Below are 288,358 nucleotides of genomic sequence, written 5' to 3' on the forward strand. Positions count from 1 at the left end.
ATTATTTTATGTAAAAATTAAACACAGGCACTTTTTGAGTCGTGCCAGTCTTGTGAACTAAAAATTTACATATATTTGTATCCTTTTTATAATATCTTCATCGTCTTCGTTCTAAAATGTTTCTAGTCGAAAATCCATAAACAGAAATATACGATGATGTATTTAAAAATTGTTAGCCTATTACAGAAGCAAACAAAACTTGAAATTATAAGAACCCAGTGGCGCACCCAGAATTTGTCTTAGGGGGGAGTTTTGAAATTTTTTTATGCTACCTCCATGTTGAGTCCCTACAATTTGGGTTTTAGTTTAATTTAAAGTACTAAAGATAGCAGTTCCAAAGATTCAGGTATCTATTATCCTGCCTACCAACTAAAACCACCCTCTCTTACTTATGCGCAGTTGACTGTCTCACGTACCGTACTCCGAAAGTGGGATGGCCACTGTAAGGCTGACGACATTTTTGGAACACTCCCTTCTCTTATCTAGATCTTATCTATTGTTCTGAAGCTATTTTCTTGTGGCATTTTAAAGTAATTACTATTTTAATGGGAATAAGCCACAATTGAAGCTTAAAATAAGGTTATTGACGTTTGACATTAATCGAACTTGTAAATACAATACATTTTGAAGACGGCTATCGCCGTATTCCCGTTCTCCTCCGGGAATCCTCCCGGTGCAAGGGATGCTCCTCCTCCAAACCTGTCGATTCCATCGCTCTTCTAATTCCTTCATTTCAAGAGCGTCGAGGTCTACCTCTTTTTTTTCTTCCAGGGGGCTTCGGTTTGTGAAGTTTTTGGGGCCAACGTTTGTCAGACATTCTCAATTGATGTCCAAACCATTTTGAACCTCTTCTTTCTATTCTGTCAATGACCGTTTCTGTAGCATTCATGTTATTTCTTATAGATTCGTTAGTCTTCCTTTCCTGCCTTGATATTCTAGCACTTCTTCTCAAATAATCCATTTCAACTGTCAACAATCTTCTCTTCAGGTCTGCATTAATTGTCCATACTTCAGAGCCATAGAACAAAGAACTGATTCAACCATGGTTTGCCCTATTCTTTTTTTGTTCCTTTTGGAAATGTGGTGATCCCACCATAAGGAGTTCAGACATCCTACAATTTTACGTCCCTGATTACTTCGTGTTTAATTTCGGTTTCTCCCAAGCCGTTCTTAGCAATGAGTGGATCTAAATATTTAAATTTTTTCACTTGTTTGATTTTCACGTCCTCGTCTATCAACACTTCAAACTTTGCATCTGAACTGATAATTAAGTAAATATTCTGTTTTCTTCATGCTGACTTGTAACCCCCATTTTAAATATTCTCTCTATAGACACTTTATCATAAATTCTAGATCATAAGAATCTTGAGCTAGGATGACTTGGTCATCCGCAAAGTTTAGGGAGAACAGTACGTCATTTCCTATGGGGATTCCCATTCCCTGGCAGTGGTTTTTCCAATTTTGGAGGGCTGCCTCAATATATAAATTAAACAGTAAGGGTGACATACTGCATCCTTGTTTTAGTCCTTTAGTTACTTTTATTGGCTCTGATAGTCTATATCCGATTTTTAGGTAAGTAGTGCTATCCCTGTATACTTCTGTGATTATTCCTAAAAGGTATGGACTAATGTCGAGTTGTTGTTAAGCTTGCCACAATTTAAGTCTTGGAACTGTATTATACGCCTTTTCTAGGTCGATGAAGGCTAGATGTACTTCTGTACCAACCGCTATTCTTTTTTATATTAATTTTTGGAGTATAAACAAGTTATCAGTGCAAGATCAAAGATCAAAAATTCAAACGTCAATAAACTTATTTTAACCTTCAATTGCGACTTATTCCCATTAAAATAGTAATTAGATCTTATCTCTGTCATTAGCCCGGTTGGTATTTCTCTTCTTCTTCTTTCTTTTTAATGACTGCTTGGATGTAATTGTGAACACTATTCCATCCCTCCGTATTTCCCGTCATCTTTACGATCATCTCTTACAGTCACAGGGTTCATACCTATTTCTTTATACATTCTGTTTCTCTCCACTGTACATCTATTACACTCCAGCATTGTGTGAGTAACAGTGTCGGAATATTCGCAGTATAGGCATTTATCTGCATCTGTCTTTCTGAACCTATGAAGATACGCCCTAAAACAGACAATCTACCCAGTCCCTTAGGCTCGGGATCAGCATCTTTGTCCACTGAGCAACATCTTCCTTGTTGTTCCACTCTTCATGCCATTTTTCCATTGATCTTTCGCTTTCTTTTTTTTATAGCTGTTGTCAAATGCTTTCTTCTCCCATAGAGATGTCTCTTTTCTTTTCTACTGCTCTAACACATGCAGAGGAACACAACCCGTGATAGTCCACAAGACCGCCGCAGATACAGTCCTGTAGGCGCATGCTACTCGCAACAGACTCGTTCTGTCTAATTTTTTATAAGCCTAATAGTAGGTATCTATATCTAAATATAATGAAAAATATTATTAATTATTGCGTATTTATACAATAATTATTGTGTTCTACATATTTAAAGTGGTAATTTAATTATTCAATCAGCGTTTTGGTTTTTTTGTATTGTGTGTGAAAGACAAGTTACATTTTTCTACTATTCTTTATATATTGTTTACTTTATATGCCCTGGGGGGGGGGGTTAACCCCAAAAAACCCCTCCCCCCCCCCCTGGGTGCGCCACAGTAAGAACCTGCCACTCCTCTAGATTCTAGACCTTTCAAAATAATTTTTTTATCATGCTGTGTAAACCAGGCTTTTACCACTCTCATCCCCACATAAGAGACAACTTGATAGTTGCTCCTTGCATCCACAGATGTCTCAAAAAAAACTTCTATAGAGCATAATCCTGCGGGTAGTAAAACTAATCAATGCATGCCTTCCGCTGGAGTATGTTGCTATATTCCAAAGCCTGGAAAACTCGCCAGTACGGAATCCTACCGACCTGTTTCTCTACTTAACCCTTTTATACTCCAGTCGTCAGAAACGAAATGCCACTGAACCTCTAAGACGTATATGTTGATGACAATGATGACAGTGACTGCGAAGAAGAAATACAATAAAGACAAAGAATTGGACATATGATAGATAATGTTTCAGAAAATCAAAACGAAAGGGAGGATGAGGAAAAGGATAATGAGGAATAAAAAGAGGATGCTGATGAACAGGACGAATTATGATAACTATGATAACTTCATTACTCTGAAAAAATATGTAAACTGGTTACAGAATGTTTAATATATAACACGACAATTTCCTAATAAAATAACCCGGATCTCTAATGAAAACTGTTCTGAGGAATATCTAGTTACATATTTTCTGAGATATTTTCCCAAAAGTTTATTTCAAAATTTCGTTAAATACACGAATATGTACGTTTTGCAAACTGGAATTGAGAAATCTATACCATGTAACCTGCAGGAAATAAAATCGTTTTTTGGCCTTAGTATTGGAACAGACTGTCTAAAATTTCCAAGACTGCGAATGTATTGGGACAAATCATTAACAATTGATATTTTTACAAACACAATGAAATTGAATTATTTTTTCAAATTTCGCACTCACATACATTGTGTTAACAATCTGGAACCCAGAGTGACGACAAACTGTGAAAAGTTCGACCAGTTTTTGAATCCACCAGTTATAAAGAGATGTAGAGAACTGCGGATAGAAACAAAGGCAGTGATAATGGTATCCGACTTCGTTGGGGTTGGTACACAAGATAGTGCAAAACAATTAAAAAAAAAACAAAATGTTTCATTGACGTAAGTCAACCAGAAGTTATATAAAAGGATAAGTCCACGTGTGACATGCATAAAACAGATGTTAAAAGTCGTTGCAGAAACTGAACTGTTCGACTAATCTTCCATGCAATTGACATGGCCCTAACAAACTCTTAGGTTAGAATATAAACGATACATGCACAGTTTAGGATGAAAGTTGGTAAAGCCCTCATAAAAATCAACTATTTCAATAGTAGCTGAAAAACGCCAAAAATTGAAATTAGACCTCTTACTGAGGTGCAAGTTGATATTGGCCATTTTCCAGAGCACCCACAGCTACTTTTACCTTTAAAGTGCAAAACCCCTGGTTGTACAGGAAGATGGATATGCCAGAAGTACAATGCCCATTTGTGCCTTTAAAAGGAAAAAAATTGCTTTATTATGTTTCATATTCGCTAGTCTTTTAGATTTGTTAAGTACTTCTGGGTACAACCGAACCCATAATATATTTTGTTATATATACATGCTATATTTTTATTAATACCAAAAACGTATCATATGAACTGTTTTAAATACATTTTAAGCAAAAAATAATTTTTCGTTTGCTGAAAAAAAAAATGGTACTGAAAGGGTTAATACTTTAGGCGAGATCTACGAGAAGCTCCTCAAGAAAAAGACTCGTAGAATTCATAGACAAATTCAACATCAACATCGCCAACGAACATCAAAGACACGCAATCGGCATCTTCCGTGATGTCCAGAAAGTCTTCGGGTTTGGCACTCAGGTGTTTTTGAAAAATGCCATCAAGCTGGGTTGCCATTTCCGTTTCTCAATCACTCGACACTGAGGAGTAGGCAGATCGAGACCTCAGTGCCGTTTGACGGTTCTTGTATTTACACAGAACACGATACTGGTACGTCACAAGCGAGGGGAGTAGGCAGATTGAGACCCCGAACTCGAACGGAACCGTATCACTCTTGATAATGGCTCCAAAATGGGTGCCGAAACGTCGAGTTTTCAATTCTCAACGCGGTTCTTCCCGAGAACTTAGTAATTTTCATATATATCTATATATATAAGGATATATAAGGATCTAGAATAATTTAGGCGTAGGATATTATTTTGTACTTCGAGCTTTGTTTTTATACATATATGTTTATTAATGTTTGTTTCTTCAATCACCAAAGTTTCATTAATGAAACTCAATTGCGTTTCTCTGTAAAAAGAACAACTTTATTATTCGTTGTACAATAATTAAATGAGTCAAAATAAAAATTTAATAAGATATTTCTATGTGATTTAGCATGAATCTATGTATTATAGTAAACAAAAGTTTAGAAATACTCTTGACAGGCATTCACGCAGTTTATTCACCAGTTGTATTCAATTCACCGTTGCCAATAAACCAGAATTCTTTTAATGTTTGTTTTAGATTCTTTCCCGGTTACAGCAACGAACAATTCGGGTGTTAAATCGGTCCAACAGATAGCAACAATAACGCATTGTTGGTTTTGGCATTGATCTCATTCCAAGATGACAATATAAAAAAATAATCTAATTTAAGCTGGACCCATTAAATCTGACTCACTTTCACAATAGGATACAAATCTGCCAAGAAAATTATTTTATACCTACCGTTGATTTGTGTATGATGGTTTGGAATGTTTTGTTAGTTATGTGATAAAGAGATCATAGTTAAAAATTAATTTTTGAAATGGAGTTTACCAAACCACGTTTTTGATCGACAGTGAAATATCTCTTTAGAATAAATAATGAAGCTTGTTATAAAAAAATGCCAAACTAAAATAGTTATTCTACGACTATAGTAGGATAATTCACATTTTTTAAGGAAAATTAACATGTTAGAAAGTGACTTTTATCAAAAAATGGTTATTATATAAATATACAAGACGTATTACCTATAGAGGGTGGACCAACGAAAATTTTCCACTCCTATTTTGCGAGTTCAATGTTTTTTATTATTTTAAATGAAATTCGATGATTTCTTACTTGGCCAAACTACAAACGTCTTTCTAAAAACGAAACTTAAATCTCAAAGGCCTTTCTGTTTTATTATTTTATTTTCAGTTATTTTTAACAAAAAACAAGCACATCAAAACCATTTAATTATGTCGATTAATTATCTAAAAATAAACGAGCTTAAAACTTATTTAATATTTTTTTTAAAATAATCTATAACGCAGAGTTATTAGCGTGTGTGGATTTTGTTATAAAATTAGAGCTTCTCTGTATCTGTAGAGTAGGGAGGGCTCGCCGAACGTGTACTGTCGTATTACCGATTACTTCGGGAATTCACATATGCTCTACAGTTTCGTCGTCTCGTTCACACTTCCTGCGTAGAGGTGTGTCCTAGCCCCAGTGTGTGGTGGTGTTTGTTTAGTTGACAATGATCAATTAAAAAACCAAGTGTCAAGCGTAGGTTTTTCCTGGTCACTCCCAAGTACTTTTTCGATGATAGGTTTTCAAGGTTACTTAGTGTTACCGTGGCAGGTCTACATCTTTGTCCTTCTTCCCATATTGTCACGGATTGCGTATTGGAGTGACATTTCACAATTTCCACGATTGTTGTAGTTGACCCCAAGAGTTGTAGATCCCCAGGTCCCAAGAGACTTAGGCCTGTCGCCTTTCAGTCCTCTATGTTCCAGAGGACTGGTTATAGCATTACTTCCTGTGGACACCCCCTCCTAACGATGCCCTTAACAGAAACGTCTTCTACATTTATGCTTATTGCTCTATTGGGGGCATACTGAATATCCATTCGGTCACGGTCAGAGAAACGTTCCTGACATTGAGCTGTTGGGTAATGGTTGGGGATGTGATTTTATCAAACGCTCCCTCAATGTCTATGAATATACCTAGGGTGGATTATTTATTACCCAACGATCTTTCTATTCTTCCCACTACTTTATGCAGTGCAGAATCGGTAGATCCTTCCGAAGTATATGCATGTTGATTTGGGTGAAATAGGTTATGAACCAGAACTTCATCCCTTATATACCCCTCGAATAGCTTTTCCATCGTTTTCAGAAAACACCATGTTATGCTAATTGGTCGGAAAGCCTTTGGTATCCTACCTGGTTTTGGTATGAAGACCACACGTACCTCTCTCCACTTCGTAGGAACATATATCAGAGCCAAAGATGCTCTGAATATTCCCACAAGGTGCGGCAGAAGGATATCCAGTCCCCAACGTAGTAGGGCTGGATATATGCCGTCAGGCCCTGGTGACTTGAAAGGGGTGAAACACAATATGATCCATCTTACCTTTTCCTCATTAATCATTTTTCTGGCGAGATGCCAGTCGTTCAGTGAGAGTATGATTGTTTCTTACGTCCAGTTTGGTACTGTTAAGGCACTAGAACTGGGGAAGTGTGTTTTCATCAGGATCCCAGCACTTTCGCAAATGTTGCTTCCATCTTCATTTATAAATAATATGCCGATGTGGGTCCTTTGGGAGCCATTTTTGTGGCCTAGAATCCTGCGGGAAATCTTCGATTTCCTCACAGTAGGCTCTGCAAGCAGCTGTTTGTCTATGTCTGCAGACTTTCTTAAACTCTCTGAGGTTTGATTGATAAGAATTCCAATCCTCTTTTACTTATTGCGTTTTGTTCTATTAAAAGCTGTTCTTGCTGTCTTCCTAAGGTGTTTCAGTTCAGTTCACCACCAAGAGTTGGTTTTGCGACTTTTCTGGGCCATCCTTATTGGACAGGATTTTTTATAAGCATAGCTTATTTTATTTTGGGTACATACCGGATATTCTTCTAAGAGTAGGTTGTAGAGTTCTACATCCATCCTCCTAGAGTCGCGAGATTAGATATGGCTTTTTTCCAGACTAATAGTATAAGTTAGCTAGCAGTGATCAGACAGAGATGTCCTCCGATACCTACCAGTTCTGAATTTTATTCGATATTTCAGCTGTTGCTATCGTTTTATATATATTATATATTTGAGTTGTTTTATCCAGACTCAGTTATGACTGTTTGGTTACGAAAATTAATGAAAAATTAGAACTTATATTAATAGATCATTAGAAGAGTACCAATTCTATATAAACTAAAATACTATATATACTATATTGATTGAAAACTCAGTTATTATTTTAAAATTACTATAGGCGAAACAGAGAAAGACAGCGATTGGTTTAACCCGGGGCAATTTAGCTGTGTAAATAAACATTTCTTCGAGTATGCTTTCTCCTTTAAAGTTCTAAAGGGCAATTGTTGCAAGTGGGAAATTATTGAGATTTTTATGATATACAGAGTGAGAAAAAATGCTACAAATTAACTTTCATACTCTTATTTTCGGCATATTTTAGTTCTTTTATAATGATAAAGGAGTGGATGATCACTGTAAATTTGGTTTAATGTCATTTTTGAGTATTTGTATTTTTGTAATACAATTTAGCAGAGAACGTAATTTGTAGGCTGCTATGTAATCTGATAAGCAAATTGCTGTCCTAGTTTAGACTTCAATTTTGGAGGCATCGGTGTAAATTTTGTAACAGCTATCATATTTTCTTAATACTTCAAGAAATTCTTGATTAATATGACTTGCTGGCGTTTCTGAATGATTTAGGCTCAATAGGATGATGTCAGTAGAGGAAAGGCGAATTGTCCAAGGAGGAGGGATTTTGATTAAGGAAGCAGCGTAGGTTTATGGAAAATATACACCAATTTTTAACAACTAAGTCTGTAAGCGGTAATAGAAAGGGTGTTCAGTTCTATTTCAAGTTTGATTACATGATACTGCAGCGGCATAAGACTTAGATATTGTCTTCTAAACATAATCTCCCTAGTCTCCCAGTATATGGTTTCGATTGGACTTGAGCGGTGTGCTCCTAAGGAAATTTAAAGACCTGTATTTTGAATGACATCAATATTTCAATCAACCTTTATTTCAGGCTAACAGATCTTTTTTGAATATTATAAATCTACCTTTCATGTTAGTTTTTGGTGAAAGATCATACCGGGGAATCTAACTTGCTATTTAAGCTGTTCTCCATTTAAATACAAGTTCTTCCGTTGTATTTGGCGACTTTTCGTAAAACACACTGTTTTTGGGATATTGAACTGAAGTCTACTTATGAATGACCATTCCTCAAAATAATTTATGGCTTTTTGGACATGGATATTAGGTTCTTCTTAGTATGCTTTACGAATGTCGAAAATATTCTGATACAGTGTTGTTATATTGCGAAAACCTCATGTGTTTCAGATTCCACATCAATTTCACAAAACAATTTCTTTGATTCCAGATACCTTATTCCAGACATAAGTCTTATTTATTATTTGTTCTAGCATTTTACTCATACTAAAAGTAAGAGATATTGGTCTATATGTTTCGGGATATGATTTTCATTTACTTTGTTTAGGAATAGAAGTTATTATTGAATTTTTTCAGGATTTTAAAATACATTTTTCGACAAGATTAGGTTGTAGATGATGAGTAAGTATTCTTGAAATAGGTAGGGTAGGTTTTTTAAAAAAATAGTGGATATATTATCTGGTCAAGGGCACGAGTTCTTAAAGTTTTTCATTACTGTTTCTAATTCATCCATCGACATTGGAAAGTTTAGTTCGCTATTATTTTTAATATTCATAATCTATGGTATATTTTTCTTCATTTCTTTTGTTCTTTACAAAATTTGGTAAAGGATTTGGCGTCGCTTGAATTTATTTCAATTGTTCAAACTTCTGCTAAATAAGATTAATCAATAAGCTCTTAATCGTTTAAATTCTGAAGAATTTTTTTCATTTTGTAAAACTATCAATAGTTTAAACTATTACTAGTACTTCAAAATAGTACTACAAAATAGTAATAATAACAACATTAATAATAAAACTCATTTATAAACACCAATAACATAAAACTTACCCTTATTAGCTTAAACTTGTAGGTTCTTGTGCCATAAACATCTCCAAGGAAATTCCAGCATATGGCATATGTCTGAAACACCTTTTTTTTCGTCTTTATAGAGGGGGGGTCTGGAATCTTCAAAAGACATCTCAGTCCAGGACGCCGCCTGACTGACCTTAGTGCAGGATTCGTTCTTCGTACTCCCGGCAATAGTTCTCGAGGTACTTTAAAATGCCCTCTCGTCGCCGAGTCTACGCCGAACGCCTACCTGCTAAACCAGATCCTCCTCTGTCATCAAGCGATCCTGAAGCGGAATGGCCGCTGTAAGGCAGTCATCACTTCCGAAGCACTACCTTCATTCATTCATTCTCCATTCATCTACATCCACACTCCATTCATCAGCAAGAAGGCTCCCTGTCTCGTTCCAGGTAGTGAATAGAAGAACCTCATCTCTTCTAGTACGGCATCACTCCCAGACGGGCATTTCCTCCTTCCCCACAGTCTGACTCACATATTCTAACTCATACAGTCTGACTCACTTTTCTAGCTTCAACTTTCAGCATCTTTCACTCTTACCTTTGCCATTGGTCCAGCTGTCTTTCTTCCTCTTCTTTTTTCTTGATCACTGCACGGATATAGTTGTGTATACTAGTCCAATCTGATTTATTTTCAATCATTTTCTCAATCATTTCTCTCACTGTAACAAAATGCATACCTCTCTCTCTCTCTCTCTCTCTCTCTCTCTCTCTCTCTCTCTCTCTCTCTCTCTCTCTCCATTCTGTTCCTTTCTACTATCCATATGCTGCAACCTAACATCGTATGTGTCACAGTGTCCACAGTATAGGCATTCATATGTGTCAGCATTTCCGAACCTAGAGAGGTAGGCCCTAAAACACCCGTGTCCTGTGAGCACCTGCGTCCGGAAATAATCCAGTTGCCTGTGACCACAGTCCACCCAATCTCCTATGTTCGGGATCAGCATTTTCGTCCACTGTGCCACATCCTCCGTGTTGTTCCATTCTTCTTGCCATCTTTCAATTCACCTTTCCCTTTCCTCTCTTCTCTCGGCCATAGTAAGGTTTGAGCCTATTCTTTCATAGAGCTCTTTTCTTTCCACCGCCAAAACATGCAACGGAACACATCCAGTGATGGTCCACAAGACTGCCACAGACACAGTCCTACAGGCGCATGCCACTCACAACAGGCTTGTTCTGTTCACTTGTGTCATGATAGGCCGTTATCTCTACCACCTCAAGACAGATGGGGCGATACTTTTCCCTAGCCTTGGGGAGCAGTATTAACCTCGATGTCCTCTAAGGCTCAGGAAAGGTTTGTACTTCCACCAGTGCATTCATGTGTTCCAGAAGCCACGCAGGCTCCGCCCGTCCTAGACCTTTCACCGCCTCAGGTGGTATCTGATCCAGTCCGGGGGACCTACGCGTCTTGAGTGAACCCAATGCCTCGACAAGTTCATCCATGGTAAAGGGTACAGCCCGCTCAACTCCTTAATCCCTCCATACACCATGCCATCTGCCGTCCGGAAAGAGCTCTCTTGTTACCTCAAGCTTCTTGCCCATAGGCATTTCGTAAGGAGAATACGCATGGAACTTCTTCATGACGATCTTGTATCCCTGACCCCAGATATCCTCATCTAGCTTTTCACACAGCTCTTTCCAGTGCCTTCTTTTTTCTGTGCGGATTTTAAACAAATAGACTGGAAACAAAATTAGATTTTTAACAACCTAGCGAACAGGCAGGTTTTAAGAAAAACTTTGGCACTAACGACCACCTCCACTGCATAAAAGGGATTATAGAAAAATCCATCGAAAACAACTAATCATTGGTCAATGCATTAACTTCTGGCACAGTTAATCTAGCATCCAGGCACTTATATTGATAACCATTTTTTATTATTTCTTTTGATTACTAAAGGTTATCATGAAAAAAAAACAATCGCAAAGAAGTAGATCTTTATATTATTCTTAGTATATAAATTAATAAAAATATCTCATAAAAAATATTCAAATTAGTCAACTTTGATCACATAAAATTCATTTTTAACAATAGGAGAAAAGTATTGGTATCACTTTGACAGTTTTTGGATATTCTCACATTCCTTCTGACATTTCTGACAACTCATCATTGAATTACTGGAACAAGTAAAACAAAACATCAAAAACAAATACATTGTTAGACTTATTTATATTAAAAAACATTGTTCGTATGAGATTAAAAATACTAAAGTTATCAATTAGAATTTGAAAATTTAATCTTTTATGAGTAATATAGCATGAATGATACACGTATACAATGATACAACTCGATTAACGCAGAGGGGACAGTTAAACTACAGTTAGCACAAAATAAGAAAAAATGCGACAAACTAACATGATTTACTAGCCACGCTGATAATCATACTAAGCACTAACAAACCCACAAAATCGCCACAATTGTACTGAGTTAATGTAACAAGATGAGAAATGTATATTTAAAATACAAAACATTACAGATAAAGCAATATTGTGGTGATTTTGATAGTTTTTATATTTCTGATACAATACTTTATTTAACTTACCTAATCAGTTTTCTTAAATTTTCATTTTCCGTCGATAAGGAATGTAACTTTACTTCTAAGGAATCAATGGAAGCATCTTTTTCACGGACTTGTTGTTTGAGATAACTAATGGTTTCTTCTAAGGCCTCGAATATTGCCTGAAAACAAAATTAATCGTCAAATTCTTCTACAATAAAGAAATTCCGTTACATCTAGACCATAGTAGAAAAGTTCTAAACGTAGTAAACCAAGTACTTAAAACACAAAATAAAGTAATTGTTAAGTGTATTATGACTCGGAGTATCATGTAGTAGTTACGGTGCGATGGATGAAGTAGAAGAAAACGAGTGGTATGTTGTGTGACTGAAAGATTCCAATGAAACTGAAAGGAAAATTCTATAAAACGGCGATAGGACCTGCTATGACGTAAGGAACTGAATTTTGTGCAGTTAAAAATAAAAACGTTGATACTCATCATATATTTATCGACTACAATGCAGCCTATGACTCTATGAATAGAAGAGAAATGTTCAAAGCAGTGAAAGAGCTAGTAATACCAAATCAGTTGGTAAATTTAACAAAACTAACTCTTGAAAAAGTTGAATGTAGGGTACGAATTCAGTGGGAAGCTTTTAAAATAAATAACGGGCTGCGCCAGGGAGACCCTCTCCTGTATACTGTTTAATCTGGCTCTGCAAAAAGTAATACGTATGTCACAAATCACAAACATTGGTTCAATATATAATAAATCAGTGCAAATCCTTGCCTATGCTGATGATATCAATATTGTTGGGAGAACGGAAAACTCTGTACGAGAGGCGTATGTAGCATTAAAAAATCATCTACAAAAATGGGTTTAATAATAAATACCAACAAAATGAAGTATATAAAAATAAGCACGCAACCACAAATCCTAAGACCACTTGTTATAGAAGACGACGTCATCAAAGCAGTGAACGAATTTGTATAGATAAGAGTGCCTTAACACTGTAAATAATACTACCGCATATGGTTCAGAGACCTGAACTCTAACAAAAAGTAATCAAAACGTGCTGGGATGTTTCGAAAACAAAGTACTAAGGCGAATCTACGGAGCAGTGAATGACAATGGAGTGTGGAGAAGACGATACAACTTCGAACTTTATAGAATATACCAGGAACTACATATTGTAAAACATATTAAGCTAGGACGTCTGAGTTGGATAGGACATGTAATGCGGATGGAACAAAATGACCCCGCTAGAAAAACGCTCCTTGATAGACCCATTGGTTAAAAAAGAAGTGGAAGACCCAGAACAACGTTCTTTAATAACATCGATGAAGACATGAGAAATATGGGAATACATGCTTGGCGGAGGAAGGCGATGGATAGGGACGACTGGAGAGAAATTCTTAAGCAGGCTAGGACCTACGCAGAGTTTTAAAGCCAGAATGATAATAGTGATAATAACAAAAACGAACAACAAATGCATGTGGCGGAAATTCATATGCTTAGATAGATGAGCGGAACGACCAAAAATGATAAAATTAAGAATCAGTAAGAGAAGAAGACCAAAAAAAATCTGTGGAGACGCTTAAGCAGAACATGTGTAAAAGGGAATATCTTGATCACATATTAACATCTGTCTTTTTAACTCAAAAAGAGATAACGCTAAATGTGCGATACCGGTATGGCAGATGAAAAGAAGCAGTTCTCTTTTGGTCCATTCTTTAATCATCGACGATATGCCATTACTTTTTAATTTAAAATTTAATCTATTAATCAAAGGTTTTCAAACTTGTTGGTCCTCTACGCATTGCATGAACAAGAATCACTGGGATAGGACCGAAAACTTTTTGATTCAACTTAATAATCTTTTTACATTTAAATATACATACCTAAGTACTATAAAAAATAATTTTTTATACTTCTTTTTTATTTTATAGACATAGCCAACCACTAGGAATTTTCTTTTAATGATGTCATTTGTATTAAATATCGCAGTCTTCTTGAACTCAGCGTCTCCTGTGGAGGTTGCTGATCAAACTGACTATTTGCACTTTCGAAACTGCTCGACGGAATAATTTAACCGATGTCTCTCGGAACTATTCGCGAAGGTTTCGCAGCCAAGAAATTCTTCTACGCCTCACGCTCCTTCGTCCAACGATCTTTCCTTGCATTATAAGCTGTAGGAAGTCATATATTATGCCTGTAGAGATGTGACCAAGTTTTTTCTTCTTGATAGTAAATATAATTTCAGGTTAAATATTCAGTCTTTCCAGCACTCTCTGATTTGTGACTCTATCCGTCTAGGAGATTCTGAGAACGCGTTTGTAGACCCACATTTCAAAGTCCTCTATATTTTTAAGGAGTTCCTTATTTAGCGTCCAGCTTTCGACACCGTATAAGAGTATGGAAAACACATACCATCTAATAATTCTAATTGTTGGAGTCATAGAAAGAAACGGTGCTGTCAAAAGTTTTTTATTTTGACGACCGCAACCCGTGCTTGTTCAATATCTGAACGAATTTCTTTTGAATGTTGGTTAGTCTCGTTGACAAACCCGCTCAATGGCTTCTCCATTAAAAACTAATTGTTCACAATTATTTTTAATTTTTTTTTAAACGACCATCATTTTGGATTTCCTGATATTGATATGTAAGCTATGCGTCATATTAACCATAAATACTTTATCAAAGAGTCTCTGGAGGTTTCCCATATTGTTGGCTATTGCAGCTGTATCGTCAGCATATCTAATGTTGTTGACAAGAAATCCATTTATCGCTATTCCAGCTGACTTATCTTTTAATGCTTAGTGGAAAATATATTCAGAGTATAAATTAAATATTATCGGCGAGAGAATACATCCTTATCGTACACCCTTCTGAATACTTATTACCTCTGACGGGGAGCCTTCAAGTTTTATCTTTGCCGCTTGTCCCCAGTATAATCTTCATATCATTTGAACAATTAATCAATGTTCTCTTGGCTGACATCTGTGCATCTCCGTGCCAGTACATTAAAGGCAAACATGACTTCTATGGTTCCCAAACCATTGCGGAGCCCTAACTGCGAACGTAACGTTTCATTTTCACATTTGCTGTAAATTCTGGTATGTATAATTCGTAGGGCAGTAGGCTTATAAGCCGGTAACCATCACAGCTGATAGGACGGGACTTCTTTGGAATGGTGACAAAGGTGAAGATGAACCATTCTTTTGAAAATATTCCAGTTAAATATATACCATTGAACAAGTCCACAACATATCGCAATAACAAACCTCAACAAAGTCCTATTGTACTACTATTCATAACTGAACCCATCTGATTCTTTTATACTTACCAGTTTACATCTCTAGAATTACCTGTATCAACATGGGTAATTGTAGAGAAGTTACAGTAGAAATAAAAATATGTTACAATAGAAATAAAAAAACCATTTTGATACCTACTTTGGTTTCTTCACTAGTTTCCGAATACACAGGAGGTTCGTTTAGACAGAAGAAGTCCTGTATTTCTTGGGAAGCGATGAGTTCAGGTACACTTAAGATAGCATTGACGAGAGCCTGGAGACCGTTAACTCTCTCCTCTAAAAAGATAGGATCGAAGTTATTCTTCAACCATCTCTTTCTCGGTAAATGTTGTACTATATTAGGATGATTGGTTCTTAATCTAGTACACAGGCGTACGAAGTCCGTGTAACGTCGGAAGACGTACCAAAAGCCACCAGTTTCTTTGTTTTCTACTTTTAGCTTATATACCTTAAAAAAATAAAAACTATTGGAGGAGAACAGTACGATAAAAAATTGAAAGTTTATTAAACAAATCTAAGCAATAAGTAAAATATTTGCTAATGTAGTAAATGATTCCATAGATTTTAACCTTTTCTATGCGGCAGTTTCTGCACCTTTAGCGCTGATCTTTAGCGCGTAATCATGTCCATAGTTCACAAAATTCTGATGGTTGGCGAAGGATATATATACCTATACATTTATGAGCAATATTTTTACTTTTCGCCCACTTTTTACCAAATTTTAGTATATGTACCATTAATTGTACCTTAAGTAGCCTATAGCTATTTTTTAACGCTCTAGGTTTTCCTTGGCCTGAGATATCCCCTCGAAATGGTCAAAAATAGCCCTTTTTACCCTATATTCGAAGAGATATCTCTGGACAGTGGACCGATTTTAACTAACAAACTCTCATTTTTTTGGTATGATGTATACTTTTTAATGTTAACTTTCTAATAAAATAATTTACAAAACCGCAAAAAAAAGTTTTATTTTATAGGTCAAGTTTTATAGGTGAACGGCGTGAACGCTAATAATTTTGCTTAAAATGGAAAGTTTTCCGAAAGTGACGAAAATTCAGATTTTAGAAAATATGGAGTGCCTTATGCCCTTAGGGGTAATAGTTGGTTATTAACTCTCAGGGCATAAGGTTCCCTTTTTCCAGCTGGAAAATTGTACGTTCCCTTAAAAATGTAATCCTTTATCATCGACCTGGTGTCTTATTAATTACAATGTTATTTACTCAAATAATTTAAAGGTCATCTGGCCTCATCATGTGGCTAATTTCAAATAATATATAGACGTTTTTCACTGAGAATGTTCTGAAAATTTATAAATCTATTTTGGATTGTTTTTAAAAAAATTTAATAATAAAATTTTATACCAGTATACAAAAAGAAGTTTTTACTTCATTGTAAATTTTTTTATCACTAGGAATTTCCCTTTTAAATTTTATAAATATTTTTATTTGTTCTGATTAATGTTTCTCGACATTAAGTAGGCTTACAAATTTTTGACAAAATATATTTTTCTGGCCGTATAAAGATATGATAAATATAAAAACTATATTTAGCACAGTATTCTACGTGTTTCTTTTATCTAAGTGTAAAAGTGTAAAAGTAATGTACATACATAATGATCCGTAGTTTCATTTCATTTCATTATATTTGCACGTTTCGCTTTTATTTTGTATGATGTCAAAATATATTTTTAATACTTGGAATTTGGTAATACAAGGAGACACCATCTCTCCCAAACTATTTACCCTTGCTCTAGAAGACATTTTTAAGAAACTAGAATGGAACAATAAGGGTATCAACGTCGACGGATCATACTTAAACCACTTGAGATTCGCAGATGACATAGTTTTAATAGCCGATAATATCCAAGAACTAAAGGATATGTTACAACAATTAAATGCAGTTTTAGGAGCGGTGGCTTAAAAATGAACTACAGCAAAACAAAAATACTGAGCCGAGACCAGACAAATATAACAATACAAAATCATACCATAGAAAATGTTGAACGTTATGTATATCTAGGTCATGTCATCAAACTAGGAAAACCAAATCAAGATGCTGAAATTAAAAGAAGAACACAACTGGCATGGGGCGCTCTCGGCAAACTAGCATATATCTTGAAAAACACCTCCATTTCTGTAAATTTAAAGAAAAAGGTGTATAGCACATGCATACTACCAGTTTGTACCTACTGCTTGGAGACAGTAGCCCTTACCAAAAAATCTGATAAAAAATTAGAAACAACGCAAAGAGCAATGGAACGAATCATGCTTGGAAATTCACTGATAGACAAGATATTTTGAAAGAATTTACAAAAATGAAATTGCGCTGGGCAGGTCACGTAGCCCGATATAATGACAACAGGTGGACACGGAAAATTCCAGAATGAAGACCAAGGACGACAACAAGAAGCATGGGAAAACTTCAAAAAAGATGGGGGACAAGGAAGGAGCCTCCACGAGATCGGTAGTGCCACATCAACTATAAAGTAAGCACTATTGACGGCGTCCCCTGGAAACGTCTACTAGTAGACGGCTAATCCTTCCAACACCGGACCATACCACATTAGATGGCAAACATCTGGGGCTATGCAAATTCGGACGCAAATGGAGACGCAGTAGAAGCATGGGCCGAAACGAGTGGCCTCACGTTAATCCATGATCCTAAGCTTCCACCATCTTTTCAGAGTAAAGTCTGGAAAAGAGGATATAACCCGGATATCTGTTTTTCAAGTAACAACCTCGAAGACCGATGTACCAAAGTAGTATATGGCCCCATACCAAAAACTCAGCATAGACCACAAACTATTCCATTCAGAAGGAGATTTAACTTCAAAAAGGCAAACTGGCAAAAGTATGCAGACATGCTAGATTCTGAGCTGTTAAGTCTTGAACCAAAAGTAAAGAACTATGAAAAATTTGTAGAGGTACTCAAAAATGTGTCTAGAAAAGCTATCCCCAGAGGATGTAGACAACAATATGTTCCCGGGATGTCCAGCGAGTCCAAAGAACTGATGAGAACATACGAAACCCTCTATTCCACTGACCCTTTTAGCCAAGAAACGGTTGACTGCGGAGCAGTACTACTCCAACAGCTAAGTCAAGCCAGACAGGAAAAGTGGATTGAGACCCTGGAAAAATGGACATGACACATAGTAGCAAAATAGCATGGAACCTTGTAAAAAAACTTAGCGGTGATCCAAAAGAACATAAACCACCTTGCAAGGTTACAGCAAACCAAGTCGCTGCTCAACTCCTTATGAATGGAAGAACTACGAACCGATATAAGAGCCCAAACACTAGAAGAAGATTGGACTCGGAGACAAACCACCTAGGTACTCCTTTTACACTAAAAGAACTCCACGACGGTATGAACAGGTTAAAAAACGGGAAAGTTGCAGGTGTGGATGATATATGCAGTGAACAAATAAAACATTTAGGCCAAGGAGCAAAAAACTGGATCTTGCAATTTTATAACACGTGCTGCAAAACCTGCGAAATTCCAAAATCATGGAGGAAATCTAAAGTAATAGCCTTGCTAAAACCAGGAAAGGACCCAGAAAACTCCAGTAGCTACAGACCTATCTCGCTGTTGTGTCACTTTTTTAAACTATACGAGAGACTCATACTCGCCAGAATAGAAAAAAATGTCGACAAGCACCTCATCCCACAACAAGGAGGATTCAGACCCGGCAAATCTTGCACCGGCCAAGTCCTCGCACTAACAGAACACATTGAAGAGGGATTTGAAGAAAAACTTATAACAGGGGCTGCTTTCGTAGATTTGACAGCAGCCTATGACACAGTAAGGCACAAAACATTGCTCCACAAATTATACGACACTCTAAATGACCACCATCTGGGTAAGGTAGTATATTCCTTACTGCAAAACAGACGTTTTTTCGTTATGCTGGAGGGTAAAGTAAGTAGGTGGAGAGTTCAAAAAAATGGCCTTCCACAGGGAAGTGTTTTAGCACCGATGCTCTTCAATATATATACAAACGACCAACCTACGCCGACCGAAACCAAGCACTTCCTCTATGCTGACGATCTTGCAATATGTGCTCAAGGAAATAGTTTTGAAGAAGTGGAGAAGAAACTCGAAACTGCATTAAAAACAATGACAGCGTACTACCTGCAGAATTCCCTGAGACCCAATCCCTCTAAAACCCAAGTCTGCGCTTTCCACCTTCGCGCAAAGGAAGCCCAGCGAAAACTCCAAATTGTGTGGAATGGTAATACATTAGAACACACAAGCCAACCTATATATCTTGGAGTAACTCTGGACCGGTCCCTCACCTACAGACAACATTGCATAAAAACGAAAGGGAAAGTAACAACTAGGAACAGCATACTCAGAAAGCTAACGGGAAGTAAATGGGGCGCACGTCCTGGCGTTTTAAGAACAACGGCACAGGCACTGTGTTTCTCAACTGCTGAATATGCGTGCCCCGTTTGGGGAAGATCTGCCCACACCAAACAAGTTGATACTGCGCTAAATGAGACATGCAGGATAGTAACGGGGTGCATGAAACCGACGCCACTCTCAAATCTATATAAAGCAGCGGGTTTTGCAGAACCCTCAACACGCAGAGGCGTTGCAGAGCACATAGAGAAAATTAAACAGATCGCGGACGAGCGGCATGCCCTATAAAAAGCTCGAACACCACGAAAGCGACTAAAATCTAGGAAAAGCTTCCTTGGAACAGTGCAGGATGAACCGCCTGAGTATTTTCCTCTTCCCCAGGTTCAATGGACCGGCCAGTCCCTAGACTTTAAAACGTGGAAAACTATGAATCGGATAAGAACGGGGGTCGCTCCAGTAAAATCAAACATGGCAAAATGGGGAAAAATCGACCAAGATGATGTGAACTGTGACTGTGGAGAAACACAGAATATGGAACATCTTCTTACATGCAGAAACTGTCCTCATCGATGTACCCTCGAAGATTTGTGGCTCGCCAACAAAGATGGAACCGACGTAGCCCGATACTGGGCCGAAATTTTATGAATGACATGTCCGGACACGATAAAGTAAGTAAAGTTCAAAAAAGATGGGTAGATGACATAAGAGCAGTGGCAGGCAAAGATAGAGAAAGATGGAAGCAATTGGGAGAGACCTACATTCAGGATGGAAAATGGTTGACTAAGAGAGAGACCTTGAGATACGCTGGAGTTAACAGGTCTCAATGCTGTTATTATTGTACCGTATTATAACTAAAAAGTCATAGGCGTTGAGCCATAAATAAAGCTGTGTTGAGCCATACCGTTGGCATTCCATGTTGCAAGTTGAAGTATAATAGCCATTTAAATGGTTCTGGATTTGAATGCCGCCAGGCGGATTGAGAAATTGTCTAATCTATCTGCTATTCTAGTAATAATGTTTTCAAGTTAATTTATAATTAGATAGATGTCAGTATAATTATTTGGCTGAATTTGCGCATTTTCAATCTGTATGTTTTGTGTTGTGTTCGCCTATCTTATAAAAGGATCTTGTGTGACCATAAAGTCAGCATCTGATGCATTGTGACAGATGTTCTTTTAATTTTTTAGAAACAAATTTTTTAAAGAAACAAAATTGACATATTTAAAAGCAGAAACGGAACAATATGGTAAACACAATGGATAAATATAAAAACAATTTAGTAAATAAGAACCCCCGATTTTTGGCATTAATTAAAACTTTATCTTGCATTATACGAAAACTTTAAAAAATGAGTTAGTACAGTCTTTGCTGGATGAGTCGATTTAATGTCTGTATTTTGTTAGTTATTTTTCATGCAATTTTTAATTTAAACCTGCTTGGAATAAATATATTATGATAACTAGAAACGAATTGATCGAGAATGGTGAATCGATGTAAAGAACCGCTATTTTGTGACGCTACCCGTGACGACGCCATCTTGTGGCGCTAGTTCCGTTACCCGTGAAGGTGCTATCTTGTGACGCTAGTTCCGTGACGCTCGCCTCAGCATTTTACTGTAGAGAAAAAAGTAATACAACTTCAATATAAAAGCTTCGCTTCCACAAATAGAATTATATCGGGAATTATGCATATATAGGCATGGGAATCGGTAAAGACAATCGGTAAGACATGTAAAGAACGACGAAGGTAGAAAACATATAGAGAACATCACAGGTGCATCTCATCTAAAGGTGATAACACAATAAACTGTTTAACAACTCTACATGATGAAAAAACTCTGGAAACCATTAGATGAAGTAGTGGACACACATGATTGAATAATAAAAATCACGATCAAAGATGAGATCAAAATACACTTGTCACGATGTAATTTTCAAGTCTAATCACTGTAGTGGAAAAATATTTATTTAACATTTAAAATATTAATTTTAATATTTTGAAACTTCCCTATAAATATTTTATTTACTTAATTTGTCAAACGCTTATTTAAACTGTGGAAACAAGAAGTGTATTGTTATATCATTAGAGCAACATCTTTTATCTGTAGATATTTCTATTGTCCTATTTTCAATGAGTAACTCTATATTGGCTTCCTAGCATGAACGATCCTTTTCTTTAAATAACAGCGTCATGAAAGCTATGTTTGTAGCATTTTCTCGGAAACACTAACACATTTCACCTGATAATAATCGAACCAATACATTAAACCAACTGTGTCATCTAATTTGCATGCAATTTTCAAACGACTAAAAGCATAATTGAATAGTAATTGAGGTGAGTTGTGTTTTTGAATAGTAAGCAACTAGCTAATGCGAAAATTGAATAAGTACTGTATGTAAAATGTTTAAAAGAAGTAAAATAGGTCGAATAAATATATGTACAGAGCTATCTAATGGGTATATGCTTGTTTTTCTTATTTACATTTTTATAAAAATTATTTAATAGAATATAAGATACATCTTATAGTGTCCTGTTCTTGTAGTCCGTCTTCTTCACATAAGGTTGTTTCATATTGTTAATCCACGAACATTACCACGAAGATTGGAAATAAATTCAAGCTGGGCAATTTTTCTTGATTTGTCAAAATTTTAATTTTTGGACAAGTGTTTGATTCATTTCACCTCCTAAAATAGATCTAACGTCGATTCTTTTTGTAATATAATCCTTTAAAGATATAACTAAACGACCCAATTCGACGTTATAATTAAAAACAATATGGTCAACTTAACATTTACTATTTTGATGTAAAAAAAAAGAAAATAAATTCATTAAGAATCGTTAAATTATGTTGAACCTAATTCCTAGAAACACATTAACGGTATACCTAAAAACTTTTAATCACAGCTTTTTACCTACACTTTGTTACAGTCTGATGATCGGCTTTAATTGAATTATTAACTGCTTTGATATGGTCCAGTTATAAGAAATATATAAATGTCATATACATAAATTGCTCGAGTATAAAATATATCTACAGTTTGATTCGAAATAAGTAATACATAAAATTTAGATACTTTAAAACGCTTCATTCTTCTCTTTTGTGTGACAAACTTTTGTCTTCATTGTTATTTTTAAGGATCTGTTTCCTGTGATTTGATCTATTCCAGTCTCTAATATTTCCTCTTATCTCTCAAATAGTAAACATATTTTACAAAACATGTACATGCAGAATCCGAATTCGATAAATTTCTTATTTGATATCGCAACATTTAATGTATAACGACAATTCAATTCTACAAACTACAAATTCAATTTAGGTTTTATAAAGTTCAATGTAGTAATAGTATTGAGTTAAGTATACTTTACCTACATGCTCAATTAATAAGGAATAACATTCTAAAACTGGAAGTGTTGGTAGTTGTTATTATAGGAGCTGAACTCTTTTTGACAGCAGGTGAAGAACGATATTTTAATCTGAATGGATATAATTCAGTGTATGTGTGTAGAGACAAAGAAGGCGAAGGTGTACGGATATTTATATAGAACTGTTTTCAATATTCTGAGATATATAGATCAATACTGCTCTTACATATTGATAGGAATCTCATAGCGAGTGGAGGATAGGGGCCTCATGATTTCCATAACAATGATCTTTTGGGAGTAGTGCATATAGCATTAAACATGTTTATGAACAAAAGAATACCAATCTGGATAGTTTGTAACTTTAATATAGACCTGATCCAAGAGATTTTAACAGAAAAATTGTAAGTCAAACGACCACTTACAATGGTTTTAAGATACTAAACAATACTGTTCCTACTAAACTCACGTACCACTCAGCTACTTGTATTAAGTTAAATATTGTGTGATGGTAAAGCTGTACATAGTGGATGAGGGTTTAGATGATTACCACATCCAGTAATTAAAATTGATAAATTCATCATGTAAGTCTACTGAGAAGTTTATACAGTAACATTATATAAACAGAGAGCAATTTAGAAGGCAACTGGACACTCCAAAAAGTGAAATTAACCCATTTCCTTTTGTGAAATCATAAGAATTTGCTTAAATAGCCTTAGTAAAAACAATAAAAAATATTTTTCGACAAAATAGTGCACCCTGGTGTAACATTACATTACACAACCTTATTTCAAAACGATATTTTCATTATAGGAGACATAACATTTTTCCAACAGTAAGTTTCCACAATATAAATCTGAGCAAAAAGAGTTAATTGAGGCAGTGGCTACAACAAAAAAGGATTATTTCACATATTTTAATGTGAAAAAATTCTGATAGATTTAGATTGATGTCAAATATCTTTCTGTGCTTCCTGTAGTTAATTATAGATTATGTATGTTAAGAGAGTCATAGTTACGACCTCACCGGGGTGTCTGGGGAACCCCCCGTCCAGAAATATTGAATGTCTGTTTTTAGGAGGCGGATGCGATGTGCTCGAGTGCTTTCAACTTGCTAGCGAGTCACCGTTCCGCTACACTGCAGGTTACCCCCAGCCCATCTCACTTTAAAAAGAATAAACGGCGGCAGACATTGGAAGGCAGTATCACTATTTGGTTTGCATTTTATAAAGCCCAAGCAAATCCAGACCCCACGTCCATCAAGGAATCCGTGTCAACATAAATAAAGTCCGGGGGCTCCTGAATGCTAAGGACTCAGCAAGCCCCAGTTTGGGTCAAGCAGGGCATATACTGAATGTGGCCAACGTCCAGAAGGAAGTCTATCCTAGGAAGTCAGAAGACAAATAAAAGAGATGAACGAAGTAATAAAAACGAAACACATTCAGAAGGAAACATGGATAGACTACTTTCGATCCCTATTTGCTAAAGGTGAAGAAAACTAACCACCAACACCAGGTGACGACAAATTAAGAAATAAATATTGAGGCGGAAAAGGTAAAGAAAGCATTAAGGAAATTAAAAAATAGAAAATCACCAGGAAAGGACAGAATACCGAACGAACTCCTAAAGAACAGAGGACCCGATCTGACCAAACAACTATTAAAACTAATCCAAAAAATAATAGAACAAAACAGAATTCATCAAAAATAGAGATCAAGCATCCTAATACCTCTCTTCAAAAAGGGAGACAGATCGGACTTAGAAAATTACAGAGGAATTAATTTATTAAACACAACACTAAAATTAACAACCAAACTGATAATAAATAAACTGAATGAAATTATAACACTAGCAGAAGAACCACAAGGTTTTAAGTCTGGAAGATCATACACCGACGATATATTTATATGCGGCATATTCACGGCAAGTGCAAGAGAAATCATTAGAAAACAACACACCGGCATATCTGTGTTTCGTGGACCTTAAGAAGGCATTTGACCGGGTCAAATTAAAAGACGTTATCCACTTCTTGTACGCAAGAGAGATACCTCTAGGAATAATCAAAACGATCGAAAATATCTACCAAAACAATACAATAAAAGTAGAAGAAGAACTAACCGACCCTATTGAAGCTGGCAATAGGATAAGACAGGGAGATTCCCTCTAGTGTCCAACCTTATTATGGATGAAATAATAAAAAAGTAAGGACTAAAAAAGGATGCCAAATGGGAGAAAAACAACTTAAAATGATCTGCTATGAAGACGAGGTAATACTACTCTCTCAAAGTGAAGATGATTAATAATGTATGCTGCACCAATTTAATATAACCGCCAGAAAATTTAACATGTTAATTACCCCAAAAAAGACAAAATGCATGGTTATAACAGAAAATTTACTAAGATGTAAAGTGGAGCTGGAAGGTCAGATAATAGAACAAGAGATGGAGTTTAAATATCTAAGCATCACATTATCTAACTACGGAAAGCTCGAAACTCGAGTAAAAGATCAAGTGAATAGAGCAAACAGAGCCGCAGGTTGCCTGAATGAAACAATATGGAGAAATAAAAATATCGAGAAAGAAATGAAAGGCAGAATTTACAAAATAGTCATCAGACCAACAATGATATACGCGTTAGAAACACGACCTGACACAGAGAGGAAAAAAGGATGTTAGAAACAGCAGAGAGGAAAACACTTAGAAAAATTGATGGTAAGACACTATGGGACAGAGCTAGAAGTACAGATATGCAAGTTGGAGAACATCAAGAACTGGATAAGAAACAGAAGAGTAGATTGGAACGATCATATAAGCCGAATGACAACAAATAGAGTAATAAAGACGGCAAGAGACGGTTCCCCAATAGGAAGGCGATCAGTAGGAAGACCACGAAAACGATGGAACGACAACTTACTGTAGGCACATTGAAAAACAGACAGAGTCATGTCTACATAAAAAGAAGAAGAAGAATAAGAGAAAGACAATGCAACTGCATCCTATTAAATGCAGTCACAGGTTTGTAAATTTTCTCCTAAGAAAAAGGTGATAAAAGCTGTGGAGGCTTGGTTTATAGAGCAAGATAAACATTTGTTTAAATGTCTAGAGGCATTGCAGGTTCTTTGTGATAAATGTGTCCAATTTAGAAGAGAATATTTTGAAGTTGCAAATATTGCAAATATTGTCTGCTTCTACAGTAGGTTTTTCAATACATCAGTCACATTTTGTCAGTAGACTATTTTATGAAAACAGTATTGTCAAAATTTGTTTATATATTGTTAGATAAACGATATTATGAATTAATTAGTATTTTATAAATTTCTATAATTAACTATAACAAAAATATAAAATAAATCGGCAGTTATCTTAAATACATAAATGAAAACAAACTAGTTCTTATATATACAAATGGTCAATTTATCATGTGCTTATTTTGTAACCACTGATGCAAGGATCCACAACAAACAATATATTTTGCAAAAACATCAACTTGTAACTACATCCAACGAGAAATATGGAAAACTACTGTGGAAAAAAATTGCTATGAAAGATTTTTATGCACTAAAAAATTATTTATTAAAAATTCTATTGTATAGAATTTTTTCACAAACATATTTTAAAAAATTCATTGCTATCACTCTATTAAACGTTTCGGGTGAAATTTTCATAATAGTAATTTTAATTGGCATCTTTATCATAAATACTACAGGTCATTCTTATATCATCATCATCATTCTGGCTTTACATCCCTACGTGGGTTCTAGCCTCCCTAAGAATCTCTCTATGGTCGTCCTTATCCATCGCCTTTCTCCACCAAGCATGTATTCCCATATTTCTCATGTCTTCATCGATGTTATCGAGGAACCTTGTTCTAGGTCTTCCTCTTCTTCTCTGACCAATGGGTCTATCAAGGAGCATTTTTCTAGATGGGTCCTTTTGTTCCATCCCCATTACATGCCCTATCCACCTCAGACATCCTATCTTAATATGTTTTACGATATCTGGTTCCTGGTATATTCTATAAAGTCCGAATTTGTATCGTCTTCTCCACACTGCATTGTAATTCACTGCTCCATAAATTCGCCTTAGTACTTTTCTTTCGAAACATCCTAACATGTTTTCATTATTTTTTGTTAGTGTCCAGGTTTCTGAACCATATGTTAGGACTGGGAGTATTATTGTTTTGTAGAGTTTTATTTTTGTATTTCTCGATATAATTGTGGATTTAAGGAGCAGATTGAGCCCAAAATAGCATCTGTTGGCCGTGCAAATTCCCAGGTAGCTCCAAGGAGCTCTCCCAGGTATATAAATTCGTTCACTGTTTCGATGACGTCGTTTTCTATAACAAGTAGTCGTAGTATTTGTGGCTGCATGCTTATTGTCATTCTTATATATTGATGTCAAAATAATGAATAAATATAGTAGTTTGGAAGTCTTGGAAATGTGGGACTACCCCCGCATGCTCAGAATTTCCTATATCCATCATGTTACAAACAACACCGTCATCCAACGTGTGAATAAAGATCTGGAAATTATGCGTATCATGAATATCAGAAAGATGACATACTTAGGGTATGTGATCCGCAATGAGAAGTATCAACTAATTCAACTAATTTTACAAGGCAAGATAGAAGGCAAAAGATCTCAAGGGCTCAGAAGGACATCGTGGTTGAAGAACATCAGACAGTGGGCATAAATGACTACCATACATCTATTTAGAGCAGCTGTCAATACAGTTGTATGGACCAACGTGATTGCAAACATCCACAGAGGATAGGCACCAAAACAACAAATAAATAACCTTTAACATTATAAATCATACGTTATCCCTTTTGATTCAAGATTTTAGAGGTGACGACCACCCACGCTTTGGGGGTTGAAATTTGAGAATGATTATATTTACAAAATATGTCCATCTAAAAATAAAAATTGCTGGGTCCGAGTGTTTTCTTTGCATTAAGAACAAAACCTGAGTGGAAAGTATAGCCAGACATACACATGCCTGTTACTAGCACAATGGCATACCAGTACCTAGCAAGCACCAGCTACTGTCCCCAAACTGGTAAGTGTGTACATTAACTGGCATGCTAGTTCCTGGAATGCTAGCTAATCGCAAAGAATTTGATTTTTCTTGCTAGTAGCATGCTGTAAGATGCAAGGCGCATGCGTGGAGAGTGTCACTGGCATCTGTAGACGCCCGCTACCGCTACAGGCATGCCAGTAGCTAGCAGAGAATTGTCAGATCGGTTATGTTAATGATAAAAATTGATCGTTTTATTTTTAAACTTGTTAATTTAAAAAATGTTTCATTGGGGTGATGAATAAACCATCAAATTTATTGCTATATATATATATATATATATATATATATATATATATATATATAGAGAGAGAGAGAGAGAGAGAGAGAGAATTGGAGTGTGTTTGGAATTCTAAATCACCTCTATATAAAAATAAAATAGCCCGTGACAATGCTTACACACCCAAATCTCAAATTTTTCTCTTTTTTGAGTTCCGCTTCGGATTCATTATTAAATTTCTAACAATATCCGAGGTCATCAGCAATACTTGCTTGTTTATTTCATTCTGAATACCTTATTAATTACAAAACAAGTACTTATGAAAACCACTCGATTGTTTACTAGCACTGGCATGTGTAAAAATCTACCCTGCTTTTTCGCCTCGCCAGTATAGGCAATCGAGCTACTGGCATTCAAATTACTAGCAAATGTGTTTTGTGCTTGCCAGTTACTGGCCTATGCCAGCAACTGGCATGCCAGCTACTTTCCCAATTTACTGGTATGTGTGTACCCGGCTTATAAGAGAGATAATGGTTTAAAACACAAAGATTTAAACAAAAAATGTTTACCACTATCAAGCTATACTTACTGTAAATCTAGCACGCTCTTCCATAATCTCATATCCTACAATGGGAATCTGTATATTATTAAATGATATAAGTCCATTGGGAATCTGTGGGAAACAGTTACCATTTTCTTCTTCAATTCTTGAATTTTGAACTGATAAAGTTATATTAGAGATACTGGACTGTGCAGAGTATTGGAAGTTCTTATACCTGAAAAACATGTAGACATATTCGATCTTGTGATATTAGTCCTTTTCAGGAACATATACATACAGGGGGACTTCAAACTGTTAATATCTCCATTCCCGTATTCCCGTAAATAATTAAAAAAGTCGTAAAAACAGGACAATTATTGCATTTTTAGATTTTGCATAAGATTCTAGATAAAATTTGTATCAGGTATTATAGGTCAAAACTTCATATTTTTTTGAGTTCCTCAACTTTATTAAAAATTTTGACAGATAGAAACACTTTTCAAAGATAATATCTCATCCATTTAGAATTGCAATGTCTTTAAAACCTTTGCACACAAATAGTAGGTAACATTCTTTCAGGGATTTAAATCAAGTTTCTTTATCTTGTGTTTCTGAATTCAAATTGTAACTGATCTAGTTTTTTTTTTTCTTTAGAGGTATGTAACCAACTTGTTGCATGCATGTAGTTCATATTGCAGTGGCAACTGTAACCTATTAGAATATGTATTTTTATTTTCAAAAATTGTACCTGTTTCAACTGGTTAAAGTAAGTTTATTTCCTTGTCTTGTCTAGTTTATTGTCTAGATTTCATGTTTTATTTCAGAAATCTTTATAGGCTCTGAAAGAATCATGTAAAAACATGAACTAAGTATGGTTAATAGTAAAACTTATGGGTCTCATTTAATGCCAAGTAAATTTTTTACATATTTCATGGCAATATTACTTATATATAACTCAAATTTTCATTTCTGCTTAATTCTGTTCAAATTAAAATACATCTGACTGATGGTGTACATTTGTATCTAGAAGCTTCTGTTACTTATTAAATAACAAATGCTTTGATCTAACAATAAGAGCTTTTGACCATTGATGCATATCCGTATAAAAACACTTCTATTAATAATGTAAGGTTAATAAAAAAAACTTACCTCAGAGGTTCAGATAAATATTCTTCAGAATCTGTTGTAGCCGCATCTTCAGTCTTTTCACTAAATTTATTTTCTAGTTCTCGTCTACTAGGTGTTACATTATATTCGGAAGAAATTGGATTAGCACTGGTCGAACTATCGCACATTTTGAAAATAAATTATTTAGAACCTAATATAATATTGTTAAAGCGACATTGTATAAATAAATTTAACTAATATATTTAGAAGTGATTGGTTTTAAAGTATGTAAATATTTAAATTAGAGTAGAGTGATGTTTGTAACTAAAAAACGAAATCATAATGATTTAATTAAACCAAAACCAAATAAAGTGAACAAAAACAAAATAAAATTGACTTTGACGTTTAAAAGAACACACTGTGTTCGAACTAATTACTCCGGTGGCACTTGGAGTAATTTAATCTATAGTGTACATAAATTTAATTATATATTGAGAAACTTAAGGATTAAAACAACCTAGACGCGGCTTTGGCTTTAGCCTCATATTCTTTTTCAATTGCTGTTGACCAACAATAAAATAATTAACTTAATAGTCTAGGCTTATTATTATTTTTTCTAAAAGTTTGACAAAAATAAGTTAGGTGCGATTTCAACTAACTGTGCATTAAAAAATTGATATGAAGATATGAGAGATATTCAATTAAATAGTAATATATTGATAATGCTATGTAATGAAGAAACTTTTAATGAGATTGTTTATCTTCCTCTTTCTGTGGTTCATGTTGAGAGATCCAACAAATTAATTTTTTATTTTGTCAATAGAATGATAAGTTCAGATTAGGTTATTTAAATAAGAGATAATTAAGATTAAATCCCAACTTTTTTAAATTCATAAATAATAGACAAGGAAAGAGTTTTTCGTGTGATTTTAAATTAATGAAATCCTATGAAATAAACTGACCATTGCGACTGACAGTCGGACATCTGACACAACAACGAGTGACATTTTTGACGTATATTTTGTAAATATTTTTAAAAATCTTTTATGAAGTAGGAAGTAGCATAAATAAAATAAAATATTACAAGAATGGTATACATACATTTTCCTGCAAACTTTACAGAGGAGGAATTAATGTTACAGGCGAAGTACCAAAAATTAAAGAAAAAGGTAACTATAATTTATATATTTTATTAAAACTAATGTTACTAAATTGTTTCTTTCTACTGCTTTTTTTAGAAAAAAGCCATACAAGCTCTGAAGGCACCAAAGCCAGAGCCTGAAAAACCCATTATACCTAAAAGACCTGCTGAAGCTAGAGATGCCAGAGAGGTAGCAAAGAAGTTAATAAAATCAGGTGTTATACCAGCTATTTCCAAACAACAGAAACAACCTGAGCAAGGTTTTAAGCGTCCAAGAGGTCTCGAACGTAAACTGATTTCAGATAAAACTGTGAGTGGATATCAACCATTTTCAGCTGTACAAATGGAGGATGGGCCAGGTAACCATTTTCATAATGAATGATTTCTTTTCTGATTTATTTGATATAAGTGTCTTTACCAATAACCTATAATCTTATGGAAATACATCCTCCCAGTAAAACAATTATTAAAAGAATTTAAGAAAGAATATCTTTTTATCTCTTAATAAAAACTTAAGGATTTATTCCCATTATATTTTGACAGTTTTCCCCTATCACAACAGTTCATTTTGTAGATAATCCTCAAAATACGCCACCTAGAATCAAAAATCTATATGATACTTTTGCAAATGCAAGGGATAGAGAAGAAAGGGGGCTTACCGAAAAGCAACAACAAGTGAAAACAGATAAACCCAGGCAGGGTAATACTATCTATGTAGCTGGTTACAAAATTACCGAAGAATTTCTAAAGAAACATTTTACAACTATGGGAAATATTATTAATATATCAATGGAAATTGAAAAGAAGTATGTTTAAGATGTTATGTATCTGGTGCTTAATTAATCAAATTTCTTATATTTCTAGTCGAGGTTTTATAACTTTTGATAAAGTGGATGCTGCAGAAAGGGCAATATCTGAGGTAAGACTTTATATTATCTAACTTTTTTCTTATTTCATTCTTAGCAGATTTTGTTTTACTAAATACTTGAATCATTTGTTTTACTAAATCTTTTAAAAATAAGATTATGACAATGAAGCAAATATTAGAAAAGTTGAGTAAATTTGATCAAAGTTGTGTGTTTGCAAAATTGCTGTATTCTATAGTGTTCATGATCAGACAGGAATATAAACTAGATTAATAATAAGGTTTTTTGTTTAAATGATCACCAAAAATAGTTGGGATAGGCTATTTAGAGCTTAGAAAGATTCTGGATGAATGTTTTTTTCTTTGGGATTCAATTTTCACTAGAATTACTGGGTATTATTTTAATTAATATATCATTTTTATAACACAAACAATCTGTCACTTAATAAAAATTTGTCTGATGATTTCAACAATAAATACTTAATTGGATTTTGTAAGCAAAGAAAATTTAATGAATAAAAAAACTGCTGTGGCAAAGAGTCATATCTCTTCTGTATGAGATTGTTTAGCAAAATCTGTCTACACAACTGAAGAATCAGCTAGAATATAGTGAAAGAGCAGATAGAGAGTGTGGTGAAATGCAATGGCAGATTAAGGCTAGCATATATAGCATACACTCTTTGCAAATGACACTATGGTGGCTTTCACAGTTGATAATATTGAGGATGTGTTGGTGGGTTCTATGGTAGCGTGGCACAAGACTGAGCAATGGTCTGCTGCAAATAGGTTGGTGCTGAACAACAATAAAACTAAACAAATTATCTTTACAATGAGATATGTGGGTGATATGAATGATGGATTCAAACAGATTGGGCTTTTAGGAGTTATATGTATCACTAGACATTAGTCAAGCCTTTAACAAGGTTTGGCACACAGGCCTGATTTTCAAAATTAAGAAATACATTCCCATCATCTACTTGAAACTGTTAAAATCCTATCTTAATTGGGAGAGAATTCCGAACAAGAGTGAATGAAAGTAATTCCAATAATTTTCCTATAAAATCTGGTGTCCATCATTGGTATGGTTGCAGATGATGCTGTTATCCTTGCAGTCAACAAAAATCGAACTATAGCATCTAACATTCTACAGGTACAACTGAATGAAATTGAGACGTGGTCAAATAAATGGAGAACTAAAATGAATGAAACAAAATCAGTCCAAGTTAATTTTACCTTGAGAAGACACCAATGTCCCCCCAGTTTCACTTAACAATATCAACTTCCTCAATCCTCTAGCACCAAATACTTAGGAATATATCTTTACTCAAAACTCAATTGGAAAGAGCATATTCTTAAGAAGCGGAAACAAATTGACTTAAGAATGAAAGATCTAAACTGGCTAGTCGGTAGGAAATCAAAACTGACCCTGGAAAATAAAATCATGGTCTATAAAGCTATCATAAAACCTCTCTGGATGAATGGAATCTAACTCTAGGAATGTGTAAGTCAAATACAACCATAGTTCAAAGAAGCCAATTCAAATTACTGTGAACAATAAGTAACTGATGCAGCCTGGTATGTGTCAAACCTAACACTTCATGAAGACCTAAGAATCCCATTCATACAGGATGTGATCACTAAATATAGCATGAAGGACTGGAATCACACAGTAACCCCTTACTTCAACCCATTCATACAGGATGTGATCACTAAATATAGCATGAAGGACTGGAATCACACAGTAACCCCTTACTTCAACCTCTAATGGAACTAATGCTAATAGGAGACTCAAAAGGAACTGGCCAGCTGACCTGAGAAACCTTTAAAGTGGTCTTGTCACTGGAGAAGACCTCACCAAGCTAATAGGAGCCCTTTGCTCTGCAGTCAGCAAATTAGTTTATAGAACATTATTTGTGTTTTGGTTGCTAAAGAATGTAACTGAATAAAAAAAAATATATTCCACTAACATCTTTCATACTCTATCCTTGTCTGGGGCAGCTGACACTCACAGAGCATGTGGTCTCCAGAGAAAGGCACTGAGTTTCCTTGCTGGTTTGGGATTTAAGGAGGCTTGTCGTCAGGCTTATGAAAGAGTGGGAATTCTAACTGTACTAGCACATTCTAGAAAAGCTCTATTCACGAAGAGAAATATCAAAATTTATAGAACTCACAAAGATCAGCACAGTTATGATAGGTACTAGGCACAAGCAGAATATGGTACCAGCAAATCAGCATTTGAAAATGTGTCAAAATGGATCAGGGCAATGGGCAATAAATGTTTTAATGTTCTCCCTGACAATGTCAGAAGCTTGCCTGAAAAGGAATTTAAAAATACAATTAAAAAAATATTCATAAAAGTTTCTCTTATACAATTCATGAATGTCTACAATATAATTTTAATTTTAATTTGATGTGTGTAAGATAGTGTGTTTTAACATGAATAAACAGTATTGAGTATTGACTTTTTCCTGCTTTTGATAAGGTGTACTTGCTGTATCATTGCAAAAAATGCATGGTGGTATCTAAATATTTAAATGACCAAACAATTATTTAAAGAGATTACAGGATCTCTGTACAAAATTCAACAAATTATTAGGACCATAAAAAATGTTCTTGCATATATTTTCCAAGAAATGGCTTCAAGAATATCCAAGAACTCCAGTCTTCCATGCGATGCATATGAGTAAAATTGTGACTGAGCGTACGGGTAGAATGACTTACTGGTGGTGTGTCGAGATAGAGCAACTGAGAAGAGAGTGCGTGGCCCTTCGCCGGCACTTGACAAGGGCGAGAATACATCAGAGCGCGGAAGAGGTGGAACATGTGAATACATCTTACCATGCGAAGAAGGAGTTGAATGGGAGGATCCGAGCCGAGAAGAAGAGGCACTGGAGGGGACTGTGTGACAAGTTGGACGAGGACATCTGGGGTGAAGGGTATAAGATCGCAATGAAGAATTTCGACCCCTGTGCTTCGTATGACATGCCATTGGACCAGAAGCTGGAGATAGTCACCGAACTGTTTCCACAAGAACGGTGGCATGGTGTGGGGAGAGACGTCGAGGCTGAGCGTGGGATTCCTTTTACTTTGGATGAACTGGCTGTGGCGGTGAGTTCCCTTAAGTCTGGCAGGGCTCCTGGTCTAGATGGTGTTTCGACTGAGGCGGTTGTACGTCTGGGTCGTTTGGAGCCCACGTGGCTGCTGGAGCATATGAATGCTCTTCTTGCCGCGCAGTCGTTTCCGGATCCCTGGAAAATCTCGAGGCTCGTGCTTCTACCTAAATTCAAGGCAGGAAAATATCGTCCTATTTGCCTTCTTCCTTGTATCGGAAAGTTGTATGAGAGAATGCTACGTGCACGTATCGAGGAGGTGATTGTGATGTCTGGAGGCCTGTCTCCGAGACAATATGGTTTCTGCCAGAGTAAAAGTACAGTGGTTGCTGTGACCGATGTGCTTCGGGCGGCACGGGAAATTGGGGCTGATCATAGATGGGTCATCCTGATTCTCTTTGACGTCCGAAATGCTTTTAATACATTGCAGTGGGATCACGTAATGAGCTCTTTGAAAGCAAGGAACTGTCCTGGGTATCTGATGAATGTGGTAGCTGATTATCTTTCCGAGAGGAAGATTGTGGTGGAAAATGTTGTGATGGTGGATGTAACGGCTGGGTGGATGCTCCGTTCTGGGTCCGACGCTGTGGAACCTGGCATATGACGGGGTCTTAAACTGCGAATATGGAGAGGGTGTGACCCCCTTCGCATTCGCGAACGACCTTGCTATGATCTTTCTCTCGCGGAGGATAAGACGGAGGTTGTAGTACTCAGAGGCTGCAGAAAGAAAGATAAAAAGTACGTCAAGTATCTGGGAGTTACTCTTCATCAGGGTGGGAGTTGAGGGGGGTGACCCGCAGAGCTATTCAGAGAATGGCTGCGCTGGGGAGGATAATGCCTAATATCGGTGGGCCCAAATCCGAGAGGAGAAGGACGGATGAAAGAGAGAAGTTTGTAAGAGAGTGTAACTGCAGAATGTTTGATTTCGTGCGAGAAATGGTGGAGGAAATGATGAGGGATGAGTGGTGGTGGACACCGATCCACAAATTCATCAGGGAGCTGCTCTCCTCAAAAGAACGAGAGGAGAGAGAACTCGCAACAGAATTCTAAAACAAGCGAGTAGCACCTCGGTGGGGTTCGGACTGTCACAGGCCGAAATAGGAGTGAATGAGAGACATACGACGCGAGAGAGATGGCAGCCTCGCTAAGACAGGGGGTTGAAAGTCTTTGGTGGTTCGTGTGGGTGTGGATTCCTCAATGAATGTGTCGGAGAAAGAATGGGAATCGGGTGATAGCAGGGCATCAGGACAGATGTTTGCCTTAACCGGCCCTTCCATCCTGATGTCTGGTGTGACAGAGGAGAGGTTTTTAGTTGGACGCCGACCGTCTCGGAGTGGTGACGGGACGAAATGTCAAAGGTCTAAATCCCTTGGGCATCTCGCCCTGGCACAGCTCCGTTAGGGTATTAGGAACCCAACACTACCTTTGTGAGTCACAGGTGTCTGTATGCAGATTTTCCTTCTTCTCTTTAAAGATGTAAAAAAAGTTTTCCATGATCTGAGTTATTCTGATTTTTTACTGTATCTGTTTTATCCTGCTCACGTACATACTACTCTTCATTTGTAGATGGATGGAAGTATGGTATCCGGAATTCCTCTAAAAGTATCTTTAGCTAGAAGACAACCTCAAATTGAACCCATAAATGATGCAACTTCATCAGCTGCATGGGCTACTCTTGGTAAGATGATGGCTTTGGTTTTGTTTTTTGTCATTAAGTAAAATAGTCGGTTACATCAACTTTCTTTTTTCAGCTTCTAGTCATTCTCAGAAAGGCAACCATAGAGATAAAAGAAACTTGGTCTCCTATGACGATATGTTTGACTAAATGGATCTGAACGGATATAATGGTTTTATATGAAAATGGTTCTTGACTAAGATATTTAGTCAGTTGATAACTTCCCTATGGGAAGAGTTTATTTTGAATACTATTTTGTGTAGTATATTTTAATAAAGATAAGTTTTATTACTATTTTTTGTTTGGTTTTTGATTATTTTGAATTATATTAAAATGTAAGTTATTTGAGTTATGAATATAAGTTTCATCCATATATACAATTAGCCTTTTTTCATTTCTATGCATTTTGATTGAACACTTTTTAGGAATGAATATCATGTTTTTCCATTGATGATTTTCCAGAGATGTATAGGAACAAGTTATAGTAAGTGAAAGATGCATGTTCCACTTGGAATGAGATCGTTATCAACTCATATGTCAATTTATGGAAATTTACATTGTTGTGCACATTGCAGTTATAACATAACGTAGGATTTTGTTTTAGTGATAAAAAAATGTTTTGTCAAGTACCGTCAGTTATGACCGAGTGGTTTCATGAAACCACCTCCATTTGGAAAAACCAAAATTGATATATTTTATGTTTTGTTATTTGTCATTCTGAGTGTGTTTAATGAATGTAAAAATAACAGTGAATTAATGGAGGTGGTATGTTAACTGGTAGATATTTTCCTACTTTCAGCCTCAAATTTTTAACCAGTTAAATATTTCCAAGAAACAGAATAATTTTTGAACCAATATTTTTTAGGGATGCATGGTTAAATTCGAATATATTTAGTAGATTAATTGCAGAATTCTTATTCGTAGCATGTTTGACTCCAGCTATTTTATGTACCTTTTAACTGATAAATATTTGCAGAATAAGTAAAAACTAATAAAATTTAAAATCAAGGTTTTATTGAGGTCTTACAAATCAATTAAATGTTATGTACATGAACCATACTTAAAAATTACAAAAACAATCAAACGTAACAACTATTCGAACATTATAAATAAATCGCAACGGGTTACAAATTTTTAGGGGGATTAAAGTATTCCCAATGATGCAAGTGTACGACAGTCCTTTCATCTCCGTATCCCAACAACAACAGCCCTGCAATTAGTACTAAAATTATAATGATCATAACGTTTAAGTCTTGTTTCCCGTCTTCATTATGTAACACGTTGTTTAAAATGTAATTTATCAGTCTTTTAAGTTGATTGTTAGCTTCTGAACTGCAGGCTCTCGCCAGTTGTCCAGAGAGTTGAGCTATCGAAGGATCACTAGACCTTCGAGGGTGTCTTCGAACTACATGAGACACCTCTGAGGATTCTTCGGAGCTAGACCTCGCCAACTGTTTCGATTTAGCATGTCTTCTCCTTCTAGGTACAGTGGGAATGTTATCATCTACATACTTTTGTGCCCTCAGAGCATAAAAGCTTGTGGGTGGCTGTGAAGGTATATATCCCATTGGAGGCTGGGGAGGTCTAGGTGGTGGTTCGTCGTCTACCTCAGGCTCTTGTACGGATTCTTCATTGGTAGACTGAGAAAGCTTGAGTCTCTCAGACTGTCGGGGAGGTCTGTGAGGGACTGCTTCTAGTTCTTGAAGGGGTTCGTCTGGCGTACTAGGTTTTGCATCTTGGGGAACTGCTCTAGGGGGAACTGCGGGAGGGCTATCTTTCTCTTCTTCTAAAGGAACAGAAATGTCTTCTTTAGAAATTATACCAAAAGAAAGTATCGACTCTTCTGAAGGTATAGTTTCTTCTTTAGGAAGTAGTCCAACCGAAACATCGCTATTTTCGGGTAATACTTCTGGTACATTAGTTTCAGCTTCATTTGGGATAATATCGTTCAATAAAGTTTCTGCTATATCAGATTTCAATTCTGCAAATTCAGCAGGTACTTCTGAGGCTACGTCATCCAATATTTTTTCATTTTCTACAGCAGGAACAGTTTCAATTAAAACTGTTTCTTCAGTTTGTACAACCGAAACAGTTTCATCTGAAATTATAGCAGGCGCTGCTTCTATAGTTTCTGCAGTAGGCACAGTTGCTGTTGAACCTACATCAGTTGCTTTTTCTTCCTCGAGACATTCTGGTACAGATAAATGGGAAGAGGATATTTCTACGTCGGGGCAAAAATCAAACGGAGTTTTTTTTTGTCCATCTTGGTCTACTTGTGGTTTTTCTTCTGAAGCTTGACTATTTTGAATCGTTTGGATAATTTGTTGTATCATTTCTGGTGGTAAACTGATTTCGCCAACTTTTAACGCTCCCGTTTTTGAAGAAATTTCGTTAGTTTGTATATTACCGCTGTCAATTTCAGAAACTACTATCTTTCCAGCTAAAAGCTTATTGACAGTGAGAGTATCTACATCTAGATCAGTCACTTGAAGCTTTTGGGCTTTAAGCACTTCTATTTCTCCAGGAGGCGCAGATGAACTTTGCTTTGTTTGTTTCGGATCTGCTAACTTATGGAAATCGTCAGGAATTGACGACGTTTCATCAAAATCATCTTCAACTCGGATTGGTACAATCCTTTCTTTAGGTCTTTCAGTTATATCTGAATCAGGTAAAATCTTAGCACCATTGAGAGGTTCTACTAGCAAAGATCCGTGGGTGACAGTTTCTTCAAAGGTATACCTTGTTGGTGTAATTAATCTTCTTTCTACAGTAATCGCGTCTGTGGCTTGAGTAGGTATAATTACTTTATCGGTTGGTTCCTCAACCATCTCTTCACAGACAAAATCATCTGGTAGTGGCTCAGTTTGTGTATATACCTCAATTTCATTGGGCGGTTCTTTATGCAATTCTTCTGTTGATTGCGACATTATATTTTCTCTGGATGTGAGGCTGGATGTAATATCCTGAAATGGTTTAGTTTTTCTAGGCGGTCTGGGTGGTGCTGGTAGAGGTCTTGTCTTCATTTTTTCGATGACCTCTCCAGATTGTAGGTCTCTATTAGGCTCGTCTTCTATTTCTATATATTGTGTGATGTCAATATTTTCTTTATTTTCAACAAGATCTGGCGTGACTGAAAGTCTAGAAGGCCCTAAAGTACTATAATTCCGTAGTGGTCTTACTGGTACATCAACTTCATCTTCCTTAGAAACTTTAGATCTTGGAACAGTGAAGAACTTATTTTCTTTATCGACTTTGGTCGATCTTTTCTTTCGCCTTAAACTTCTAGGTGGTGGCAATGGTGGATCTTTGACTTTGGATTTGTCTATTACGGAATACCCCATGTAGTCACATATTTTTTGAACGCATGGTTCTTCTACACAGGGTTCTATGTCATCTTCACCCATTAGTCCTGTTTGTAGCGATAAACTATCTAGATCTCTTTGAGAGGTGTTTAGACTCTGTGGAGCAGTTCTTGACTGAGACGTTGCCCTGGAATCACCTCGGGATCTTGATCTAGACGGTCTTTTTGGTGGCTCGGGGTCTGTTGCTATCGGTATTATTACCTTGGACTCCGTTCTGATTGCTTCAATCTGTAATAAAAACAAAAAATATTTTATTAAATTTGTTTTTTATATATCAAGTATATTGTGGTACAAATTGAAAGAAATGATACATAAAAACTGCTTTGTTTATTTAAAAAATGGTACAAAATATCCGAAATATGGAATATATCGAGAAGATTCGAAAAGAAGTGGTAAAGTATGGAAAAATATTGGATAGTTGCAATGCTTTAAACAAGAATTATAAAATTTAAAAATGATGTAATTATGTATATTAATATGAAGTTCAAAGTGCGAGGTTTCATAATTTACAAGTATTTGTCGAGTGCCTTGAAACTAAGCCATGTATTATACCTAGTCTGCTCAGAAACTAAAGGTACAAATAAACTAAAGGTAAACAACGACTGCAGACAGCAACTGCCGGAATCGTACCTTAAGTGTACTAGGGTACTGTAAGTATTTTTATTTACTGGGAAATAAAATATATTATAAAAATGGCTAAATTAATATATATGATTGATTAGTAGTAATAGTTAAATTAAATAGGTACTACCTAATAGAAAGGACTGAAAGTTAACTTAATTCATTCAGAAAGTAAAGATAAATAACGAATTTATCAATGAAAGTGAATCATATGTTCAATTAAACTTATAGATAAATAAAGTTGCTTCTAATATTGATTGGTTTTCAGTATTACCTATTAAAGATCCAAATATTCACACAGTAGTCACACAAATTTTAACTAAATTTATATATTTATGCCTAGATAAACGATACATTGAAAAAGAAAAAACACACTAAAACTGTTCCTTGAAGTAAATGGATCACAAAACAGATTATTTAATTATGTAACTTAAAAGAAACATTTTATAAAGCATTGAAAATTGATACTGACATTAACCTACTAAAAATTTAATATAAAGTAGGTACATATTAAAAAGAACCGATGAAGAAATTATTGATGCAAAAATAAAACATGTAACAAATAAATTAAAATTGCTAATAATAATTCAAAAACTGTGGAAAATGTTAAAACTAAAAATAAAAAAGTTTCACATGTGATCCAATTAAGTCTGCACCATAGGTTATATAAAAATAGAAGTCTATGTAAATAGGCAATACAGCATGGAAGAGCCAAAACAACGCAGTAGAGAAAAAATTTAAATGTTACTACTCCTAATATAATTCTTAATGTCACTGATGCATTTAAACATAGAATTGGCCACTGTCAGATCGTTAATGGTGGTCATTTTGAACATTTGATTTAATAAAACTCAGCCGACGTAGGGAGTGAACACAAACTAGTAGCAGCAAAAATAAGAATGAAAATAACGTCAAAACATTTTCTACAGGAAATCACCGAGAAAAAACTGCTGTATATTATCTCACTACATGTATACAGAAAGCGTGCTGGGAATTTATCCCACCACCCAACAATAAACCAACAAGGAATTCTATCGTGAGGCCATTACACAAAAAATTTGAGAAAAGTGAAAACTTAATTACTATTTAAATGGGAATAAGCCGCAATTAAAGGTTAAAGTACGTTTCTTTAATTACTTTAAAATGCCACAAGAAACTAGCTTCAGAACAATATAAAGTGAAAACTTAGAAAGATATGGCAAAACAATCGAACACCGACCAATAAAGCTGCATTGAGGAAAGTAGCAAAAGATCTGAAAAAAATGCCAAGTGATCTAAAAATTACCTGAGAGAGGTATCACCATTAGAAGCCACAGACTACACCCTTTGGAAGGCTGCCAGAAAATTGTTACGACCACAACAACATATACCACCACCCATTAAAACGGGTAACCGGCATTAGGCACGCTCTGATGACGAACAGACAAATATATTTCTCCAACCCCTGGAAACTGCATTTACTCCATTTACCTGTAAACTACAACCAGAAGAAGAGAAAAATATTGCATGAATATCTATGCCTATTAAAACTTTAAGAAAAACCGAAATTATTAACGCAATACTAATAAGAAGAAAGCTCCTGGATATGAGTTGATTACTGAATTTGTCTTGTGTAAATTACCACAAAATGCGATCCTCTTGTTAACACAAATCTAGTTATTTTAATCTACAAAATAGGCAAACCTTTAGAATCCGTAACTTCATATAGATTTATTAGTTTATTAACCATTCTTGCTAAATTTTTGAGACACTACTAATATTATAGAAATTGTGTTCTTTCCTAAAAGAAAATTGCTTAGTTCCTGACTACCAATTCGATTTTTGACAACGACACGCTGCAGTTGACCAAGTACACAGAGTTATTAATAACATTAACCAGGATCAGGAGAAAAAGCGCTATTGTTCTGCTGTCTTCTTTTACATCTCACAAACTTTTGATAAAGTGTGGCATAAAGGCATATAAAATTAGTTATTTATAACATTAACCAGGATCTGGAGAAAAAGCGCTATTGTTCTGCAGTCTTCTTGGACATCACACAAACTTTTGATAAAGTGTGGCATAAAGACATAAAATTAAACAACAATAACCATCTGAATACTAAATTATATTAAAATCCTACATAACTAGACCGATATTTTTATCCAGATAAAAACGGTACGGTAGTAACAGCATTGAGACCTATAAACTCAAGCGTACCTCAAGGTAGTGTGCTTGGTCCACTCTTATACCTATTATACACGGCCGACCTACCCACTTCTGATTAATGTTCCTTAGTAACATTTGCTGATGACACTATTATCCTCTCGTCCCAGACAAATTCCATCGAAGCATCTAGAAGGTTGTCAAGTCCACTTAAATACCATTCGGATGTGGTTAAGAAAAGGGCGAATCAGGGTTAATGAAAATAAATCAAACCAATAACGTTTACAGCTAAATTTCTGACATGCCTACCTGTACAACTAAACAATCAAGATCCGCAAGATCAAACCGCAATCTAATAGTGCAAATACCTCGACATTCATCTTGATAGACGACTTACTTGGAGAAACCACATCTTTAATAAACGATTAAATTTAGACAACTTTAATACTGGATACTTGGAAAACAAATTATTAGTGTATAAAGTAATTCTAAAACCTATTTGGACCTATGGCATTCAACTGTGAGGGTATGCAAGTGAATATAACATTGAAATCCTGCAGAAGTTCCAATCGAAGGTCCTTAGGCAGATTGTTAATGCATCACTACGTCCCTATAACGAAGTTATACATCGTGATCTTTCAGTGAGTGTTGTACGTGAAGAAATAGAAACGTGAAACGTGTAGTGATAGGCATTTAAAACAGTTAGAAGTTTACTCAAATTCTAGTGCGGTAAATCTACTCGATAACAGTAGGGAAGTGAGAAGAAAAAAATTTCTATCAGGAACAAAATTATAAATTTTATACGGTATTTTCCGGACGTACTATATTTATGCAGGATGAAGAAAAGGTCCAGGACGAGAATGTCCACGAAAGCTCCAGGAACGGTATCACAAGACATCCTTAATCGATTCCGAATTCCCACAAATAAAATCATTATTATCACCGTAAGAACTAACGTTTCGTAATTAGATATGATACATAAAGAAAAAAGAGATAGTATTTTTACAGAAGGCTAATATCGAAAAAGAACTGCCTTATAAGATGATAAATAAAGAAAAAGTCATAATTAATTTAAACTGTGCAAGAAATGATAAACATCTCAAAAAACGTACGTCGTATAATCAAACAATTAATAAATAATAGTATAGGTATCTACTTACAGCATCGTTCTAATAATATATTCTTACCTTTTTCTAAATTTTTGAAAAACTATCATTGTATATACAAATCTCTACATTAATTTATGGTAAATATAATTAAAGTACAGATATTTTTAATATATTTTGAGGGTTTTCTATAAATAAATGTAGCACAGCTATAATCATTGAATGGTGTGTTGGATGTTTGCCATGTCACTTACAATGCTTGCGATGAAGTCGATTAAACTTACCACAAAAACTTACAATCATTTACAACGTTTTTGCAACAGTATTTTGTTTTTCTATTTTATTGAAAGTCCGTTATATTATTTGCTAGTACGGTGGTCGCAAGCGAGATGGTATTTCCTTAACGATGAAAGAATAAATAAAGAAAAGGAATTGCTAGAAAAAGGAATATTAACATATAGAAAAAAGATATAATTCATAAGATTAAAACTAGACTTAAACGGTTATAGAATTATAAAGCAGACAAAGTTAAGTTGAAAGGTATATAAGATACGAGGAATGGAATGTCTATGCCAGAGATAAAGGTTAAGTAAAGGAAGACAGTAAAAAATTGTCGTCAAGTTTCTTTTTTTGATTATTTTTATAGCAATAAAATACAAAACGTATTCTTGACATTACGTAGACAAAAAGGAATTTTGAAGCCAAAAAGCATAAAACAGCGAAGCTGAAATATTAATAGGCCGTTGAAAAGATCTATAGAGAGAGGTCGTATATTAAGAATATGAATCAATTTTAGACACACTATTTTTCCATTTCATCATGATACCTCTAAATGTTATCTCTTCTTCTTCTCATGGCGCCGTCTTCTTTCGAAGGTTAGCGATCCAAATGGCAATTGTAGTTTTGGAATCTGCTGCGCGAAAGATTTCTGCAGATGAGCGGTCGAACCATCTTCTCAGGTCTTTCAGCAACGAGTTCTGGCGTATTCCTACTGATCTTTTGCCCTGGACTTTTCCTTCCAGTATAACTTGAAGTAATTCGTATCTTTCGCCTCTCAACAAATGACCCAAGTATTGCATTTTCCTCTCTTTGATTATTCTTAGTAATTCTTTTTGTTTACACATGCAACGAAGTACCTCAACATTAGTAACTCTTTGTACCCATGGAATTCTCAACATTCGTCTGTATATATACATCTCAAAGGCATCTATTCTTTTTTCTATTCCAGAGTCCATTGTCCAAATGTAATCTCCTTTATCTTTATTTTGTTATCATCTAAATCATCATTATTAAAGACTAAAACTTATTAACCATTTAGGTTAGTTATTATTTATCTATTAATACAGTAAGATATCTAGGACATGCAATTAAAAACGAAAAGGAAAATCAAACCCTAGAAATTAAAAGAAGGACACAATTATCATGGGCTGCTTTTGGGAAGTTGAGCTTCATTTTAAAAGACAGAAAAATCCCAATACACTTAAAACGAAAAACCTATGACACTTGTATACTACCAGTTGCAACTTATGGATTGGAAACTATGGCAATAACAAGAAAAATGGCAGAACGATTAAGAGTAACTCAACGGGCCATGGAGAGGGCCATGTTAAATATAAGCCTCAGAGACAAAATTCCTAACACCGAAATACGTCGAAGAACTAAAGTAACCGACATCATGGAAAAAATAGCGACATTGAGATGGCAATGGGTAGCACATGTAGCAAGACAAGACACCAACAGATGGTCTCATAAAGCGACATTCTGGAGACCTCGAGAAACAAAAAGAAGCGTGGGAAGACCCAAAAAGAGATGGATAGACGATATAACAGCTGTATCTGGAAAGCAATGGATGAGAATTGCAAAAGATAGGGAAGCGTGGAAACAATTGGAGGAGGCCTATGTCCAACAATGGATGAATGAAGGCTGAAGAAGAAGGAGAATACAGTAAGATGCAAAAAGTATGAAATAAATTCATTATTTCAGAAACAGACTACTTTTAAAAAAAAATCTTAAAACACGCCAAATATAATTTTTGAAAAGACATCAATTGCTATTACATATGTGTTGGACATCAAGTCGTCAGTGTTGGCGTAATGACGTAATCGATAATTTTTTAAATACAAACCGAGGACACGCAGTATCTTAATTGAAAGATATCCTAATCGCCTTTACAGCAATTATTTGAATATTTATTTCTACAGGGTTAACCAAAATTGTCGGTTTATTAGTGCAATTAACTCATAATAAATGTTTAGTAAAGGCGGGTTGACACAATCCAAGTGTACCTACTTGGAAGCTACTTTGATCATGTCACCTGCTCATCCAAGTACACTTGTATCAACAGGTTATATCCAAGTTAAGTAGGACGCTGGCCAACTTCCTTGGATCCAAGTAGTGTGGTATTGTAAAATTAAAATGGCGTCGGTGTCGAAAAATCGAAGACGAGAAGTAAATACAAAAAGAAAATGGTTTGAAAGGGAGAGTGTTAGATTCATTTACTTATACGAAGCTGATGAAGCATTATGGAATGTAAGGATAAAGGAAAATAAAAATAAGGATGCTGGAAGTGCGGCATTTTTTCTTTTTTATTCCTTTCTTCTGGATTTCAAAGCTCATATATCAATATATCAGCATTCACTAGAACACCTTCCACAATCACTTCCGCCATCTTTACAATGGTTATTTTAACCGTGGCAACCAACCTGGTACAAGTCCACTTGATCCAAGTTGGAATCCAAGCATTCTTGGATCGTGTCAACCCTTCTTCTTCTTCTTCTTCTTCGTACGACTAGGATTACTCCTGTTTGTCTGCCTCTTATTCTGTTTTAGTCGTTGTTGACTGTACATTATCTTTCCACCTTTTTGGCGGCCTTCCAACGGGCCTTCTGCTATACGGCTAAAAATTTGATTTATTGTATATACTTTTTATTCTTTAAATGCCATCTCCGTTACTGAGATTAGCAAAATTTTTAAATCAAGCTTTAATTCTTTCATCACTTCTTCTGCCCTCTATTTTGCCTTGGATTATAAAAGACTAAAAGAGAACCAGAGTCAGAGCTCAAACCAGATGGACTGAATAAATCAAAAGAATAGCTGGTCACGAATGGATACAAAAACCAAGAACAGAAACAAATGGACATATTTAAAAGGGGTTACATTACGACGATGGATGAAACAGATGATGATAATGAGTAGTAGTTTTTGTATGCTATTTTTGTTTTGTATGCTAGATCCAGGTTTTCTTTAAAATGAATATCGGTTACCCCTGCTGCTTCATACGTGTCATGTAGGAAGATGTCCGGCTTGAATGGACTATGCCAGTTCCAGCAAACTCATTAGTAGGAATTTGCGTCGAAGCAGCTTTGCCATATGCTTCTTTAAAGAAAGCATAAACTTTAAATTGAGTTACTACTTTATCTAAATCTGACTTGACCCAATTTAATAATTTCTTGATCATAATACCTCTTCAGGAGTCCAAAGAATGCCACATTCAGTAGTTTCATTTGATTAGTGTGGCAAGGCGGTAGGCAGAGTGAATTAATGGCGATACAAATTTGAGCCGAATCAGTATAACTAGTGACATGATTGACTAGGTTCGGCCACAGTGGTATATGCTATGGATTTGACAATTATACATATCTTGGCATTCTAATGAAAGAAAACATGACATCGTGCACCAAAAAATTAACAAAATACTAACAAAAACCAAAAAAATGGACAAGAGGGGCCCACACTCTTGAACGCCGAGTCACCGAACTAAGCTTAACCCGGAGCGGGAATTGACACCCGAGCAAGCAATACATTTTGATGGTAAATCAGTAGAGACTATAGCGGGACTATAGCTTCTCACGCTGTCCCGCAAAATTCGGGGTAGGATATCATGCGTAAGTCCTTGTGTCCAGAACTTTCATTTAAAGCTTTAATAGCGCATTAGCGTGCTGTGGGCTGGGATGAAGGATGGTCTGGAGCATTGGAGCGGAGCGGGGTGAAGTCGTCCTTGATCTACACGGATTAATCGCCCCACCCCAATGAATTATACCATCATCATTATCCAGCCTTCATTTATCACGTCCACTGCTGGACATAGGCCTCCCTTAAACTCCTCCATTCTGATGAATGGAGTTCAATGAATTATATATCCGAATGTTATTTTAGGAGTGTGCAAGTCTCACAGGTTGCGTTCATTTCTATTGCTTACTTGCTTGTTTGCTTGAATGACATCCTTTTGAACAAGGAAAAAGATCAGTTGTTATAAAAATTACGAAATTGTTATTAAGAGATTCTGAAACTGTTTTTTTTTTGGCGCATGTTTAAGTTAAATATTGTTTTATATGAAATGAAACCACAATCGGTTTGAATAAAAATTACATTTTACATGTGTTTTGACGTTTTGATTTCTAATCCGGATTAACGATTGAAAACGATTTCTGGATTGGGAATAGAAACGTCAAAACAAATCTAAAATGTAATTCTCATTACAATTAATTGTGGTTTAATTCCATATGAAACTGTTACTACACTGAGAGTTAGAATGATGCTGTAATGTATTTTCCCCAACTATCTCTATAGCTAATACATTAGACCCTCAATAAAGAAGCAACAAAATAAAATCTTTTGAAAGGTAGGAAATGTGGGTGGTACGAATAAATGCATATTATGTACTTACCGGTACTTCTAAGTCCTTTTCAGAACTAAAGACAGCTCGATGGGCTCCCAAAGAGCCTTGAAGCGACTCGTTCTCAGAAATGTTCAAACTTTTAATACTCTTGTTCTTTCTTACAGGGGCCGAAGGGATAACATCTTCCAAATCTTCATCCATATATTTGTAATTTTCAAACTCTTCCTCAATTGTGTCTATGTGCTCCTCAGGTTCTATTTGTTCGAGGTGTTCTATATTGTCTATATATTCCTCTGGCTCTATCTGGTGAATGTTCCTATATTGAGGCTCTGTAGTGTTCATATGAAAGCTTCTTCTTTCTGGTACGACACTGTCATTAGTATAGGTTATAATATTAGGTTCCGTAACTCTTCGTTCAAAGAACGCTTGCTGCATTTTCGAACCTAATCTGTTCATAGAGTCATTTTCGTAATTACTTAAACTCTTCATACTCTTTTGCTTTCTTGGTGGAGCCTCTGGAATGTACACTTCTTCCATTTCCTCCTCTATTTCAAAATCTTCGTCATAACCGTAATTTTTGTACGGATCTGTAATTTTGATCTCAGGTTGATCTTTGCCCTCCATGATTTCATTCTCGTACATAATTTCCCTCTCGTCGTCAGCAAAAATGTCGATACTTTCACGATGTTGAGATATTCTTTCATCTGTCGAATCAACTTGAATAGTTTCTTGATACGGAATGAATTCTTCGTTAGTCTTTTTCCTGCGTCTACTTCTACGTTTTGGACGAGAAGGTGGAAATGTGTCCATTTCCTCATCTGCAGTTTCTTCACCATAAGATATTTGCTCTTGCGAAGCATGAGGTGTCTTTTTCCTTTTGGGTTTCTTAATCGATTTTTTCTTATTTATAATTTCTGGGAGAGACGTATGAGAACCTTTAATGTCATAATTATTATTTTCTTCCATTTGTACTAAAGCATTTGTAGGGTTACGGAATGCTTCTCTAATTTCGGTACTTAGGTACATTCCTACTTCTATGTTATCCTGAGATATACCCTTTTGCCTCAAAAAGAATTCATCTGGATTGATTTCCTCCAAAACTCCTTGTCTGTGTACTCCCAAAGAACTACCAGACGAGTAACGTTGTTCTTTTCCATTACTTGGAGGAAAATCGTAACCTTTATCTTCCGGAGAATCTAGATCAGTTATTCGGGTAATTGGTTTAGGCTCTGTTACAAATTCGTCTGGATTAAACCTTCCTCTCTGCCACCTACTTAAGAAGTCTCTTTCTTCCATTAACTCCCTGTTTTCACGATCATACTCATTCTCACTATCGATATCTTCGTCATATCTGTGAGATGGTTGCCTGATATCACTGGAGTCACTAGGATGCTCCCTAGTTTGTAAGTTCTCATCTTCTCTATCCATTGAGTCTTCAGAGTGAAGCGGAATTCGAATAGAGTCGGTACCACTAACTCTTGAATCTCTACTATCTTCGGTCGTCCTACTGTCAGGCTTTTTTGCCCTAGGAACTGTAGCAAAATCTGGTACAGCTTCGTCGGTTGCCTTTGGCTTCTTTTTGAAGATTCTAGGATATGTACCGAAGTCGAAAATTGGTTTCTTAGAATCACCAGCGTTGGATTCCGTCGAGGACATTCGTTTTACAGATTTTTTAGTTGGCATTTTTGGCAAGCTAAATTTAGGCATGTTTATTTTACTAGTGTCTGGCATTTTAGGCAAGCTAAATTTTCTTTCAATTTTGAACCTTTGCAGATTTGGCTTTTGAAACTTAGGCCTATCAGGTAGGCTAATATGAGGCTTTTTAATGTTCTGTAGCTTAGTTTTGAAATTATCGGCTTTTTCTTTAAAAGCCAGCTGGAACTTGCTTGGTCCCTCCTTAGGCTTCTGTTCTGATCCCGAACTGCGCGAATCAGTAGTTGCAGAGAAAACTACTCGTTGAGTTTTAGGAGACTTTTCTTTTGAAACGGTTGCACTGATGTTTTCGAAGGAAGTCTTGGGGGGAGAAAAGTTGAGTGGTTCTGGGGGGCTTAGAGCTTGCGCGGTGTCTATTATGCAAACTGGACTATTACGTAGGGTAATATTAGGGACGAATTCGATGTTGTCCGGTGGTGGGTTCACAGGCTCGTACTCATGGTCACTGAAACAAGGACCATAGATTAATTAAAGTTAGTATATTCCTCCAAAAGAGAGAAAACAGCACAACGTTTTTTTAATTAAAACACCTATAAATGATTCTTTAATAAAATTATTATATTCTAAAATTGATTTATGATAGCTTTTTGAGCGCCAAAGCACTTTAGTGAAAATTCCTAACATGCGTTATATCGATGCGTAAGGACTATTTATTGGTTCTAGAGAGAAGTTACGCAACATACAAACTTGTATCAAGAGACGGTATAGTACAGTGTCGTAATACTCTTTCTTGGTACCTAACTTATACCATGTAGAAGACAACATGAGTTAGTTTTATGTGATTTTACGGTATCGTGATTGGCGATATTCATTTTTCACATCAAAACTTAACAAAATGTGGCTGTATGGCAAAATATAGATACGAGGTTTGGACCAAATGTATCGAAATATATAATCAATTTCTTACCCTATGGCAACCTCATAAGCTTGTACCATGAGTGAAAAAATAAGTAGGTATTTACATGCACCTTGCCGGTCTCTAAGATTGTTACGAGATAAAATAAAGTGTTTTTTTTTCGAATTCAAAGACCGCCACTAGATATCTGTAAGATCATAAATAGAAGATTTATAGATGCGACAAGAACTGCAACATCTTTACATCAAGATCTCTTGCACGCGACGTACAGATTCTTGGTAAATCGATTTTTTCTGTTTATTAACCCCTACAAGGGGATTTTCCAAAATTTAGCTGCTTCGTATGATTTTTAGAGGTTCAGTGGCATTTTCGTACACCATAGAGACCTTTTATGAACAAATTGGACTCGGGGAGAGGAGAGAACGTGGCGATCGGCTGGTTGATTTCTGTATTAATGAGGATCTCATAATTGCAAATACCTTGTTCAAACTTCCTAAACGTAGATTATATACATGATGGTCACTAGCTGATAATAACAAAAAAATAGTCAGAAATCAAATAGATTATATAATTATTAACAGAAGATTAATGGGAGCAGAGTATGGGACACTTGGGCGAGACATGACAGAACTACTCTGACGTCACTGTCGTTAAGCGTTGAATTTGCATTACCGGCTGAGCATGAACCTTGAAGCCAAGACATGAAGCCTGAAGCCAAGACCGGAACCATTTTGTCAACTGTGCATTATTTTTCTTTTTGGTCCGTCAATTCTTCTTCGTCTGTTAACTGTCAATTTTTCTTCTTTTCCGTAGCTAATGTCAGAACGAAGCTACACCGACGCGGGGGATATGACACAAGCATGACATATATATTTTGATGTTTAACATCACATTGTATATTATTATCCAAAACTTATCCAGGAGCGGGCATATCCTCCGATCACAATCCGGTTGTTTTGTCGATGAGAGTAATACTAAAGAATGTAAAGCACCTTAGCTCCAAGAAAATCATGGATACAAGGCGGATCAAACAAGGCAACACATATGCGGAAACGAAATGTAAAATGAACGAGAACTTAAGAAAAATCAAAGAAGATAATACAGAAACTCTAACTATTGACCAACAATCTGAAAAACTTCAACATGCCCTTATGTCAGTTGGAAAAGAAACCCTCAAACCTCTTGGAAAAAAGAAAACCTTGGATGACAGTAAAAATTCTTGAACGTATGGAACAACGAAGAAAACATAAAGCAAAAGACCTGAATACATAAAAGAAATTCAGAAAAACATAAGAAAGAAAATTCGAGAGGCAAAAGAGAGGTGGCTCTCCGACAGATGCAAGGACATAGTATATCTGGATAAAAAGTATGATAGCTTTAATTTACACAAAAAAATCAAAGAAATAACAGGTTTTAGAAAAAGCACAAGAACGAATATTTTTAAAAATGATAGATGCTATTACTGACGTGAAGGAAAGATTGTGTCACTGGACAGATTACATCCAAAAACTATTTGTGAAGGAGAAGACGAAAAAGAAGAACAACCAATATTACGGGAAGAAGTCATATATGACATCAAAAATACAATAAAGGACAAAGCTATTGGACCAGATTACGTGCCCACGGAATTATTAAAACTTATTGATGATGATGTTACTAAGTAATGGTTGAACTCTGAATTAATGAACTGAATTAATCTAATACATCTCACTGCCACAAATTCCAGACAATGGCTGCTATCGACGTTTGTAGCAATACCCAAAAAATCAAGTGCAACATCCTGCTCGGATCACAAAACAGTAGCTTTAATGAGTCACAAACTTAAAACATTTTTAAAATAATACACAGCAAAATTGTTAAAACTATTAAATATGAAATTTGTGAGTTACAATTTGGCTTTAGAAATAGACATGAATTAGGACATGTAGTTATGTTTTGTAGATTTTGAAAACGCATTTGATAAGGTTCAACAAAAAGCTTAGAGATATATTAAAAAGCAAAAATATTGACAGTCGTGAAATAAAAATTATATCTAATCTATATTGGAATCAAACTTCCAAGGTAACAGTTAACAACCGAAACATTTAAGTTTTACAATACAGAGAGAATTAGGTTGGGTGCTGTTACCACTACTCTTCAATGTCTACAGTGAATCAGCATTTCAAGAAGCGCTCGCAGATTCAATAAAGGGTATATCTATCAATGGAAAAGTTTTGAATAACTTGCGTTTTGCAGACGATACAGTAATAATGACGGTTAACAACAATGATTTACAGATCGTAATGCAACGTCTTAATGAATGCTGTCATGAATACGGACTAAGGATGAATTTAAACAAAACTAAATGCATGATCATGATTTAATCAGTAAATGCAAACATTCAATTGATTGTTAAAGATACTGTAATTGAGAGTGTGGATACCTACAAATACTAAGGAACATGGAAAAGATCAAATGTAGACCAAAACAAAGAAATTAAGATAACACATGCATCATCCGTTAAACTTAAAAAGTTTCTTTGTTGTCGGGATATAAGGTTAGAACTACACCTAAGGATGCTTTGGTGTTACGTGTTTTCTACTCTTTTTTATGGCTTGGAAGCATGGATATTGAAATAAATGCATCTTAATTAGTTGGCCACCTTTAAATTTTGGTGTTACAGAAGAATCTTACGAATATCATGGACTTAAAGGATGTCAAACATAGAAGTTACTGGAAGAATAGGAAATGAAGCTAAAATAATATTGACTATCAAAAGAAAAAAACTTGAGTACTTAGGACATGTGATGAGAGGGCAAAAATACTCATTATTGCAGCTTATTATGTCATGCAAGATTCGATGAAAGTGAAATGTGAGAAAACCAAGAATATCGTGGCTTAAGAAGTTAAGGGAATGGTTTGAATGCGCTAGTGCAGAACTATTTAGAACGGCAGTCAATAGGGTCCATATAGCCATGATGATTTCTAACATTCGATAGAAGATGGAACTTCAAGAAGAAGAAGTGGCATTTTTGTCTCTGATGACTGGAGTAATAGATGATCATATACATGAAACCAGAGATTTAGATCACAAGACATACATCAAAAAACGAAGAGACAAATCTACAAGACGATAATCCGACCAATAGTGAGCAATAGATGAGAAACTTGGGTATTGACTCAAAAATCTGTAAACCCACTTTATCCCAGTATATTCGCCTACTGTGTCTTTAATGGACAGGCCATGTATTCGGGATGGAAGAAAACAGGCTTCCAAAAAAATCGTTAAACGCAAAAATGCAGGTATGCAGATGTGAATATAATATAAGCGATAATACGACGAATAAGGTATTGAAATATTCTATAATCATTCAGAAAGAATATTATTATCTACAAAGAAATACGAGCTCAATATTGTCATGGGTGATTTTAATAGAAAGATTGGTGGAGAAAAATAAGAATATATCATAACAAAGCATGAACTGAGAACAAGAAACGAAAGAGGAGATAGGTTGGCCCCTTTCTATTTAGAGAAGCAACTAGTTATCAGAAATACAATAATTTCAATATGGACGAAAGATATCTTGGCAGTCGATTGTAAAGGAGAGTGGCTACAGACTGTAATAGACTGAATGGAGAGGTTTACTTGGTTAACGGTAATTTTAAATTTAATTACAGTTGTCTTGTATTAATAATAATTTATACACACGGTCACACGGTTTTTGACACACGGTCAAAATTATGAAAAACGTAGTCTCAGACAGGATATTATTGATAAAACTGCAAAAAACAACAATAGATGAGAATATAGTACAAGTGATATTATGCCGAAGAAGATATTAAAATATTCTATAATGATTTAGAAAAAATATTATTATCTACAAAAAACACGAGCTCAATAATATATGGGAGATATTAATGAAAAGATTGGCGGAGGAGAACAGAAATATATCATAGAAAAGCGTGAACTGAAAATACGAAACGAAAGAGGAGATAGCTTGGCCTCTTTCAGAAGATTGATTTCAGAACTATAAGAATACGAACTGAACAAGAACTATCGGATAAAATAAATGTAAATAGAAGAGTTAGACAAGGCGGTATACTCTCACCTCTACTCTTCAACAATTATTTCTTGGCAATATTTAGAAAGCAATATATGCAGCAAGAGCAATAGCAATGATATGTGATGATAATATTTTGAATATCAGTAAAAAAAAGACATGACCTAGTATGCCCTTTGTCAATTTAAAATGTATTTAACACTGAATAACTGATAAATGAGTAATACGCATTTGTTTACTCACATATAGTATGTAATGATAATGCTGAAGTTTGGTTAAACATAAACTATTAACTTTCCACTATACTTCATCTTAAAAACTTCCAAAAACTTGGCCCTCAATTGTGATCATCAGAATTATTTGACAGGGCAAAGGAACTTGACAATCAAACATTCCATAACTTTGAGTATAGCACTGACTTTGTATGCTTTCAATTGTACCAATTTTTGCCACGTTATTTTAGAAAAAATAGCATGTAGCTTATCTAAACTACAATTAAAACAAGTCAGTGCAATTTTTCATTTCTAACTTAAATTATTACTTTTCGTTAATGAGAGACTGTTTCAATAATGCATAAAGCACTGACGGGTATCAATAATATTTTCTGTTTATCGTTTTGTTTTATGTATTATTCTGTATGTTATATGTAAACTAAATTTATCTTTTATGAAGTAATTGACTTGTCCTACATCACTGCTTAATTATATCAGATGAATTTTTTATTGCCCATGATCTATAGACTTTTTTGTAAGTGTAACAGTTATTAAAGTATATAAATCAATCTTTACTTTAACAAATATGCAATACAATCGATAAAGAGTTTTTGATTAAATATTAATTGTTAGTGTATGAAAAGTTAAGTATAATTTGTAAAATATTTAATTCTAGATCATTATTGCACATGTTATAATAACAAATATTTTAAGTTATTTCCAAACTACGAATATTTGTAGCTTTTACTTCATCCTTAACAAAAATAGCATAAACGTACCACAAAATATTGGCATCGAATCGAACCATTGGCCTACTAGCCACTTCCACCGAATGAACGTTATTTTGGGCATTTGCTTGATTGGCTAACTTTTCGGCCCTCTTCGCGGCCATCAAGGCATCGCTCTTGAAATATTGACAGGCACATCGCACGTCCAAAGACCTCACGGACGACTCTGATGAAGGTTCTCTGGAAACGTTGCGTTTCTTGGCAGGCAGTCTTCCTCCTTCCGACACTGACCTCTTATTGAGGTTCGAAGTACTATTGGAGAGCCGATTGGATATGAAGCCGCCGCGTACCCGTTGGGATTCCATATCTAGTTCTTTGGAATTCTTTACATTTTTGGAAGTTGTCAAACGCCCGCTAGAGCGACTAGCTCTAGTATCTAAAAACCACTAGCTAATTTTAGTTAGAGGTTATTGTTAGAATTAGAAAACGAGAAGTTCCGATACTTTACGATTTTTTCCGATTTTATTTTTATTTTTGGCTTGCTGCACCTCGAAATCATTTTCGTTTTTACTTATTTCCTTTTATATGCGATGAGGTATTGAACGGGTGCCAAGAGTTCTTGAAAATTATTTCGCAGTGTTGTTGTAATTAATTGTCTTATTTGTTTTTGTTGACATTTTCCTGTGCCGTTCTGCAGAAGCAGAATGTTTATACGTTTATTTTTGAAGTTATTTATAAATTTAGCTGTAGGTATGTCTTCCTAATTGTACGTTACGTAATAAAGTTGGTGTTTTCCGTTTAGAGGACGCAAATATTTCACTATCTTTCCACTTGAAAGAGTGTTTAAGGAATGTGTTCTAAATATTAGCTAATGACTTTTTTATAATACAGTGTTTCACAAAATAAAGGAAAACTTTTTGAGAACGATAATGCGTAAATAAATCCAAACAATTTTAATGGGCATGTATTTTAACTCAAAATTGTTTATAACAGCAATATTCCTAGTATTATCTATAAACCTATTTAAAAACGATATATATCAATATATCTGATAACTACTGAGAAGCTACTCTCCTAAACCTGTCATATAAACTATTAGCTAAATTAATTATGGCAAAAATAAAAGTCTACAAAACAATAACACGCCCGGTCCTAACATATGGTTCAGAGACCTGGACTCTTCTTCTTCTTATGGTACCCTATCCAATTAGTAGATGTTGGCGACAATTTACTCCTCTCGGCCTTGTGTGGCTCTAAAGAATGCATGGGCATCGAGATTTGTCCAATCCCTTATGTTTTTAAGCCATGAGTATTTCTTTCTTCCGATGCCCCGTTTGTCTTCTATCTTCCCTTCCATAATAAGCTTTAGGAACCGGTACTTGGAATTTCGAAATATATGACCCAGATAAGCAGTTTTTCTTTTTTTTATTATTGGCAGTAATTCTCGAATGGGCAGTTCTCTGCCCATTCGATTTAATACTTCGACATTTGTTGTGTGATCTGTCCAGGGAATTTTAAGCAGTCTTCTAAATACCTACATTTCAAAGGCCTTCAATCGGTTTATCACATTAGCCTTTATGGTTCAGGTTTCTACACCATATAGAAGTATGGAGTAAATGTAACATTTTACAAAGCGATACCGAAGCGTTAAGTTTAGACTGCTGTTGCTTAGCAAGGTTCTCATATTAGTAAATGCTATTCTGGCTTGCTCAATCCTGCTACGAATCTCTATGTCTGAATCTAGATCTTCAGTTATCCAACTACCGAGATATCTGAACTTGGGGACCTTTTGGATGTTCTTATTGTTTACTCTTATATTTAATTGCATATTTCGTGTTCTGCTAACTAACCACCATTACCTTCGTCTTGCCTATATTAATCTTCTAGCCCAGTTGTTCTCCTTCAGTGTTTATTCTATCTATTAGTCGTTGTGGCGCTTCTTGGCTATCAGCTATTATGACTGTATCATCAGCATAGCGAAGATTACTAATAGTCTGTCCGTTGATTTTGATTCCATCTTCAGTGTCACTTAAGGCTCTATCGAAAATCGTTTCAGAGTAAAGATTAAAAAGGAGGGGTGACAGGACACAACCCTGTCGTATACCTTTTTCCTACTCTCACAGATGCCACTTGATTCATACAAAAGTTCTTTATAATTTTTAGGTCATTCTCATCTATAGAACGTTCCTGGAGCAATATTACTAATTCTGAATGATTAACACAGTCGAACGCTTTCTGGTAATCTATAAAGCATAGGACTAAACTCTAACAAAAAGTAATAAAAACATGTTAGGATGTTTCTAAAGAAAAGTACTAAGGCGAATCTATGGAGCACTAAATGAAAATGGTGTGTGGAGAAGACGATACAACTTCGAACTTTATAGAATATACCAGGAACCTGATATCGTAAAACATAATATTAAGATAGTACGTCTGAGGTGGATAGGGCATGTAATGCGGATGGAACAAAATGACCAAGCTAGAAAAACGTTCCTTGATAGACCCATTGGTTAGAGAAGAAGAGTAAAACCCAGAACAAGGTTCCTTGATAACATCGATGAAGACATGCGGAATATGGGAATACGTGCTTGGCACAGGAAGGCGATGGGTAGGGACGACTGGAGAGAAGTTCTTGAGGAGACTAGGACCAATGCAGGGTTGTAATGCCAGAATGATGATATTAATATGATTGGCTATTAAAATTATCTGAAAACATAATAAGTATCATTTCGGATTCCACAATTAACAATCAACGATCGATTAAATATTTATTTTAAAATAAGGTTTACAGCAAACATCTACCCACCATCAGTTTGTGGGTTTTAGATGCTCTTTGATATAATAGAATGAAATCTGCTTAACAAAGCCATGGTAGTATTCAATAATATGTATAGTCCGTCTACAAAGTATCCGGAATTTTATATTTTTCCTAATTTTAATAAATTTCCTTTTTGTAACATTTTAAGACAAAAGTAATGCATCAAGTAGGTTGTACCGATAGTAGGTTATGGACAAAATCGCATGAAAACACCATCTGTCAAATATTGTTGTTTGTAAACAGACTTAAGATTTGTGAAATAATGTAGCAAGTAGAAAAAAGAAAAGTGGTGGAATATTTCTATAGAAAGGGTGTTCGAAACGTTAAAAAATTAGTGCAATTGACTGAACTCGGAAAAAGTTCAGTGTATGAGATAATAAAGAGGATAAAAAATGGCATAGTTATGAGAATGGGATGAGAGAATGAGATGGGTACTCGAGAAGCTCTATTTTGCATGCGAATACTCTTACAAAAGAGCATTGAGTTTAGGAAAAATATTTACGTATGTTTTATAGATTTCAAAAAGCCTTTGATAGAGTACCACATACATTATTATTGCAATGCTTAGACTCAGTTGGTCTGGACACGTATGACATTAGATTGCTTAAAAATCTTTACTACAATCAGACCGCTTGTGTTAAGGTGGACCAAGAGGTTTCAGCTAAAGTTTCTATTAAGCGTGGTGTCAGACAGGGATGTGTTATGTCACCGATGTTGTTTAATGCCTACACTGAACCAGTTTTTAAAATAGCGTTAAATAATCGCCGCGAAGGTGTTAAGATCGGTGGTGAAATTATTAACAACATCAGATACGCCGATGACACCGCAATAATGCCAGAGAGTCTAGAAGATCTTCAAACCCTGTTGAATGCTGTAAACAACGAATGCACTGAAAAGGGCTTAACAATCAACGCAAAAAAAAACAAAATGGATGGTGGTCGGAAAAATTAATATCGAAGACTCAGTACTAAGATTAGATAACAAAATCCTGGAAAGGGTGGAACACTTTAGATATCTGGGTAGCTGGATTGACTGCAGGGTTGAAAGTGACGAGGAAATTTCGACCAGAATAGAACTCGCACGGAAAAACTTTATTAACTGGCGTTCTGTATTATGCAGTAGAAGTCTGTCGTTGACCACACGTCTAAGAGTATTGAAGTGCTACGTCTGGTCCACTTTGTTCTATGGATGTGAAACCTGGACAACAAAAATAAAAAATCTTAACAAATTAGAAGCGTTTGAGTTATGGTGTTACCGTCGCATGCTCAGAATCCTGTGGACAGCACACATATTTAACGAACGCGTGCTAGAGACCGTGCACAAAGAGCGAGAATTGATTAACATCACCAAAATGAGAAAGGTCCAATACTTCAGTCATATAATGAGAGGACCTAAATATCGCTTACTCCGGTTAATCATTCAGGGCAAAGTCGAAGGAAAACGTTGGGTCGGAAGAAAACAACTGTCCTGGCTGCGTAACATTAGACAATGGACAGGTCGAACGGTCGAGGAACTGTTTTATCTAGCTGTCGACCGAGAATCATTTCATCAGCTTGTCAATATGACGATAGCCAACGCTTGAATACAAGCACGGCACACAAAGACGAAGATGAGACATAGACCAGTTTCGAGTAGACCGCATAAGATTCGCAGAAACAATTTAAATGCTTTAGTGGCTTTAGGACGACCAAATCCGCGCCTAGGGTTTCGAAAATTAGATTTGGAAATCAACGAAGAATAAAAGTGTGCCCAGAAATTGTCCGCATGTCACTGAAAAAGCAAGGCTACATATCAAGGAATTCAAAAAAATCCCTACAATGACATCTCTGCAAAGGCAACGAAGAATAGATTTTTGTCAACGTTTTCGATAAGATAATTTTAATAATGTCTTCCAAATTTCCCACTAAAATAATGGTTTGGGGAGCAATATCTCAGCGTGGTGCTACACCTCTCTGTATAGTTAATGGTACTATTGATAGTGAGAAATATTATGACATCCTAAATGGTTTTCTTCTTGAAACGGCTCATGTTTTATATCCTGAGGGGTGGCGTTTTTAGCAAGATAATGCAAGATGCCATACTTCTACTTATACTCAAGCTTGGATGCAAGAACACGAATTGGCAACAATTCCGTGGCCAACAGCATCTCCAGATCTTAATCCCATTGAAAACATATGAAGATTGAAGTGAAACGAGCAGCGCCACGAGATAAAGGTTTGATTCGGTCAGTTTTACAGGCCTGGAACACCATTACCGAAAATTATGGCCTTGACCTAGTTTCGGGTGTACCTGGACGTTTAGTTAAGTGTTTAGATTTAAACGGAGGTTGTATAAGTAAATGAGATGAATTATTTGTTGAAATTTTATATTTGAAGTGATAGAAATAAATACCGTAAAATTATAATTCTGCTTTCTTTTTTCCGGATACTTTCTAGACTGACTATACATAGTGTATTTAATAACATTAAAAAAAAGGTAAACAGAACAGTCAGAATGTGGTACGGATCGTTTCTTAGTGGTAGCTAAAACTTATTTTCCTGCAAATACTATATAGATAGAATCAAGTAGATCAGCTAAGGAAAAAGGAAACCCAATGGATACCATCAAATATAACATTGAGAGTTTAAGAAATTTGTCTACATATGTAGTTCCTATACAAGATGAGATTAACCACTAAAAGTAATATTCTGAAGCTGTTTTCTCGCGGCATCTTAATGCAATTTACTATTTTGTTTTGGAATAAGCCGCATTTTACTTCAAAATTAAGTTCATTAATTTTGAAGTAGTAAGTTTATTAAATCATTCTCAAAATACAAAACATTGATTTAAAGTAGATGACATTAAAATGATATTATTAATGTTTTTGAATGGCATTCATCGGAAAACTTTACTGTAAGATAGTTCATTCGATTATATGAAATCCAAGGTAACTTGAGAATATGCGTCAGAAAAATCAGTTTGTCTTTAAAAAGACAACCACATGCAATGATGACAGTAAAAGTCTCGTTAGTGATTCCATAGTGAATCATGAGGAAAAAACCGAGAAGAAAACCTCATAATATTATCCCGACATGTTAAGTATTTGGTCTTACATTTATTTTACTCTTAATAATAACACCAAACTCTGATTGTATGTGTTTGTTATTTTAAAACAAATGATGTATGCTGGATATATTATTGACTTATAATAGTGGAATTTTCTTCCTATTTATTTCCTCTTTTAATAGGGGTAACCAGATTCTACTGCATTCTGCCGAGAAATTAGCGACGCAATTGGATTAATTTAACATAGTTACAGCCGTTTCTTTGATTTTTCTCTTACCATCTGTTTCTTTCGGGACTATACTTGAATCTTTCCACTGAACTCTATGTTCATTTTCCCGTGCGTACTTACATATTTAATATTCTCTATTTTTACCACCCTTAAAATTTTTCTGTGCGCTTAGATTTTGTTGTTTCTTTTGTATGAAAAATGCTTTCAGAACAAGAAAGTAACGTTTCCATTTTTATTACAAAATGTCAAGTAGTTTAGGAGATAATGCAAAAAACAATTTTTATTTTGTAACTTCAAAGGGCTGTTACTTTTTTTGTGTACACTTTTGTACTAATGTAAGTTGGATTCAATCAATTTATTTTTGTCCCCTGAATGCGTGATTTAATTTATGACAAACCTTTTTGAAACACCCTGTATAGATGATGTAACAGAGCATCACGTGTATTGTCTAGAACTCATGAAACTGAAAATACATTATTAGTCCAGTCGTCAGAGAGTTGACCGCTAGAAATCATATGAACAAGCTGAATTTTGCAGAGAATATTATTGTTGGGACTCCAAAAAGATGCAAAAAAGTTTACCACTTTTACCTCCGGGCTTCCCCCTAAAATCCCCCTCGTAGGGGCTGAAAACTCAAAAAAGTCGATTTACCAAGAATCTGTACATCGCAGAAAAAATGTTTTAAATAAAAAATGTAGATGAGATAATTTTAAACAAAAATTGTTATTAGCACTTTTTGTGTAGATTGAACCGTTCTCTCGGAAACAACGCTTGATGCGACCGTCGATTTTAAATGTCAGTTACGCGCGCGAAATCAATGTTCAATAAAATTTGTATCAGCTCGACGGTAAAAATTCGATATCTTCTGATCCAAGAGTCCTATCGACAAAAATTAAGATGCATGTTAAAGATAAAGAGTGCAGCTTTCGTATGCAGTTTCCGTATTTTGCCGAGAATAATCTCAGTTTTGATAAAGATGTTAAATAAATAAATGTTGCGCTACTTTTGCCATTCTTAACGATTCTCATGTGATCCACATGATTACATGTGAAAAAAATTGATTACTTGATGATATTATTGAACATTCGTAGTAAAATTTCCCTTTTTAGAGATCAATCTTTAAAACCTATGACATGAAATTTTAATTTTGAGTTCTGGCAACAAATATGAGGTATTTGAAATATGAATAAAAACTCTGGTTGGTATGGTGAAATGATTATCCTCATACGAGGGGGGTTTTAGGGGGAAGCCTGGGGCTAAAAGTGGTAATCTTTTTTGCGTCTTTTTTGGTATTCCAAAATTAATATTCTCGGCAAAATTTAGCTTGTTCGTATGATTTTAAGAGGTTCATTGGCATTTGCGTCTCTGACGACTGGAGTATATTAAAATATCCCTAGGATTGCCACGAATATATTCCCCCACTTAACAACATAGGAAATAAGGTATTGAACGCGACAAATCAATTCGAACTTTTTATTTCTGTTTGATTTTACTTGTAGATTGGAACTGATGATGCGTATAGATTCATATACGAAACGATTTCTTTATTGGTAATCAACACAAGTACTGTTGTGTAACTTCTTGATGTACGTGTGTCTATTAGCCCAGTCTGGTTATACAAAAATCATCGATTTCACGGCAAAATGTTTCGCAGATATCTGAAGCTTTTAAGACATAGGTGGGGGTTACTAGATGACGAATAGATAAAAAGATACTCCTATTTTTACCTTGCGTTTTTTTTAAACAATAATTTATGGTCAGAATTTGATTTTTTATCTATAAGTTTTTCCCTTATAATTTGAATAAACAATATTTATACCATTTTTTTATATCAAGAATATCTTTATTTTCCCGTTTTTTCAATTAAAATTGATTAATAATTTACGGAGATATTTGCAAAAAACTGCTTTTTTGCAAAATAAAATTATGTACGAAATTTCCCCCCGATCGGTCAAATAGTTTAAAAGTTATTCAATTTGTTTATCCCTGGGACTAATTATTTAAACTATTGAGCTTGCCCTATGTATGATGCTAGACACATTCAGCAAATTTCATAGGATTCTTTAAGACTTAAACTATCTCAGAAGTTAAATGAATATTGAGTTTTCATCGAAATGATTTACAAAATAAACGTTTGAAAAAGGGGTATGTTTTTTACTTATAAACTATTGTAATAACTTCTATATTTTTCAAGCTACAGACTTGTACGTACAACCATTAGATAGCTGGTAAAAAAACTCACATTTAACAAAAAAAAATAAACCTTCTATGAACAATAGGAACGGAGTTAGCGACAATTTTTTTGTTAATTATATCTTCATTGTTTATAAACATTAAGAAGTAAAATTTGCACAAATTTTGAATGAAAATCTAAACTTTATATTGAATTTTATAGCTATAAAATTCATCCAATTTTTCGAAACTTAAAACCTTTCGAAACGAAGTTACTTTCGAAAGATCGACATAGGAAAGTGGAGGGGAAACTGTTTTAGCTCCTCGCTGCAAAATTTAATGTTATGGTTACGGATTTATCATTCAAAAGCTTCAACGGTTCTGTAGGAATTTTATCAGGTCCATATTGCTTTTCCATTTTTAGCGTTTCTTATTGCGTATTCTACTTCTTCTTTCAATATGTCTGGCCCAGTTGCATTGATTATCTGAGTTAAGTTGTTTCTATCGTCTTCAAATAATTCATTCAGGTATTCTGTCCATCTTTTTATATTCTAGATCTACAATAAGATTTCCATCTTTGTCTTTAAGTTTACCTATTTGGCATTTCTTTATGCTTCCTGTTTTCTGTTCTCTTTTACTTTTTTGTGCATATTGAACGCATCGTACTTTTTCTCATAGGTTTCCATTTCTTCACATTGTTCTTTAATCCACTCCTCTTTGGCTTCTTTTATTCTCTTTTTTATGTGTTTATTTATTTCTTTGTATTTGTCTGGGTAATTCTTCATCTTTCTTCTTTGTTCCATCAAGTCTAGTATATCTTGTGTCATCCACCCCTTATTCTTTGTTGTAGTTTTTGTAAGATGTTTCTTTCCTGCTGTTTGTATAGCTGTATTTATGTTCTTTAATTTTTGGTTAACGTTGTTTGTATCGTTAATTTGTTGCTGCATTGAACGGAGGTTTTCATTTATTTCTTCTCCTGTTTCTTGTCGTATATTTTTGTTTCTAAGTTTATTTAAATCTAGTGCCTTTCTGTGTGGTCTTCTAATCTTTTTTGGTCTCGCCTCTATCACAGTAACTACCGGGTTATGATCAGAGCCTATATCAGCTCCTGGGTACGTCTTAGTACATTTAACAGCATTATGATACCTCCTTGCTATCATAATGTAGTCTATTTGATTTCTCACTATTTTTTCTTTGGTATGTTGTGGAGATGTCCATGTATATAACCATCGAGGAGGTAATTTGAAAAAGGTATTTGTTATTACGAAGTGTTCATTTTGGCAAAATTGAACGATCTCCTCTGTCATTTCTGTTTCCAAGCCCATATTTTTCTACTTGTTCTCCTACCTTACCTTGATCCACCTTGGCATTAAGATCGCCCATTAATATGTTAATGTATGGAAAGACTGACTTAATAAGTGAAGACAAACAACCTGCAACAAAAAGGTTCAGACCTGGCAGCGAAGTCGAATAAATGAACCAAATTTTAACTTTTAAACCAATGTATGTAAAGAAAATAAAAAAAGTAAAGTTCAGTAAACATTGCAAAATTTAATACGGCAAGTGATGAAAAAATCGACTTATTTTCTCAAAGCGGTAAGGCAGATTAGATTAATATTGTATCATATTTGTAAGGAATATAATAATATAATGTGTAAAAAATTACCTGAAATTTAATTTATAAAATATATAAGTATTATTACATCATTGATATAAAATTAAAAAACATATGTTGATTTTCCGGGATTTTCAGAGATTTTTGGGGGGTGAAAATTATGTCATCATTACTGCGACAGACTATTCGAGCAAATTAAAAAAAAGTAAGTATTTAGGGTGAATTTCAAATGGACTCAATTTTTCCGAGTTTTCCCATATTTTCCGGTCAGTGAAAACTATGTAGTTATTCATATTTCGACGAGCTACCCCAGAATAAAAAAAGAGGCTTGCAGCTGCAAAGGAAGCCAAGATAATGTAAATTTTTCCTACGTGTTGCAATTTGAAGATCCGATGCCGAAAAAAAAAATCGGAGCTGAAACAGATATCCTCTCCACTTTCCTATATCGATCTTTCGAAAGTACCGTCGTTTCGAAAAATTAGATAAATTTTATAGCTATAAGTTTCAATATAAAGTTTAGATTTTCATTCAAAATTTGTGCAAATTTTACTTCTTAATGTTTATAAACAATGGAGATATGATTTTTTTAAAAATAGTCACTAACTTAGTTCCTATTGGTCATAGAAGGTTTTTTATTTTTTAATGTGAGCTTTTTTACCAGCTATTCAATGGTTGTACGTACAAGTCTGTAGCTTGAAAAATATAGAAGTTATTACAATTGTTTATAAGTAAAAAACATACCCCTTTTTCAAACGTTTATTTTGTAAATAATTTCGATGAAAACTCAATATGCATTTAACTTCTGAGATAGTCTAAGTCTAAAAGAATCCTATGAAATTTGCTGAATGTATCTAGCATCATGCATAGGGCAAGCTCAATAGTTTAAATAATTAGCCTCAGGGATAAACAAATTAAATAACTTATAAAATATTTGACTGATCAGGGGGAAATTTCGCACAAATCTAAAAGATGGTAATTCCTTGATGTTTAAATGTATTAATACCATTTTATTTTGTTAATAAAAAAATTAATAAAATTTATAAATTAGTGCAAAAAACTGCTTTTTTGCAAATATCTCTGTAAATTATTTATCAATTTTAATTAAAAAAACGGGAAAATAAAGATATTCTTGACGTAAAAAAATGACATAAATATTGTTTATTTAAAATATAAGGGAAAAATTTTATAGACAAAAAATCAAATTGTGACCATAAATTATTGCTTAAAAAAAACGCAAGGTAAAACTGGGAGTATCTTTTCATCTATTCATCATCTAGTATCCCCCACCTATGTCTTAAAAGCTTCAGATATCTGCGAAACATTTTTCCACCTTTTTTTTTAACCAGACTGGGCTATATGTATATATTCTTTCAAATACAAGTTATTAATCTACAATAATTAATTTAACCAGTGCGAAAAATATATCTGCCCCTCCAATACTCGTAATTCGTGATTGTGATATATATATATATATATATATATATATATATATATATATATATATATATATATATATATATATATATATATATATATATATATATATATATATATTTAATTATATATATAATTATATATTATAGCCAACGCAGTTCACAAAGTTCACAAATTATCGTACAGCTATAAAGAGAATGATGAATCAGAAATTCTATTTTATTTCGAAATCGCACAATTAATTACAAAAATATTATAAATTTTCCAAGAAATAGTGAAGAAAATATTAATAATACTCTTGTTATCTCAAGTTATGTAATTTTTGTAACAGAAAAAGATATTTTTAAATTAATTCATATTTACAAGAAATTAAATAGTTCTTGTATTCATACATTGGTATTTCTCTTTTTATATCCTTGTGGTACTACCATGTAATATATTTATAGCACTGCCTAATGGTATTGACGTACTGCCAATCATATTAGCACTGCTGGTAAGTAAAAAAACATGTAAACGACTGCAAATATTGGAAACTATATCGCCTTTTTTTACCGCAAGTTTTTATCAAAGCCAGTAACAAACAAAAGGTACCTACCTTATTTTAGACCATCTGTTTTTTCTTTCCTCAAGAGAAATATCTTTGACCATTTTTTCCTCCATGTACGTATCTTCTTCATCTGCAGGTATCGACGGAAACTGGTCCAACTCCCCAATCTTAGTATCTTCTGTTTTCACAATTTCTGTCTCTGGTACTGCAATGTCCTCATAACTGTCACTTTTGCTCTTTGATTTTCTCTTAAATGAAACTTTTTTCTTCATGACTGGCGAGTTTGGTGTCTTTAAAACTGATTTCAGTTCTTTAGGTTCTTCAGGCTCGATTTCAGCTTCTTCTAAATCCAGTACTTCTTCTGTATCCATGGGTATGTTTTCCTTTACTTCTTTAGTTTCAACTAGTGGTTCTTCTGCAGTCTGTTCCAATCTTTCTTCACTTTGGGCTTCAATCTTCTCCGCTTCTTTAATTTTCTCTTGAGCTTCTTCAATTTCTATTATAGCTTTCTTACTTTCACTTAGTCCATCTTCTTCATCTACAGTCATATGTTCGGTTTTTTGTTCCCCAAGTTTTTTCTCCTCCTCAACAACTTTTCTGATAATCTCCTCTACGCAACTGGATTCAATTTTTTTCTCTGTTTTACTCTCCTCTTCTATTAAATGTTTTGTAATGTCTTCGATGGAGTTTTTAGGACTTCCAGGTTCCTCACTGACAGGAGTTAATTTGTTCGATCCTATGGTAACTACGTCTACTGCTCCTTTTGCTAATTCTTTAAGCTCATTTACTTTAGTCGCAAAGAAGACTTTATTTTCCGAGGATGGTGTTTCCGGTACGTCTGAGCTATTATAGTCTAAAATCTCGTCGTCAGAAGGAGCTGTTAGAAAGATGAATTGGACGTTACCAGGTAATTCTTCTGGAGTCTCTTCTGTAGTAGAAACTGTTTCACTTCGTTGTAATACAGGTTTAGTTTCGTTTTCTAAATGAGAAAATTCATCAGTTGCACCTTCAGGCGGTTTTAAAGGAATGTGAATGTAAACAGGTTTTTCAACTTTATGTGGTTTTAGTTCTTTAGTCTTTACCTCGATAGGTTTTACCTTCTCAGGCTCATTAGATTTCAGATCTTTCTTGGAGGTAGCTTTTGAAAATGTGTTTTTTATTTTATCTTTAGCATCTCTAAGTTTTTTCATTAGTCCCAATTTTGATAAACTTTTCCTACTATAGCTGCTCTCCAGAGAGAGTTTTCTTTTTCGTTCAGGTTCAGCTGACTTGGATCGCGTTTTTCTGCCCAAATTTTCAGAGTCTACCCTTGGCCTAGAGGTTGAAGCTTGAAAGAGTTTATCAAAGAAGTCATTAGTTGGAGCTGCAGTATCTGAATTATCGGTTTCTGTTTCTGCTTGTGTAATATCTTCATCCCTCTTCACATCTACACTTATATTTATTTCTTCGTTTATCGTATCGTTATTAGCTATTTCTACTATTTCAATGGATTCAGTAACACTTTCCTTTTCTGGTTCTTCCTTGTCCAAATCCTTAACATCTTTAAGTTGATGTTCCAATATTTCCTTCGTAACTTCTTCGGTATCTTGAATATCTTCAGTCTTTTCATCAATTTGAACAGTTTCTTTAGTGGTTTCTCCCTCAAAAACTTCTTCTTCCTTTACTTCCATTATAGGTGAAGGTAGTTTGTGATCGATTTTGGGTTCTTGTAGATGTTTCAAGTTCTTGACAAGATCCCTAAAGCTTCCAGGTTTTTTGACAGTTTTCTTATCACTTTCTGTCTCAAACTCTAATGACGAAAATTCGTCCGATTCACCTGGAGGGGGCTTAAGAGGAATATGAATATAAACGGGTTCTGTAGATGATGTACGGGATTTTTGAGCTGGATTTTTTATTTGAGGCGGAGGTGAATTTTTTTGTTTTTTGACAGGTTTTTTTTGTTTGATGGGGAAACTTATTTTAGGCATTTTTATTTTATCTTTGGTATCTTTCAGTTTCTGAAGTATAGCTTGTTTTCCCAAACTGATCTTGCTGTCTGCCGATAATTTACGCTTTCTGTTAGAGCTATGTGCTTCAAGCATTACATTTTCTTCTGTTTTTCGATTGTTAGGTCGTTCAGGGGCTGTATGTTCCTCTTTGTCCAATAGCTGACTAATATTATCTAAACTTTCTTCTGAATGCAAGAAAAACATTCCAGGGCTTAAATGGTCTTTATCATCGTTTGCTACATCTGCATCTTGTACTTCATCGGTCTCTTTCGTATCGCTGTCGTCACATTGGTCTTCATCAAGAATTAATGAACTACAACTAGTTTTTATGGAATGATTTTGCGGGTCTTTTACTTCTATATTGGGAATTTCGATTTCTTCGACCATATAAGAGGATTGATTGTCGAATGTGGAGACTTCAGAGATATCCAAATCTTCTGATTTGCCCATAGTAGAGGAACTCTTTGCTTTGCGCATTCCTTCCATGGTGTATGGTTCAGGATCAAAGATATCGTAGAATGGTTCTTTGTACAAATGAGTCCAGGGATAACCTCCTCTTCTGCGGGATCTTCTTATGTCCTCCCACTTGTAGGTTTTAATGGGCACCCGGGGAAATTTTCTTTCTGCGAAAAGAAACAATATTTAGTGTATGATACAAAAAAGTATTTAGTAATCGAAAAAAAAAACAATAAAAAAATTAGTCATAAAGAACACTACAAAAAAAACTATAAAACAAGCTAAGCAACACAAAAATAGGTCTGTAAATATGTATAAATATTATCTCAAAATGTATAAGTATTTATAAAAGTAATACAAACGGTCGTAAGTACCAGTTTAAACTAATTGAGTAAAGCCAATAAATTATTAGAAGGCAAGATTGACGGTAAAAGGGGCATAAGCCGAAAGAAAAAATCTTGGCTACGAAACATCAGAGATTGTACCCACACAAAAGGAAATGAATTAATTTATCAATCCCAGAACAGAGAGAAATTTGCCATATTGATCGACAACTTCAACAGAGAAGGCACTTAGGAGGAGGAAGTAAAGCCAAATTTACTATTAATATTAAAAAAATTCAACAGGTAAGATCTTCACTTTATTTATTTTCTTGGAGTAAAAGCCTACATTGCCTTATAAACTAGACGAAACTATCAAATTTTAAGCGATAATCCATACAAGACTAAACCCTCAACTTAAACATGGGAAATGATTGAATCAACGAGATATCAAGAGGTTCAATGTCAACCATATGGAATAAAAAATGGAAATTACTTTATTTAATACCTCATTAAATTTTCAAAAATCCCGAGAAAGGGATGGCATCCCATTTAAACACGGTGGAGAGCAGATCATCAAGGTGATACAAAATAGTTTGTAACCTTTGGTCTGAGGAGTAAATACTTATGGAATGAAGCTTAGGCTTAATATACCCGTTACACAAGAAGGAACCAACTATAGTGAAATAACTGCCGCGGAATAACTCTCCTAAATACAGCATACAAGATGTTATCAAACATCTTGCATAAAAGATTGAAGCCTTATACCGAAACGTTCCCAGGAGGATATGAGGCAGTTTTCGGGTGAGGATGTGAAACAATTAACCAGATCTTCACACTACTACAAATTCTCGAAAAAAAACTCGAGTTTAAGATAGATAAATAGATCTTTTTGTCGATCTTAAAGCGTCATATGACAGTTTAATAAGACCATGTCTTTACAATAATATTATGAAAACGGGGGGTTATTGTATGGGGAAAGAGTATGGGGGGGGGGAACATAATTTGTCACATTAGGGGTGTCAGGGTTATTTTTCACATTATGTGACAATTGGTTATGTGTTTAAAATATGTAAAAAATCACAGAAAAATGCAGTTTTTTCAAATTCAGAGTATGTTTCAGTGTGGAAATGGCTAATATAATCCTGCTACTAGAAAAAATAGAAAAAAAATAAAAAATCGTTCTGTATTAACATGCAGTTAAGGTTATGTGCTAAAATCATGTGAAAAACTTATCAAAAAATTGTGGTTTCGCATTTTAAGTATGTTCGGTTATGAAAACGGCAATTCGGATCGCTCTATTAGAAATAACAAAATAACATATCAAAAATCCTTATTTGTTGACATACAGTTGAGATTATGTGCTAAAACCAAGGGAAAAACACCAAAAAAGGATATTTCGAATTTTGAGGATTTTTCGGGGCGAAAATGGAAAATCTAACCTCGCCATTCAAAAGAACGGAAAAAATACACGGAAAATAATTATTTAGAAGTTTGCCAAAAATTACCTAAGTAACCTAAAAATTCTTTGAAAAATTCAAATATTTTTCCTGAGCTCAATTTTGATCCAAAATATCTGATAAAAATCAGAGTATTTTGTAATGATTTTCAGAAAACAAGTAATCCATGTAATAACAATATATTATATTAGACCATTTAAGAAAGACGCCAACATTCTCACAAGAATCCTATAATTTTATTGAAATATTGAAAATAGAAGAATTTATCGCTTTATTTATAATATATTTTAAAACGACTAAACTCGTCTAGAATTATAAACCAAATGGAACGTCTATTCGTTGTTGGGAACAGCTGGCACTGATACAACAATGCTGCGAGAAAACATAGTCTTTACTTTATTATTTGACTTGCTTTTGAACTTTAAATCATATTTAATTGCGTACATAAAAATTTCTAAAATATATTGTTGGTCTGCTCACATGGTAGATACTAGTAATAATAAATAAACAGTAAATAAACAATATTTAAAACGTAGTACTCGTAAAAAAATATTGCCGAAAGGAATTTATTATGATTACTTTCTATTTATCTCTTTCTTTGCTTTGTTATATATATATATATATATATATATATATATATATATATATACAGGGTGTTTCAAAAAAAGGTAACCCCGTCTCTAAGGTAATAATTGGGGTTTGCTTAGTAAAAAATTTTTGTAACGCCATCCGTTTTCAAGATACAGGACGTTGAAGAAAAAAAAATTTTACGCGTTTTTTACGATTTTGCCGAAACTACTGGCAACATTGTAATGAAATTTTATACGAATATGTTTTGGAAGCTGATACATTCCATCAATTTGTTTTTATATCTGATTCTCATAGAGGGCGCTAGTTACACGGATCGTACTAAGTATTAGTCAATATAACTTTTTTAAGAATATAATTATTAATCAAAATTTCAAGTAAACTTAAACATCATTCAATTTTACACGAAAAAGGTTCTTTTGGTAAAACTCGATACTGTGTACCGTTTTCGGAATATTTTGATTTGAACATTATGAAGTAATAATTGATGCTGGTATAAAATAGTTAGTAATTAAACAAAACTCACAAGAAGAAAATTAAATTAATGACTAAGAACATAAAATAAAATTCAATTACAGTAAGTATTTAAAATGCCCTCCGTTTTCGCAAATACTCAAGTCTATTCTTTTTTCTAAAGATTCTATTAACCTTCTAAACGGTAGGGGATCAGCTATGATGTCATTAAATTGACGTTGAATTCTTTCTTCCCATTCTTGGCGTGAATTTACCTCTGTAGCATAGACTTTTTCCTTAATATACGACCAAACTGCGTAGTCCAAAGGGTTAAAATCGCATGACAGAGGAGGCCAATGAATCGGAGCTTCTGCACCTCTACCAATCCATCGATTCGGAAAATGATTACTCAACCAATTACGACACCTTCTATCAAAGTGTAGTGGAGCTCCATCGTGCATAAAAAATAAAGATCTTCGCTCGTTTAGCGTTAAATCTTCTATCTTGAATAATGAATTGTTTAAAAAAACAAGATACATATCACCATTTAAATTTCTAGGTAGAATATGATAACCTATTAATTTGTTACCTAAAGTTGCTGCCCAAACATTAACTTTAAATGAGTGTTGGTAATATGATACCCTTTTGACCCTTTTGACTCGTGGATTCTCATCACACCAGTAGTGTGCATTATGGTAGTTAAACATACATTGTCGCGTAAAGGTGGCCTCGTTCGTAAAAAGAATGCATTTTAAAAAATTTGGATTGTGGGCTGTCCTTTGTTGCAATGTTTCACAAAAATTCACTCTAACCGGTAGATCATCTGGCAAGAGCTCTTGGACTTGTCTGTAATGATAAGGATGTAATTGCTGTTCTTTCAGTATCCGAAAAGTACTTGAAGAAGAAGTATTTGTTTGTCTTGCTATATTCTTTACGCTAACTGTTGGATCTTGATCAAGTAAATTTAAAATATTATTTTCTTTATTAATTGTTCTTGTTGTTCTTGGTCTACCAGAATTTATTTTATTTGGTCTCACATTCCCAGTTTCTTGACAACGTCGTTCAATGGCTCTAAATGTTTTTTTACTTGGTAAGTTTCTTCTAGGAAACTTTTCTGCATAACGTGTCACAGCTGCACTAGAACATCCTAAACATTCGCCTAAGGTTAATAACATGTCAGTGTATTCAACATTTGAGTACATTTTGATTTGATTTTACAAATAACAAGGTTTCAAAACTCTAATTATTGTTGATTTATCGTCATAACAATCAATAAATGTCAGATTTCCATGGAACACTTGGAGAAAATAGAGGTAAACCTATTAGAACTTTATCATTACTACCAGCATCAATTATTACTTCATAATTTTCAAATCAAAATATTCCGAAAACGGTACACAAAATCGAGTTTTACCAAGAGTACCTTTTTCGTGTAAAATTGAATGATGTTTAAGTTTACTTGAAATTTTGATTAATAATTATACTCTTAAAAAAGTTATATTGACTAACACTCAGTACGATCCGTGTAACTAGCGCCCTTTATGAGAATCAGATATAAAAACAAATTCATGGGATGTATCAGCTTCCAAAACATCTTCGTATAAAATTTCATTACAATGTTGCCAGTAGTTTCGGCAAAATCGTAAAAAATGCGTAAAATTTTTTTTTCTTCAACGCCCTGTATCTTGAAAACGGATGGCGTTACAAAAATTTTTTACTAAGCAAACCCCAATAATTCTTTTTCAGTTTTTTACCTACCCTAGAGACGGGGTTACCTTTTTTTGAAACACCCTGTATATATATATATATATATATATATATATATATATATATATATATATATATATATATATATATATATATATATATATAAGAAAGAGATAAATAGAAAGTTCAGTAATCACAATAACTTAATCATAAGAACATCAAGTCATTCCAAAATCTCTTCAAATGAAACATCACACTAAATCTTCATTAATTTAGAAAATTCTTAGAGTAACTGGTTTTTCGTTTCTTCAAAATTCAATTCATTCCACCCGACGCATCTTAGATACAACAAATTCCCAACTTTTCAAAAACTACAATGACATCCACTCTTTCAATATCCATCCATTAGTATGGGACACTTTTGATCTTCTTTCTCATCCAAAAGCCCAACACATTTTTGACAATAAAACCCAAACCCAGAAACGCAAACTGGACCAACTTATCTCTCAGCAAAATCCCCAGCCCGTTTCGAATCAACCACCTTCTACTGTTGTTCGCAATTTCTCAGATATTCACATATTTTCGAAACTAAAATTTAGATAGTTGCTCAAATCTGTGCTTTCTACAATTTTCAAAGCAAAACAGACGATAAATGGACTGACATGAGGGACCTACAATTTACATTCCACAACATATCAATTTATCGAGGAAAGAATCTTTTACAAACTTCTTATACTTAAAAAACGTGAGTTGATAAAAATACAGAAGCAACAGTTAAGATTTGATTGCAGTCCTATCTGGACTCCTCAGAGCGACTATGTAGTCTACTATATAGTATACTAGTCACGCTGAGGAGTCCTGATAGGACGAACTACGTATAAGCGAATAGTGGAAGCACTACAATATATAAAGAATAGTAGGAAAATGTAACTTGTCTTTCACACACAATACAAAAAAATCCAAAACGCTGATTGAATAATTAAATTACCACTTTAAATATGTAGAACACAATAATTATTGTATAAATACGCAATAATTAATAATATTTTTCATTATATTTAGATATAGATACCTAATATTAGGCTTATAAAAAATTAGACAGAACGAGTCTGTTGCGAGTAGCATGCGCCTACAGGACTGAATCTGCGGCGGCCTTGTGGACTATCACGGGTTGGGTTCCTCTGCATGTGTTAGCAGTAGAAAAGAAAAGAGACATCTCTATGGGAGAAGAAAGCATTTGACAACACCTATAAAAAAAAGGGAAAGATCAATGGAAAAATGGCAAGAAGGGTGGAACAACAAGGAAGATGTTGCTCAGTGGACAAATATGCTGATCCCGAGCCTAAGGGACTGGGTAGATTGTCTGTTTTAGGGCGTATCTTCATAGGTTCAGAAAGACAGATACAGATAAATGCCTATACTGCGAATATTTCGACATTGTTACTCACACAATCATCATCATCACTGGCTCGACAACCCTTTTTGGGTCTTGGCCTGTTCCAGGATTCTTCTCCATTCTGATCTGTTTCGTGCTTTTTTTCTCCAGTTTTTTATTTTTAGTTACTCACACAATGCTGGAGTGTAATAGATGTACAGTGGAGAGAAACATAATGTATAAAGAAATAGGTATGAACCCTGTGACTGTAAGAGATGGTCGTGAAGATGACGGAGGGATGGAATAGTATTCACAATTACATTCAAGCAGTCATTAAAAAGAAAGAAGAAGAAGAGAAACACCAACCGGGCTAATGACAGAGATAAGATCTAATTACTATTTTAATGGGATTGAAGGGTAAAATAAGTTTATTGACGTTTGAATTTTTGATCTTTAATCTTGCACTGATAACTTGTTTATACTCCAACAATTAATATAAAAAAGAATAGCGGTTGGTACAGAAGTACATCTAGCCTTCATCGACCTAGAAAAGGCGTATAATACAGTTCCATGACTTAAATTGTGGCAAGCTTAACAACAACTCGACATTAGTCCATACCTTTTAGGAATAATCACAGAAGTATACAGGGATAACACTACTTACCTAAAAATCGGATATAGACTATCAGAGCCAATAAAAGTAACTAAAGGACTAAAACAAGGATGCAGTATGTCACCCTTACTGTTTAATTTATATATTGAGGCAGCTATCCAAAATTGGAAAAACCACTGCCAGGGAATGGGAATCCCCATAGGAAATGACGTACTGTTCTCCCTGAACTTTGCGGATGACCAAGTCATCCTAGCTCAAGATTCCTATGATCTAGAATTTATGATAAAGCGTCTATAGAGAGAATATTTAAAATGGGGGTTACAAGTCAGCATGAAGAAAACACAATATTTACTTAATTATCAGTTTAGATGCAAGGTTTGAAGTGTTGATAGACGAGGACGTGGAAATCAAACAAGTGAAAAAATTTAAATATTTAGATCCACTCATTGCTAAGAACGGCTTTAGAGAAACCGAAATTAAACACGAATTAATCAGCTACGTACAATTGTAGGATGTCTGAACTCCTTATGGTGGGATCACCACATTTCCAAAAGGAACAAAAAGAGAATAGGGCAAACCATGGTTGAATCAGTTCTTTGTTATGGCTCTGAAGTATAGACAATTAATGCAGACCTAAAGAGAAGATTGTTGACAGTTGAAATGGATTATTTAAGAAGAATAGCTAGAACATCAAGGCAGGAAAGGAAGACTACCGAATCTATAAGAAATAACATGAATGCTACAGAAACGGTCATTGACAGAATAGAAAGAAGAGGCTCAAAATGGTTTGGACATCAATTGAGAATGCCTGACAAACGTTGGATCCAAAAACTTCACAAATGGAAGCCCCCTTCAAGAAAAAAAAGAGCTAGACCTCGACGCTCATGAAATGAAGGAATTAGAAGAGCAATGAAATCGACAGGTTTGGAGGAGGAGCATGCCTTGGACCGGGAGGATTCCCGGAGGAGAACGGAAATACGGCGATAGCCGTCTTCAAAATGTATTGTATTTACAAGTTGGATTAATGTCAAACGTCAATAACCTTATTTTAAGCTTCAATTTTGGCTTATTCCCATTAAAATAGTAATTACTTTAAAATGCCACAAGAAAATTGTAGAGACTCAACATGGAGGTAGCATAAAAAATTTTAAACCCCCCCCCCTAAGACTAATTCTGGGTGAGCCACTGCTTTGTACTATTCTATCATTTTATTTTTAGTGGTAATTTTTATGTTACCTACGTTGATTGATATAAAAATTCTATATTCTAAATATTGTAATAAAATAAAAAATGGGTGATTTTTAATTAGTTCATTTTTATATTTATTTCAGTTGGGAAATATCGAAACAGTTCAATTGGCCATTAACATGAGAAACACGTTTTGTCTATTTGGCAATTTTTATAACACAATATACCAATTTAGGTCTGTAGCGGTCTCTATACAAAGAAATAGGAAGTCCAGAGAACAGTTGTTGTTAATGAGTAAATATATCGTAAAACAATAATATAATTTATGTACGTGTGTCTGTACATATATGTACATATAATTGAATTATGATTATATTTACCTCAAAGTCTCAAAAATTTCCGTATCAGCCACATCTATAAAATATCTAAATATACATATTTAAATATATTTATCTCGTGCCAGACACACTGCTTCATAGGCCATTCCAAAATATCTGTCACACACACATACACACATTTTTTTTATTTTGGTGTATTTGACGTAATCTTCCAATAATATTTTAAAATTTCAATGACTCAATTGTCTTTTTTTTGTTTCGAAGAGGATGTCTAGCCTGTAAGCTCGGTAGCAAACTATATTACATGTTTTTTGTGATGCCAGAATTGACATTAACAACAAAATGCAGCTTGTTCGTGTGATTTTTAGAGATTCAGTGGCATTTTCGTCTCTGGCGACTCGACTACTTGAGAATTCAATTAAAATCAATAGCAACTACAAGAAACATATTTTTTATCTTGAAATAAAAGACGCATTAATGTTTCCATATCATGCTTCAAATATGTAAAAATTCAAAATTTCTGGTCTTCTCCATGTCTTTTGTTTAATTCTAAGAAGTATTGGAGCGGGTAAATCGCAATAAAATATTCATAGTACACAGTTAGTAGGTGCTAACTGATGATCAGCAGTTTTATCAAAAATATGTACTGGTACCAGTGTGCATAGGTACATTCAAGTTGGTCAAAAAGTACCTGAAATAATGGAGTCGCACGTCGAGCTGAACAGACAGGGGTTTACTATAAGACACTATTTACGTAATATTAATTCAATTGTATTTTTACGGCTACTATTAAACTTTATATTACGATAATGTGTACGTAATGATTAGTCAATCGTAAAATTGGTATTAACAGACCGAAAGATCATAAAAAAAGACGAATAAGAATAGGTGTATTTTGATTGATTTTTTAAATGAAACATACTATAATTACACATAATGACATTGAATGTGATATAAATAGAAATTAGTAATAACTTTTCAGTATCTGGCTTGTATTACAAGTTGGAATGTACCTAATAAATAACTAAACCGTTAAAACGTCTTTGTTAACATTAATTATTAATTTGTTGATAGTATTCCTAAAGTGAAATACAATTTTATTGAATTTTAGAATAGAAAAAAGTATTTCTCGATATCGGTTAGATGTTCTACAGGGGCGGACTAAGGCCTAGGCAACCTAGGCACGTGCCTAGGGCCCGTAATTTTTAGGGCCCGAAAATATTAAGTTTTTAATTCTTATAAATATTTTTTATTGGTAACAGAAAAACATATTTAATTAAAATAATATATAATATAAACTACCACAAATTTTGCTTGTAATATTGAGTAAAAATAAATTTAATTGAAAATCATTTTCTTCTTTTTTTAAGGATGTAATCTATGTATGTAAAAAGTGTTCCTATAAATGTTTAAGTAAGTGTGAAAAAAAGAAAATGGAAAGCAGATCGAGATAAAGTGACAAAATAGATGAAAAGATAGTTGGACAAATTTTTAACTGGAGATGGAGAATAATTGCAACAATCGTCATCATTATCACAAATTTTGCCTACTCAAACTCCAAAAACATAATTTATAAAGCAATTCCAATTGTGAAGATGTAACAAAAGGAGAAAATATAAATTTAAAATCATCTCAAAGTAATGATGAAACTAAGAGTTTTGTAAACGATATTGCATTACGGCCAAAATACTTAACAGACGCTATGTGAGAGTATTATATAACAAATCCATCAAAATAAATAAATTGAACTTTGGAATCATCTTCTATTCGATGCAACGAATAGTCAAAACAAATCACAACAAAATTAACTATTGCCTCCTTCTTCAAAACAATTAGTAGCGGGGAAATAGTTAAAAGAGATTGGTTGGCTTATAAAACAATAACTTATAGCTTTGTAAATTATGTTCCATGCAAACAACGTTAACGAAAAGGGACGAATCATTGGAAAAATATACATAAAAAATTGTCAGACTATGAAAACTCCAGTGACCACATTTTCTCCATTTTAATTTTTATAACGAGACCTAAAATTACCGAATGCATTAATAATGAACTGGAAATAAAATGATAAATAAAAAATATATTTTGGAGGAAAGTACTTAAACGTGTGGTAGCCACAATCAAATTTATTTCTTTATATTCTTTAGAATTTAGTGGTAAAAATGAAGTGTTTTTAGGGAAAATAATGCTAATTCTCTAAGGTTGGGGAAGATGGGCATAAGTCAAATGTTGACTATATTGACTAAAGTACACTGGCGACAGGGAATGTAATCAATATATTTGTGATCCAAAGGACATAAGTCTATTGTATTTCTAGCAGCTTTATCCTCTCTTGATCTAATAGATACAAGTCGTGTAAAACCGGTTCTGTTTGGACAATTGGACTTATGTTGACTAAAGTCTTTTTTACCGTGGCACGCTTACAACAGTATATTTACACTTGTCAAGGATAGGTCGACTTAATTACTCATGACCCGTTACCAGTGATAAAAAATTGTGATAAAGAATTATGAAGATGATTTAGGAGCAAAATAATGGTATGTTACCGTTTAATACTGTTTTATCTAGTGTGCAAAAAATGTTTTTGCACACTAGATAAAACAGTATTACTACTACTACTTATGTTTTAAGAAACGTTAGATGAATCTTACTCATATAAACTTATTCCCCAAATACGAAAGTCAATATACACGCCGAGTGAATAGTAAGTTGTATTTACCTGTTGACCTCAATTTGACTAAAATGTATAGAGTGTGCCGTGCAGTCACAGCTGAGCCAGTTAGTCACACAATTTACGAAGTCTAGTTTAGTACGATTAACCTGGCTCCTAAAAAGCCAAAAATGGATGTATGTCACCAATGTGAAGTTTTGAAAATGGAGTTGTCAATCGCTAAGAATAAGGAAAACAAAAATACACTTAAAGAACAACAAAAAAAGCATCATAAGTCGACTTAGCATATAATTGTAAAAGTAAAGGCAAAAAATTAGCAATGGAAGACCACTCAGTGGTGTGCTATATATTTGACCTACAACAGTGTCTTCTGACACCGTTTTTAGAAACATCAGTTTCATTTTACAAAGAACATATTGCACTTACAATCTTACAATGCACAATTGTGAAAATGGTCCAGCTTCATATTATTTATGGCACGATTCGATGGCAATGAGGGGAGCAAACGAAATTGCTTCCTGTTTTTTTAAGAAGCTTATGAATTTGCAACCCGAAATGAAGAAACTGATTTTGTACTCAGATACTGGCGGTGGACAAAATAAGAATTTGTACGTAGCAAGTATGTTCTTAACTGTTCTTCAAATGAAAAATTCGTTAGAGGAAATCGATCACAAATTTCATGTGTCACGCCACTCACATATGGAATCTGTCAAAGATATTGCATATACTAATGATAAAAAACGACAGAAAATACGAAAACTACTTTAAGATGAAATTTCAGAACATAAAATAAGATTCAGTAGCAAAAAACATTTAAAAGTTTATCATTACTTTATATAAAAAAAGAGTTACTGAATAGCTATATTAATTATGATAAACTAATTAGCGAGAGTAAGCGAGTTAAAAGTTAGAAACAAAGCAATATAACTAATCAATCCGGGTATACATGTTTTTTCCTAATTTTTTTTGGAATCCGATAGTTACAGAGAACTACAAACTTTAAAACCAAACTACCAAACGCAAAGTATGTCATAACTGAAAAATAGGCCCGGAATTACAATGTCGCACAGGGCCCGCTTCAGTTTTAGTCCGCCATTGATGTTCTATAAAATTACGACACAATGTTTTTTTAATGGCAAAGACTGGGTGACAAACATAAAAATTTATGTTTTATTTAAAAGTCCAATAACCAAGAGTTGAATAATATGATTTAAGTACCAAAATTAAAATAACATACAAATTAAATGCAGCTTCTTTTCAACATCATTAGTGTATTCAAAAAACGGTATAAAAACGAACAAGATGGTGAGGTTCTCAGAGTTCTACAGCAAACTCTTGAGCAGCTATGTACTCAACACGACAGCTACTTTACTATGGACTGTCCAAGTTGTTCACCACAATTATATATATATATATATATATATATATATATATATATATATATATATATATATATATTGATAGTTGATACTTTAAGACTATTTTGGTACTTGACAGAAACTTTCCTAATGTAGGGGAGACCGGGGAGAGTTCGGACCATTTTTAAAAATTAATTTTTATTAGAAAAGTGTATTGATATATTTACCTTTTAAAGTAGTTAACTTAAGCTTCCAAGGTTCAGGCATAACCAATCAAGAGCAGAATATATCAAATCAATAAATTAACAACAAAAATAAAAAAATATTGCAGGGGGTCATTTGTCCGAAGTCTCCCCAGAAACGGGGAGACTTCGGACTAGGAACTGGGAGACTTCGGACAGTACTGGGAGACTTCGGACAGTACAACATATGTTACTTATAAAAATGTATTTAAAAAAAATAGACATGTTTAGATATTAAAAAATTAATGCAATGAATAATCTTCTAAATCTGTATTAAAATAGATCATATTTTCATATCTTTGACGTGTATCTTTCAAGGGCTTCGGTAAAATACATTTTATGTCTTCAAATATAACAAAAGCATCTTCTTCAGTGGAGATAAACCGATTAGAAGTGGCATGTTTTTTATAAAATTTTACGTCGTATCCTTTTATCTGTTTTTCCTGAATTTCTGCAACATAGTGCCGAAATGTAGCTGGTGTTTTTCCATAAACTCTGGCAATTATAAACTGACCATTTGCAATATTTGTTTCTTCTGTATCCACTTCGTCATCTTGCTCTATGAAGTCAGAGGATTTGTCATTGCTCATTATGTCTTCAGAGGAAGAAGAAGAAGATGTTTCAACAATTTTTTTAGTGACTTTCTGTCTTTTTTTAGGATTTACTTTCCTTGTAACAGATCGTTTTAGTTTCCTGTTGGCAATTTCGTCTTTTTCTGGAGTATCCGTGGCAATGATACATTTGCCCTTAGGCCTCCCTCTATTTGATGTTTTACGTTCTGGCGCCTTGGGAAACGGTCTAACCATTTCTGGAGAAATGATGTTTGGAGAAGTTGAGTGACTCGGAGAAACTAAAACTTTGCTTGGCCCCGGTTTGGACAAGCTATCAAAATCTCTTTTTCCGAGTTCCGGTTCTGTAGTAGGCATTGGTCTATCTGTCACGTAAGAAGATAAGAACTCTTCTTCTCCGAATATATTCCTGTCAAAAGGCCAAATACCTGTACACTTGAAACCACTTTTAATATTAACTGGATTGGCAGCTCTGTCCCAAGCAGAAGAACAAATAGCAGGCAAGTCATATATAGAAAGTGTCTGACCAGGATTAGACAACATCCAGGAATTAGCACCATCATTAAAAAACTTTTTGAAAGGACCAAACACTGTTCGGTCCAAAGGTTGTAACTTATTAGAAGTATGAGGTGGTAGTGTCAAAACAGTAATTCCATTTTCTTTGCAGTAATCAAGTCCCTCCACTGAGAGATGGGACTCGTGGTTATCCATGATTAGTAAAATTTTATTAGTATCAGAGCAGAGTGTATTTTTGACAACATGTTTAAGTACTTTCAAAAAATTATCATTTGTCATCCATCCTGAAGGAGATACTAATCCTAAAGCAACTTGAGGAACCCCTTTCATCATGCGGTTTTCATCAAAACGTTGCCGTGGGAATACCCATATAGGAGGCAATGCTTTTCCATCAGCAGAAATTATGCCCACTTGTGTAACTAATTCTCCACGTTCACGTGAGGTCACCTGCCCTATTTGATGTTGACCTTTTCTTCCAATTATTTTAGGTACACGCTGAACTGTAGTAACCCCAGTCTAAAAAATAAGTGATATTAATTATCAAAATAACTAAACAAAATTGTTAATTGACTCACTTCATCTAAATTGAAAATCGCTGAAGATCCAAAAGAATGACGACGTAAAACTTCTTCTAATTTATTTTGAAACGTCTCAACAGTAACTTTGTTAAAACTCGTCATTCTAGCGAGACTAGTGGCTTCAGGTGTTCTAATAGATAGTACAGGATGACGTTTCATGAAACCTGAAAACCAGTCTGTTCCAGCTTCTTCATTTTCGCTCCATGTAGTAGGCATTTTAACATGGTTTTTCTTGGCAAATTCAAAAGCTAAACGTCTTGCAGCTTTAGGCGTTAGTCCATGAAACATGGAAGAACAATCTAATAAATATTTTTCAAGCATTTTTTCCATTATATCGGTAAACACTTGAGATTGCTTGAAATTTGGAGAGAATGTTACGTTGTCTATACCCACAGCTCTAGCTTTCTTTATGTAATCTAGAAGACTAGATTTAGGAACGCCGTAGGTTTTGGCGCTATTCCGAATGCTCAATTTGCCGTCAAGCACCTCTGATGTGGCATTTTTCATAGTGTCTGCAGAAAATTGTCGTTCTGTTACCCTTGTATATGTACGGGGCATTATGAGCTGTAAGAGAAAAATAGAATAACTACAGATCAGGGGAGACTTCGGACACACAGGGGAGAGTTCGGACACTGTGTCCGAACTCTCCCCTAATGCAAACATTGGTAATACAATGGGTTTATAAAAAAACTTACCTAAATATTGCAACAACATAAACGCAAATTAATGAAATAAGTATAGTAGATTACAGCACCAAAGTTTTATACGTGGTAAGTCTATGTATTTTAAAATATATCTTCTGGATTGCACCGATATTTTTAGAACAAAACTCGACAAAACACTTCACAATAGATAACTCTGTGACTACGACCGAAATCACAGCTGTCAATACATAACCTATAATTATGTACAAATAAGGTTGTGTTTACCAAATGACAACAGTGCATCTTCAAAAATGTGCGAAATTCAAATGTGTCCGATGTCTCCCTGTGTCCGAACTCTCCCCGGTCTCCCCTATTATAAATTCTCTCATTTCCATTAGCTAAGCGACTAAGGATATTAAACGGCGCCTTTATATTAAGATCATTTAATTGTTGAACAAAGTGATCTATTTCATCCTTATATTTTTGGCGTTCGAAAAAAATATGATCTAAATCACCTTTTTTGCCACAATTTTCGAAAACATGAGTTTTATGTAGATGTGTGGGATACCAGGCGTGGCCAAATCTAAGACGTGTTCCAGTTGTGATATATTTTTTTGAATAATTATATGGCTGGAACCACGTTCCATTCGGTATTTGATTTTGTATACTACAGTGTCTAGAAGGGTTGGTATAAATATATCGTGACCAAGATTCGTTCCAAATTTTGAGATATTTCATTTTAATATAAATGACTGCATCACAAAAACTTACAGGTAGTTTATTGGTCAAACCATTTTTTACACTTTTTTACCAGCATGTCCACCCACATACTCGTTATGTTTGAGACCAATATGTGCTTTAACCCATACAAAATTAATGTTTTTGTTAATTTTTTGCCGTTCTAAAATCGGATATATAGTTCTAAAATATAATTGGAGGAGTAACTTGGGTACTTAGCCAAAACCAAAGAATTAAAACAGACAGGGGGTCCTATATAATTATTGCAGAATCAATTGTAGACTGTGTTAAAAATGTCAAAGCTTCGTAGATTGCAATAGCTTCAGCACTAAATATAGAAAATATGTTATTCAGTTTGTAGGAATAATTAATCTTTTTGAAGGGAATATAAAAAGCACATCTCACACCATTATCCTTGAAGTTGGAAGCATCGGTATATACTGCCACAGATTCTTCGAAGCTTGCAAGTATTGAGTATAAGCTAATATTAATGTAAAAATTATGGCTATAATATGAAGGTTTTACAAACTTTATATTTGTGAAGAATGTAGTGGAAAATTTTTCTTCGACCAATATTTATTTGTAAGATCTTGTTCATTTAATACTACTATATTTAAAGATAGATTACTATTGGTTCTGCATATTTTGACAAGAAATTTGTCTGCAAGAAACTGCCTTCTGTGATTTAATTGAGGCTTAATAGCTTCTACATGAAGAGGTTCGACTGGAGTTGTTTTCATGGCACCAAGACATACACGTAGGACTGAGTTCTGCAAGATATCTATTTTGTTTAAAATCTGTGAACTAACAGAGCCGTACAAGATACATTCATAATCCAATATGAACATGATATTGGCACGATAGAATAGTAATGTGGTTTTAACGCCAGCTCCCCACCAAGTCTTGGTAACCATTTTTTAAAAATTTAACCCTTTTATACATCGCTCTAATATGCCAAACCTGTGCATTCACAATAACGAAATCGAACGGGTACACAAATATAAATATTTGGGAACAAGCGTTAATAACAACAATGACATCACAGAAGAAATAAAAACTAGAATTGGAAAGGCTCGAGCTGCTTTTGTTAATATGAAGGACATTCTGGGAAGTCATGACATTAACTTAAACCTGAAAATGAGATTGGTTAGATGCTACATCTTCTCGATACTGCTGTACGGAGTAGAGACTTGGACTTTAAACAAGAGCAATATTGATAAACTAGAGGCCTTCGAAATGTGGATATACAGAAGAATTTTGAAAATACCTTGGACAGACAAAGTAACAAATAGTGAAGTTCTTCGAAGAATGAACAAAGAACGGGAGCTGTTGATCACCATCAAGAGAAGAAAGTTGGAATATTTTGGTCATGTGATGAAAGGGAAAAAGTACCGATTGCTGCAGTTAAATATCCAAGGAAAGATTCAGGGAAAACGAAGCGTGGGGAGACGACGTATATCTTGGCTGCGCAATTTAAGAGACTGGTTCCAGTGCACATCTAACCAATTATTTAGAGCAACAGCTTCAAAGATACGAATAGCAATGATGATTGCCAAACTCCGTAGCGGAGAGGGCACTTGAAGGAGAAGACCAAGCCAAGATATTTGACGGAGTCTTTAAGGAAAAAATTATAAGAATATAGGACAATGTGACTTAATTTAGGTATGTTTACTAAAAACACAAACTTTAGACTTGGAGTAAGAAATCTCAGAACCATTTAATGTTAACCATCCATGAAAAACACCAAAGATATCTTTGAGAGAAGCCATAGTGGTATAAAATTTCTTATTTTCAGTATATATGCAGAGGTCATCTGCTTACTGTACTATTTTAAACGGAATATGATTAAAACTTAATTGATGTAAATCAACAGTATGCAAATTAAAGAAAACAGGGCTTAAAACTGAGCCTTATGGAAGTTCGTTGTTGTTATTTCTTGGACGTACAATTGTGTTATTAAAATTTCCTAAAAATATTTTTCTATTAGTATAGAATTTTACAATCATGTTGACTACCTGATCTGGAATATGAAATAATTTCAACATCTTATCTCTTAAAATGGAGCGGTATATATTATCATACGTACTTTCTACGTCTATATAAAGCGCATGTAATTGTTTCTGCCAAAATTTTATTGTTTATGTCCATAAATATTATACCACAAGAGTACTAAGAGCATCTAGAGAACCAACCACTTTTTTAGAAGAGAATTGATTTTGACAAGCTCTTCTTCTTAAAGTGCCTATCCGTTCCGGATGTTGGCGATCATCACGGCTATCTTTACTTTGTTTATTGCAGCGTGGAACAGTTCAGTGGTAGTCTTGTTATACCACTTTCGTAAATTTTGAAACCAGGAAATGCGTCTTCTTCCCGATCCTCTCTTACCATTTACCTTCCCTTGGAGAATCAGCTGGAGAAGGCCGTAACGTTCTTGATTTCTCATTACATGTACCAGATATTCCAACTTTTTAGTTTTGACGGTCATGAAAATTTCACATTCTTTCCCCATTCTACGCAGGACCTCCACATTAGTAACTCTGTCAACCCAGGATATACGTAAGATGCGCCTATAACACCACATTTCAAAAGCTTCGAGCCGATTCATAGATGCAACAGTCAGTGTCCACGCTTCCATTCCGTAGAGCAGAACTGTGAATATGTAGCAGTTCAATAGACGGCATTTTGTTTTTAATGATATGTCTCGACTGTTGAAAATGGTTCTCATTCTAACGAAAGCTGCTTTTGCTTTTATTATTCGCTGTTTAATTTCTGTTGAGTGGTCCCATTGGCTATTTAAATTGGTGCCTAGATAAGTATATTGCTCGACTCTTTCGATATTCTGTTGGTTGATTGTAAGTTGAGCGTTTAGTATTGGTTTTTTACTAATTGTCATAAATTTGGTTTTCTTTATGTTAAGAGCTAGTCCGTATCTGTTGTTGACTTCTGTTATGCGATTTGTTAACATCTGTAAGTCATTCAGATTATCAGCAAAAACTATAGTGTCATCTGCATATCTAATGTTATTCAACCATTCACCGTTTATTAGTATTCCTTTCGCACAACCGTCTAAAGCTTCCTTAAATACCCATTCAGAATAAATATTGAACAACAATGGAGACAAAATCCTGTCCTGTCGTACTCCACGTTCTATTGCAATTTTATCAGTTAACTGGTCTTCTATTTTGATTTTGGCCGTTTGATTGTAGTAAATGTTTCTGATAATTGATAATTTGACAAGCTAATTAATTTAATTTTATTTTTAAAGTTATCCACCATTCTAGTCTAGCTTTGATAATTCTTTCCAAAGTCTTTAAAACACACGACATCAAAGAGATTGGCCTATATGATTGTACCAAGTTGGGATCTTTGTTTGATTTGAACTGGTGAAAATGAAAGTGACATGAGTCAATTTATGGAGTGTCTGAGGAATACAGTGGTTTGTTAAAATCGTTTAAAAAAATGAAATAAGATAATATTACAATACAAATAATTGAAAAATGAAAATGAAACATATACTTGATGTTGTTACTAAGCTTATTAACAGCATTTCTCCAGGAGCACTGAGGAAAGGGTGAACTAATGAAGACTACGATAAAAAAAATGCGAAAAAAAAAATAAATAGACTGGAAAAAAGGGAAGTGTAGCTGAAAATACTTATCAATCTTCTCAAGCATACATTTTATGTATTTAACATTTGTGTAGGTATTAATATAGACAAGTTGCTTATTGAAAAACGTTTTAACAAGATTATAACTGTCATCATCACGCTAATTTGGGTGTTGTTTTCGGTCGAGCGCAACTGTGGTTATTGCATTTTTGTGGTGGCGTATTTAATTGTATTCATAGTTAAAAAACATTTCTTTAAGCGTAAATCAATAAAAAGCGTAGCATAAAGTTTAATTTCCGTAAAAAATTTAACTTTGTCGTAGGAAAGATTTGTCGGGAAATTATTTACACAGTGCCAAAACGTCAAGTGGTAAAACGGAAACGCGAATTATAGTATCATCTAAACAAATGAGGTTAAGCTAATTTAGAAGCAAATAAACAAACATTTATTAATGTTTCATCCAGATGTTTGAATTGATCATTGCTAAGTATTTTTAGCGAAAATTTCTTGTATTCTGTAGGCCAGTTGTTCAAAATAACAGGTTGTAAATGACAGACGATTTTAAAAATATATTTAACATATTTTTTACCGAAATTGTTTCTCTGTGGTGGGGTACTTTGAGATTTTAAAATTTTTTCTTCCTCTCTCAGCTAGTTTTTTGTCTTTTATTCTTCTTTTTTAGTGAATATCCGTTTCGGATATTGGCGACCATCATGCCAATCTGTATTTTGCAAACTGCTTCTCTGAAAAGATTTGTGGTTGTTGTGTTGAAGAATAGATTTTTCAGCCAGGAAATCCTTCGCCTTCCTGGTGCTCGTTTTCCTTCTACTTTTCCTTGTAGAATTAATTGTCCTGGTTAATAACATGGTCGGTATAGGATATCTTTAGGATTCGACTATAAAGCCACATTTCGAAAGCCTCAATTTTTTGCAGGTAACGTCTGTGAGAGTGTACGACTCAACTCCGTACAACAGTATAGGAAAGATAATATAGTAGTAACCTGATTTTTATGGGTACTGATAAATCGTAGCGATAAATTCTTCTCTAGCTGCCTATTTTGAATATTGGTCCACGTTTTCCTGGATCTTTTATTTCTCCTATTTCGTATCATTTTTTGCTTAATGTACCATTTGAATCAATTTACTACAAATTTGAGCATAAGAACTGAACTGGTGGTCAATTTGATTGTAAGTTTTTTCTTTAGTTTTATCTTTTGTTGTTTAAGTTATCTTTTAACGCAATTATTTGTTTTCCTTTTTTCGCCATTAATTCTTTTATTTTGTTTCAGAACATTCTGTTATTTTCTTTACATTTTCGGGTTTATTTCAGATTAATCAGTTTTTTTTAAGTTTTTTTTAAGCTCATAATTTTCTTTTGTCTTCCTTGTCATTATGACCATATGCTATTCCTTAAGCTCTGCTTTCATTTGTCATTATGACCATATCCTTTTTCCATGCTATTCCTTAAGCTCTGCTTTCATATCTCTGTTCTTCCATCTTGTTCCCTTGCTTATATTCTTCACTATAGTCATTCAGCATTTTCCAATAATACTTCCATTGAGTTATGTCCATGTAATTTCTAGATTTCATGCCTCTTCTGGTAGTTTTCTGTCCTGGATTGGTACAATTCCCGAAACTTCATCTAGCCTAGGTATACGTATTGTTTCAAATTATTTTGTTACATTATTCTTTTTAATATCTAGTAATATTTCTGCTTTACTAATCTATGGATTTCACACACTCTGTCGTGGAAAGTTATTATTGCAACAGAATCAGATAACACCTTACGTAGTACATACATAACCAACCAATTGAGCGCGTGAGATAATACTTGGATACTTACGAATAGAACATTCTAAATTACATTGATAAAAGTATCTCCATCATTGGAGTTTGGCAGTTATGGTGGCAAATATTTCTCTGTCTTCAGCTGTACGCATAAGTTCTTCAAAGCCTACTCTTGCCGAGTTTCTAAATCAGGAATTTAATACTCCACGTCTTGATTTTTATTTGAGTATCATACTATAATAAACACTTAAAGATAGATAATCCTGGAAACTCTTAATATGTCGATGAAATGATAAAACGTGAGAAAAAGAAAAGACCGTTGTAGTGGCCATTAAAAAACCAACATCTATGATACAAAATAAACAGACAGAAAATTAATTACCTTAATTTATAACGCAAGAAAAGATCATTGAAAGATGACAAATAGGAAATAGACCAATAACCTATATTTAGATAGCACATGTCAATATACGAACTTTGATGATTGCCAACATGCGAAATATACGGTCAAATTCAAACTGAGTGACAGGGGCTTCCAAGAATAGATATTATTATTTTGACTAACCCGAAAAAATATATTTATCATATTATATTTACTACTATTAAGTAATAATGTAAACAAAATAATTTAAATTTAACACTAGTGGCAGTGAATTGTAAGAAATGGTTTATCGCTACACACAATATAATATATATGTTTTTTTATTATTTTAATATAGGCGATATAACTAGTTACGGAGATGTTGAGAAGAAATACGACAACAAAGTTTAAAGCAAGTAAAGTGGCGGGATCTCTTAATGACACAATCTGAAAGAACAAACACTTAAGACAAGACACAAAAACAAGAATCTAGCAAGCAGCAATTAAACCTATATTAACATACACGGCGGAGACAAGACCTGACCAGTGGCGCACCGAGGGGGGGGGGGTTTGGGGGTTAAACCCCCCCCCCCCAGGACCCTATTCCGACACTGTTACTTACACATTTAAGGGACTCAAAATGGAGGTAACACCATAAAAAAAAATTTGGTGACCAACCAAAACCCCCCCCCAGAGGCAAATTCTAGGGGCGCTACTGGACCGAAACCACAGAGATGAAAATACTCGGACGAATATCAGGGAAAAGTATGTTGGATAGGAAACGTAAACATAAGAAGAGCATGTAATATAGAAGACATAAATGGATGGGTGACAAAACGAAAAAAGGAGTGAAGCGAACACATTAGTAGAATGGCAGATGATGGGATAGTACGAATAGCACGAGATAAGTCACCTACTCTCACCTAGTCTCCCTAATATCTAAGAAGAAACAGGCTTTAAAGATAAATATAAGAAGGAAGAAGACGAAGAATAATATAGTTCATAAGGGTAGCGGGTACAAAGAGTAATGAGTAGATACTCCTTTGCGATCCCGTCAAATGACAAATGTACTTTAGGAATAGTAAACCTACCCTCGCGAGCTCATGGTTTTGTCCCTAAATACCGGTTTTCTTGGGAAACCATGTTACGACCCATAAAATTCCTATCGCCACCTTTTTCCCCTTCTCATCTTATCAAACAAAAAGATGAAGACAATCAGATACAAAAAATCTGTAGGTTAAGGTGTAAGCTATCGTCCTAAAAACTGAATGGTCGCACGTCCCGCGGCCTTTAACGATGCTTTTGGGATACTAGGCGAAATCCTATTAAATATTAGCCTTGTTCCTGTACGCAACGCTCTACATGAGTCGACCAACCTTCCCCAGCTACTCGTGGGAATAAATATGAATACTCACCAACATGCAAGGCAAGCACGGGGTTTATATGCCAAAAACCCGACCACTGTCACCCTACCAACTATCCCTACTCAAAGGGCGTCAAAATGATAAACCTCAAAATTGGCACATATAATTTTTGGTCACTCTCTACTTAAGAAAGATTCGAAGAAACGGAGAAAGAACTCTCAAAAGTAAATTGGGATATTGTGGGTATCAGTGAAGTAAGAAAAAAGAGAGAGAGTCTTATCACACTCCCATTAGGCCATTTATAGTACTACAAAAAAGAAGAAGAATCGACAGTCGGAGGCGTCGGTTTCTTTATTCGCAAAAGAATTGGCAACAGAATTGTGTCAATAAACCAAATCTGAATAAGGGTAGTCTAATTAAACATTTATTATCTCTATTAAACATCTATTAAACGTCTATAATCTCTATTTCTTTGAGTCATCCACAACCGAATCTATCAAAAGTTAGATATCGATATTACCGATACACAGATGGGATTCAGAAAAGGATTAGGTACAAGAGAAGCTCTCTTTGCCTTAAACGTCCTAACACGGAGATGTCTAGATATTATCCAAGAGACTGCCTGCTTTATAGACATTTAAAAGGCCTTTGACAAAGTATGCCACAATAAACTCAAAGAAATCCTGGAGGGTAAGAACATCGACACCAGAGACATACAAATAATATTAAATCTGTTTTGAAATCAGCGAGCTAATATAAAAACAGAAGACCAAACATCGGATGAAATAGAAATACGTAGAGGAGTACGACAGGGTTGTATATTGTCACCGCTCTTGTTTAATATCTACAGCGAACAAATATGCCAAGAAGCTCTCTCACATGCAAACGAAGGGATAATAGTCAATGGAGAAGTTAGCAATAACATTCGATATGCTGACGATACTGTGATAATGGCAAGAAGAGCGGAAGATCTACAACATCTAGTTGAAAGTATGAATGAGATATGTAACAACTACGGCATAAAGATAAACGTCAAAAAAAACCAAATATATGATCTTTAGTAAGAATCCAATACATGACACTAGTATCGCAATAAACGGTACCCAACTCGAAAAGGTAAGCAAATACAAATACTTGGGAACCCTCATCAATGAAACAGGTGACCAAAATCACGAGATAAAAAGACGTATTAAAATTGCCAGGTCTACCTTTATAAAAATAAAAAAATTATTTTGTAATCGTGATATTAGTATTCAGCTACGAACTAGAATGTTAAAATGCTATGTATTCAGTACTTTGCTTTACGCTGTTGAGGCATGGACTCTTAAACAGAGGAATGTTAAAAATCTTGAAAGCTTTGAGATGTGGTGCTACTGCTGTATACTAAAAATAAGTTGGGTGGATAAAATTACAAATGAAGAGGTAATACGCAGAATAAATAACGATCCAGAAGTTATACTTATAACTATAATATAGAATATAAAAAAGAGAAAACTTGAATACTTAGGCCACCTGATGAGAGGACAAAAGTACACATTCCTACAAAATATAATGCAAGGAAAAATCCAAGGACGCAGAAATTCAGGCCGTAGAAGAATGTCCTGGATGAGAAATTTAAAAGAGTGGTTTGGCTGTACCACTAATGAATTATTCGAAACAGCAGTAAATAAAATTAGAATCGTTCTAATGATTTCCAATCTCTTATAGGAGAGGCACTCAAAGAAGAAGGAGAATTAAACATCAAAATCAGCGCAAGATATATCATAAAAATAAATTTTTAGTTTACGCCCCTACTACAGGACATTCAGACAAAGAAATCCAAATATTCTACCATCAAATATCCTGTGCAATCGAGGACAATCCTGACTACTTCTTAATAATAGGTGGCGATTTCAATGCCAAAGTAGGCACTAAGGAACACCTTACTGAAATAATATTGGAAAATTTTAGAAGCGAACTTTTTTAGAAAGAAGCGAAGAATTTTTAAAAAGAAAAACCATAGAAGATGGACATGGGAAAGTCCTAATGAAAACACAAGGAACGAAATTGACTATTTCTTAACAAGCAAAAAAGAATTATTTAAAACAACAAAGCACCACTACCAGGAAACAAAAAATGTAACTGCTGAAATATGGAGGCATAAGGATCATACCAGTTTTAAACCATACCATCGTTTTAAAAAAAATTGAAGCAGGAGATTCTAGATAAGTGGAATCTATCATACATGTCCTTCATTTTTAAAAAAGTGACACAAGGTCAACAAATAGCTATATAGGGATCTGTGAATTACTTTCAATAGCAAGAATCTTTTCCACAGTTATAAAAAAAAATATAGAAGGACACATGGATCATTATGGCGAAGAACATATTTCGAAAAGCCAAATCATGACTAGATAATATATTCATCATAAGACAAGTGATAAAAAAGAACAAAAAGAAAAATATTAAAACAACTATGACCTTTATTGACTTAAAAAAGCGTGCGATAGCTTGTTCAGGAAATAATCATGGAAAGCAATGAAAAGAATGCACGTTAGAAAGAAATGGGTGAATATAACACAAAGACTGCATAAAGGAACAGAGGTGTAAATAAGGTTAGAGAATGAAATAACAAAAAAATCACCGCAACAAAAGGCTTCAAACAGGGATGTTTTTCGCCTACACTTTTTAACACATACATAGATCATGCTTTGAAAAGATGGAACAGAAAATGGGAAAAATGGGCATACCGGTGCAAGAGAATATATTACATTCACTACTTTCCTCAGATAACCAAGTTAGTTTTTCACAAGATAGGGAGGACATGGAATATATGATAAGGAAATTAAAGTAGGAATATAAGCTATGAGAACTCAAGATAAATATGTGTAAGACCGAATACTTATGTATTGAATCCTAGATTGCAGATTTGAACTTAAGTTTAGAAAAAGATACTATATTAAGAGCTGTAAGACTTTTAAGTATTTAGAGTCAATGATAAGTCAAGATGGTAAATATATAAAAAATATAGAAATGAAAGTAAGCCACAAAAACAGTGTATGGAGTGTTATGGAACAACACTCTAACCAAAGAAAACAAAAAGGATCTTTCAGAGCATAGTGCCTATATGGAGGAGAAATGTGGCCACTAACAACAATAATACGAAATAAGAGTTGAATGGACTTTATAAGAAGATATGTAGAAATCACCAGAGAGGATACAATAAGAATATAGAAAATATAAAACAGAATGGAAGTAGAATGCCCAATTAGAAAAAAGTTGGAAAACGGAGTCCTGTAGTGGAACGGGCATGTACAAATATTTCCAGAGCACAGGTGGCCGAAAAGAATATTGGACTAAGACCTACCGGGAAGAAGACGGAGAGGCAGACCTGCTATAACTAGAAAAACGTACATAGGAAATGCTTTGATAGATAAAGACCTCAGAGAAGGTGACTGGGAGAATAGAGTGCTGTTGACGACGAAAATGGAGAACCCATAATAGAAAAAAGCCAAAGAAGAAGGAAAATATACACTGGTAATTTATAATGAAATACTCGTGTGTAGCATCCAGCTGTATGGTTACAGCAAGAGAAATTAAGTTGTCACCTAACGATTTCAAAAAAGTGCTAACAATCATTGGTAACGCTTCTGGTTACTTTAGGAACAGTAGCCCTAGGGAATAAAGGATACTATTAATAAGACCATCGAAAAGTCTGAAAAGAGGTACGAACAACAACTTCTTCAACACAAATCTGTTTGAAATTGAGCACAAGGACAGAGCAGCGAAGTAAAAAAATAACACCTACACGATGACAGGATGATCTAAGAAAGATAAGCAAAACTAGTTGTAAACAGCACAAGATGGGAAATTTTGGATACAAATAGAGGAGTCCTATGTCCAGCAGTGGATTTAAAAACAACTTATGATTATGATTACCTCATACCAATAATACCAATACAAAGATAATATAAGTGTTATTATACTTATTGTATTATGTTGTTTATTGTCTACAGTTACTGAAAAATTAAGAATGTTTTTCTCGCGTCTAGCGACGATAACGGTGTATCTGACTTTGATTGTCTTTGTTCATTTGTAATAATTCAAATTATAAATTAATTATTGTTTGAAACGGCATTACTGTAACTATAACTAATTTTACGTCACTAGATTTAATTATTATTTAAACAATTTAAAAGCTTAATTAGAAAGGGTTAAAAAAATATGTTAATGATGATAATTTTATTATGTAATTGGACTATATTAGATAGAATGTTACAGTTTAAGGCGAATAAAACATTAAAAATGTTTATGTCTTGCTTAAGAGTTATTTGAGTGACCATGTTTTTATTTAGAAAGAACTGCAACTAAAAAATCGTAGCAGCGTAAAAGTTAAAGCTCAAACGAAAACATAGGCCAACGTGTCCCATAAAGTGATACAAAAGCTCAACTTGTTTCATGGTTTACCACTTAACCCAAAAACACCCTTGTATATTTTACATACTTATTTCAGAATTTGTTGTTAGATTTATGTCCCTGACAATGCGCATGCCCGCGTCCCATGTTATAGATAAAGACCACCAATTTCAAACACCTGAAATACATAAAGATATAAAAAATATGGGTCGCACGGTCCACCGCAAAAAATCCACAAAAAAATATTTAATGATTTCAACTGCAAATTTAAATTTCGTGTGGGCGACAAGGTTCTCGAGAGACAACTCTATTTTGGTCAAACAAAAAATATCTTTTCAGCTGTACGGACCACTTTCCGCAATCATCCGAATTTAAATTTAGTTCTGTGGATACTGCTACACAAAAAACAGCCAATTGTAAAGATAATTAACAGCTTTGGTGGTTAGTGTGAGAGAATGAATGCTTTGTATAACACACGACACTTACCTTTCTTAACTTTCTTATCTACACGTTCCATTTTCTAATCCACTTGTGACAATACAAAATTGATTAGAAATTTCCATGTCTAAAAGTCTATAAAATATTCCATCAAACCGATGCACTTGTGCAATTTGATAGAAGGCTCAGCTCTGAAATGTTTTTCGGCTCTCTGTTGGCGTGATACTGAAAATCTTTTTCGGTTTATTCCTGGCTGGGCTATTTTTGAAAACTGACGCTATTGAGTCAGTTCGTTTTGATGCAAATCTCGGCTGGCTAGTTAAATGTATCACTGAGTGTCCGATCAATTGATAGACCGGGAGAGATTAAATTTGCTATGCTAAACAAACAGAAACGAATTTTTATGGTTGGCGTCGATTTGAAAAGGATCCAATGAATTTTTCGGAAATATACGATTGTTAAACAAAATAATTGAATGATCTTATGAGAAATATTGATTTTCATATGTACTACATATTTACATAATACTGAATGTCAGTCAAATTTGTACTTTGATAAAGAAGTGTTTGTTTGCGCTCCTTATGATGATCATGAAAGAAAAGGCTATGGCTTTTTATGATCAATTAGAAGGCATACTTTGAAATGAAGGACTAGCCTTTGGACTTAAGGAAAGACAAAGAAGATAAAGTAGAAACCACTAATCAAAAATGAGGAAAAATTTAACTGTGTCCTTGTGTCAGTTAGAAAAGAAATCCTCAAACCACTTGGAGAAAACACAAAACCTTGGATGATAGTAGAAAAGAAAGAACGAAGAAAACATAAAGCAAAAGACCTCAATAAATATAAAGAAATTCAGAAAAACTTCAGAAAGAAAATTCGTAAGGCAAAAGAGAGGTGACTCTCCGACAGATGCAATGAAATAGATCTGGATAAAAAGTATGATATCTTTAATTACCACAAAACAAATCAAAGAAATGACAGGTTCTAGAGAAAGCACAAGAACGAATATCCTTAAAAATGATAAATAAGATATTATTACTGATATGATGGAAAGATTGTGTCACTGGACCAATTACATCCAAAAGCTATTTAATGATGAAAGAGAAGAACTATCATTAGAAACCGGATAGAGGATACCGGACCACCAATATTTTACGAGAAAAAGTCATGTATGCCATCAAAAACAGCAAAGAGGGCAAAGCTACCGGACCAAATGATGTGTACAACGAATTATTAAAACTTTTTTATGAAGATGTTATTGATGTAATGGTTAAACTCTTTAATCTAATAGACTGCCACACTCCCCAGAAAATTGCTGCAATAGACCTTTGTGGCAATACCCAAAAAGTCAAGTGCAATATTCTGGTCAGATCACAGAACAATAACTTTAATAAGTCACACACTTAACAGGTTGATTCGTCGATTGCCGATCACTCCAATCGGAGTGCATCGGCCAGCTTCGATGGCGCCGGCCACTCCGATCGGAGTAAATGGTATATATGGTATCTCTTGACACTAAACTTTATTATTTCATTGGCGTTGTTGGTTTATAGCATAGCCGCATTCCATCCCAGGCGTCCGAGATAAGACTTTGTTTTTATAATAACCTTATCACAAACGATATCTATAAACTAAAACCATCGGAAGGGTACATTAAACGACTATTTAGCGATGCAGCAAGTAAAAGAAATACGAAATTGTATTACAGGTCCCACAATAACAATGAAAGAATTAGAAAATGCAACAAAAATTGCCAAAAACGGAAAAGCTACAGGACAAGATGAACTAAAAACAGAAATATTTAAAATACTTGAAAATAAAGGGAAAAATTATATTTTAGCCTTTTAAATAAAGTATACGAAACAGGGAAAATACCAACAGACTGGCTAAATTCTGTATTTTGTGATGTTTCCAATTACTTTCTTCGCATAATTCCCACCAGAATTTATGCTAGCTTTGAAGGAAAAATTAGTGATACGCAATTTGTTTTCCGTAATAACCTTGGAAAAAGAGAGGTACTATTCAGCGTGTAAGTACTGGTTTAGAGGTGTAGAGATATCAATCATCCTGTGTATATGTGCTTTATAAACTTTGAAAAGCATTCGACAAGGTTAGACATGGAAGATTGATAGAAATTCTTGAATAAGTAGGAATACACGACAAAGACTTAAGAATTACCAACTTTCAGCCAAGTGCTTGTCGTTTGGAAGTCCTGGGTACAAGAACTTCAACACAATATCCTATTTAGATCAAAGCAGGTTACCGTAAGGCGCTCTTTTCCTGTTATCTCTATAGCTCGTGCCCCAAGTCTTCGCTCCGTGTTCAGCGACTTGGCGCTCGAGGATGTGGACCTCTTGTAGCCGGGTTTAGGGTTTTTTGTTAATTTTTTTGGTGCCTTTCGCCTTTTTGTTAGTAGTTTTGTAATTTTTTTGGTGGCCAAAGTCGTTTTTTAAGTTTTTTGTATTTTTTTTTTTTTGAAAGATGCCTGAAAAGTAATATCATTAGTAATTATTAAAATTGCCAGTGCTATGTGCTGGGTTGTCTTCTGTTGATAGAGCTACGATTTTCTAGACTTTATACGTTGGCTAAGATTTGCTGTTTTGTGCTTCCATCGATGGAACGCATCATATCTTATCACACAGTATCGGGCTTGGGTGGTTCTTTAGCTTAGCAAACTTTGTTCTGCTTTTTCTTCCATCGCGTTTATCACCCTTACTCGTTTCAGTTCACTTAACAGGAAACGTTCAGAATCATATCGGGATATATTTACAGCTTCTTTGAGGCTGTGATGTATCCTTTTTTGTTTGATTTACTAATATGTCCCCATGCGAGAGATGCACATGTTATTATTGGAAGTATGATACTGTTAATCAGTCTTATTTTTGTTTTAAGTCTTAGTTTGCATTTTTTACCTATAAGTCCTCTAATTACCGGTCTGGCTGTGGTTGTTTTTTGGATGGTTTGGTCCATATGTTGTGTGAAGGTTACTTGATCCATTGTGTCTCCTAAGTATTTTGCTTCTCTTTTCCATTCGACGAGATTGTTTTGTTATTATTGGATTTTGATTGTTTTGATAATATTGGATGTCCAAATTTTCCAGTTAGCGTCTCTTTATTATATTGACCAGTTGTGTTGTTATCCGACTAAGGACCGCCTCACTTCTAACTCTAAAAGACTACAGTAGATATTTATTCTAGGACAGATCCTCGAATAAAAAACAAGTGAATACTTGTACATATCTACTTCACCTCTTATTTTTTGTTTTGAATCTATAATACTTATTTTCTCATTGTTCTTAATCAAGCATATTTGATTGGTCTTTTAGATTGATGTTATTTAGTGTAGATTTTCTTATGTATGTTAAATATATCATCACACTTACATTCTCAAAATTTTTATTTCTACACATTTTGTCTTTTAACCACGACTCTCTGGTTTTCTCTATTTTTAAAAGTAAAAAGGAAAGGAAAAAAATAGCTAACATACATCAAGTAAAAATATAATTATAACATTATATCCTCTTACAACAAATTACTCATTCCTTATATATTAAAAATATTATCTTAATTCTAACATTATTAAAATTAAACTGGTATCACAAACAAATTCTTATTTAATAATTATTATAAAAGATTACTCTTAAAAAAATCTGTATGATTCATAGCTTTTAAATATTTCGTCGTTTCTAGCGTAAAGTTTTTCGAACATCTCCGAATATGTCACTTCTTTCGTTCCTCCGTATTCTGGGGGTAAAACTTTTGGATCTATGTATTCGTAAAAGCTCTCCATATTATTGAAGTGAAATTTGATCTGAAAATGTATAACATATGATAAAAAATTTGTACCAAATAAAGTTTCTCACAAAAGTGTTGAAAGCAATTTTCGAAACATTGTGTATTTTTAACTGTGATGCAATTGCATTTTTTGCGTAAATATCCTTTTATCATCATCATCATCATTAGCCATTTTGGACCACTGCTAAATATAGTGTTAAAGTCTTAACATACCCCTAATAATCCCTTATTATTATGTTAGAATTATTAAGAAAACACGAAAATATGCTCTACTTATTTTCGATATATCTCAATTAAAAAATAAACGAGTTTTTTGCCTCATCAGCTTTCCGTTAAAACAGGTTGCTTCTTTTGGTATCCAAACACACTTCGATATTATTTACTGCCAATTCTCCTCTTCTCAATATAAAAAGTTATCATTTTTACGACCAAAATTGGTCATAAATGTTTTTTCATCGTACCAACTGCTCCGCTAATTCGTTACAAAAAACAAGTTTTTTGTCAACCCAGAACTGGGCCAATAACGTTTACTCGTTCTCGGAACTCGTAAAACGGCAATAAATCTTAGTTTTATTGTTTTATTTTTCTTCGTAAATGTATAAAAAAGTGACTTTTTAGAACCCACCGTTTGGCACATGTAAAGTTCGTTCAAACCGTTGAAAAATTGGCGGTTTCTGTTCTTATAAAAGGCTAATTTAAAGCGGCATTCAAAGACTTCACCACCGGTCCTCTTGCCGGACAGTTCACATTTTAGACTTCGTACTCGATCCTCAAGCAGGATAGTTCTTACTCGCACCAGACTTCGTTTGCATAGCAGAAAAATAAATAGTTTAGTGTTTGTTATACTTTTGTAAAAAACAATCTTTTCAATCTCAAATTCAACAATCATTAGTTTTACCAGTTCGACTTAGAAATTATTTCGAGGAAGGATTATTTAATCAAAGTCTACATACTTAGCCAGTTCCAACCAGACTTAGCCAGTCTGGCCCGCTTCTTGTCTTATAGAAAGGTGGCAATTCACAACAAGTAGGCCTCCCGTAAATAATTCCATTGCATCCGATCTTAAGCACCTTGTATCCAGTTGTGCTAGATACACAAGATTGATATCGTCTGACCACCTTGTTAGAGAAGGTCCTCTATTACGATAAGCATCGAGTCTAGGTCTTAATTCGAAAATTTTCTTAGTTCATCTTTCATCTCTGACTCTGGCAACATGGCCTGCCCAGTTCCATTTCAGCGGTGTAATTCTTTTAATTGCGTCCATAACACCAGTTTTTCTTCTAACTATCTTTTCATTGCTCTCTGTGGCACTTTTATCTTATTGATTACTTTTCTGGTTGGTAAGATTCAATGTTTCTGCTCTATACGTTAGAATTAGGAGTATACATTAATCAAAAATCTTCCTTTCCAAGTACATCTGAATATCTGATCTTAAGTCCTCGCTGTCTTCCGTAAGCTGCCCATGCTAGTCCTATTCTCCTGTTTATCTCTGTTGTTTGATTGTATTTTCCTAATTTAATCTCTTTGCCCAGATACTTATAGGTATAAATTTATTTAACTTGCGTTCCATTAGTTGAAATGTTTTTAGCCTGTACAAGGTTGGTCATTTATGTGTTTTGGAAAAGATAATTTTAAAGTCAACTCAAGTACAAGAGCTCTGAAGGTCTTGAAGAAGTTGATATGCATGATCTACCCGGTCTGCAAGACGGACTTTGTCGTCTGTAAACCTCGAGTTGTTAAAAAGCTCCCCATTTATGTTGTCTCTAATATTTTCTCAATTCTTGTATCTCATAGTACTATGTAATAAAGCAGTGAATAGCTAAGGAGAGGTGGTGTCTCCTCGCCTAATAGCCTTCTCCGAGGGAAATATGTTTGTGTCGCCATAGTACATTCTTACTGCAGCTTTTGCGCTATTATATATACATTCTTGCACTCCGTAAAAGCTCTAAATATATTAATATCAATGGCTTGTTCAGTTTGAGTCTGTTAGTAAATATCCTTTAGAAGAAACCAAATCACAATACTGGTCGACTCGCAGTACAGGAATTATTCCTTAGGATTGGATAATATCTTGCCATTGCATTGCTCAATAAAGCAAACACACACGAATGTCAAGAGAATGGAACAATTAGTTTAATAACTAATTTACTGCTAAAGTCATACATCAAAATAAATGAATAGGGTACTAGCAAGCACAGTTTGGACCCAAGAAAGAAATGGGGATGAGAGAAGCAGTATTTTCTAGAAACTTTCTTATACAAAGACTCATGGATATGCCAATCCATGTATATAACTAAGCCTCCGAAAAAGTCAAATATAACCGCCTCATACAATTCTTCTTGTAGTGCCTATCCGCCTATAACTTCGCCTTCCTAGTTCTCGTTTTTCTTTTACTTTTCCTTTTAGAATTAATTGCAGCAACCCATATCTTTCGCTGTTCCTCATGATGTGACCGAGGTATTAGTTTTTGGCTGTTTTATTTTGCATTTTTAATAAAACCTTCTGGTTAGTTATGTAGTTGGTATAGGATATCTTAAGGATTCCACGATAAAGCCACATTTCAAAAGCCTCAATTTTTTTGCAGGTAGCGTCTGTGAGAGTCCACGACTCAATTCCGTACAACAGTATAGGAAAGATATAATATTGTAGAAACTTGATTTTTATGGGTACTGATAAATCATGGTATTTGAATAGCTTAGCAATTTTTTGAAATGCAGATCTTGTGTTCTCTATCCTACATTTGATTTCGAGGAAATGGTCCCAATTTTCGTTGACTTTCATATCAAGGTAGGTGTATGTTTTTACTCTTTTTATTGGTTGACCATTGAGATTAATTTTTTCCATTTGCTGTTCCTTCTTAGATATTATCATACATTTTGTTTTCTTAATGTTCAGTGAAAGTCCATATCTCTGACTCACTTCTGTGATTCTATTCATTAACTCCTGGAGGGCTTCATAACTGTCAGCGAATACTACCGTGTCATCCGCGTATCTGATGTTACTGATACATTCTCCGTTAATTAGAATTCTGGATTCAACATCCTCTACTGCTTCTTGAAAGATTTCCTCAGAGTATATGTTGAACAACAAAGGTAATAATATACATCCCTGTCGGACCCCACGTTTGATTTTGATATCATCGGATTGTCCTGCCTCTGCACGGATAGACGATGTTTGATTCAAGTAAAGATTGCTAATAATTCTTAGATCACAGGTGTTTATTCCAATATTTGTTAATACCTCTATCAGCTTGTCGTCTTTGACTGTATCGAACACTTCATGCTAATAAATAAAGCCTGCAAAAAATATTGCAATTCACATCTGTACATCATTGAAGTAGCACTTGTATGCTAAAGAGAGCCTCTCCCATACCCCATTTTCTTTTCTTTAGTAGAGCAATAAACGTTGACTCCAGCCATGATCTTGGTATTACTCCGTTTAAATATATGTCATTCAATATTTTTGTTAGTCGTTGAGTGCCGTTGGTGTTAAATAGCTTTATGAGTTCAGCATATGCATTGTTAGGTCCAGGAGCTTTGCTATCTTTTAGTTGTCATATTGCTTTTTCCACTTCGTCTGATGTGATCGGTAAGTGGTCATTACATTTATGTAGGACGGAGGTTGTTCGGACCTATTATCATCAAAGAGTTCTTGTATGTATTTAGTCCATATGCATATTGCTTGATTTTTATTTGTGATGATGTTTCCCTGTTGATCTTACAGTTTTCTAGCTGTGTTGTATTTTTGAAGACCAGTTGCATATTTCACCTTTTTATTTATATTAAATGTATCGTAGTTTTGTTCCAACAACTCTATCTTTGCACACTGTGTTTTTAACCAATTTTCTTTGGCTTTTCGTTTTTCGGTTCTTATTTGTCTCTGAATATTTTCTTCAATTTATTTTCTAATATATGTTCTCTGATCTTTTTACATGATTCACATATATTTTGGAGTGATTCTTCTGGATCATACGTTTGCTCCATGTTACTTAGCTTTTCTAAAAGAATCCATGTGACTGTCTTTTATTTCCTTATCTTTTAGTCTTCTCATATCACATTTTTTGTTACAATTCTTTTTTGTGACCTTTTTAAATCTAAAACTAAATTTACCAATAACAGGAATATGACGATACGTCAGCACCTGGGTAACTTTTAACTGATAGGCATCCATTACGGAATCTCTTGTTCACCATTATCTAATAAATTTGATTCCTTATTATGTTTCCTGGTTGATCTTGCGGAGGGACCCAAGTATATAAACGTCTTGGTGGTAGTTTGAAGAACGTTTTTAATATTACTAATTCTTCTTCTTCTACAAATAGTTTTAATCTTTCTCCCCTTTCATTTCTCTTCCCTAGACCAAAATCACCAATTAATTCACCGCTTTTCCCTTTACCAATTTTCGCATTCAAGTCACTCATAATAATAGTTATATCTGTCTTTTAATTTGTTTAAGTGTATTTATTAACAACTCATAGAATTGTTCTACCTCCTATTCTGGTTTATTGCTGGTTGGTTCATACATTTGTAAAACATTTAATTTGACCGGAGTAGTATTCAGTTGGAGTATTATTAATCTTTTAGAAACAGATAATATTTGTAACACAATTTGCCAAAAAAAAATATGAAAAATATTAAAATAATCAGCAATTGGAGATCTAAATTATTAGCAATCCAAAATATAAAGATTAAAAGAGGTATCAGTCATTGTTTTGTATTATCCCTATCCTGTTCAATATTTATTCAGAAAAAATGATTTTCTCTTTAAAAGGTTCTCTTTATTTTGCTAATTTCATGAGACATTTATTCTAATATTTTTTATGATATTATTTCTACAACTACTCCATAACGGTGTTTGTATATATAGTAGGTATAAACATTAATAAAAGTTTCGTTTGTCCTAGATATTTATTTTGAAATATTCTAAATGATATATCCCTTAATAAGATGCCGCAAGAAGCACCGATAGGTTTTTCCACCGGATTTGGATTTCAATTTATTTTAAACATAATCCCCAAAACTAGTAATTTACCTAAGTATTTTGTTGTCAATCTAAATATACCTAAATTGTCATGTTCCTTCATTTTCCGTCTGCTGCTAAAAAAGATATAACACCACTTTGTTCGTAGAAACGCCCCTTGTTTAATTGGGTAAAATATATTATAATTATCTTAAATACCTCTGTTTTGTAAGTAGTACTCTACAAATTATTACCTCCATTACTCTTAATTTTGGCCAGTGCTGTACAAAATCCCCATTACATTTCAACAATGCTATGTCAATTAACTAATTCGATGAAAGTTATAGACACTTGTGGATTTCCTTTGGACTTAAGGCTGAATAAGATTTATACAGTAAACATGTATTTTACACATTCTTTAGTTGAGTTTAAACAATTTTTATTGCCGACTACGAAACTGAACAAGAGATACAAGCAGTAGACATGAGATAGTAAAAAATAGGTTTTTCTATTGGTAATTAATTTATGTAAAAGCTAAAGAATTTAGATATGTATTGTAGTGTCTGTTAGGATCTTTTATTAAACAATAAACAACATACGTACCATGTCTTTATATCTCTGAGGCAAAAAAGGCCAAATCATCTTAATAGCAAGACTAATCCACCAAGAATGATTGACAACGTGAATTTTGTAATCTTTAAAAGGTAAATTCTCTATTTTCCTCATAGAATTTCGGACATTGTTTGGCTGAATCCACTTACTAAGCCTCCAATTCTGATCTTTGATATCCATAATAACACATAGACCCTTTCCAGCTAGTTCCGGATTTTTGGATAACAGTGACTCCAACCAAACGTCATCAACAGCTAGTATATCATATAAGGGCATCGTGCTTGGATTTATTTTTCCTGGAATATAACAACTCTTTGGTAAAACAATTTTATGTGTACTGAACTTATAATACTTTTTCCAGATTTTACAAATTTCACAAAAAAATAATCAAGTCATATGATTAAAAAAGAAACATGATAAACAAAAATTAGAAAATTACATACATATAAGACATTTTACATCCATTCATTTCTTTGTCCATGGCTTTGTTAGATTACAATAAGCCATTTGATTCCATAGAGCCTCAGATGCTTCAAGAACTGTATACAGTAAATATGCTAATTATTGTAATATAAAGTATGACCATACTTAAAATAAACTTCAAAAGAGATAGAAGACAGAGAAATATGGCATTGAAAGATGTATTAGAGATGTAACAGAGAGAAGAGAAAGGTTTAAACAGACAAATGAACAAGTGGAAGTAGAAGGAAGAATCGAAATATCAATAGAACAAGTGAATGAAGCAGTTAAGGAAATGAAATTAAAAAAATCTCCAGGCCCAGGCGGAATACATCCAGAGTTGATTAGGTATGGATCATCAAAACTGTTTGAGATGATCCGAAAATTATTCGAAAGATGCTTAAACGGAGAAGAAGTTCCAGAAGAATGGAGACAATCGTATATCTCTTCAATACATAAGAAAGGCACAAAGATGGATCCTAAAAACTATAGAGGGATCGCAATGATTGCTACTATAGGCCGACTATACTCTAAAGTACTACGAAACCTGATAGAAAATGATATCAAAGACAAACAACCCGAAGAACAAGCGGGATTTAGGGCCGGACGCTCCACTATGGATAATATCTTCACATTAAAAATTGCAATGGAAAAACGAGTGCAGAGAAATAGAGAAACTCATATAGCTTTAATAGATTTGGAAAAAGCATATGACAGTGTACCGATCTCCCAACTATGGATAGAAATGGGTAACTTGAAAATAAACCCAATTCTTATTAACGCCACTCAAAAATATTACGAACAAAACTTTGCAAGAATTAAAATGGGACAAGAAATCACCTCTCTTTTTCAAACAACAAAAGGACTAAGACAAGGCTGCTGTCTGTCACCCACCTTATTTAAAATCTATTTGGACAGATCCTTAGTGAAATGGGTAAAAAAATGTAGAAACATGGGAATAACGGTGGAAGAAAACAAGCTATATACACTTTTCTTTGCGGATGACCAGGTAGTAATTGCCGAAGACAGCTACGATCTTAGCTATATGGTAAGAAAACTGCAAGAAGAATATGAGGTGGCAGGTCTAAACATGAATATGACAAAATGTGAATATCTCTCAGTGGTAACAGATGAAATATGTGACCTAGTCTTGGAAGACGACAAAATCAAAGGCGTGCAATCCTGCAAATATTTGGGGGTCATTTTCAACAAGAAGGGAAATAGCGCAGATGAAATCAGGGAAAGAATAAACAAGGGCAGAGCAGCGACCCGTGCCTTAAACTCTCTTCTCTGGCAAAAAACAATTCGACGAGAAACCAAAAAACACATTTACGGTAGTATAGTCCAAAGTATTACACTTTACGGTTCGGAAGTATGGGACGTCACCAAAGCTAATAGAAACAAACTTATGACGACAGAAATGGATTATCTGAGACGAAGCTGCGGTAGATCGAAACTGGAGAGAGTTAGAAACGAACAAATAAGAAACGAAATGAAAATGGAGAGAAATATCAATGATGACATAGAAAGAAAACAATTAATCTGGTTCGGACATGTTAAAAGAATGCCAGAGTACAGATGGCCTAGGAGAGTACTGGAATGGATCCCTCCTGAAAGAAGAAAGAGAGGACGACCACGGAGAAGTTGGCGCAACGATATTGATGAAGCAATGGCGGCAAGAGACTTAGAAGAGGCAACTGCATATGACAGAAAAAGATGGAAATTGGGGGCGGAGAAGCGGCGACAGCCGTAATAAATCCATTATTATATATATATATATATATATATATATATATATATATATATATATATATATATATATATATATATATATATATATATATATACAAGATGTATTAAAAAATTTTATTCGGAAACAAATCCATACGATTAATCTAAACAGAACGAGGATAATTACAGAGCAAGATACCACTATTGAACTTAACGGAAATGAAAGATGTCCAACTTACCATTTCTCAATAAAAATATTGGCCTTCCTTCCTTATCACAATCAGGCAAAATTACTCTAGGACCTTCATCTATTATCGTTTTTATAGTTAGTGGACCATCTTTACGATACCACTCTGGACATTCTCGAATATGTTCGGCAGAAGATTTAACCTAAAAAAGAAACACTAGATCAGTGGTTTATACAATAATTTTAAAAAATTCAAACTGAAAAAAGAAAACAGTGTTCTAATAATCATACTATTGTATATTGTGTATGAAAATTAGCAAGTTGATTAAGTCACAAAGAAACGGGCAAATATGCCCTTCCCAATCGATGCAAATTCTATGCTTTAACATTTTCTACTCTTACGAGCAACAAATATATTAAGTTGTTTTAACTGGTTTATTATTTCTCAGATATAACTTAAAAATATAAGAAAAATACACCGAGATTTGGCATTTTTTTCTTTCTTTTGTTAGCTGCACTCTCCACAACGATCAACGAAATCAAAACAAAGCTTATTCCATCAGGGTCAGAATACATAATTAGATATATGGTTTAAGAGTCCACGATTCCATTCCGTAGATAAGAATATCACGGTGGTAGCCTACCCTCTGTAAGAGCATATGCTTACAGACGCTGCAAGATTCTTACGATGCTGACGCCACGACTTTCTAGAAGCAAATATTGACGAACCTATCATATCTGGTCTCGAGTGTTCCACACTGTTCCGATGTAACGGCACACTAACTTCTCAAACGAGTAGACGATCCATTGAGAATATTCACGGGAATTTTAGATTCCCTTTTCATAAGGTTCATAATATACGAGTATAAATAATATAAGTAACCTATATATATATATATATATATATATATATATATATATATATATATATATATATTGATATGATTGGTGTTTATAGAAAATAATTTATAAGTTACACTACTAGATAATATTAGATATTAAAAGTATTTGGTTATTTTAAGAAGTTATATACTAGAGAATTTTATAAAAATATATTTATGTGAGGGCATTTTTAAGAAATTAGCATATTATAATTGTAAAAAGTTGTATTTTAATAATTATAATATTGTAGATATATTTAAGTGAGCCATGTGCATAGGCAACCAACTATACAGTAAGTGACAGGCAGAAATTAATAATTTTTACAAATATAAGTGGGGTTATAGTTGTTTAAAATGTGTAGTTTATTAAATTAGAATGTTAAGTTACTAATTTAAGTGTATATTCTGATCTGAAAAGCCTAAATGTCAACAAAATTATCAATAGAAAATTAAATAATTCTCCAGAATACAGAATTTGACCTTTGTTATGTCTGTGAATCGAACATATACTGTTTCCAGAAAATTGAGACATGTGTTTAATGGAATAAATCGAACATGATTTCTTACCAGATGGTTCTGGAAGATTGAAAGGATATAAATACCCGTGATTTGGATTCAACATGGCAGTTTAGTAAGAAAGTCCATTCAGTTAGTCAATCAGTTATGAGTTACAGTTACTATGATGGCCAGTTTTAGTATGAAAATTAGTTAGAGGCAGTCAATCAGTTACAATTGTTCAATATAGTGAGTTAAATCAAGATTAAGAAACAGTATAAAGAAAATATTATTGAAGATTAAAAATTATGTTATGTATAAATGATGAGAATGGAAGAAGTATTAATTGAATATTAAAATTAAATAATATTTTTGGTGATTGGATATTGATATATTGAAAAGAAGAATAAAAATAAATGCTGTTTGCTGGTTTGCTTGGTGGTTTATAAATGCTGTGAAGAAAAATATCTTAAATTGGTGGAAGCTGATAATTGGAAAAAGTAATTTCACAAAAACAAGGATAACCGAAGCTGAGAAGAAGACATTTGAATGGTGATTATAATCTATATAGTGGAAAACAGTTCATTTAGGCATTCAGTGACAGAAATGTACAAAATTTTGTTAATATAATTTAATTAGTGTCATAACAATTTCAATTTTGAAGATAGTTTGTTTAAATTTTACATTGTCTATAGAATTTAATTAGTTTCATAAGAATTTCAATTTAAAGATAGTTTATTTTAAATTTACATTGGCTAGGTTAGATATATATGTGTGTTTCATAATAGATATAATAAAGATAATTTAAAAAAGTACTTACAAACTAATTCTTTGAGAACCGCGATAAAAACCCTATTAAAAAATACTTTAGATGCGGGTATATTTGTTTAAATAAAAAAAAAAAAAAAATACTTTTGCTCATCATTCACAAACAATACATCATAACAATATATATATATATATATATATATATATATATATATATATATATACATAGGGAAATTTTGATTGTAAGTGTCGAAAATATAAATTTGTGTTGTCATGTAATAAATATATCTAAAATAAATAATTGTTTTTTTAATATTGGTATATATAAATAAAGTAGGTAAAATAAGTATTAAACAAAAGTCAGAAGAGAAAATAAATGAAAACAGTGCACTAATTTTAGTTCTCTGATACAAAGTACCTTTCTCATTTTATTAAAGTTCGTTCTTGCTTTTTCCATTTGAACTTTGATTTCTTTGGACTCATCGTTCTTGTGATCAATTATTGTGCCAAGATTGTTCATCATCATTTTGGATTTTTGTTAACCTCATAAATTCAGGTTTTTTTATATTTATTGGCAGATTCTTCTCCTTACTCACCTATCATGTGCATTAGCATCTGGAGGTCTTGGAGACGGTCCGCCATTATGACAATATTGTCCGCATACCTAATCCTGTTAATTTCTGTTCCATTCACCTTTATTCCAGCCGTTTCCCCTCGAGAGAGCTTTTAATAGTTTTTTCGAGTATACGTTGAACAGTACTGGTGACAATACACATCCATGTTGTATTCTTCTTTTAATTTTGAACTCTCCTGAAGTTTATTTGTTTTATTTTGAGGACAGCCATTAGTAGTTTATGGTGGACTTTATCGAAAGCACTGTAATATGTCGATATTGGCCCCACCTACAGGTAAAGACGGAAAGAGACAATTCCCCAATAAAAAGATGATCAGTAGGAACACCACGTAAACGATGGAACGACAACTTACTGAATTCACATTGAAAAACAGACAGTCATATAAAAAGAAGAATAAGAAAAAAAAGTATTTAATTTTAGTGTCGAGATTCTCAGGTTACCACAGCCGGTCCCAAAAACACATAAAATGTGAAGTGTGATTGGCAAGGTTAGCAACCTACCAATCGTAAAAACCAATATTGCTCAATGAAGCAATTTGAAGACTCCGATCTTTCATCTGGATTAATAATATGAAGGTGAACACGTAAAGAAATAAGGACAAAACATAATCCAGATAAGATTTACTACATGGAACATTAGATCGCTCAACACAAGAAACCAAGAAATAACGCAAGTGCTGAAAGAGAAACAAATAAACATATCCGCTTTGAAGAAACGAAAAAGAAAGGAAAATGACAATCAAAATTAGATGAATATATACTAATCTGCAGTGGAGTAGCAAAAAAAAACAGGACCAAAGAAGGTGTAGCCTTACTAATATACCGATACCAAAATCAGATCAAAGAGTGTCAATAAGCATCAGAAAGAATTGTAACAACAAAGATAAGAATGGAGAAGGAAGACCTAAACACAATTGGAGTATACGGCCCAGAAATAACAAGCCTCAAACAACAGGAGAAACATTTTATGACGAATTACAACACGTAGTAGATTAAGTCAGGAGAAAGATGGTAATACTGGGAGAATTTTAACGCTCGAATAGGCAATCAAGTAATACCCGGAATTAAGCAAAAACATAACGAGGATGTTCTGCACGAATAACGAACTTAGAATAAACAACACATTTTTTACCACAAAGAGCAACACAAATATACATTCAATAATACCCGTGGACAAAGATCTATGATACGATTATGTTATAACCAACATCGATATCCGTCTATTAAAAATAATCGACGTAAGGTACCTCAACTCAGCAAATGTAGGTAGCGAATATAGATACGGAATACTTATACAGAAAAAGTTTAGAGAAGATTCTGCTATACAGACGACACAATACTAATCTCTCAAAGTGAAGATGATTTACAACGTATGCTGCACCAATTTAAGATAAATGCCAGAAAATTAAACATGTTCATTTTCCCAAAAAATACATTATGCATGGTTATAACAACAAAACTACTAAGATGTAAATTGGAGCTAGAGAGTCAGAAAATAGAAAAAGTAATGGAGTTGAAATATTTAGGCATCAGACTATCTAGCTACAGAAAACTCAAAACAGAAGGGGAAGATCAAGTGAATAGAGCAAACAGAAACGCAGGATGCCTAAATAAAACAATATGGAATAAAAAAACATCGAGAAAGAAATGACAGGCAGAATTTACAAAACATCAGACCAATAACATACGCGGCAGACACACGACCTGATACAGAGAAAACAAAAAGAATGAAATGAGAACCCTTGGAAAAATCAATGGTAAGATACTATAGGATAGATCTAGAAGTACAGATATACGACGGGGAGAACATCAAGGACTGGGTAAGAAAGAGAAGAGTAAAATGGGACGATCATACGAGCCGAATGACAACAAATAAAGTAGTAAAGACGGTGGGGAACGATTCCCCAATAGGAAGATGGTCAGTGGAAAAACCACGAAAACGATGGAATAACAAATTACTGGAGGCACGTTGAAAACCAGAAAAAATTAGGTCTAGATACAAAAAGAAGGGTATTTAATTATTCTTTAGACTTCTATTTGGGAGTTGTAAGGTTCTCCGTTCTCTTATATTATATTTAGCCATTTTATATAGGAGAAACGCTCAAAAAATAATAAACCCATCTTTGAAGATAAATAATTATTAAATGAAAAGACTGATATGTTTTTGTACACACTTACGACAAATCAAAAGATGGAAAAGGGAAGTATTTTTGAAGTGCGTAAAAAATTTTAATTCCTAGCTGAGCGCTTTCGGCTTACAAAGCCATCTTCGGAGCTATGCTACAAGAGAGAAGTGATGTAAATAACTAATTTTAATTTAACAATGATTCAATTACATCAAATATAAAGTATCCTACTGGGACAGATCATGTGGTAAGCAGAAAAAGGCTGGTTCTAGAATAGAATAGAATAGAAATATGCTTTATTGTCACTGAAAAGTATTGAACAATTTTATGGGCAAAGCTAAAAAAATCAGTGAAAAAGTACAAAAAGTATAAAACAAAAACAAATATAATAAAAAAACAGAACAATACAATTTTAAATTAGTAAAATTATTGTATCACTTACATAATTTGTACAGACAACAACAAATGAGACAAATTGTAGCCACTGCTTGAGACACCCAAATGTAATTATAAACAATACTAATTTTGTTTCTTTGTTATACATTAAGAAACTCGTCAACTGAATAATATGGTCTTTCAGAGAGATATATTTTTGTCATCTTACGAAACTTAATGAAAGATGTTGCGGATTTAATTTCTCTTGGAAGGTGATTATAAAGTTTTTTTGCACTATATAGAATAGAATTCTTTACTAGCTGAGTGGACGGAATCGGTAAATAAACGTTACAATCCGAATTTCTAATGGAGTAGCCACGATCAGGTCTATCGGGAAAAATGTTTAGATGCTTGCGAATCAAACAAACCGTTTCCAAAATAAATAAAGAGGGAAAATTCTGTGATTTTTGAAGTAGGTCTTGCAATGAGTTGTTTGTTTGAGACCAAATAGATAACGAATTGCTCTTTTTGGCAACTTAAAAATAGTATCAAATTGGACCGCTGTACTAGAACCCCAAAATGGAATCCCATATCGAAGATGGGACTCGAACAATGAGAAATATGCTATTTTGACAGAAGATAAATTTAGTTCCTTCGAAACAGATCTTATTGCAAAGCAAGCTGAGGCTAGTTTCTTCCTTAAGGAGTCAGTATGCAAGGACCATTTAAGATCGCTGTCGACAAGAATACCTACAAATTTCACGGAATTAACGATACTGATTTGGCTCTCATTCAAAAGCAAGGGTTGAATGACTCCTTTATAAGATAATGCTACTGTCTTATCCACGTTAAAGCTAAGTAAGTTGAAGTCTGACCAAGCCTTGATTATAAGCAAATCAGCGGTTATAATTGAAAGAAGCGTTGAAATATTAGAGCTGCTCCAAGTAATACTGGTATCATCAGCAAATAGAAAAATTTTCCCTTTAATTTTCAAGTAAGTGATGTCATTAATGAAAAGTAAAAAAAGTATGGGACCTAATACTGAAATTTTCTAATTCTATTTTTTATTTTTTATTTTATAATTTTATTTATTTTTTATTTCATTTTATAATTCTATTTTTTATTTTTTCTTTTCTTTCTTTAAACAATGAAAAAAACACAAAGGATTTTACACTGGACTCCACAAAAAACACATTAAAATATTTAAAACCATACTATAACCAAAATTTTTAATGTGTTTTTTGTGGAGTCCAGGGTAGAGTCGTTTGTGTTTTTTTTATTGTTTAAAGGAAGAAAAGAAAATATAACAAATAAAACCAGCATTTTTCTGCTGATCACATGATCTCTTCTAGTAGGATACTTAATATTTGACGTAAGTGAATCATGGTTAAATTAAAATTAGTTATATATATCATTGCTCTCTTGTAACATAGCCCCGAAGATGGCTTTGTAAGCCGAAAGCATTCTGTTTGCGCTGCAAACAATTATTTTAGACTTTTTATACAATCGGCAACAGTGTGCGTAACTTTAGCGAGGAGTGTGCGCACCTAGCAGACGAGATTGAGATCCAGACATCAAGCAATCAACAAGTTCGCAGTTCGGTTAACAACAATAAATTCGTTCAAGAAAGGTTTCATTCACAAAAGTCGATAGTGTTTTAGTTAAAACAGCGTTTTGTTAAAGTTAAAATAAAGCCAGTGTTTACAGTCCATCTAGTTTTCATTTTTGCCTAGTAATAGTATAAAACGACAATAGACAATAAACTAAACACATTCAGCTAGGAATTAAATCTTTTACACACTTCAAAAACATACTTCCCTTTTACATCTTTTGATTTTTAAATAACTATTGTTACTTTATTTTAATTGCGTAGTAAACTTTATATCAAAACCAAATATTTTTATGTTTTGAAACAACACGATCAGGCGTCTTAAAAAATAGAAATAACTAATAATAATGTAATGTGACACGCTCATAAGATAAATAACACATGATTAAAGAATGGAATGTTATATGTATATTACCGAAAACTGGCCAAACAGTTAATTTATGAATAAACATTAAATTTAGTATGTTACATAATATTTTACTGGATTGTTGGCCAAAAATTTTAAATGCTTACTTCCTCAGAATCTTGTTGATAATATACGATTGGGAAAAAACAGCACACTAGATTCTCTATTTTTGTTCTCCTTTTGATTTTACAGCCAATTGTGTGCCTAGGCTTACTCAAAAAAGTTTTTACATTATTCTTTATTAAGAGCACGTCTTCTTCATGTAGTAATGTCTATGTTTTGCCAGTGTTCTTTAATGTCAGCTAAATATAGTTTTTTGTCTTTCTATTTTTCTTCTTCCCAATCGCTGCAGTAGCAAAATCCTTCTTTTTGTAGTTATTTCTTTCATCCGCATGATATGACGTAGCTATCATAGGTGGCTGTTTGATGTATTGCACAATGTTAAATTCTTTATATACTATCATTATACTATCTTTATCAACTATCCACAAAAAGGGCAGCAAGGATCAGTGTGAAAATAACAGAGGAATTGCGGTAAACAGCACAATAAGTAGGATGTATGGGAGACTTATTAAGAACAAAATAAAAAATGACTATAGAGATTACGAAGCAGAGGAGCAAGCTGGTTTTAGAGCTGGGCGATCCACAGTAGACCACTTGTACTCTATTACACAAGTTATTGAGAAAAACACAGCCGTCAATAAAGAAGTTCACCTGGTGTACGTAGACTTACAAAAAGCATATGACAGTGTACCCCTCAGTAAACTATGGTCAAACTTACAGCAAACCAACATTAAGCATGGTCTTATCAAAGCAGTCCAAAGTCTATTATAATGGAACGACTGCAAAATTAAAACTGGATCAAGGATATCTGAGGGATTTAAGGTCACGAAAGGACTAAAGCAGGGTGGCTGTATTTCGCCTACCCTTTTCAAAATTTATCTGGAACAAGCACTCAAGCTGTGGAAAAGAAAATGTAATGACATGGGAATCCCTCTCAATGACGAGACTACACTGTACACCTTATGTTTCGCTGATGACTAAATACTGATTGCTCAGGATCATGACAATTTGAGTTACATGACTCGGAAGCTCATAGCAGAATATAACGAATGGGGTCTCGAAGTCAACATTAAGAAAACTGAAACCATGTATATTGGAGGGACAAAGCAGTCCATTATATTAGACGATGGGGTAGTAATTAGACACTGTGATGAATACAAGTACCTGGGATGGCATTCAATGTTTTCATAATCACGATAATTAAAAAAAGTCCATTTAAACTTTTTTTAATTATCAAGATTATGAAAACATTGAATGTCTAAACATTACAAAAATTAAAATGGTCGATTCTTCCTCAAATGTTATATTCTCGCACTAAGTTTATAAACATTAAACATTAAGATTTGAAATCAGATCAGACATCAAGTGTTCAGACTTTCTTCCTAGGTTTCGCTAGGTATTTAAATCTAAACTAACATAAAACTTTAAATTATTTTGTTTATTAAATATTATCTTAAAATTACAGCAACCAATATTTTTGGTAATTTGGCGAAAAAATTAATCGTATTATTAATTATATTTATATTTAATTATTATTATTAGTAATATTAATAAAAGGGTAGGGTAGGGTAGGGTGGCGTAGTTACCCTACTGTACAAACAGTGTGATTTGTCCTCCTAGCCTTTTATATACAGTCCCTGGCCATATTATTATGACCATCTATGACTTTTTACAAAAATCGACTTCTTCACAACTTTTTGTTTAGAAATTTATTTTGAAATTAAATTTTTTTATGTAAAATGCTTTAATTATAATATATTTAATAATAAACAGCAATAAAACATTTGAGAAGATTTTTTTTTAAACACAAGAACCACATCAACCGCGCAGGGTTATTAGTGGATATAACAAATACATGAAATATTACATTAAATAAAATTGAATAACTTGATGTCTTTTAAATAGCTTAACACTGTCGAAAATTTTTTGGTGAGAACTATCTTGAGATCATCATCTGTGAATCCGTGGGATCTTCTTTTTTCCTTGAATTGAGAACAATCAAGCAGGATGTGTTTCACAGTCAGTGGGTTAGAGCAGGACGATAGCTACTCCGCCACTGGTCTGTTATGCTACTCTGTTTTTTGAAAAACATTGATAATTTCGAAGATTTATATTAACTTGTTTAAAATGAGTTTCTTGAAGACATAAGATGTTTGGGCATAATTCATTTATTAATAGTTTTAACTGTTCCAAATGGGTATAAAACCCATTAAGATTCCACTGTAAAATGAAGGAATTGGACATGTTAGAATTCTGCCTGAGATAATTGTTCATCTGTTTCTTCTGTAGAAGAGATATTATTGGGCTTTAGTTTCTTTTTTAATCTAGTTATATTATTTTTTAATTTTGAATTGTGGGTGTAAGCGTGAACAAAATTAAGGATCTCAATTAGCTCGGTAGTTTCATTCGAGTAATTTTGAAATTATTTCAGGGTGTTTGGCATATATTGTATTTTCTATAAAGTCACATATTTCATTATAATTTAGGATAAACAGTGGTGATCTGTTTTCCATTTTGTCTTTAATTGACTCTAGTGAAAGCAAAAGTTCTTCGCGGGAATTTCTGGTTGACTTTTTTGACTTTTTTTTGGTTTGCTTACTACAGGAGAAGTAAATATCTTTGAATCGGTCTGTGGGGTATTTTCGTTAGTGTCTGGAAAAGATGAGATGAACCTTTTTAGTTGATTAGGGACGTTTGTATTAATTGTATTTGGTGTTATTTCTACTGGAGTAGGATTTCTGATGTTGTTTGAGGTTGATGATGTTGGAGTTTTTAAGGAAGTGTTTCACTTCTATTACTTATGGATCCTGTCAGGTTATTGTCGGTTTCCATAATTTGTTCTGTTTGGTTATTAGAGGATTTTATTGTAATTAATGTGTTTTAAAAAGTTTCTGGGTGTGCACTAGCAGTGGATTAATTAGCTTTGTCAGAACTTTGTAGTTCTGTTTGGTTATTAGATGTATTTACTATAGGTAATATGTTTTGAGAAGTTTCTTATTATACATTAGAAGTAGTGGGATTTGCTTGGTTAGAGCATTCAGCTTCCTGATGACCAATAGTCTTGCATTTTGTACAGTTAAATCCTTCTATAGAAAGGTATAAACGATAATTGGTATTATCATAAGAGATAATGAAAGAATCAGGAATAGATATATTGTCTAAAGGTGTAATAAATATTTGCCTTCTAAAACTCAAGACATGATTGTATTCGCTTTCAGGCATACCTACTCTTAGAAAAGTCATTTTTGAGACGGAGTTTATACCCATATGATGTAGTTCTTGTTCAATTAACGAGTTTGGAACAGTAGGACAAGCATTTGATATGACTAGTCTTTGAGCTGGAGAGATATGTCTTCTTATTTCTACTTGAGTTTCTTTTATATTAACATATTTGTGGGAATTTAGTAGTGAATCGACTGCATTTTTAGATGATAGATATAGACATATTCTATTGTTGGCAATTCTGGAAGCGAAGGATACGTTACGTGGACCAACTAGTGAACCAACGGCGATGATATAGTCATGAACTCTAGTTCCTTCAATACTGTAAAGTATTATAGTTTGTTCTTTTGTTGGATCTTTAAATGTGTTGACAACACTGGAATATGAGACGAAGTGTGAGTAGTATTCATAGTTTTATTCGAAGTCATGGTTGATTAATTATAAGTCCGTCCGGCCCTATCACCGGTTCGAAAACCGGTGTGGATTTTGACCCAAAACTGGATTTGTTTCTATTTCTTCGGAACGTTATAGGTAAATACTATGAAGTGATTTTTGGTACTCACGTAACGTTTACTCGGTTGACTTGAAGGTAGCACTATAAAGATTTTCTTCAATAAGTTTACTACCTTTTTACTGCCGAAGTTCACACACTACTTAGTTTTTAACCAGTTTTACTAAATGAAACTGTGAAAAATACTTTAATATTAATTAATAATGGGTATTGTTGAAAGAGTTCTAACTATAATATGTATTCTGACTTTGACATTCATTTGACATTTTTTCTATTATTTGAGAAGATTACATATTTATATAATTTTTAATATTTTGTTGAACCCCCTTTGGCTTTGATTACCGCTTGTACCCCTCTTGGCATACTTTCAATGCAGCTAAAGGCACTTTGCTTCAGTTTTTCGTTGTGGTCCCAATGATATATTAGTTTTTTAATTAAAACAATTTTGGTTTGTGACTTTTTCTTTGGAAATTTCCCGTTTAAGAAGTTCCCAAACATTTTCTATGGGAGGAAGGTCAGGAGAATTTCCCGGCCAGTCCAAGAGAAGAATACCATTCTCAACCAGGTATTTTTTCACTGATTTTGCAGTATGACATGGTGCTCCATCTTACATAAATATGCATTCCTCATTAGGAAACCATTCATGTACTTGGGGTATCAGTCTATTCTGTAATATTAATATGTATTGATCTTGGCGCATTATCCCCTTAACTATTTGAAGTCTACCAAGTCCCTTACCGATAATGATAGACCACACCATTATTTTTGTTGGATGTTTTACAGTTTTAATAACACATTTAGTTAAATATTTTTCTTCTGCTCTTCGTTTAATATATTGAGCTTTATTGGTTAATGTTTTCTAAGGTACTTTCGTCACTGAAGCAAACCTGTCAAAAATTTTAGTTTAATCATGTTTTACAAACTATAAAAATGACAAACCTTTTTCCACTGTTCTACAGTAAAGTTCTCGTATTTCTTTGCCCAAGCTAGTCTTTTTTTCTTCATATTTTCTGTAAGAAGAGGCTTTTTAGCTAAACGTAGGCTTTTGAACCCCAACTCCATTAATTTTCGACTCACTGTACACGTCGATACTTGGACGCCACCTTCGACAAACCTTTCTGTAATTGTTTTATTTGTTTGTTATCTATCCTTCTTTATAATATTGACTAAATTTCGCGCCCCACGTGGTGTAATAACTTGTTTTTTGCCACATCTACCTTTACGTTTCGGAGTTAAGGTCACATCATTCTGCAATTTTTGTGCAATATTTGCCACATATGTCTTGGAAACTTGGATTTTGGAATCAATTTAGCGTTGGGAAAGATTTCCATGCAATAAAAGTGCCTTAATTTCTGATGTTTCTAATGATCTTTTTTCTTCCCCGTGTCTAAAACAAGGGAAAGTTGAAACCCCATTTTAAAAACGACTATTTTAACAAAAAAAAACTCAAATTTAAAACAATAGAGTATTAAGTTATAATAATAATATTCACAAAACTTACCAATTGGTAAAAAATTAAAATAACACGTCTTTTAAACGCTGCTTGCGGTCCAGAGTAAACGGTAGCACAACTGAAAATGCGCGCTCTTTCACTAACCTTAGACCTTGACTAGAGAAATGTTTACACTCTTATAAAATATTTGATGAATAAGGTACAGTTCCCGTCATATAAAACTGGTACACTTTATTTTCCCATTGTAAACCTGTGTTCAGACCTGACACAATGGTTCGTGAATCAATTCGTTGTTGCCATCACAGAAAACGGAATTGCACTAAATCTAAGTAAAAAAAGAACGTTCAAAAATGTTTCTATATAAGATTATCATTAACAACAAAAAACCGTACCTAATAAATTTAATAACCAGAGAGAGGGTTTAGTTAATGCCCAAAATGTTCAAAGGATCTTTAAACGTAGGGTATTGGCACAGGGAACATTGGAATGCATCTACTGTAATTTTATAATGTGTCTGTCGCACAACTCCCTTTTAGCTGATTTGATAGAATATTTTCGTTGAACTGGCAATGTTGCCCTAGAAAATAGAATGACATGTGACAAGATCAACTTACACAACTTGAAAAACACGATTTTCGGTTATAAGAGTTGTACCAGTTTTTTATGACGCGAACGGTACTTGAAATGTTAACATTCATATTAAACCATAATTAAACTTAATTCGGCATATATTTACGCTAAAATAAAAATTTTAAATATAAATTTCTTGAATACGATTGGTGGTCATAATAATATGGCCAGGGAATGTAGATAGATTAAATAAACTTTGTATGCTTTTTACAATTTTGTTTCTTTTTAGCGTAAAATTATTTTAACTTTTTGATTTACAAATGCTTATTCGCTTCGTGCGTGACTGACGCGACACCTACCGCCTTCATCTGACTGTTTTGGACCTACCAATTTTCAGGTTAAATATATGACATGTGTTTGACATTGGTAAATACAGGCGAGATTGACAATTATTAATAATTAACTTTTTAATTATATTTTTTCAGTTTATGTACAAAATAAATGTAGTATTAAAAACTGGGTTTCTCAAAATTCATCATAATATATCTTTTTAACCCCAAACGGAAAAGAAAGGGAAAAATCTAGTACTGGCAAATCAAGTTTTTCACGTGAAAGAGCATATTTATAATTAAAAACAGTAATAGTAAAAGGTATGATATAAAAGCTAAAGTCGTCAGGCACTCTGCAGTTAGCTTGAAGCCTTATAAAATATCATTTAAGGTAAATTATTTAAATATTTTCTATTTCAATTGCATAAAAATGAGGTTATGTGATATTTACTTTTTCATATTAATAGCACGGATATATCTTTTTCTTTTCTCTAATTTATATGTAATCTTTAGGAACCTATAAAAACTACACTTACTATTTTTGCTATTATTAGCACAATTAAATACGCAACATGTATTTGCACACATTTTTGATAAAATTTATGCGTAAAAAGATTCCAATTTTGTCATATTTCGCCGCTACGCACGCTGGCATCCACGCACGGAGCGAATAAACTTTCTGGGAAGGTTAGGTTTAGGGTGGGGGGGGGGGGCAAATTACTCTCTCGCCCGGCCGGCAGATACCCTAGAAACGGCCCTGTCAGCGCTTCTGTATCTTTTCTTGTTAGACTATACCATTAGGTTTCAAACACAAATTTTTTTTATCAACGAAGTTAAGTGAATGATGTTTTAATAATGCGTATTTATGTCAGCAATTTATGTACTAAAATAAAAAGATAACAATAGCTATATATTTCCAAAACACATGTATATAACAATATAATGTGTACAAGTCAATGTTACAAAAACATTGATATGTAATATACACCAACATTCTTATTCCTTAATGGATTCAATATTCAACCTTCAACTCCATAATTGTTTTACATTCAATATTGTGTTTTAAACATGGCCATCAATTGTAATTAAAAAATAAACACTCATTTCTTTTATTATAATAAAATTGCTTGAGAAAATGTAATATTTACTTTTATTATTTGGATGTTAAAGAATAATAAATAAATGCTATCATAGAAATTCGTAGATGAAATTAATTACTATTTAAATGGGAATAAGCCACAATTAAAGGTTAATATACGTTTATTGACGTTTCAATTTCCACTTCGGAGTGGAAATTGAAACGTCAATAAAAGTATTTTAACCTTTAATTGTGGCTTATTCCCATTTAAATAGTAATTAATTTAAAATGCCACAAGAAAATAGCTTCAGAACAACATCCTAGATGAAAGTTATGTAATATAAAAGGTGTTCACGTTGAGCATTTACTCATATTATTTATTTTTCGAGCGAGAAAGATGTAAGAGAGCTTACAGAGTGCAATATTGATCAAAAGTACACAATTCTTTTAGGAATATAATATATAAAAGCGCGACAACTGCAGTCAGAATGTACCATGGCAACTCAAACAGTTTTCCCTTGGAGAAGGGTATTACGCAAGAAAAGATCATTTCTTCTAAACTATTCATCGCTTCATTACATAATTGGCAAAATATTGGAGTCAACATAAATGGGAAGTTTCTCAACAACTAAAGTTTTGTAGACGACATAGGTCTTATTGCAGACCGGGTAGATCATGAATGCGAACTTCTTCAAGTCAGAGCTCTTCTGTACTAGTTGTCCTTAGAATTTCTTTACAACACAATACATGGCCAACCTTGTACTTGCCAAAAACACTTCAACTGATGGCACACAAATTCAACAAGTATATACCTGTAAGTATCTATGCCACGAGATTAAATGAGGAAGATGCAACTAAACAACAGAGTTAAACCGGAGAGTAGAGCTAACATTGGCAGCTTATGGAAAACGGAAACGGAAGTTTTTGGATCGGATATTCTTATGTGCTTGCAAAGGAAGGTCTTTGATCAGAGTGTGCTTCTGGTTCTAACATATCTCGAAGTATATAACACTGACTAGAGAAGTAATAAATAAAATACAAGTGGTACAGAGAGCAATCGAGAGGTCAATATTAAAAATATTCCTATTCAAATTTCGAGTTTTCCAATTTCCTTCCCATTGGTCATTTAGGTCACGTGGTCGATAAACCCGGCCCATTAGAAAGAGATATAGGGACTGCTTTGCGTCAGTTTTCTCTGTTGCACTGGAGGGCATTGCACCGCTCAGTCTATTGATATTATATGTGTATGGTGCAAGCACACATCCGCAAAATTATCACATATTTTAAAAAGCACGCCTAAAACATTAGTAAATTTACTAATGTTTGTTTTTTGAGAACGATTTCCGAAGTGGAAATTGAAACGTCAACAAACGTACTTTAACCTTTAATTGTGGCTTATTCCAATTTAAATAGTAATTATATTCAACATACGTTCCTTCCCAATGTTCCTTAAGACAGACCCGTAATTCTAATCTATGACGGCCACTCTTCGGACACATCAATTGCCCTTATAAAAAATGCTTTAAGATAAAACATAATTATCTTAAAACTACCGACACATACTGGCCATCTCCTACAGCCAATGGATTTGGCTGTGTCCAAGCCTTTGACACAAATCTACGATGAAGCTCTTCGAAAGTGGCAAAGAAGAAATTACGGTACAAAAGTTACCAAAATCCATATTTTCTTCTATATATATATATATTTAGGGATTCTACAGTATTCACTGCCTTCCCTCGCTCAACCGTTTCCATCTCTCTCTGTTGTTCCATTCTCCATCGTTTAGTCCTCTCTTACTCATGGCGTCGTCTACTTCGTTCCTCCAGGATTTTCGGGGTCGTCCTCTTTTCCTCCTTCCTATGGGGCTCCATTTGGTTATTCTTTTTATCCATCTGCTGTCGCTAGCTCTTCTTACATGTCCATACCACTTTAGTCTTTTTTGTTCTATATATGTTAGTATGTCTGTTTCTATTGATGTTCTTTGCTTTATTTCGTCATTACTTCTCCTATCCATTCTTGTTACTCTGCAGCATCTTCGCAGGCATTCCATCTCTGTTGCTATTATCTTACTGCTGTTTTTCTTGTTTATGATCCAATTTTCGGCCCCATATGTCATAATACTTCGCACTAATGTTTTATAAATCTGCGTTTTTGTCTTCATATTTAGGTGTCTATCCCACCATACTGAGTTAAGTTGTCGGATTGCTGTTCTTGTTTGTCCTAATCTTTGTGTAATTTCTTCCTCTGTTGTTGCCTTTTTCGTGATTATGAACCCCAGGTATTTGAATTTATCCTTTCCTTTGATTGTTACGTTGTCATCAATCTGTAGATCTTCTATGTCTTCTTCACTTGTAGATAGGTACTCTGTTTTCGCGAGGTTAATATCTAGGCCAGCCTTGGTATATTCTTCTTGTAGTTTCTTCATCATGTAGCTGAGGTCGTCCTGGTCTTGTGCAATCACTACTTGATCGTCTGCAAAACTTAACGTATATAGGTATTCGTTCCGTACCGGTACTCCCATGCCTTCGCATTTTCTTTTCCATGTAGTCAAGGCTTTCTCTAAGTATATTTTGAATATTGTTGGAGATGTGGAACAACCCTGCAGGAGCCCTTTTGTTGTGGTGAAGTCTCCTATGATTCTTGTTCCCATTTTAATGGACACTTTATTTTCTTTATACAGAGCTTTTGTAGCTTCTATGAGTTCCGTCTGTATTTCTAATTTGTACATTGCCTCCCATAGTTCTGACCTTGGTACAGAGTCATACGCCTTTCTCAGATCCACAAATGCCAAGTGTATATCTCTATTTTTTGCTTTTTTCTTTTCCAACAGTTGTTCCAGTGTGTATTTGTGGTCTATGCATGATCTTCCTGCCGTGAAGCCTGCCTGATCCTCCCCGATTTTGCCTTTTATCGCTTGCTCTATCTTTTCTCGCAGTATCTTCCAATATAATCTTCCTATTGATGATATTACGCTTATTCCTCTGTAGTTTTCGCATCGTTTTCTATCTCCTTTCTTAAATATAGATGTCATATATGCCGCCGTCCATTCCTTTGGGAGCTGTTCTCCATGGCTTTCTGAAATATCCATTGTATCATCCGGTGTAATTTTTTTGATCCGTATTTTATAAGCTCAGGTGAGATGCCTCCAGGTCCCGGTGCTTTCTTATTTTTGATTGCTTTTATGGCCGTTCTCATTTCCCTATCTGTTATTTCTATTTTTCCCTATCTGTTATTTTCTTCTATAATTTCACAAATATGAAAAGAGCTGAGCAAAATCGAGAAAAAATATTTACGCTATTCCGGTTTTATTGGCTGCCCACACTTAATTTTCAAACAGGTTTGAAGCAAAACTAAAACATTTGGTTTTATTTTGTAACTTAAACACCCCGTAACTTTTTCTGCTTATTTCGGTAGTCTGATTTTTTTTGCAGTTTGCTGTCTGATTTGCAAATAAGCAGACGTGTAAAAATGGGATGGGCAGCATTCGGAAGATAGGTACTTAAAAATAAAAATATACCTCAAAGAATGCGAACCAAAGTATTTAATTCCTGTATCCTACCTGTACTTACATATGAAACTCAAACCTGGACATTTACTAAAATAAACGTGGAGAAGATCAGAAAAACTCAGAGAGCTATGGAACGACAGATGCTGGGTATCTCACTCAAAGACCGTAAAACCAATGAAGACATTAGTAATAGAACAAAAGTAAAAGATCCTGTCGAACAGGCAGCTAAACTAAAATCGAAATGGGCTGGACATAACGAACGTCTTAAGGATGACCGATGGAATAAAGAAATCGGGAATTGGCGGCCGTATGAAGCCAAAAGACCACGAGGAAGACCGAAAATGCGCTGGAGCGACGATATTAAAAGAGCTGAAGGACCAATGTGAAAACATCTCACAAACAACTGACATAAATGGCGAGAATTGGAAGAGGCCTGTATTTGGCAATACGAATAGAAAGGAGGGCTTAAAAAACTTTTTCTAGGTGCATTTTTGCATATATGTAGATAAGTTAGGTCACATTGACTTATTTTCATCCCTAAAAATGCTGGTAAAATTTTTGAACACTCTTTTTATGACACTCTGTATATCTTCTTATAAAAAAATACACTTATATATCGTCGATGTTATTTTATTTTGTACTATGATATATCTGTTTAGGTTACATTTATCTGTTTAAAAATATCCAATATAAATAACAGTATTTTTTTATTAAGAAAAAGTCGTTACCTACAACACTCAAAAGATTCTCATTGCTGCTTTCCTATTGGAGGCTAAATCTGCTGTTCTTTTTCATTTATTTCTAATTACCGAGGCCTGATTTTTTAAAGACAGTGGATTAATAAATATTTGGTGATCATTTTGTCAAACCTTAAATATTGCCTTCTCAATCACTTTTAGATTTTTTTAATCGACATTACCCTATGTGCACAATATTTTTTGTTGAACCCCATAAAATTGTTAAATTTTGTGTGTGGATATTTTTTAGATTTGTAAGTATATTAATTGTTGTACGTACGTTGTCTGCTGGTACGTAGCTTCTTTACTTCTATTTTTTATTCTCAATTATTCAAATTCCAGGAATGATTGTTTAGTCCTAATATATAAGAACACTACACAATTAGCAAATTAGCAGTATTATTTTTAGTGGAATATTCACGAGTCTTTATGCGAAAATTAATGGTATAGTTGCCACATTTTTTCTAAAGATGCTATGGCTTTTGTCTTTTTTTTACGTCGTCGTCTTTGTGATGTACTATCAACATGATCTTCTTCCTTATCTCTGTTATCTTCAGTGATTTGTTGGGAAGGTTCTACAATAGAGACCTCAGGAACACCTACAAATTGTACATTAGATTTACTTCCAATCGGTTGTGTTTCTTCTACAAACAGTTCTTTAGATGGACCTGCAATGTTCATATCAAGTATATCGATTAAAGATGTGTCTGCATTAAGAGCAGAAACTGATGACGGTTGAGCTGGTACTTTAAGCACAGGCAGAGATGAGACTTCTGAAGCAGGTATAGATGCGGATGTTGAAGGTTCAGTTGAAATTTCGGATATATCCGCAAGTTGCACTTCTGTTTCAGAAATAGGTAGCACAAAAGAAACAGGTGGTTCTTCGAGTATATGCTCAAATAACAGTTCTGTTTCATGAGCAGATATTGAAGGTGATTCAGCTGCGAACTCGGGTATGTGTGTGAGTGTAATTTTACGTCTATTCTTATCTACAACAGCAGCAATTATAGCTGCACCAATTCCACTGCTACCTTCTTCAGACAGCATAATTTTAAATTTGTATGGATCCGGACTTAAAAGTACTTCCACCTGTGACATCAACGTACTATGAATGTGAGGGTGAGTTTTGTACAGCGCTCCATCTACTCCAATAGTAATGTTGGGATAACCAATTTTACGTATCAGAACCGTAATCATACAAGAATTCAGGATAGCAGCTCTTCTAGAGAAACACTGACTCAAGTATTTAATATCATTAAAATCTTGTTCAGTGGCATTTCTTACTCCCAAATTATTAAGAATACTTTTCACATTAGTAAACACACCAGGCGGATCTGCTTCAATTTCACAAATAAATCTAGTTTCAAATTTGTCATGTGCTTTAAAACCATCGGAAAGTTGACCCCCAAATAGAATTCCTTCTTTGGCAAATTTTACGGTAGCTAGTCTTACAAGTTCTCCTAAGTATATACCTGATATCATCTTTTTGTGTAGTTGACTACCCACATTTGTAGATCCAGCATCAAGATCTCTATCAAATTGCGTTCTGCAGAACTCTAATGCACCATCATCACCAAAATCTCCATATTCCATGTAAACAATCACATTCCCCGAACCTCTATCCGGTTCATCAAAAAGCTCTGCGTTTACTTGTTTTTCCACATAACAACTGTTAGTATCCACCCCAATCATAATTTCTATTTTTGTATCAAAATCTTTAAATGCACACACCATAAAGATTCCTGTAGTATTATTCGCAACAGCAACTACATTAATTTTTAAGTCTTCTCTTTTATCAACAGCATTATTTAATAATTGGACTACATCTCTACCAATGACACCCTCGCAGCTGTAGCCATTTGTCCAAAGTTTTAAAATACCTATCTTAAGCCCTTTTTGTTGAAGTGGAAAATTAAAGATAAATCCTAAAGGTAGGTTATCAATATTAACTCCCTTCTCTTTGGTATATTCTGCTAAACACTCAGCAATAAAATCGAATAGTTGTTCACCCGGTCCTGCCTTAATATCTTGAGAAACACTATATATTTTTTGATCCACTGTATACTGTCTATTGTCAATATTCAACAAGAAAATTCTTAAGGTACAACCATCTAAAACCAGAGACAAATACTTTCCAGATTCAGATCCATCAGGAAAATCTTGAATATATGTAGGGAAGCACTTTACGGTAGAATTGAAATGTGTTGATTTTTTCAAACCTCGTTCAACATTTTCAAGAAAGATTTTCATATATATTTTCATTTTATCTTCTGTAATAATTAGTCCTTGGCATTTTGTTTTTATTTCTGGTCGAGCTGGAATATGTTCGATGCCACGCAAGTGTAGTGGATTACAGACTTTACTTTTACACTTAGACGAAGTGGACATGTTTAATTTTTAAAAACTATGTTTTTTACGAGAATTAGGTTCCAATGAAAACATTCTTAATTACAATTTTATGACATTTATGTCAGAGGAGAAATTAACAGTTTATATTTAATACTTCTTCTGTGTTTTTCTATGGTCTTATTCCTATGGGTATATATCCACATATTAGATCTAACAGTATTATTGATTATTAAAGCAAAAAATATCATAATTGAATGATCACTGAATGTTTAGAGATGGGTCTTGGTGGCAGTAGTTATGCCAAGTGGCTGCATCATTAAATATCAAGCAACGCCGTAGTTGACACACGTCAATTAAACTAACAAATTGTTGGGGATGGGTAAAAGCGAGTTTCCAGCGCCTTATATCTAGAGCCTTTACCCCCTACCTTGTAAAAACCCATTGTTACGTAAACCCAAGTTAAATTTGCTGAACAGATCTTTCGACGAAGATCTACGCAACAAAGTAAGAACCACGATTTTAAAGTACCTACTTAGCTTGAATGGTCATACACTTTACGAACCTGGAAACACTCGCAAACTGTTTGATATATATCAGCACAATGTAATTTGCACATGGGAGATGAAACGGATTTGAATCTGGCCGGGCTCTCAGCTCCCATGCATTAGTCTTTCAGGCCGAGATCTTTGCAATTCTGGTATGCGCTCAGGAGATAATAGATAGGGCATGCTCAGGCAGGACCACCTCTATCTACTCTGACAGTCAAGCAGCGCTAACGGCTCTGGAAGCGCCCAAAGTCAGCTCTAAGTTGGGTCTTAAGTGCACGAGAGTACTTGCTGATGTTTCTCAGACTAATGGGGTTAACTTAATATGGGTACCGGGACACACAGGCGTGGAAGGAAACGAACAGGGTGACGCACTGGCACGACAGGGCTCATTCACTCTGCAGGTGGGACCCGAACCTGTGAATGGAGTGCCCTTCACTGCTGGTCGGGATAGTCTCAAAGATCTTCTTCTGCGGAGATTTCTGGGCCAGTTGTGGAGGTATGAAATAGGCTAGGCTCCACATAGTGGGGTCATCCAAAAGTCTTACAGCCCAACTTCTCCATCTAGACCATAGAAGGTGCTCTCTGGGAATCAGTATGCTTACCGGCCACTGTAGACTCAGGCGGCACCTTTATCTGCTTGGATTGGCGGATAGCCCACGGTGCTATCTTGAGGAGGAAATCTCCTTACATGTCCTCTGGAAGTGCCCGGCACTAGCCCACCAGAGGTGGCAACTCCTGGGTTCGATCTTTATGCAACCGAGCCAAGTGAGGAAGTGATCCTTAAAGAGACTTGTGATTTTATGTGAGGACACAAGACTACTAAAGGATTAGACGTTCAGAACGGCAGGAAGGGCTCAGATTTGGAGACCCTGCTGATTACTGCAGATATTAGAGCCCAGAACAGCCTGGGCCCCAGAAACGCCGAAGAAGAGGTCTCTCTGGGCCTATTCCGTACGATAGGAATGATAACATGGACCCGTCTTAGACGGTCTAGGTGTCTAAATGGCTCATAAATGGGTCCTGTCCCAAACTACCATAACCAGAACCATAACCATAACCAAACTTACACATGGCCGCCACACAAGAAATATATATTATAGTTGTCACAGTCCAAGACACGAATTTGGGACATCCTTTATATTCAATAACAAAGTCAAGCAATTTATTATAGATTTTAATCCAATGAGCTGTTTAAGGATCTGGGCAAGTTCCTTAATTTTAGTCTTATTAACGTACACTCCCCAACAGAACACAAGGAAGATGAAGAAAAAAAAAGTCTATAATGAATTAGAAAGCACGTATGATAGTCATCTCAGAAATGTCAGTAAGATAGTTGGAGACTTAAATGCAAAAAATCGAAAGGGAGGAAATATATCTACCCCACATTGGTAATCATAGTCTCCACAATAACATCAATTCGAATGGGAACCGAGTAGTCAGTGTTGCAGCTGCTAAGAACATGGTCGTGGGAAGTACATATTTTCCACACGGAAAATACATATGATGACTTGGACCTTACTTGATTGGTTAACAAATAACCAGATCGATTACGTGCTTGTAGATGCTAGACGCTTCTCCAAGCCAATGGATGTCCGCACCTACATTGATTTAGACAAATTTCTAGTTGGCACAAAGAGTCGTGCTAGAATCTTGGATGTTAAGAATGAGAAAAACACCAAAACAATCCACCATAATATTAAATTCCTTAAAAATCCAGAAGCACTAGAGAATGTCCGCACCTACATTGATTTAGACCACTTTCTGGTTGGCACAAAGATTCCTACTATAGTCTTAGATGTTACGGTTGAGAACAACACCAAAACAATTCACCACAATAATAAATCCCACAAAAATCCAAAAACACAAGAAAGGTTTTAAAAGTGTATCGAAATTTAAATAAAATTAACGAGGATCTAACAACTAGTGAACCGTGTGAAACGTACAAGAATAATATTAAAGACGCAACAAAGAATATTCTAACAGACTATTATTATATTCTAAGAATAACACTTTGAAGACCACCATCACAAAATGACTGATTCGATGCTGAATGTGAGGCATATAAACTTATGTAGCAAAGAAGAATTTGTGAAAAACAACAAAATTATAAAGATCTTTTGAGAGAATAGAAGTAGTTACACAAAAGAAAAAATGGAGTTTTTGATAATGTAGTATTGAAAGAAATTTTGACGCTAAGAAAGCAAAACCAAAACCAAACGGAAATTTTATAAATATCTGAATAATGTAAGAGAATAGTCTAAACCAAGGCTATGAGTATGTAACAATAAGGAGGGACATTCAATACAGAAGAGTGCGTATTAGATTGGTGGGTGGATCATTATAAAAAGCTACTTTCTACCGAAGTTGAAGATGAAAATACATCACCTCCAAGAGCAAGAGCAATACACTTTAGAACCTCCTTAAATTCAAGAAGTACGGAAAACATGAAAACATCTACAAAATAACAAAACTCCTGGAAGTGACAGTATACCTGCAGAACTTATTAAATGTAGGGCTATATTCTTACCAATCAGATACAGAAAATAATAGTAAGAGCTTGGAATACGGAACAAATCCCAGAAGAGTGCTGTGCTGGAATTGTTTGTCCGTTGCCCAAAAATGGTGATCAATTGGAATGATCAGAAACTATAGGGGTATAACTCTTTTTATTTCTTAACTAATATAACAAATATTTTCGTGTATCCTATATGGTCGCCTAAAAGCGTAGTCAGGGAAGCTTCTTGGCGAATATCAAAGTTGTTTTAGAGCTGGTTAATCAACAACTGACCAGATTTTTTTGTTAATTCAATATAGATACCTACCATCTCTTCCTAGATTTTAAATCAGCATATCAGCCTAGAAAAAACTAAAATGTTCTCAACCGACAACAGTACCAAAAATATCGGTCTCCAATTGACTGTCAATAACTTTTGCTTTGAAGTGAAAGACAAATTCACATACTTATGCTCCCAAATGACCAATGACAACTTCATAACATAAGAAGGCAAAAGGAGAATAATTCTGGAACATAAGTCAGAAAACAAAAATATCAATATACAAAACCCTATATAAACACTGCCAATACTGGTATATGGATCGGAAGCATGGACCATTCCAAGACAAGTGAAAATCTCTTGCTCATATTTGGACAAAAAATACTGATAGAAATATTCGGTGGCATCTGAGAAACCGGTATTTGGAGGTGGAGGTTAAAACTATAAGATATATCACAATTATACCAAAACAACCGTCCTACATGAATCCTTATGTCACAGCTGGTGGGAAGTAGACGATGAGGTAAGCTATCTACTTGGGAACTATTGAATGATCCTAGCCAAGACCTACTGAAAGAACTAATAATGTCACAAATGTCGCAGCAAACCTTCTTCTTTCTTCTTCTAGTGCCGACTCCACTAATGAAGGTTGGCTATAATCATTTCAAATTCGTCTCTATCTTATGCTTTTCTTAAAAACGTCTGTGTATTTAACTCGGTCCAGTCGCGAATGATTTTAGACAGATGTGTCCCAAATATGCTGTCCTTTTTTAATGGTGGTCAAAAGTTCTCTGTCTCTTTCAATTCTATGTAACATCATTTCGTTCGTAATATAATCGGCGATGTTATGTTCAAAATTCTTCTAAAAATCTACATCTCAAAAGCTTTCAGTTTTCTCATTAAGTCAGCATTAACAGTCCAAGCTTCTGTATCATAAAGAAGAATAGAGTGGATATAACATTTTACCATCCGATATCGGATTTGCAGATTGATACTTTGGTTACTTACAAATTTCCTCATCTTTAAAAAGGCTACTCTTGATTGCTCTATTTTTGATCGAATTTCTGATCTCGGATTTAAATTTTCAGTAATTCTCTACTAAGTATTTTATTTTGTCCACTTGTTCAATATCTTCATTTTTATCTGGATCCTTGTTATGACTCTACCCCTCTTACTGATAACTACGATAACACGTATGCACCATTTGTTAAACGGAAACCTACTACAAACAAAGCACCATTTCTAATTTCGTCAGCAGTTCATTTTTAAGTCAGGCAAGGGTACATTATATTACAAACAAAACTTTGAGGAAGATTTTCGAGTCGTTGATCATAAACGAAGGAAAAGAGGTACATTAAAATTGCCTGATTCTTTACCAGCTATACGTAGCACACAAAAATCTATTACCGAAAATAAGTTATTACAGAAAATAAAGATATTATATCACTAATCCCTTTTCTTCCGTCATATTGCCATGATTTTTACAAAAATTTGAGTTATGATGATGACACTTATTACGAGTATGTACCTCCTGTCAGACGCAGATGTTGAGGTCGACGTTATGCAACCAAATTAATAGTTCTAAACTTTATTGCCCGTATGTCCAGGTACAAGTAATGCATGTTATTATATGAACGTTTATAATACTTTATATTCTCATAAATAACAATAAAAATTAACCTTTTTTTTATTTTTTACAACAAAAATATGTTTTTTGGAGTTACAAAACACCATGTCCTTTCAAAATTCTACAAAAAAAAAATTAACCGAAACTACTGTCAGGTACTGTCAGGTATAGTACAACTATTTAGTATAACATTAACTACCTTACTAATAAAATACAAAATAATTTTCAAAACTTGGAAAATATAAAAACGAGCGTAACAAAATCATTTTTTGCTCTTTACCAACATTTTTTGCATTTATGTGACGTGCTGTTTTATGGTTCCGATGTACAGAATATTATTGACTATTAACTTCGTTATTTATATTTATGTTTATATTTGACTTGTAAAAGTACTTTTGTATTATTATTACCAATTTAAACCATCTACATATCTATTGACATTCATAATATAACATTTGTGTACTTGAGAATATTATTCTTTATGGTTCCCAGGAAGAAATTCTCAAAAAAAATGTATTACTTGACGCCAATTGCGTCATCATTAAAACGAGTTTGCAAATTGAAATAAAAGAAACAAACAAAATCCGTGTCTGATATAAACAAAACATTTAAAAATTCTATTTATCTGTTATAGTACATTGTAACAAGCAACAAATATTAAAATTTTAAATTAGGAAAAAAGTATCAGTCCTTGAAAATTCGTGGTGAATTCTTATTTTTAATTAGTTTTTAATAAGTGTTGCTCATGTATTATATTTTATATTTGTTTATTAAGATAAATTATAGTTCTAGAATGTAACAAACCATAATTTTTAAGTTTATAACACCGTGAAAAATTTATTACGGAGGAAAATAAAAAAGTAATTCATATTTATTAATTATGGAATTTTATTAAAGATTTTGTTTAATAATTTTCACAGTAAGGTAAACAATTTATCATTAAACATTATCTGTCCATTTATGACATACTATTTACTGTAATAGCATACAAGGGGTAATCAAAAAGTCTCAGAAATAATTAAATACGTTCTTAAAATCTTAAGTAAAGAACGATTAACATTCAGAATTTCTTTTAAGTCTAAATATCCAATATGTAATAGTAAGTAGACACTTTTCTACGATCCCGGTAGAAAATAGGGATACTTCAGGAAAATGACCCTACCCCTGCGGGTCATGCTTTACACTCAACTTCCTACTGAGATAGAACCTGTCCCTTCCCTTCATCCCTTCATCACCCTGATGAAGGGCATCAGCAATTATCAGTACCATCTCAAGGCGCAGAGAAAATTCCTGCTTTGAAACTGGACACTGGACTACTCCAAGCATGATTGAAGTAATTGTAATGGTAGTGGCACTGCAATGCAGAAGACACAAGAAAACCAGCACTAAATATTTCCAAAAAAATTTCTCGCAATAAAACAGTAATAGAAAGTGAAAATAGGATGTGTAGTGATCCGACCAACTATCGGCGCCACCTTGGTTCCGAGTCGAATGGTGTGAAATATGCTACCGGCTGCCAAGGTGTGAGGGATCAGACATATTTCAGAAACTGTACGACTGAGTCCAAACCTAAACTAAATTTAAGAAAGTGTCAACGAATTGGAACAAAGAACGTTCAGGGATCGATCCAAAACCGTGAAATGCAGCAGATATTGCATGTACAAATGAAGTCGCAATAATTGTACCTTCTGAACGACTGGGTGACTAGATATGATACTGTTGACGACAGAAGAGTATCCATTAAAATGCAAATATCCACCTCATACAGATATACGCTTCTACAACATCTGCAGAACACGAACAGGTTCTAATGTCGTCTAGAAGAGACTGTTATTGCTATTTCCATTCGTGAACTAATCACAATTCTAAGTTATATTAATGCCAAAGTAAGATCATCTAACGAAAATATTGAAGGAGTATTGGTTAGTAGGGGACTAGGTTAGAAAAATGTGAGGGATGACCGTCTTGTGAAGTTTGGTGTAGGTCATCATCTTGCAATTACAAACACGTTTTATCAGCACCACTCACGTAGATTTTACACATGGCGTGCCCCAGATGGACGAATAAATGCACTTGTATTCTCAATATTTCTATACGGGGAAGAAACCTGCTTCGGGCGGAAGAACTGATAATATATTAGTACCTCCCTTGTCCTTGAAATAAGCTATTGTGCTATAACATGAATGAATCGATAAACAGCCAACGGTATGAAGATATAATAGGATGCAGAAATCCACTATAATTAAAGATTCCTATAGATATTTTAAGAACAATGTTGTCATGTTAAGCGCTAGTGACAAAGAAATTGTGACTGATCATGGATTTGGGTCAGAAGATTCCTAGAAAACCTAAAAAAAGTCACAGTAGGGGACAGACTACTTAAGGTCTTGACTCTACATTAGCTAATGCTTATCTAATTCTTTTAGTTTGCCAGGATGAAACCGACCTGTCCTTCATTCCACGAAATCTCTATTTATCTCATCCTATCCACACACCAAAGTGAAAAGTAAAACAGTATTTCTGATGGAGGACAGCAGTTACCGTCAGCACCAAGTTAAGATGCATCAGAAATTATCCTGAACCGGCTTAGCGTTGGACTTTCACAACCAGAGCTGTAACAACAAGAATTTTATAGGGCTGTCATGCAAAAGTGGGGATCCCCTGCCTTACACTTCTCCAACGTCTATCATCAAAGGCATGAGTAATAGGTAGAGAAATTTTAAATAAGAGTCTGCGTCTATTGGTGTGAAATGGGCTAACGGCCATAGTAGTGTAGAAGATCAGGCACGTTAGGAAAAGAAAACGTCTGGAATTAAAATTTGGAACAAGCTTAATATTGCTCCCATATAAGCATATGGTACTTTGGGCACAGAAAACTTAATATGGTGGAAAATGAAATAAAACCATATTAATTCCATAAATCAAAATGATATTTTCTTTGGAAATAATAACCTATTCAGAAATTGCGTAACAATGATGGTTAAAAATATCTTAAAAACACTGTAAAAGAGTAAAGAACAGTTTATGATCGCAAGTATATGCTCCAACAAGCACAAGACCAGGAAATTGAAGATCCAATCCTTCGAGAGAGTCTGGCATAAAGGGCTGATATACAAAATGAGAGGATATAGCTACAGCGGCTCAATAACGAGACTAATCTCTTCCTACTTGAGCAATCGGAGCTTCAGAGTTCGAATAGGACAAGTCCTGTCACCCTTACTGTACTTAATATTTACCTCAGACGTTGCAGAATGTATACATAGCACTTAACAACCTGCAAACAATGTTGCACGAAATCGAGGAATGTAGTATAAGATGGAAAATCGCCATAAACTCCGACAAAACGCAAGCGGTGCTATTCAAAAAAGATATTTCAGCAACCAGGGGAAAAATTTACTCTACATAACGATCCTATCGAGTAGAAGAGCGAGGCAAAATACCTGGCAGTCATCATGGATAAAGGACTTATATTCAAAAAGCACGTAGATACCGCAGTGCAAAAAGCCAACATGGCTAAAGCATCCATCAGAGGACTACAGGTAGAAAAAGCAAACTAAAGACAAAAACCAAAATGAGAATAATAAAAGTTTCATTCTACCGATACTTACATATGCATCTCTCGCAACAACCTGTACATTTTTATATTTTTAGAATCTCCTTAACAACCTGATCTCAATAAATTATGTCATATAGGGTAAATTATGAATATTACAAGATGACATTTTGAAATTGTACAGTGTGGTAACCACTTATGGAATAACACGGTTGTTTTCCTATTTTAGAAGATTATCGAATGATAAAGGTCGATTCAAACACATCAGTCCCGTCACAGTCCAGGCGCCGAACCGGTCCCGTCTGGTCACAGAACTATTCATTCGTCTATTCGCACACACCCGAAATGCATCAGTCTTCGGCGACCAATCTGTTGAAAAGATGGAAAATTTCTCGGATGAAGAATTAGCAAATATTATTATTATTTCCTGCCAAATATTATTTTTAAAATTAATGTCCATGTATTTTGCATGCGACAAATCATATAAAACATTATATTTTCTCACACATTCTATTAATCGTTCGTCAATAATTTTATTTTGTTCACTTGTACCTCCCGTCATGTTCCCGGCAAAACCAAAAAATTCGTCGCTGAGATTATAAAATCGGCCGGGCGATAGACGTGTCGAAACCTGACTGCTGGGAAACTGTTCGCTACCTGATGAATGTGAATGCCGGCGGCATATTTCTAATAAAGAATATTTTGTATGACGGATTGTTCGGTTCGGCGCCGGGACTGTGACGAGACGTGACTGATGTGTTTGAATCGACCTTAAGAAGAAGTATCGGACGACCGCGCAAAAGATGGAGTGATAACCTACCGTAGAGGTATTCATCCGCCAATGAACAAGCAGAACTGCTTATAAAAAGAAAGAAGAAGAAGAGAATTATAAGAAACTCTGGGACAAGTCAACTTTTAAATTCAAATGTGCGCTATTTAAATATAAATTTAAATTTACTGGATGATTCACGGAAGTCTATCATAGTCGCGGTAGCGGGTAAGTACTCCTCCACAATCCCAGTGGAGGATAGACTTACTTCAGGGATGCGACCCTGCCCTACGCGAGCCTTGATTGTCTCTCAACTCCTATGGAGAGAAATCATGTCCTAAACCCATTCCTACCCAATACCTACTATCCTACCAATTTCCCAAACCAACTCACCAACCCGCCTGGCAAGCGTGGTGTTTAAATGCCAAAACCCCTCAGCATGAATAGACATTCAAGAAAAGGGCCCTCAGTCCCCGGCAGCTCGCTAGTTCCCAACCAAGGTAGCGGTAGGATTCACGGACAGCGGGCAGAGGGTGCAAAGAATCTCCGGGATGTAAGAGGCTACCAAGAACGACGAACGCTGCACATAATTACGTATAATGTAAGAACCTTATCCAAAGATGAAAAAATGACGGAACTGGAGGAAGAACTCAGACATGTGAAATGGGATATTATAGGAATTAGCGAAGTCAAAAGAAGAGGTGAAGATCAGGTCAAACTAAAATCAGGCAACATATTCCACTATAATGGGGAAACAGAATCGACAACTGGAGGAGTAGGTTTATTAGTACACAAAAAATTACAGAAAATGATACAGAGCATTGGCTGCATTTCCCCAAGAGTTATGTATATAAATCTAAGACTAAATAAGAGATACAATCTGAAAATAATCCAGGTATACGCCCCCACCAGCGATTACGAAGATGAGATTGTTGAAGCCTTCTATGAGGAAATCGAAAGAGCAAAAAAGCAGGAACCGGCCCATTACAATCTGATAATGGGAGATTTTAACGGGAAACTCGGAAGGAAAAAGGACGAACAAGAAGTAGCAATCGGAGATTTTGGAATCGGAGTAAGAAACGAAAGAGGCGAAATACTTACCAACTTTCTACTGCAACACAAACTGTATGCAATGAACACCTTTTTTAAGAAGAAACAGAGTAGAAAATGGACGTGGGTTAGTCCAGATGGAAGAACTAAGAGCGAATATGATTATATAATAACAGACAAAAAGCAAATTATTCAAGATGTCACTGTACTTAATAAACTATCAGTAGGAAGCGACCACAGACCAGTAAGAGCTAGAATAACGATAAACCTACAAAAAGAAAGAGCAAAGATGATAAACAGTGGCAAACGCATAGTTTGGAATTCACCAAATCAGCCAGAAGCGTACATAAAAAATATAGCAGAAACTTTACAGAGTAATAATCCCAAACCTCTAAGTATCGACGATCATAATAAATTAATTACAGACTCGGTTAGAAACGCACAACTCAAATTCTGCAAGAAAAATTATACCAAAAGTGAAAAGATTAGCAAAGACACAAAAGCTCTCATGGAAATACGACGAAACCTAAGCGAGAAAGAAAAGGGAAACAAAGAAGAATATAGAAAACTAAATAAAAGAATTTCAGCAGATATTAGAAGAGATATAAGAAGATATAATACTAATGTAATTACTTAAACAGTAGAAAAGAACAAAGGTTTAAAGATAATGAAAAGAGAACTCACACAAAGTAAAAAAGAAATATACAAGCTAGAAGATAAAGACGGAAAGGCAACAACAGATAAACAAAACATTCTGAAAATAACTAGAGAGTTTTATAAAGACCTCTATACCAGCCAAAGATCACAAGAAAATTTACCGACACGAGTAAAGACTCTCATAAATCAGGGATCGGAAATACTTTTACCCATTACTGTGTCAGAAGTAAGATCAGCTTTAAAGGAAATGAAGAACCATCGATCGCCTGGTGACGATGGACTCGTTATTGAGGCAATAAAAGCAGGAGGAGAAATTCTATTAAAATCAGTAAGCGAACTGTTTAATAAATGCTTACATGCGGGTACGATTCCTAAAGACTGGAACAATGCAGTGATAGTCTTGTTACACAAAAAAGGTGATATTACTAAATTAGAAAATTATACACCCATCAGCCTCTTGACACATATGTATAAACTCTTTATGAAAATCTTAACAAAGTGACTAACACCTAAACTAGATTTCTATCAGCCCAAAGAACAGGCAGGCTTTAGGAGAGGATATGGCACAAATGACCATTTGCACACCATAAAGATCTTAATTGAAAAATGCATCGAGTACAACATACCACTGGTTCTTGCATTTGTCGATTACGAGAAGGCTTTTGATACTGTAGAGTTTGAAACCGTACTGGAAGCCCTAAATCAAAGCCGAATAGATTACAGGTACACGTCACTAATCAAAAACATCTACGAGAACGCTACATCAAGTATACGACTACACGAAGACACAGAAAAATTCAGCTTAGGTCGAGGAGTAAGACAAGGAGACAATATTTCACCAAAATTGTTCACGTCAGCTCTAGAGTCAATATTTAAGAACACCCAATGGCAAGATATGGGCATCAATATAGATGGAGAAAGATTAAATCATCTGAGGTTTGCAGATGATGTCGTATTAATCGCAGATAACTTACAGGATACGGTTTCTATGCTACATTCGCTTAAAAGTCTGTCTGAAAGAGCAGGATTAAAGATAAACTTTGAGAAAACTAAACTTATGACAAATCTCGTAATGAGTGGAAATATAACTATCGACAATAATACCATACAACAAACAGACACTTACAAATATCTGGGACACGAGATCAAAATAAACAGAGACAATCAAACAAATGAAATACAGAGGCGAATAGGCCTGACATGGGCAGCATTTGGCAAACTAAGCCATATTCTAAAAAGTTCAATTCCCATGTGTCTCAAGCGAAAAGTTTATAACCAATGTGTTTTGCCTGTACAAACTTATGGAGCAGAGACTTTAACACTCACGCAGAAATCTGCGAATAAACTAAGAGTTACACAACGAGCCATGGAACGTGCAATGCTGAATGTGAGCCTCCGAGACCACATAACAAACCGACAAATCAGGCAAAGATCAGGAGTTCAAGACGTCATCGAAAGAACCACGAGACTTAAGTGGAACTGGGCAGGACACTTAGCCAGAACACAAGATGGACGATGGACAAGACGAATTATGGAATGGAGGCCCAGAAATTATAAAAGAAGCCGAGGACGACCACCGACTAGATGGACCGACGACATAAAAAGAGTAGCGGGAAACTGGCTACAAGCGGCCCAGTGTAGAGAACACTGGAAAGAACTGAGGGAGGCCTATGTCCAGCAGTGGACGGGATTGGCTGATTGATGATGATGATGATGATCATAGTCCATTATCTTTACTTTTAATGGAAAATCTGTATATTTTTTATGTTTTGATCTCCTTAATAATCTGATCTTAACAAACTATATTATGTAGGGAGTATTATGAATCATACAGGATGAAACTTTGAAATTGTGTATAATTTTCTTCAAGAAATTAACTACAAAACTCAATATATTAACACTTTAGAAATACGTTTAAAAAATTGATGTCTTTTTTTAGCCAATTTGAAAAATACCATTATTTAAAGTGTGATAAATTATTAATTTCAAAATTTTATCTATTTAATATCTTGGCAAATATTATACATAGTTTCAAAAATTCAAGTTGAATTATTCGTAATAGTCCCTATATAATATACTTTTTTTTAGATGATTGACAAAAATAAAGATGATGCTAGACTTGCGAGAATCACCCTGTAAATTTAAATTTATATTTAAAAAGGGCACAGTTGAATTTAAAAGTTGAGGTATCCCAGCGTTTTTCATAATTTTCTAAAAGTCGAAAATAATTTTATTGTATAAGTGATTTCCAAACTTTATAATTTCAAAATTTCACCTGTGTTATTCATAATAGACCCTAAGTGATATAGTTTGTTTAGATCAGATTGTTAAACAACTTTTAAAAATATAAAAATATACTGGGTGTTTCATTAAAAATAAATCTTATGAAATATGCTAGGCTTGAGCAAATCACCCTGTACATTTAAATTTATGTTTAAAAAGCGCACATTTATAGATAAAAGTCGACGAGTTTCAGCGTTTTTTATAATTTTTAAAACAAAGACAGAAATAATTTTACTGAAATAATTTTTTACTTAAAAAAAAGCGGTTTCCACCTTGTATAGTGTGGGGACCTAAATATCGCTTACAGCGATAGTCTAGTCTACCAGTCTAAGCAAAATAGAAGGAACAATCTTTCAGATATTTTATATTAACAATAAAAACCTGTGAACTTTGTTAATATTTTGAAATGTCACATACCTTTTTGAAGGCTTCATCTGCATTAAAATCGGTTCCGTATAAATATCTCATTAGGTAATTTTGATCTGTGGAAATTTTTGTATCGGAATCTGAAACAAAAAATGTTAAATTAAGTCGAAATCATAAGCATCAATCCAAAAGCACCAATAAGATTCTTAGACCAGTGCGGAAAAGAGAAGAAAACTGCTCCATTGGAAACCGAGAAAATACATTTTTTAAGTATACCAATTTTGAAAAATGTTCAAAATGACTTCACTATCTGAGAATGACCGACTCGAATCACTCAGTGACATTCTAAGTGTCTGGCTTATTTATACAGACTTTGATTTTAGATAACACCACAACCAGAACTATCTTTTACCTAGTCAACGATTGAAAAATATTTCTTGAAAGCGATGTACCGTCTTGTTAAAGTAAATATCTGCATTGAAATTGTCATCAAAAAAATTTGGACCCAAATCAAGCCAAATCAAAAAATTTGAACAATCCCAGCCCAAACGTTAGCATGACGTTTTTGACACGAATTTGTTTTGTTTGTTTATTAACGGTTCCATTTAAACAAAATGTTGTTTTGTCAGAAAACAGGATTCAGTTTTTTATATTGAGACCTCTTCCCAGAAAATTTGCAAACGTTTCAAAAAACTCTAGTCTTCAGTCGACTCATAGTTCTTGCATGATATTGGTAGTATCATAAAAGAGAAGATGAGACTGGTAACATCGTATAACACGAATAAATAGTGAAAGACAAATGGCAAGAATTTAAGACCAACATGCACCAGACTACTAAACGAAGACTTTTTAAAAGATTCTGCGGTGGCTAGCAGTCCATGTCACAAATACGACTAAAGTCCTAGGATCGAGCAAGAACAAGATCAAATATAAGATCAGAAAATTGTTTTCCCGAACAGGAAAGAAAATTTTCAAAAAAAAAAACACTATTTTAAGGATGGCAATGATGTACAGGCACCAGGATGAGGAAGATACCTTTACGTCAAAAGCTTAAGGAGAGGATAGAAAGGAAAGAGATGCAAAGAAAAGATACAAAGAAAATCAAAATAATCATTGTTAATAATGCCAAAACTACTGCTCCCGTATATAGTTAACAACATGAAGAAACAAAAATTAATTATTTGATCAAATTTCGAAAGAAAAATCAGAGTAATTATTGCTAAGGGTGAATATTGTAAAGGAGAAAACTCAGAAGCAGTTATAGCTTTAACAGAAAAAGAAGGAGGAAACAATAAAAAGGCAATATATTATTAAACTTCTTAAATTTTAGGTAAAATATTAATACAAATAACAAATGAAAGTTTACTTTTTGTACTTACTTTTAATCAAATCCAATAAACTTTCCATTGATTTAGCAATATTTGGATCTCCATTTTCAATCATTTCAGACGCACTATTTTCATTCATTATCATGCAACAGTTGCTATGTACTTAATAACAATATATGTATTATTATTGTTCGTTGTTGTAAATACAAATCAGAATGTTATACCACCAATTACAAAACTGTTTTAGGTATACCATCTAAGTCACCAGTATAATATAACGCACGTCTTGCTGGGCATACGGTGACATTGAAAACGGGTATTTAATTTTTTTACACCGTAAAACAGATCCTCATTTAATAATTGGCATTAGTATTCCGCGTTCGCTGAAGAGAATGCTAATATACGAGAGGTGACAAAAAAGTTTTTTATTCAGATATATAATCAACCAAAACTTCGGTAGGATTCGAGAAATAGATACAAAGAGACCTAAAAAGGGAAAATTATTGTATTTTATAATTTCTGGTGTATTTATTTCTGTTTTTTATTTTTCATCCAATTTCCTTCGCCGTTTTTTAAGTGAAATTTGCGTAAATCAGGACTACTTTGAATTTAATAATAAAATATGTACAAAAAAGAGTACAGGACTTATTATGAATAATCCTTTAAGCCTATTGCTATTAGATATTTTTATGGATCATTCAGAAACAAAATTTATAAGCCTACCTACAAACCTACCCATACTGACACAACTATACATAATTCTTCATTTCATCCTACACAAAATAAATAAGAAGGGCTTATAATAAAAGGTGTTGAGTTAAATACAGATTTGACTACCTAAAGTATAGTTTTATTAAGTTTAAAATGGATTTAAGTGATTTCATACATGGATTGCTATCTACGAAAAAAAGCTTATGAATAAAAATATAAAAACTTTCCTTTTAAAATGAATCCAAGCACAGTTGGTTCCCTTTTATTACAACTTAAATTCAGTATAATTCTATATGAAGTAACATATTATGTGCCACTAATTACGGTCCTACACTTCACGAAGCGAAGCTCTTTTCTTTCGCGAAAATTCCAGTCAGCATTTGTATACATGCGAAGTTCTCGACTTTCAGTATATAGACGCGCAAAATCTAGAAATTACGACCTGATTATTTAACTCTCCAGCAGCCACGTCTCTTAAAGTTACATGATGAGTGAACACACCGCTGCCGCACATAGAAAAAATGTTATTAAAAGTTAAAAATTATCAAAACTATGTTAGAAAAATTCGTAAACGACGCAAAAAAAGAAAAGCGTTATTTTTAGCAATTTATTGTATGACTTTAACATAATGTAACGACTCAGGCGCACAATATAAAAATGAATAAATAGTCAGTCTTACAAAAATATCAAACCAAAAAACGTTTACAATAAAAAATATTCTCACAAAAGATCCCAAAAAAATATATCTAAATACAAAATTAGTCTTCCCCCATTGAAGGATACAAACATATTACAATGATTCTCACCATCGTATTATTTTCAATAAAACAATACGATGTACGACGGTACATCAAAGAATTAAAGTAGCAAAAGACCAATGGCTACAAGAATCCTGTTTAGAAATTGAGAAACTGGAGCAACAACACGACAGCTTCCATTTGCATAAAAAACTAAAAGAATTAACAGGCAAAAGCAGAACTTATGGGCAAAATATATTACAAGACTCTGGTGGTAGAATTTTAAGTGATAAAAAAGAGCGCTGTACCGAATGGGAAAATTACATAATAGAATTATTTAACGATGACCAAAGAATCTACCAAGAAATAACATCTAACCGAGATACAGGCCCACCGATTCTAATATCAGAAGTTCGGAAGGCTATCGACCAAGCGAAACGAAGGAAGGCTTCTGGTCCTGACGAAATACCTGCAGAATTGTTTAAACTATTAGATAATGAGAGTGTTGCGATTATCACATCCTTCTTTAATAAGATATACAGCAGCGGCAAATTACCAGACAACTGGTTAGAATCGATATTTATAACTATTCCCAAGAAAAAGAATGCTAGACAGTGTAGCGACTATCGACTTATCAGTTTAATGAGTCACACGCTCAAAATTTTTATGAAAATATTGCATTGTCGCATATATAAACTTTGTGAGGGGATAACTGGTGATGAGCAGTTTGGTTTCCGAAACGGTATGGGTACTCGAGAAGCTCTTTTTTGCATGCGAATACTCTTACAAAAGAGCATTGAGTTTAGGAAAAATATTTACGTATGTTTTATAGATTTCGAAAAAGCCTTTGATAGAGTACCACATACATTATTATTTCAATGGTTAGACTCAGTTGGTCTGGACACGTATGACATTAGATTGCTTAAAAATCTTTACTACAATCAGACCGCTTGTGTTAAGGTGGACCAAGAGGTTTCAGCTAAAGTTTCTATTAAGCGTGGTGTCAGACAGGGATGTGTTATGTCACCGATGTTGTTTAATGCCTACACTGAACCAGTTTTTGAAATAGCGTTAAATAATCGCCGCGAAGGTGTTAAGATCGGTGGTGAAATTATTAACAACATCAGATACGCCGATGACACCGCAATAATAGCAGAGAGTCTAGAAGATCTTCAAACCCTGTTGAATGCTGTAAACAACGAAATGCACTGAAAAGGGCTTAACAATCAACGCAAAAAAAAACAAAATGGATGGTAGCTGGATTGACTGCAGGGTTGAAAGTGACGAGGAAATTTCGACCAGAATAGAACTCGCACGGAAAAACTTTATTAACTGGCGTTCTGTATTATGCAGTAGAAGTCTGTCGTTGACCACACGTCTAAGAGTATTGAAGTGCTACGTGTGGTCCACTTTGTTCTATGGATGTGAAACCTGGACAACAAAAATAAAAAATCTTAACAAATTAGAAGCGTTTGAGTTATGGTGTTACCGTCGCATGCTCAGAATCCCGTGGACAGCACACATATCTAACGAACGCGTGCTAGAGACCGTGCACAAAGAGCGAGAATTGATCAACATCATCAAAATGAGAAAGGTCCAATACTTCGGTCATATAATGAGAGGACCTAAATATCGCTTACTCCGGTTAATCATTCAGGGCAAAATCGAAGGAAAACGTTGGGTCGGAAGAAAACAACTGTCCTGGCTGCGTAACATTAGACAATGGACAGGTCGAACGGTCGAGGAACTGTTTCATCTAGCTGTCGACCGAGAATCATTTCATCAGCTTGGCAATATGACGATATCCAACGCTTGAATACAAGCACGGCACACAATGAAGAAGAAGAGACGACGGTAAATAATGTACAAGAAATTTTAATTCTCCATAGACCTTTCTCCAAATTAAAGACCTTTAACCTTAAGTATCTCAAAACTAGTAAAATTGTACTTCGATCCCGTTTATTTTAAGCCCCTCTAACAAATTATTAGTAGCCTACCATGGCATGTTACAGAGATTAAGAATCTTTTATGTTAAAAAATAACTTCGCGATAGAATTTAATATCATTAAGCAAATAAGAGTAAACAATGAGTACAACGAACAAACAAACATTTTAAACCAAAACTTACATAAGAAAGCCCTAATATTAGTTTTTCCACCACCAGAGAAAAAATCCAATACTTTTTGCTCGATTATATACAGGGTGTCCCATAATTAATTGAACATTAGCTAATGGGTGATAGCTGACATCAAAATAAAGCGTTTGAGCTCAAATTGTTAAGGCAAAATGTTGCTAGTTTTCGTTCTACAGGGCGATTTATTAATATTTTTTTTATATTATTTTTAGGGATATATTGAAAACTATTAAACCGATTTAGGTAAATTTTGGTATCTTGCTATTATTTAGTATATTTAATATGAAAATAATATTAGTTTTACTATTGACACCAGGTGGAGCCACCTACTATAACATGAGTTCATTAATGTAGCCATATTTTTTTTATCCGCCCTGTATAAACATTGTAGGAAAAAAACCTGAAGTAAAATTCAATTCTACACACAACAGGTATTCTTGTTTCAAATAAAAAAAGTACGCCATTTTCGAAATAAACGTATTTTGTTAATGATACGCATGTCTGTATTTAATTTTTCGCAAAACAAGCAGGTACCTAGGTATGCTGTGAACTTAATGGCAAAGTCAAGGCGTAAGTACGAATTTGTTGTGTAAAAAAATTTTCTTAAATAATACCGAAAATCTGTTATCCTATTTCCGACGAAGACGAGTTCGAAAGACACAAAAATTATAAAATATATTTTTTTTTCTCACTTTATTTGCACTGATACATACGTAACTTCAAAGATTTAGCAACTAACTTTATACTGCCGGTGATCACGTAGGTACTTCATACTGTCATTCTCTTTCTCAAAAATTCACTGTCAAACATTTTTCCCAATTGCACCTAAAGAAATGTAACTTCAAAAACATGAACTAACATTCAATTCTACACAAAAAAGGTACCTAGTCTTCTTTCACATCAAAAAAGTACTCCGTTTTCGAAATAAACGTATTTTGTTATTGATGCATGTCTCTATTTAATTTTTTACAAAACAAGTATGCTTTGAACTTAATGGCAACATCAATACGTATCTACGAATTTATTTATTATTAGTTGTCAAAGTGCAGTGCGAGTCATTATTTGTCAAAGTGATATTAAGTTTTTTATAAACCACTTAAGATAAAGGTAAAATGCTACGTCATAATGAATTTTATAATGTAGAAATGCTCGATATGGTCTGTTTGTATGCCAAGGGAAATTTTTGTTCTCGTAAAGCAGCTCAACGCTATTTCAAACTGAATCCCAATAGAAGGCAACCAAACCATAAAACTATTGTTGTTCGACAGATTAGGCGAAATAGGGTCATTTCATCCCAAAAACAGGAATGCTGGAAGACCGAGAGTAATTGATGCGGATATGGAGTACGAAATTGTTGTGCGTGTTGCAGAAGATCCAGAAACCAGTACAAGGCTTGTTTCTGCGGCCACTGGTATAAGCAAATCTATGGTGTCAAGAATAATAAGGACAGAAAATCTGTATCCTTATCGTTTTACTCCAGTACAGAATCTTTTACCACAGGATTTTCCAGCAAGGCTCCGATTTAGTCAGTTTATGATAGGACGGCATTTAGACAATACAATGTTTTATAATAAAATTTTATTTACCGATGAAGCCACATTTACTAAAAGGAGTGTGTTTAACTGGCGAAATAGCCATACCTATGCGACAGAAAATCCTCATACATTTCAAGAACATCATTTTCAACATGAGTTTTCTATAAATATCTGGTGTGGCATATTTGGGGATTGTATTGTAGAACCATTCGAATTACCAACTAGGCTTGACGGAATACCGCATTTAAATTTTTTGAAAGAAGATTTACCAACTCTTTTAGAAGACATACCTCTAAATTTGAGTCGAAACGAAACTCTTGGTACATGCATGAAGGTGCACCACCACATTATAGCCGACAAGTTAGAAATTATCTAGATGAAATTTATCCTCAACAATGGATTGGTAGAGGTAGTGTATACCCATGGCCAGCACGCAGTCCCGAACTAAATCCCTTAGACTTTCACTTGTGGGGCTACCTAAAGTCACTTGTTTATAAAAAAAATAAATAAACGTCAAGAGTTATGGCAAAATATTGTAGAGGGAGTTAACGTAATTAGTGCCCAAAGAAACTCTGATGCTGAAAATTTGGGGAACACTTTTTGTAATTTTTTTCGTTTCATTTTGAATTATTCACTTTGTCAATTGTTTTATATTCACTTCATTGTTTAATTTAATTTCTAATTTTTTTTTTAAATTTGTTGCTGTGTAAAAGGTTTAATAAAAATAATTGTTTCAATCATATGCATTTTGTTTGCAAAAATTTTCTACTACCAATACAGTTAATATTCACTAGTATTTAAGACCTTTTGATTAATGTTTGAATTTACATAAGTTTTTATAAAATTTTTTCACTTTATGCATGTCTCTAACACATATGTTTATTTCTAAAACCCTCTAACTTTGTCTCTAACAAATGCCACCTAGTGTCATTGGTAAAACTAATATCATTTTCATATTAAGCATACTAAATAATAGCAAGATACCAAATTTCACTTAAATGGGTTAAATAGTTTTAAATATATCCCTAAAAATAATATAAAAAAAGATTAGTGAATCACCCTGTAGAACGAAAACTAGCAACATTTTGCCTAAGCAATTTGAGCTCAACCGCTTTATTTAATGTCAGCTATAACCCATTAGCTAATGTCCAAATAATTATGGGACACCCTGTATACAGGCAAAATATCAACAAAAATAGTCCAATACATAAAAAAGAAAGGAATAACCCGAGCTTTCAGAATAAACAATAGCTTAAGAAAGTATAATAAGAACCACAAGAGCCTAAAGAAAAAGTACTTACACAGTGGTATCTACAAACTTACATGTGGTAACTGCAATAAATTTACATCGCTCAATTGGTAGAATTTTTAACAAACCTATAGTAGAACAAAAAATAATAGATAAACAGATTTTAAGTACGCACTTTACCTTCTAGAATATAATCATTCTTTTAATGATAATAATAAGAGATAAAAAAAATCTTTGTACATTTTTATGTTAAAGTGAATAGGGACAAAAATAAAACGACGTATCGCAGACACGAGCTACATAACTGAACGAATTATTTGATGTCAGCTGCCATTTCAACGACAAAGTAAAGAATAAAAAAAATCGGGTCGTTCAATTCCCTTTTTATTACGAATCGTTAGACTAATTAATTTTTAATTTAAATAATTTTTAGTGGTGATAGGTATTATAAACGTCTTTGTTGGGTTCTTGAGGGAAGGAATAAACAACTGTATTCGTAGTACCAGTTTGTTTTGTGAGAAAATCCTAATTTTTATCTTAATTACACCCAGACATAATCGATTAGTATCCTAAGACCCCACTGCAGGATCACTATGTTCAAAACGTAGTTAATCAAACTCACATTTTTACATACATTTAAAATTAGGAGAATTTAATTAATAACAATTAATTTTTGACAAACATTTTATTTCGTTCATTTATTTTTTAAATAAAATACGCTGCTTATGACGTATATGCATATTTTTTACATAAAATTAAAGCTTTTTTATTTTTAATATGGTGATATAAAATTGCCTGAGAAAAAATGATCGAAAATTAGAGTTGAAAAACTGTTAAAAACGCAAGGTATCAAAGATAAAATAAAAGAGAGCTAGCGCGCAACGCTACTGGTTTGAAGTGTCAGTTGTGTGAGTTTTTAAATTATGCGTCAATAGATGTATAATAATATATGGGAAACGTCAAACAATAAAGGTTGTACGTAATTTTCCCCTTGTTGCCATAATTTTAAATTTGTTTTCAGATTTTTTTGACATGCGATGTCTATTATAGCGAACATTTCGTTGGCTAACTAATGTCTTTCACAAAGGTACTTTTAGACGGTCAGATCAGTTCTACGTTCAGTGTCAGTTTCAGTCGAACTTTTAGTTATCTGTGTGTGTAAACACAAAAAACGGCAAGAAAAACTGAAACTGATACTGAGCTGTGGCTTGATGCGTATACTAAAAGTTATCGCATCAATTGTCAGTTAAACTGATGTATAAACAAACTTGTCCTCAACTGTAAACTGTATGCATCCTCACTCATTATTTAATAGTTTTACCAATCAGAAGGTTCAAAATGAAGTTCCTTTAATAAATTTAAATGCGAAAGTGTATTTCTTTTCAGGAGCCAATTTTTACTCCATTTACTTCTCCTTTTTCGTGGTTTTTTAGTGCCAAGCACAACGCGACCACAATTAGGCTATCTTCGTCCATCACTGAACTGTGCAAGACAAATGACAACTGACAACTAAACTGATCCTCTAACTACGTCTAACAACCCAAACTGAATTGACAACACTTCTGAAACTGAAACTGAACGGAGAACTAATCTGACCGTCTAAAAGTACCTTAATATTGTAATCAATTTCTAGGTTAAACATGATAGACTGATATTTTCATAGACATATAACTGTGGATATTTCTATGGATCTAATCTTTGTATCATGGAGGTTAACTATAATGTGAAAATACTATTTTCAAATTATAATCTGGGAAGACGAAATACAGATGGATTGTAGATATTTATTTCTTAAGCAACTTTTTTCCTAGTTTGTATTCTGTGTTCTTAAGCTGACAGTACAAATGTGTGAACATAAAAACAGTAATATTGGAACTGTGGGAGCACAATTAAATGTTAAATGATGACCTCTTTACCTTTTTTTTTGGAATAAAAATACATAAACATATGTTTTACTTTTTATAAAAATGCTTAAAATTTTGTAAGGACGTGGTGGATAGGAGTTGCCAAATTGGCAACTCCAACTAGTAGTTCTCCAATATCTGTTGACCCACAAGGGCCATGATCGGGTGATCATGGGGCATCTTGTGGATTAAAAGGGACTCCGAGATGTTCTTGTATGCCTCTTTCCGTGCGTACACGGAAGGTATAGTTAAATCGAGGGTTATTTGGGCTGGTAAATATGTTTTGAAGGTATGTTTTGAAAACTTTGGCCTTTTGATTATCAGAATTAATTATTTGATGGTTCACCACCACGTGAGAAGGATATTTTGTTTTTGTTTAGTTAGGATTTTGAATTTACTCCAGGATGCATCGCCGTTCCGATAGTCCAGACTAGAGGTGGTCAGTAGGTCCAGCCATTGTTTGCAGCTTGATCTGAGCTGAAATTCGGTTATATTTGGTTTTGACGAGTGGATCACGGGTTTCACAGAATTGACGTGGAAGGCATCTTTTTCGTTTGATTTTGTTGATGATATTTTTATCGAGGAATTTATGTTAAGCATAGAAATTAGTATTTTTGAAAGACTGTGTATACGACTTAAATCATGTTGTTGGTCTTCAATGCTCCAAAGATAATAAAGAAGAAGAATACAGTTACCACATCGGAAAAGCCATAGCTTACTAAATGTTTTTGTTTGTTTCCTTGCCTACGATTTGTTATTTTATTCATTTGTCGCTTACACAGTTCCCGTTTGAATGTTACTTACTTGTGTAGTACAATCCCTTAATACAGTTAATGAACCTTTACAAAATAAATCGAACCTGCATAATATTTAATTTATTGACCTCTAAATTTAAATCGATTTTTTAAGTATTGTCTCACCTTTAAACAATCGTATTATTTATTCATTGTTCCAAAATCGTTTTAATTACTTTATATATAACTCAAGTGTAGTATATCAGTAAACAATACACAATTGGTGTCGTGTCGATTATGATTTGCAAATAAGGATCATACTTTATTAAATACGGTGGCAGGATAGGTAACACTTTGAGTCGTAAAATGTGTATGACATGTAGCAGAAATTACAAAATTGATTGAGTTTTAACTATAGAGTTCAGAATGCAATTCATAACACCGGTTTTTGCTGTAGCATATTAGTTATGCATATTTTTTACTAGTAGTTTAATTTGTTGACCTGTCTCGTGCAATTCTGCCTTTTGACATTTTGATATCATAATTAATACAGCAACAGAATCACTTGGAGAGATTAAAATAACGAACACTAACACATCAAAAAAGAAAATCTTATGATTTAGAGTGAAAGTGCGGATAAAATGTAAAAAAAAAAGAAAACCTTTTTGCAATGCAGAACACAACAAACACAGCAGGCATACAACCACTATAAACGAATCAGTAATGAAACGACTAATTTAGTCAGAGACAAATAATAAGAGAACACTGGCGGAGCTTCTCAAAATAGATGGAACACGACTTCTACGAAACATAAAAAGAAATATAGAGAACAATCAAAGGACAATGAAAAGAGATAAACGAACTAATAAAAATGAAACATATTTAGAAGGAAACATGGGCAGACTACTTTCGATCCCTATTTGCTAAAGGTGACGATAATGAACCACCAACACCAGAGCTGACCTGAGTGTCTATTGTTCAACCTTTTTATGGAGGAAATAACAAAAAAGGTAGGAACTAAAAAATGATACCAAGTAGGAGAAAAACATCTTAAAATAATCTGCAGATTTACAACTGCGCCAATTTAATATAACCTCCAGAAAATTTAAAGGATTAATTTCCCCAAATAGGACAAAATGCATGGTTATAACAGTAAAGTTATTAAGATGTATTTTGGAGCTGGAAGGTCAAATAATAGATGGAGTTTAAATATCTAGGCATCACATTATATAGCTACGGAAAGCTCGAAACAGAAGTGGAAGATTAAGTGAGTAGAGAAAACAGAGCCACATATTTCCTAAATGAAACAATATGGAGAAATAAAACGCGGCAGAAACACGACCTGACACTGTCACCTCGGAGGAACAAATAAGGGTCTAACCACCTTCTGATATCCCCGGGTGCTCTGTAGAGGTCTTCGGAGTAAATGTCGAGAGCTCCTCTACTTAAGTCCATTTTCGGGTTATGGACTTGTAAATATTTCAGTGTCTTGCCTTGAAAAAGGCAAGATATTTCTTACATGACAATTTCTTCGTCGAAATAAAACACCAAGTTAAGTTGAAACAATTCTCAGCCACAGAGTATGGAAAATAAATGCAGGAAGCAGAGCCCCGAGAGCACTAAGCTCTCGGAGAGCCCGTGAGGGACTGACCTGAAAATCGCCAATATTTATATGCGCTGTTCGAGCGATAAATAGGGATTTCCAGGTCAAGAGCCAATGGGAAAATTCGAGGCGGGGCGATGCGCATCGAAATGCGTACTAGTCCACAGACTATGGCATTCGATGACAACACAGACAAGACAAAAAAGATGTTAGAAATAGCAGAAATGAAAACACTTAGAAAAATTGATGCCAAAACATGGGACAGTGCTAAAGGTACAGATATACGACGTTAATGTAAGGTGTAGAATATTAGGCACTGGGTAAGAAATAGAAAAGTAGAATGGAACGATCATATAAGCCGAATGACAACAAATAGAGTAGTAAAGACGGCAAGACGGTTCCCCAATAAGAAGACTATCAGTAGCAAGACCACAAAAACGATGGAACGTCGACTTACTGAAGTCATATTGGAAAACAGACAGAGTCATGTCTACATAAAAATAACAAGAAGAAGAAGACATTTTGATAACGTTTTTATTTCAGTGTTTTTTATTTTTTAGTAATAATGACATTAAAACAGGAATTGTCTCCAAAATAGAAACTCTTCAGATTTTCAATATAAACTTGGAATAACCAGCATGGAACTGGATGCTTTAGAGCAGTCTCTATTCAAGATAAAGCCTAATTATTTCCGAATTAAAAGCATTTTTACGATCTACAACTATTATTTGAACCAATAAAGTAATATAACATATACCTTTAAGAACCTTCAAAAACCTATACAAGACTTTTACGTGAAATCGTGATTTTTTCACATATTGACTGGGGTAACTCTTTTGTCTCGCTTCACATTGTCATGTTCATTCTCATAAAAAGAATAGTTTTTATTGCGAAAATTATTATTGATTTACAATAAGTTAACTAGTATATAAAATATATATAAAAAAAGAAAAATGCCTTATTACAATAAATCAACGACATGATGGAACATTCATGTTTAATTTTTTACATATACCTATAAGAAATACAAGTATTTGCCACAATTTGTTTATATAATCAACTTAACTAAATCAACAATTCATGTTATGTATATATCACGTTATTTTCAAATGGTTCGGAAAATGTGATTTACATTGTCAATTTTACTTTTAAATGAGTGGTTTTGTATGTTGTATATACTTTGTTAAATAATTAGGAAAATAACCTGACTAATTGTTTTTATATATTTGAAGTTCCCACTTTTATATTGTTTTCATTAAAAAAAGTTTCTGGATAGATATTATGTTGAAGAAATAAGAAATAAACTGAGTTATATACAGATAACGACATCGTTTTGTTGACCATAGGAATTAAGATTTATTGCAATCGCATCTCTAGAGTATATTTATTATAATGCTCTAAAACAAATTGTTTGGTTATTTTTTAGCCTTATACAATACAAATAAATAAGTAATATGCTTTATTATCACTGAAAATTATACAAATTTTATCGACAAAGCTTATAACAATAAGACAAGAAAGAAGAAAAAAAATCAGATTAAAAATCGTTTGTACTTTTAAATAAAAAAAAAAACAATAAAATACCTAATTAAGAACCTACAAACTTCGTAAAATGTACCTAACAAAAAATAAAAATTAGGAAAGCAGATTAATGAATTAAGGGCTCAAATATTCCACCTCCTTGTGCTAAACAGTAACCAAATCTGTCATACAGATTTCTCTTCATATTTTGGAGTAGGGCTGGTGTAATGCTTGCAGAGAAATGAAGTATTTTTGCCCTTAATTCGACTAGGTTTGTGGTCCTTTCAAACTGATGCCTATAAATGTTTTCTTTGAGAAAACCCCAAAAAAAGAAATCGTTAGGCGCTAAGTCACAGGATCTAGCGGGCCATTTAATTGTACCACGTGTACTTATCAGTCGATCAGAAAACGTTTGATTGAAGAAGTCAATAGTTGCTCTAGACTTGCGAGCCTAACACCCATCCTGTTGGAAATAAACCACCTGAAAATGAACGGGAAGCAGTGGCGGCTGGTGTGTAAAATTTGGGTAGGCCAAGCCAGCAAATTACATAGCTATGTGTAATCATTGACGGATCCAGAGGAAGGGGTCACGTGGTCATAACCCCCACCCCCTAACTAATTTTTTAATGATTTCTCTGTTCATTTTAACTTCTGCGTAGTATTTAATTTTTGCGATTTTTGATTTTTCATCTAGCAAATCGCGAACAGAAAACGCCCTCTTCTGTACATCCTTAAAAGACAGGAAATTACTTATATGTTCCTTGCAACTGGCATGTTTTTTTAAGGAGGCAGACATATTTTTAAATCAAAGTATCCTTCACAATTCTATACACATTTCTTATTAGAAAATAACAAACACGGCCAACAATATAGTCTGTTTTTCGTAATACTTCCAGACAACCATTTGTAGACATCATACCAAGAGCAATTATTAAAAGTACGCACCTTTTTCCCATATTTTGGTCAATACGCAATGTTGGAGTAGGCCTTTCATTCATAATAATTTTTTTCTATCAATTTCAGTTCTTCTAGATAATGGCGATTCCAATAGTGAAACAACGATGTCCAAACACTCACTAACAACATTACTATTACTGCAACCTGGTAAAGCGTCGTAAAAACTCATTTTTATGTATCAGTTATAAAACAATCTCACATATATAAGTTGCATACAATCAGGCGATATAGAAATCACGCAAATGTGATTTTTTTCTTCTTCGAATTTTACGAATTTTTTTAAATTTATTTGGGGAACCGTGCACTTGTTTGCAATTGTTGTTATAGATTATGTTACATGTTTTTTTATCATAATTTAAAAGAAAATTTATATTACAATTCGATAATTACGTTACAAGTGACAACGATGGTCATCGTAGGCCCGATCGTCTGGTGCCTAAACAGCAAGCATAAACACGACAATATAAATCGTTGTCTGACAAGCTGCTTAACTTCAAACGCTTTTTGTACGGGGATCTTATGTCAGCTGGGTCGGCCAGTTCCGATCGGGCCTATTAATATTATTTAAAATGCCTGAATACGATTCGATGCTTTCTGTGGTAATATAATAACTTAGTTGTTTTAACGGACGCTAATGTATTGAGTGATTTAGTACATTTAAAAGTTATTTACATGCATTAACATAATTTTTAAATATTATGTTTTTCAATTTTAAAGCTCTTAAAATTATTGGGTAGGCCCGGCCTATCCTGCCTACCCCCAAAAGCCGCCACTGACGGGAAGTTGTCGAACTGCCGGAATAATCTCATTCTGTAATAGTTGTAAATATTTGGGCCCGTTTAGGTTTCCATTGATAAAAAATGGACCGACAATATGGTCGCCTAACATCCCAGTCCAAACATTTAACCTTTGCGGATGCTGCGTTCGCACTGCAACACTGAGGTGCTTATTTTTCCGAGAATAATACCTTGCAGCGGATGGATTGTGTTCTTATGTAATGAAAATGAAGATTCCTCAGAAAATAAAATATTCTTAAAAAGTGTACATTTGCATTCTGTTTATCCAACATAATTTCATAAAACTCCGTCCGCCTAAAGTTATCTTCCGGAAACAGTTCTTGTGTTGGTTGTATCTTAAAACAGTGATACCCATTCCTTTTAAGAACTTGCTGGACAGTTCGAGCATTCACGTTAACTTCCCTGGCAATTTGTACACTATTGCAGGGTTCACTAGCTTCCACAAAAGCACAAATATCAATATCCCTGTTTTGACGCTCCTCATCGACAGATCTAACACGTGGTTCATTACCTTCATAAAACTTTTTACAAATGTTTACACATCCCGAAGTTTGAAAATGTTTAATGATATTTTTAACTGTTGTAACACTTGGTGGGGGTATATTTTTGAAGGCAACAATAAATAAATCAATTATTTCACGTATCGAATGACCCTGAAAGTACCATGTTACAAGGTGCACTTTTTCTTGGACGGTATACAACGTAATAGGCATTTTATTAATTATTTGTTTATTCTTTTAGAACTTCATTTGAAATTTTTAATGTCAATGTGACAATTACGACAATTCGTACCTACTGTGAAATGAATATAGAGGTGGAAACGTGTAACATGTCACAGCGATTGCCATTTTGTTGTATGGTCAATAAAACAATGTCGTAATCTGTATAACGAGTTTATTACAGCTGTAGCTGTTTCTCGCATCCTACATTCAAACGCTTGCGATCGTTTCAGTCATATGCTTACTTGTAGACCCCTATCTTCCATTGCACTATTTACTTCTTGTCTCCAAATTCCTATTGTTACGAACATGCTTTCGGCATGGCCCATGTAACGGTTACATTTTGAAAAAGGCATCAAGAACATTCGCGATGTATCGAGTGAGAGAAAGAACAACAGGTCACGTAGGCGAATTAGAGGTGGGACTACGCCAGAATGTTCTCGAACATAGTAACTTTAGTATATATATGTAACGATGATATGAGTTTAGTTTAGTTGATAAGAGAGTACCGAACTGTAAACTTATAAATAAATATATTTATATAAATTCGAACCGCTCGTTTTATTTAATCTCGCTACACTATTCTATCCCTTCTAGTGATTTGGCAACACCATTAATTAATTTCCATTACTTTTATTTTGGATGCGTCTTTTTTATGTATTACTCAATGCTCTGAACCATATGTAGTAATATTTTCTATGATACTTTTGTATATCTTAATTTTTGTGTAATTCCAGTAGCTATTTTTTTTGTACTCCGACTCTTAGTTCTAAGTGCCTTTCTTCACCTCTCACTACTACATACTCTGTTTTAGATGCAAATTGTACAGTTTAAAATCTCCAATTTTAACACTTATAGGTTCACATTTTCTTTTTCAAATATTCAAAACCCCCTCTAAATAAATCTTAAAGAGCGTAGGTGCAATGCAACAGCTTTAGCGATTTCTTTGTTCACCTTTATCTTTTTTATCACTTTTTCTCCAATCTTTATTGAACTCGTCATATCATCATACAACTTCCTCACAGCATTAATGTAAGTAAGTGGAATTTTCTTCTAGCACCTACCTCAGCTTAGCTAATAGGATACTATCATACGCCTTTTAAAGATCAATAAATACCATATGTATCTTCATATTGTGTTCCATGCACTTTTATATTATTTATTTTAGACAGAACACATTGTCTATACAAGAACGACCAGTATGAAAGTCACTATGATCTTCAGCGTCTTCCCGACAAACTTCGATTCGGCTTTTAATTATCTTTCCGTACATTTTGCAAAATTCAGTCGGTTACACTAAGCCCGGTAGTTTCTACAATTCTTTCTGTTGCCTTTATTTTGTATAGATTGCTAATATGTGCAGTTTTCAAGACCAAAACGAACTAATTTTTTAAAACCGGACCTTATTTTTTTCTAGTTTGATTAGGTGGTAGTAGTATAACGTTTGACCGAAATATGAGATTCGTCAAACTTACCATTTAAAAGTTATGACGAATTGAAATTTCAGTCAAAATTCACAATTCACCCTGTATATTATTAAACAATGAGATCAGACACTTGTTTAATGTTCATATATATAAATATACAGTGGCTCACCCAGAATTTGTCAGAGGGGGGGGGGTTGAATTTTTTTTATGCTCCCTTCATTTTAGTCCCTAAAATTTGGGTTTTAGTTTAGTTTAAAGTACTAAAGATAGCAGTGCCAAAGATTCAGGTATCTATTATCCTGCCTACTAACTAAAACCACCCTCTCTTACTTGTGCGCAGTTGACCGTCGCACGTACCGTACTCCGAAAATGGGGTGGTCGCTGTAAGGATGACGACATTATAAGAACGCTCTATTCTCGTATCTAGATCTTATCTATTGTTCTAAAGCTGTTTCTTTGTGGCATTTTAAAGTAATTACTATTTGAATGGGAATAAGTCACAATTGAAGGTTAAAATAAGTTTATTGACATTTGACATTAATCCAACTTGTAAATACAATACATTTTGGAGACGGATATCGCCATATTCCCGTTCTCCTCCGCCAATCCTCCCGGTCCAAGTCATGCTCCTCCTCCAAACCTCTCGATTCCATCTCTCTTCTAATTCCTTCATTCCATGAGCGTCGAGGTCTATCTCTTTTTCTTCTTCCAGAGGGCTTCCATTTGTGAAGTTTTTGAGGCCTGCGTTCGTCAGGCATTCTCAATAGGTGTCCAAACATTTGCATGACCGTTTCTGTAGCATTTATGTTATTTCTTATAGATTCGTTGGTGTTCCTTTCCTGCCGTGATGTTCTAGCACTTCTTCTCAAATAATCCATTTCAACTGCCAACAATCTTCTCTCCAGGTCTGCATTAATTCTCCATACTTCAGAGCCATAACAAAGAACTGATTCAACAATGGTTTGCCCTTTTTTTTTGTTCCTTTTGGAAATGTTGCTATCCCACCCTAAGGACTTCAGACAGCCTACAATTTTACGGCCCTGATTAATTCGGTGTTTAATTTTGGTTTCTACCAAGCCGTTCTTAGCAATGAGTGCACCTAAATACATATTTAAATTTTTCTACTTGTTTGATTTCCACGTCCTGGTCTATCAACACTTCAAACCTTGCATCTGAATTGATAACTAAATATTCTGTTTTCTTCATGCTGACTTGTAACCTCCATTTTACATATTCTCTGTATAGACGCTTTATCATAAATTCTAGATCATAAGAATCTTGAGCTAGGACGACTTGGTCATCCGCAAAGTTCAGGGAGAACAGTACGTCATTTCCTATGGGGATTCCCATTCCCTGGCAATGGTTTTTCCAATTTTGGAGGGCTGCCTCAATATATAAATTAAACAGTCAGGGTGACATACTGCATCCTTGTTTTAGTCCTTTAGTTACTTTTATTGGCTCTGATTGTCTATTTTCGATTTTTAGGTAAGTAGGGTTATCCCTGTTACTTCTGTGATTATTCCTAAAAGGTATGGACTTGCCACAAAGCTTGCCACAATTTAAGTCTTGGAACTGTATCATACGCATTTTCTAGGTCGACGAAGGCTAGATGTACTTCGGTACCAACCGCTATTCTTTTTTCTATTAATTGTTGGAGTATAAACAAGTTATCAGTGCAAGATCAAAGATCAAAGATTTAAACGTCAATAAACTTATTTTAACCTTTAATTGCGCCTTATTCCCATTAAAATAGTAATTAGATCTTATCTCTGTCATTGGCCCGGTTGGTGTTTCTCTTCTTCTTCTTCTTTTTTTCTAATGACTGCTTGGATGTAATTTTAAACACTATTCCATCCCTCCGTACTTCCCTATATATACATATTTACATACATTACGTAAATATACATATTTACTACTTTCTGAAGTAGCAACTTTTCATATTAATAACCTTTGATTATAAACACAGATTTTTCTACTTAATTTCTTGTAAGCCAAAATTTTTTGCTATCCCTTTCCGAACCACTACCTAAAATAAACACCGGACAACCATCAGACCAGCAATAAAATCGTACAATAAAAAAAATTTAGATTATATAATTAGTAAAATCTTTTACAGAATCAGATTAAAAACTATAAATCTTGTCCTAAACACAGTACATTAACTTCGTCCTTGAATTAAAAAACGCTGGGAGGAATGGTGTATTATTATTTCAAAATTATACATTTATATAGTCGATTTTGATTGACAAATTGTTCAAATATTTTTTTATGTTGTATTGGTTCTAATTATACCCTTAGACAGTGCAGTAAGTAGATGTAAATAGTAATATGTATGGTTATAAAGTCATCATTATTTAAGTATTTATTTATTAATTTGTCGGGAAGTGCATGTCATTCTATTTTTTAGCATATTCATCAATACAGTTTAAATAGGTACATTTATGATCATACAATTTTTTCTCATGATGTATACGATGTATATTTACAATTGGATCGGTATGACGACACAAAGACCACAAAGATGCCCAAAGTGGCCGGTGCATTTGATGTTCTGGCATACCCAGTGATGCCTACATCCTACATTTCTATTGGATGTAGCCTATTTACATTTCTATTGGATGTATTGTTCTCTACCTAAGCTCTGTACGGGGCTATTAAAAACCTTTCCAAACATTTCTAATTTGTGTGTATTTGTCCCATAAGAAGGTGGAAATATTGTTTTTTTTAATTGTTTAAAGAATAAATAAGGACTTTTGGTTATGAACATTCATTCTGTGCGATTGGTATTATTTGTTGTTCGTGAATTTGTGAGGTAAGAATATTAAAGGATTAAGATATTTACTATGAATATTCAAATTTTAAGGTTATGTTATGGTTTGATTAAAACTTTAATTATTTTTTACTCTATTTTGAGGTATTTTGTTGTTGTTTTATTCGGTGTTATTTCAAAATTTGTCAATAAATCATTGAATTTATTTATGAAGTTAAAAAAACATTTAAATTAATGTTTTAATCTTTTTAAGTGCTAGTGATTTTATCCACTAAAAGACTAAATATATTCGTTTTCTCGTAGTTTAAATAGTTAATAAAAGTTTTGTTGTCATTACTGAAAAATTCATTAATACTGGATAGCTTCAACACATGTTTACTAGTCATTGTATGCCCAGATCTAAAAACTAAACTCAAAAACTATTAAAACATTCAAAAAAACATTTTTTTAACACTCACTATGACAATTTAATAAAAAGGTTTCCACAGAATGTTATATTATAACTTAAACTGCAAGAAAAAGAATATATTTAGTATATAACAGGATAAAATCACTGGCAACGAAAAAAGAATAAAACATTAATTTAAATATGTATGATGAACAGTACGATTTCTTTTGTTGGTATTAGGTATGTTTGCCCATTATTCAAATGGATTCCAAATTTTTCCGAAAGGGTCCACACATTAGCTTATGTCAACAATTTACCATTGAATGAAGATGCTTTATCTTGTTTTGAAAATCTGAAATCTATAGTTGCAAAGTCATCTGTTCACGCTATCAACGAAAATATGCCATTTGTTGTTGAAACTGATGCTTCAGAACACTCAATTGCTGCTACCTTGAGTCAGAATTTCAGGCCTGTTGCTTTCTTTTCAAGATCTCTTAACTCTAGTGAGCTGAACCTTTCTCTGTGGAGAAAGAAGCATACGCTATTGTTCAATCTCCAAAGAAGTGGCGCCATTTTCTTATAGGAAGCCTTTCACAATCATTACTGATCAAAAGTTTGTAACATTTATATTCAACACGAAGCATTCCAGCAAGATTAAAAATGAGAAAATACAAAGATGGCGACTTGAATTGGCACCTTATAAATATGATATTGTATATTGACCAGGAAAAGACAGCCAAGCAGCGGATGCTTTATCGCGCATCTGCTCTTGTGCTACTACCACGGAGGCAGGTGCATCAAAATTCAAGTCACTTCACACTGCACTTTATCATCCAGGGATAACACGTATGTTTTACTTTCTCAATGAAGTACTTTCTTTCTCAATGAAGTCAAGAATATGACTCGTGACTGTGGGGTATGTGCCAAAATCAAGCCGAGGTACTTTAAAAATGAGGGGCTTTTTTCAAAGCTTATAAAAGCCTCATATCCCTTCGAACGCCTTAGTAGTGACTTTAAAGGGTCAGTGCATTCGAATACCAATAATCGTTATATTCTTACGGTAAGAGATGAGTATTCTAGATTCCCATTTGCTTTCCTATGCAGTGACATTAGTGCCAAAACAGTAATCAAGAATTTAAATAACTTATTTATGATATACGAAAATCTTCTTCATCTTATTTATGATGTTTGGAATGCCTGCATACATTCATTCGGATAGAGGGATTCAATTTCTATTAGCTGCAGTCAAAGAGTTTCTCAACTCCAGAGGAATTGCAACAAGTAGAACTACTGCTTATAATCCTCAAGGAAACGGTGAAGTGGAGAAGTTGAATTCTCCTGTCTGGAAAGCTATTCAACTGGCCTGTGAATCACATGAGGCACCTATTGAGACTTGGGAACAATACCTACCTGTCGTGCTGCATTCCATTCGTTCACTGTTGTGTACCGCAACTAACTGTACGCCGCATGAAAGGATGTTCGTGCACACACGTCGATTTCCAAATGGGAATACAATACCGTCATGGCTAGCAGAATCTTGGCATGTCTTGAGGTTCGATCGGTTCGATCGGAAAAACAAGTACCAGCCTATCGTAGAGGAAGTGGAGGTAATAGAGGCAAATCCTGAATACTCTTTTGTTAAACTGAAAGACGGACGGTTAACATTTTCCTTTGAAGGTGCCAAAAATTTCGAACGCAGTCGCCTCGCACATGCACAGTTGACGGATCGGGTCCCTGTAATTAATCGCTCCTGGTGTCGCCGGGGACCAGGGCCAGGAGTGTTAACAGACACTAACGTTAATACACAGACGCAACTAGAGGCTATGGACTTGAAATTAATCTCTGTTTGTCTGTTTAGTAGTTTGAAAGTTTTTCTGTCATCTAAAACTTCCACGAAATTCCACGGTTCAAATGAATTGAATCACTTTGGTTGAATGGAGAAGAAATCAATCAATCTATTTACACGGTATCTGGAAAGTGAACTGTTCAACACATATTCTTCGAAAGATGTCGTCGAATGAAGATGTGCGGAGTTGCATTAATATGAAAAAAAGAAGCTAAGGAAACAATGTCGATGGTGGGTGCGATCATAAGTATTAAAAAGACAAATCTTAGGAGCTTTAAACCGTCTATTAAGAGAATTGGCAGAAGAGGATCCAGATACATACCTTAATCATCTTCGCATAAATGAAGCAAAATTTAATGAAAAAATTTAATGAACTTTTTAACTTGGTTAAATACTAGGATGAGGGATGCTTTGCCCGCAAGAGTGAAATTGCAAATTTTTCTTAGACATGTTTCTACTGGGGATTGTTTTGGATCATTAAAAGCATGATACAGAGTACCTATAGATGCTCAATATCATCTTTTTTCGAAGCAGTGTGTGAAGCGATATGGATAGTACTACGAGATGGATAGTACTACGAGGGGGAAACACGCGACATTAGTTTACGTTATGTCTCTTTCTGCTTTTAAAGTTTTGTTGACTGTTTGGTCAACTATTTTTTCCACCATTCCCAAGTATTTGAATGTTTTCACTTGCTCGATTGGAGCATTATCAACTTGCAATTGTATTCTTAAAAGTGCGTTTTTTCTTATTGTCATGCATTTAGTTTTTCCAGCATTTATCTTCAAGCCGTATGTATTTCCTAAGGTATTTATTTTAATATAGGCACAGTTTAACCACAAATTTCTTTTTTATACTATGATATAAGTATAAGTACTTGACTAATACAATAAAAATCTATACTTATTTTTCACACAAACAAACTGTGTCACTACCCATAAAAGATATTGTTATCGACTATATTTTATCGTGGTTAACGACTATGTAATGTTAACTTTTTATCGCTGTTTAATCTTGTTTTCGATATCTTTCTATTTTTTATGGACATATAATTTTTTAAATCCCGCAAGTGGAATTTTTATACACTCCCTATGTAAACGTCAAGACGAGCATAACCATAACCTCACTTTTAAACTGTCACTGTTCAAATTTCAAGTTCAGACCAAATAAAACAAAAAAGATATTTTAAATATATGTGACTCATTAATATTTAATTTATAGATAAGTCTTGGCTGGACTTTATATTATAGACTGTAAAATGTCGGAGGTAAAAATGCAATATAATGATTTTTGAAAATACCTTTCAACAATTTCTTCCACTATTTTTCAAAAAATTTTTTTTAGGGCAAAGTTAGTAGAGTCCCACCAGCATTACAAAAAATATTGAAATACGATGCGTATATCACAAACGAGTTTCTTACATGGGCGAATAAAATCTTAGATGTAGATGCTTATAGAGTTCATTGTAAAGCTTTAGAAGTAAGTATTTGCATTTTCTACTTTTTGTTTTGCTATAGCATTGAATTAAACATACAATGGGAAAGGCATCATGTGAATAAGATAATAGAAAAGTATGTTTTTTGCATTCACTAGTTGCATACAATTGTTGAAGTGATGCTGTAAGCAGAATTTGTTATTAGAATAATTGTAGATATATGTTTTGCTGTTTCCTAAACATGATCTAAGTATAGGTGGAAAACAGAACAATACTTGGCAATTAAATAAGCCACAATTTTAATTAAAAATACTTTATATTTGATGTTTCGATTTCTAACAGCAACTGTTGCCATCTAGAACCCATTCAGACATCATCTGAGGTTATCTGAGAAATACTCAAACATCATAACATAATTTTAATTAAAATGTATTGTTCGAATGACCTTATGACTATGAATGACGCTGCCTAGTGTTTACAAAACCAACTGTGTGATATCGACACATTGATCGGTCAATTAATGTCGCTCCTAAATTAACTGGAACAGGGAAGCCCCTATGCTGCAAAACTGTAAAATTATATACATTCGAATTGTCAAGCCAATGGTCCCATATTCTGTTCTGTTTAGTTATCAATTGAAATTGTTTAGTCTAGTTACAGTTTTAAATAAAGTAACCATAAGACCAGCTAACAACCATAAGAAAATACACACATTAACTACAAACGACATTAAAAATATTGCCACAATTGTTTTCAATTTAGATAATATTGTATTAGGTTATTACATTAAAAATTATTGTTTTTAATCTACCTGTAAAAAATGATATAAATAGTCCTAAGGCACCTCAAGAAAACCTATACAACTAGAAACATTTAAAAAGAAATTATATAATTTGACTTTAAATTCATTTTTCAGATTTCTTGCCATGGAATTCCATGGTTTGCATTTTGGATTGCGTTTAGCTGGTTGTTTAATAATCCTAATTTAGTGCAAATGCAAGTAAACATGCTTTTAGGTAAGTCTGTAAGACAAACAGTCTATATACTAATTAATTGTTCACTTTGAAATATGTCAGTGCAAGGTTTTATTTCAATTATGATTTTTCATTAACAATTTGCCAAATTCATTAACTAACTTTATGATTTTCAGGTCTTATTACTGATATAATGCTAGTAGCAGTAGCCAAAGCCTACTTCAGACGCAAGCGGCCACCAAAAAATATTAAAGATGATCCGCTAACAAGGAATGTGGACATATTTAGTTTTCCATCTGGCCATGCTAGTAGGGCTATATTTGCAGCATACTTTTTCACTAAATTGTGGCCTATAAATTTTCTTCTTGTACCTTTCCTCTGGGTTTGGAGCATATCAGTCTCTCTCAGCAGGATCTTAATGAACAGACATTATATAATGGATGTTCTTGGTGGTACTGTCTTAGGAATTTTCAATGGGTTACTGATAGATTTTTTGTGGGTTGAAGATAGCACTGCTAAGTGGTTGTTTAACATTGTGTCTGATGAGAAGTTAGATGGTGGGGAATACCATGTTTAAACAACTTAGTCGAAGTAAAACAAATGTCGTTGTAAGTCATATGTTTGTAGTTTCCAGCTCAAGATAGTTTTAATTATGTTTTATTAGTAGGACACTCATATTTATGAGTTTTATTAATTCACACTAGCAATAAAATAAATTCTGTTATCATTAATGTTTCTACCTGTCTGAATAGTTTATTAATAAGGAAATAAGAAATATTTGAAAACATTTAAAAAAAAATTGTAGTATTGTATTTTTTCTTGGGAGGCGAATAAAGTATTTTATTGTTCTTGTTTGTCGAGAAACTTCAGTGGACTTTGAAATATTGTTCTTGTTTGTGGAGAAACTTTGGTGGATGTTGAAATATTTGGCTTCAAGGCTTCTGGGAGTCTCTGGAAAAGTTTCTTTTAAAAAAGTTAAATCAATTTTATTTTATTTTTTTATATATAAAATTTACTGAAAGCCCATTTTACAATTTGAACATCAAATGATTTTATGATAAAAATAAATTTATGAGTTTATGTGTGTGTGTGAGATCATGGCATCAGACAAAATCTATTTATCACAAAACATGGAAATTATTAATTATTTGAAATGTTGTCTATTTCTTTAAACTATACCACTATTTTTGCATTTCTGATCAAATTAATGATGGCATCAAGTACCGATTTATTGGAGGAATACAGGAGAGCTGTAATATTTAGTGGCAATGGAAACTGAATTAGTTCTTGATGCAGAATTGAAGATAACCGAGAATTTAGAGAACGTTTGAGGAATATATGATTTAGAATACCAATGGATATATTATCATAACAACAGATAGAGTTAAATATATCAATTTTACATAACTAAACATAACTATACATAAATTGCGTTAGGCTTTCACGGCCATCGTCTAACTTATTAAACTGTTTATTCGGGCTGTTGGGCCGTTGTCTTCTGTTGAGATTTGTTCTCGACGTTTCGCCAACACTAGGGGTTGGCATCTTCTGGAGATGTTGATGCTTCGCTTGTAAGCAGAAACTGACGACGCGTTGTACTACGGAGGCAATATTTATAATTCCCACTCGCCTCCCCTCCACTGGTTTCGGCTTGAGGGGGCGTGTCGTTGTTTATAGTAGCTTTTCTATCTCCGTGTTTGGCGGGAAGGGCGTTTGTGGATTTTAATACTGGTATCCATGTTTTGTTGATTTTTAGTCCTTCTTCTATCCTATTGAAATTGTTTGGGTGCTTGTATATTTCCACCGCTTCCCGATATAACCGTGGGTAGTACTGTGAAGTTTTGTCCAGCATCTGTGTTTCTTCAAATAGTATTCGATGTTCTCCGCTTCCCAAAGCGTGTTCGGCAACGGCAGATTTGTCGATATGTCCTAAACGACAATGGCTTTTATGTTCATTTATCCTGGTGTTGGTGTGTCTTTTTGTGGTTCCCACATATACCATTCCACATGTGCATGGTATTCGGTATACTCCGGCCGTTGCTAATGGGTCGCGTTTGTCTTTTACCGATCTTAAACAATCCTTGATCTTCTTTGTAGGTCTGAAGATGGTCTTTATGTTGGCTTTCTTGAGTATTCGCCCAATTCTGTCCGTTACCCCCGATATATAGGGCAAGAACGCTTTCCCTTTACATTCTGTTTCTTCGTCCCTTCTTCTAGATACGTTGTTCATCGCCTTGTGTATTTCTCTTCTGGTGTACCCATTAGAGGTGAGCGCTTTTTCAATATAAAGAAGTTCACTTTGGAGATGTTGTGGTTCACAAATTCTCTTCGCCCTCTCTGCCAAAGTTTTGATGATACCTTGTTTTTGGCTAGGATGATGATTTGAGTTCCTGTTTAGGTATCTGTCTGTGTGTGTAGGTTTTCGATACACTTTATGTCCTAAGTGACCTTCCTTTCGATTTACTAATACATCCAGGAACGCTAGTTGTTGAGCTTTTTCTGTTTCCATCGTAAATTGAATATTTGGATGTAGTGTATTTATATAAGCCAGGAAATCGTTTAGTTTTTCTGCTCCGTGACCCCAAATCACAAAGGTGTCATCAACGTATCTGAACCATACCCTAGGCTTGTATGCTGAGTCCATTATCTTCTTCTCTAAATGCTCCATGAAAAGGTTGGCTACGACCGGGCTTAGTGGGCTTCCCATTGCTACTCCATCCATCTGTTCATAAATTTGGTCTTCCCATGAAAAGTATGTGGTAGTTAGGCAAATACGGTATAATTCCACCATATCCTTGGAAACTAGTCCCTCAATTAAATTCAGAACGTCTTCTAGGGGGACTCTTGTAAATAGGGAAACCACATCAAAACTAACAAGAATGTCAGATTCCTGCAAAGTTATTCCTTTGATCTTCTCAATAAAATGGGCGGAGTCTTTTACAAAGGCATCGTTTTTTCCTATATGTGGTTGTAAAATATCGGCCAGATGTTTTGCAAGGCTGTAAGACGGAGATCCTATGGAGCTCACAATAGGGCGGAGAGGTACATCGTCTTTGTGTATTTTCGGCAAGCCATACAAGCGTGGTGGGACTGCTTCGCTGTTGCATATTCTTGGCTTTATCTCCTCTGGTATGGACGAAGATTTAATAAGTCTGTTGATTTTCCGTAGGGTGACTGCTGTGGGATCTTTTTTAAGTTTCTTATAAACCGCAGGATCTAGAAGATTTTGTATTTTCGTTTTGTAGTCGGCTGTCTTCATTACGATCGTGGCGTTTCCCTTGTCTGCTGGTAAAATTACAACATCTTTGTCTGCGTTTAACGATTTTATGGCACGTATTTCTTGGTGGCTCAAATTATTTTTCGGTGTCTTAGCTTTATGCAAAATTCTTGCTGATTCTGTCCTTATTTCTTCAGCTGCTTCGATTTATGCTTCTAGATTTGTTTTACGTTTTGAGCAGCAGGTTGAAATATGAAGATTGGAATAAAATTGAATCCATTTGTTACAGAAAAATGGAAAATGAACTAGAAAGGAACACTGAACGCCAGAAAAACAAATACGAACGCTTAACCAAACATAAGGAGGTAGAATCAAAACAAAACACAGAAAGAACAGTGGTCAATCTTTCAGATAAAGTTTTAACTTCAGCTGAAACATCATTGTTAGCCAAAGGGGGAAATTTTGCGATTGTGCCTAAAGTTATACCCAAAGAAGACATCATCGCTAATATAGAGTCTGCGATCCGCAACTTACCAATCGAAGCAGCTGAAGAAATAAGGACAGAATCAGCAAGAATTTTGCATAAAGCTAAGACACCGAAAAATAATTTGAGCCACCAAGAAATACGTGCCATAAAATCGTTAAACGCAGACAAAGATGTTGTAATTTTACCAGCAGACAAGGGAAACGCCACGATCGTAATGAAGACAGCCGACTACAAAACGAAAATACAAAATCTAGATCCTGCGGTTTATAAGAAACTTAAAAAAGATCCCACAGCAGTCACCCTACGGAAAATCAACAGACTTATTAAATCTTCGTCCATACCAGAGGAGATAAAGCCAAGAATATGCAACAGCGAAGCAGTCCCACCACGCTTGTATGGCTTGCCGAAAATACACAAAGACGATGTACCTCTCCGCCCTATTGTGAGCTCCATAGGATCTCCGTCTTACAGCCTTGCAAAACATCTGGCCGATATTTTACAACCACATATAGGAAAAAACGATGCCTTTGTAAAAGACTCCGCCCATTTTATTGAGAAGATCAAAGGAATAACTTTGCAGGAATCTGACATTCTTGTTAGTTTTGATGTGGTTTCCCTATTTACAAGAGTCCCCCTAGAAGACGTTCTGAATTTAATTGAGGGACTAGTTTCCAAGGATATGGTGGAATTATACCGTATTTGCCTAACTACCACATACTTTTCATGGGAAGACCAAATTTATGAACAGATGGATGGAGTAGCAATGGGAAGCCCACTAAGCCCGGTCGTAGCCAACCTTTTCATGGAGCATTTAGAGAAGAAGATAATGGACTCAGCATACAAGCCTAGGGTATGGTTCAGATACGTTGATGACACCTTTGTGATTTGGGGTCACGGAGCAGAAAAACTAAACGATTTCCTGGCTTATATAAATACACTACATCCAAATATTCAATTTACGATGGAAACAGAAAAAGCTCAACAACTAGCGTTCCTGGATGTATTAGTAAATCGAAAGGAAGGTCACTTAGGACATAAAGTGTATCGAAAACCTACACACACAGACAGATACCTAAACAGGAACTCAAATCATCATCCTAGCCAAAAACAAGGTATCATCAAAACTTTGGCAGAGAGGGCGAAGAGAATTTGTGAACCACAACATCTCCAAAGTGAACTTCTTTATATTGAAAAAGCGCTCACCTCTAATGGGTACACCAGAAGAGAAATACACAAGGCGATGAACAACGTATCTAGAAGAAGGGACGAAGAAACAGAATGTAAAGGGAAAGCGTTCTTGCCCTATATATCGGGGGTAACGGACAGAATTGGGCGAATACTCAAGAAAGCCAACATAAAGACCATCTTCAGACCTACAAAGAAGATCAAGGATTGTTTAAGATCGGTAAAAGACAAACGCGACCCATTAGCAACGGCCGGAGTATACCGAATACCATGCACATGTGGAATGGTATATGTGGGAACCACAAAAAGACACACCAACACCAGGATAAATGAACATAAAAGCCATTGTCGTTTAGGACATATCGACAAATCTGCCGTTGCCGAACACGCTTTGGGAAGCGGAGAACATCGAATACTATTTGAAGAAACACAGATGCTGGACAAAACTTCACAGTACTACCCACGGTTATATCGGGAAGCGGTGGAAATATACAAGCACCCAAACAATTTCAATAGGATAGAAGAAGGACTAAAAATCAACAAAACATGGATACCAGTATTAAAATCCACAAACGCCCTTCCCGCCAAACACGGAGATAGAAAAGCTACTATAAACAACGACACGCCCCCTCAAGCCGAAACCAGTGGAGGGGAGGCGAGTGGGAATTATAAATATTGCCTCCGTAGTACAACGCGTCGTCAGTTTCTGCTTACAAGCGAAGCATCAACATCTCCAGAAGATGCCAACCCCTAGTGTTGGCGAAACGTCGAGAACAAATCTCAACAGAAGACAACGGCCCAACAGCCCGAATAAACAGTTTAATAAGTTATAACTATACATATTGACGAGTCAATACTGACATTTATGCTCTATTATAATTATAGGTGGAATGTTTTTTGGAATTGTAGGGTGAATTCTAAAGTAATGATTTGTAGATTTTCATTTTCTTGTAATGTAATGTAATGTAAATTTGTAGGTTTGCATTTTTTGTAATCAGCTTCCCATTTCCAACTAATATTAGGTTTGAGAACATTATTCAAATCATTTAAATTAAAATACTTTGTCAATATGGTGGCAACTGTGATTACTTTTTGTGGTCATTACATTATTTTGCTTAAGATCCATAATTATTTTTTTATGTTAAAAATTAAGACATTTTGGAATTGATTTAGTGGGTTCCTGATCTTTCTGACTTCAATCCTATTGAGAGATTTTCATTATTTGGCAACAAAACTTACTTAGAACATTAGGGTTTTAAAATAACTAATTTTAAATGATCATTTTGCTAAATTCTTTGGTATTATGTTGGTAGTATTGATTAATGGCGTCATAAATAAATATTACCCTTATATTATGCGACCTACAACGATATTTATTTTGCTATCACTGTAAATCAGATTGTATTAATTTGAATTTTAAATTTGACGTAAATTTAGCGGTGTTGGGTATGTTTTTTATTTATATAGTCCAAGGAAAATTTTAGCAAGGTTATTGTTCATTGCTTTTTGTCGAACATATTTTACTTTTACTGAAAATAATGCAGAAGCCTGTACCTATTTCGATTTTAAATAACATAGTTTTCGCGTGATATTCAAAGCTATATCGTATCATCGACTAGGCTACAAACCAACATTTCTAATTTTATCGTCTACATAGTTTTTTTTATTTTGCTCCTCATGTATGAAGAAAGAGTATCTTCAATTTTGACTGTAGGGTGAAAAAAAAGGTTAGAAGAACTTCAGAACACATTTTATTGCATATGTTTTTTATTTTACAAGTCAGTATTCTCTATCTTGTTTGATTCGTGTTATTTATCTGATTCGTGTTATTTATCTTAAATGATTGCCAGTATTGTGTTTATAATAGTTGTACTATTGTTTGGGTACATTTTACTATGAATTTATTCCCTACATTTTTCCCATATGTTTTTCATCACTCCAAAAATACTATTATTTATGTTTTTGACTAACAAATTTATTCCTCATGAGAGAATTAACTATTTAACGCAAAATTTGCGGTCTGCATATACTTCAATCATTTTCTTGGAAATATAAATATGCAATATGATTTGTAAGTATTACAAAATCTATTATTTGTGTGTACTGATAGTTTAATTTATGATATTTATGTGTTTAATCCGTCTAATTATGATTAGCATTAATATATATATTATTTTTCGTGTTATCAATCCTTGTGATATTATATAAAGGTTTTTAAAAACAATAATTATCTTTTATTATTAGGCCATCTGTCGGTAATGGACAGAATCATTGTCGGAAATATACAATACAGTGATGAGTGCCTTACCACCCGGCAAAATAGCGAAAAGGATAGAAGACAGATTAAGTTGTGAGATAGTACGAGATAAAGCTAGTTCTTGACGTGGCTATTTGACTTCAGTCATAATTATACGGATGACCTCGAAAATATTTTATTTTAATAATTTCTGATGTTAGAATAAATGATTGAATAAATTAAGATATATTATAGTAAAAAACATTAAATAGTAGCTACTTTAAATTATAAATCTTGAAGTTTATTTAATAATAAAAATAACTCAACTGAAATATTTGACTAAACTAAAGGTAGGTATGTTGTGTCCGAAAACAATTATTGTATGTGGAATTGGTGTAATAGTTAGAGACGTGGTCTATTGACGAGAAGATTGGGGTTCAATTCACACCAAGGATACAATTTTTGTTTTACTCAATCAAAATAATAAAAAATATGATACATATTAGGTAACAAGTTTTCGAAAAACTTATTACATATTTACAATTTATTCTTATTCCAATGTTTTAAAATAGAAATACAAAATAATTCAAATTAAATTCCAGTTTTACAGTCTTCAGTTGTGAATGTAAAATAATCCGGTGAGGACTGTTTAATGTCAAATCCATCACTAAATTCTCAGTGTTAATATCAATTCCTCTGTACAGGTAATGATTTTCAAAACAATTGACAACATTGGAATGGATGCGCGCTAACAGCTGCCTGCTTTACAGCTAACCAAATCATCAAGCCTTCAGCCATGAAATAATACCATATCGAGAAGTGTTTTTGCACGGTAAACAGAAACTGTTTATTGAAAAAACAATTCGTGAAAATGGTTTTAACGGTCGAGGAAAAAGTGCAAATTGTTGTCTGGCATGTGAATGGATTATCAGACAACATGATTAGACAACAATTTGTAAATATGTTTCCAAATAGGCCGGCTCCAGCACGATCAACAATTCAGTCTATTATACGTAATTTTTTTACATATGGATCCGTGTTCGCTCCAAGAGGAGTTCGTAGACGAAGGGAGGTAAATCCATATTTGGAACTAAGGGACACTTTGATTTGTGCAAGTATTTAGCAAAATCCTACCCAATCAACATCTTGTCTCGGAGAACAATATGGAATTTCAAGATTTAGAGTAGGAAAAATTTTGAAAAGACATGGATACCGTCCCTATAAACTTCATAAATCCAACGAACTGCAATGGAAATGTCACATCAAGATGAACATTTTTTAGAGAACGTTTTGTTCACCGATGAATGTACGTTTTCATTGCAGGGCCGTCACAATTCAATGAATGCTCGGCATTGGTCTCGAGGAAATCCTCGTCAGATTTATGTCGCTCGTACCCAGCGTCCTCGAAAAGTAAATGTTTGGGGAGGCATAATAGGGAATCATGTCATTGGTCCATTTTTTATAGACGGTATGTTGACTGGGCGGAAATACTTGGAACTTCTGCAAAATCAAATTGTGCCAGCTCTTCGTAATTTACCAATACCTTTCGATTCCATATGGTTTCAACACGATGATTGTCCTGCACATAATTCTCGCATTGTCAGTGAATATCTCAGTGCCACTTTTCCTAATCGATTGATTAGTGGCCACGGGGATATTCTTTGGCCTGCAAGATCACCTGATCTTGCACCTTGTGATTTTTTTATGTGGGGATATATCCAGTCCAAACTATATGAAATTGAAGACGATAGGCCTAATTCTCTCCAAGAATTAAGAGAAAAGATCTCTGATTCAATGAGAGGTATTAGTCCAGAAACATTAATGTTAGACGAAACTTTTATAATAGATTGGGTTATTGTTCTGCTGCTAATGGAGACTTATTCGAACATTTTTTGTAAGTACATTTATTTAGAACGTTCTTTTATGTTTGAAGAATTTTTACTTTCAAAGCACGTGGTGTTCGTGTGTATTAAGGTATAAAAAATGCTTATTAAAAGCTTAAAATTTTTTTATTTTAAAGAAGATCTTTTCGGAATTAAATCATTCCATCATCAGTTTACTAAAAGAGAGAGCAAAAATACCAATATTAAAAAACAAGTAAGTTAAAATTTAAATATATAGAAATAACACGTTGGTTTTTTACTACTTACATAAAAAGTTCTTAAAAACATTGTATGGCCACATAAAAACATTGGAAGGACATCCATATTAAAAATAATCCTCATGGTATTTATCAAGGTAAATGCAATAGACTGTTAACTTGTTGATTATTAAAAACTGAAAATGGGGGCATCTTACATGACCCCCTGTAGCTGGTGAGGTTTTATCGACTTACATTACCATGTAATAATGTTCAGGACGGTACCTAAAAATTTTAAGGGGTGGCCACAGGAAGTGAATCGTCATAAATCAGAGTTTTAAAACGGTCGCCCAGCCCCTTGAACCAAATTGCATATACAATTCCGCAGAAATTTGATATGCTAACAACAAGTGAATTTCTTTAAGAACTTAAAAACAAATTATCATGTGTTAGCCACTTTGACAATGAGAGTTTACTGAATAGAAGAAAAATAATATAATCTTTTGAAGAAAATGAGTAGTTAGAATATATAATTAAACAAGATCATAATATATTATAATAAAAAAGTAAGTAATAAAAATATTAAATGTAAAATATGTAAATAAATACTTAATACTTTCCCAAACATTTATTGGTTAATAAAATAAAAATTGTTTCTTGGTAAATATTTTTTTTCCGTTTCCCCCCCCTACGATGGGGCCTTTTAGGGGAAAGTCGGGGTAAAAGCGGTAATCTTTTTTGTGGTTCCAAAATTTACATTCTCGGCAAATTTTAGCTTGTTCGTATGCTTTTTGGGGGTCAAAACTATGACGACTGTACAATGATGCAGATGAAAAAAAAAATTAAATAAGTGATTGATCAAAGACAGTAGGCAGGATAATTTAGGAATGTGGGATGAAATCAAAACAATATAAATAGTACACATATAATTTGCTAAAAAAATAATAAATACATTAGTAAAAAAGTGAAATATTGCACAAAATTTAGATAACACAAAAATAACAATTTTCAACGTGAGTGAATATAAACAAAACATTGGTAATAAATACAACAATTAAATATATGTATATCGGTGTATAATTTTTAAAAATAACAAGAAAAAAATTAAAGCTGCATGTTTAAGATCCAAAAATCTTCCACTTTAAGTAATAAACGGAAGTTCGTACGTGCAAGTTAAGTAAAAAAAACCAAATTATTACCTAAGAACTCTTGGAATGGTTTCTATTCGTTACAGTCTATAGTTTTTATCAGATAAAGCAGCCAAAAAGGTTTATTTGGTCTTGAGGTAACTATGAAAGAGGACCGTGTAAATTATTTAATTTTTGATTTTGAGCTTTACTGTTTATTTTTTAATTCAGTACTTGTATGCTGCTTAAATATATGAACTTAAAGGCTACAAGTAGAAAGGCCATGTAATCAATAATATTATGTATAAAAGGCGTAAATACCGACTTACTTAATTTTATAGAAAACGCAAGGTATGGTGAATTTTCATCGCACAGATTCTCAAAAAACCCATTTGAGCAACTCCTTGTACATAGTAAATGACTCTGAACTGATTCTTAGCAGATACACTACTGATTGATAAAATTAGGAGCGAAAATATTTCATTTCTCGGTCCTCACCATAATTGGTCCTCTTACTGTAATTATTTTTTTCTCGATGTCTTAGTACCCTGGTAAAAAGGGTTTATTATCAAATAAATATCTTCTGGTATCGAAGAAACACTGTCAGAGTTAAAATCTTACACAATGAACTGTCAAATCGAAAAATTAAACAATCTACACGGTTATATAGAGTAAAGAAATATTAAAAAATACTCTACAATCACTAGGTTAGAATAAATCGTAATTCAATACACCCTACAATCACTTGACATTGCTATGATGAGTAAAAACAATCTAGTAAGATTTGTTCCTTCATTTAAACTAAAATAGGTTAACAACTACGAACTTTCTGGAGATTCTAATGAACTAAACATATCAAATGTTAGCTTATTCGTGTTTTAACAAAAAAAATATCAGTATTGAGTCAAATATTGTAACTAAGAACGATTTTTGTTCTGAGTCAAGATCAAAAGATTTGAGATGTAACACAAACCTTTGACAAAGCCAACTGTGTTTTTTATGAAAATTATATATAACTTGTTATAAATATAACAATCCATATTTTTGCTTGGTAACTAACAGCAAAATTAATTTCTAGTAATTAGTAAACAAAACCATGTGGCAGCAGAAATACACAGATTATTAAATGGGGTGTATACCGTGTTTTGAAAATTTTATCAAATACGATGTAAACCCACATTCAAAGTTATTGAGGTTATAAAATTAATTGCTATATATATATATATATATATATATATATATATATATATATATATATATATATATATATATATATATATATATGTTATTGATATAAAATTTTCATTATAAAATAAAGATATTGCAGATATATCATATGGTTGAAACTTAAAACACGTTTTATATAATTTTCGCATATAAAAACCCTATGAGCATCCCAACGTTTTTTATTTTGTTCCTATATTATGATATACATTAAAAATATATATAAAGATACTTCAAACATTTGTTCAAAGTATATCTTTGATTATGCCCTTAATACCTACCAGTGCGTTACAAAAGCTAAGTAAAAGATAGATGGCAGTTGACCCAACGCTTTAATTAAAAAAACTAAATTTTTAGTTAAAACAAAACATCAGGAATAAGAATTATCTTGTTTTGTTTTTGGTAGTGGTATTTGTTCCTCGTAGCTTTTAATCTGTTTAGATAACAGTTTTCGCAGAAAGAGCAGCCTTGACTTGAGAAGGATCAAAATAATCGATTTTGGTAGTTATTGGCACAAATTTGGGCTATATAGATTATGTTTTATAGAAGAGTGGATATGATCTAACAAGAGTCAAGGAGGAAAGGCATAGAAGATATTCCAACGGAAAATAGTAACACTCTCGTTCTCATGAAATCAGTGCACTCACAGCCGAAGTCTGATTTATCAACACCCAGAAAAATTTCCGAATTTGTTTGTTTTCAAAGATCTACTAAACCTCCTTATTTTTTCGTCTCATCCATTATTTTTTAATATATACTAAGGTTTTCATCAACCGTCAAGACGAATCCCTGAACTGAGGGCTGAATATCAATAGATCGCAGCGTAGAAACTGCTCTACCAGGTCACCACCCAGACAGGACGTTACGTCGACTATAGACAATTCTGAGTTTCAATGTCGAAAAGATTATAATACCCATACTCTTTCGTCTAAATCTCTGGTTTACTGGCAAGGGGAATCCCAAAGTAAACCAATAATCTCAACGGAAATAAGGGTTGTCCTCTGACTAGAAAGGAGACAGCCTTAGAATCGTTAATGCACTGTTCAACAGATGGTAGCTTCACACCTCTACCCAGTCAAGTAAGTGCGTCAACCAAATCAAACCAAGTCAAATGTCCGAACCAGCGGTTCCGCTCGTAATGATCTGGATTACTATCGTAACGACGAGTTATCAGCAGGGTAAAACTAACCTGTCTCAGGACGGTTTAACTCAGCTCTTACCGTCGCTTCAACACTTGGCGAATTCTATTTAGTTGAAATAGCGAGAAGAATATTTCAGAAATAAAAAAAAAATAAGGTACAGGTCCTCAAATGAACGCTTCGAGGCATTCGGATTGTGAAAGACCAGAAGAAGGAACAAAGTGTATTATTAAAATATAAATTAAAAAAAAAATATTGTGGTTCAATAAAAAACTACCATAGTGACGAGCATTATACAAAATAAATTTTGAATTTCGAATAAGCGTATCGATAATTGCCAAAATATCTTTTACTTACACTAGAGTAATATTCAAGCAAAGAGCTGAATGTGCCAATTAATTTACTTATTTTGAAAGAAAAATTTTTCCTTTAAGCACACACCAGCTATTTACTTGTAAACTACTCCGATAATAATACTTTTTATTTTGTAGCGAAGTTCGTTAAATTTTTTTTATGTATACAGCGCTAAAAACAATTAGAGAAATACTTTTGCTATTTAACACTGAATGAATATAAATATATTAGTACAAAATATACTTAAATTCGAAATGTGATTTACGTGTGTCATTTACAACACTTACCTTGTCAGTTGTCATCTCATCAATGACGTAAACCGGCGTTAAATTCACACTTTTGGACTTTATTTTACGAATAAGTACTGAAACGTTGTGTGTCTATCAGGAAAGAGGAGATATATTTCTCAAATTATTCTGAGCAGTGTACCCAAGCAAGCAAAAGATCTTTCTTCCATAGTAATGCACAAAATATTTAATTTGGTATATAAACATATATAAAAATATACAGGGTCTCAGAAAATTTGGTTTGTTTCGGGATTGGAAACTTCCTTTAAAAGTAGATACCCTATATATAGTTAAGTCGAATAAAATGCCCGTCTTCACTACGTGAAGATATCGTTAGTTAAGCACCTTATAAAGTAAATTATTTTTAGTATAAAATACAAAATCAGCAACAATGAGATTTAAAGTGGGTCTTCTTAGAAAAACAACAACAAATGTAGTTCTATTACCAGATTTCTTCAGTAGAATTACTACATAATAACCTAACCTAGCATTTAGCACGTGGACAGCAGAGCGCATTTTAGCAAATTCTAGAGTTAGTGCACAGCATAAAAAAAATACTTAAACTACAAAATCTACTGTTCCTGGATCTTATAAAAAGATTTATTAAAGCTACAATCAGAACATTAAAACCAACTCGAGTCTCCTACAAAAATACTAAAGATTTACAAGCAATATATTGAAATCCTCCCATTTAATATCGAGCTCAGATAAATCTTATGTGTTGCCTAGTTGACACACAAACTCAAGGTCAGCACAAAAAGGCAACACTGAATAGGCAAAAAGAGATCGAAAAGCAATATTTGAACTAAAGGGACTCCTGAAAATAAGTCGTACTGGAAATAAAGATGGCAGGAAGTAAATAAATGTATGAACCAGAAAGATTGTTGGTTAAGTCATGTTCATCCAATTGAGATTAACTGGATATGAAGAGTACCTATATATCTTGTTTGCAGTGAAAGTAGGAAAGGAACGCAAAAAAGACATTTTTGAAGTCGAGAATAGACGAGGCGTATCTGTGGAAGAGAATAGTTTTGATATAACCGAAGATAGAAACATATAAGAAATGTAATTGGGAAAGATAATTCCACACAGCCATGTTACCTCTTTTCCAGACAGGAAAAGATGAAATATAAGGCCCACTGTAGAGCAGCGAATTCGAAACTTAGGTAAACACCCACAGACAAACAAAAGCCAGTTGATACGACTAAAGAAAAAGGAGACTATAATCTAACGAATAATGGAGTGAAGACCAGCAATTGAAAGCAAAAACTTGCGCCACCATCAGCCAACGGTTAATAAACTGGTATAAAGCACCCTAAACTAGAAATAAGTGCGAAATGTGATATTAATTACCTATACATTCCCAACACTAACAATTACAGTAGAAATCATTGTACTAAGAATATTCAAAATGTCATCAGTCTTTGAGAGATCCAAGTATTAACTACCACATTGTATTTAATTCCTCAATTTTTCAGAGAAGACCCATTTTATATAATATATTCGACCGAACCAAACATCCAACAAAAATCGCATACCACAAATAACTAAAACTCGAACCAGAAAATTTTATTTTGACAAAATTCACCAAAGTTTATTATGGTAAAATTTCAAGTCGAAATATCCCTGCTCGGTTAAATGGCTGGGGGTTTTTCTAGGCGACGGCCCGTCGTCGTCTCCGTATAAGAAGTTTTCCGTAGCACCCTTAACTTTAATTTTCTCAGCTTCGCCTACGTCCAAATTCTCCACGGCTAGTTCTAACGAGTCTAAAGCGTCGTCCTCGATCGGAGAATCGTTGCCTAATTCCTCCAGTTCCTTTTCTTCGACTTGTTCGTCTTCCTTACGAGGTTCTTCTTGTTGGATGATGAGCGAACGAGGGCGTTCTAGCTTCTGAACTGTTGTGGGTTGTATCACTTCGGCGTTTTGTACATCACTGGAATATTGTTTTATTAAGTCTATTGTTTATTTTAAGTTTATTTGGATGCTATTCGTGCCCTAAGAAAAAAATAAAAAAGAAATCAAATAAAAAAGCAAACATAAAATAAATAAATAAATGATAATACTGTTATTTACTAATGAAAGATAATCAGAATTTATATTGAAATTTTTGATTTGAACATAATTTGTACACGTAAAGATTTTCCAAGGTCTCTCAACCAACAGGACAAGTTTTAATTTATCTCACCAATGAATACCAAACATGCTCGATCGAATTCAAGACTGGGTTAATACCAGTCCACTCTAAATACTCAAAAAAGCCATTAGAACCCAAAAAAGAAGTCAATGCACCATAATAATCTTCATAATGTCCCTAATATAAGAATCCGCATTTAAAGACCGCTCTCAAAGAATAAAAATCTACTTTTCTGCTTAACAAAAACAAGCTTAAACTATTGGAGTCCTTCAAAAAGTTTTAATACTGCAGAAACGTAGCTGTAGCGAATCTTTGCGGAAAATAAAAGGAGCGAAGCAAAAACAGAATCTTGAAAAAGTTATTAATATAAAAAATGTAACGCAACATTACAGATGAACCCCAAAAGTTCTGCTGCTGCCCACAGTGGCTGAAGTCAATATTTGGGACCAATAGAAAGAGCAAAAAGAATAACATAATCTTGAGAATGTCATTAAATATAAAAACTCGCATATAACGGACGTTGACGAAAAGTAAAAAAGCTCATATGCCAAAAGTTTTCCCATCTAACAAAATAAAACGTTACTGATAAACTCAAAAAGTTCTGATGGTGCATCACAGTGGCTGGAGTAAATATTGGGGAACAATAGACGAAAAAATTGGAACAACACAACTTCAAGAATGTTATTTACATAAAAACTTGCATTTAAAGACCGCTACACAAGAATAAAAAGATCCGTTTTCCCATCCCAGAAAGTACAACGTGACTGATAGTCGTAGCTTGAGTAAATATTTCGGATCAACAAAAGGCGCGAACGGAACAACAGAACTTCAGAAATGTTATTAACATAGAAATTTGCACTTAAAGACCGTTCTCGGAAAATAAAAAGCACAGTTTTCCCATCTAACAAAATACAACGTTACTGATGAACTCCAAAAGTTCTAATGGTACATCATAGTGGCGGAAGTCAATATTTGGGACCAGTAAAAGGTGCAAACGAAACAAAAGAACTTCAAGAATATTAGTAAATATAAAAATTTGCATTTAAAGACCGCTCCAGAAGAATAAAAAGCACAGCTTCCCATCTAACAAAATACGATGTACACTGATGCACAGTAAAAGATCTGTTCTTGCATCACAGTAGTTGGAGTAACCATTTCGGACCAATAAAAGACGTAAACGGAACAACAGAACTTTAAGAATGTTATTAATTTAAAAATTCACATTTAAAGACCGCTCCAGAAGAATAAAAAGCTTAGTTTTCCCGTCAAACAAAATACAACGTTATTGATGAACTCTAAAAGTTCTGATGGTGCATCGCAGTAGGTGGGAGTCAATATTTGGGACTAATAAAGGAGGAAACGAAACAAAATTTCAAGAATATTAATATAAAAATTTTCATTTAAAGACCGCTTCAGAAGAATAAAAAGTAGTGTTCCCATCTCACAAAATACTACATGCCTGATGCACATTAAAAGATCTGGTTCTGTACCACAGTGGGTGAAGTAAATCTATTTGGAATCAATAAAAGGCGCAAACGGAACAACAAAATATTGCATCAGCTGGAGTAAATCTTTTGGAACTAATAAACAGAGAAAATGGAAAAATACAATCTTGACAATCTCGCTAATGTAAGAATTTGCATTTCAAAACCGTTCTCGTCGTTTAAAAGCGTCGTCTAAATTGTTTGAACTCTTTGTCCTACTTTCGGTGGAGTCTTTGTGGCAGTTCTGCAGTTGTTTGGTGATGATTTTGTGAACGTTGTAAAACCAAAAACCATTAATCTTTTACAGATCTGTTATCTTCTTGAATACGCCCTCAGATCAATATATCGTTATTATATAAAGTTGTTATGTGGAACTTATTTCGAAATTGTAAAACTAAATTGTAATTGACAAAAAACTTTTCAACAATATGAAACGCCATAAAGTCTGATTATCCAAACTAATATGTAATAGAAAAATAAAAAATAAATAAATTATATAAACTGCCAGTACCATTAAATAGTAAGATACTTCAGTGCACTTTGACGTTTGTCCCTAAACGCCAACCGCAATAGCGTGTTCAAGGTCACGCGTTGTTAACACAAAAGTAGTCTAAAATAGAAGAGACACAAAAGTGGAAAAATCGTTAGAAGCCGTTATAAAGCATTAATAAACGTTTCTTAACTTTTTTGATATCGTTTTTAACGTTCTTTCTGCTTTTTCTTTTGATACTTTTCCACTACATTCCTGTATTGATAACGCGTGACTTTGAAGGCGATGATTATGATTGGTGATTAAGTGGTCAAAGGACTTAATATCCTTTAGTGGCACGGTCTACTACTACTTACTAAAGAAAAGCAATATGGTAAAAAAAATGGTGTAGTAAAAAAATACGAACACATTTTTAAACATATTTATCCATACTCGCAACATAGAAATTTAATAAAAGCTATTTACAGTACCCTGTAATATTTAGTATAAAAGAGAGGGGTAGTTAAGTTGAGTTATGGTAAAACCGGCATAAAAATATCAAAGGGTGCTTTTTAAACACAATTAAAATTTATCTGCATAACATTTAAATAACATAACCTTTTTGATGATATTTCCATTGATATATAAAAAGGTATAATATACATACTTTACACTTTACCTGGGGGAACCGGGAATATTAGGATTTAGAAGGAACTATAGGATTATCTGTTTAGTATCTATGATCGCTGTCTTATACTAGGAATCGGAGCGTTTAAAATAGCAGACCTAAAAATCAAATATCGCTTTAATTTTTTGGCGTATGTTGCTGATGTGTTACTTACTCATTTCTTTGGGGAGGGTACCCATATATAAGATCGCATTCAGTAGGCTGTGTTATCCTAAAAAATATAATTTATTTTTGACATACAAAGAAGTACTTTAATAGAAAAACAAAAAATAAACTGTTAAGAAAAATAAATTTGTTATTACTGAGAAATGAAAACCAAATATTAGTATATAAATTTACTGAACATATAAAATATTAAGCGGGAGCTCCAAAAACTGAGGTGAGACAACACCAGAAACTTCTACGTAGCTTTGGTAGTAGGAGTGATTAACGGGGAAATAAAAATAGTCAAAGTTATGTAAATTAAATGTATATAAATGTCAAATTGAATAATCCACTTGGCAGGAGGGTTAAAAAATAAAGAATGCCTATAAACATTATTGGACTTAGACCGTCCAAGAAAAAAAAACTATTGTATACACTAATAGAAATAAATTGGAAATAAATAAATAAATATGCCTTACTTATTTAAGTGCCGTTTGGCCAGTTTTGAAATTGAAGTCGGTTGAAAAGCATTCGTTTTAAATAATTCCGCAGCGGATTTAGTTGTTTTCGTCTGGTTGGTTATATTTCCGTGGAATGATGGATTGGAATGTGGCTGTACCAAATAATCTCCAGCTTGCTTCGGTTGTATTTGTTCGTGTTGCTTTAGCTGATACGCAACTTGACCAGCAGTATTTCCTTGGAAGGATGGGTTGGAATGTGGCTGTGCCAAATAATCTCCAGCGTGCTTCGGTTGTATTTGTTCATGTTGCTTTAGCTGGTACCCAACTTGGCCTGCAGTATTTGCCGGTATGTTTCCCTGTACCGTATTTAACACCGGCGTCTGTGGTTGCATTACTCTGGGTGCTTGTGGTTGAGGTGGGCTATTAGGATTGTGCAAATACTGGCCAATATTTTGTTGGGTGTATGTGGAATCCCGTTGGGAGTTCAACTGGTGTTGACTAGGTCTAATTTGGGCATTTTCTTGGTATGTACTAAGTTGATTAATGTTAAGTTGTGTTTGGTTTGCTTCAGCTGTAGTGGGTTGATTTTGGTAATTTTGTTGATTTTGATTTGTTGGTATTGGCGGTTGTTGAGCAGCAGTTGAGTCAGTGGCTGTAATTGAAGATACGGGGATTCCTTGTGCTTGAAATTGCCCAATTGGTCTTAATTGTTGAGCATAATGAGCTGTGCTTGACAAGTTTACTGCCTGGTGTGGTTGTTGCGTTACTCCAGTAGATGTGACGTTTTGATCCTGTGTTGAATTTGGTAAAGAAGAAATTTGCTGTGGTGGACGATACGATCCAGAGTTAGCTTGAACATACTGGTAAGATGAAGTCGGATGAATTTCTCCCATACTTTGTTGAACTTCAGCATGTTTGGGTGCCGGTAAACTGTGATTTTGAGTATTAAATGTATTAGTATTGGAAGCATTCATCATATGATAATTTGGTTGGACACTTCCTTGATTTTGATTATTTGTTTGGCTCAAATTTTGTCCAAATGCACCTCTTACGTCCAAACCACGTGAATTATCTATATTTTCGTGGTTTTGGAATCGTTGCTCATTATTTTGAAATTGTTGAACGGATTGCGACTGATTTTCAACAGTTTGATGGCCAACATTAAACTGGTGTCCTTGCGGTAACTGGTTTAGTTTACTTTGTTCATTTCGCTGTTCTGTTTGACTATGTGGTGCTGATTGAATTGCAGTACCAATTCTATTTTGTTCCCAATTAGGTTGGTTTTGTGAATACTGAAGATTCGTTTGACCAGCTGCATTTAGGGGATTATGGAATTGTTGCTCAGTATGTGCTTCACCTATACCAGGTACATAATTTGCTTGAGGTATTTCGGGTATTTGAGTCTAAAAAATTTAGGAAAACATTTAAAAAATGTATTAGATGAATAGGACAAGGAACAGCTTAGATATTTTTTTCATTATTTGATATTTTATCGATTTTAAGACATAAATATAAATAAAAAATGATAGAGAGACTTAATACTCCCATAAAGTAAATGAAAACCATCATACAAATCCTGTTATTGCTGCTTGTGTGAAATGATAATATTGGTAGGCCAAGACTGAGGTAGTGAAATGGTGAAAAAGAGAACGCAAGGAGGATTGGATTGCCAAATTGAGAACATTCGGCAAAGGACAGGAAAGAGTGAAGAAAAAATTTAGTGAAGGTCGAAGCTCAACTAGGGTTGTATGAGTACTAATGGTGATCAAGAGCTGCTGCGTAGCTTTTTTCTATCGTTAAAGAAAGTGTCAACTCCTCATACACTTCAGATATATTTCTGATGGCAATAATCGATTTAAAATGAAGAATTGTACGACAAACTATTTAAACAGGTGTCGGATCAAGTATTTACTTTAGCAGCAAGTTTATCAACAGAACAAAAAGAGTAATTTAACGATAACATCTATAGCTAGACCCAAAACTCTTTATTTTACCTTTGTCTAAAGCACGTACAAAATTACATCATCTACAAATTTTGTAATTGAAATGAGTAAATTAAATTGTATAAGGTGAGGAACAAGTAATTATATTCACAAGATACCACATTAATGCAAGAAATGTATCTCACTATAAGGTCAAAGAGTGTTTGAATCGACAAAGCAAGTATGAAATGCGGAAGTCAAATGGAATAAAGTTGTTAAGTTACAAATATATCTTACCTTCGACAATTCTGGCTTTACATTTGGACTCATCTGAACAGTAGATGCAATAGGGTTTGCACTTTCACTCTGTTTCATGTTTGAATGAGTAACTTGATTTTGGTCTGCTTGCAGGTATTGTTGTCTGGAATCCCCAGATGTAGCCACTTGTTGACTATAGTATTGTTGTTGTGAGTGTTCTTGAGGTTGATGAGACTGGTTGTGGTAGTTAGGATCACCCATCCCATTCTGTTGTTGAACATACGGGGTAATTGAATTATACTGTTGTGTTGGAGCTGCTACCTGATGTGATTGAGGTTGTGTAAATTGCCTCGGATTCTCAAAAGCATTTGATGGTGGTACCAAGGAGGGATTATACTTAACTTCTTGCTGGATTTGTTGATGGGTATATGGCTGAGGTACAACATTGGGCATAACCGAAGATTGGGGCTGATTCAAATGGTGCATTGAAGCAACAGGTGTTTGAGTCGTCTCTTGGGGATTTCTCATATTTTGTTGACTTGCGTAAGTTTGTGACTGTTGAATATCAGTAGGGTATCGTTGTTGAATACTCAGGTTTGGTACAGTTTGCGCAATTTGAGGTTGCCGTAAACCTTGTACTGAATAGGTAGAATGTGCAGGTTGATAAATTGCCGATTGTGTCATTTGAGGAGGATTGTAATGTTGCTGATTCAAACCATGAGAAACCTACAAATTGGTATCTTATTTAAACGCATATAAAAAATGGTTTAAAAAGTTTGAGTAAATTAATAAGTTATATGTACAGGAAAGAATTTAAAAATACGAGGTGTCTGTTTTAAAAATATAAAAGTAACTTTCATTAATGCGCGTTAAAAACTTCCAGCGCCCTTAGTCAAGTACGAGCATAATTAGTAACTCTTCATTAACTTGCTGTATTGATAATAGTATGCTTTTTTTGGTTTATCGCAGTTTTCTATCACTAGAATAACAAAGAGTAGAATTCAGACCACGGAAAGGTGGGAGGATGTGGCAGCGGACGCGCAAAATTTGCTAGACATAAGAACCTGGAGAAGATATGGAGGCATAGTTTGAAGGAGTCCAACATTGAAGAGAGGGGGGGGAAGAAAGAGAAAGACAGAAAAAGAGAGAGATACAGAGTAGAAGAGAGAGTAGAAATGGATCTTGAGACTTTTGTTTCGAATATTCTAATCGAGAATTTGTGAATTTCTTAAATTTACATTTGCTAACAGCAGAGCAGAAAAATATTCGTTTAAAATTAGTTCTGGACAACTTCAAAATGGTCGCTAATAATAAAAATATCCTTAAAAAGTTTATAAACGCTGACAAATCATAGATGTGCAGTTATGATCCCGAAACAAAAATGACAATCTTTACAATAAAATCATACACTCGAGTGCTTTTGTGGTTTCTTCCGATTGTGAGGGTAATGTGCACTATTCAGTCCATGAATAAGTTACTTCAGTGTAGAGTGAAGAGTGTGAAGAGTTCAGTGAATTTTACGTTCCAGTTCTAAACAACTGTTAAGAAACGACTGTTTCTTCATTAAAATAATGTACTAGCGATAATATGCCAGCACGGCATATTTGTTTCGAAGCTTGTGCAACGGTTTATGGCACAACACGACTTCATACTACTTCGTCAGCCTCCATACAGGGTCGACATAACATCCTACAATTTTTTTTCCCAAATTGCAAAGGACAACTTTTAGACGACAGACAATGCGAAGATTCAAACGAATGCGACCTTGGCACTTGAAGGTCATTAAAAAAACTTAATTTTAGAATTGATTTTGTGACTTAAAACACCGTATTGATAAATTTATTGGAGATATTTTTGTTTTTTTTTTGTATTTGTTAAGCATTATTCCATAATAGAAAGTTGATAAAAAATACCATCAATCCTGACTGTTGCTAAGTTGGTTTAAGAATCAAAGAATTCAGCATGACAGAAGTAACCAACGCGATAGCAACACAAATTTCTAAATAGCTGTTAAAAAATATTCGAAAACAGTGTAACACAACCTGACTTTCAGGTTTCAAATCAAATTTAAATTCCATAAAAGGTAGCCGGGTAAATAATAAAAAAATTTCGGTGTGAATCATTCGACATTGGACTCTAGCGTTATACGTCCCCACTTCACTCAAATATCTAAAACGCCTTCTTGTCGAGTCAGGTTAGACGAAAAATGGCATAACCTTGCATGGCTATCTACATCAAATTTATTATTCTAACCTTTAAGAGCGGTCAATAGTAGTGTAAATTTAAAATCGCGACTGAATTTCGCCGCCACGTCAGCCGCCATCTTGAAGTTAAAGGAGAATCGTTTTTGCTCAATATCTCCGCCATTTTCAACTTCTCGACAAAAATGGTAACGACTGAAATTGTTGCAAATACAAATTTTTTCGTGCTATCAATATTTTCTGAGTTAAGGGGAAAAATAGTAGAAGGAGAGAAGCATAATTATTGAATTATGGTTTATTATCAACTTTACGACATGAATAAACATAAACAAAAATTGAGAGAATTATATTTTATACAATTTTGATCTGTTTCATTTTTTTGCCGAAAATTTCAGCCATGCTAAAATATTTTGCTATAATGGAGGATATAGTTTTTTAAAACATGTATAAAATATTTTAATATACTTAGTCACTAAATAAGTCATAAACTAGAAGAAACAATTGTATTGATTGACTTACCCTTGAATCCTGTGAAGAAATCAGAGGATCTTTATTTACAGATCTATCAACTTGACCATGATCAATTATTCCATTGGCTACTCTAGCGGAGGATATTGTTGGAGTAGTTGTCTGATACTGTTGGTCTGTCTGGATATTTTGCCTATCTCCCATTGCCCATTTACCATTTCCAGATTGTTGATGTGAATAACCAGTATAATTCATTTGATTCGGGTATTCATTCACATTCGCTGCAGTCGTGTTGTAGGTATTGTTGACATTTGAAGTAGGATAAGAATAATTTTGGTTTTGGTAGTTTACATTTTGCATGTTAGCGGAATCAACTTGAGCTTGGTTGGGAGCCACGTTACTTTGATATTGATTTAAGTTATTTTGATACTGATTTCCGTAATACATATTGGGAGTGCTTTGGGTCTTGTACGAGTTGGGTTGAGGACTAGGATAAAGGAAATATGAGTAGAGGATCCAAAGATAAATGGATATATTATTTACCTATAGGACGTACCAACATAGTTTGTAGCGGGAAGGGACTGAACACTAGTATGTAAAAAGTGTAAAGTATGTTTAAAAATAAATTAGACAATAGTAACATTTCAAATAGAACCAAACTTGGACTTCGAAAGGAATTACAAAAATTACAGATGTAACCAAAAAAGTAGCCTTTTTTAATAAACCGTGCAATATTTTTTTTGCAAAAATGTTTGGTGCATGATTTCAAAATACACACACACATACAACACAAAAAATATATTCAAATAAAATTTTTAATAAAATACTATAGCATGAACACATATTAATATATTTCCTAAGGTAAATGCTTTATTACTGTAAAGTCGACTTCATTTTCAGTATATATCAAAACGAATGCGGCACTTCTAGCGAGTTTATAAATTATATAGGTTCAAATGACACTACTTTTGCAATTTTCAAAGCTTCCTGATGCAAGAACTACCGTTCAAGCAAAGCATTGACTTAATAAATGTTATTTGCAGTCTCTTATATCGAAAACAACGATTAACTGTTGGTATGTTGACTTATAATATGGCTGTACGAGCAAAATTAAAAACGTTCTGTTTGCCCAAAGTAGGTAGTTATCTCGGCTTTAATTTGTTTTTTATTATTTGGGCATAAAACTAGTGTCAAGCTAGTGTTCCGTTTTAATTTTAGATTTTCATCACATCAATTTTTTACTCAAATAACATTTTTTTCTTGTTACAATGTCAGATTTCCTGTATCTCTTGTTTCCAAGTTAAGATTCAGATTTCTCCTCAGCATTCATCTTGATATTTTTTTCCTTTGCCATAGATATAGTTGAAGGTGTCTTGTTAACACTCGGCATTCGTAAGAATCAACTATTTTCCTTTAAAGTAACGTAGTCTTCAATATTATTATTGGTCTGCATCTACACTATATTTTATACATTTGGTTCAGTTAGCGATTGCCAAAATCCGGGATCAGAAACTCGATTAAGAATAGAGCAATCAAAGGCAGTCTTTTTGAAAATGGAGAAATTACTGAGTAACCAAAGACTCAATCTGCAAATCCGATATCGGTTGGTAGAATATTACATCCCTCCATTCTTCTTTATTGCGCCGAAGCTTGGACTGTTAATGTTGATAATGAGAAAGTTAAAAGCTTTTGGGAATTGGCTTTTTAGGAGACTTTTAAAAATACCATGCACAGATTTGATTATGAACGAAATAGTGTACAAAATTAATTGTCTTTTCTACAATAGTTTGTTTAATAAATAAATAATACTAATTAAAATATATTTGAATTTCCCGTGTAACTAAATTAAAGACTCACGATCAGCATGACATGCCTTCTTCCTTGCTGTATCGCATCCTGTGCCTGTCAGTTTTTCAAATTCAAACCTAACTACCCTTAAATCACTTCCTCTTTGTCTTCTCAAATAGAAGCAAGTAAATAGTGCATCTCAAGTTTCTCAAATAGAATCAGATTTCAAGTTAATTTTATTTTATTAAATAGTTCACTAAGTACTTGAAATTATTCTTTAATACAGAAGAAAATCGACAGTTTTTTGTGCAAATCGATAGAACGATTATGGCGACTAACAGAACAACAATTTCAACACTTGATGTCGCTATTTTCGTTCAAAGTGATTGGGCAAAACAGACCGAATAAATGACAGCCAAATTGACAGGTGTAGCTTACAAAATATGACCGATAAAAACTGTCAAAGTTCGGTAGTACCTTTTGGAAGATACTGTATATAGTAGGTCTGCCAAAGTCCTGACTATTATACATTTGTATAATAGTTAGTGGAAGATATCCAATAAACCGATTGGCTGCAGTGTGACTGATGTACAAAAAAAAACAAGTAAGACAAAGTATAACTGAAAAGTAAGTAAACTAAAAACAAAATCACTATTAACCTACTTGACTTGAATTACGTGTGAATTCAGTTTGAAGTTGATTATCGCGAAATAGTGATCAAAAGCTAGAGAGGTAGAGATAGAGAGAGAGAGAGGGATAGAGAGAGAGAGAGAGAGAGAGAGGGATAGAGAGAGAGAGGAGAGAGAGAGAGGAGAGAGAGAGGAGAGAGAGAGAGGAGAGAGAGAAAGAGGAGAGAGTAGAACGCGAATTTAAGCATCTGGGACTTTCTCAGTACTGAACATACTTAGGTGCAGTCCACTGTCACAAGTTCAAAGCCAAAATATCCACAAAGCTTTTTACATCATGACAGTGAACAAATTTCGTCTGAACTCGAATACTCATATATTTTAATCTCTTTAATTTATCGATAGAGAAAAAAGTTTTAATGAAGTCTGTTGACATGACTAACTTTCTAAATTTATGCAGAAAGATATGAATTGAACTGTATTTAATTTTAATTTTAAACTGCGAATTTCGAACAAATAAGTACTATTACGGTTATTACAACATTCAACGAAAGTAGATCACAGCTTGCAAAATTTTCCTTTGACCAATTTTAGGAAACGTGGTTGTTTATTTATTCTTTTGTTGATATAAATATTACTGTCGACATTAAAGTATGTATATTTGCTAATAAGTTAACACCTGATTACAACATAAAATATTTTTTATGGATACTCAAAAACGTATCCGCTTCATTCATTTATTAATTCCCTTTTTTGTGAAGTCCAAATTTGCTATAATATTACGTGTAGTTTAATACTTGCCCTGCCGGTTCCTTTCGTTGGTCCATAGTTGACTGGTTATGGATTATCTGAAAATAATATATTTTATATTTTTATATAATATATATATATATATATATATATATATATATATATATATATATATATATATATATATATATATATATAATACACAAAACAAAGAACCATTACAATGACAGAACAAATGAACATAAACGTATAACTTCAGTAATCATAACGTGTTTGTAGGGTTGCTAGACCTCCATTGGATAACCCCGAATTTTGTCGACTAATCCTTCCAATATCTGATCACTAACAAAAAGTGTTAATTATTGAAATATAATATATTTATCTATTTATCTCTATGTTACACGTGGGAATAAATATCAACTGACTGTTACAAGTGAATATACAGTTAGGTAAGCGCAGCATAGGAAAAAAATGTCTTGGTTGAGAAACCTCAGGGAATGGTGCGTTTTCAGTTCTATTTAACTGTTGAAAGAAGTTGTTATCTGACCTTGTGATAAGAACAAAGGTAATGTTCTGCTGATCCAAAAAACTCACTGTGGAACCACAGCCCCTGAACCAAAGACAAATAACAAGAAACTAGTTTTAGGGCTTTTAGTTTTTAACAACTAACATGGGAGTGCGATCTTCGTTAAACTACAAATGGATGTTTTGTTAACTTCTTTAATTGCCAAAAGGTTATAGAAAATTTTGACCATTGGGATAGGAGGGTATATAGTTACATCCATATTACCATTAAACGTCAACGTTGCTTTTTAAGAATAAAAAAAGTTCAAGAACTATAAAAGATCAGGATGGGAAAGTTTACCTTTCACAACACTATGTGGGACCATCGAGAGACTGACGAAACAGAGCAGATTTGGATGCTTGCGCGGGGCACAAATATTGCTAGTTCATTTATGATCAAGTTGCCACGATCCTTCACCGATAGAAGATGGAAGACAGGCTATAACCCGGATAAATTTTTGTTAGTAAAAGACTAGCTGAATTAACAAGTAAATTACCAACAAAAGGGCTCCTGCAGGGTTGTTCCACATCTCCAACCCTATTCAAAATATACTTAGAGAAAGCCTTGACTACATGGAAAAGAAAATGCGCAGGCACGGGAGTACCGGTACGGAACGAATACCTATATACGTTAAGCTTTGCAGACGATCAAGTAGTGATTGCACAAGACCAAGACGACCTCAGCTATATGATGAAGAAACTACAAGAAGAATATACCAAGGCTGGCCTAGATATTAACCTCGCGAAAACAGAGTACCTATCTACAAGTGAAGAAGACATAGAAGATCTACAGATTGATGACAACGTAACAATCAAAGGAAAGGATAAATTCAAATACTTGGGGTTTATAATCACGAAAAAGGCAACAACAGAGGAAGAAATTACACAAAGATTAGGACAAACAAGAACAACAATCCGACAAATTAACTCAGTAGGGTGGGATAGACACCTAAATATGGGGCTGAAAATTGGATCATAAACAAGAAAAACAGCAGTAAGATAGTAGCAACAGAGATGGAATGCCTGCGAAGATGCTACAGATTAACAAGAATGGATAGGAGAAGTAATGACGAAATATGACGAAATAAAGCAAAGAACATCAATAGAAACAGACATATATAGAACAAAACAGACTAAAGTGGTATAGACATGTAAGAAGAACTAGCGACAGTAGATGGATAGAGAATAACCGAATGGAGCCCCATAGGAAGGAGGAAAAGAGGACGACCCCGAAAATCTTGTAGGAACGAAGTAGACGACGCCATGAGTAAGAGAGGCCTAAAGGATGGAGAATGGGATAACAGAGAGAGATGGAAACGGTTGAGCGAGGGAAGGCAGTGAATACTGTAGAATCCCTGAATATATCACTTATGAAAGAAATTCCTAAAAGACAGAAAGACTGACCCTAATAAACTCAGAATATCTTTCAAAATAAAATTTGATTTCAGAAAGGTCAAATGATATAACTTCTAAAGGGAAATCGGTGATGAACTTCTAAAGCTAGATCCTTGTTCTTCTGCTTCTTGTAATGGCTATAGCCCAAATTAATCCCAGACCTTCTGTAACTTCTGTCTCCCATCCCATCCTGTCTCTAACAGGAATTTGTAAAATCGTAACAGATTCTCTTGGGAAGGTCAGAAAGTAATTTTTTCGGTGGTATACAAACTTCAATGATATTTCGTCGAAAGACCGAATATAGCCAACCATATAAAAAAGCCATTGGCGTACTGTTTTTCACCGTGGAGAAATTAGTAAGCAAAATTTGTCCAATCCTTTCTTCGAATTAAATACAGGGGAAACAGCAGTAAAAAGCTGGATCCTACACCAAAAAAATACGAAGCCTTCGTAGAGCTGTTATCAAAGCTCTTCAGAAAACACATATAACTCTAGAGAAAACAGAACTAATTATATCCTCTGTTTGGATGAAACCTCAAAACTCATAGCTCGAGCGATACAAGGACTCATAGAATGATATTTATTTCTCGGGTGAAACAATAGAACTTGGTGAACAGCTACTAAATGGTCAAATAAAGACAAAGAATATGACAGGTACGTCTGCAAGGAGGTACAGAACAACCAATACCTCCTTCACTGCTCGAAACTGTAAGAAAGCTGTCAAATATTTGAAAAACATAAGTTAGAAGCCTCTTTTGATTTAGACATGGAACGTAACTAAAGGCGCCACCAAATTATTGTAGAATTTATTATCTGCATGTCATTATGAAGTCGTTTCTATTTGATGGGATTACTAACAAAAAGCAGGTAGCAGTAGCATTGTGTTCATCTGTAACTGGACTATTTGTTTATGGTAGATACCTCTCGAAACTTAACGACACCACACAAATACAAATGACTTTGTAATAAGCTAAGGTTTTCTGCAATAATTTGTTGGCAACTATACCTCCCGGCCGGCTCCCCAGGTGGAAATATGAGAATACTTGCCAGATATGGATTGTATCAAAGAAATGAAATACTCGGCACCGACCAAAATTAACATCTCACATATCCAACGTAACATCTTAGTTGAGTTAAAATTTGAAGCAGATGGAAAAGATATTCTTACACAAGAAGAAACCTGTGCGAATATTAGTGGACTTTGGACTGGGTCTTTGCACAGAATAAGAATAGTCATGCAAGACTGAACACTCTCACCATCATTGTTAAACATTTATTGGGAGAAATTATTCAGAAAGCCTTATAAGATTAAATTCATGGTGTAACAATCAGCGGCAAGCTATTTACCGATTTCAGGTATGCAATCGACAATGTACCGCTAGGACTATACAATATAATAAAGCGTGTATTAACTGCTAGTGAAAGATACAGGATGAAAGTAAACTGTAAGAAGACACATATTTATATATCACAAGAGAAATCTCAGTCTAAGAGAGGGAGGATGAAGTACCATAAAATAGTATGATCAAAAGAACGATTCAGTCGCGGTTCATCAAATGTTTTAATTATTTTATCATCATCATCATCAATCAGCCAATCGCGTCCACTGCTGGACATAGGCCTCCCTCAGTTCTTTCCAAGTGTTCTCTACACTGGGCCGCTTGTAGCCAGTTTCCCGCTACACATGTTATATCATCGGTCCATTTAGTCGGTGGTCGTCCTCGGCTTCTTTTATAGTTTCTGGGCCTCCATTCCATAATACGTCTTGTCCACCGTCCATATTGTGTTCTGGCTAAGTGCCCTGCCCAGTTCCACTTAAGCGTCGTGGTTCTGTCGATGACGTCTTGAACTCCTGATCTTTGCCTGATTTGTTGGTTTGTTATGTGGTCTTGAAGGCTCACGTTCAGCATTGCACGTTCCATGGCTCGTTGTGTAACTCTGAGTTTATTCGCAGATTTTTGCGTGAGTGTTAAAGTCTCTGCTCCATAAGTTTGTACAGGCAAAACACATTGGTTATAAACCTTTCGCTTGAGACACATGGGAATTGGACTTTTTAGAAATATGGCTTGATTTGCCAAATGCTGCCCATGTCAGGCCTATTCGCCTCTGTATTTCATGTGTTTGATTGTCTCTGCTTATTTTGATCTCGTGTCCCAGATATTTGTAAGTGTCTGTTTGTTGTATATAGTTATATTTCCACTTATTATGAGATTTGTCATAAGTTTAGTTTTCTCAAAGTATATCTTTAATCCTGCTCTTTCAGACAGACTTTTAAGCGAATGTATCATAGAAACTGTATCCTGTAAGTTATCTGCGATTAATACATCATCTGCAAACCTTAGATGATTTAATCTTTCTGAAATTATTTTATGGTAAAGGTTTATTTATAAATAAAATAACTTTGGCATTCTTTGAAATATTAAATAAAATAGTTTTCCAATTCAACATATTAGTATATACGGTATCTTGCGTTATTTTAAGAATACCGCAGTTAGATTAGTTACAGGAATTCCAAAAAGATCCGGAACGGAGGTTAAATTTGAGCATTAACTGTTCTTTAAATATGCATTAAAGATATCTTCAGGTATGTGCGCACTTGACCGAACCGGCCAGCAACCAAACGCATCGCTAAAGCTCAAAATTTGCGAAACACGGAAAGTGAATTTTCTACTGATTTAGTCGATCATCAAGACAAATTTTATTAATACTTGAGAATAAGTTACGAAAGATACCAGGAACTCTTATCTATTGTAAAAACTAATATCCCAAACAAAATACAACATTTAAACTCTATTCCACCGAAATCACTGACCGCGAAAATATTCGATTCCGAGTTTTGGCTGCGGTTGTGTGTGAGTAGATGTATTAAGTTTTTGTAAAGTGCGTGCTGATTTATTTGAATACACAAAGACATTCAATTGCCGATCGTCATGGTGCGTTCCGTTGCCGGCCGGTTCGGTTAAGTGCGCGCATACCTTTATTTGATTTTTGTTATTTATTGCATTATTTTTAAAGATAAGATGATGATTATTTTAAGTGAATAGCACATAGATATGAAAATAATGTTAATTATACCTGTCCCATACTGCACGGTGGTCTGGGAGCTCCATATCTTCCCAAAGGAGCCTGGAAAGCCTGTAGTCCATTAGCTGAATTCTTCTTAAAGTTTGTTACACTATAATTAGTAGATGCAATGTTTAATTAAGACAAGGTTAACAGATAAGGCTGTTATTTTTTCAAATATGAGAGATTACTGCATTATTTTAGTAAAATGTAATCAGAAAGTCAATAAAATGATATAATATGATATGCTTAAGCGATATTATGTCCTTGTTAAAAACTGTTAAGTTTATTTTTAAATATTAAATATTTTTTATAGAATATTGTATTTGTCATTCCATTGTGACAAGATTAGACAATCCCAAGTTAATTCAATGCTTTCCTCAGTAATTTTAAACAATATTGAGGGTGCTAGTCTCAATCAGCCAATAAAACGAGTGACTGTATGTTCAAACTTTCTTTGTTCAGCAAATTAATTGTTTAAATGATATACACAGAAGTTCTTTTTCTTTAAAAAGGGCAACGAAAGCTCCTGTAAAAACTACAGAGGCTTATTTGACCAAATCTCGCAAATAATATATATAGGCCAAAAAATCAATGGCTAAAGAAAGCCAAAAACAACAAAGCACCAGAACCAGGGACATAAAAATGGAACTGCTGAAATATGGAGGCGCAAAGATCGTATCATTCATACAAGTGTTATTGAATAAAATTGAAGCAGAAGATGAGATTCCAGAGAAGTGAATATGAAGTATGTTATCTATCATACGTGTCCTCCATTTTCAGAAAAGGTGACAAAAGGTTACCAAATAAGTATAGAGGGATCAGTGTAAGGTCTTCAATAGCAAAAAAACCTTTTCCACAGTAATAAAAGAAAAAAAAAACAACGCATGGACCATTATGACGAAGAACAAGCCGGATTCCGAACAGCCAGATCGTGTCTAGATAATATATTCATCATGAGACAGGTGATAGAAAAGAACTAAGATAAAAATATTGAAAGCATATATAATAGCGTGCCCAGAAAACAACTATGGGAATCAATAAGAAAAATGCAAGTTAGAGATAAATGGGTGAATATAACACAAGACTATATAAAAAAAGAGAGGTGCAAATAAAGTTAGTTAATAGTTAATATATATTTTATATAATATATATATATATATATATATATATATATATATATATATATATATATATATATATATATTTACATATATATATTTACATATATATATTGTAAAGACTGTATTTCAACATATATTGGGCAAACACACCAATACCTGCATAGAAGAGTTGTTGCACACAAACATAGTGTACAGACAATACATTAAACACAACAGCCCTGGCCAAATATTCTCTAGAAAATAGGTATAATACACTCTTTGCCGCTACCAGCAAAGGTAACACGAAAATTATCTTCATACTATGTACTCTTTTGAAGATGGAATAGGCAAACTTAATACCTATAGTGAAGTGGAAGACATATTAAGCACAAAAAAGACACTTTGGTATTATTATAAGCTGAGCTATTTATGTATAAATGAGGAAATGTGAAAATCGTGCACAAAGCGCTTTTTGTAAAAAATGGAATGTCGTCCACTTTGTTTTATCTTCCTTGACAAATAACTCCATTGTGATAAGCTTGTCTTATCTTCTGTTTAGCACAAACCAATAGATCACTCTAAATTATTCAATAACATCAATATTACATTACACATATACACAACATACATTAAATTACCTTCTCGCATCTTCTAGTTCCGCTTCTGGAGGTGCAATTTGTTCTTTGCTTGGAAAGAATCCATCGTAAACAACATAATTGTTCATCTGTTTGACAGGTTCGTTGAGTTGATAATGTTTGTTAAAAAATCCCAATAGTTTCTCGCTAGGTCTGTCTATTGCCATTTGGACAGGTTCCACGTTTTCTCGCTAAAAGAATTATATTTACGTGAATTTATCAAAGAATATTAAAATAAAGCCTTACCTGTAGCATATATTCAAACAGTTGCTTCCCTAAACCATTACGCTGCCGAGATTCGTGGATATAAAAGTCCAGTAAACAAGGCGGAGCGACCTGATAATGAACTCCATCTCTATCAAAAACGTATAAACTTTTGTTTCCGGTTTTTAACATCCCCGTAACTGCACCTCTTCCCCTAAAAGAAATGTTTCAGTAAATTAGAAGAGCAGCAGTATCAAAAGTCGTGTGATAGCCATTCTCCTTAAAGCCGCGTTTACACGATGACAATTGACGAGACAATTGTCAGAAGACAACTGGCATGAAATTATTGTCTTCGTCTAAACACTTCAGGCCAATTGCCTTGCCAACTGCCCTCACAATTAGCCCAAAATTCAGTTGTCTCCGGGAGTAGACTGAGGACAATGAGCTGCGCCCAGTGAGCCCCCCACCACTAGAAATCTCAATTGTCGCGACAATTGGCGCCGTGTGAACGGTATAGGCCAGTAGTGCTGTCTTGTTTTTTGCCAGTTCCCTCACCGGACATCACAGATGACTAGCAGTCGGCCATGTTTTAGCTGTCTACTGCCATGGCAATAGTTGGCCCCGTATAAACATCTTCTCGTTCAACTGGACTGGCCTCCGACAATCCGCAACCACGTGATGGCAATTGTCTCGCCAATTGTCATCGTGTAAACGCGGCTTAAAGGAGACGGCGCTTAAAGAAGAAGAAGGAAAGCACAAGGGTCCCTTACTTCTCGTCCATGGTCCTTTAAAATATTTATTTGTGACAAAAAATACTAGATCTTTTAGGTACGTGACGTAAAAATTAAGGTAAAAACTAAGACTTACGAAAAATAACAAACCAAACTCTAAGAGACAGAGTAAGAAGTGAGGAAATACGAGCGACATGTGGTATAGAGGAAATAAACGCGTGGACCAAAAGAAGAAAAGTGGAATGGAATCAACACATCGAAAGAATGACAGAAAATAGAATAGTACGAATAGCAAGAGACAAATCGCCAAATGGAAGAAGATCATTGGGACGACCGAGGAAAATATGGTCAGACAACGTCAATTTTAGAGGCTAAAAACCGAAGTAAAACAGGCATTTTGCCTATTTATAAAGTAGGAAGAAGAAATCATCCTCAAAGAGATTGTTTTAAAAATAGTGAGGTGTGGTTTGTCTATCATAAACAAACCACCACTCACTATTTTTAAAATAATCTTTTTGAGGATGATTTCCGGAAAGGAAATCGAAAAGTCAAACATAGTTAAAAATGTAATTATTATTACAATCAACTGTGGCTTAATCCCATATCAACATAATTTTTAAATAATACTTTTTTTTTATCACTTAAAATAAAATATATTAATTACTTATTAAAATTTCGAATTTAAACTGAAATTCACAAATTAATATATTATGAAATAATTCTGTTCTTATTAAATATTTTATAATTTGGCTTCATTCCTAACTTATAATTATTGCCCTATCAATACATATTGATTCTTAGACAAACATTTCCCAGTTGCAAAGGTGAAGTTGACTTTGATGTTCACCTTCAATAAATAAAACAAAAAGATTAATACCTTCTGCTACAATCGAAATGGATTCAACTTTAAGTGTATTATTGCATTTGTTTGCATCGATTACTTAAAATCACCTTAAAATGTCTACTATTTGTATTTAGTTAGCTTAACTCACCTTTGACACGTATTTACCTGGTGCAAATTTGTGGCATATTATTTAGGTCATTGTAGAACGAAATTGGCTGAATTTCAAGTAAATACTCACAAAACTTTGTTTAGAATTTGTTTTTCTTTTGTTTTCTGCAGTGGAGATCGAACTGTATACAATCCACTGATTGTTTAAGGAAATTGTAGTTTCAGAAGTATTTTTTACTATACTATACCATCATAATGCCAAGTATCACGAAATAGTGTATTGAAAGATAACAGAAGTAAATCACACGACTTTATTGCAATATTTTTGATACGATATTTTGGCACAACAGTCGATTTTCAAAGAACTTCGCAAAATTCGTACTGGAACGAAGACCTCGATAAAGAAGAAGACGTACTCGATAAAATTTGGAAAACGAGCAAAACCTAGAGAAATGATAATAAAGATAGAGTTTAACTGCGTTTAACAACACGAAGTAATAATTGAAAATCACATGGAAAAATCGTGTTCTTCACGTGCCATATCAGAATTATTCGACGTTGGCGATCACCATTGCGAAGGCTTCTCGATCTTCTGCAATATGGAATAATTGTACCTTTTTAAACAAGACACCGGTTTTCTTCTTACACCTCTACGACCTTTTATTTTTCCTTAAAGGATCCGTTGTAGTATTCTATATTGATTTCCCGTCACCATACGTTCCAGATAAGTCATTTTCCGGTGTTTAGGAGTCTTTAGCAATTCTTCATCTTTGTTGACCCTCCTTAGTACTTCCTCATTAGTTTTCTTTGCTGCCCAAGGTATCTCCATCATCCGTCTATGAATCCACATTTCCAATCCTTTATTAGTGTCCACACTTTTGTTTCATACAAAAGTACAGACCAAATATAGCACTTTGTCCATTTTTGGTCTTAGTTCTAAACTGAGACCATTATTGCAAAGAAATGTCTTCATTTTAATAAAAGTAGTATTAGTCATTGCTATTCTGCGGTTTATTTCTATATCTGGATCTAGTTGGTTCGTTATGACAGTTCCCAAATGTGTAATTTTGCGAACTTTTTCAAGTAGGACTCCATTTAATTAAAGCCCTGCATCTGATTAAAGTCCGAATAGCTAAGATGATAGCTATGATGATTGCCGACCTCCGCCGCGGAGATGGCACTTGAAGAAGAAGATCTGAATGTAATAGAAAACTAATTGACTGGCGCCCACGAGAAGAAAAACGCAGCAGAGGACGACCACCAACACGCTGGATGGACGACATTAGACGAATATCCAAGAAATGGCAACAAGAAGCACAGAACCGTGAAGACTGGCGAAAAATGGGAGAGACCTATGTCCAGCAGTGGACAGAAGAGGTTGCATGATGATGATCTGAATGTGGGTTACGACTAAAGACTAATTTGGTTTTGTTTGAGTTTATTTTAATACCCATTTCCTCTTCTACTTCGTGAATACGATCAAGCAAAATTTAGAGACCGTCAATATTTTCTGACAGAACTAGTGTATGGTCTACGTATCTAATTACATAAAGTAGTTCCTCGTTGATTTTTATTCCATATAGCCGACTCTCAAGTGCCTTTTTAAATAACTGGTTCGAGATTCCAGTACAGATTTTTAATGACACGGATATCTTTGTCATCTATTCCTATATTTTTTAATATCTGCATTAATTTTCCATGCTGCACTTTTTAGAATGCCTTTTTGAAGTTCACGAGGCATGGAAGGATAAAGCAACTAAACAGAAAATACCCCCAAAGGGTGGATCATCTGTAGCATCTTCTTTTTACCATGTAAATCATAATCGAAGATAGTTTACATTACAGTCTGTATTACAAAATACAGACAATTAATTTAGCTGATTGCTTTCCTTACAACTCTCCATTTGCTTTCAAAACTTCTGCACTTATCCCATTTGCTCCCGGCCTTTTATTGTTCTTTAAGTCTTGAATTGTGTCCATTATTTCTTATTCTGTCATAGGTACTTTCACATTCTAACATTGCCTGTTCGGCTTCTTATTCTCATAGAAAAAACTTTTCCATTCGGACATCATATGACCAACAAAAGAATATACTATCTACAATATTGTTTTTATTATACATTTATAATAAAAACCAACACAAACAATTATACAATATATTTATGGTGGGGCAAATTGGCGCGACCTTTTTACTGCTACGGAAATTGACTCGTCACATAATAACAACGTTTCTAACTTCTTGTATGAGTAATAATCAATAATGTTCTTTGTTTAATTTTACCAAAATAAAACCATTAATAAAAGTTCCAATTTCCATTTACTTACCCGTTCGCATTGTTATCGATGAGAAAATAGAGTTTGTGTTCGGAATTCCGTAATCTGTCTGCCGTAGTTATTGGCTTAGTGAGTCCTTGAGCTGACGCAGAAGCCTCTCCCATCGCATTCACAATATCCGATACTTTGGTTACGACATCCCTGAAAAGAGGAATATATTTTAAAAAATTGATATATCGATTAGAAATATAATATATTTTCGAGGGTCTATTAATATCTAAGTATATAATAAAATATTTAAATTAGGAAGTATATTATGTAAGAAACTTAAATTTTTGAGGCCTACGATAGGGTTACATAAAATATACACATCAAAAATATCTCATGACACCACTATTATTCCACTTTTTTCAACAAAAACTTAAATACTTTTTCTGTTCTCTACAAATCAAGTTATGCCATGAAAATTAATTTGTCTATTGCACTGTTTTATAATAGTGCCTCAAATTCGTACGATTAATTGCTTCAAATTGTAAAGAAAGAGCTTCAAATTTTAAACATAGTCTGTATTGAGTTTCACAATTTTACTAAAACAAGATTATTAAACGCAACGATAGTCATGGAGCTTCGGCATTTAATACATGTGCAAATGGTAAGTGCTGTGAATATATAGTCGGTTCGCTATATTTACGCGGGTTTCGGATTAACAAAATTATGCTAATGACTCATTGATAACCAGTTGCAGTAAACGACATCCCAGAAAATTAGGTAAAAACTGCATTAATGGTCATATTTTAAAATACATTAAAATAACATTAGGGTAGGTATAAATTTGTTACAATATTGCAGTTGAATTGATTCTTTGCCAGTGTTGACATTGTATGTTTGGTGGAAATATTTAAAAATGCCTAGACGTGTGTTAGATGTAGATAGTCTAATTTGTAGTGTACATAAGTATTTAACGAATGAAAAAGAAAATGGCGGTCCTTTAAAATCGGTAATGTCTGTTCAACAACGCGTATGTGATGCTCTAGGAATTAGTGAAACCAAACTAAGAGGAGTATTACAAAATCGCAATAATGAACGGCCGAAAGAAGATCACCGAAAAACTCGCCTATCATTGAAAACGAAAGATATTCCAGATGGAAAAAAATTTGAAATTCGTGATACCAGTTATCGAATGCGAGCCAACAAGGAACATGTGACCTTAAATACAATTCTCTCGGAATTAAAAGATAGAAAATTTGACGAAATTGGCAGAACAAGTCTATGGCAAGTGATACATAATTTGGGTTTCAAATTTCAAAAGGAGGATAACAGAAAAGCCCTTTGTGAAAGAAGTTCTGTTGTGCATAAAAGAATTAACTTTCTAAGAAAATATTCTAAATTAAAAGAAGAAAGGGCAAATTTTATATATTTAGACGAAACATGGATATTTTCTAGGGGTGCAACCAAGAGAATATGGCAAGATGATAACGTAAAGTCTATCAAACATACTGATGGAGAAGGGAAGCGACACATAATTTTACATGCAGGAGGGAAATCGGGTTTTATAGAAGGTGTTGATTTAATATTTTCATCTAAATCAAAATCAAGTGACTATCACGATAATATGAACACAGAAATGTTTGTAAAATGGTTACATAAAAAACTTCTCCCAGGTTTAAGTGAGCCCAGCGTAATTATTTTAGACAATGCACCTTACCATTCTGAAGTATTAAACAAAAGTCCAACGAATTCTTGGACTGTTAATAAAATTAAAGAATGGTTGACAAAGGAACATATACCATTTATACAACATATTTTAAAATCAGAATTATTACGCTTGGCAAATATCCACGCAAAACCAAAAACCTTTGTTGTGGATCAGATTATTGAAAGTTACGGTCATCAAGTTTTACGTCTGCCACCGTATCATTGCCAGTTTAATCCCATCGAATATATATGGGGAATAGCAAAACAATATTATGACAACCATATTGGGCCTAACGGTTATAGCGACGACGCGGTTCGGGAAACTTGGCGAAAGGCACTTTCAATTGTAACTCCAGAAGTGTGGTGCAACTGTATATTCAAGTGCGAGAAACTAATAGAAGATTGGTGGACTTGTGCAAATAAAATAAACGAAAAAGTCCAATCATAATAACAATTAATGGTGATGACAGTGATGATGATGACGATTATGATATTTTTGATGATAATGACTGATTTTCATTTTTGTTGGCAAGTTAAATTTTTTTATTTTTCAGTAGAAATTCTCTCCATGGAACAAATATACATAGACTATATTTTCCGTGTGAAGTGTAATATAAAATTATTATTAGGTTTATATTAGCCACATTAGACTCCATTAATGAAGTAATTCTCCTTATTATACTGTCAATTATATAAAAGATTTTCCATTATTATTTAATTAAAAAAGTTATGGATTATTTTTCATTTCATTTGACCAGTTGATATTTCCCCAAAGAGCAGGTAATTAAAACTGGGTACTTACAATAAAATTTTTAATCCGAAACCCGCGTAAATATAGCGAACCGACTTTAACTGACGCTGGTTTTTCACAAGCTGATGTTGCACGTCATTTTGGCGTGGCTCGGAACAGTGATTTCGCGATTATGACGTCGATATGAATAATTTGGTAATGATGCTAAAGACATGGAGGTCGTCAAGCTAATCCTCGACAGGATCAGTAGTAAAATTAGCTCGTCGAAATGCTCGTCGCACGTGAAATCTGTGGGGGAGAAAATACCCACAACATTACTGTATTTATGAGACCAAACTTTGAGGAATAGGTTCAATGAAGCTGGCCTGCACGCCAGACATCCATTGAGGGTACCCATGTTACGTCATGAAAATCGTGGACTCAGATTAAGGTGGGCACAGCAACATGTGGATTGAGGCTTACAAGAATGTAGTTCTGGTTATCCACAAATGAAGCTAGGTTTTATCTCTACCCTGATTCAAGAACAGTGAGAGCTTGGAGAGGACCTGGTCGACGAGAGAGATTCGGGCATGTACAGAGTGTTCGTTCCTATAGTGGTCTACAAATTATGTGGGCTGGAATAATTTTTCATTATCGAATTGTTCCCGTTTTTGTGAAAGGTACTTTGAATCAATATCAATATATTGATCGTATCTTAGAACCTGTTGTCCTTCCATCTGCAACTGCTGCAGGTCCTGATTTGAGGTACATGCAGGATGATGCAAGGCCACATACTGCAGCAACAGTAAGATATTGGCAATAACTATATAGAGAACAAATCCTTTTTAAATTTTGGGACATGGACATGGACTCAATTTTGTCAAGAAAAAAACCTGGCGATTATGAACACATGGTTTCGATTACCACCCCGTAGACTGTATACCTGAAGGTCACCATACGATAATGAACAAAATTGCATTAGAAATCAGATCGACTTTATTATAACTAATCTAAGATTTAGAAATTCCATTGTAAGCGTTAAGACTTTTCCTGGAGCAGATGTCCCCTCAGATCATAACCTCCTTGTCTCAAAAATAAAACTAATGGTAAAAAAAGATAATAAAATCCAAAAGTTCTAAGGTGAATACTCAGTTACTCAAGATAAATGAAATTCGTGCTGAGGCTTCAACTTGTATTAATCAAGAAATGAATAAATTAACATCAGAAATGAAAAACACTGAGAATGTGAACACTATATGGAGCAAAATCAAAGATTCTGTTACAAAAACAAAGAAATAAACTCTACAAAAGAAAACAGAAAGCCGAAAACCCTGGATGACTCAAGAAATACTGGAAATCATGGAACAAAGGAGAAAATATACAAACAAAAACCCAAATAAGTACAGAGAAAAACATAAATTAATAAGAAATAAAATAAAAGGGGCTAAGGAAAAGTGGATGAGAAAAAAATGCATCGAAGTGGAAGAATTGCAGAAAAATCATGATCATTATAATTTACATAAAAAAGTGAAAGAATTATCTGGAAAATCACGAACAAATACACCTAACCAATTAATTGACAAAAAACAATAAACCTATTAATAACCCAATTGAAATCAAACAAGTATGGACTAAATATATTGAAGATCTTTTCATGGACACAAGAACGGAACCAACACAAATTAATAACGAGGAAGGTCCAATAATATTAAAATCTGAAGTCCAACATGCTATAAACAACTCAAAATCTGGCAGAGCCCCTGGGCCAGATGAAGTTCATATCTAGCCGATTAAACTTATAGACGAAGACAATTTAAGTGCAATAACTATACTCTTTAACAACATATACAAATCTGGTGAGATACCTACAGAATGGCTGCTATCGACCTTTGTTCCCGTACCAAAAACCAAGAACCCCAAACAATGTTTCTGCTAAGTGTGCGATGAGATCATTCGGTTAAACAAAATTGCTGAACGAGCGCGGCTTATTAAAAAGTAACGAGAGAAATTAATAATAGATAATGTAAACAAAATACCGAAATATTTAGAATAACGATGTAAATTAATTCTCGGGTTGTTATTAGATACTTAGGGTATTGGATAGTCGAACATAAACATATTTTCAACGAACTGTTCGCGAACAGCTCACGAGCAGTTCGCGAACAGTTCGGCTCGCATATGTGTACCCACCTTTAGATGGAAATAGCACGGATGCGCAACAGATAAGTAGAGGAGTGAGACAGGGCTGTGTACTTTCGCAATTACTATTTAATATATATTCCGAAGAGTTATTTAAGCAAGCACTTGAAAACTGTACAGAAAGGATCAAGATAAATGGTGAAAATATAAATAACATCCGTTATGCTGACGATATAGTCATTATCGCTGAAAGTGAGACAGACCTGCAGACGTTACTAAACACAATTTGTGATACTGGGGAACAGTTTCGTTTAACAATAAACATGAAGAAAACAAAAACCATGGTTATCAGTAAGAGGGGCAAAGTCATTACAAGGGTCAAGATAAAAAATGAAAATATTGAGCAAGTGGACAAAATGAAATACTTAGGAGTCTGGAAGGAAGATCTGAATCAGAAATTCGCCCAAGAATAGAGCAATCAAGAGAAGCCTTTTTGAAGAAGAGGAAATTTCTGAGTAACCAAAGACTCAATCTGCAAATCCGATATCGGATGGTAAAATGTTATATCCACTCTATTCTTCTTTATGGTATCGAAGCCTGGACTGTTAATGTTGACTTAATGAGAAAACTGGTAGCTTTTGAGATGTGGCTTTTTAGGAAATTTTGAAGATACTATGGACCGATCATATTACGAACGAAATGGTGTTGCACAGAATGGGAAGAGACAGAGAACTTTTTACCACCATTAAAAGGCGAAAGACAGCATATGTGGGGCACATACTTAGATATGATAAGTACGAGTTGTTGCAGCTGATTATGAAGGGTAAAATCGAAGGAAAAAGAGGTCCTGGTAGACGACAAATATCCTGGCTGAAAAACATTCGCGACTAGACCGGGTTAAGCACACAGACGCTTTTAAGAAAAGCAGAAAATAGAGACGAATTTGCAATGGTTATAGCCAACCTTCAATAGTGGAAACGGCACTAGAAAAAGATTGCAAGGAATCGAAGATTTCAGTACCTCCATGTGTCGTTGCGTCTGACGGTTAGTCGTCGTGTGACCATTTCAGAGCACGGGCAAGATTATTTGCAGAAACTTTGTGTTAAATAGAATTATGGAAGTGGGACAAATATCAGACGAATGGAGAAGCAGAATATTAGTACCTGTTAACAAAAACAAGAGAGATATACAACAGTGCACAAACTATAGGGCCATAAAACTACTTAGGATCACCATCAGGCAGATATGCATTTTTCATTATATTCGTCATTTGACTGAAAAATACAGGAATAAAGAAGCAAAGGCTCATATGGTATTCATTGATCTTAAGAAAGCATATGATAGACTTCCACGAGACATTCTGAGACATGTATAAGGGAGTAACAACCAGTGTTAGGACAGGTGTGGGAGAGATTGATAAATTTCATGTGAAAATAGGACTGCATCAGAGCTTAGTACTTAGTCCTTATTTGTTAGTGTTGGATCAGATAACAGAGAAACTACAGGGTACCATTACCTGGTGCTTAATATATGCTGATTATGTGTGTTAGTAGGAAATACTGAAAAGGATTTAGAACAAAAACTGTAACAGTGGAGACAAAACTTGAGGAAAAATATTTGAAACAAAAGTAGAACAAAAACAGAGTATTTGGAATATTCATTTGAAGATAGAGTTATACACGTAGTAAAGTTACGGCGGAATGAATGAAGTGGAAAGAAGCAAGTGGTGTGTTGTGCGACAGAAAAATTGGAATGAAGCTGAAATGAAAATTTTATAAAACTGCCATAAGACCAACAATTATGTACGAAACTAAATAATGGACAGTTAAAAAGAAATAAAACAACGAATACAATTGATACAAATGCGAGAGTATAGGCTAAGTTCGAGCATGTTCAACGTAGAGACGCTAATCACACAACACGAAGACTAGATCTGCTGGTTCCTGGAAGTAGTAGATACAATTCACAGAATATTGAAAAATAATATAAGAAACTATACAATGATTAAACATTATAAGATAATGGTCACACCTACAGTTATATGGATGTGAAAGCTGGGTACTAATGCAAAAGAATAGATCGAGAATCCAAGTTAGCGAAACGATATTTCTCAGAGCAGTGAAAAGCATTAAAAGACTAAATAAACAGAGAAATGAAGACTAAGATCACAACTGAATGTCTAGTTAAACAATGGGAAAATAAAATAATACAGAACAAAATGGAAACAACATACAAATAAATAAATAGAAATCGACTAACTAAATACAAACATTTTTCACATTTGGTCTCAATGAAGATGAAGCCTCAAATTAGCTGTCAATTAAGTTTTACAGAACGAAATATTGGTGTTGGCAGTGTTGCCATGTCCTTACAATGTATATGTTATACGCTTCAAATACAAAATGAGAAAGCTTTTAAAACGTACACTTTTATTATATTATTTTAGGGATTCTGCAATTTTATGATTTATATAAAATACAAATGAATACATATTTATTTCTTTCGATACTAATTGCAGTTAATTATTAGAATTTTTTTTGGCAATTGCTCTTTGATAGGTTAGATGATAGATTTGGCAATAGAGTCAGAACCCTCAAACCACCAGTAGCCAGATTGCAACAGATATATTTTTAACGTATTTATACTGACATTTTACTATTCACTTTTAAATTTTTGTTGGTAATTCTAAACTATTAATTTTTATATATCTTATTGCTTTTGATTGCCTGTTTCATTTTTAATGTAAATTTCAACACTGCCAAACACCAATATTTCGTGCTGTCAAACTAATTTGAGAATTTGAGGCTATGTTAATCTAGATCTAGACGAATGTGAAAGATGTCCCTAAATAGGTCTTCTTCTTCTTGTAGTTCCTTCTCCTATCGGAGGTTGGCTATCATCACAGCTATCCGTACCTTATTGACGGCTGCTCTAAAAAGATCTACTGAGCTGCAACTATACCATTCTCTTAGGTTTCTCAGTCAGGAAATTCTTCGACTTCCTATGGATCTTTTATCCTTGATTTTACCTTGCATCATGAGCCTTAATATCTCATATTTCGCATCTCTGGTAATGTGGCCTAAATATTCCAGCTTTCTTGTTTTGATGTGCTTTATGACCTCGAAATCCTTTTGTAGCCTTCTTAACACTTCTGCATTTGTAACTCGTTGGGTCTATCGTATTTTCAAAATCCTTCTATAGCACCACATCTCAAATGATTCCAACTTCTTTATATTGTTAACTTTTAGTGTCCAGCTCTCCATTCCATACAACAAATTCGAGAACACGTAGCATGTTAAGGGTCTTATCCTCAGATCCAGAGGAAGGTCTCGATTGACAAACATTGTTTTCATTTTTATAAATGCTTGTCTTGCAATTTCAATGCGTGTCCTTATTTCTCTACGTTGGTCATTGTTTTCATTTACCCAGGTTCCCAGATATTTGTAGTTATTCACTCTTTCTACTTGTTTTCCCTCGATATCTAGCCTTCCTACTGTATGTTGCTTAGAAATAATCATGAACTTGGTTTTCTTAACGTTCATTTGTAGTCCATATTTGATACTGACTTGATGTAATCTATTTACTAAGCGTTGCAATGCTTCTAGACTGTCTGCAAAAACAGCAGTGTCGTCTGCGAATCTTATGTTGTTTAAGATTTTTCCGTTTATTGATATACACTGTTGTTCCTCTGATATTGCTTCCTTAAAAATAGCTTCGCTGTACAGATTGAATAACAATGGGGACAGCACGCAACCCTGTCTAACACCTCTTTTGATTTCTATTGTTTCTGTTTCGACATTTTCGATTATAACCTTTGCTTTTTGATTCCAGTACAGATTGACAATAACCCGTATATCTCGACTATCCACATTCTTTTCTTTTAACAGTTTTACGAGTTTCTGATGTCGTACTCTATCAAAAGCCTTTTGATAATCTATAAAGCAGACATAGAGATCCTGGTTCATATCTAGTCGTCTTTGCGCGAGAACGTTAAAAACGAACAGGGCCTCTCTCGTTCCTAGTCCTCCTATGAATCCAAACTGGGTGTCATCTATATCTTCTTATATTTTTCTGTATAGTCTTCCATGTATTATTTTGAGAAATGTCTTAAGTGTGTGGCTTATTAAGGAAATTGTTCTGTACTGGGAGCATTCTGTCGCATGTACTGACTTTGGTAGTGTTACAAACGTGGACAGCAACCAATCTTGGGGTATTACTCCTGTTGTATATACTTTTAGATCTGTTCAACAAAGTATATACAACAGGAGTAAAATAAGTACTAAATAGGTACTAAAACACAAATCGAAAGAGTTTGGAGAAAGAAGTATAATAGTCCCCTTGAAAACAAAAGCGAACTTTGATACCGGAACAGTCAAAACATTGTTAAAGCCTGGAATGAAAAAGATGAACAAAAAGACGTAAGACGTATATTGAACTAAAAAGGATTCTGTATTCATAAATAAATGATTTTTAAATAAAGGAACAAATTTTAAGTTGTATTATAGGCCGAGTACTCTACTTTCCCCCATATGTGGTAAATATTGCCTACAATGACCTCATAAAAACGAACTTTTTATTATTATTTGATGATTTGCTTTTCACAGAAAGAATAACAAAACCGCGAAACAGCATTTCACGTCGGATATAGTTTTTACACCGGAACATCACACAGTTTTCAAATGATTGCACATTGGTGCACAAAAAAACCGGATTTGAACTCAATGATTCATATTTTTACGAGGTGTAGTCGATGTTGTTAAAAATAAACTAATAAAGGTCTGTTAGTTTATTAGGCTAGGAAAATATTGTCATTCTATGTTTTTGCAAAATCTTATTGTCATTGTCATATCAATTATCAAATTAAATTTTTTTTCGTACTTTTAATTAAGTTTTTTTTGGTTAACTGGCTTATTCCGAACAAAAAAGTTTCATAGGAACTTTTCTCTAAAATGCATCGTTTTTGAGTTATAAACAATTTAAGGTCTAGAAAAACGCGAAGATGGCGATTTTCAAAGCTCGATAATAACTCAGTGAAAATTTGTTATTTTTAAGTGTAGCAATCGTCAAGTTAACCTTAGCTCATTTCACAAGATGTTGATCCGGATAAAACTGCTGATATATCGGAACGGTTACCTCCAAGAAATGTTAAAGAAGTGCTATCTTTCCTTCAGATGACTAGTTGGTTTCGTCGATTTATAAATAATTTCGTGGATAGATCTAAACCCTTAAGCGATTTAACTAAGAAATGTGAGCCAGGGAAGTGGACAGAAGTGGAACAGAACTCCTTTGAAACTCTTAAGAAGTTACTGACCAGCGCACCAATTTTACAACAAGCAGATGATACAAGCCGTATATCATTCGTACTGACGCCAGTGGTTACGCGTTAGGAGCAGTATTGCTACAAGGAGATATCGATGACGATCACCCCGTGGAATACGCTAGCAGACTTCTAACCGCTGACGAGCGCAACTACTCCACTTTAGAAAAAGAAGCTTTAGCTGTTGTTTGGGACTTAGAAAAGTTAAGGTTAAAATAACCCTGCAGACTGATGACCAACCTAAAGTGGCTGCTAAACCTAAAATCTCCTACAGGAAGATTGGCAAGATGGGCACTATTGGACCAAGGCTATATTGATTATTTGCCCGGCAAACGTAACACGGTAGCCGATATACTTTCCAGACCACCATGTGAACACAATGTACTCTTCAGCGTGATATGTTAAATGCAAATTGACTTGTCCCATCGATCGGCATGAGACCAGGGTGAAACAATTGAAAGACCCAGATATTGCCAAAATAATCCAATCATTCGAAGACCCAAATTCGAAGGAATATGTAAAATGGACAAATCGTGGATACTTGCTCACACAAGGACTATTCTACCGTTATTCGTCGGAAGAAAACGAAGAAAAGGATCAGTTAGTAGTACCCAGACAACCGTGAAGCCATTATGAAGGAATATGATGCGCCAACTGCTGGTCATTATGGTATTGAACGTACTTTGAGAAGAATTGCTCAAAAATTCTTCTCTTTAGGCATGCGCCCTTTTAAATGCGCTGATTATATTGATAAATGCCAAGATTATCAAAGATATAAGACCTCTAACCAGAAACCAGGTGGACTGTTACAAACCCCTGTCTATGCGGAAGGTTTCAAAACACTTGCCATCTACTTATTTGGACCGTTGCCTGAACAGGTGAACGCGGAATTTTGATAGTAGAACACTAAACGGGTGGAGATATTTGCCTTAACTCAAGCATTCGCACAAGAGTACGCTATGACAAGGTATTCTTACGATTTGGCCTACCCCGAAGAATTATCAGTGATAATGGTGAGCAATTGGTGTCTGACACGTTGAATGCAACAGGTTTGCTATGTTTTACAAATAAAAAAGACTTTTAGTAAACTCTAGCACCTTTCTGCTAATATGATAGAGCGAAAGACTAGAGATCTAAAACCGAGACTTGCTATGCTTGAGGGAACTGAGCATAACACTTGACCTAAGAAGAAACCAATGGTTAGATTTGCCATTAAGTCAGTATAAAGCGAGTCCACGGGACAAAGCGTTGCCTATTTAATTTTTCAAGGATCAAGTTAATCGAGATATACGCCAAACTGTAGAGAATTTTATACCTCAGGTAACCCCATACCTAAGACACATTGCTGAAACATGGCATGAATCGAGAATGAAGCATGGTAACGCCCAAGATAGGCAAAAGAAATATGCTGATCGACGTTTAAAGGAACCCAGTCCATTCAAAGAAGGAGATTTAGTATGGGCCCAATCAACCGCTCCCATTAACAGGTCGAAAGGTCAGACAGCTAAATATTACCCGGAAAGAGATGTACCCTATAGAATCGAGCGAGTAGTATCGCCTGTGAGTTACGAGCTTTATGGAGTGGACACCCATTCTGCTCTTAGGGTACGGACATACATACATCGATGTCAAAACAAACCTTCATTTTCTTATGAGATCGCACATACCAAAGATGTATCACCCGTTTACCCTCGCGACCTATCATCGCGGTTTACTGCGATGTCGATGATAGAACAAAATAGTTTGTTTTACATCGAAATCGAGCTGTTAATCTAGTGGTAAATTCGAAGTTTATTGGTGATTTTCAAACCACGTGACATTCACCGGAGAAACGGATGGTATGATAAACATACTGAAATGTATCCAGACTCATTCACATATAAGCATAAAATCTGTCTGAGTGGTGTTTCTTAAGTTTTTTTAAATAGGTGATAGCATTCTTCTAGATACTGCCTTTTTTATTTATAGGATGAGCCGAAAACTGGCGATTTAAAGAATTACAAATGATCCCCTACCTTTCACTTAAAGACATGAGCCGAAAACGGGCTATTTAAAGAATTACAAATGATCCACTACTTTTCACTTGAAGACATGCATTCACTGTCATTACTGTTGCTCATGTGCATAATTTTATAATGTAAAAAAGTTAACTTTCGCGGAACACATATCAGTCACTTCAAAAACTGCAAAGAACACTGAAAGGAAGGTATCTTCGGTATGTTCTGCCCGTCATCGATGTAAACCTCGACCACGACCTCCACCGCGCACGTCCATGTATCTTCGGTATGTCCGTACCCTTAGTGTGTTCCACTTATCCGCTCTTACACACGCTAACCTCAATGATGTTGAAGCTCCCACGCTTGTAGTGCCAAGGCCAAGACCAAGACGAGGACGCCCCAGGAAGAAACCTGCATCTTCTGCTGGCCCCTCCTGTAACGAGTTCGTTGCCAGTGAGGAGACTGTTAACAAAACATAATTCTTACCGTGACGCCTATGGGGGTATGATGGAGAAACTAGCCATGTGCTTCTAGCAGATTTCAAGTGGACTAATGTGTTTATGTGATCCAAGAAGTATTTATTATCTGATACACAAACTTAGATAAAATGCATACGGCATTTGTGAGTTAGTTTTAAGATGGGAGGGGAGTCGTCTTATAACTTTCAATAAAGAAACATATTTATCCATGCTTATAAATTTCTTGTAAAAACCCTAAAATCTCCTGAGAAAAACTAAGTTCCATGCTATAACATACATTATTTGAATATTGCCTAGCAACATGTATTTAAAGTTCAAGAATAAAAAATATATAAATAAATAAAAATAGCATGTTTATTTTTTCACCGCCTTTTTGGTGTAATATTTTCTGCGAAAATTGTAAATTTTAAATATATTTGCATACAACAGGATTTCGTGGAAACCAGCTCTACTTGGTACGCATTTTATTTTACACACATAACATAACCTTTCCAAAAATAGCTTATGATTATAGTTGGCACACAAATTACAGATCAGATTAAATGCATTGAGTCACACGCAATAGTTTAGCAAATTTAATAGCGATGTTTGCTAATAATGAACACAACGCAAATATGTATTTCATATAGAGTAAGGGCCATGGGAAAGAACGATGAGATTTTGTTCTTTTTGTACAAATCGAATTTTAAAGTTTTAAGTCGTTTATTTTGGTATAGGAAAATTAAATACAACATTTTTAATTATCAGTTTATTAATATAATACTTTTTAATACACAAATGAAGGAAAAATAATTTGCTAATTATATAATGTGCTTGACTGGACACTTGATCTTGATCTATTTTGCGCGTTAAATGGCGATTGGTGGATCATCGACAAATTCCACATCACTACCTTCATTCGTACCGGCATGGAAAACTAGTCCTTGGTAAAAGGAATGCGCTTCATGTCAGGGTGTGTGAGGAATTAAGTTATGAATTGAGGTGCAATAAATCATGCAACTTAGCTTCTTTATATCATATTATACAGCTTCTTTAATGGAACAGATTCCAATTTTCTCTTACGTGCCTGATTTTTCGAGGGAACTACCAGGAAATCTACTGAACACCGCACTTAAGCTTACCACAAAAGTTCTAATCACTAAAATCAATATACTAACAACTTTATCAGATGAACAATAAGGATTCAGATCCGGAAGATCTTGCGTATACGCCGTATTTGTACTAATACAAATCACAGAAAAGTCCATCGAGTACAATAAACCAGCATATCTATGTTTTATAGACCTGACAGGCCATGGAGTTTGGGGTGTGTACATTGTAAAATGGCGTGCACCCCATCCATCCATGCTATGGCATGCTGGACGAGCCATACAGTCTGTAGTCAACACCCCCAAGTATGAGCGGGAATACAATGTATCAATACTCATACTCTTATGAAACGCATCTGGCGGATCATAAGAGCCTTCACATTTTACTCTTCTTCAACTTGTCTTGAGTAAAATGTCTTTAATCTTTTCTATCAGCCTCTCTTGGCTAACTCTTGTTTTCTTCCGACCCCGAATGGCGATTAGGTTTCCGAAGGCAGACGGGTCACTATATTTTTTTCTAATATATTCTTCCCATCCACACCTTCTTTCCCTCCCCATCCTACCCAACAAAAATATGGAGAAAACCAGATGCAAATAATAACCGTAAGTTAAGGTGGAAGCTATCGTGCTAAAAACTGAATGGTTGCACGTCACGCGGCCGCTAACGATGCTCTTGGGACACCGGGCGAAATCCCATTGAATATTAGCCTTGTTCCTGTACGCGGGGCTCTACAGGAATCGACCAACGTTCCCCAGCTACTCGTGGGAATAAATATGAATAATCACCAACATGCTAGGCAAGCACGGTGTTTAAATGCCAAAAACTCGACCACTGTAAACCAACCCTATTCAATGTGCGTCAAAAAGATAAACCTCAACATCGCCACATATAATGCTCGGTCACTCTCTACCGAAGAAAGATTCGAAGAAATGGAGGAAGAACTCTCAAAAGTGAACTGGGATATTGTAGGTATCAGCGAAGTTAGAAAAAAGGGAGAGAGTCTTACCTCACTCCCATCAGGCCATTTATTTTATTACAAAGGAGAAGAGGAATCGACAGTCGGAGGCGTCGGCTTCTTTATTCACAAAAGAATTGCTAACAGAAGTGTGTCAATAAACCAAATCTCAACAAGAGTGGTCTACTTAAACATCAAAATAAACGCCAGATATATCCTAAAGTTCATTCAAGTGTACGCCCCTACTACAGGACATCCAGACGAAGAAGTCCAAATATTCTACGACCAAATATCCTGTGCAATCAAGGAAAATCCTGGCCACTTCTTAATAATAGGTGGTGATTTCAACGCCAAAATAGGCACTAACGAAGACCCCTCTGAAATAATATTGGGAAATTTTGGAAGCGAAGGCAGAAATGATAGAGGCAAACAACTACTGACTTTCCTTTTGGAAAACAATCTCTATCAAATGAACAGCTTCTTTAAAAAGAAAAAACACAGAAGATGGACATGGGAAAGTCCTGATGGAAAAACAAGGAACGAAATCGACTATTTCTTAACAAACAAAAAAGAATTATTTAAAGACGTAAATGTGCTAAACCAGTTCAGTACAAGCAGTGATCATAGGTTAGTAAGAGCTAAAATAACGATATCAACCGAAAAAGAAAGACTCAAAATGATAAATAAGAAACAACCAAAGAAATGGACAAAACCAACTAACATTCAAGAGTTCGAAAAATATATTGGTAATTCATTGAAAGATACAACAACAGCAGACATCAATATATCGAACAAACAAATAGTCAACACAATGCAACAGGCTCAAACTAAATATTGTCCGACAAGCAAAAAAGATGAAAAACTGAGTCAACCCACGAAAACCCTTATAGAACTAAGGCGACAAATGAAAGGAGATAACACTACAAGCAAAGAAGCGATAAATCAAATAAATAAGACGATCACAAAGGCAATAAGAAAAGACATAAGAAACTACAATGTAGAAAAAACAAAACAGGCAATAGAGCAAAATAAGAACATGAAAGTTTTGAAGAGGAGCGTACAAAAGGGGAAAATAGAAATTAACAAACTGAGAAACAGAACTGGAGAAGAAACAATGAACAGAGATGAAATATTAAGAATAGTCGAAGAGTTCTACACAGAGTTATATAGATCAAGAAAAAAAGATAACAATACGGAACCTCCAATTACACTAAAAACTGGGGTATTAAACCAAGGATCAGATTTAATGCCCGATATAACAAAATCAGAAATCAAAGAAGCCCTGAAGAAAATGAAAAATAATCGAACCCCGGTTGAAGATGGAATAGTATCAGAAGCACTAAAAATTGGAGGGGATGTATTACTTGAAAAAATTAAACAACTTTTCAATATCTGCCTTCACAGCGCCAATATTCCAACAGACTGGAACAACGCTACTATGATTCTATTACACAAAGCAGGAGACAAAGCAAATTTAGAGAATTACAGACCGATTAGCCTCCTCAGCCATATATATAAGTTGTTTACGCGAATACTAGTTAAGAGAATGGAAAGAAAATTAGAGACTTATCAACCAAGGGATCAGGCAGGATTCCGAAAAAGTTACGGAACAAATGACCATCTACAAAGTATAAAAACCCTAATAGAGAAAGCAGTGGAATACAATAAACCTCTAGTTCTAATATTTATCGATTTTCACAAAGCCTTTGACACAGTTGAGCTAAGCAAAATATTACAGGCGCTTAAAGAATGCAGGCTAGATTATATATATATATATATATATATATATATATATATATATATATATATACTAAATTATTATACAAAATATACCTGCAGGCAACAACCACTGTCAGATTACATACTAACAGTAATCGCATAAAAATAGAACGGGGGGTTAGACAAGGAGACCCAATGTCACCTAAACTTTTTAATACGGTGCTAGAACATGCTTTTAAGAATTTGGATTGGATGACAAAGGGAATAAAAATAGATGGAGAATATCTAAACAACTTACGTTTCGCCGATGATATACTTATAATATCTGAAGATCTAGGTATGGCAAGAGAGATGGTACAGGAACTCGTTGTGGCTACAGAAAGTGTAGGTTTAAATATAAATATCTCGAAAACAAAAATCATGACCAATTTGGTACCCAACCAGAACATCAGTATTGGTGGGAAAGAAATAGAACTCGTAGATAGATATAAATACTTGGGACATGAAATTATGATTGGCAGGGATAACCAGACTCATGAACTGAAGAGAAGAATCGGCCTTGGGTGGGCAGCATTTGGAAAACTGAGAGAAACTTTTAAAAGTGAGCTGCCCACATGCCTAAAGAGAAAGGTATTTGATCAGTGCGTCCTCCCAGTCTTGACGTACGGAGCAGAAACACTTACCTTAACAAAAGCAGCAGCTACCAAACTGAGAGTCACGCAGAGAAGAATGGAGCGGTCCATGTTAGGAATAACTCTGAGAGACAGAATAACCAACGAAGACATCAGGAGAAGAACCGGAGTGACTGACATCATCGAGAAGATAGCCAGACTAAAATGGAGATGGGCAGGACACATAGCCAGAATGACAGATGGGCGATGGACAAAGAGGTTATTGGAATGGAGGCCAAGGGAAGACAAGAGAAGCGTCGGTCGACCACCTACAAGATGGACTGACGATTTAAGAAGACTCGATAAAAACTGGATAAGAGCGGCGCAAGATAGACGGGGTTGGAAACATGAGGAAGAAGCCTATGTTCAGCAGTGGACTCTTGAGGCTGGATGATGATGATGAGACCTGACAAAGGCTTTCGATCGCATCTAAGTCGAAGACGTGTTACACCTACTGTATAAAAGAAACATACCAATCAATATTATACAAACCATCGAAAACATTTCCATAATCGAATACAGGCAAAGATAAATGGAAAACTAACACAGTGTATATCAGTACAAAGCGGAGCCAGACAGGATGACTTGTTAAGCCCACTTCTCTTTTCTTTAATATAATAATGGACGAAATAATACAAGCAGTATGTAAAGGTCATGGTTACAGAATGAGGAACAAAGAGATCCAAATATTATGTTATGCAGACGACGCCGCATTAATCGCCGAGACAGAACACGAGCTTCAAAGATTAACACAAATCTTCAATACAACAGTCAAGAAATACAATTTGATAATATCAGCAGAAAAAAACCAAATGTATGACATCTTAATACCCACTACGATGTAAAATCGAAATTGATGGGAAAATAATAAACCAGGAAGCAAGGTTTAGATATCTGGGAATAGATATAACTAGTGACGGAGATGTTGAAGAAGTACACAACAAAGCTTAAAAGCAAGTAAAGCGGCGGGATCTCTTAATGACACAATCTGGAAGGACAAATACCTAAGACAAGACACAAAAACAAGAATCTATAAAGCAGAAATTAGACCTATATTAACATACACTGCGGAGACAAGACCTGACACATCTTAAACAAAACGACTACTAGAAACATCAGAGATGAAAATACTCCGACGAATATTAGGGAAAAGTCTGTTGGATAGGGAGAGAAGCGAAGACATAAGAAGAGCATGCAATATAGAAGACATAAATGGATGGGTGACAAAACGGAAACAGAAGTGGAACGAACACATTAGTAGAATGCAGTGGCACACCCAGAATTTTCCTGTGGGGGGGTTTTGGTTGGGCACCGAAATTTTTTTTATGCTGCCTCCATTTTGAGTCCTTAAAATTTGTGAGTAATAGTGTCGAAATGGTGCCTGGAAGGGATTTTAACACCCAAAATCCCCCCTGGGTGCGCCACTGGTAGAATGGCAGAGAATAGGATAGTACGAATAGGATAATACGGCAGACCAAGAAAAAGATGGTGCGATAATTTAAACAATTTGGGAGGCTAATATTGAAAAAGAAATAGGCTTTAAAGCCTACATACAAGAAGGAAGAAGAAGAAGAAGAAGTAAGTTGAGCATCCGCTCAACTGACTATGTGACATCTCAATGAAAAATTTTGCACCACGTTTGGACATATTACGTAATTGACAAAGTGAACAATATTGTTCTTTATTTCAAAATTAGTGTGAAGGGCAGTGATTAAATTCGAAAAATACAGACCGATTCTGGTATTCCTAAAGGAAAAATTAAAAAAATGATCTTGGATGTAAAAACTAGGTTGAATTCCACTTTCTACATACTGGAACGATTTTTAGAACTAGACTCCATGGTTAGACAGGCACTTTTTCCTCCACCGATACACCAATAATGTCCGCAAATGAAATTGAAGAGATAAAAGATATAAAAAAAGTTTTACACCCACTCGAAGAAGTGACTAAACAGTCTACGGATCTAGCTATGTTACCATATTAAGGAGGTCAACACTTACAGTGTGAACTTAGAGCAATGTTAAAAGCAGAAATCAAAAAGGAATTGAAAAACAGATTTGGGACCATTGAACAATCGATGATTCCAACAATTGCAATAATGCTGAACCCAAGGCTTAAAACACTTTCAGGATTCGGTGGCACTTAATACAATGCGCTATATAAGACATGTAAAGAAGATGTGAAGAAGAAAAACGTGTAAACCTAGGGGCCTATCACGAAAAGATAGCACACGTGAAGAAAAAGAGGAAGCTCCCAGAACTAAGAGCTGAGCTAACTCAATATCTGCATCTTCCCGTAAGGAATCTAAAAAAAAATCCACTCGATTTATGGGAAGAAATAATGCAGTAGATCCAAAGTTATATGGTAGCACAAAAATACCTACGTGTTTTAGCCACTTCGGTTCCTAGTGAACAATTGCCACCAAAACAAGATGCTCAAATTAATTGTTTTGGATGATTTATGTAGACATGACTGTTTTTATATATGCCTCCAGTAGGTTGACGTTTCAAGGTTTTCGTAGTCTTCCGACTAATCGTCTTCCTATTGTATAACCGTCTCTCGCAGTCTTTACTACTCTATTTGTTGTCATTCTGCTTATATGATCGTTCCATTTTACTCTTCTCTTCCTTACCCAGAATTGAGGTTCTTCACTTTGCACCTCCGTCGTATATCTATACTTCTAGCTCTGTCTCATAGTGTCAACATCAATTCTTACAAAGGTTTTGATCTCTGCTGTTTCTAGCATTCTTTTTGTTCTCTCTGCGTTTCGGCCGCGTATGTTATTATTGGTCTGATAAGACAAGACATATTCGGCATTTACGCAAAGTTACATGTATATTAAAACAGAAGCGTCAAATCTATCAACAAAAATCGAAGATATAGTAAATAGCTCGAGTTTCCCCCAACACTAGTCCAAACTGGCCGAATTAGAGCTCCACATTTTATATCTACAGACTTATTTGTGGACGACTCTGTTCAAAGTCATATTCTTCATTAAATTCTAACATTCAAATGCCGCTAATTGGAGAAAAGTCGGAAGAAGCGTTCTAAACTAAAACTAGTACCTACATAAATGAGAAAAATAAAAAATCTACACTTAAATGTAAAGAATTTCCACATAACTCAACAATTTTTTTATGGTTTAATGAGACACCTACTACAAAATATTTTAAATATGTTACTCAGTGATAAATTATTCATATTTGTTAATTCCCACATGTATAAATATAGAACAACTAACTGAAGCTTGAAAAAAAAAACAGTAACACTAGGCGTATTTTTTAATTATAAAATTAATATTGATGTAAACAAAACTAGGGTGATATTAAGTTTAGTGTCAATATTTGAATTCAAAGGACTGTCAATGCCAATGAGCAAGTATCGACAAGGTCAGGACATTGGAGGTGAGATAATGATATCAATGATTACAGTCGCTATTCGTTTATTCCTTATGATATTCAATAGATAATAAATTCTGTCTAAGGTGCCAAACGAGTGTACTTAGAAGAAAATAAACACTATGTTACATTTTCGAATTCGGTAAAGTCATGTATACTGGTGGTAAAATAAAACGAAAATAATGCAGCACGACATATTTAACTAAATCACCTATAGAAAGGTCAAATAAAAGTTTATAGATATAAGTACATAATATTTTTATTTAACATCCCAGTACTATATTAATTGTTTGGTCCGTATTTCATGCTTTGTTTCCATTATTTGCCGATTCTTTCTTTTGTGGACATCTTGACGAGAACGTATCATAAATGAAAGAATCAGAAACTTTATTCCAATCATAAATGTTGGGAATATAATACTTAATAGACCACAGACAAAATATAGTCTCTTCCACTTTTTTTTAAGAAACCACATTTTCTCAGACGTGTTTTCTTAAAATAAATCTAACTTTTGCATAGTTTTTCGTTTTAATTATCTTCCCTAATTTGTTTTACGGGTAGTTCCCGTCCATTGATAATCTGTCGTGCCAATCTTCCCTTTATTGGCACTGACAGAATGAATGTCCTATATTTTTATTTTTATTTGGGATGACCCATTTGGCTTCATGGACGAATTTCTGAACAAATTTTTGATGTACATTATCTATAAACCAGAATCTATTAAATCAATATGGAAAAGGCAAATCATTTCAGATATTATGTAACTAAAAACTGCATATAACCAACAACACCAACAAATATTTAAATTATCGCACAAATCACAACATAAATATCAAAATAGCGATCATCAAATCACTATATCATAAAGCCCAAAACACCTGCTAAAAAAAAAAATGAATTTCAGACAGAAAAAATAAAAATTTTAGCAAAAAATGATTATCCATTGTCATTTATAAACAAAAAGTTCCACAAGATTGAAGAAAGGAAAGAACCAAACACCAAAAACGATCCAGAAATGTTGATAATTACTATTTTAATGAAAATAAGCCTCAATTGATGTTTAAAATAAATTTATTGACGTTTCAATTTCCACTTCGGAAATCGTTCTCAAAATACAACATTAATAAATTGATTATCAATGTTTGTATTTTGAGAGCGATATCCGAAGTGTAAATTGAAACGTCAATAAACTTATTTTAAAGTTCAATTGTGGTTTATTCCCATTAAAATAGTAACTACTTTAAGATGCCACAAGAAAATAGCTTCAAAACAATATTAAAAAATGTTCACAGGAAAGAATTTGAAGATACTAATAATTCCGTACCTTAAAGGTTTATTAAAATAATTAAAAAGTATAGGAAACAAATAAAATATCACAACAATAACCAATTTAAAACAACAAACACACTGAGATCTACTCTTTCCAAAACCAAACTGAACAATACATAGAAGATACCAAAAAACTGCATTAATAAAATACCTTGTAAATGCAACAATGTATATCTGAGAAACTTCAAGGTCACTATGTGTATGTGAATTTGTTTATGGCCTCAAAATTGTAATTATCTAAGCTAACGCTTGATCAGTGTTACTATCTTTATCACTACTGTTTGGAATTGATAAAAGTAGTTACTTTGTTTCTTTGGCTTCAACTAGACGAATTCACAGGAAGGTGCTGGGATAGTAGAGGGGTTTCTAAACTGATACCTATAAGTTAAATATAAACCATGTGATGTAAGTTGCCTCTCTAACATCCCTTTCAATTTCTAGATTTCCTAGCTGAACTGATACCAAAAATATATTACATGTTGCTTTAAATTGATAAAGATAATATACAAATATTTAAGTAATGTAAAGTTATAATGATATATGAACTTTTTAACACAGTAAAAGTTAGAAAAACATCATACCTAGGCCACATACTGAGAAATAATAAGTACCAATATGCCCAACTTATAGTGAAAGGAAAAATCGAGGGAAAGAGAGGCCTAGGAAGGAAAAGACTATCGTGGCTCAGAAACATCCGACAATGGACAGGGCTAAATTTTGAACAGCTAATAAGAACAGCTGAAGATAGAGAAGATTTTAAAATTGTAGTAGCCAACCTCCATTGAGGAGAGGGCACTTTAAGAAGAAGAAAGTTATAATAAAAAAATATCGAATTAAATATTGTTATACAATTACTGTGATGCACTACCAAAACCCAAAAAGAAAATTTATGATAAATGTTAATATTGTTCTCAACTGACCAACATACAACCACTAAATCAGATAATACATTCATCATCATCATCATTGTCTTTATCCCTATGTGGCGTCAGCTTCTCCGATTACATTTCTTCATAAGTTTCATCTCAGGTCATATCAATATTAACACCCTTTACCAAAATGTGGTACCTAAGAGTCTCCCCCAGGCCTTTTTTGGTTTTCCTCTCCTACTACTTCCAGGAACCACAGATTAGCAATTCTTCGTATTGGATGAATAGCGTCTCTAAGATGAACATGACCAAACCATCTTAACCTATGCTCTCTCATCTTGGCAAACTCATTTGACACCATTTTTTACTACCTACTTCCGGTTTCACTGTCAACTCATTTAATTTAAATAGGACACCTTGTATATTTTTGCTGATTTTAAAAGAACTTGTTATTCCTAATTCAAACATACCAAGTTTGGTAGAAAAAATCAGTTTAAATGTTAAAAATGCTCGCAAAAGTTCACATCCTAACAATCTGTACAAACTGTAAGCATAGTAATTTATTTCCTAGCGTAATAGGAGTAAAAAAAAACAGAGAGAAACAAAGAAAATATACTAGGAAGATTGGAAGGTACAAGAAATATGCAACAGTTTATTAGTCAAATTCAGAATGATTTACAGGGTAATCAAACTTTTATTTGTGACAACATGTGAAAACAAATGAATAAGTAGAACAGAAAAAGATATTAACCACTCAGCAAAAATCAATGAATGCAACACTGAGAATCTGCGGTATAACCCTAGCAGTTATACAGAAGAGGGCAAAGACAGAGAGGAACTAATCCATATTAAATTGACCATAAAACAATGTCAGAACTTATGGAAGTGATCACAATATCAAACAATCAAATAGAAATATTATTTGTGAATGCAGTGTACATCAGTAGATAAAACATTTCTTCTTCTACAAAAATATTAATAATTAAACAAAAAATAATTGTAACAGATATAAAGGCTTTGTGTAAGAGTAAGTTTAATGTACAATAGGCCAACTGGCTGCAGGATGACCAGTTTACATTAGACAGCATTCAGAAAAAAAAAGTTTAGAACTGAAAACCACTCCTTACATAATAGTAAAAAAGCAACAGGGTAATTATTAGAATTATGATGTTAGTTTATCTCGGAATATTTGAGAATGTTAAAACGGCTGATATGCGGTAACGTTGTCCAGAACCGTTTTTTAAAATTTTCATATCATATGTATAGGTACTTATTTCTCCCAAATTTGAAAAAAATATATTAAATTTGTCAATACTTTCTGAAAAATTATTCTAAGAAATGATAGATTGTGTTTATTCCTTATATTTTTTATAATTACTAATAAAATATGACATCACATAATATAAATTATTTATACCATATAATTCGCTTTTTAAAATAAAACATTTGGAAGTTACTTAAAATTCAATATTATTTATTCGCTACTAAAACTCCGTTATACGGAAAAGTAGCCACAACCTATTACTAATCCTTACATTATAGGTTAGGTTAGGGTTGCTGATAATCAAGATAAAGTAATCAAATAAAAGAGCGCTATTATTAAATTTGCAACATATTGTATTGATTTTTCTTAAAGAAACTGTAAAATTCTTACCTTAATGCTCTTCTATCTCCTGTATAACCAGGTGGGATGAGGCTATGATTTATTTCCACTATTGGAGACTTAAAAATTTCATTGATGTTGTAATTAAACTCCATTTTTAACTGTAAAACACACTTTTATCATACAAAAAGTACTCTTCCTACTGTGGCACACGGTTTCTTAATAAAAAACGAAAAATTACACTATTTTCGATGATTAATTTTGAATATCAACACTTTCATTAACTGTTTGACATTTATAATGTTAAATTTTTGTTTTACAAAGGTGACTGCGTGCGTAGGCTCCAGTCAGCGTGACGATAACCCGTTAGATATACTCTGTTTTCGTGTTGTGTTGCAGGAAAATAATTATTTCTGCTTCTAGACTCTTTACACTTTACCGATTTCTGCTGGTGATTGTGTGCTCCAGTGTTCATGAAGGTTGGGGTTTCCTCCTTTGAAGTGCGACTGCTCTTCTGTAAACCAATGGCGTAGCCTTAATTAAATTCTAGGAAGGTACGCACAAAGAATACCCATTTTTTGTGACCGAAAAAGTAAAGACAGGCCCAATTGTAATGTTTTTATGATTCAATCTAGTGAGTTTAGAGTCAAAAAATCAAGAATGATATAAAAATCAAAGAAAAAGAATAGAATATATAAAAAATGTATATATGAAAAACTAGTAGAAATACGTAACTGTCTGAATAATAACAAACGCAAATAAAAAAAGTTTTACTATTAAATTGTGAGAACATATATTATTTATTTACAACCTACAGGGCCTGTTGGACAAATAAATAGAGCAAAAAGTTGCACATAAATTACTAAATGTTATTTTCACTAAAGCTCTTGACGATATTTCTTCATCTTTTTCTGTTTTCCGCGTTTCTTCTTCAGGGCAAGTGACCTACTTCCTTTAAGACACTCTCAACCTTTTCTATCTATCTTAACTTTGGTCTTCATATCCGTCCACTTCCTATGAGCCTCCTACGTAAGATCATTCGTTGAGTGCCTTGATATAAAATATGTCGTAATTTTAGGTTCTTTATAATGCTCAAATATCAACCATGGTTGGTTAATCTTCTCCATCCTTACTCACTCTTTATCCCTCCCAAAATGCTTCTCAGTATTTTGCATTCCCATCTTTCTAGCCGCTACTCTTCAACTTTATTGAACACCCACATCTGACATGCATACGTAGTAATTGGTTTTACTACCGTTCGGTATAATCTCAACTTTGTATCTTGGATAAAAACTTAGACCTAGATAAAAACCTAAGCCTTACAGACTTCTCACTACTACTACTACTAAGGATTTCTACAGTTTTCACTGTCTTCCTTCACTCAACCGTTTTCTCCAATTTTCCCTGTCATTCCAGTCTCCATCTCGCAGGGTTCTTTTCTCCATAGCCTCGTCGATTTCATCTCTGAATGACCTTCGGGGTCTTTCTCTCTTTCTTCTTCCAATCGGGCTCCATTCTGTGATTTTGTTTATCCAGCGTCCTCTGTCCGCTCTTCTGACGTAGCCGTACCAGGATAGTCTCTTCTCCTCTATATAGTCGATTATGTCTGATTGCACTCCCATTCTCCGCTTAATCTCTGCGTTTTCAATTCTGTCTCTTTTTGTAAGTCTACAGCTTCTCCTCAGGAACTCCATTTCTACTGCTCTTATTCTACCTCTATTTCTCTTGTTTATTGTCCAGTTTTCGGACCCATATGTCAGGATACTTCTTGTCAGGGTATTATATATTCTCTTTTTTGTCTTTATCGTGATGTTCTTATCCCACAACACTGAGTTTAGTTGTCTTATACAGTTTCTTGTTTGTCTCAGTCTGTTGTTTATATCTTTTTCTGTTGTTCCCTGGTTCGATATTATGGTTCCTAAATACTTGAATTTATCTGTTCCATTTATTTGTCTTCCCTCGTCTATCTCTAGGTTTCTCATATCCTTGTTTTCTGTTGTTAGGTATTCGGTTTTCTCTAAGTTTATTTCCATTCCGTTGTTTTTATATCCTTCTTCTAGTTTTCTGAGCATAAAGCTGAGATCTTCTTCATCTTGTGCGATGACTACTTGATCGTCGGCAAAACTTAAGGTGTATAGGTATTCGTCTCTTACTGGTATGCCCATTCCTTCGCACTTTCTCCTCCATGGTTTGAGTGTCTTTTCCAAGAATATTTTAAACAGAGTAGGGGACGTAGCACAGCCTTGTAGAAGTCCTTTTGTCGTCTTAAATGGATTGTAGGCTTTATTTCCACATTTAATAGCTACTTTGTTTTCTTTGTATAGTGCTTTAACTGCTTTTATTAGTGTTTGTCGGATTCCGAGATCATTCATTGCTTCCCATAATTTGGCTCTAGGTATTGAGTCATATGCTTTCTTTAGATCAACAAAGGCCAGATGGACCGGTCTACCTTTTGCCATTTTCTTCTCTATCAGTTGTTCTAATGTGTACGTATGATCTAGGCATGATTTTCCTACTGTGAACCCTGCTTGGTCTTCTCCAATTTTTCCTATTATTTCAGTTTCTAGTTTTTCCTTAATAATTTTCCCGTAAAGTCTAGCTACCGACGATATTATACTAATTCCTCTATAGTTTTCACATTTTTTCCTGTTTCCTTTCTTATGTATGGATGTGATGTATGCTTGTGTCCATTCCGCAGGTATTTCTTCTCCATTTAGTCCTCTTTCGAACATTATATGTAGCATGCGGAATAACTTTTCCGTTCCGTTTTTAATTAGTTCGTTTGGTATTCCTCCGGGTCCTTTGGCTTTTTTGTTCTTCAATGTCTTGATTGCTCTCTTAACTTCTGCCAGGCTTATTTCTATCTGGTCGTATGCCCCATTTCCTGCATGTTCTATATTCTCTTCCTGAAATTGGGATATATAATAGACTTCTAGATAATATAATAGACTTCTCAGACTTCCAAATTTTCTGTTCCTTTTGCCAGTCTTGCGCTTATCTCGTTCTTCTTCTAAAATGACTTCATATACGCTTAGCGGCTAACTATTATGTTAAATGAAACCAACTCACTCATTCGGCTCTGCAATTGTGGTTTTGCTTGGCCCGTCGTTCACCAGATGTAATTGGCTGAAGCGTGTGCGACAGAGTCTTCCAAACCTCTTCGAGCGACCTTCAGTTTTATTTGCGTTTGGGCGAACATCGTGTTTCATCCTAACCACAAGAAACCATCCTAGTACAAACCTCCTCGTTGGTAGAGCTGGAAATCCATATTCGTTGGATCAGAAATACGAGCACTTTTTAGAGCGCCTACTTTTATTTGACGAATAGTGATTGCTAATTGTGCAGGGTGTATCCGATTGGTAGTGTGCGCCATATTCGAGCTTTGGCTGGTCCCTTTGGGATCCTTGAGTCCGCGCACCAGTGTAGTTACTAACCGATCGGATTTTTCGAACTCTACAGGCTACTCACCCTTCCAGATTCCTGGAAGCCTTAGTTTTTAGAGTAACGTAGGTCCCAAATAACTAAGTGGTGGGTAAGTTTTTATTTTCTACTCATCCAGTACAAAGATTCCAGTATCTTGGTTGCTGGATAACAAACGATCTTGACCACGAGGTCGAAATACGTGCTCGTATAGCATATGCTAGGTCCGCATTTCAACGAATGAAAAAATTCCTAATAAGCTCTACGTTATCGTTGGATATCCGATATCAATTTGTAAAAACGTTTATTTATTCCATATTGCTATATGGAGTGGAAACATGGACTCTCGGAATTATAAGTATAAGGCGTATACAAGCCTTTGAGATGTGGGTTTTTCGAAGGATGCTGAAGATCTCTTGGAAAGAGCACATGACCAACAACGAGGTGCTAAGAAGAATGGGTACTGAGAAAGAACTCCTAAATATTGCAAAAAACAGAAAAACGAGTTATCTAGGACATATTTACAGAGGAGAAAAATACAACTTCCTACGACTTATAATGGAAGGGAAAGTGGAAGAAAGAAGAGGTCCAGGAAGACGAAAATGCTCCTGGTTGAAGAATGTAAGAGACTGGACAGGCATGGACACACATTCGATACTAAGAACAGCTCAAGATAGAGAGCAATTTGCTGTAGTTGTAGCCAACCTTCAGTGATAGAGAAGGCACCTTAAGAAGAAAGAAGAAGACTTATCCAGTTGCTCTACAAACCATCGTGCGAGATGGTCATCTGCGTCTGTGGTACAAACTTCGCCACGCAGGCCGGTATGGATACTCACATACGGAGGCTACGCTGCCGAAGACCCAGACGAGATGACGACAACGTCTGCGGCATTTGTGAACGCGTATTCAAGTCTTTTGCTGGAGTACGTCAACACATGCGCCGTGCTCATCCTGATGAGTACAACGGGGATCTCGAGAGGAAGTACGAGAATCCCGGTCGGCTGGTGAGATTCACCGACGAGGATCTCATCCGGATGGGACAGAAGAAATTCCGGTTCATCGATAAAAGTATGAGGCATTACTTCAGTATTTGATAGAAATTTTTCCGGATAATACGAAGGAACAGATCCGGCGCGCTCGAGCCAAAAGGAATTCCTCGAAAGTCTCAGGGAGGAAGGGCGACGTCGGAATCGGTCTCCGAGTCCCGTCGCTGGACCTTCCAACACCGAGACATTCGCTAACTATGCCTCTTCGGAAGGAGAACCGTCGCCGGTGAGGGCACCAGCTCAGGGTTAATCGGACACCCTCTCGTCCCCCGGGCTTAACAACGCCGGTCAGCAAAGGGGCACCCCACTGTCCGCTGATGTGCTGAACCCCGAAGTTGATGAGCCCGTTCCGTTGCGAAACCGTGAGACGATTGCCTCTTACATAAACGATTATTTTAACGCCAAGAACGGATGGTCGGATGCAGAACAACAACTATTTAGATATACTCAATTCACGAATACTGAGCGACATCGTGAGGGCGTCAGGGCTATTTTAAATGAGTATATCGCCGCAGAGTTTGTCACTGCGAGTGCAGGGAAGCGAAAACAGCAGCCAAAACAACATCAGAAATCGAAAGCTTCTAACGCCCCGGCTATTGAAAATAGCCGGGGCGTTAGTTAAGGGGCGTTTTAAAGGGCTACATCTAAGCATATGAAAGAACCACCGAATCAAATGACGCAAGTGTTGAACAATTATTTGAAGGAAAAGCTGCATCAAAAGTCGTTAGAAACGCAGATCAAATACAAAAATTTTTTGAAGCTATGCAGGCAACTGTAAGAACTTTTTCACCCCTTCTTCAAATTGACACCAAATCAAAAATATCGAATTTATTTAGCAAATATCGATTGAAACATTTAATTATGAACGAAATTATGAATAATCATCCAGTACTTTCTCAAGTACCTTTAGTAGTCTCAAATAGCACATCATCTTCTGTATCCTGTTAATCTCTTTTAAGCTCAATCAATCAAGACAATTATATGAGCCAGTGGCAAGCTCAATCCGATATACCTTCAGCCCAAACACGAACCCCTACTCCACAGTTAGTTTTTAGCCCACAAAATGAAAACTCCGATATTTTTCAATTATAATTTAATTAAAAAAATTAAAATTTTTTTCGATACATTATGTATTACATATTTATTTTAACAATCTTACTAGAAATCTGAAGATTTCTTAATTGGCGTAACTAAAATTCATATATTTGTCCACTGCGCTTTCTACAATATGCAAATCAGACAGATTGATGAATTAGCCGACAAGGAGAATCTGCAATTTGCATTCCATGACCTGTTGATCTACCACAGCAAAAATTTTTCGCGAATTAGTTTCTAGTATTCACGAACATGAGTAAATAAATAAAGCAGAAAGACTGTGGAGATTTAATTTTAGTGTAGGGCTCCTCAGACCATAAGTCGCTCAGAGGAGACCTAATAAGGTCTATATACGTATAAGCGGATTGCAAGAGCCCTGCATTGAAATTAAATCTCAAACGTCTTTCTGCTCTATTTATTTTAGTTGAAAATTAGGATACTTACTTTAGATACTTTAGAGTAACCGCTAGCTTTTCTTCAAGAGATATTGATTTTCGAAAGTTTCTAAGGGGAAATAGTTCAACAAGTTCATAAAATTTAATACTAGTCATTTGAAAATATTTGAAGAACTTTTCGTCATCTTCGAGTAGGTTGGGAAACAAATAATAAAACTACCCATAAGTTTCTCGTTTAAAATTTATATTACGATTCCAATATCTTGGTTTTTGTATTTCATTGCATGCTAAGGCAATCATAACATCTTCTTCAGACTCTGATGAAGGAGGAGAGACCTTCAGACCGAGAAGAGCGAGTCAGTGCGCAGTACACTTTGCCGATCTAATCCTACCGTTCCGAGCCCACCGCTCTGAGGCGAATCAATGCGCTCCCTCCTTAAGGAGTTACGCGATAAGAGCAAAGTAATGTACAGGGTATAAACAAGTAGACACTAAATAGTAAAAAAGAATAGAGCCAAATAAATGAGTAGAATGTCGGACTCAAGAGTGGTTTAAAATAACAAGAGACAAATCACCAAGTGATAGAAGAAGTATCGGCCGATCGCGCAAGAGCTGGAGTGACAATCTTCCACAGAGGCTACAACCCGCCAATGAACAAGAAAAATTGCTTAAATAAACGATGAAGAAGAAGTTTTGTAAATAATATTTCTTTCATTTATTTTGATATAATTGGGGAATTACAATTTTAATTGTTTATATTAAATTATTTATATTACTATTAATTAGTAATATTATAATAAGTATGATCCACATAAGCTCGATATTAATATGTAATAATAATTTTCGTTTTTGTTTCTATTGAAAATTGCAGATTTCCAATTAAATGCAACGCCACTGCTGCAACTGGATATTATCGATTACATTGTATCAGCTTGATTCATATAAAATCGTGAATTGTAGTACTACCTAAAAAATTTTTATAGTATGAAACAGGTTTGAGCAAAAACAATTATTCATAATGATTAATTCTCAACAGGTTTAAATAAAAACGCGTAAATCCCGTGGTAATTACTTATTCAGTCTAAGTAATCAACACGTAGGTAGATAGGTATCCCTCGCTTGAAGTTCAACTTGACACACTAAAGGCAGTCATTGAATAATATATTACTATGGAATACCAATTAACCTTGTCTGCCTTAAATACCTCCAAAAGGAAGTAGGTACTTGCAGTTAATTTGCAGTTTGTTTTTGTTTCGTGTAATACCTAATTAACTTTATTAATTCTGAATATCAACAAAAACAAAACAAGAAAATATTATCCAATGATATATTCAAATAATTTCATAATCATAATTTCACAGAAATCTAATGTTTAAAAATGTTTAATAAATTTAAAATTTACTTTGTTTACTCGGCCACGTAGTGGCTAAACAACTAAAATTAGTCCATTACTAATAGGTTTCTACACTAATATGTCTCGACGGTTAAGAAAATAGATAAGAGAGGGCGCTATATAAAAGATTCTGTTTACTATTCAGGATCAGGACTGGACTTGACCTTATTTTATAACTTAAAATTTTATCTATAGTATTCTTTCATTAATTTTTTTTTCTAATAAATTGTATACATGACAGGTGCTACGAGTAATAAGAATTTTTTCAAAAGAAAGTGGAAATCAGAATAATGAATAGTTTACCCAAATAACAAAACGTATTAATACGATAATTAGAATGGTATAGGTCTTAAAAAATTTCATGAATCTGACTCAGTCATTTTGTGACGTCAATCTAGGAAAGAAACTATGCAATCCGACATTACTAACAATATTTAATTGTATGCTGTGCGTTCTCATAGCAAGACAGAGTAAAACTAGTATTTTTACTAGTACTACTATTAGTAAAATAGTTGGGGTATTTATTGTTTTTCTGCTTACAGTCGTTTTTAATACTTTATATTGAATTCAGTATGAAATTAAAATGGATAATGTTTTAAGGATTAATTTTTTTCGGGCATACGTATTTCGAAGGTTCGTAAAGTTTTGAAACATCTATACATATCTTTATCAATTTAGATATACTTAGAGAAGCAAACAATATTAGACAATGAAATCAACATTTCAGGTCGGGAAGATCATGCACCGACGCTATATTTATAATGAGGCAAGTGCAAGAGAAATCATTAGAATACTATAAACCGACATATCTGTTTCGTGAACCTTAAGAAGGCATTTGATCGGGTCAACTTAAAGAATGCTATCCACTTATTATAAACTAAAGAGATACCTCTAGAAATAATAAAAACGATCAAAAATATCTAGCATAACAACACGTTAAAAGTAAAATTAGAAAAAGAACTAACTGACCGTATTGAAGCTGGCAATGGGATAAGACAGGGAGATTCCCTAAGCCCTCTATTGTTTAACCTGATTATGGGTAAAATAATAAAAAAATTAAGAACTAAAAAAGGATAACGAATGTGAGAAAAACAACTTAAAATAATCTGCTATGCAGACGACGCAATACTACTCTCTCAGAGTGAAAATGCACAAGATAGAAATAGGTGGAAAATTTTACGGAGGCCTACGTTCAGCAGTGGACAAATATCGGCTAATTGATGAGAGTGAAAATAATTTATAACCTGGGCTGCACCAATTTAATATAACCGCCACAAAATTTAACATGTTAATTACCCAAAAAAAAAAAAATGGTTATAACAGCAAATTTACTAAGATGTAAATTGTAGCTGGAAGGTCAGATAATAGAACAAGTGATGAAGTTGAGAAGAACAAAGCTCGAAACAGAAGTAGAAGATCAAGTAAATAGAGCAAACAGAGCCGTAGGTTGCCTGAATGGAACAATATGGAGAAATACAAATATCGGAAAAGAAATGAAAGGTAGTATTTACAAGACAGTCATCAGACTAATAATGACATTCGTGGCAGAAACACGACCTAACACAGAGAGGACAAAAAGAAGGTTAGAAACAGCAGAGATGAAAAATTGATAATAAAACGCTACGGGACAGAGCTAGAAGTACAGATATATGACATAGATGCAAGGTGGAGAACATCAAGGACTGGGTAAGAAACAAAAAAAAATGAATGGAACAGATAGTCGTGTCTACATACAAAGAAAAAGAAGAAGACATTAGACACTATTTTTTTAGTTTTAAGTCCTAACTGTTTGCGAGAACTTTTTACATTTATACTCTCCCTGCTACTACTAGCTTTTTCCATTTTTATTGAATTAAACAATATTTACCAAGAGCAGTGTGTCATTCAACACAAATGCACCTGTATACTTGTAACACACAATGTACTTGATCGTTTTTTAAATTCCCAATCTGGTAATTCAGTGATTGTGGTAGGCAGCGTGGTACAACAAGTTGTACCTTAAGAGTCAGGCCCATGTCTACTTTTGGGGCCCCCTGTAAGAGGGCGCTAATTTATGTTTATTTCTGGTCTTATATTGGTATACATATTCATGTCCTCGGTGACGATTTTAAGTTTTGTTTCATATAAATAAGACTTTCAAGAATAAGGGTGAAGGTAAAGTTAATATTTGTAGTGTAATAAAAGATTGCCGACATTTCTCCGGATAGGACAAACCAGCAATTAGTCTTCACTTTACCAGTCTTCACTAAATAACATTCTTTACTCCAGTAGTATGTTATCATGCCAAAATTGCATATATGATGAATGGCATACTGCAAAACAGGTCTGTTTTAGATTGGACTTAACACACACTCGGAAATTTTTTGCATCAGAAAGGCAGTAGATACTAGCTTAGCAACAAGGAAGTTTGTATGGAATTTTGAATGCAGCCAAAATTAAAATGCAGTCATACAAAATAAAACGAATACACGGAGGTTTAAAAGAGGAGAATGTGTGGCGAAGAAGAACCGATACTGAATTAATGCAAATATATGGATAACCAAAAATAATGAGACTTGCTAAAAATCAAAGATTAAGATGTCTTTGTGACACAGCTGGAATGAAAGAAGAGAGAATTACTAAAACATTAATAAAGACTGAGGCTAGTTAAAAAAAGAGGATGCCCTCGAAGAGAAGAGAAAATGGATGAAGTCGGTAAAATAAGATCTGCACTTGTTGAGGGTACAAGATTGAAAAAACCTAGCACAGGGCAGAAAGCAATGGAAGAAAACTATAAAGCCTTGGGTCTCTAAGGCTTTCTTACTAGATATGCACCAGAAAAGGTACACCTGCATACAATCGGACTGTTTTATTGAGACTTAAGCTGTTGGAAAATATCAACAGCCTGAATGACATTATAATAGAACCTGAAGAGAAAAGACAGAAGATACACTGCCTAGAGAAATCATATAACGAAAGAATAAGTCTTAAACACATGCATTAATGGAAGTGAGGAGAAAAATGCAAAGAAGCGGAGAACATCATGAACTTAGAGAGATAAGTAAAATAATATAAAAATCTATTGGGATGGACAACCGAACCATAAAAGTGAACAAATCCAACAAACGATTGAAAATAACAAGAGTCTTAAAGTTCTCAGGAGAAAATTGAAAAATAGTAAAATAATAAATAACGAAATTAAACGATAAAAATAGAAATATCATCACCAAACAGAGATGAATTATTAATGGTAGTAGAAGATTTCTATACAGAATTATACAGAAGTCAACAAAACCATGATGAACAACTAATAGAAAAGATAGAAAACTCAGGAAAAAGACTAGTCAACTAAGGATCGCACTGAAGAAAATAAAGCGCCGGGAGAAGATAATATCATTATAGAATCCGTAAAGATTGGAGGAGACAGACTTTTAGAGAATATAAAGAAATTGTTCAACTTATGTCTGCACCAAAGTGAAACACACAAAACATGGCACTATGCATTTACCATTTTATTACACAAAAAGGGCAATCCGTTGAAAAAGAATACAACTGACCATTAGTCCTAGCTTTCGTATACTTTCGCAAAACATTCGATTCAATTCAATTCAATTTTCCTCTTATAACGTTATAAACGTCACATCTCTATTAATTTATATTTTAATAATTATTTCATTTTAATTTCTTTATTAATTTATTAATTTCTTTATCTTCAGTTTAATTTTTACTATTTTTTTGTTTATAAAAATAGTTGGCGCCCCTGTTTTTCTCTTCTTCCTCTGTCTTTATTTTCTCTCTTTCTGTCCCATAGAATAAATATTTGCCCTCTCACTTTTGTTCGGCAGACAATTCTGTTCTGTGTTGACTGACAAGCTAGTTTCATGATATCTATACCAACATTCTATGACATCTGTGCTAACTTTATTCAGTCTCCCACTTTCTGTCAAAACAACTTTTCTGTAGTGGGATTATTTTTTGCCTCTTTTTGAAATTTATAAAAGAAGGAAAAATTATTATAAGACTCATTTTTATGGTCTACAACTTCTCTTGGGGTAAGTACTTTCATTGTGATATTTATTCTATAATCCTGACCGCATTTCCAATGTAACCTTACTTTCTTTCGAAAGCACATTTTTTTTTCTGATATATGCATTAGGACTCTTTAACAGAATTTAACTAAGTAGTAACATTCATATTTCATTTTATCCTTGCCATACGCTATTTGTGTAAGTGTAATTTTGTAAGATGGCAAGGAAGTTAAACCTTTCTTTTTGATGTGTTTCTAATGCATGTTGTTTCTTATCCTTTTAGTTTATTGGACATATCAAAACCTTAATGGTTTACTGGACAATTTATTTTTATTGGACATTTCATGGGATTTATTGAATTTATTGGTTTATTGGACAACAAAACTTAGTCAGGACATACAGCCACGTGTGACTGCAGCTCTCCAGAAGCCACAACTTCTAATTGGAGGATCCAACAGCTAGAACACACAAGCCGCCCATCGAAGCAATAAGTAACACTTATAACTGTTAAGCTTTGGCAGGGTTAATTATTGTTTTTTTTATTGATTTAAATAAATATGATTGGTTAAAATTTGTCTTATTTGCTATCAACTGAGAACTCAGGTTCAATCCCTAGTTTAAGACAAGACGAACTCACCCTTGAGATACTGAGCTAGGCAAGGTATAGACGATAAGCTCCCATGGTTGATTGAGATATTATTTTTACAATAGTATTTCAATTCTCTTTGGTAGTCTTATCGTTACATGATATTTAAATCCATACTAAGCAAATTAGTGGAAGATTTAACAATAATTTATACATATGGATCAAAAACTATTGAAAGTGCTGGTTTCGCATGTTTTGTTCCAGATATCAATTAGTTTGAGAAATCGAATTCCTGAATGTTGTTCTATTTTTACAGCCGAGGCTGCTACTATTCAGAAAGCACTAACTTGGTGTGTCACTAATTATTTTGAGAACATCGTAATAGTATTAGATTCTGAGGCAGTATTACAAGCTATTCGTAGCCATCCATTAGATAGTCTTCAAAACTCCATTATACTTGACATCAAAAAATTATTACATGAACTAAAATTCACAAAAAAAAACAGTTACTTTACTCTGGGTTAAGGGACAAAATGGAGTAATTGGAAACGATTTAGTGGAAAGTATGGCAAAAAATACATCTGAGATATCAAAAATTACAAACGTTTACTACTTTAAAGTTCTTTTTTCTATTATCAGAAGTATTGACAGAGAAAGATGGATGTCAAAATATAAAGAGGTTTAGAAGACTTCCAGAAACCATTACTTTTCTATTCACCCATGCTTACCAAAAAATACTCTTATTTTAATTTTAACTGTAATAAAGTACATTCCTCGTTGATAACCCGGCTAAAACTTAACCATGGCCTCTTTCCAGAGCATCTGCATAGGATTGGAATCTGTGAAACACCCTTCTGTCCGTCTAATAAAAAATCTATCGGAGATTTGAACCACTTATTTTTCGATTGTCGTAATCATAGGGAAAAGACTCAGAGTCTATATTTAGGTTTAATCGATCTCAACATTAGCCTACTAGTAAACACCAGCAATCTGTTATCTTATTCTGGCAAATCTATATATAATATTCTTATCAAGTTTATAAACGATTCTAAGATAAAAATATAAACATACTTAACAATTTTCTGTGGCAAAAATATTCTTTGTCTAATGCCATCTCTCTCTCTCTCCACGCACACACACACACACACACACACACACACACACACACACACACACACACACACAAATAATAAAACAAATAGGTCAAAATCCATTTTTGTGAATTAAAAAAAAAAAATTTATTAGTAAAAAAAGCCATCGTTATAGTCAATAATATTGTCAGATGAGACCAAAACTTATCAATTAAGCACCGTTTCCTAGATAATCAGCACTAGATAATCACAGAAATTCATTTTTTCTGTACATTTCATTTTTATAAGTACGTCGACCAAAACCAGACATACGCATTAATACACGCCACAAAACGTAAACCGGCATCGGTAAGGCCGCCGTCCTAAAGGTAGGGATATACTCCATGTAAGAGGATCATTTCTCTTGGAAAACTAAGATGCACTGTCCGATGGCTAGGTATAAGCTTAATAGGTTCATTTGAAATGCAGATGTATGGTCAGTAGTTCGCATAAGATGTGTACAGATAGCCGAGAAAGCATGATTTGTGCGACCACTAACGGACTCCGGGACTCGGGGCCTCCCTGAGGTCCCTGTTATTGCTCATTTCTCTTGACCATATACTCCTCCAGTCGGCGCGGCCCCCTTTTCCACCATGCTTATTACTATTAAAGTGGAGTATGAATAATAGAACGCCCAGTTGGTTATTTATACGCGTATGAAAGAAACTCGGGTAATCTAATATCGAGAAGTGTCAAATGGGTGTATAATTAACTGGAGGGGAATGTTAAAATCTGTTCAAAGATTAATAGGAATTCTCTTTTGAATATAATTTTTAACGTTTTTTGTGTTAAACGCAAATTCTTTTAATTTAATAAAAGTAGTAAAAATTTAAAGAATCAAAGTGATTTATTCCTAATTTAATTATTTCAACTGTTTTATTATAATAATAAAATTAAATATATTCTTCTTGTCAATTTCTAAGAAATTTTCCACTTTTTTAATTCATGTTTTTTATATCTTGTTATTCAATTAAATTCATTTATACTTTTTCGAAGATCGAGAAGCCTTCGCAATGGTGATCGCCAACGTCGGATAATTCTGATATGGCACGCGAAGAAGAAGATACTTTGTCTCCTCATTTAAGATACTTCTTTTTTTAAGTTCCGCTCCTATCTGAGATTGGAAATCATTCTGGGAATCCCAAAAAATTCTAATTTTGTTTGTTTGAATAGTTCAATTGAACTACTGCCAAATTATTCACGGATATTGTGAAATATTTGATCTTACGAAATACAAATAAGATATTGTCTTAATATTCCGTTCTCCAATTAATTTGCCAATATATTCTTTGCCTTTCTCTCAATTTTTTTCAGTAGTACTTAGCTCTAGAATTTGTCCTATCAATTAAATTCAATTGTTTTTTATTGTTGTTATATTTTAATTGTCCTTTTTAAACCTGTCATAACCTATCCCCGATGCTATTGTAAACATTGAAAGTTTTACTGTATTCGTAGAGACAGAGGTACTCGTCGAGGGGGAGGAGTATGCATCTATTTGGCAATTGAACTTACCAATACTTTTTCCATCAGTAATAAAACAATAGTCGTATCCGGTATAGAATTTATCCACTTACTTATTACTAATAACTTTTTCATATTTAATATAGTTTGCACATACCGACCTCCGGATACAGTACTTACTCAGGACAATATGCTTGTTGACAAACTTAAGAAATTATCATCCCTTTTCCAATATCCAATTTCCCATCCTCTCCAATAACTACTATCTAACTAATCACACAGGTTTTCTTATAAATACTCACTTCACATCTACCAATCTCTTATCACAATCAGTTTCAGTATCCCCAGCTTACATCTTTACATTCATCTCCTTTTTCCTTTTCTTTCTTTTTCTTTTATTTCTTTTTCCTCGATTCATCTTCCATAAATTTCAAACCAACTTCTATCTATACTTACTTCATACAAGGAAACAATTAGGAAATAACATTCTTTTCATCGCCTTTAATAAAATGATTTATTACTTTCAACTACCTAACTTAAATTTTGCCTTACCTTGGTATACCAAATTTATTTTACATCACAGTCACTCATTGTTTTACATTCTCCCAATTTTTTAAAATACCAAAAATAGCTATTGATCCTACTATACACAAAACACAATTCTTCACTAAAAACAGCCTATTCACAAACTTAAGCACAATGACTTTTGCTCCTACTACATCATTCCACTTGACATTGACGGGTACTAACTGATTTTTCATACCATCTTTCTATCAGTTAGCCCAAGACTCCAGCACAGATCAGAGGTAATGTAAGTCGATAAAACCTCACCAACTAAAGGGGGTCATGTAAGATGCCCCCATTTTCAATTTTTAATAATCAAGTTAACAGTCTATTGCATTTACCTTGATAAATACCATGAGGATTTTTTAATACGGATGTCCTTCCAATGTTTGTCGCCATACAATGTTTTTAACAACTGTTTATGTAATTAGTAACAAACCAACGTGTTCTTTCTATATATTTAAATTTTAACTTACTTGTTTTTTAATATTGGTATTTTTACTCTCTCTTTTAGTAAACTGATGATGGAATGATTTAATTCCGAAAAAATCTTCTTTAAAATAAAAATTTTAAGCTTTTAATAAGCATTTTTTATACCTTAATACACACGAACACCACGTGCTTTGAAATTATCATCCCTTGAAAATCTCATTGTTGTTGGAGATTTCAATTGTCCACAGATTAGCTGGCCCATTATTTCCAAAATTGATAATATCAATTCCCTAAATTTGGTTAGAAACTTTATCATGAACTCAAATTTATTACAACTGATAACTGAACCTACAAGGTTTAGAGCCAACATTAATCCTTTAATTTTATACTTATTTTTTACAAATGAAGATCAATTAATTTCTACACTTGAAGTGACCTCCCCTTTGGGCCTTTCTGACCACTCGCTTATTACTGCTCAATTTAGTTTAACACCGCTTTGCAACAATTATTTCATAACGTATGCCACTACTGATTTCTTTAATGGAAATTCAGTTTTATCCCAGTTAAACTGGCAATCTATTTTTCTTAATCACTCCAATCCATCGTCAATGTGGGACTCTTTTCTTCATACTGCTATTACAACAATTTCTGATCATACAACCGAACGGCACCTGTACAGAAATCGACTAAAACCTTGTATTAACCTCTCAGCTACCCATTTAATTTGACATAAGCGAAAGGTTTGGCGAACTGATAAACTTACTGGTTCCCTTGATGATTTTCTCGCCTACCGTAATTTTTTTAACCGAGTCAAACAATCGTTGCTAAAGTTAAGAACAGAATTTGAAGAATATATCATTGCAAGTGGTAATATTAAAAAAGTTTATCTGTAAAAAAGCTGACGGGTCTTTATGCTCTTTGAATAACGAATCTTCGGAATGTTTATCGTTATTCTTTTTTCAGGTTTTTACAGATGAACCTAACGATACCATTTCTCAAATAATTTACCCGCGTTTGTCTAAAACTCTTGATAATATCTCTTTCACACCGGATACAATTAAACATCATTTATGGAAACTACGCAACAATTCATCACCTGGATTAGACGGACTCACCTCCTTTTTCCTCAAACAATGTGCAGAATATGTAACCATCCCTATATCTCTTATACTGAATGTTTCTTTTAATCAAAGGTTCTCTCCCCTTGTCTTGGAAATTGGCCTCGGTTCCTCTTATATTCAAGAAAGAAAATAAACTTGATTGCAATAATTATCGTCCAATTAGCCTGGTTCCTATTGTCGGCAAAGTCATGGAATGAATTATTTCGGAAGCTACGTCTGAGTTTTTCTTCAAGAAAATGTCACCACTCATTAACAGCATGGCCTTATCAAAGGTCGTTCAACGAACACAAACTTATTTCATTGTGTAAATGCTAACTCGGTAGGTTCTTATTTTTTTAAGGTAAATCTGGCGGTACACAGTTGCACTTCGTCCAGTACTTGTAGTTTTTCTTTTGTTGCTTTTGGTTGCAGGTTTATTTGCCAACGAGATTTTAGATTCTTTATCTTCATCACATTCGCTGTCATAACATTCCCTGTTGACGTATTAGTTATTTCCCTTGCGTTTGACCTTAAAATGACCATAAACAAATCACAAGGCCAGTCGTTTAAAGTGTGCGGAAATAATAACGGAGTTTCATGCATATACCACAAAACAAAAAATATATTTATCTGAAAGCTTTATATTAACTGTAACTGTACAGTACACCCTTGACACTGCGAAGTTTTGCAATCCGATACGTTCGGTGTCCGACGCACCTCCCGTCAAGGTCACCGCCGTGTCTGCTTGTACTGAAACCTGTCACAACATGAATTTCATTCTTACCGGATGCTTCATTTTGTGTGTTTTCTGTGAGTAGTTCGGTTTGATAGGGTTTTTAGATACAGTACTACGTAGTGCCAAACTTATTTAATTCATTTAGAAAGTTCAGTTCAATGGCGAGCACAAGTTCAAAACTAAAGTACAAAACGCTGACTCTAAAAGATAAATGAGATATTATTAAGAGATGCGAGTGTGGTGAAACTCCGACTGCGAGATTCTATGATATTGGACGAGCTACAGTGTACGACATCATGAAAAACAAAGACAAAATTGAAAAATTTATGAAATCTGTAGAGAATGATTCCAAGGACAGAAAAACCCTTAAAATGAGTGAATTTCCCGATGTTGAAGAAACTCTGCTTATCTGATTTAAGCAACAACGAAGCAGACAATCTCGTATTTCAGGTGATATTTTAAAAAATGAAGCTCAGTTTTTTTATCGGGAATTAACAAAGAAAACTGATTTTCGTGCTAGTCAAGGTTATTCAGAATTTAAGCAAAAAGGTCACCGAATTAGACCTAATTCCTGAAAACTTTATAACCCTAATGAAACCGGTCTAAACTGGCAGCAACTTCCAATAAAGATATTTGTCATTTCAGATGAAAAAAAGTTTTTGGTAGAACACTTCAAAAAGAACGTCTCACTCTCATAGTGTGCGCGAATACATTAGGACTGGGTGACAAAAGAAGTTTTTCTGGATTGGTACAAGAACAGCTTTGTCCAACAAGTTAAAGATGAGAAAAAAGAAACTGCCAGTGAAAGCCCTCTTCTTGTTAAAAAATACTCCAGGACATCCTAATAAGGACGAATTAAAAATCGAAACTGCCGATGGATATATCGAGGCAATTTACTTACCGAAAAATACTACTTTATTGATTTAGCCCATGGATCAAAACGTTATTAAAACTCTCAAGGCACACTACAAGAAACAACTCCTTGTGGGTATTGTAAGTCAACCTAATGCTGACATCACTTCGATTTTGAAAAACTTTAACATCAAAGATGCGATTATTAACGCTGCGTTTGCCTGGCAGCAAGTGAAGCCTACTATCCTGATTAAATCGTGGAAGAATATTTGGCCCAACAACCCACTCCATCCAATAGAAGTTAACAAAGAATCCAATGACCAACCTGTGCAAGTTGTACTAGATGCTGCCCTTCAAATTTGCAACGATATGACTAATTCATCAGAATCAAGAGATGCTTTACAAGAATGGATTTTAGATGACAATCTCAATTCTGACTTAACAGATGAAAAAATAATGAAAGAAATGACAGAATCTGATGAATACGTGACCCAGGAAGCACAGGATAAACAATCTTTCATCGTCAAGTGTAATGATGCTATATTGGCTGCAAACACTTTGATTCGTTAGTGCTAGGAGATATCATATGACTTTGAAAAAATTTTGATGTTACAGGAGATACAAAAAGAACCAATGACAGACTGTCTCAACAAAAAAAAAGCAAAAGACAATCAAAGATTTCTTCAAAGTGTGAGCACAGTACATATGTATTTACACACGTCCCTAATTAATCTACCTTAGTTGCAGCATTTAAAATTATAGTTATTAGTACGTATCTTCTTCTTCTTCTTTGTCAACCATTTTCCATCCACTCCTGAATGTAGGTCTCTCCCGATTGCTTCCATCTTTCTCTATCTTGCGCCAATCTAATCCACTGTTTGCCTGCCACTGTTCTTATGTCATCTACCCATCTTTTTTGAGGTCTTCCCGTGCTTCTTGTTGTCGTCCTTGGTCTTCATTCTAGAATTCTCCGTGTCCACCTGTTGTCATTATATCGGGCTACGTGACCTGCCCAGCGCCATTTCATTTTTGCAATTTCTTCCACAATATCCCTAATCTTCGTTCTACGTCTTATCTCGGTGTTTCTAATCTTGTCTCTTAGTGATATTCCAAGCATGATTCGTTCCATTGCTCTTTGCGTTGTTTCTAATTTTTTAGCAGATTTTTTGGTAAGGGCTACTGTCTCCAAACCGTAAGTACAAACTGGTAGTATGCATGTGTTATACACCTTTTTCTTTAAGTTTACAGGAATGGAGGTGTTTTTCAAGATATATGCTAATTTGCCGAAAGCGCCCCATGCCAGTTGTGTTCTTCTTTTAATTTCAGCATCTTGATTTGGTTTTCCTAGTTTGATAACATGACCTAGATATACATAATGTTCAACATTTTCTATGGTATGATTTTGTATTGTTATATTTGTCTGGTCTCGGCTCAGTATTTTTGTTTTGCTGTAGTTCATTTTTAAGCCTACCGCTCCTGAAACTGCATTTAATTTAGTACGTATAATGTTTATAAAAGTTATTATTTATACACTGTATGTACATTAAATTTATTATCTTCCATATTTCTTTTAATAAACATATTTAAGTTAGTAAAAATGGGTGTTTCATTTGCATATAAATCTCTGTAGCGTTTTACTCATAAAATTTAAGAATATTGTAGACTAGTGCTAGCAAAACAATGCCAAATATATATTCACTTTCGGTAATTCGGACACTTTTAGTAATCCGACACACTTTTGGTCCCATACCTGGCGCATTATCAAGGGACAACTGTATTTATATTTCGTGTACATAAAATACGCCATGAAAGTTTTATTTATCAACTAAAAGAAATTGAAACCATAGAAGATATAGCTAGTATTATTGATCTTATTGAAGGTTGGTTTGATTATGACTAATGATAAAAAATAAATAGATATAGGTGATACGCAGTTCACCGAGTCACCTAGTTGTTTAATAAAATTTTCTCTTACTAGCAGTTAATATATCAGTTTTTCTCTGTTAATACACTTGTTACATTACTTTTGTCGATCATGTAGATAATTTACCAAAAACTGCAATTAGGATAATTAAAATCGGAAAGTAATTTTCTTCTAGCTATAAATAGTAGCAGTATTATAATCTTTCGCCACAATACGAAAGCTTATGTAACAAGTTCCATTGACTAGTGCGTTGGGGGAATACCCCAACTCGACAGGTTATTACCAGCCAGTCGAGAGCAAGCCCAAGCGCGTTCCGCATAATCTATAGAACCTGTCGGAAGGGTTTTCTGCCTGTTCAGCTCTGCGTTATGATTGCCACCGTAAATATTTAATCGAGTAATTAATGCAAGAAATTACCTATTATGTGTATGATTCGAGTTGCTCTAATAATTGTGAAATATGAGCGTTGGCTTCCCGATATGAACCTCATCAAGTTTAACCCTTTCGCTCTCCCTTTATGCTACAGGGTCGGTTGATGCCTTTTGTTTCTATAACCTTCGTTTACGAACAAATGATGCAAGTAGATGCAAGTGTCCTTAATTAAAATCAAATATATAATACAATTATTTACCTACTATTCTAACAATTTAAAAGAGCAACAAACAAGATGGTGCAACTGAAAAGAAAAAACCTACCAAGAGGTATTTAAGCAATTGATTAAAAACATTTCAATATTTTATTTATAAACGCATATTTTTGCATATTTTTGCGAATTTTAGTCCTTTTTACAGATTAAATTTTTCGCAACTTGTATTTTCTTTCTTAGAATGCAGTCTCCCTAGATTCTTTAACCAACAATTCTGCCTTCGGCCAACAGATCTTCTTCTTTGTCAACGGTAATTTTAACGCAAAATTTTTTGTCATTACCTTTAAAGCATTCGTGATACTAGATTCTTAAATTTTTAGGTATTCTAGTACTAAAAGATACTCTTACATTAAGTCGATATGATACACCGTTGTCCAGAAAAATCAATTTAAAAATTTTTCGTTTTTTAGTCATGAAAGTTAAATTAATATTTTTGCACTAGTAGGCTTTGACCTGTCAACAGAAGTGTAACTTACGGTTGTACATTATCAAATTGTGGTCGGTTCACGAAGTTTATATTTTAGTTTTTTTACTTTGCCGCATTCAAACATAACAATTTCAATTCGATGGATTTTACTAATGAGGAATACGCTGATATGGTTTAGTTTATGGCAAAATGATGTGTAACGCTCAAGCAGTACAACGTAGATACCCTGAAAAATTTCCAAATCGTGATCCCACTCACTCAATATTTACAGCTCTTCATCAACGATTAAGAGAAACAGGTTCAGTGGTCTCAAAAAAAAAATGAAAGAGGACGACATGATTATGTAACAGCAGCACATGAAGAAGTTAATTACAAAGGTTCTCAGAAGAATTTCAAAAATTTAAGCATCGGCATAAGTTTAGCATAAACGTCTGGATAGGAGTAATTAACGATTATCTACTTGGGCCTGTGGAATTTTTTGCTCGTTCAAATGATGTCGTACATGATGGTTGCCGGCCCACTTTATCAGGAATGTACGAGACTTTCTTCATAATAACTACGAAGACCACTGGATATGAAGAAGCGTTGCTTCTACAGTTGCTTGGCCTGTAAGATCGCCGGATTTCAATCATTGCGATTATTGAGTTTGATAATACATCAAAGCATTTATTTATTCCGTTCCGATACAAAATCGTGCACAACTCTGGCTAACGATACAAGATCTTCCCCCTCCTAGGTGCCTTCTCTGTTGAGGTTGGCGATCAATATGGCAAATTTCTTTCTGTTTTGGGCTTGATGAATTAATTAATTTCCTCTTGTGTGGGTCCAATCTCTGATGTTTCGTAGCCAAGATTTTTTCTTTCGTCCTATGCCCCTCTTACCTTTAATCTTGCCTTCTAATATTACCTGGAGCTGCTCAAATTCCCTTTGGCGCATTATGTGTCCTAGATATGACATCTTTCTAATTTTGATAGTATTGCTTATTCTTAACATTCGGCGGTACCTCCACATTTCAAATGAATTTAATTTGTTGACGTCATACTGTTTTAATGTCCAGGTCTCACAGCCATATAGTAATAGAGACCACACATAACACTTTAGTGTTTTCAATCTTATTGAGACTGATAGCTTGGGGTTACAGAGCATTTTACGCATATTCATGAACCAGATAATTTTTTTGAGTGGTCTAGTTGACTATTTAGTTCTCTGCCCAGGTATATGAAGCTTTGGTAACTCTGAAGGAGTTTAACATTTATTTGTATGTTAGGTGTAACTTGTTCATGGTGGTTTTTGTGGAATACCAGAATTTTGGTTTTGAAAAAGTGAATGTCCAAGCCCAGCCTGTGACTTTCTTCTGATAATATGTTCATTAATAATTTTAGCTGGTCTTCTGTTTCTGCTAATACTACGGTGTCATCGGCATATCCTATATTTTTAATGATGATTCCATTGGCTCTGGCACCTTCAGGGCAATCTTCAAGATAAGCTCTAATTATTTGTTCGCCATATACATTAAATAATAGGGGGATAAAATGCACCCTTGACGCACTCCTCGTTCTATGTTGATGTACTTGGTGTTTCCGTTCTCTGTTCAAACGCATCCTGTGTGGTTCCAGTATGTATTTTCCCTTTCTAAAACCATATTGAGAACGACTTAGGTATTCTTCACACTTATTGTGAATTCAGTTATAAATTATTCGCGTAAAAATCTTAGCGGCATGACTCATTAGGGACACAGTTCGATAGTCTTCACATTTCCTTCCTTTTTGTTTTTTTAGGAAGAGCTATATATGTGGATGTTACCCAGTCATGCGGTAATATGCCATGTTCATATATAATCTTATGTTCAGAGGTATGTTAATTTGCTGACAGCATTATCACTTGTTGTTTAAAATGTTCGGCTGTTATTAGGTCTTCGCCGGGTGCCTTGTTGTTCTTTGCGTCTTTTATTGCCTGCAAAACTTCTTCGGTGAGAATGTTTAATTGTCATCTGTATCTATTTGTGATACTTCATTAACCTTTCTGTGTAGTTCTCTATTTTTATGCTTCATTTGCAAATCTTCTACCTTTTTACATTTTTCTTTCATCCACTCTTCCTTAGCTACATTAATTTTTTTTCTTAATTTCCCTCTTGAGTTCTTTGTATCTTGTTAGGTTTTTGTTTTTTACCATCCATCTTCTCTCCATAATTTGTAATATTTCGTTTGTCATCCATGGTTTTTTATGTTGACGGTTTTCTTTCTGTATACTTTGGTTTGCTGCCTCCAAGACAGTATTTTTAATTTTCCCCCACATGTCTTTAATGTTTTCTTTTATTGTCTTCTCCTTAGTGGGAGCTATGGTCTTAGACTCTAACTACGTGTTTACCATGATATTCATACTTATGTTGCTGTCCTTGGTCATCACTACTCCATGCTATTCTCTGACTGGGTTTAGCCTTGTCTACTCTTTTAAGTTTAATCAGATAGTAGCGACTACAGGATTGTGGTCTAAATTTATGTCACATATTGGGTACGTTTTTACATTTAGAATACCATTACGGAACCTTTTGTTAATTGTAATGTAGTCGATTTGGTTCCTCACAATATTTCCTTCGTAATCTTGAGGAGACCTCCACGTATATAGACGTCTTTTAGGTAACTTAAACCATGTGTTAATAACCACCAGGTTGTTTTCTTGCCAAAATTCAACAAAGCGTGTGCCTCGTTCGTTCCTGATTCCTAAACCATATGGGCCGATGATCGATTCGACTTTTTCTGCTCCTACTTTGGCATTTCAATCTCCTATAAATATTTTGATGTCGTCTGATTTTATGGGTTTTTTGATCTTTTCAATATCGGAATAGAAAATCTCAAGATCTTCGTTTAGGCTGTCTGCTGTCAGTGCGTATATTTGTATTATATTGATGTCGAATAGTTGTCCATTTAATTTTTTAATTATTAATCTGTCGCTGACTGGTAGGAAACTTTTCGTATGTTGTTTCATGCTGTTACTGTTACGGATGCTGTTACCAACACTCCTACACCTGACTGGGCATCATCATCTTTGCCTGCATAATAGAAACTGTATCTACATATCCTTCTTCTTTCCATCTCACCTCGCACATACCAAGTATGTCCCACTTCATTCGTCTCATCTCGTTTTCAGCATTTGCTAGTTTGCCTGCTCCATATAAAGTTTTAACATTCCACGTAGCAATTTTAAGTTTCCTCTCGGGGATTCTTAGCACCCTTGACGATTGAACGCCTGCCGAGAACTAGGGGCCATGTTTTGATTTTGACTTGCCATATTAATTATCTTGGGAATTTAATGCGATGGTTTACCACTTGCCTTTTGCATCCTATGCCGTTGACGACGGTATGTCGTTCATCCGCCTTTAGGGACGAGTTCTCCTCCTCAGGACTCCCCTTGCGTCATTCCTAAGAATAACGTTGAATGCTTATACCGGCAAACACTCGGTCCCCATCTGCGTCAGCCACCTAAGCTATCTACTTAAGTGTTGCCCGTCTTCTAGCGCGTGGAGGTGCAGATTGGGGGTTTCCCTTCATTGAGACCAAGACCATAAAGGCATTTCTTGATACTCTCCAGTACTCTAAGAAGACAGGATACAAGATTCTTGTAACGAATTTAGAAATAACTTTTGAATTTCTGCAAGAATTCTGCGTTCTTTAAGCAAAAGAGCAAATTTATGCATAAAGACTAATGTCCATCACATCTACCATCTTTTGTAACTATCTACTTTTGATACTTCTTTGATGTTAGTTTCGCTCCATCGCAATAAATACTGTGTTTTTAAAACCCTTTAAATAAAATTTTGTTTTAATTTGATTTTTTGCTTCTCTTCCCTAACTTTTTTGAACGAATTGCGTGCTGCGTATATTGAAACAAAAGGTTTTTTATCAAATGTAATAAGGTACCTATTAATTGAACTTTTATGGCGAAAAAACAATCGATTTTTTTACAGTGTATCCTACCGGCTTAATAAGAGTATCTTTTAGTACTAAAATACCTGAAAATTTAATAATGTAGTATAAAGAATGTTTGAAAATAAAAGACAAAAAAGTTATGCATTAAAATAACAGCTGACCTACCCAAAATGGACGCCTATGACCGGTACTGGAAATTAGCAATTAATGGAATCGATTTAACTCTGGATGATAAATAATCGTACCAGTTTTCGTTTTTCTAACTAAAAGCGTTCTGAAGGTATTAAAAAAAACTAATTATAGTGCTGTATCTTCAAAGAGCTCTAGCTCCCTTAGGAAGCATTTTCAGTCTAGATGGATTAGGTTAAATTTTCTTAAAATTATCTATGGAATCTCAAGTCTTCATTTGTCAGAATACCCTTTATAATATCGAATATTACGTAGTCTGATTTCTAAATTCAGATTTCTGCACGTTACGAGTGGCTTCATTCGTATAAATGCTGATCTGGCAATCTCTATTCGCCTGTTTATTTATGCAGTATGATCATTGGTTTCATTGATCAAAGTTTTCCAGTACTGATATTTTTCTACTTGTTCTATCATGTTACCATTTATTGTCATTATGTGGTGTATATTTTATGGTCTCTTTGTAATTAGTATGTATTTCGTTTTTTTGCCGTTTATAGTATTTTATTATTCCAATTAGATTATTCCAATCTGAGAACTACTATACCATACTTAAGCTTTCGATTAGATGTTGTAGGTCCAACACACAACAACTTGTATTAAGAACATATTTAATTTAAAGATGTTATTAAACACATACCAAAAAAGTAAACCTTCTTCTTTTTTCTGCCATGAGTCTGGTACGGTCTACCATACATTGGCAATCACTACAACAAGACTTGTTTAATTTTGTACCATATGGAAAACCTGTTCAGCACTTCTTATGCATGTTCATTTTTAAATGTTTCGAAGCCATGTTTGGTGTTTTCACCGCTTCCAATTTCCCACCGGCTTTTGATTTTACCAATAAGTATTAGCTAAGGTAAGTGGTCTTTTTTTTCTCTCAGTACCCCAGATACGCTATTTTTCTGCACTTTATTATGATCAATAAATTTTTTAGCATTAGCAGTTTGTAAAACATATATGTTGATTACATGTTCTACCCATAAGATGCGAAGCATCCTTTTGTGTATCCACATCTCGAATGCTTTAACACGGTTAATTGTTTCTGCTTTTGACCACGTTTCAACACCGTATAGTAAAACTGACCACAGATAGCATTCCGTCATTCGCTGTCTTAGTTTCAAGTTAGGATTATTATCACATAAGAATGGTTCAATTTTGTTGAATGTTACTCTCGCCATTTAAATTCTACTTTTAATCTCAGCAAACCTTACTAAACATTTATTTTACTCCTTCCGTACGTGTGTGAAAGTATAGATATGGCAGTAAATGACGAATGGCTGTATTTAATTCCATATAACGTAACCGATTTTTGAGAAGAACATCCTGTTTTGATAAATCGCCACTGCCTCTGTTTATTAGTTCCTTCAGTAAAGATTTTCTTGGAAATTTTTTTTTATATGTCATCCAAGTTTTACCTTCGTGACTTAGGTACTTATGGGTTTTTTTCCTACATCATTATTTATTTATGTTTTATTTTTTCTAGGCTTTGTTTAATCTCTTCTTCTCGTAGAAGAACCATTTGGGTTCTGTGCAATCTATCTTCTCTAGATAATGTTCCATTTAATTTATGCGAGGTTTGTTTCTGTTCTGTGGAAGGCGCAAATTTTTACCTCTTTCCAAATCCATGCCTTAAACTTTTTTCATCATATGGGATTTATTATTTTATATTCTAATCACGTGGAGTACACTTCCCTCTGTTTTAAAATTTGCCATATTTGGGGTAAAAGGCATAATTCTCCATGCTGGTCAGACATGTGGAAGGGTGATATTAGAGAAGAGGTAAGTGATTTTTTTAGGTAGGGACATAGCGAATATTGACATGCCTTTCTCTTCGTAAACGGGTTAAGAAAAAAAGCATGGCTTGCAAATGAAATGCCGTCCCTCTAATGAAGAACACTGTTCTGTTCAAAGTAGACCTGTTCATAAAGGAGTGTCTACTCACTATCACTCTGTTTAATCACTACTTGACAATCACTACAAGGCTCATGCAAGCTTCAGTATTATTTAACTTTTATACGACAGACACACCTGAAACAAAATTAAGAAAATTCGCTATGCTTAAGACCTGGCCATTGACTTCCAAGTAAAGAAGCAGGAGAACGAGCTCTAAACGAAGATCTAACTCCACTAAGTACCTATTTTAAGAGCTGGCGCTTACGCCCTAACACAAGCAAAACTAAAACCTGTCTCTTTTACCCGTCGAGTCGACTTGCGGAAGATACTCTCAATGTAACTCTAAATGACACAGCTATCAAACTTAACAATAACCCCAAATATCTAGCATTACACTTGATAGAACACTATTATCCAAAAGTTATCTTATAAACGCAGCCGGTAAACTGAGAACAACAAACAATATAATAAAAATACTTGCTGGAACAACTTGGGGTGATTTTGCAGACACATTTCGGTTCGGACATTTCGAATCAGCAGATACAATATGCCTTAATAGTGCACATAACCACAAAATCGATGTCCAACTTAATCAAACGATGAAAATATTCATTGGAATAATAAAATCAACACCAGTGAGATGGCTTCCTACTTTGAGTAATGTTGCCCCACCAGATCTAGCCCGTACAGCAACAGAGTACCACATAATTGTAGCTAACATACAATTATCAAAACTGCCAAAAAATTGGGTGATACGTATGATATACATTGGCAATGGTCAACAAGATGGATGCCATTAATTGAATCAGATTATATCTAGATATCCACCCCAACTAACTTGCTGGCTCAAATCTGCCCCTGGGCTCAGGACCACATGGGCGAGGCTTAATCACATAGGTACGGGACATGATAAATGTGCTGATTTGCTGTTCAAATTGGGCCGTACGTAAGGTTCACAGTACGATTGCGGATCACCTAGACAGACCATAAACCATTGTGATGCAGACTGCCCAAATCGTGCCTACTGTGGAAACCCCCTAGGAATTTGCCCAGTTTTATATGTGATAACTTACTTACTGCCTTTTAAAATAATGTGTTAATATTCACCATTTTTTTTATCATGCTGTTGGTAATTTCAACAGATCATCTCCAGCATGATTTCTAGTTCCAAAGCTAATCCTCTATAAGTACATACAATGATTGACTACATCAGCATGCTGTGCACCATATAGGTACACACTGTTCCGGTGGCAAATAGTGCTGTGTACCAATATTGTTCACAAATACATAATGGCAAATAGTACTAAATCAGCTTGGCAGTCAACCTGTTAAGAGACATTGTTTGTGAGTCCATAGTAATGTATTTGTGAGGGAATGTAAATCTCAAAAATTTAAGGTATTCGAGTGAGGTAAATCCACACTGGATACATGAAAACGTATTATCCAAACTTTAATATTATGAAATGCTACTTAGTAATACAGTTGTAACCGTCGAAAAACAAGTTTGAAGCCAATTTGAATCCTAAAGATTATTTTTATTGGATATACTTGAAAATTAGAATGGAAAAACATGGAAAAATGTAATATTCTACTATCGTTTAAGATACTGGCAAATTAACAACGAAATGACTTTTTGAACATTTGATTAGATATACATTAATTTAGCAATGTAGTAAACGTTTAATTATTATATTCAAATTTAGTTTTACGTAGTTTGAGTTAAAAAATTTAGTGAGGCGATTAGGCAATTCTAGGCTTTTATTTTATTTTTTAGGATGTTCCTTACTAAACAAAATCGAAAGTATTGTATAGAGTTGAACTGGCATTGAAGTGGAGATTTCAATAAAAGTCCAGTATAGTGTTTTTGAAAAACCAAAGTGACTAAATAGTAAATCTGGCAACACTGCAAGTGTCAAATTTATTTTTATTTTTATTTATTAATACGTCTACATATTGCCAATAGGAGTATCTCGGTTTTTGCACAAATCGGACCATCATTTTAAGAGATAATTAGGTATTTCCTAGATTTTTGTTCACTCTATTTATATAATTTTCGATCATTAAAACTTTTGATTTTCATTATAGTTTGCTATTTTTTATATTGTATATCTCTTTAGCGATCAAAAGCGCAACCATGTATAAAGGTCGCTTAAAACTAACACCGGCCCTAGAACTTTATTTGGCTGTCTTTCTCCTTTACGGCTTATGAAATACGACTTTTATTTAAACATAATTATTTCGTTTAATACCCTCTTCTCTTTCTACCTCTCTCTCTTTCCTTCGAATTACTTCGGGTGGATCGTTCGACTTAATTAAAATTATAATTAAAACGAGAAAAGTTAAAGTTACCAAGTATTTCTTGACGGAAATTATTTTTAGAGAGTTTAAAAAAATAATAATTAAGGGAGTTATCGATCATCAATCAGGATGCTTTTAATCGTTCACTTTGCTTAATTAACGAATAAAAATATGCAGTGCAATAACTCAGACCTAAAAATAAAAAAAGTCAGGATTATTCAAAAAATTAGTAAAAAACTATATTTTGACAATCTTTTTATCGATTAAAAAGAGAAAGCACATGAAATGTTTGGTAGAAAAACACTTGGAACCCAAAATTAACGTTTATATATGACGTATATATATATGACATAAGAACGTTATAGTTCTTTTCCAAATCATATTGGATGTCTATGAGAGATACCTGACTTTTGGATAACATCATCAGTTTTGGAGTGTACCTGAGGCTCCCTACTTAGATTTTCTGTTGAGTTTGTAGCGGCCTGGGTAACATTATCCTGGTTATTTTAAAAATCAACATTTTTCACTGAACTACCAAGCGTAGTATTAGCAAAAATTAATAGTTAAAAAGAAAGAGGAACAACGAACACACGTGGCGGAAATGAGATTGCTTAGATGGATACGTGGAATAACAAAAATTAGGAATGAGTATATTAGAGGAAGTCTAGGGCTGGCACCTTCTTCTTCAGGTGCCATCTCCGCTATGGAGGTTGGCAATCATTATAGCCATTTTAATTTTTGAGGCAGTAGCTCTAAATAGTTGTTTTGAGCTGCATCCAAACCATTCTCTCAGGTTCCTAAGCCATGAAATTCGTCTTCTTCCGATGCTTCTTCTGCCATTTATCTTTCCTTGCATTATGAGTCGCAGGATGCCATACTTTTCGCCCCGCATCACATGTCCGAGATACTGTAGCTTTCTTTCTTTAATTGTAAGTTCAACTTCCTTCTCTTAACCTATTCTTCTCAGTACTTCATTGTTCGTAACTCTATCTACCCAGGAAACCCCCATAATTCTTCTATAGGTCCACATTTCAAAGGCGTTAAGTCGTCTCATTGTGTCTAGATTTAACGTACATGATTCCACTCCTACACTTTATACGTAACATTTTGTTAGGCGTACTTTAAGAGCTAATGTTAAATCTTTGCCACATAGGACCTTTTTCATTTTCATAAAATTAGAACGTGCTTTTTCCATTTTGACTTTGATTTCTGCAGTGTAGTCATTATTTTCTGTTATAAGTGTTCCTAGGTAAGTGTACTTTTTGACTCTTTTGATCTGCTGGCCGTCTACTATCAAGATTTCGTTAGTATTATGGTTGTTTTTACAAATTTTCATAAACTTCGTCTTTTTGATATTGAGCGAGAGTCCGTACTCCCTACTACACATTACTATTTTACTTATGAGTCTTTTCGGGTCTTGTAAACTATTGGCTATTATAACTGTATCATCTGCATATCTGATGTTGTTAACTAAGACTCCATTTACTTTTATGCCGACTGTTTCATCTTCCAGAGTTTCTCGAATTACCTCTTCAGAATAAGCGTTAAATAATAGAGGTGATAGTATGCAGCCTTGCCTGACTCCTCTCTTTATTTCCATTTCTTGAGTCGTCTCTTTTTCAATTCGTACTATTGCTCGCTGATTGTAATAAAGGTTTGTTATTAGCTTTAAATCTCTTTCATCTAGGTTTTTATTTTTTAGAATTTCCATGAGTCGGTCATGTTTTACTTTATCAATCGCTTTATTGTAGTCTATAAAACAGACGTAAAGAGGACGGTTAACTTCCAAACATCTCTGCGTCAGCTCGTTGAAGGAGAATAGTGCCTCTCTGGTACCCATACCATTGCGGAACCCATATTGTGTGTCACTAATATCCAGCTCCAGTTAAGAGTGAATTCTGAAGTGGATAATTTTCAACAGAATTTTCAAGGTATGTGACATTAAGCTTATGGTTCGATAGTCACTGCACTCTTTGGCATTCACTTTCTTTGGCAAACACACAAATGCTGATGTCAACATTTCTCTGGGAATGATTCCCGTAGTATAGATAGCGTTGAACAGTTCTACTATTATGTCCAGGTTTTTCGCGTTGACCAACTTTAATAGCTCGCTTGGTAATTCATCTGGACCAGCAGATTTATTGGTTTTCATTGAGTTTAATGCCTGACTAACCTCTGATTTGGTTATCTCTGGGCCTACATCTCCCGTTTGGCTATCTACAGATGTACTAGCTTCTCTCTGGTCATGAAATAATTCCTCGATGTACTCTTTCCATCGTCGTAGTTTTTGTTGTGTCTCCAATATAATATTTCCATTTTTGTCGAGCAATATAATCGAAGTTCTTCTACTTCCTACTCCGGCTAGTTCTTTGACTTTTTTATTTAGATTAAAGTTGTCATATCTGTTTTGCAGTTCTTCTATTTCTTTACATTTTTCAGAGAAGTAGGTTTTTTTAGCCTCCCTGATTTTTCTTCTTATGTGGTTTTGAAGCTGTTTATAGCGGATCGTATTGATGGTTTTGTTTTTTCTCCTTTCATTCATCAAATCTAGAATTTCCTCGGTCATCCACTCTATTTTCTTATATTTGGTTGTTGTAAGTACTTTCTTACATGGCTCCAATATAGATGTTTTGAAGAATTGCCACTGCTGCTCTACTGTTGCAATTATTTGTTAGGTTTCTATCAAAATTTGTGTTGATTTCGTGTTTCAGATTTTCTTTTGTTTCTTCTGACTTTAGTTTCTGTATGTTAAGTTTTTTATTGTTGCGGCTTTTTTGCGTCTTTTTTAGTTGAAGTTGAAACCTAGCAATAAGAAGACTGTGATCAGAGAATACGTCTGCTCCTGAATATGCCTTTACTGCCTGAATTGAGTTTCGATATCTGTGTTTTATTAGGATGTAGTCAATTTGATTTCTCACGATTTTGTTGTCTTTATCAGCTGGCGATTTCCATGTATAAAGGCGTCGCTTAGGTAATTTAAAAAATGTATTTGCGGCTATAACATTATGCTCTTGGCAAAATTCTATTAGGCGATCTCCTTTGTCGTTTCGACTGGCACCAATTGATGCCAAAATGAGCAAGCTTCTGTTAAATTGTTTGGTCATGTTCAATATCGAGACGTTAATGACCCAATTTAAAGAATTGATGATCTGTGGGGAGGAGTAGAAGACAAAGACCAAAGAGGACCTAGGGGGAGAGATGTTTTCCATGTCGTTCACTTCCTAAGGGATTTGCCAAATATACACCTTTACCTAATATTTGTAAAATCTTTGCCTGGGACCACGGCACCTTGGTGTTTTTATAATTTTTAACTAATACAATATCCCTTTTAACGCTATAAACGTCACGCCTGTTTTTTTCTTAATAATTATTTTATGCTAATTTCTTTTGGGTGCCTTCCAACAGATGAAGACAGTTCTCTGCAATTTAACCTTGAACTTACATCTCCGACTCAAAATCCTTAATTGTTATGTGTTTTCTGTTCTTATATATGGAACAGAAGCATGGACACTCACTGATGCGTCTTGCAGACGGTTGCAGTCTTTCGAGATGTGACGCTATCGTCGCATGCTCAGAATATCATATGTACATCATATAACTAACAACGCAGTAATGCAACGTTTACAAAAAGAACCTAAAGTCTTGAAATCCATTAAAGAAAGAAAGTTAGCATACTTCGGACATATAGTGAGAAATGAAAATAAATACAGAATCCTACTATTGATATTAGAAGGGAAAATAGAAGGAAATAGGGGACCAGGACGCCGCCGAATATCCTGGCTTAAGAATTTGAGACAGTGGACAGGTATGACAACCACATACCTATTTCGAACAGCTGCTAATAAAATACGATGGGCCATTGTGGTAGCCAACATCCATAGATGATAGGCACTAGCAGAAGCAGAATTTCTTTTGATTCTGACCGCTTTGGGTGTTTTATTTGTAATATGTTGGTGCTGTATGTTGTACGTTAGTTTTGTAACGTAGGTTTGTGTTCGATAGATAGCACTGTGTTTAAAACTCTGTTAGATTGTCGTGTATTGTGTGTTGCATATGTATTATGTATACATTTTAGATTATATTTCTCCTACTTCCTGTTACTCCGCTATTGTTGGTATATTCTTGCTATTGACTTCTTTTTTTAAGCCATAGCATAGCCTGCTACATTCTGCAGATGTGTTTCTTACACATTTTTCTTCGTTAAGTGGGATGAGAGCTGCTTCTTTGCCTCTGCTCTTTTTCATGTCTGTTTCTATATGATTATTGATGCACCTTTGCATTGAACTCTGTATTTGTTGTCCCAGGCATGCTTGCATATCTGGGATTTGTCGAAGTCTCTGTTCTTGAATGATGTGTTTCATGCTCGTTTATCCTGACACTTAGTGGTCTTGCAGTTTCTCCCACGTAAAAATTATTGTATTCACAGGATATTTTATAGATTTGGTTTTATGATCTTTCTTGTGATTGTTATTGTGATGTACTAAGAAGATTACATTTTATGCTAAAAAGAGACCTTATTAGGATCTGCCTGCATGTTCTGACAAGGACATAATTCTTTTTTAGATATTCAATTAGTCTATTCAAAGGTAATCACTAAATATAAAATCTAGCTAATACTTTTATCTTAACTATACCAATATTAGATGAATGCAGTTCAGTCAATAATTTATTTTATAGTTTACTCGAAATAATTAATGTTTGACAGAGACATTACTCGTATAGTGAGACTCATCATTAACAGACGGTTAGTGGGGAGTGTAGCAGTGTCTGGGGGCTCGGTGACTGAGACCTCAGAAGCCTTGAAGAAGACATTAAAGAGGATGTCGAAAGCTAGGCGCAATGATAATCGACGCGGTTCAACCCGAAAGATGGTTGAGTTTGATATTAATTCCTGTACTAGTATTAATCTTAGCTCTAGGTTTAATAACCTTTCGGAACATATATATATATATATATATATATATATATATATATATATATATATATATATCTTTAAGGTATATGACCGTTTAATTTAATATAAAAAAAAAATGTGCACTCGTAAGTGAATGGGATGTTTTGGGAATTGGGAATCTTCCAGCGTTCTGTGTTTCTATATTTTTTGCTGTTATATTTATTATATTAATTTTTTGATGTTTCTTTGCAATAACAACATTGTAATGCTACAGATCTTTTAAAGGTAAGATCATTTACTTAATTGTTTTTTCATATTAGATGTATCGCTAATAACACTCTTTTAGATGAACTGATGATGCTTATTGAACAATAGGCGAAACGTCTTCAATAAATAGATAAAGTAGCACAACTCTTGTCTTTTTTATCTCCTTGACCGAAAACATCCCATTCACTTACGAGTGCACATTTTTATATATATATATATATATATATATATATATATATATATATATATATATATATATATATATATATATATATTTATTCTTTCGCCTATTTTTTCCATGCAATATAAGGTGCACCATCTGATATAAAAGGAATAAATTTGTCAGCAGAAAAAGTGTGAGACAGAAAAAATAAATTTTAAACATACCATTTGTAATGTAATTTTTCCTGGTGCATTTTGTTGATAATATTTTTTTTTATAAAAGTACATATATTTCATAAAATATAATTTTATACTGCGGTTGTGGTATTTTTTTATAATTTCAATTAATCGGCTTATCGTAACTGCAATACAAAAACTACACTATCAATTTCACTTCCTTATATAACACGAATTAAATTACATAAGGTATATTTTTATCGATTTGTCATATTTATTGATTTAAATTCCAATAAATAATTCACGACAAGTCCAATTTCACCCCTGCGAAAATCTACAAGAGAAGAAAACTCTCCCCAGGTATAATTTATAAAATTACATGTTTTTATCGCACTCCACCCTTTATGTCCCTACATAATCAAGGACAAAATTATAACTCTTCCAACTTTTACGGCCAGGGGACGCGGAGACATTCATTCGCTGCAAATGAAGCGTTCATTAGTGTCAGTTAATTCCACTAAATGAGATACATGTGCATACCTTCCATATGTATATCTGTATATGCTGATTGGGGACTACAAATACAACCTTGTTAATGGATGTAACGTTTTAAGTTACAAATTCACAATTAATTTTATATATAGTTTGACACAGGAAACTTAAACTTCTTATTTTTCTTCTCGCCTTTACATTTCTGCACTTCCCCTTCTTCTAATTCTTATTTAGTAATTCTTCTTTTTTTTCACGTGATGTTACACACTTCCAATTTGGATCAAAACTTCAATCAAAATAAGACTTGCTCTTCTTTTTACATGTACATTTTAGTACAGTAGTCAGAGATTTGATCTCTTAAAAGCATACGAACAAGCTGAAGTTTGCTCAAAATGTTAAATTTAGGACCAGAAAAAGATGCAAAAAAGAATACCACTCCAATCTCTCAGCTTCTCCCTAAAACGCAAATTTGTACATCGTAAATAAAAGTTTGAAATAAAAAGTATAGCTGAGAGAATTTCGAACAAAAATGTTATTAGCACTTTTTCTGTAGAATGAACCGTTCTCTCAGAAACAGTGCTTGAAGCGACCGGCAATTTGGAATGTCAGTTACGCGCGCGAAATCAATTTTAAATTTTGTATCAACTCGACGGCAAAAAATCGTATTCTTTTGATCAGAGTGTCCTATCGACAAAAATCAAAATACATTTTGAAGGTTAAGAGTGTAGCTTTCATACGCACTTTTTGTATCTTACCGCAAATGAAGACAGTTTTTATATAGGTGTGAAATAAATAAACTATACACGATTTTTGCCATTTTTTACGATTCTCATGAGATCAATAAAATATACCACTTTCGCTGTTTCTGAGAGAACGGTTCAGTTAAAAAAAAAGTGACCATTTTTGTTCAAAATTATCTCAAGACATTTTTTATTGGAAGTATTTTTTCTAGGGTGTACAAGTTCTTGGTAAATCGATTTTTTCCGTTCCCCCCTATAAGTGAAATTTTAGAGGAAAGCCGGGGAATAAGAGTGGTAAACTTTTTTGCATCTTTTTGGGATCCCAAAATTAACATTATCAGCAAAATTTTTAGAGGTTCAGTGGCATCTTAGTCTCTAACGACTGGACTATTTCTTAAATGTTAAATTTTATCAAGGACTGTAGGCTTTATAACAGATGTCGGCTCGTAACGTGATTCATCCATGCCGTCTTTAGAATCCTTCTATAAGTTGACATTTCAAGGCAGTTAGGCCTTCTCGTCTCCTTTCCATTTATCGTCCGGGATTTAACTCCATAGTAGGTATAGAATACCGTATCCATAATATTTATTAATAGACATTGCAGCCATTCAAGAGATGAGATGGACAGGAACCGGCATTATGCAGAAAAAAGAACATGATATTATATTACAGCTGCAACCCGAACCGACATGAGTTCGGAACCGCGTTCCTAGTATCAAAGAAAATCAAAAATTTTATTATTGGTTTTAAAGCCATAAATGATCGGTTATGCATCCTTCAAATAAAAGGAAAATTTTTCAACATATGCCTGATCAACGTGCACGCGCCAACCTAGGCAAAAGACGAAGAAATTAAAGATCTATTCTACAAAGACCTCGGAAGAGCATATGATAACTGTGCCAAAAACGATATTAAAATAATCATTGGAGACATGAACGTCCAGATAGGAAAAGAGATATACTACCAAGATTATATTGATTATATTGGTAAACACAGCCTTCACGACGTTACTAATGACAATGGTTTGAGGCTCATTAGCATGGCAGCTTCCAAAGATTTAATTGTTGGAAGTACCATACTCGTCAACCCCATTTGAAATACATAGGTGGTTAAGATAGGGAGATGCGCTGGCGTCTCAGCTTTTAAATGTCGCCTTAAAAAAAGTTGCAAGAGGCTAATTTAGATAGCAGGGGAACAATATTTAATACATCAGTCCAAATTCTAGCATGTGCAGACGACGTGGACATTATAACAAAAACGAGGGCTAGAACTGCGGAAATCCTAACCGAGCTAGTAGCAGCAGCAGAACGAAAGGAGTTACATATTATATAATAGTCTCCCGTTTTATACCGCTGTCGCGGCTTTGGGAGTATAGCAGTGTAGTCTGCTATATCTAGGGCTTACGGTATACAAGGAAGGTATCATGGCCAGTGCTACGCTTCAACCGTCTATTATTACCCCTGGTTTTACCCAAGGTACTCATTTTTATTCAGGCTGAGTCGACCTGGGGCCTATAGACATTTTTAAAATGTCTAGATGTTCTTGCCGGCGGTAGGATTCGAACTCCGGACCACCGGCTTGCGAAGCAAGCATCCTACCGCTTGCGCTACGCAGGCCCTGAGTTACATATTAATCAAAATAAAACCAAATTCATGGCGACTAACAGAAACACAAGAGCTGGAAATGTTGACGCAGATTTAATCATCAATGACCAAAACTTCGAAGCAGTCAAAGAGTTCATATATCTAGGGACATCGGTTAACCCCAATAATAACACATCTAAGGAAATAATAAGGCGAATAATAATTGCAAATAGGTGTTATCATGGTCTATCAAAGTACTTAGCTAATAAACGTCTGTCTCAAAAAACTCGTATACGGCTGTATAGAACACTGATAGTCCCCGTTCTCACATATGGATCAGAGGCATGGACGCTAACTAAAACAGATGAATCCGCTCTATCGATTTTTGAAAGAAAGGTGCTACGCAAGATATTTGAAGCGGTCTGTGAGAACGGAATAGGGAGGCGTAGATATAACTTTAAACTGCAGAATATCTACAAGCATACGTTTGGTGGTAAAGATATTACCACTATAATTAAGCGAAACTGCCTGCAGTGGGCAGGACATGTAGCCCGGCCCCTGAATTGAACATGATAAAGAAGATTCTAACATCGCAACCCGTGGGAATGAGAAGACGGGGTAGACCAAAGCTGAGGTGGATGGACGGGGTAACACAAGAGGCCGAGAAGATTGGAGTCGGCAACTGGAGAATGCAAGCAAGGCACAGAACAGAATAGCGTAGAAAGCTTGAGAAGGACGAGGCCCTATAAGGGCTGTAGAACCAAGATGATGATGATGATGATTTTAAATACTTGCTACGAAGGACTTAATTTGAAAAAGTCTGCACGGTTTTTTTTTAATTATAACTTTTATTTTGGCGGTGTAGTACTTATTTTCTCTTATTAAGCGTAGGGATTGGCGCGGGAATTGAGGCTGGGTTGGCGCGAACATTTCTGACGGCACGATTTTGATTGGAGGATGGAACGGGCGATATTTTCTTTATGAGAAGTCTCCATGTCGAAGGTAAGGATAACGTCATCTCTTTTATTGCGACAATTTATTCTTTCTTCAATTTCTATGGCTTCTCAAAGAATTCTTGGATTATATCTTGATCAGATCTTGCCAAATTGTCATTATTTGATCTAAATGGAGATATCTAATTTGTTCATTTCTTATCTTTATATTATTATTAGTTAGTAAATAGTTTTAAAAGGTACTTTGTCAAATAATAATTGCAGTTTTAATAAAGACAAGAAAAACTCGAGTCGCCGCCAAAACCTCAAGTAAATAATAAAATTGTTTATTAAAAATGTACGACCACATTCTCAATAAACCTACCCCCAAGAAAACTACATTAAAACAGTATTACAATGACAGATTAATTAAAAAAAATTGTTATAATACTGGTGCAATATAGAATAAATCTCTTCAATGTATATAGTTAAATTTTTTTGCAGGACGTAAAAAATCTTGAATCAATTTGTTAGAAACTTTACAGTGTATTAAAATAAAAATAGACGCAATAAAAATTTTGAAGGTAAACTAACCAGATAGATCGTTTTACCTTGTAGATAATAGGATTTTGATTTTTGTTGCATGTAAACTATTACCAAAGTGAAGTTTTAGATCTCAAACCATTTGGTAGAATACATAAGTTCCGTGAAGTAAAATAAAGGTTTCTTTCTCAGAAAATTGTACTGAATACATCAAATACACGCAATAAATTGATTATGGTTTGTAATATATCTCAGGGAATTTGATTGGATATTCAACTACATTTATAAAGTATTTTTCGTGAATAGCTTTAAAAATGATATTACGCACGAAATATTTTTTATTATATATATTTTTATAGTAACAATTAATTTGTTTTAATTGGTTTTTAAATTTTTTACAAACAAAAGACATATAAGGGTTTAAGTACACAATAAAATAAAGAAAATTCCTTCAGAATAACTTCTTATTCTCGTAGCACTACAACCAGATATGGGTCTTATATGACTGCACAACTTGCTTCCATCTCACACGGTCGTCGATGATAGTTGGGTCGGTGGCCAAATCTGACTATATATTATTTATTCATCGCATTTGTTGTCGTTCTAAGGCCCCTGTCGGAGTCTCCTTCCAGATTAACTCGATAAGGCGGTTATTAAGAAGCCAATGGAGATGACATATCTTAGGCCTTGTGATTTAATTTGTTAAACGACTTGACTATCTTGATATAATATCTGTTTTACCTCGACATTTGTTCCCATTCAGTATTGGTTGATATTCATGTCGTGATAGGGTCTGAAGATTCTTCTAAGGATTTTTCTCCCAAAACATCTGAGTTTTATTCCCATTGCTATTGTCAGCGTCTACATCTCACTCTCATACATGAGCGCAAGTGTAATCATTGTTTTATATATCCTTACTTTTAAAGGTCGTGTTAAGCTTTCAGATTTAATAGTGTTGTTGAGGTTAAATATACATCTGTTTGCTGCTTGAATTCTCCCTTTTATCTCTCTTGTGATATCGTTAGCTGCGGTGATTGTCGCTCCGAGATATTAACCCTTTCAGTCATGTTTCACCTGCGCTAGTTTTTTAAGATTTGTTAAGTCCTTTTGGGTACAAATGAAACCATAATAATTGTTTAATATATGCATGTTATATTTTTTTAATGTTCAAAAAGTGTTGCATGAATGTTTAAACTGTTTATGTAATTAAGCATGAACTTAGGCAGAAAATATTTTTTGGTTCCTGAAAAAGAAGCGGTACTAAAAGAGTTTAAAACGCTCCACTATTTTAAAGTTATATGGTATCCAAAACATTTCAGTCTTTGTTCTTGAACCTTAGTTAAAACTTTTTATAGGTCACACTTCACTGCCGTATATCACACTCTCGCATATCGCTTATTTCAGCCTTTCCCGATCAGAGTACTACGCTTATTCACTTCCATGTAAACCAAACAGCCGGTATTCTGTGGGCAATTTCTTGATCTAATGTCCCATTTTCCGTTGTGTAGAAGCCAAGGTGTTTAAATTCTCCTACTCTTCTTACTCGTCCAAGCAATTCGATATCCTCAAGCATTCCTGCTCCTGTAAATCACATATATCTACTACTCTGCTAACCTTAAGTCTTCATTCTTCAGTAGCCCGTCTCCAGCCCTCCAAATTCTCCTAAAACATTTATTTGCTATTCTCAGGTAATGATAATATCGGTAATTCTCCATATCATCAGCAAAGAGTATTCACCAACGAGCTCCCCTTATCTTCTCTGTCAGTACATCCATAAAAAGATTAAACCGGTAGAGATTGAAGAGTCTTGACACAAACCAACCGTCACTGGAAAACTATTTGTCAATCCGACACAAATCTTTGCTTTGGTGTACGTCCCACATACATATCCTTCTCAGGAACCCATTTATCTTTCATACATCTTTGTAGCTAATTAATTTCCAAAAAAATCGTAATCTCATCGTTAACGTCTATATTTTTTCCAAGTTAAAGGATAGCTGTAAACCCTAACATGTAAAAGAAAAATTTTAATACACTTCTCCGTTTATTAATTTATTTACAAACTCTATTAATGCTATAATTTAACAAATTACGAATCATCATCATCATCAGTAGCTCGACAACCCTTTCTGGGTCCTGGCTTGTTCTAGGATTTTCCGCCATTCTGTTCTGTTCCTTGCTTTGTTTTTCCAGTTGGTAATCTTAAGTGTTTTTAGATCTTGCTCCACTTGTTCCATGTATCTAAGTTTGGGTCTTCCCTTTGACCTTCTTCCTACTGGTGTTTGTCTCATAATTACAAGCATAACAAATTACGAATGCGTATCCAAATAAAATAAAAAGAAAACCGCTTGAAGCTTGACTAACTTTTTCTATTATTTTAAGGCACATTGAGGTAATTGTTTATAGCTTCTAAGGCTTTTTGGAACTTCTTCAATAGTGATGGATTCTATACTGCTATCTTCTATATAAACCTGTACTTCCGTATATTCAGTCATGTGTTCGGTTAATAGGTCTTTGTAGTATGATTGTCATTTGTCTGCACCGATTGGGTTCATTTTTCTGTGTTCTCTGAACGACGAATACACTGAAAATCAAAGTAAAGAAAACAAAATATATAGTTGTCGAAACATTTAATATCGAAAACTCAGTACTAAAATTAGAAAACAAAATCCTGGAAAGGGTAGAACATTTTAAATACCTGGATAACTTGCATAAAAAAACTTTATTAACGGACATTCTGCATTGTGCAGTAGAAGTCTGTCATTTACCACACGTCTAAGGGTATTGAAGTGCTACGTCTGGTCCGCTTGGTTCTATGTATGTGAAACCTGGACAACAAAAATAAAAAATCTTAACAAATTAGAAGCGTTCGAGTAGTGGCGTTACCTTAGCATATTTAGAATCCCGTAGTTAGCATATCTAACGAACGCGTACTAGAGACCATGTACAAAGAGCAAGAATTAATGAACATTTTAAAAATGAGAAAGCTCTAATCGGTCATATTATTATCATTATTATTACTAATATTATAAATAAGCAAGGGCAGATTCCTAGTAAATTATAAAATTACAAAAAAATATATTACGAAATTACAATTTTTGGTTTAAAAGAAAAACAATATTTTAACTATAATATAAAATAGTCAAGTCTGTTTTTAAACGCGTTGGTAGAGGGCGCAGAGACCATGTTGTCATTAAGGTTCTTCCAGCACTTAAAAACTCTATTTGGTAGAAAGTTCTGTCTTGATCTTGTAGAAAAGTTGTCTTTTGTAAGTTTAAACTGGTGAATTTATGGTAATCATTTCATCGAGATTTCTAAAATTGAATTTTATTATTTTGTATGTGGTAATTAAGTCTTCACGTTGTCAGCGAAGTTCAAAAGAAATTAAGTTAGCCATATTAAGTCTTTCTGCATAAGAAGGTCTCCTCGGTCCCAAAGGAATTCGAGTGGCTTTTCTTTGAACGTTTTTCAACAAAGTTTTGTCTCGAAACAATAACACCTACGAATAAAATATAGTGTGAAGTTCGTGCGTTTACAAATAGAAGTTATGGCCTTGTTTGCGGGAAGCAAAAGTAGTCAGGGCACACTTTAAACTGTTTTATGGATTTATTAACAATAAACTACATACTAAAAACAAGTGAGAAAACTGTAAGAGTTCTTTTCGTTGTCACCTTGTCGTGTGATCGTGTTCTGACAGCCATCAGCTGCTCTGATCTCCTCTTCTTTTCTCCGTCGACGTTCCCTCACTTCGGTAGCATAGTCAACCCATGTGTGGCTGGAGGTTAACTGTCAATTTGCCACAAAGTAATATGGATAACCAAGTTAGGCTGCTGTTTACGATAACACCAAAGTTGTTATACGACAACACAGAATCTAATGGTTGCCCGTTAACAAAGTACGGCACAAGTAAGTTATTTTTACCAATTCGAAGCATTACACATTTCTCCGCATTTAAGGCAAACGAAACATCAAGTTAAAATAGAGTCCATTTCATAGCAAGTCCATTTGGAGGGTCAGCTGGTTTGTGATTGGATTGGCATATATTTTTATGTCATCAGCATAGAACGATATTTTACTTGAAACATAATAAGGAACATCGCTGGTATAAACTGTACAAAGCAGGGGTCCACGGACAGAACCCTGAGGCACTTAACTTTCCACTAGTCTGTCTTGAGAGAAAGATTCACCAACTCTAACTGTGTAATGTCGATCTGTCAGGAAATCATCTATCCAACGAAGTGAATTACCGCGAACTCCGAAATATTTTAGCTTATGCAGAAGTCTGCGCTTAGGTACACGGTCAAAGACTTTAGAGAGATCTAGATAAACAACGTCAACCTGCTGCGAACTGTTGAGGGATGACGTCCACTCGTTAACACAATGTAGGAGATTGGTTAGAGTAGAGCGACCAGAGACAAACCCTTGTTGTTGTGTTAGAATAATATGTTCCTGGAGAAGGATTTTGTTCATCTCCTCGAAAATAATTGGTTCCATGACTTTGCTAACTACTGGCAGTGAGCTAATCGGACGATAATTATTGGGGTGGAGTTTTTTGCCTTTTTAAAAAATAATAGTGACGGATGCTAATTTCCATCTATAGGGGGTAAGGAATTCTGGATAAAAAAGTGTTTACATAATTAGCGTTAAGAGTATTGCAAGCGTGTCTGCGTATCTTTTTATTTAAACCAGGTGAAGCGGTTGTGCGAAGTGATGTTTGATATGATCAACTGTGAATTCAACTTGCCGTAAGGATGCGCTGACACGATTAAAGTTATTAGCAGGTAGATATCCATGATTCGATTCTTTAGTAAAAACCTGTGAAAATGCTAAAGAGAGAGTTTCGGAAGATTCTTTGTCAGAAGAGCATAAAGTCTGGTTGGGTTTTTGAAGTAGAGGACTGGAAACTTTAGACGTCAAGGAGGATCTATGTATTTGTAGACGTTTTTAATGTTACAACTTACAATACCACTTTAAAATTGAATCTTAGAGTTTTTAGAGATGTTCGTAAGTTATTTGAAAATCTGCGGTGGTTTTGGAAATCACTGAGAAGCCCTGTATGTTTAAATTTCTGGCATAGAGATGTTGTTTGTGATTAATTTGTTTTATTGCTGTTTGATTTATCCAGGGTTTCCATTCAGGGCAAAATCGAAGGGAAACGCTAGGTCGGAAGAAAACAGCTGTTCTGACAGCGTAACATTAGACAATGGACAGGTCGAACAGTCGAAGAATTGTTTCATCTAGCTGCTAACCGAGAAACATTTCATTAGCTTGTTAATACGCTGCACACAAACAAGCACGGAACACAAAGAAGATTGTTGGAGTGTTTGGATTGCGTTGCAGAGGCAATAAGTACCACCAAAAAACCAGTTCCAGTAAAGACTATAGACTGGAGGTAGTTTCACGTAACAGGTCCTTATAAGGTAGTAAATTTTCACTTATGGCTCCTCGTACCACACCTTGGTCACTGAATCATTCTACAGGTCACACCAGGTGAAGGTAGCCATATATGGCAAGAAAACTGGCTAGCAGCAGCTGGCTGCACAAAACTGACCACGGTCTAGAATGCAAAACTTTTATAATTATGATATCGTGAACCAGACAGGTGGCATCCATAAAATAGTGTTTTTAATAACGATTTTTAAATATTTTTGGTACGCTGTTTAAAAAATGCCTGTCTTGTTCTCAGCAGTTTCAGATGTTTCGTAATCGATTTTAAAAATCAAAGCATAAAACATATTTAAATTCCCGGCATTAAAATGGTTATTGAGCTGTGTAATATTTTATATCTGCACAGATTATGTAGGTACCCATATCATTGTTTTATATAAGTTACTGCAAAATTTGATATAAGAAAGTATAAATTATTGTTTACGTTGGGGATTATCAGCTGCGTAATAAAACTGGGCTATCAAAACGTGAACATGAATATTCTAATACATGAAATATAAACCGAATATCATCACACTGTTATAAGATAAGTAAAATCCCGCGCCTCTGTAATATAAAGACGTTTCTGAACTTGATTTGGAGGACCACAAAATATAAAAGTTGCTAAACCCCCCAAGGGTTAATATTGTCAGCCGATACTGCTGTCGGACCACGCAATAGGCACACAGAGAAACAAGAGATACCTTGAGAAGGTCCTTCAATGGCCACCGTTAAAGAAGAAGAAAAAACAGAAAACAAGTCAAAAGCATCAGAACAGGCCTCGTAGAGAACACGGCACTCTTGATTTCCCTGGAGTTCCGGCCACAATGGCTTCTACTTCCGGCGTTCGGCGCGTTTTCGTATCTTCTTCACTACAGTGACGGTTCGATTGGGGGTTGATGAATTAGTGAAAGTTTGTTTTTTGACACAAAAGGAAAAATCTAAGAGATATGACAAATATATAAAACAATAAAAAAATACCCAGACCTACATGTTTCCCAACAATTCACTTGTCTCTTTCTGTTCGTCGACCTCACAATTTAAACATTTCAAAATTAATCATAATTGCTAATGCAATGTGCAAAGTAAATTTAATTTATATTTTTATTTTAGCATTTGTCCTCTCTTTACACTCTTCAGATATTTCATTATCCAGTTTTCAATCTCCTTCCCCATGGCAGCTCTGGTTTGAGAGTTATTCCAAGCAGTATATAAAAATAAAATTAACTTATATTCATAAATTGAACAAATTAATTTCAGATTTTGTTAGTTATATTTTATTTATTGTGAATAAATCATCATTCAATAGCGTAAATTTAAACAAGTGAATTTCAAGGTACAAAGTGCCACAATCTTAATGAATCTCGCCTGAACTAGAAGAATACCAACCCAACTATTAATAAATCCGTAAAATAGTTTCGAAACACAATTCAGATTTCTGCCTTATTCTGAGCCTTCTAAAAATTGCAAGGCAAAGCAGACGTTGATAAAGGTGTTAATAGAGACATGGGGAATCTAAAATTTGCATTCCACGACATGTCTCCTCAACTAAGCAGAAATCATTAGCGAATTGGTTTCTTGTACTCATACAGAGTAGATCCGAATAAAATGAAAAAGACAGTCAAGATTTGATTTCACGTACAAAGCGTCTATGTATCTGTTTATACGTATTTCGCATCGTATCTCATCATGGTGAGCCTTATTAACGCAAACTTTTCGATTTTAATTATTTTATTAACTTAAATAAGTTATTATTGTATTGAAACATTTGTTATTTGATCCCATAACTGGTATATGTCCAATGTCGGAAGTCCAGAAAACGTCCTAGTACGAAGATCCAGAGAACGTCCGAGTACGGACATTCAGAGAATGTTCATATTTAGTTCATCCGAAGTACGTCCCACGTCGTATGTCCCAAGGACGTCCGTTTAAAGTCCATAGACGTTAGGACCAAAACTGGACGTATTTTGGACGTCCAGATGACGTCGTGTGGTATTAGGGTACCTTTTGAGGCACTTTTTGCAGCTTTTAGCTTTTTGTTTTTTAATCATTCAGTACAAAATTTTTAAGAATTTTTTGTATAGACAAGTACAACAAAAAGATAAGTGATCTCTCTATTTCCTTCTCTCCTCTATCTCCTTCTAAAGCATAAAAGCTTTAGCTATTTATCTCCACTCTCCGGCTTGCACCGACCACCAGTTCGGTAACAAGTTTTGGTGACGTGGTAAGTTGTTATAGTCTAATACATTTTATCTACTTAAAGGATCTAGATAAGGTAAGTCACTGGTTGATCAACAGAGTTGCGCTAGCATTGGCCTAATCTAATAAAGACCTAAGATCTGACCTAGAATTTCTTTAGGACTCACTTTTAAAGAATACGTTGATGATAATCAAAGGATACCACCGAGTATTGAAAAATGCATTAACTCAAGAGAGACTCATAACTTATTATTACAACTTCCAAGTAAACAGTAAGGAAATTGTTTTGAAACTGAATCATTTGGTATAAGCCGTTTTTTATGCCAAAAATATTTAGGATAATTTTAATATTTAATGGATATTACACTCAGTGTCATATAGTTACATTATCTTCTTCTCGCTTATCACGTGAGAATTGTACACATATTATTAATATTTTCTTTATAATTTTAATCATATTTATAATGCACATAATAGAGAGACAAATTTCCTTTCTTTGATTGGCTACGCCTTTGATGTTTTGTTGTTACGTTTTCTTCTCCGCAGAACTATTTGCAGTTTGGCGGCAACGAATGTTTTGTACGGAGAGAAAAGGGGCGGCCGTCAATTTCAACTTTATCGAGGGGCGACTATCGCTGCCCCAAAATGAGATTTTTCAATAGCTTCCAATTTTCACCTTAACTGTTATTGCACTGCCTGCGCCGTGTAGCTGCTCCTTTTATTTCTCAAGATAAAATGGACGTTTTTAGGACTTAATTTGCTACTAGGCTGTTTGTGAGTTGTTTGAGTACGTTATGTATTTTTCGAATGATTCTCTAATACTAGTATAAATGTTTAAAGCTTCTACAAAATTTTAAGCAAATAAATATTATAAATATCGCACACTACAGGTTCAACTTAGCAAAATGAAGGAATTCACCTAGATTATTTATTTATATGGGATAAAACCACAATTATTGCTTGTAATAAAAATCACATTTTAAGTTTATTTTTGATGTTTTGATTTCTATTCCCGAAATCGTTTTCAAAATGATTATTTTAAAATAAGAAATCTCCTTGTATCCTGAATCTATGGTGTACCTCGAGTTCTTAAAACCATACTGGCGGTGGATCAGCTGATTCCTCTCTTCCAGCACTTGCTCAAGCCGGTCTTTAAAAAGATGTTTATTTCGTTTTGACCCTGAACCGAGAAAACAGATCAGCCGTTAGGGCATGTTTTCTTGTTTATCTTCACCTTTCGAGATACGGTCAACCTTTGCCTTTTTTTAACTAAGTTGGGAACTACTGGTGTACAAGAAATTCGTGCAACGTCCTCAGAAAGACCTGCATGTAGCTTATTGCGACGAGCTTGACTGTCTCCAGCATGACGGACTGTCGATGGCATGACGTCTTTTGGATCTTTATCCATTTTATAGCCTCGTCGAGCTCTACATGAGCTCATTTTATCTACATGAGAGAAGAGCTTGCATTTTAGGAGTATTAATGCCTTAAATATGATAAAGGTCTATAAATTTATGTATAAATAGTAGCATAGATATTAGGCCTGTTTAAGGTGTCACCAATATTACATATTTAGTTATATGTATAGACAGTTCTTAATTCTTAAAGAGATCCATTTTTTGTCTTTGTATTTTGACGTCGATTCAAGAAGCTATCAGTCAGACTACACTTTGGTCAATAAGCCAGATAGAATTGAGAATTATATTTTTGTTAGATCATTTAAATATGGAAATAGACTTTGAAGCAAGTTTAAAGCTAAAGCTATAAGTTAAACATATATTTCTTAAAAAAAAATACGTCGAAGTACGAACTTCCTGGGTATAATGGTATATTATTTATTAAAATAACTAAACAATTTTATCCAAAAGGATTACAAATCTTCAAAACGTTTTCGGTCCAGTCGTACCATCATCAGTGAAAAGACATTAAAAGTAGTTGATACTAGCTAAGTAAACAGATGCAGAAACCCATTTCTTACGCGAAAATCATTGTGAATTAAAATATATTAATGACACTAGTTTGATGTTATAAGATTTAACATGAAGGGACTATACATCTTTCCTGTTTGAAAGGGTGGACAACTTTGTCCAACTCCACAAGGAAACTAAGTTCCTGTAGCTAGCTGTATACCATATATCACAAAAAATTTATTTAAAATCCTTTATAAAAGGTATATAATTAAAACACCCAATCGGGCTACATCACAAAACGTTTTCGGAATCTATATTCCATCATCAGTGTGTCTAGGTGTACATGTTTTGAGCCACTAAATATTTGGGTAAAAACCCGTTAAATGTTATTAATTCAAATTTAGGTTACATTACTCGAGGGCCTGCGTAGCGCAAGCGGTAGGATGCTTGCCTCGCAAGCCGGTGGTCCGAAGTTCGAATCCTACCGCCGGCAAGAACATCTAGACATTTTAAAAATGTCTATAGGCCCCAGGTCAACTCAGCCCAAATAAAAATGAGTACCTTGGGTAAAACCAGGGGTAATAATAGACGGTTGAAGCGTAGCACTGGCCATGTTACCTTCCTTGTATACTGTAGGCCCTAGATATAGCAGACTACCCTGCTATACTCCCAAAGCCGCGACAGCGGTATAAAACGGGAGACTATTATTTTACATTACTCGATCGTATATGTTATGATGTTAAAGTTGAAAGTGGAATTGATGTCATGGCAACGTAAGACTTTAAATAAGGTTGCTGGTCCCGAGACAAAGTATCTACGAGGACTTGTTAACAGAAACTGATTGAAATCTTTTGAAATTAAAATTGAAATTGAAGTCATTTCTCACTTTCCGATATTTTGGTTTGGTTTTGCTATTTACTAAGATGTCCAGTACACGCAACTTATCTTGTTGGCGTACGGTCTCACCAACTTTTACCTTGCAGTCCTTACATTCATGTATGTAACAAAATAAGTTTCTCTCTTTTAAAAGAATATGTCAACGATGGCCATATCTTATCAATATTCAATATTCAAGAAATTTTGTAGTCACACATATCCGACAGATATTTCAGAATTAAGTAAGAAGACATGTACACAGATCCAAAAGAAATCAAAGCAGGCCTTTAAGTAAGCGTATTGTATCCAGTCCTCTACTTGTTATACACATACGACATATCTGAACTAGAAAATCTAGCCACATTTGCAGATGATACTGCTATCCTAGCAGTAGATGATACCAGCGAAGAAGCAGCACAAAAATTACATTTGTCAATAAATAAAATCCATAATTAAACTAAAAAATTAAAAATGAAATTAAATGAATCTTAATAAATTCACGTTAATTTTACAAATAAAAATCCAAAACATTCTAATTAGAATTAATAATGTCCAAATACGATATGCATCTTCCACAAAATACTTAGGTTTTCACACTTGGTGCAAGACTTCGTTGGAAAGTCCATATTAAAAAGAGAAGGGAAGAACTAGGTATCCGTTACAAAAAAATGTGTTGACTGATAGGAAGAAATGCAGCATTGTCCATACATAACAAACAACTGTTATGCAAACAAATACTAAAACCAGTATGGATGTATAGTTGATAACTCGGGGCTGTTCCAATTCAAATAATATCCAAATCATCCAGAAATTCCAGAATAAAGTATAAAGGAACATCGTTAATGCTCCTTGATACATCAGAAATGTTGACATCCACAAAGACATTGAGATGAAAGATGTAGATAAAGTTATCAATCAGATGGCAGATAGCCACAAACAACTGCTTCATAGTCATGTAAACATCGAGGCCATCCAGCTCCTCGATAATACTGGGTTAGAAAGAAGGCTCAAACGAAGAAAACCATTTAAGTTATTGTAAAGAGTTAATTCGTGTAAAAGCAGAGCATAGTACTGTGTTGTGTATTAGCTATAGTGGATAGTTGTAAGGTAAAATAAAAAGACACTATAGAGGTAAGGAGGGATTAGAATTCCGAAAGGTCTTAATCCCAATGAAAGAAAAATCCAAATCTGCAACCTCCACGTGGTAGAAGATGGGCAACATCTATCTATAGATGGCTAATGCAGATAGGGACCGAGTGATTGCCGGTATAAGCAATCTCTCACTTACTGGTAGAGCAATGTAAGTAAAAGGAAGAAGAGTGGTACTATGCTGGTAGCGGAGGAGGCAAGCTAAAGATAGGCCTCTTTATTTGAGGAAGGAGAGTTAAAAGCCCAGCATTTCTTGAGGAAAAAGTACCTTCACTATCACCAGATATACAATGGGAACGGCTCTTAGATTAGCGTTTTTGACTTGCATTTTATCTGCGATATTTAATGAAAGTTGCTTCAAGGATGTCGTAATACTTATCAGAAAGTTCTTTACTAGTTAAGTGTAGAAGTTTGACTGGCGGGAATAAACTTTTTAACAGGATTCAGTTTTCATTTATTTTCAGTTTCAAATACTTTAACAGTATTTATGTTAGAAAGTGGGTGGATTATTACTGATGGGTAGTGAGCTTGTTCAAGAGTTTTTAATCTGTCCTTTGTGAAGTGACGCATAGACACACGCCTTGTATTCGGTAATAGGTCTGATGGATATATTATAGTTATGTAAGAGGTCATGAATGTGTTGCTTGTGTGAGTCCATTTCAAAAGGTAAAAGAAATAATAAATTAGACTTACTCACAATCAATTTAATTTAACTAATCAGACGACCGGTTTCGCTTTCTACAATATGCAAAGCATCTTCAGGTCACGATACAAAGTTAAATAAATGCTGAAAATAATAAACCCATATTAGGGTGTTGTCTAATAAAGATAAAACAAAGATAGGTGATATAAATTATATAAATTACAGTAATTATGCCAATATTACATGTCTGTGGTTTTTCAAAATGAATAAAATGTTTAAGCAGACAAGGTAAGACCCACAAATTGGTAAATTAGTCTATTAAACTGTAATGAATTAATAAATAAACAAATAAATAAAACGTTACTTGTACAAATATTACAAATGTACATATTTAATTTAATTACCAAATAATCACTCAAGTTTGTTCTGTAACTTTGACTAAGCTGAGTTAGTTATCATAGAAGATGTATTACAATTATTTATATTGTTACATTGAAATCTAATTATTTAAAGTTTGTTAAGTATGCCAATATTAACCCATCAAATATCTTTGGTATCTAAAATTAAAAAATTTTTAGACATTTATTAATATCAGCTTATTTCATAAAACTAGATAACTTAACTTACAGCTTTTCTTACAGCATTTAAAATAGAAGAAGAACTGTCACACTTTAACCTACATTTGTCAAGTTTACCTCTAAAATCTGATATATAACATAAAAAACTCATTGTCTCCAAGTAAGAGATGTAGTTCTTTTAAAATCCTCCCCTTTTTAAATTTAATGTCTGTTTCGTCCCCCCGTTTTTTAAAGTGTTTTCTGTGTGTTTTCTGTGTGTCTTAAAGTGTCTTAATTTTAATTTTAATTTAACTTTATATATTGGACTTTACAACTATTTGCCACATATTGCAACATAACTTTATCAAAGAAATTTGATAATTACAAACTGATATAATTGCACACCCACACAATTTGTACATCTATTCTTATTCATTGTCTCACAACTGTCACCTTCCAAAACAAAAATAAAATCTCAATAAATAACACACATTTCATAAATATATCTCCAGAATAAATATAAATAACTTTAAAGAACTTAATGGTATAGAACATTACTTTCACCAAACAAACAATTACATTTACCTATCTCTACTTCATTGGATAAAATCTGTCTCCTCAAGAACTTTCCCGTTTACTGTTAAACAATTACAATAGTTGACTTGAGTTCTCCAATCAACAATACAAGATAGTTTGAACCATGTTCTTTCAACCATCAATTAATAGAGTACTGGCATGTAAGTAATGTTTTATTTATTTGTTTATTTATTAATTCATTACACTTTAATAGACTATTTTACCAATTTGTGGGTCTTACCTTGTCTGCTTAAACATTTTATTCATTTTGAAAAACCACAGACATGTAATATTGGCATAATTACTGTAATTTATATCACCTATCTTTGTTTTATCTTTATTAGACAACACCCTAACATGGGTTTATTATTTTCAGCATTTATTTAACTTTGTATCGTGACCTGAAGATGCTTTACATATTGTAGAAAGCGAAACCGGTCGTCTGATTATTTAAATTAAATTGATTCTGAGTAAGTCTAATTTATTATTTCTTTTACCTTATGTAAGAGGGTTGTGGAGCTGCTGCGCGCTCTTTTGCCCATTTAGTAATTAAAGTCAAAGAAGAAGTGATAATTGGTCAACTGTGACTTGATTTCAGTGGTGTAAATACATCTTAGGTGTTTATTAAAACACCCGTTCCTTATGAGTTTTATTATATTTCATGATACTTGTCTGTTATATGATCTTTAGAAAGTGTTTTTCGAAACAGGTAGACCATGTTGTACTGTATGGATTTGTCAGTTATTTTTCTCTAAAGAGATAAATCTATTAACGAGATATTAACGGAGTTAACGAAGAAAAAACAATGTTTTTCGTGGATGTAGGGTTTGACCAATGTGAGAACACGTACACCAGAAGATTTATATAAAATATATGTTAAAAGTATCCAAACTTTTGTACTAAACCCTTTCTAGTTTGTTGATTTTATCTTACCAATTTTCTGTTTCTTTTCGTATCGCTTTTGTCCTGAAAATTCCACAACTTTTCCATTTTAACTTAATTTGTTATGTATACACAAAACTATCCTTTGTATCCTTCCAAAAATTTTTGGAAATTCAAATTAGAGAAATTTGCATAGATTCTGCTTGACCCTTCATCATGTTGGCGACTATTAAATATTAACGAGGAAATCTACTAATGTGATGCAGTTTGCTGGCAATGCCAACGTTGCGTTGGTGTCGGATTCAAATGAAAATGTATCCTTGTATGATGGACAAATTCGCTGGGCATGTCACACAGAGCAATTTACAATGATAATCAGTTGACTGGACCGATGATTAACTGTATGAATACCAGATTTGCTGGGAAATTGGGCATTTGCATGAACTGACGGCTTTATGTAGCATGGGCGGTTCATGCGAGATGAGAAATTTCGGGAGATTAACCGAGATGGATTAGTTACAGCGACCATGAAAAAGTAATGTTGTTGGATTGTATATCATTTTCAACAAATATTTGAAGAAAATACTATTTTTCGCTTTTATAAGTAATGCGTATGGTTAAAACGCTGTTTTTAGTTTTATATGAATGCTTTTTAATTAAGAAACTAACATAAAACAAAATTTAAGATCGGTTATTTCAAAATTGCATTTAAAAAATTAAGTTACAGTGTCGAAGGTGTTTTTTTTCTTTCTGGTCTGCTAATTGTCGTTATATTTACTATTTTTGGTTACTCCATTCTACAGAGCTATCGTCTATGTTTTTGAGAAATTGCATTCTTTTGGTCCTTTTCAAAGCTGTTCCCAATGATTTATAACTCCTTTTTCGTTCCGTTTTTGTCACTAACTTTCCACTTTTTTCTTTATAAATTTGTGTTATTTTCAATTAAGAATTTTTAAAATAATATATGGCATAACTAATCTCAAATTGGAATAAATAGGAAATTAGTTATAACTTATTTTTTAATGGTTTACAGTACACTAAAAGTTTGGAGGGTGCAAAGAAGAAATTGCAATTTACAGTTCACAGCAACTGACTAGAAATAATGAGGTGATTGACGAAAAAATATTTAAAAAATTTTGTACGTTTATTTTTTGTATATTTGATAAAAATAATAAATTATTCATAAATGCAACATGGCGTGTATAATACCTATTATGTAACCTATATATTAATAGTCAAGAAACAAGTGCGGTTTATTGTGTATGAAATATTTTAAAACAATTTTTGTCCTTATTAAAACACAAAGCCGTTGAGCACTTTTCACATAGTACAAATGTTTGAGTAATAATTAGGTAATTTCCACCTTAATTTTGTAGAATTCCATTTAGGAAAATGGCCTTCATTGTCATGTCGAACATCCCTGAGTGAAAGCGGCATTACATTACCCCTCTTTTTTTTAGATTCAATTTCCTCCTGAACTGACGAAGGTCTTCCTCGTTTGGATCGTTCCGTTCTGCTTTCTTTTCTATACTACAGAGTATTTTTGCCAACTGGATTCTACATTGAGCCATCTTAAGTTTCTCATCACGGTGCACTTTTTTATAAGCTAGCCAAGTATTGAACCAGGCGCATGTACCATTTTTTGTCCTCATTAGTCATTATAATCCTATAACGTCCTATGATACTAGCCAGTAAATCTACACCACCCTTGTGATGATTATATTCTTTCACGATTGCCGGACATTGATATTAAATCGTGATATTATCGTGATACTCTTATTTTATCTCTCAACTAATGCACCACAACTAACATGCAATAACCTCACAGCACTATACTCTGCTTTTTACACTAAACTGTTACACATTTACACTAACTCAAATGGTTTTGTCCTTATGAGTCTTCTCTTTAGTTAAGTGTTGTCAAGAAGCTGGATTGCCTTGACATTCACATGCCTATGCAGCCTCTGCTCGTGACTTGCTGCTATTCTCTTGATTATTTCGATCACACTTTCCATACCCAGGTCCCGGTGGAGGTTGCTGTTACGGATATATCAAGGAGCATCAACAATGTTCCTCAGTACTTTGTTTTGAAATCTCTGGATAATATGTAGATTACTAGCCTTGGTACAGCCACAGAGTTGGCACTCATATACCCATACTGTACTCAGTACTTGCTTGTAAATGAATAATTTATTATGAATGGATAATGTTGAATTTTTTCCTATCAGCCAATACCATTTCTTATATCTAATATTAAGCTCCCCTCTTTTCTTTTTGACATGGACTTTTCAGCGCAGCTTCGCGTCTAAGGTGATGTCCAAGTATTATGCTGATGTTGCATAAGGAACTTGGGTATCATTTATTCTAACTGGGAAATTTTCTATTTTTTTTATTTGTAAAGTTAATGTGTGCACATTTAGTCTCAATTTATTTTATTCGCCATTTTTTGGTCCAGTTATGTATTTTATTTACTGATAGTTGCAACTTATCAGTCGTTTCTTCACTAGTGTCTACTATCACTAGTATGGCTGTATCATCCGCGAAGGTGGCAATAGTGTTTTGTTTTAGCTCTGGAATGTCACACGTATACAATAGGTACAGGACCGGACCTAAGACACTCCCTTGTGGCACGCCAGTTTTGATCTCCCTTCAGTCCGTGTACACTTCTTCTTGTTTTACTCTGAAATATCTGTTCGCAATGTATGATTTTAAGATTTCTGAATACTGTTTAGGCATGAACGTTCTTAGTTTATAGTTTAAACCCTCATGCCAGACTTTATCAAACGCCTGTGCTACGTCCAAGAAGGTTGTAGAGCCGACTTTCTTTTCTTATAATGTTTCTTCTATTATATTCGTTATTCTGTGAACTTGATCTATAGTGGAATGCTGGTTTCTGAAACCAAATTGATGATTTGGTATAAGATTTTTTCTTTCTATTATTGGTTTTAACATTTTCAATAGAAGTTTTTCAAATAATTTTGACATCACCGGAAGGAGTGATATTGGTCGATAGAATGTCACTTCATTAGGAGGTTTACCTGGTTTAGCGATAATAATGACTTCGGCTACTTTCCAGAGTCTGGGAACATATCTCAATCTAAAAGCAGCATTTATTAGGAGTGTCAGCTGAACTATGGCTTTTCTTGGTAGATTTTTTAATAGTTCTCCTGTTATGAGATCATATCCTAGAGCTTTCTTAGGATTTATATTCTCTTTTATCTCTGTTGATACTTCTCTAAATGATGTCAACGTTATTCTTTCTTCAGTTTGGAATGATTCTTTCCATCTCAGTTCTTCACCATCATTTTCGTTGGGTTTGAACGTGCTTTCTAAATGATCTGCAAATCGTTCTGCTTTCTGTTCGTTACTTCTAGCCCAGTTGTCGTTTTGGTCAGTTGCAACTTGATAGGAGGAGAATGAATAATTAGTCTCTTTATTCTTTTTGTTGCGTTCCATAACAAATACTCTGTGTTATGGTTAGCTGTTAAATTACTTAAATAAGAATTAATTGTTGAATTTTTTATATTCTGTATCTCCCTTATAAGTTTTTGTGTAGCATTATTTAGTTGTGTCTCATGGAACTCAGTATTGCTGCCATTTTTTTCTTAACTTCCGTTTTTTTACTATGAGTTCTCTGATTTCTTTTGGATAGTTGTTCCCTTTTATTCTAGAAGTTATTGTGGGAGTATTTTCCCAAGCTGCCTGTTGGATATTTTTTATAAAAACTTTTAATTCGTCATCAAGTTGCCTCGTGTTTCTCAATGGCACAGCAAGATTAATTGTGTTTTCAAGGTTTATTTTGAAGCTCTCCCAGTCAGTTTTTTTATTAGTCAATATTGGATTGAACTCTTTTTTATCACTGCATCACTCATAGTTAAAATTATCGGTAAGTGATCAGAGTTCATGTCCCAGTCGTCATTGATATCCAGATAGTTAGCTGAGATATTTTTGTAAATAAAGAAATCTATCAGGTCTGGAATTTTGTTCCTATCGGTAGGCCAGTATGTTGGTCTAT

The 288,358-nt window shown here is 34.3% G+C and overlaps 7 protein-coding genes across 9 annotated transcripts; 2 read left to right on the forward strand and 5 right to left on the reverse strand.

Annotated features, from left to right (window-relative positions):
* Window positions 1–11,561: 11,561 nt before the first annotated feature.
* On the reverse strand, window positions 11,562–30,497 carry Snx16 (sorting nexin 16). The gene is made up of 5 exons (XM_072538283.1): window positions 30,158–30,497; window positions 29,057–29,243; window positions 15,590–15,898; window positions 12,179–12,315; window positions 11,562–11,753 (listed from the first exon to the last, which is right to left on the reverse strand). Exons 1-5 carry the CDS (start codon window positions 30,301–30,303, stop codon window positions 11,687–11,689), a joined length of 846 nt encoding a protein of 281 aa, XP_072394384.1. The 5' UTR covers window positions 30,304–30,497; the 3' UTR covers window positions 11,562–11,686.
* A 598-nt stretch (window positions 30,498–31,095) lies between these two features.
* Nelf-E (negative elongation factor E) lies at window positions 31,096–37,286 on the forward strand. Its single transcript, XM_072539580.1, has 6 exons — window positions 31,096–31,284; window positions 31,354–31,615; window positions 31,831–32,062; window positions 32,121–32,175; window positions 36,798–36,909; window positions 36,983–37,286. Exons 1-6 carry the CDS (start codon window positions 31,204–31,206, stop codon window positions 37,054–37,056), a joined length of 816 nt encoding a protein of 271 aa, XP_072395681.1. The 5' UTR covers window positions 31,096–31,203; the 3' UTR covers window positions 37,057–37,286.
* A 612-nt stretch (window positions 37,287–37,898) lies between these two features.
* On the reverse strand, window positions 37,899–98,167 carry LOC140445881 (uncharacterized). 2 transcript variants are annotated; one of them, XM_072538287.1, is made up of 5 exons: window positions 97,968–98,167; window positions 97,570–97,659; window positions 68,214–70,776; window positions 48,805–50,914; window positions 37,899–40,496 (listed from the first exon to the last, which is right to left on the reverse strand). In XM_072538287.1, the coding sequence occupies exons 2-5, from the start codon at window positions 97,613–97,615 to the stop codon at window positions 38,031–38,033; spliced, it is 7,185 nt and encodes a 2,394-aa protein (XP_072394388.1). In that variant the 5' UTR covers window positions 97,616–97,659; window positions 97,968–98,167; the 3' UTR covers window positions 37,899–38,030. The 2 variants fall into 2 exon arrangements, with proteins under 2 accessions (XP_072394388.1, XP_072394389.1); XM_072538288.1 differs by lacking the exon at window positions 97,570–97,659.
* Window positions 98,168–101,402: 3,235 nt separating this feature from the next.
* Window positions 101,403–146,177, reverse strand: LOC140445884 (clavesin-2-like). The gene is made up of 5 exons (XM_072538291.1): window positions 145,782–146,177; window positions 144,454–144,542; window positions 109,714–109,864; window positions 107,276–107,580; window positions 101,403–101,729 (listed from the first exon to the last, which is right to left on the reverse strand). The coding sequence occupies exons 1-5, from the start codon at window positions 145,873–145,875 to the stop codon at window positions 101,559–101,561; spliced, it is 810 nt and encodes a 269-aa protein (XP_072394392.1). The 5' UTR covers window positions 145,876–146,177; the 3' UTR covers window positions 101,403–101,558.
* On the reverse strand, window positions 128,313–130,887 carry LOC140446987 (hexokinase type 2-like). Its single transcript, XM_072539582.1, has one exon. It carries the CDS (start codon window positions 130,812–130,814, stop codon window positions 128,865–128,867), a length of 1,950 nt encoding a protein of 649 aa, XP_072395683.1. The 5' UTR covers window positions 130,815–130,887; the 3' UTR covers window positions 128,313–128,864.
* A 21,662-nt stretch (window positions 146,178–167,839) lies between the features above and the next one.
* On the forward strand, window positions 167,840–170,019 carry LOC140445879 (polyisoprenoid diphosphate/phosphate phosphohydrolase PLPP6). The gene is made up of 4 exons (XM_072538284.1): window positions 167,840–168,029; window positions 168,107–168,241; window positions 169,114–169,213; window positions 169,348–170,019. The coding sequence occupies exons 1-4, from the start codon at window positions 168,021–168,023 to the stop codon at window positions 169,746–169,748; spliced, it is 645 nt and encodes a 214-aa protein (XP_072394385.1). The 5' UTR covers window positions 167,840–168,020; the 3' UTR covers window positions 169,749–170,019.
* Window positions 170,020–184,296: 14,277 nt separating this feature from the next.
* On the reverse strand, window positions 184,297–231,284 carry LOC140445880 (uncharacterized). Of its 2 annotated transcripts, none has more exons than XM_072538285.1 (13): window positions 230,863–231,284; window positions 206,873–207,022; window positions 202,907–203,078; window positions 202,664–202,851; window positions 200,935–201,034; window positions 195,952–195,998; window positions 193,280–193,324; window positions 192,788–193,223; window positions 190,107–190,793; window positions 187,906–189,290; window positions 187,437–187,493; window positions 187,274–187,380; window positions 184,297–184,502 (listed from the first exon to the last, which is right to left on the reverse strand). In XM_072538285.1, the coding sequence occupies exons 1-12, from the start codon at window positions 230,964–230,966 to the stop codon at window positions 187,332–187,334; spliced, it is 3,420 nt and encodes a 1,139-aa protein (XP_072394386.1). In that variant the 5' UTR covers window positions 230,967–231,284; the 3' UTR covers window positions 184,297–184,502; window positions 187,274–187,331. The 2 variants fall into 2 exon arrangements, with proteins under 2 accessions (XP_072394386.1, XP_072394387.1); XM_072538286.1 differs by having other exon boundaries at window positions 187,262–187,380.
* Between the last annotated feature and the right edge of the window lie 57,074 nt (window positions 231,285–288,358).

This window comes from Diabrotica undecimpunctata, chromosome 7 (genome assembly GCF_040954645.1).
Source record: "Diabrotica undecimpunctata isolate CICGRU chromosome 7, icDiaUnde3, whole genome shotgun sequence".
NCBI lineage: Eukaryota > Metazoa > Arthropoda > Insecta > Coleoptera > Chrysomelidae > Diabrotica > Diabrotica undecimpunctata.

Coding starts and splice junctions, on each gene's coding strand:
- Snx16 (XM_072538283.1), bottom strand. CDS start 30,303: ATGTGCGATAGTTCGACCAGTGCTAATCCAATTTCTTCCGAATATAAT. Junction 15,899..29,056: donor AAGAGCGTGCTAGATTTACA/GTAAGTATAGCT, acceptor TATTTTTTTAAG/GTATATAAGCTAAAAGTAGA. Junction 12,316..15,589: donor AAACTAGTGAAGAAACCAAA/GTAGGTATCAAA, acceptor TTTTGTTTTCAG/GCAATATTCGAGGCCTTAGA.
- Nelf-E (XM_072539580.1), top strand. CDS start 31,204: ATGGTATACATACATTTTCCTGCAAACTTTACAGAGGAGGAATTAATG. Junction 31,285..31,353: donor ACCAAAAATTAAAGAAAAAG/GTAACTATAATT, acceptor TGCTTTTTTTAG/AAAAAAGCCATACAAGCTCT. Junction 32,063..32,120: donor TCAATGGAAATTGAAAAGAA/GTATGTTTAAGA, acceptor TTATATTTCTAG/TCGAGGTTTTATAACTTTTG.
- LOC140445881 (XM_072538287.1), bottom strand. CDS start 97,615: ATGCGCATTGTCAGGGACATAAATCTAACAACAAATTCTGAAATAA. Junction 50,915..68,213: donor AACAGATGGTCTAAAATAAG/GTAGGTACCTTT, acceptor TCCTTGTTTCAG/TGACCATGAGTACGAGCCTG. Junction 40,497..48,804: donor AAAAGGACTTAGAAGTACCG/GTAAGTACATAA, acceptor TTTTTATTACAG/ATTGAAGCAATCAGAACGGA.
- LOC140446987 (XM_072539582.1), bottom strand. CDS start 130,814: ATGTCCACTTCGTCTAAGTGTAAAAGTAAAGTCTGTAATCCACTACAC.
- LOC140445884 (XM_072538291.1), bottom strand. CDS start 145,875: ATGATAATGAATGAAAATAGTGCGTCTGAAATGATTGAAAATGGAGAT. Junction 109,865..144,453: donor CAGATGAAGCCTTCAAAAAG/GTATGTGACATT, acceptor TTTCTTTTTTAG/GTTAAATCTTCTGCCGAACA. Junction 101,730..107,275: donor CTCAGAGATATAAAGACATG/GTACGTATGTTG, acceptor ATACATTTTCAG/ATCAAATTTCACTTCAATAA.
- LOC140445879 (XM_072538284.1), top strand. Junction 168,242..169,113: donor TTCATTGTAAAGCTTTAGAA/GTAAGTATTTGC, acceptor TTCATTTTTCAG/ATTTCTTGCCATGGAATTCC. Junction 169,214..169,347: donor GCAAGTAAACATGCTTTTAG/GTAAGTCTGTAA, acceptor TATGATTTTCAG/GTCTTATTACTGATATAATG.
- LOC140445880 (XM_072538285.1), bottom strand. CDS start 230,966: ATGGAGTTTAATTACAACATCAATGAAATTTTTAAGTCTCCAATAGTG. Junction 201,035..202,663: donor GAACTAGAAGATGCGAGAAG/GTAATTTAATGT, acceptor TACTAATTATAG/TGTAACAAACTTTAAGAAGA. Junction 193,224..193,279: donor TATGTTGGTACGTCCTATAG/GTAAATAATATA, acceptor CCTTTATCCTAG/TCCTCAACCCAACTCGTACA.